At 44.6% G+C, this 253,157-nt stretch overlaps 1 protein-coding gene across 1 annotated transcript; it reads left to right on the top strand.

The window, feature by feature from the left end:
* Positions 1-15,791: 15,791 nt before the first annotated feature.
* On the top strand, positions 15,792-242,476 carry LOC311136145 (protein sidekick-2-like; the record flags this gene model as incomplete). Its single annotated transcript, XM_084170234.1, has 44 exons — positions 15,792-15,886; positions 54,027-54,133; positions 71,946-72,093; positions 109,270-109,403; positions 137,038-137,149; positions 137,464-137,654; positions 138,262-138,345; positions 139,550-139,744; positions 143,810-143,926; positions 144,938-145,105; positions 145,785-145,887; positions 146,584-146,760; positions 149,106-149,242; positions 149,365-149,512; positions 153,631-153,771; positions 154,455-154,636; positions 155,438-155,553; positions 157,784-157,979; positions 158,447-158,545; positions 158,631-158,822; positions 164,333-164,454; positions 164,570-164,679; positions 165,474-165,624; positions 165,951-166,188; positions 171,057-171,172; positions 173,902-174,091; positions 174,911-175,009; positions 193,889-194,083; positions 194,672-194,873; positions 195,111-195,214; positions 195,784-195,854; positions 196,524-196,659; positions 197,270-197,326; positions 198,328-198,429; positions 210,601-210,716; positions 210,900-211,086; positions 212,134-212,271; positions 212,774-212,932; positions 215,337-215,462; positions 216,679-216,843; positions 217,132-217,272; positions 218,680-218,818; positions 226,463-226,595; positions 242,015-242,476. The coding sequence occupies exons 1-44, from the start codon at positions 15,807-15,809 to the stop codon at positions 242,474-242,476; spliced, it is 6,486 nt and encodes a 2,161-aa protein (XP_084026360.1). The 5' UTR covers positions 15,792-15,806.
* Positions 242,477-253,157: the final 10,681 nt, after the last annotated feature.

Raw genomic sequence — 253,157 nt, 5'->3', positions numbered from 1 at the left:
CAATGGAGGGTTTTGCATGGCATCATTGCAGTTCATGCTTTTGTATCTGTTATTAACTCAGATGTTGAGATGGATGCCCTTTTTGTAATATAAAAGAACAATTTTTCACTGTTTTATGGAGTGCGAGAGGATAAAACCTCCCTTGGAAATGCTGGCGTCTTTGTTTAAAGCTGTAGGGAGATTTTCAATAACACTGTTTTTATTTTGGGGTTTCAATATAGTAAGCATCAGAAAAGAAAATGTTTTTTATTTTGGGACAAGCTAAGATGTCCATTTTTCTGAGTAGGAAACATAAGATAGAAACGGGATATGGGCAGGATGTAAGATGTGTTTTTAAAGGATTAGTGAAAGCAAGAATAAAAGTGGAGTTTGAGTTCTTCTCAGCTGTAAAAGATCTCCCATTGTTTGAGGAGAATGGGCTTACGAAAGAGCGGTTTGTTTTGTGGAGGAGGGGAAACTATTTTTGTTGATGAAATGAGTTGAATGTATATGTTCTTTGTATTTTTATTTATTTTATTAGGAATTACATTTGTTTTCATTTCTGAAAAGGCAGTGTGCCATTATTTATGTTAACACTTGAGTATAAAATAAGGTTTTATAAAAACTCAAACTCTTTCTTCTTTATCACTCTCCTAATCTCTCTCCTACTCCTCTCCTCCACTATATACCTACTCTCTCCATACTCTCTCTCCTACTATCTCTCTTACTCTCTCTCTTCTCTCATCTTCTTCACTCTCTCTCTCCTACTCTCCCTCTACTCTCCATCTCTCCTACTCTCTCTACTACTATTTCCTCACTCTCTCTATCTACTCTCCTCTCCTACCCTCTCTCTCCCACTCTCCTCCTCTACTCTCTCTCACTTTCCCTCTACTCTCCTCTCTCGCTCTCACTTCTTTCTCTCCTACTCTCTCTCATACTATCTCTCTCTCTCCCTACTCTCTCTCCTCCTAAGTTCTCTCCTACTCTCTTATCTCCTACTCTCTCTCCTATTCTCCAACTCTCTCTCCTACTCTCTATCTCTCATACTCTCTCTCATACTTTCTCTCTATCCTACTCTTCCTCTCCTATAATCTACTTATCCCCTCTCTCCTCCTCTCTCCTACTCTCTCTCCTCCACTATCTCCTACTCTCTCTCTCTCTTACTCTCTCTCTCCTCCTCTCTATTCCTACTATCTCTCTCCTACTCTCCCTCTTACTCTCTATCTCTCCTACTCTCTCTACCACTATCTCCTCCTACTCCTCTCTCTCTTATTCTTTCTCCTACTCTCTCTCCTACTCCTCTCCTACTCTCTCTCTCCTACTCTCCCTCTTACTCTCCATCTCTCCTACTCTCTCTCCGACTCTCTCACCTACTATATCTCTCTCCTACTCTTTCTCTTACTCTCTTTCTCTCCCACTCTCTCTCATACTCTCTCACTCCTACTCTCTCTCATACTCTCTCTCCAACTCTCTATCTCTCCTACTCTCTCTTCTACTCTCTCTCTCCTACTCTCTCTCTCCTACTCTCTCTCCTACTCTCTCTCTCTCTCTTACTCTCTCTCCTACTCTCTTTCCTACTCTCTCTCTCCTATTCTCTCTCCTACTCTCTATCTCTCTCCTAAGCTCTCTCTCTCATCTCTCTCTCTCTCTCTCTCTCTCTCTCTCTCTCTCTCTCTCTCTCTCTCTCTCTCTCTCTCTCTCTCTCTCTCTCTCTCTCTCTCTCCTTTTTCTCTCTTTCTCTCTTTCTCTCTTTCTCTCTCTCTCTTTCTCTCTCTCTCTCTCTCTCTCTCTCTCTCTCTCTCTCTCTCTCTCTCTCTCTCTCTCTCTCTCCTCTCTCTCTCTCTCTCTCTCTCTCTCTCTCTCTCTCATACTCTCTTCTATTCTACTTTCTCTCTCCTGCTCTAAGTGTAGCATGACTGATCCTTCCAGTGAGTGTGGGCATACCCTGACTGGAAACTGGCATTGTGCATACCACGGGCACACACAACCGGGCACACACACACTTAAGTGTTCAGACACGTTTGCATTAGAACACACATAAACACAGAAACAGATACAAAAACACACACAGACACACAGACACACACAGAGACACACACACATACACACACACACACACACACAGACAGACACACACACACAGACACACACACACACACACACACACAGACACAAACACACATAGACACAGACAAACACACACACACACCCTGCCCCGGCCTAGACCCTCCCCAGTTACTGCCAGCATAGCGTGCGCCAGTGGAACACCACATAACACTAAGGCGTTTGATGCTAGCTTACTGAACTGAACAAAAACCTCCCAGTGAATACGAGGTTTAGACATTATCACTGTCTTTGTTATATATCTCCCTCCATTCTTCCCCCTCATACTCTCCCTCCATCCGTCCTCCCCCTTTTCTTTCTATTACTCAATTAAATGTAAGGGCTTTATTGTTATGGGAAACGTATGTTAACATTACCAAAGCAAGTGAAGTAGATAATAAACAAAAGTGAAATAAACAATACAAATTAAATATAAACATTACACTCAGAAGTTCCAAAAGAATAAAGACATTTCAAATGTCATATTATGTCCATATACAGTGTTGTAAAGATGTGCAAATAGTTAAAGTACAAAAGGGAAAATAAAAAAAACATAAATATGAGTTTTCATCCATATTCTTCGTAGCTGTCTATTTACCACCACAAACCGATGCTGGCACTGACCGCACTCAATGAACTGTATACGGCCATAAGATCAAATCGTACTACACCTGCTCCGACGCTCGTTGGATGTGGCAGGGCTTGCAAACTATTACAGACGACAAAGGGAAGTACAGCCGTGAGCTGCCCAGTGACATGAGCTTACCAGATGAGCTAAATTACTTCTATGCTCGCTTCGAGGCAAGTAACACTGAAACATGCAGCTGTTCAGCTGTTCCGGACGACTGTGTGATCACGCTCTCCGTAGCCGATGTGAGTAAGACCTTTAAACAGGTCAACATTCACAAGGCCGCAGGTCCAGACGGATTACCAGGACGTGTACTCCGAGCATGTGCTGACCAACTGACAAGTGTCTTCACTGACATTTTCAACCTGTCCCTGTCTGAGTCTGTAATGCCAACATGTTTCAAGCAGACCACCATAGGTAACCTGGCTAAATGACTACTGACCCGTAGCACTCACGTCTGTAGCCATGAAGTGCTTTGAAAGGCTGGTCATGGCTCATATCAACTCCATTATCCCAGAAACCCTAGACACACTCCATTTTGCATACCGGCCCGATAGATCCACAGATGATGCAATCTCTATTGTGCTCCACACTGCCCTTTCCCACATGAACAAAAGGAACACCTATTTGAGAATGCTATTCATTGACTACAAATCAGCGTTCAACCCCATAGTGCTCTTAAAGCTCATCACTAAGCTAAGGACCCTGGGTTGAGAGCTTCAAGTTCCTTGGTGTCCACATCACCAACAAACTAACATGGTCCAAGCACACCAAGACAGTCATGAAGAGGGCACGACAAAACCTATTCCCCCTAAGGAGACTGAAAAGATTTTGTATGGGTCCTCAGATCCTCAAAAGGTTCTACAGCTGCACCATCAAGAGCATCCTGACTGGTTGCATCACCACCTGGTATGGCAACTGCTCGGCCTCCGACCGCAAGGCACCACAGAAGGTAGTGCGTACGGCCCAGTACATCACTGGGGCCAAGCTTCCTGCCATCCAGGACCTCTATACCAGGCGGTGTCAGAGGAAGGCCCTAAAAATGGTAAAAGACTCCAGCCACCCTAGTCATAGACTGTTCTCTCTGCTACCGCATGGCAAGCGGTACCGGAGCGGCAAGTCCAAGAGGCTTCTAAACAGCTTCTACCCCCAAGCCATAAGACTCCTGAACATCTAATGAAATGGCTACCCAGACTGTTTGCATTGCCCCCGGTCCCCCCCTCTTTTACATGTACATATTACCTCAATTACCTCGACTAACCGGTGCCCCCGCACATTGACTCGGTAACGGTACCCCCGGTATATAGCCTCGCTATTGTTATTTTTACTGCTGCTCTTTAATTATTTGTTACTTTTATTTCGTATAATCTTATCTTGTATTTTTTGGGGTGATTTTTTTGTATTCTTTCTTAAAACTGCATTGTTGGTTAAGGGCTTGTAAGTAAGCGTTTCACTGTAAGTGAACTGGTGTATTCGGCGCATGTGACAAATACAATTTGATTTGATTTGAACTGTGTACTTTCTGTTTAGGGCCATATAGCATTCTAGTTCCCTCAGTTTTTTGGTTAATTCTTTCCAATGTGTCAAGTAATTATATTTTTATTTTCTCATGATTTGGTTGTGTCTAATTGTGTTGCTGTCCTGGGGCTCTGCGGGGTCTGTTTGTGTTTGTGAACAGAGCCCCAGGACCAGCTTGCTTAGGGGACTCTTTTCCAGGTTCATCTTTCTGTAGGTGATGGCTTTGTTATGGAAGGTTTGGTCATCGTTTCCTTTTAGGTGGTTGTAGAATTTAATGTCTCTTTTCTGGATTTTGATAATTAGCTACCCGCCTAATTCTACTCTGCCTGTATTATGTGGTGCTTTACGTTGTACACAGAGGATATTTTTGCAGAATTCTCCAAGCAGAGTCCCATTTTGTGAATTATTCGTTGGTGAGCGGATCCCTGACCTCACAACCATAAAGTGCCACACTGTCTTTTTACAATCTTTATTTTCCTCCTCTCTTCTTCCTCCTCCTCTTCCTCCTCCTCCACCTCCTCCTCCTCCTGTTCCTCCTCCTCTTCCTCCTCCTCCTCCTCCTCTTCCACTTCCCCTTCCTCCTCCTCTTCACCTCCTCCTCCTCCTCCTCCTCCTCCTCTTCACACCTTCCCCCTACCCCCCCCCCCCCCCCCCCCCCCCCCCCCCTTCTTTCTCTATCTCTCGCTCTGCTCTTCCTTCTACTCATTCAGGCAGGGCATGTGAGCTCTATTCAGTGGTGATAACAAATGGCACCTGAAATAACACCTCATTATTAGCTAATTACAGATTAGGGCTGTTCGGGAAAAGGATTTGTGTGCACCCCGTCCTTTCTACATTGTACTCCCTTTGACCCTCCTCTCTTTTAACCACCAGACCCCTGCTGTTGCAGCTCTGCTAATCTAATTCAGCTTGACATGAGCCACGCATAGGAGACCCCTACTGTGTTACTGAGAACAAAAATTTGATTCATTTGTATCCAGTTAGTGTTTTGTGTAAGGTGAGGGGTCGGAGAGATAGCATGTTTTCTCAGTAATGCATAGAGCTAACAGCCGTATAGAACATTGTCACACACAAACACAGACACACACATACACACACACACACACACACACACACACACACACACACACACACACACAAAGAGCACATTAACTAAACAATAAACTAAAGAGCCTTGTCCTTGTATGGAAGGTCACATAGCCTAATGCTTGCTGGCATTACTGCGACATCATGTCATACTCTTTTGTTCCAGACAGCATCTGATACATGGACTACACATACTGAGACAGACGGGCGCTGTTTCACTCGCTCTGATGATTTCTCCAGCGTGTTCAGCCTCTTGCAAATTGACAGAAAATTCAGAAAACACAGAGAGATGAAAATAAAATATGTATTGGTCAAATATTTGAGGAAGCCTGGTTCCCTTGGCACCCATGAATATATCCCACTGCAACAACAGCCCAAGTGCTGGAAAATAATATGTTGGCGAGGAATGTCCAGAATATTTTGGTCTCATTCATTACACCGGTGAAGGCAGTTATGCCTGGATCCACGTTGTATCTAATATCCCTAGCGAATTGATCATCTGTTGTTGTCTGCTTGATTTACAGCAGGGTCTCATTAGATTTAACCAGGGGCACAACTTTGGTTTTAGAAGTGGGGGGAACACCAGCCTACCTGACCGCTAGGAGGCGTCCGCATGTTCCTAAAGCACATCGTTGCCTCGTTTTGTATCACATTCCAATGATAAAACTGGGGGGGACAAAAATTCAATTTCAGAATGTGGGGGGGACATGTCCCCCACATCCCCAGTGAAAGTTGCACCCCTGGATTTAACAGAGAAAGCATCAAGGTAATGAATTCATGTTTTCATATGTTTTTGTGCCTCGGATTGTCTACTGTGCGCAATTGTGTAGGATATATTATTGCGCAATACCCAACGCTATTCCTATTAATTATTCTGGCTATAATGACAACAAATTGCACAATATAATCTGGTAATGAAATATCACGACAAAAACATTTTGCTTTCCATGTCAAACCTGCAATTTTAAACAATACAAGGGTCTTGAAGTAGCCTACTTGAACTTGAATTTGGAGATCAGAAATTCAAATACTGGAATAGGCCTACCTTGAAAATCTGAAATGTCCTCAATTTGGTGTTTGAAAAGTCCTTATTAAACGTAATTATTGTAGCCAATTTATAAGTTCTCCTGCTCCCTTAAGATTATCTGTGATTTCATTTTCGATCAGTTTTTGTGAGAGATGTGAGAGATGTTATTTTTTTTTTCGCCGTTTCTGTTGCACTACTCAGTTTCGGTAAAACCACGTGCGGTTATTATGAGGACGACAACATCAACTTGGCTTTCCATACAAATCCTTCCATTAAAAAGGAACATGGTTAATGCTAGCACTATTCATGGCTTAATTATGTGTGCCTGCGAAAGATTCATGCAATATATTTAGTCAGGCATTGTCCACATTATTCTCAAGTATTTTAAAATGTGTAAGAATCATTTGAATATCAAGGCCTTAAAATTTGTATTATTCCTAAAGTGGTAATGGCCTTCGTGCTTAGTTCTATATTAGGCTCTGTATGTACAATTATATAAATTATACAATTGTATAACATTGTGGTCCTTGAAAATTACAAAGTGTTTTAAAAAGTCCCTGAAAGTCATTGAATTGTACTTGCCAGTGTCTGCATGAATCCTGCTTAAAGAATGTATAGTTCTAGACATACAGTATGTTGTTGTTATGACGGAGTTATGGGACAATTTGCATATATTCGCTTGTATCCCTCTAAGTACACATGTGGAACTGCATGGAAATTTGTTTCAAACCATTCTTAATTATTTATAGAAGGACCTTATACATTATATATGTAACCACATAATGATAAGGCAGTCATATGTCATCACCATTACAGAGAAATGTCATCATACTTAATGTCTCCAGACATGCAAACACGACATGCAATGGAAATATCATCAACCATGGTAGAAGTTTATGTCTGAGGTACTTAACAACTTAACTGCCTGCCTACCTGCCTACCTGCCTGCCTGCCTGCCTGCCTGCCAGCCTGCCTACCTGCCTGCCTGCCTGCCTGCCTGCCTGCCTGCCTGCCTGCCTGCCTGCCTGTCTGCCTGCCTACCTGCCTACCTGCCTGCCTGCTTACCTGCCTGCCTGCCTGCCTGCCAGCCTGCCTACCTGCCTGCCTGCCTGCCTGCCTGCCTGCCTGCCTGCCTGCCTGCCTGCCTGCCTACCTGCCTGCCTGCTTACCTGCCCGCCTGCCTGCCTGCCTGCCTGCCTGCTTGCCTGCCTGCCTGCTTGCCTGCCTGCCTGTGTGTGTGTGTGTGTGTGTGTGCTATGGGGCCTATATTCACCCCTCAGCCTATGTGTTATCCCAGTGAACATTGTTTTACAGCTTCAGTATTTCAACAGTCAGGGGCAACCAGTGGACACACCCCATCCCTGTGGTTTGGGTTGGTCAGGTTGCTTTTGTATATAATGTGTGTGTGTGTGTGTGTGTGTGTCTTCATACAGCTCCCTCTGTCCTCCCCCCCTCCTTCTGACTGTTACAGTAGCTTTTCCAGTTTGTTCCTACAAGACCCCACTCCTCATATCAGCTGTGAGCAGAGTGTTTCTGAGTAGTTGGTTGATGTGTAGTTTGTTAGTGGGGATGTTCCAGGGCTTTAGCCATGTGATCCTGACACGCGGGACCTGTCTTAGCCTTTATTGTCTCAGTATTGCAGGATTTGATTTGCTCTCATAAACATAATGGCATAATTTGCTCAGAGCATGCAGCGATGCACAGAGCCATCTCGTCCGCAAGAGAGGCTTTTATTTCTGGATCTTCAGGGAAATTAAACCTGCTTACCCACACACGTCTGAGGGAGATACACACACAGATACACTCTCTCTCACAAACACACACACACACACACACACACAAACACACACACACACACACACACACACACACACAGACAGACAAACATAATTTTGTGCTCTCGCTCTGTGACACACACACTAACACAGTCTCTCTCTCTCTCTCCTATACCCCACACACTTACAGTACGTACACACATACACACATATGCCACAAACACACGTCCATATTAAAATTATTCTTTCCAAGGAGGCAGTGTTTCATCACCGTGTTGTTCTGCTTTGACGTCATTAGGGAGAGGAGCGATGGCTCTGGGGTGAATGATAAAGGTGGGAGTGCGCACCGAGAGCTGAAAGGTTAGCCAGCAGATTTATGAGCCTGCGTCCTTCTCCAGCGAGGCCATTAAAGAACGGAGACGACTTTAATGTTTTACCTTTCTGATTTATGGTGTCAAGGCCTTCCTATGTTATCCCCACAGTGAAAGGTGGGAGGGTGGATGGTCAGTGGTGTATCAAGGACTTCCTATGTTATCCCCACAGTGAGAGGTGGGAGGGTGGAGGGTCACAACAATGGACTGACTGAGCATCTTAGCATCAGAGATGATGATGGTTGCAAGGAAAAAACGCTGGATGCATTGGGCTCTTTCTCAATTCCTTACGTCGTTTCTCATTGCCTCCCTCTCAAAACGCATCAAATGAGACGGTCTGAGGGGAGGGACCTTGGATCATACTCTGTCTGAGAAGGAGGTGAGGAGAGAAGACGCAAGGAATAGAGTAAAGACACGTTGAGAAATAGCCATGGTGTATTGGTGGTGTGTTGGTGGTGTGTTGGTGGTGTGTTGGCAGTGTGTTGGCGGTGTGTTGGCGGTGTGTTGGTGGTTCGTCTGGCCACTAGGGGTCCTTGGTGTCTCCCAGACGCTACACCCCCACTTTGACCCAGTATTCTGCCCACTCCAGGGCTATGGGGGCTCTGGGACACAGGGCTTTAGGCTGTAGTGATGTGAACCAGGGGGGCTTTGTAAGGCCAACAGGATGCAGGAGGGATTAGTAGCCAGACCCACTGCCTCATAGGAAATGTAGTTCTATAGAGAGCTATGGAGAGCTGATCCAACCCTGCCACAGAACAAATAGGCCTGTCAGTAATACGCTGGATCCAGGCCAAAGGGGATGTGAGTGTGTACTGTGGTGTGTGTGTTTCTTTGTTTCTGTGGGTCTTTGTGTGTTATAAATAGAAGACGAAATGTGTGTGTGTATGTGTCTGGGCAGTGGATGATCAGTGTCTGTTAGTGTGTGTGTATCTGTTGGCAGAGTGTATGAAGAAGGAGGGCCTGCTTGGCTGTAGGGAGCTGGGGCCTGGCTATGAGTGTCTCAGTTGGACAGTTACCTGGACACACTCAGACATGGCCAGGCCACTGGGCTAAATAATGACAGGCCCTGGAACAGATTTCACACCCAGCACACAGACAGGGCCAGGCCACTGGGCTAAATAATGACAGGCCCTGGAACAGATTTTACACCCAGCACACAGACAGGGCCAGGCCACTGGGCTAAATAACCACAGGCTTCAGAACAGATAAGCTTTACTTAGATTTGAGTGTATTGGGTATATATTGTAAAAGTGTTAAATATTACTTGTTAGCTATTACTGCACTGTCGGAGCTAGAAACACAAACATTTCGCTACACCCACAATAACATCTGCTAAACACGTTTATGTGACCAATACATTTGATTTGATTTGATTTGAGATCTCAAACCCAGTGGGAGTCCTTAACAGCCTAGCCAGACCACCAGCAGAGCAGCCCTCCAACTGATGTACAGTACCAGACAAAAGTTTGGACACACCTATTAATTCCAGGGGTTTTTCTTTATTTTCACTATTTTTTACATTGCAGAATAATAGTGAAGACATCAAAACTATGAAATAGCACATATGGAATCATGTAGTAACCAAAAAAGTGTTAAACAAATCCAAATATGTTTTACATTTTAGATTCGTCAAAGTAGCCACCCTTTGCCTTGATGACAGCTTTGCACACTCTTGGCATACTCTCTACCAGCTTCATGAGGTAGCCACCTGGAATGCATTTAAATTAACAGGTGTGCCTTGTTAAAAGTTTATGCGTTTGAGCCAATCAGTTGTGATGTGTTGTGTCAAGGTAGGGGGGGGGGGGGGGGGGGTACACAGAAGATACTGCCAATGTTTGGCTACGGAGATTGCATGGCTGTGTATGTATGTAACCTAGTGGCTGGGAGCTGTGCTGTGCTCCTGTGGATGAGCTGAGACTGAGAGAGCTTGTCTGTAACTGGCAGCCACTGGAGGCCTGCTGGGAACCATATGGGGAGTCAGGAGGCCCAGTTGGATGGGTCTTACTGTAGACTAGCTACTCACTGATGTGACTCTCCTCCCACTGAACTTACCGTTAGAATATGCCCCAATGTACTCTCATAGAATGGAACCTACCTGAGATGCAATGCAGTATGTGTGTTTGTGTGTGTCTACCATTGCTTTCCAACTCCAGACATTTTAATCAGCACTCCAACACTTGTGAAGAAGTGCATATTAAGGAGAGAGCAAAGGTGAAAGGAATGACAACTTTTGGAAATGAGAGAATCTGTTCTATTATTGATGTTAACCCTAGGGCAAGCATTTATATATGTTAGTGTTCTCATTAATGAAAGAGTAGCTTTAATTGACTGCCCAGTGAATTAAACACCCACCCACAAATATACAGCGGTATAGTACTGGGTGTTAACTCTGAACTCAATGAGACTCAGACCCAGAGTGCGCTCCTTTGACCACTGTGCCACGGCAGTTCACAATTCTCTAGTAAGAAGGGAGAGTACTTGATGGTACTTGATGGAAACAGTGCATTGTTTTTAGTTATTTTGTTTTAAGCCTTCCCCAAGCCGTAGCCCTAACCTTAACCACTCAGAATTAATACCTAAACTAAACCCTTTGAGTTGTTTCTATTTTAACCCTGTAACCACACGGAATTAACGCTGTAACCACACGGAATTAACCCTGTAACCACACGGAATTAACGCTGTAACCACACGGAATTAACGCTGTAACCACACGGAATTAACGCTGTAACCACACGGAATTAACGCTGTAACCACACGGAATTAACGCTGTAACCACACGGAATTAACGCTGTAACCACACAGAATTAACGCTGTAACCACACGGAATTAACGCTGTAACCACACGGAATTAACGCTGTAACCACACAGAATTAATGTATAAAAAATGGACATTCATCCATAATACGGCAAATTCCGAAGTGAAACTACGAGATCAGGTTGAGGAGAAGACCTCTCTCTGTAACCCTAGAAACTAGGGTTGCAAAATTCCTGGAACTGTCAATAAAATCACTGGTTTTCCTGAAATCCAGGTTGAAGGAGCAAATAAGAAGGAAATCTTCCAACCAGGATTTATTGAACGTTCCTGGAATTTTGCAACCCTACTAGAGAGGCATGTACAGATGAGCTACACATAGCCACTTTCATCAGACACTAATTGCTTTGTTGTGTGTGCAGACATGAAACCTTGACTGTGGTTGGGTTGGCTCGCACGTGTCTGTGTGTGCGTGTGTGTGTGTGTGTGGTTGGTTGGTGGGAGTTTGTATTCATGAGAACTGACTTGGAACATCCAACCCCTAGCACTCTTCCCCTCTCTCTCTCTCTCTCTCTCTCTCTCTCTCTCTCTCTCTCTCTCTCTCTCTCTCTCTCTCTCTCTCTCTCTCTCTCTCTCTCTCTCTCTCTCTCTCTCTCTCTCTCTCTCCCTCCCTCTCTCTCTCTTTCTCTCTCTCTCTCTCTCTCTCTCTCTCTCTCTCTCTCTCTCTCTCTCTCTCTCTCGCTGTATAAAGACTGGACGTCACTTCATCATACAGCCTACCAGTCTTCTTCTCTGTTTATAAACTGGATGTCACTTCATCATACTGCCTACCAGTCTTCTTCTCTGTTTATGGACTGGATGTCACTTCATCATACTGCCTACCAGTCTTCTTCTCTGTTTATGGACTGGATGTGACTTCATCATACTGCCTACTCTTCTTCTTCTCAGTTTATGGACTCGATGTCACTTCATCATACTGCCTACCAGTCTTGTTCTCTGTTTATAAACTGGATGTCACTTCATCATACTGCCTACCAGTCTTCTTCTCTGTTTATGGACTGGATGTCACTTCATCATACTGCCTACCAGTCTTATTTTCTGTTTGTAGACTGGATTCTTTCTTTCTATATGTTCTCTCCATCTTCCCTCTTTCTTTTATATGTCTTACAATCATACCTGTGTTTGATTGGTGGAGCCAAAATAGGTGTGCAAAATACCAAGCCAATAGATCACTTTGACAGTTTAATTTTAATTATTGATTATTAGTTAATTAGAAAATTATATTATCCAACCATCCAATTAAATTGGTCTATATTTACAATGATCATCAAGCACAAGGTCTTAATTGTAGTACCATCTATCAAGAGTGAGTTATCAGAACCACAAGGGAGAATGATAGTGAGGTGGATTGGAGCTTATTTTATGGAGGTGTGTGTGTGTGTGTGTGTGTGTGTGTGTGTGTGTGTGTGTGTGTGTGTGTGTGTGTGTGTGTGTGTGTGTGTGTGTGTGTGCACGCCTGTGTGTGTGTGTGTGTGTGTGTGAGTGAGTGAGTCTGCGCGCCTGTGTGTGTCTTCCTGTGTGAGTGAGTCTGCGCCAGGAACGTAAGTTGTGGAGGGATGGGGGGTCATGACCCCCACAATATTAGAGACAGGTCAATTTGACCTTCTCAATAATTAATTTGATTGATAGGAAATTATTTTCCCACCGTAAAGCGCCAGGCAGCTACTGGATTTATGTGTATTTACACCACACAGTGCTACTAATTTCTTCACTTTACGATTGGCTCCCCCCGCCGCTAATTATGCTTTTGGTTTGGCCCGATCCTCAGAGGCATGGTTTGTGGAGGGAAACATTGAGTACAGCTTCTAAGGAGAATGGAGACCTGCAAAATGACCTCTCTTTCGCTCTCTTCTCTTTTCTTAACAAACCGTAAAATCTGTGTGCTAACTTGGACATTTTTTAATTCAGAAGCACTAATAAGAAATATATAGAAAATTATGTTTTTTCAATGGAGAAAGTTTATATTGCCGTGTGAGCCCTATTTCTCAAAGGAGTGGTTTGGTAACGGTTATATTGGGCTCTTTTGTGGTATTATAAACTTTAAAATATCTGGTTTCTAGTAGGCTACATAATTAGATTCAAATAAAGGTGAAATTACATTTAAAAAAGAGAGAAGGGCTTTTTCTATGAACCTCAGGCAATATGCTCAAGCCTGTTTCTCTCCCCAGTCAGAGGCAGCCTCCCGTCTCACTGACTCTGACCATTGACCAACAGCAGCAACCTATCCTCTTCATTTATGCCAATTTGAAGGCCACAATTGTGGGGGGAAAGCACTGATCATGTTTATGCAACCTAACAATCACCATCAAAGTACTTCTAGAAGCAACTTTAGTTTTTATTTTAGTTTTCAATATTCCAGCACCCTCCCCTGTTTTCAATACTCCAGCACCCTTCCCCTGTTTTCAATACTCCAGCACCCTCCTCTGTTTTTAGCACTCCAGCACCCTCCCCTGATTTCAATAGTCCAGCACCCTCCCCTGTTTTCAGTACTCCAGCACAACCCCCTGTTTTCAGTGATCCAGCACCCTCCCCTGTTTTAAATACTCCAGCACCCTCCCCTGTTTTCAGTACTCCAGCACCCTCCCCTCTTTTCAATACTCCAGCACACTTCCCCTGTTTTCAATACTCCATCACCCTCCCCTGTTTTCAGTACTCCAGCACCCTCCCCTGTTTTCAGTACTCCAGCACCCTTTCCCTGTTTTCAATACTCCAGCACCCTCCCCTGTTTTCAGAACTCCAGCACCCTCCCCTGTTTTCAGTACTCCAGCACCCTCCCCTGTTTTCAGAACTCCAGCACCCTCACCTGTTTTCAGTAATCCAGCACCCTCATGTTTTCAGTACTCCAGCAACTTGGGAGGAAAACAGCACTGAGCCATTTTCTAAAATGTTTTATGAGATTAGAGAACATATTGGGAGAGATCTTCGACCATTCCTCCATACAGAATATTTCCAGATCCTTGATATCCTTTGTCTGCGCTGATGGACTGCTCTCTTCAATTCAAACTGCATGTTTTCTATGGGGTTCCAGTCCAGAGACTAAGATAGCCATTGTGAAATGTTTATTTTGTGGTCAATTAACAATTTCTTTATGGATTTTGATGTGTGCTTGGGGTTATTGTATTGTTGGAAGATCCACTTGCGGCCAAGTTTCAGCCTCCTGGCAGAGGCAACCAAGTTTTTAACTAAAATGTCTTGGTAGTTGGTAAAGTTCATGATGCCGTTGACCTTAAAAAGCACCCCAGGACCAGTGGAAGCAAAATAGCCCCATAACATCAGATCCACCACCATTTTTAACAGTAGGGATGAGATATTTTCTGCATATGTATTGTTCTTTTGAAGGCCAAACCCAAATACCTAGTATAATTGGACCAAATTATCAGGAAATTCACCAGAAACAACCATTTCACAACTATTTATTTTTTTGAAATGCCCCTGGACCTAGAAGGGTGCTGACCCCGCAACTCTTGGTCTGCGCGCCTGTGTGTGTGTGTGTGTGTGTGTGTGTGTGTGTGTGTGTGTGTGTGTGTGAATTTGCACACCTGTGTGTGTGTGTGTGTGTGTGAGTCTGCACGCCTGTGTGTGTTTGAGACTGAGTGTGTGTGTGTGTGTGTGTGTGTGTGTGTGTGTGTGTGTGTGTGTGTGTGTGTGTGTGTGTGTTTGTGTGAGAGAGAGATAGTGTGTGTGTGTGTGTGTGTGTGTGTGAGTGTTTGTGCATGCATGCATGTGTGTGTATGTGTGTGTATGTGTGTGTATCTGTGTGTGTGTGTGTGAGTCTGTGTGCCTGTATGTGTGTGTGTGTATGTGTCAGTGAGTCTACACGCCTGTGTTTGTAGCATTATACTCAATGTATTCTATAGGGAACATCAACTGCTGGCTTTCTCCCTGTGTCTTCACTGGGCTCCTACGTGTTACACACCTGAGAGAAAAGAGAGTGCTAAACGGAGAGGGTCACAGAGAGAAAATGAAAGAATTTCACGCATTTGTCTTGTTCGTCTTCTATCTATCCCTTTCTGGGCTGGGGGAAGTGATATGCCATGGTCAATCATCCAGACACATAGTGAACACATCTCCAATCCACCAGGTCTCAGCTCTTCTCTCTCTCCTGAATCCCTGTCTGTCACCTGTCTCTGCTACTGCAGGGCAGGCTGTGGCCCACTGTTACTAGTTAAATCAGAGAGTGAGAGCAGTGGAACATGTCCAGATTAACTTGAGTAACATACAAGCATATCCCTGCTATCACACAACCACACTGAACGTGTCTCCCCATACATACAGTCACTGTACATACACACTGTACCAAGGTGTGCTTCTCTCTCTGTTCTTCTGATGCTGTTAAATTATCACCTATGAACATGTGAACCTGTAAGTCTCTCCGTGTGACCAACTCTGTCCCCCTCTCTCTCTCTCTCTCCCGTCCCCCTCTCCAGATGACGTGCCACCCTACTTTAAGACGGAGCCGGTGCGGAGCCAGTTGCACCTGGAGCTTAACAGGCTGGTGTTGACGTGCATGGCAGAGGGGAGCTGGCCCCTGGAGTTCAAATGGATCCGCAATGGCACCGAGCTCACACGCTTCTCACTGGAGTACAGGTGAGTCCTGCCACTATATACTGTAATTATCGCTATAGATCCATAATGTCACTGAGCTCACACACTTCTTACTGGAGTACAGGGAAGGTGTAGCCCACTATATACTGTAATTACCTCTATAGATCCACAATGGCACCGAGCTCACACACTTCTTACTGGAGTACAGGTGAGGTGTAGCCCACTATATACTGTAATTACCTCTATAGATCCACAATGGCACTGAGCTCACACACTTCTTACTGGAGTACAGGTGAGGTGTAGCCCACTATCTCCTCTCTTTAGCCCTGTCAGGCTCATATCCTCACTTCAGCCCTGTCAGGCTCCTTCTCTCTTCAGCCCTGTCAGGTTCCTCCTCTCTTCAGCTTTCCCCTGCTCCTCCTCTGTTCAGCCTCACATTTGCCGCAATGCCACTAACAACCTTTGAACTCCATCAGAGAGAGAGAGAGAGAGAGAGATAGATAGATAGAGAGAGAGCGAGCGATAGACAGATCTGTCTAGTCATCTATCTATCTATCTATCTATCTATCTATCTATCTATCTATCTATATATATATATATATATATATATATATATATATATATATATATATATATATATAATTCTACAGTGTGCCATCACAGCAGCAAGATTTGTGACCTGTTCCCACGCAAAAAGGGCAACCAGTGGTGGACAAACACCATTGTAAATGCAACCTGATCGTGGACTACAGGGAAAAGGGGGGCCGAGCATGCCCCAATTCACGTCGACGGGTCTGTAGTGGAGCGGGTTGAGAGCTTCAAGTTCCTATGTGTCCACATCACTAACAAACTGTCATGGTCCAAACACACCAAGACAGTCATGAAGAGGGCACGACCATGCCTATTCCCCTTCAGGAGACTGAAAAGATTTGGCATGGATCCTCAGATCCTCAAAAATATCTACAGCTGCACCATCGAGAGCATCCTGACTGGTTGCATCACCATAGCCCGTATATAGTGGGCTACATCCAGGCTCTGCTGTAGCCAGCCGCAACCGGGAGACCAATGGGGCGGCGCACAATTGGCCCAGCGTCGTCCAGGGTAGGGGAGGGAATGGCCGGCAGGGAGGTAGCTCAGTTGGTAGAGCATGGCGTTTGCAACGCCAGGGTTGTGGGTTCGATTCCCATGGGGTATGAAAATTTAAAAGAATAATGTATGCACTAACTGTAAATCGCTCTGGATAAGAGCGTCTGCTAAATGACGTAAATGTAAATGTAATATGGCACCTGCTCAGCATCCGACCGCAAGGTGCTACAGAGGGTAGTGCGTACGGCCCAGTACATCACTTTTTTATTTTATTTTTTATTTCACCTTTATTTAACCAGGTAAACCAGTTGAGAACAAGTTCTCATTTACAACTGCGACCTGGCCAAGATAAAGCAAAGCAGTGCGATAAAAACAACAACACAGAGTTACATATGGGGTAAAACAAAACAAAGTCAAAAATACAACAGAAATACATATAATATACAGTGTGTGCAAATTTAGCAAGTTATGGAGGTAAGGCAATAAAATAGGCTATAGTGCAAAATAATTACAATTAGTATTAACACTGGAATGATAGATGTGCAAGAGATGATGTGCAAATAGAGATACTGGGGTACAAATGAGCAAAATAAATAACAATATAGGGATGAGGTAGTTGGGCGGGCTAATTTCAGATGGGCGGTGTACAGGTGCAGTGATCGGTAAGGTGCTCTGACAACTGATGCTTAAAGTTAGTGAGGGAGATAAGTGTCTCCAGCTTCAGAGATTTTTGCAATTTGTTCCAGTCATTGGCAGCAGAGAACTGGAAGGAATTGCGGCCAAAGGAGGTGTTGGCTTTGGGGATGACCAGTGAGATATACCCGCTGGAGCGCAGACTACGGGTGGGTGTTGCTATGGTGACCAATGAGCTAAGATAAGGCGGGGATTTGCCTAGCAGTGATTTATAGATGGCCTGGAGCCAGTGGGTTTGGCGACGAATATGTAGTGAGGACCAGCCAACAAGAGCGTACAGGTCACAGTGGTGGGTATTATATGGGGCTTTGGAGACAAAACGGATGGCACTGTGATAGACTACATCCAATTTGCTGAGTAGAGTGTTGGAGGCTATTTTGTAAATGACATCGCCGAAGTCAAGGATCGGTAGGATAGTCAGTTTTACGAGGGCATGTTTGGCAGCATGAGTGAAGGAGGCTTTGTTGCGAAATAGGAAACCGATTCTAGATTTAACTTTGGATTGGAGATTCTTAATGTGAGTCTGGAAGGAGAATTTACAGTCTAACCAGACACCTAGGTATTTGTAGTTGTCCACATACTCTAGGTCAGACCCGTCGAGAGTAGTGATTCTAGTCGGGTGGGCGGGTGCAAGCAGCGTTCGGTTGAAAAGCATGCATTTAGTTTTACTAGTGTTTAAGAGCAGTTGGAGGCTACTGAAGGAGTGTTGTATGGAATTGAAGCTCGTTTGGAGGTTTGTTAACACAGTGTCCAATGAAGGGCCAGATGTATACAAAATGGTGTCGTCTGCGTAGAGGTGGATCTGAGAGTCACCAGCAGCAAGAGCGACGTCATTGATATACACAGAGAAAAGAGTCGGCCCAAGAATTGAACCCTGTGGCACCCCCATAGAGACTGCCATAGGTCCAGACAACAGGCCCTCCGATTTGACACATTGAACTCTATCTGAGAAGTAGTTGGTGAACCAGGCGAGGCAGTCATTTGAGAAACCAAGGCTATTTAGTCTGCCAATAAGAATGCGGTGGTTGACAGAGTCGAAAGCCTTGGCCAGGTCAATGAAAACGGCTGCACTGGGGCCAAGCTTCCTGCCATCCAGGACCTCTATACCAGGCGGTGTCCAGCCACCCTAGTCATAGACTGTTCTTTCTGCTACAGCACGGCAAGCGGAACCGGAGAGCCAAGTCTAGGTCCAAACGGCTCCTTAACAGCTTCTACCCTCAAGCCATTAGACTGCTAAACAGTTAATCGAATGGCTACCCAGAGTATTTGCAATGAACCCATTTTTTACGCTGCTGCTATTTGCTGTTTATTATCTAAGCATATTAACTTTACCGATACCTATATGTACAGTACATTCGGGAAAGTATTCAGACCCTTTGACTTTTCCCATGTTTTGTTACATTGCAGCCTTATTCTAAAATTGATTAAATAAAAAATGTTTGTCAACAATCTACACACAATACCCCATAATGACAAAGTGAAAACAGGTTTCTATAAATATTTGCAAAAGTATTGAAAATACAAAACAGAAATACCTTATTTACATAAGTATTCAGACCCTTTGCTATGAGACCCGAAATTGAGCTCAGGTGCATCCTGTTTCCATTGATCATCCTTGAGATGTTTCTACAACTTGATTGGAGTCCACCTGTGGTAAATTTAATTGATTGGACATGATTTGGAAAGACACACCTGTGTATATAAGGTCCCACAGTTGAAAATGTATGTCAGAGCAAAAACCAAGCCATGAGGTCGAAGGAATTGTCCGTAGAGCTCCGAGACAGGATTGTGTCGAGGTACAGATCTGGGGAAAGGTACCAAAAAAAGGCTTCCTATAGCTGGCCGCCCGGCCAAAATGAGCAATCGGGGGAGAAGGGCCTTGGTCAGGGAGGTGACCAAGAACCCGATGGTCACTCTGACAGAGCTCCAGAGTTCCTCTGTGGAGATGGGAGAACCTTCCAGAAGGACAACCATCTCTGCAGGACTCTGCCAATCAGGCATTTATGATAGAGTGGCCAGACGGAAGCCACTCCTCAGTAAAAGGCACAAGACAGCCCACTTGGAGTTTGCCAAAAGGCACCTAAAGATCTCTCAGACCATGAGAAACAATATTCTCTGGTCTGATGAAACCCAGATTAAACTCTTTGGCCTGAATGCCAAGTGTCACGTCTGGAGGAAACCTGGCACCATCCCTACGGTGAAGCATGGTGGTGGCAGCATCATGCTGTGGGGATGTTTTTCAGCTACAGGGACTGGGAAACTAGTCAGGATTGAGGGAAAGATGAAAACAGCAAAGTACAGAGAGATCCTTGATGAAAACCTGCTCCAGAGCGCTCAGGACCTCAGACTGAGTTGAAGGTTCACCTTCCAACAAGATAACGACGCTAAGCACAAAGCCAAGACAACGCAGGAGTGGCTTCAGGACAAGTCTCTGAATGTCCTTGAGTGGCCCAGCCAGAGCCCTGACTTGAACCCGATCGAACATCTCTGGAGAGACCTGAAAATAGCTGTGCAGCTACGCTCCCCATCCAATCTGACAAAGTTTGAGAGGATCTGCAGAGAAGAATGGGAGAAACTCCCCAAATACAGGTGTGCCAAGCTTGTAGCATCATACCCTAGAAGACTCGAGGCTGTAATTGCTGCCAAAGGTGCTTCAACAAAGTACTGAGTAAAGGGTCTGAATACTTATGTAAATGTGATATTTCCATTTTGTATTTGTAATACATTTTCACAAAAAAATTACAACCAGTTTGTCTTTTGTCCTTATGGGGTATTGTGTGTAGATTGATGAGGGGGAAAAAAAACGTTTAATCCGTTCTGGAATAAGGCTGTAATGCAACAAAATATGGGGGAAGGGGGGGGGGAGCGACATTGAGAGAGAGAGAGAGAGAGAGGGAGAGGGAGAGCTCAACAACCAAGAATTCACAAAATGGGACAAACACCAAATTGAGACTCTGCATGATGAGATTTCTGCAAAAATATCCTCTGTGTACAACACCAAATAATGCATGCAGAGCAGAATTAGGCTGATACCCACTAATTAACAAAATCCAGAAAAGAGCCATTAAATTCTATAACCACTTAAAAGGCCTCCTGTAGCTCAGTTGGTAGAGCATGGCGCTTGCAATGCCAGGGTTGTGGCTTCGATTCCCAGGGGGGCCAGTATGAAAAATGTATGCACTCACTAACTGTAAGTCGCTCTGGATAAGAGTGTCTGCTAAATTACCTAAATGGAAAAGGAAGCGATTCCCAAACGATCCATAACAAAGCCATCACCTACAGAAAGCCGAACTTGGAGAAGAGTCGCCTAAGCAAGCTGGTCCTGGGGCTCTGTTCACAAACAGATCCCCCAGGACAGCAACACAATTAGACCCAACCAAATCATGAGAAAATGAAAAGAGAATTACTTGACACATTGGAAAGAATTAACAGAGCAAACTAGAATGCTATTTGGCCCTAAACAGAGAGTACACAGTGGCAGAATGACTGACCCAAACATAAGGAAGCTTTGACTATGTACAGACTCAGTGAGCATAGCCTTGTTATTGAGAAAGGCCGCCGTAGGGAGACCTGGCTCTCAAGAGAAGACAGGCTATGTGCACACTGCCCACAAAATGAGGTGGAAACAGAGCTGCACTTCCTAACCTCCTGCCAAATATATGACCATATTAGAGACACATATTTCCCTCAGATGCACAAACAATTCGATAACAAACCCAATTTTGATAAACTCCCTCATCTACTGCGTGAAATACCAGTGTGCAATCACAGCAGCAACATTTGTGACCTGTTGCCACAAGAAAAGGGCAACCAGTGAAGAACAAACACCATTGTAAATACAACCCATATTTATGTTTATTGATTTTCCCATTTGTACTTTAACTATTTGCACATCATTACAACACTATATATAGATATAATATGACATTTGAAATGTCTTTATTATTTTGGAACTTCTGAGTGTAATGTTTACTGTTACTTTCTATTGTTTATTTCACTTTTGTTTACTATCTACTTCAGTTGGTTTGGCAATGTTAACATATGTTTCCCATGCCAATAAACCCCTTAAATTGAATTGAAATAAAAATTGAATTGAATTGAATTGAGAGAGAGAGAGAGAGAGATAGTGTTAACTGGGAGATCTTAATTTACATTTTAGTCATTTAGCAAGCACTGGTCTTATCTCTGGAAGTGGTGTGTGTGTGTGTGTGTGTGTGTGTGTGTGTGTGTGTGTGTATGTGTGTGTGTGTGTGTGTGTGTGTGTGTGTGTGCTCGTACGGAGGTGTAAATGGAACGTAAGGGCAATGAGAGATGATGAGCTGACACAAACATGTCTGTCACATCCCAAACTGGACTGAGTGTTCGTGTGTGTGTGTGCATGTGTGCATGTGTAATGCGTGTGATAGAAGGAGTCAGGTGCAGGAGAGTAATACACATCCAAATAGTTTATTCCGTCGATAAACAGTTGCGCAAGCATGTGACAACAAAACTCAGGCACAGGGGAAATATCTACCCTGGCCAAACCACAAGGTAAGGGTAGCTCAACCGAGCTACACACAGCTCACAAAAAAAAAAAAATCACCCACACAGACAAGGAAGCAGAGGGAACACATACAATGACTAATTGGGGATAAGGACCAGGTGTGTGTGATTAATTAGACAAGACAAGTGGAGTGATGATAAATGGATCGGCAGCAGCTAGTAAGCCGGTGACGACGAACGCCGAAACCTGCCCGAACAAGGAGGGGAGGCAGCCTCGGCGGAAGTCGTGACAGCATGTGTGTTTCTGTATGTGTCCTATTTCAGAGGTGAACAAAGGTCAGCGTTCAACGTTGTCTCAGCTGTTGATGGAGCTGCTGCTTGCTGTTCTCTGCTGCTCTATCCCTCAGGGAGATAAGAACTCAGACAGATCACACAAGACTATCAGTCAAGACATCAGGACTAATTTACAGACAGACCACACAACAGTAACAGTCAGGGTCAGGGCATCAGGACCAACGTGTGTAGTGGTCCCCCATTCCTCATGATGTCCTCCCCAGTGACAGGTGAGTGTAGTGGTCCCCTATCCCTCATGATGTCCTCCCCAGTAACTTGTGAGTGGCGGTGGGAAGTGGGAGGGTCAACATCAGCCTTATGGTAATTAGGTTTTGGAAGGTCTCTGGTGATCAACGCTGTTTTAAAGACTGATACACACCAGGATGCTCAACCTTCTGTCCTCAGGCTGCTGATCAATATTGGTGTGTGTTTGTGTGGGTGTGTGTGCCTGTGTGTGTCTGTGTGTGTGTCTGTGTGTTTGTGTGAAATTTTTAGAAAGTTAAAGTCATCAGAGCGATGGAGGGAGGATGGAGGATGAGGAGAGCGATGCAGGGAGCAGTTAAGACATCTGGCCTCCTTGCCTCTTAACTCCCCTCCACTTTATATATCAGAAAGAAGCAGTAAATTCACATACAGACACGCTGCCTTAAGAGCCTCTCTAACCCTCTGTAACCCTCTGTAACCATCTTTAACCCTCTCCGCTCTACTCTTGTCTGGCCCTTCCTCTCCTCCTCTGAGTTAAAACCAGCAATCGTCTTCGAGCCTCGGCCCATCACCGAGCATCCATCTTTTTTTATTAAAAGCCACAATTTCATGTCGGCTCTGAACAAATTCACATGAGTTCAATCCAATAATGTTCCTTATGTAGAGTGGTAGGGGGTAGGGGACGAGCTGGGCTTGCTAAGTAGAAGGAGTAGTGTGTTATTAGTCATTACCTTTACTACTGTAACTTGTCAACAGTAAGGGAATACACCAGCGATTAGTCCCAGATTACATCCTATTCCCTACATAGTGAACTACTTTTGACCAGATCCCTATTTGGGACGCAGCCTAGGGCAGTGGGCTCAAGCCACTGTAGTGTGTAGTGTCGTACTATTGCTATAGTGCTTCATAAGCTTTACATATCCCTCTTTGTCTGTCCAAAAGCTTGCAAAGTCCAACCCAGGGGACAAAACAATACAGAAATATGGTGGACAGGAAGTATGAGGAGGACAGGGGGGTATGTGGAGGACAGGGAAGTATGGGGAGGACAGGGAAAATATCCAGTATGTTGGACTTTTAAGCTCAGGCTATGTCACGATCGTTGAGAGACGGGTCAGACCAAGGTGCAGCGTGAAAAGCGTACATGTTTATTTAACTCAATAAACATAAATAAAACAAGAAACAACGTAACGTGAAGTCCTCAGGCTATACACATACAAGCCTAACACGGAACAAGATCCCACCACTAAGGTAGGCAAACAGGCTACTTAAGTGTGATCCCCAATCAGAGACAATGAGTGACAGCTGTCTCTGATTGGGAATCACACCCGGCCAAACATAGAAACACCACATCTAGATCCTAAACATAGAAATTCTAACATAGATCCTCACGCCCTGACCAAACCAACTAAAGACAACCGTCCTCTCAAGGCCAGGGCGTGACAGGCTAATATTCTCTATATTGCTGTATTGTCCACAGTCAAGTAACCACAGTCATGTCAGTCTAGAGGCGTACACAATATAGATGTACAGAAAAGCAGAGAAACTCATCAGCCCTCGCACATTGTGTTGCAATGGCAGTGGCATCTTGTCCTGAGCTAATTGAATAATGCATTGTTACATAGTGAGAGCATGATTCCTTTTCAGCTGATAGTGTCAGATGCCAGAGATGGACCACGTTTTGTGTGGGTAGAGAACATTTCCTTCATTTCCTTGAGCAAACAAGCAAATAGTTTGACTGTGAATAGTTTGGGTGAATAGTTGCGTTGCTGTGTGGAGTAGAGAGCTGGGAGGTCCTGACCTAAGTAGCACAACTAGCATCCTGAGCAGTCTCTCTACTGTACAATACTAATGGATTCTGTTCTATAACTGAAAACATCCAATTATTTTACTCTCAAAATTCTTACTGCCCCCCCAAACACAATAAATTTACCCTCTCTCTCTCTCTCTCTCTCTCTCCTTTTTATGTACCTTTTGATGGCATAGAAGGCCCTTCTTGCCTTGTCTCTCAGATCGTTCACAGCTTTGTGGAAGTTATGTGTGGTGCTGATGTTTAGGCAGAGGTATGTATAGTTTGTTGTGTGCTCTAGGGCAACGTTGTCTAGATGAATTTGTATTTGTGGTCCTGGCAACTAGACCTTTTTTGGAACACCTCTCTCTCTCTCTCAATATGGGTTGTATTTACAATGGTCTCTCTCTCTCTCTCTCTCTCTCTCTCTCTCTCTCTCTCTCTCTCTCTCTCTCTATCTCTCTCTCTCTCTCTCTCTCTCTCTCTCTCTCTCTCTCTTCTCTCTCTGTCTCTCTGTCGCTCTCTCTCTCTGTCTCTCTCAATTTCAATTTCAATTTAAGGGCTTTATTGGCATGGGAAACGTATGTTAACATTGCCAAAGCAAGTGAAGTAGACAATAAATAAAAGTGAAATAAACCATTAAAAATGAACAGTAAACATAACACTAACAAAAGTTCCAAAAGAATAAAGAAACTTCAAATGTCATATTATGTCTATATACAGTGTTGTAACGATGTGCAAATAGTTAAAGTACAAAAGGGAAAATAAATAAACATAAATATGGATTGTATTTACAATTGTGTTTGTTCTTCACTGGTTGCCGTTTTCTTGTGGCAACAGGTCACAAATCTTGCTGCTGTGATGGCACACTGTGCTATTTCACTCAATAGACATGGGAGTTTATCAAAATTGGATTTGTTTTTTTAATTATTTGTGAGTATGTGTAATCTGAGGGAAATAAAGTGGATAAAAAAGAATAATCCCCACATCAATCTACACACAATACCCCATAATGACAAAGTGAATACTTATGTAAATGTGATATTTTATTTTTTATTTGTAATACATTTCTAAAAACCTGTTTTTGCTTTGTCATTATGGGGTATTGTGTGCAGATTGATGAGGATAAAATAAAACAATCTAATCCATTTTAGAATAAGGCTCAAATGTAACAAAATGTGGAAAATGTTAAGGGGTCTGAATACTTTCCGAATGCACTGTATGTGTCTCTAATTTGGTCATACATTTGGCAGGAGGTTAGGAAGTGCAGCTCAGTTTCGACCTCATTTTGTGGGAAGTGCAAATAGCCTGTCTTCTCTTGAGAGCCAGGTCTGCATACGGCGGCCTTTCTCAAAAGCAAAAGGCTATGCTCACTGAGTCTGTACATAGTCAAAGTTTTCCTTAATTTTGGGTCAGTGACAGTGGTCAGGTATTCTGCCACTGTGTACTCTCTGTTTAGGGCCAAATAGCATTCTCTGTTTTTTTTGTTAATTCTTTCCAAAGTGTCATGTAATTGTCTTTTGTTTTCTCATGATTTGGTTGGGTCTAATTGTGTTGCTGTCCTGGGTCTCTGTGGGGTCTGTTTGTGTTTGTGAACAGAGCCCCAGGACCAGCTTGCCTAGGGGACTCTTCTCCAGGTTCATCTCTCTGTAGGTGATGGTTTTGTTATGTAAGGTTTGGGAATCGCTTCCTTTTAGGTGGTTGGAGAAATTAATTTATCTTTTCTGGATTTTGATAATTAGCGGGGATCGGCCTAATTCTGCTCTGCATGCATTATTTGGTGTTTTATGTTGTACGCTGACTATATTTTTACAGAATTCTGCATGCAGCATCTCAATTGGATGTTTGTCGCATTTTGAGAATTCTTGGTTGGTGAGCGGACCCCAGACATCACAACCATAAAGGTCAATGGGTTCTATAACTGATTCAAGTATTTTTTACCAGATCCTAATTGGTATGTCAAATGTTATGTTCTTTTTGATGGCATAGAAGGCCCTTCTTGCCTTGTCTCTCAGATCGTTCACAGCTTTGTGTAAGTTACCTGTTGCGCTGATGTTTAGGCCGAGGTATGTTTAGTTTTCTGTGTGCTCTAGGTCAACGGTGCCTAGATGGAATTTGTACTTGTGGTTCTGGCAACTGGACCTTTTTTGGAACACCGCTATTTTTGGCTTACTGAGATTCACTGTCAGGGCCCAGGTCTGACAGAATCTGGGCATAAGATCTAAGTATTGCTGTAGGCCCTCCTTGGTTGGGGACAGAAGCAGCAGATCATCAGCAAACAGCAGACATTTTACTTCATATTCTAGTAGGGTGAGGCCAGGTGTTTCAGACTGTTCTAGTGACCTCTCCAATTCATTGATATATATATATATATGTTGAAGAGTTTGGGGCTTAAGCTACTTCCCCGTCTCACCCCACGGCCCTGTGGAAAGAAATGTGTATGTTTTTTGCCAAGTTTTGCCAAGTTTAACCGCACATTGTTTGTGTACATGGATTTTATAATGTCGTATGTTTTTCCCCCAACCCCACTTTCCATCAATTTGTATAGCAGACCCACATACCAAATTAAGTCAAAATATTTTTTGAAATCAACAAAGCATGAGAAGACTTTGCCTTTGTTTTGTTTTGTTTGTCAATTAGGATGTGCAGGGTAAATACGTGGTGTGTCGTACGATAATTTGGAAAAAAGCCAATTTGACATTTAATCAGTACATTGTTTTTACTGAGGATATGTACAATTCTTCTGTTAATGATAATGCAGATGATTTTCCCAAGGTTGCTGTTGACGCATATAGCCAATTGGAATTTGTGGTCTGTATATTTTATCATTTAATTTAGGATACCATCAACCCCACAGGCCTTTTTGGGTTGGAGGGATTGTATTTTGCCCTGTAGTTCACTCAATATAATTGGAGAATCCAGTGGGTTCTGGTAGTCTTTAATAGATGACTCTAAGATTTGTATTTGATCATGTATATGTTTTTGCTGTTTGTTGTTTGTTATAGAGCCAAAGAGATTGGAGAAGTGGTTTATCCACACATCTCCATTTTGGATAGATAACTCTTTGTGTTGTTGTTTATTTTGTGTTTTCCGATTTTCCCAGAAGTGGTGAGATTCTATGGATTCTTCAATTATGTTGAGCTGATTTCTGACTGGCTTTTTCCGTAGTGTATTTCCGTATTGTTTTAGGGATTCACCATAGTGAAGGCGTAGTCTCAGGTTTTCTGGGTCTCCATGTTTTTAGTTGGATAGGTTTCTCAATTTCTGTCATAGGTTTTTGCATTCTTCATTAAACCATTTGTCATTGTTGTTAATTTTCTTAGGTTGTCTACTTGAAATGTTAGATTTGATAGGGAAGCAGAGACGTCAAATATACTGTTTAGGTTTTCTACTGCCAAGTTTACACCTTCACTATTACAGTGAAACGTAATGTCCAGGAAGTTGTCTAAAAGAGATTGAATTTGTTGTTGCCTAATTGTTTTTTGGTAGGTTTCCAAACTACTTTCCTTGCATCTATAGTATTTCTTAATATAATTCAGTTTCTTTGGCTTTGATGCCTCATCATTTTTTTATTTTTCATTTCAAGTAGACTGTGATTTTGCTGTGATCTGATAGGAGTGTCAGTGGGCTGACTGTGAACGCTCTGAGAGACTCTGGGTTGAGGTCAGTGATAAAGTAGTCTACAGTACTACTTTCAAGAGATGAGCTATAGGTGTACCTACCGTAGGAGTCCCCTCGAAGCATACCATTGACTGTGTACATGCCCAGTGTGCGACAGAGCTGCAGGAGTTGTGACCCATTTTAGTTGGTTATGTTGTCGTAGTTGTGCCTAGGAGGGAATATGGTGTAGGGAATGCTGTCACCTCCAGGTAGGTGTTTGTCCCCCTGTGTGCTGAGGGTGTCAGGTTCTTGTCAAGTTCTGGCATTTAGGTCACCACAGACTAGTACATGATTTCCCCCTCCAGGATGTCTTCATTACAGTAGGGGGATTCTAGTTGGGAGATATAGGTAGCACAAATTAGGAAATGTTTCTCTGTTTACATAATTTATTTTAGAATTTCTAGCCGAATGTAAAATGTTCCTGTTTTGATATTTTTAATAGAGTGAGTTAGGTCTGCTCTATATCAAATTAGCATACCCCCTGAGTCCCTTCCCTGTTTCACACCTGGTCGTTTGGTGGATTGGACTACCAGCTCTCTGTAACCTAGAGACAACCAGTGGGTCCATCTCCTCTATACCATGTTTCTTGTAGGATGACAATGTCTGTATTTCAAATTTATTTGGTGAAGTAAAGGTTCCTGCTCTTTAGGCCAAAGGCAGATGACCTCAGGCCTTGGATTTTCCAGGATGAGATAGTGAAGGTTTTGTGTTCCATAAAGTGTCCAATGTTAGTCATCTGGTTTGGCCTCAGACCAGTAAGTGTGAGCAGAGCCTGCTGAGCATCTGGTATATGCCATTGATTTGGGCTAGTGTAAGAATGGGGGTTGGGCCTGTTTTCCTGGAGGGCTATCAGGGTGGCTGACGAGGGGGTGCTCAGAGGGGGTTGGATCCCCTGGGCTTGGGGTTCTTCATTTATATGTCCTGCTGTGATATCAGGGCTATGGTCAGGGTCTGGGGTGGACTGTTCTGCTGTGGTGTCGAGACTTTGGTCAGGATCTGAGGTGGGCTGTTCTGCTGGTTTCTCTGTGGGGGTGGCCAGCTCTCTAATGGGTTGTTCTCTTTCACACATCATCTTTCTCACCTTCTCCTCCAGCACTCTCACCTCCTCCTCTAGTGCTCTGTTCTTCTCCTCCAGAACTCTCACCTTCTCCTCTAGTGCTATGTTCTTCTCCTCCAGAACTCTCACCTTCTCCTCTAGTGCTCTGTTTTTCTCCTCCAGCACTCTCACCTACTCCTCTAGTGCTATGTTATTCTACTCCAGCACTCTCACCTTCTCTTGTAGTGCTCTGTTCTTCTCCTCCAGAACTCTCACCTTCTCCTCTAGTGCTCTGTTCTTCTCCTGCCGCTGGGCATTCTTCTTCCGCTCCTGCTCTTTCTCCTGTTTGTATTTGTATTTATTAAGGATCCCCATTAGTTCCTGCCAAGGCAGCAGCTACTCTTCCTGGGGTCCGTCAAAATTAAGGCATTTATAAAATTTTAAAAACATAACAATACATTCATAACAGATTTCACAACACCCTAAGTGTGTGCCCTCAGGCCCCTACTCCAATACCACACATCTACAACACAAAATCCATGTGTATGTGTGTGTATAGTGCGTATGTTATCGTGTGTGTATGCATGTGCCTTTGCCTATGTTTGTTTGCTTCACAGTCCCGCTGCTCCATAAGGTGTATTTTAATCATTTAAAAAAAAATCTGATTCTACTGCTGGCATCAGTTACCTGATGTGGAATAGAGTTCCATGTAGTCATGGCTCTATGTAGTACTGTGCGCCTCCCATAGTCTGTTCTGGACTTGGGGACTGTGAAGAGACCTCTGGTGGCATGTCTTGTGGGGTATGCATGGTGTCTAAGCTGTGTGCTAGTCATTTAAACAGAGAGCTCAGTGCTTTCAACATGTCAATACCTCTCACAAATAGTGATGAAGTCAAACTCTCCTCCACTTTGAGCCAGGAGAGATTGACATGCATATTGTTCATGTTTGATCTCTGTGTATATCCAAGGGCCAGCTGTGCTGCCCTGTTCTGAGCCAATTGCAATTTTGCAAAGTCACTCTTTGTAGCATCTGACCACACGACTGAGCAGAAGTCCAGGTGCGACAAAACTAGAGCCTGTAAGACCTGCCTCGTTGATAGTGCTGTTAAGAAGGTAGAGTAGTGCTTTATTTTGGACATACTTTTCCCCACCTTAGCTACTGTTGTATCAATACGTTTTAACCATGGTAGTTTTCAATCCAGGGTTACTCCAAGAAGTTTAGTTACCTCATCTTGCTCAATTTCCTCATTATTTATTTTAAGATTTAGTTGAGGTTTAGGGTTTAGTGAATGATTTGTCCCAAATACAATGCTTTTAAATGTTGAACTATTTAGGAATAATTTGTTCCTTGCAACCCATTCTGAAACTAAATGCAGCTCTTTGTTAAGTGTTGCAGTCATTTCAGTTGCTGTAGTAGCATGTCGTTAGTAAAGATTGAAAAAAGTAAGGGGCCTAGACAGCTGCCCTGGGGAATTCCTGATTCTACCTGGATTTTGTTGGAGAGGCTTCCATTAAAGAACACCCTATGTGTTCTGTTAGACAGGTAACTCTTTATCAACAATATAGCAGGGGGTGTAAAGCCATAACACATATGTTTTTCCAGCAGCGGACTATGATCGATGATGTAGAAAGCTGCACTGAAGACTAATACAACAGCCTCCACAATCATTTTATCATCAATTTCTCTCAGCCAATCATCAGTAATTTGTGTAAGTGCTGTGCTTGTTGAATGTCCTTCCCTATATGTGTGCTGAAAGTATGTTGTCAATTTGTTTACTGTAAAAAAAAGCATTGTATCTGGTCAAATAAAACGTTTTCAAAAACGTTACTAAGGGTTGTTAACAGGCTGATTGGTCGGCTATTTGAGCCAGTAAAGGGGGCTTTACTATTCTTAGGTAGCGGAATGACTTTTTCTTCCCTCCAGGCCTGAGGGCACACATTTTCTAGTAAGCTTAAATTGAAGATATGGCAAATAGGAGTGGCAATATTGTCCGCTATTATCCTAATTTATTTTCCATCCAAGTTGTCAGACCCTGTCGATAGTTGGCAATATCAGTAGGTTTTGTGATGAATGAGCCATCTGATTCAATGATGATCGAGCTGAATTTGCCTTTTTTTCCAAAATTTCATTGAAGGTGCTCCAAAGCTTTTTTCTATCATTCTTTGTGTCATTTATCTTTGTTTCATAGTATACTTTCTTCTTCTTTTTATTCAGTTTAGTCACATGATTTCTCAATTTACAATACGTTTGCCAATCGGTTGTGCAGCCAGACTTATTTGCCATTCCTTTTGCCTCATCCCTCTCAACCCTACCATTTTTCAATTCCTCATCAATCCACGGGAATTTAATAGTTTCTACAGTCATTTTCTTAATGGGTACATGCTTATTAGTAACTGGGATAAGCAATTTAAATGTGTCAAGAGCAACGTCTGTTTGCTCCTAAATACACACCACGGACCAACAAATATTCTTTACATCAACAACATAGGAATCACTGCAAAATGTCTTGCATGAACTCTTATACACTATATCAGGCCCAGCCTTTGGAACTTTGGTTTTCCTAGATATAGCTACTATATTGTGATCACTACATCCGATGGATCTGGATACTGCTTTCAAGCCCATTTCTGCAGCATTAGTAAAGATGTGATCAATACATGTTGATGATTTCATTCCTTTGCTGTTTGTAACTACCCTGGTAGGTTGACTGATAACCTGAACCAGGTTGCAGGCACTGGTTACAGTTTGAAGCTTTTTCTTGAGTGGGCAGCTTGATGAAAGTCAGTCAATACTTAAATCACCCAGAGAATATACCTCTCTGTTGATATCACATACATTATCAAGCACTTCACACATGTTATCCAGATACTGACTGTTAGCACTTGGTGGTCTATAGCAGCTTCCCACCAGAATGGGCTTTAGGTGAGGCAGATGAACCTGTAGCCATAGTAATTCAACAGTATTTAACATGAGATCCTCTCTAATCTTTACAGGAATGTGGTTCTGAATATAAACAACAACACCTCAATCACAGGCATTTCTGTATTTTCTGTAAATGTTATAACCTTGTATTGCTTCCACTGTATCAAAGGTATTGTCTAAGAGAGTTTCTGAGATAGTCAGAATATGAATGTCATCTGTTACTAGCCAGTTATTAATTACATGAACCTTGTTTCTTAAGCTTCATATGTTAAGGTGGGCTATTTTGAGCATTTGTCTGGGATGCTTGCTTGTTTTCATTGCTTTACTGGGAAGCTTAGCAGAAGTAGATATTATCATGTTATTTATGTTAGTGCAGGATGAGCTGCACACAGTGGACTTCCTACTAGGGCACACCGCTTCAGTGCTAACAGCATAAATCTGGTTCATAGAAACATGATTGCTGCATACAATAGCTGTAGGATCAGCAGAGGCATTCAGGGCAGTTAGAGGGACATAAATTAGGTTACTTACATTGTGTCTACCAATACCCCTGGTATAATGTACATTTGCTAAACCATTATGATGATTCAGAGACACAATGGTAGGGATTAACTGAGCTGGGCTTGGGTCACTGATAAGTCATTGTCTCAACGCAGCCTTATAATGCTGTGAAAGGATCCAGGACCCCAAATGATTTGGATTGATCCCATCCTCCTTATAAAACGTGTTTTGTTTCCAAAAGGTATTGAAATTGTCAACAATTCATGCATAAAAAATAAATAATAAAAGAATAGCATTGCAAATTTTGTAAAGTTAGTGTGGGAGAGGTGAAAAAATTATTGTTATCGATCAATAATAACAAACATCCTGGCATTGACAACTTAGATAGAAAGCTACTGAGGATGGTAGCTGACTCTATAGCCACTCCTATCTGTCATATATTTAATCTGAGTGTCACGCCCTGATTTATGGGACTCTTGTATGTTGAGTCAGGGTGTGGATATCTATGTTAGTATTTCTATGTTTGCATTCTATGTTGTGTGTTTCTATGTTTGGCCGGGTGTGATTCCCAATCAGAGGCAGCTGTCGCTCGTTGTCTCTGATTGGGGATCATACTTAAGTAGCCTGTTGGCACTCATTAGTTGTGGGATCTTGTTCCGTGTGGAGGCTTGTTTTGTGTTTAGCCTTCACGTTTCGTTGGTTTGTTGTTTTGTTCGTGTGTTTATTTTGGATAATAAACATATACGCATTTCACGCTGCGCCTTGGTATGACCCGTCCTTCAACGTGCGTGACAGAAGATCCCACCAAACATGGACCAAGCAGCGTGCCCAGGAGCAGCAGACACCCTGGACACAGGTAGTGGAGCAGAGATCATGGACTTGGGGGGAGATAAGAGAGGATCTGGCCAAGCAGATGGAGGCCCTGAAAGGGATGAGGGTGGAGAAGGAGAGAGTAGCCGGTAGAGGATCCTTGGCGAAGGAGGAAGCCCAGGCAGGAGAGGAGAAACGGCGACCCAAGAGGACGTGGTCACGACGAAAGCCTGAGAAGCAGCCCCAAGAAAATGTTTTGGGGGGGCAAACGGGGTGGTTAGCGGAGCCTGGGTTCAGAGCAGAGCCAACTCCCCGTACTCACGCTAGGAAGCGTGTGACCATGCAGGCTCCGTGTTATGCGGAGCTACGCACTGTGTCGCCAGTGCGCCGGCACAGTCCAGTGCGTCCTGTGCTAGCACCACGCACGTGCTGTGCAAAAGTGGGCATCCAGCCAGGACGGGTTGTGCCGGCTTTCCGCTCCAGACCTCCAGTCCGCCTCCACAGTCCGGTACGGCCCGTGCCTGCTCCTCGCACCAAGCCAGTGGTGCGTGTTTCCAGTCCGGCACGGCACGTGCCCGTTCCACGGGTGCCTGTTCCTGAACCGGTCAGCTGCTCCACTCCGGAGCCAGAGCAGTCCGCTCCACCGGTGCCTGATCCAGCTCCGGTCAGCTGCTCCACTCCGGAGCCAGAGCAGTCCGCTCCACCGGGGTCCAGTCCAGCTCCGGTCAGCTGCTCCACTCCGGAGCTAGAGCAGTCTGCTCCACCGGTGCCTAGTCCAGCTCCGGTCAGTGGCTCCACTCCGGAGCCAGAGCAGTCCGCTCCACCGGTGCCTGTCCAGCTCCGGTCAGCTGCTCCACTCCTGAGCCAGAGCAGTCCGCTCCACCGGTGCAGAGTCCAGCTCCGGTCAGCAGCTCCACTCCGGAGCCAGAGCAGTCCGCTCCACCGGTGCCCAGTCCAGCTCCGGTCAGCGGCTCCAGTCCGGAGCCAGAGCAGTCCGCTCCACCGGTGCCTAGTCCAGCTCCGGTCACCGGCTCCAGTCTAGACCCAGACGTTAGCCCCTCTCCAGGTTCGGAGTTTCCCACACCAGGGTCCAGACAGGGCTTGGTACATCGAGGGAGGAAGGAGAGGGGAAGCAGCGCGCCGAGGTCCAGACCAGACCAAGGGCGCAACGGGGAGGCTGAGAGAATGTGGTCGTCACGCCCGGAGCCGGATCCGCCTCCGAGGCGAAATGCCCACCCGGACCCTACCCTGTTATGTAATGTTTGTGCGGTCGGAGTCCGCACCTTTTGGGGGGGGGGGGGGGGGGGTACTGTCACGCCCTGACTTATGGGACTCTTGTATGTTGAGTCAGGGTGTGGATATCTATGTTAGTATTTCTATGTTTGCATTCTATGTTGTGTGTTTCTATGTTTGGCCGGGTGTGATTCCCAATCAGAGGCAGCTGTCGCTCATTGTCTCTGATTGGGGATCATACTTAAGTAGCCTGTTGGCACTCATTAGTTGTGGGATCTTGTTCCGTGTGGAGGCTTGTTTTGTGTTTAGCCGTAGGACTTCACGTTTCGTTGGTTTGTTTTGTTCGTGTGTTTATTTTGGATAATAAACATGTACGCATTTCACACAGCGCCTTGGTCTGACCCGTCCTTCAACGTGCGTGACACTGAGCCTAGAGGAAAGTCTTTGACCTCAGGCCTGGAGGGAATCCAATGGAATTCCGCTACCCAAGAATGGTAAAGCGGCCTTTACTGGTTCTAAAAGCAGACCTATAAGCTTGCTGACAGCTCTTAGCAAACTGTTTGAAAAAATTGTGTTGACCAAATACAGTGCCATTTCTCTGTAAACAAATTAACAGACTTTCAGCATGCTTATAGGGAAGGGCACTCAACATGTACAGCACTGACACAAATGACTGATGATTGGTTTGAAGAAATTGAGAATAAGAAGATTGTGGGAGCTGTACTGCTAGGTTTCAGTGCAGTCTTTGATATTATTGACCATAACCTGTTGTTGAAAAAATGTACAATATGTGTTATGGCTTTTCAAACTCTGCCATATCGTGGTTTCAGAGCTATCTATCTAATAGAACTCAAGGGGTTTTCTTTAATGGAAGCTTTTCTAATGTCAAACATGTAAAGTATGGTGTACCACAGGGCAGCTCTCTAGGCCCTCTACTCTTTTATATCTTTACCAATGACCTGCCACTGGCATTAAACAAAGCATGTGTGTCCATGTATGCTGATGATTCAACCATATACGCATCAGCAACCACAGCTAATGAAGTCACTGAAACCCTTAACAAAGAGTTGCAATCTGTTTTGGAATGGGTGGCCAGTAATAAACTGGTCCTGAATATCTCTAAAACGAAGAGCATTGTATTTGGTACAAATCATTCCCTAAGTTATAGACCTCAGCTGAATCTGGTAATGAATGGTGTGGCTGTTGAACAAGTTGAGGAGACTAAATTACTTGAAGTTACCTTAGATTGTAAACTGTCATGGTCAAAACATATAGATTTAATGGTTGTAAAGATGAGGAGAGGTCTGTCCGTAATAAAGAGATGCTCTGCTTTTTTGACACCACACGCCAAAAAGCAATTTCTGCAGGCTATAGTTTTGTGTAATCTTGATTATTGTCCAGTCGTGTGGTCCAGTGCTGCAAGGAAATACCTTGTTAAGCTGCAGCTGGCCCAAAACAGAGCAGAACATCTTGCTCTTCATTGTAATCAGAGGGCTGATATAAATACTATGCATGCCAGTCTCCCTTGGCTAAGAGTTGAGGAGAGACTGACTGCATCAGTTCTTATTTTTATAAGAAACATTAATGGGTTGAAAATCACAAATTGTTTGCATAGTCAACTAACACACATATCTGACACACACTTACCCTACCAGACATGCCACCAGGGATCTTTTCACAGTCCCCAAATCCAGAACAAATTCAAGAAAGCATACAGTATTATATAGAGCCATTATTGCATGGAACTCCGTTCCATCTCATATTGCTCAAATAAACAGCAAACCTGGTTTCAAAAAACAGATAAAGCAACACCTCACAGCACAATGCCTCTCTCCTATTAGACCTACACTACCGGTCAAAAGTTTTAGAACACCTTTATTTTTACTATTTTCTACATTACAGAATAATAGTGAAGACATCAAAACTATGAAATAACACATATGGAAGCATGTAGTAACCAAATAAATGTTAAACAAATCCAAATATATTTTATATTTGAGATTCTTCAAATAGCCACCCTTGGCCTTGATGACAGCTTTGCACACTCTTGGTATTCTCTCAACCAGCTTCATGAGGTAGTCACCTGGAATGCATTTCAATTAACAGGTGTGCCTTCTTAAAAGTTAATTTGTGGAATTCCTTTCCTTCTTAATGCATTTGAGCCAATCAGTTGTGTTGTGACAAGGTATGGGGGGTATACAGAAGATAGCCCTATTTTGTAAAGGACCAAGTCCATATTATGGCAAGAACAGCTCAAATAAGCAAAGATAAATGACAGTCCATCATTACTTCAAGACATGACAGTCAATACGGAACATTTCAAGAACTTTGAAAGTTTCTTCAAGTGCAGTCCTAAAAACTAACTATCTATCTATCTATCTATCTATCTATCTATCTATCTATCTATCTATCTATCTATCTATCTATCTATCTATCTATCTATCTATCTATCTATCTATCTATCTATCTATCTATCTATCTATCTATCTATCTATCTATCTATCTATCTATCTATCTATCTATCGCTCTATCTCACTCTCTCTCTCTCTCTCTCTCTCTCTCTCACTACGGAAAAAGACCAAACAGTGCGTCAGAAATCAGCTCAATGTAATTGAAGAATCCATAGACTCTAACCACTTCTGGGAAAATTGGAACACACTAAATAAACAACAACACGAAGAGATATCTATCCCAAACGGAAATGTATGGATAAACCACTTCTCCAATCTTTTTGGCTCTATAACAAAAAACAAAACAGCAAAAACATATACATGATCAAATACAAATCTTAGAATCAACTATTTAAGACTACCAGAACCCACTGGATTCTCAAATTATGTTGAATGAATTACAGGACAAAACCCTCAATGGAATGATAAAAAATACAGACCACAAATTCCAATTGGCTATACTTAAACTCTTTAACATCATCCTTAGCTCTGGCATCTTCCCCAATATTTGAAACCAAGGACTGATCACCCCAATCCACAAAAGTGGAGACAAAGCTGACCCCAATAACTACCATGGGATTTGCGTCAACAGCAACCTTGGAAAAGTCCTCTGCATTATCATTAACAGCAGACGCGTGTATTTCCTCAGTGAAAACAATGTACTGAGCAAATGTCAAATTGCCTTTCTACTAAATTACCGTACGACAGACCACGTATTCACCCTGAAAAGCAAAGTCTTCTCATGCTTTCAAATAGCTTTTCACTCAATTTGGCATGAGGGTCTGCTATACAAATTGATGGAAAGTGGTGTTGGGGGAAAAACATACGAAATTATACATTCCATGTACACAAACAACAAGTGTGCGGTAAGAATTGGCAAAAAACACACACATTTCTTTCTACAGGGCCGGGGGATGAGACAGGGATGCAGCTTAAGCCCCACCCTCTTCAACATACAGTGGGGGAAAAAAGTATTTAGTCAGCCACCTATTGTGCAAGTTCTCCCACTTAAAAAGATGAGAGATGCCTGTAATTTTCATCATAGGTACACGTCAACTATGACAGACAAATTGAGGAAAAAAAATCCAGAAAATCACATCGTAGGATTTTTAATGAATTTATTTGCAAATTATGGTGGAAAATAAGTATTTGGTCACCTACAAACAAGCAAGATTTCTGGCTCTCACAGACCTGTAACTTCTTCTTTCAGAGGCTCCTCTGTCCTCCACTCGTTACCTGTATTAATGGCACCTGTTTGAACTTGTTATCAGTATAAAATACACCTGTCCACAACCTAAAACAGTCACACTCCAAACTCCACTATGGCCAAGACCAAAGAGCTGTCAAAGGACACCAGAAACAAAATTGTAGACCTGCACCAGGCTGGGAAGACTGAATCTGCAATAGGTAAGCAGCTTGGTTTGAAGAAATCAACTGTGGGAGCAATTATTAGGAAATGGAAGACATACAAGACCACTGATAATCTCCCTCGATCTGGGGCTCCACGCAAGATCTCACCCCGTGGGGTCAAAATGATCACAAGAATGGTGAGCAAAAATCCCAGAACCACACGGGGGGACCTAGTGAATGACCTGCAGAGAGCTGGGACCAAAGTAACAAAGCCTACCATCAGTAACACACTACACCGCCAGGGACTCAAATCCTGCAGTGCCAGACGTGTCCCCCTGCTTAAGCCAGTACATGTCCAGGCCCGTCTGAAGTGCATTTGGATGATCCAGAAGAGGATTGGGAGAATGTCATATGGTCAGATGAAACCAAAATATAACTTTTTGGTAAAAACTCAACTCGTCATGTTTGGAGGACAAAGAATGCTGAGTTGCATCCAAAGAACACCATACCTACTGTGAAGCATGGGGGTGGAAACATCATGCTTTGGGGCTGTTTTTCTGCAAAGGGACCAGGACGACTGATCCGTGTAAAGGAAAGAATGAATAGGGCCATGTATCGTGAGATTTTGAGTGAAAACCTCCTTCCATCAGCAAGGGCATTGAAGATGAAACGTGGCTGAGTCTTTCAGCATGACAATGATCCCAAACACACCGCCCGGGCAACGAAGGAGTGGCTTCGTAAGAAGCATTTCAAGGTCCTGGAGTGGCCTAGCCAGTCTCCAGATCTCAACCCCATAGAAAATCTTTGGAGGGAGTTGAAAGTCCGTGTTGCCCAGCGACAGCCTCAAAACATCACTGCTCTAGAGGAGATCTGCATGGAGGAATGGGCCAAAATACCAGAAACAGTGTGTGAAAACCTTGTGAAGACTTACAGAAAACGTTTGACCTGTGTCATTGCCAACAAAGGGTATATAACAAAGTATTGAGAAACTTTTGTTATTGACCAAATACTTATTTTCCACCATCATTTGCCAATAAATTCATTAAAAATCCTACAATGTGATTTTCTGGATTATTTGTTCTCATTTTGTCTGTCATAGTTGACGTGTACCTATGATGAAAATTACAGGCCTCTCTCATCTTTTTAAGTGGGAGAACTTGCACAATTGGTGGCTGACAAAATTTTTTTTTTCCCCACTGTATATATCATCCAATTGGTGAGGTTGCTAGAACAGTCTGCAGCACCTGGCCTCACCCTACTAGAATCTGAAGTCAAATGTCTACTGTTTGCTGATGATCTGGTGCTTCTGTCACCAAACAAGGAGGGCCTACAGCAGCACCTAGATCTTCTGCACAGATTATGTCAGACCTGGGCCCTGACAGTAAATCTCAGAAATACAAAAATAATGGTGTTCCAAAAAAGGTCCAGTTGCCAGGACCACAAATACAAATTCCATCTAGACACTGTTGCCCTAGAGCACACAAAAAACAATACATACCTCGGCCTAAACATCAGTGCCACAGGTAACTTCCACAAATCAGTGAACGATCTGAGAGACAAGACAAGAAGGGCCTTCTATGCCATCAAAAGGAACATAAAAATCGACATACCAATTAGGATCTGGCTAAAATTAGTTCAATCAGTTATAGAACCCATTGCCCTTTATGGTTGTGAGGTATTGGGTCTGCTCACCTACCAAATTGAGACTGTTCATGCAGAATGTTAATAAAATATCATTTGTGTACAACGTAAAACACCAAATAATGCATGCAGAGCAGAATTAGGCTGATACCGCTAATTATCAAAATCCAGAAAAGAGCCGTTCAATTCTACAACCACCTAAAAGGAAGCAATTCCCTTCCATGACAAAGCCATCACCTACAGAAATATGAACTTGGAGAAGAGTCCCCTAAGCAAGCTGGTCCTTTGCCTCTGTTCACAAACACAAACAGACCCCACAGAGCCCCAGGACAGCAGCACAATTAGACCCAACCAAATCATGAGAAAACAAAAAGAGAATTACTTGACACATTAGAAAGAATTAACAAAAAAACTGAGCAAACTATAATGCTATTTGGCCCTAAACAGAAAGTGACTGACCCAAAATTAAGGAAAGCTTTGACTATGTACAGACTCAGTGAGCATTGCTATTGAGAGAGGCCGCCGTAGGTGGACCTGGCTCTCAAGAGAAGACAGTCTATGTGCTCAGTGCCCACAAAATTAGGTGCAAACTGAGCTGTACTTCCTAACCTCCTTCCAAATGTTATTAAACTCCCATATCTGTTGTGTGAAATACCACAAGGTGGCATCACAGCAGTACAATTTGTGACCTGTTGCCACAAGAAAAGGGCAACCAGTAAATAGCGTATGTGTTATGGCTTTACACCCCCTGCTATATTGTGGATAAAGAGTAACCTGTCTAACAGAACACAGAGAGTGGTCTTTAATGGAAGCCTCTCCAACATAATCCATGTAGAAACAGGAATTCCCTAAGGCTGCTCTTTAGGCCCCTTACTTTTTTCAATGTTTATTAAAGACATGCCATGCCACTGGCTTTGAAAAAAGTGTGTGTATGTATGATGATGTCAAAACAATATACACATCAGCTACTACAGCAACTGAAATGACTGTAACACCTAAGAAAGAGCTGCAGTTAGTTTCGGAATGGGTAACAAGGAATAAGTTAGTCCTAAATAACTAAAGGCATTGTATTTGGGACAGATCATTCACTAAACCCTAAACCTCAACTACATCTCATAATGAATGATATGGAAATTGAGAAAGTTGTGGTGACTAAACTGCTTGGAGTAACCCTGGATTGTAAACTGTCCTGGTCAAAACATATTGATACAATAGTAGCTAAGGTGAGGAGAAGTCTGTCCATAGTAAAGCACTGCTCTTCCTTCCTAACAACACTATCAACAAGGCAGGTCCTACAGGCCCTAGTTTTGTTGCACCTAGACTACTGTTCAGGCGTGTGATCAGGTGCCACAAAGAGGGACTTGGGGAAATTGCAGTTGGCTCAGAACAAGGCAGCATGGCTGGCCCTTAAAAGTACACAGGAAGCTAACATGAATGAGGATCTAATGGGGATCCCTAATAAATACAAATACAGAACCAAAACCATTGTAAATACAACCCATAATTATGTTTATTTATTTTCCCTTTTGTACTTTAACTATTTGCACATTGTTACAACACTGTTTGCAGACATAATATGACATTTGAAATGTCTTTATTCTTTTGGAACTTTTGTGAGTGTAATGTTTTCTGTTTTTCTTAATTTTTGGATTGTTTATTTCACTTTTGTTTATTATCTATTTCACTTGCTTTGGCAATGGAAACATAGTTTCCCATGCCAATAAAGCCATTTGAATGTAACTGAACTGAGAGAGAGAGAGAGAGAGAGAGAGAGAGAGAGAGAGAGAGAGAGAGAGAGAGAGAGAGAGAGAGAGAGAGAGAGAGAGAGAGAGAGAGAGAGAGAGAGAGAGAGAGAGAGAGAGAGAGAGAGAGAGAAAAAAAAAACTCAGGTTAAAGTCACCCTGAAGGTTCAGGCTCACGACTGAGGACTGAAGTCTCCACAGGCCTCCTCAAGGTCAGACTGTGGAGCACAAAACATCTCCTCACAGCATTCTCTCCTATCCCTCTCCCTCCCTTGCCCCTCTCTTTCTAAATATCTCAGCATCATTGCAGAGGATCCTCTGATTCAATCCTCTCCCTTACCAGTTACTCAAGCAAATGCTACTTCCATAGCATTTTGCGTTACATAAAAACAAAACACCCATTCTGTTTGCTAGCGCTAGCTGCCAAGACACGTGTCTTAATTGACCAGGTGAACACAACGAGAAGAAGCCTCGCTAACGCCGCTAGCTTAGCTCTAGCTTACTGCTAGCTTACTGCTAGCTCCTAATTAGTCCATTAACATTAATAGACACCAGAAGTAATTTAGTCCAGTCGGCTGGCGTTGCTCCGTGCTAACTCCATCACTAACATGGTTTGATACCTCATTACGGACCGGTTATTACAGCCCACTCCGGCTCCTCCCACCCCTGATCCCCCCATCACGCTGTGCAATCTGAATGTCTACCTGCTGTACACGAAAGCCTTTGCTACAGTAAATGATATGATATCCCAATATTATAATGGCGTAACAGTGAATATAGAATAACAACAATGCTGTTTCCTGACGATTAATACAATTATTATTGAAAATGTATCAAGGGGAGCGGAGTTGACAATGTTTCAACCATAAGACAAGGGCTCAATCTCAATTTGTCTTTCCGCGATTCCTCGTTTCCTATCTCCTTGCATCCTTTTCAACCATATTGGAGGTGAAGTTCCAAGGTCCCTTTCTTCGTAACTGCTTCTCCATTGCAAGGAGGAGAGAGGAGGAATCAATTAATTGAGAAGCTGCCATGGTCCATCCAAAAATCACAAGAACATGTAGAAAAATAGTTGTGAATGAAGCCCATAGTAATGACAGTGGACTTAGAAACACAGCAGTCAACAGGGTTAATATAACTGTTCCTCTTTAGCCAGTTCCAGACGGACCTCGGTCCCTTTCTTTCACCAGATGATGTGTGTCTGGCTGGCCTGCTTGTTGTCTATTTCCCTCTCTCCTCTCCTCCTCCCCTCTCTCTCTCTCTCTCTCTCTCTCTCTCTCTCTCTCTCTCTCTCTCTCTCTCTCTCTCTCTCTCTCTCTCTCTCTCTCTCTCTCTCTCTCTCTCTCTCTCTCTCTCTCTCTCTCTCTCTCTCTCTCTCTCTCTCTCTCTCTCTCTCTTGCTCTGTTTCTCTCCTTGCTCAGATCTCTTTACCTTCCCCACTCTATTGTGTCTATTGATCTCCATCTGAGGTCAATAGCTTTTTAAAGCATCAAGATCGAAACTCCAGACTATCCTCCTCTATCCTTCCTTCCCCCTCCCTCCCTCCCTCCCTCCCTCCCTCCCTCCCTTCCCTCATCCCTCTCTGTCTCGCTCCTCTTTTCTCTGCAGCATTGATCCGCAGGGTCAGGGAGAGCTTTCCCACTACAGTAATTTGTAGCCCAAGGTCTCCAGGTTATGTTACTTTATATCTAACTGTCGGATCGCAGACATGAACCGCTAAGTATAGAAGTGGTTAACTGTGAAGAAAAAGGGGTTCATTTACTGGAGCTATTTACAGAGCAAGAGCTCAGATCGTAACTTTTACGTAATCTAACCAAATTTAACTCAGTATTAACTGGATGTTACTGAATGTAAATTAAATGTTATGACAACTCATCAGGGCAGAACAAAATAGTTTTGAAGACTTAAAACAACAACAAAAATAGGACATGAGGGTGTTAAAGATGGGTCGGTTACTTGCTTCTGAAGATGGGTCTGTTACGTGCTTCTGAAGATGGCTCTGTTATGTGCTTCTGAAATACCAGAGCTATACAGACATTGTGAACAGCTCCCCTATTGTTGGCATGGTGTAACTTCAGTCTTGCTCCAAGAAGAGAGTTGCAGTACCACAAGTTACCCGATTGTCGACATAAAAGTCCCTTTTTCCTCTTAGACGTTCGCACATAAGAGTTTGTGTGGTAAAATGAATAGACCAGACACTCCCTCACTATAGGACAGAAAGTAGTGAAATATAATAGACCGAAGGAAAGCGATGTCCCTTTGGTGTAGTGGAGTCTGGCTCCCTGACCAAAGACCCAGCCATTGTGTTTGATTCCAGTTTCAAACACATTGAGACGGAGAGTCCTGATGCTTTCTCTGCATTTCTCCTTTTATGGTAATTTCCTTGTGTGATAGCCCCTGCCTTCATGGAATACATTGTACTCTCTGCAGCCAGACTCAAAGAGCATGATGACTTATCAAGTGTTAGTGCTCTATCATTACGTTGATATTATTACTCCGTCCTGCTAAGATATGGTATTGAATATGATGTGATAGGCTGCCCCCACATGGGGAGGAGTAGGTACTGCAGCTCCATGGGGCTATCAGTGAACTCAAGGTCATAGGGAGGATGTGGGTGTGCTGTTGGCTGGTGGATGTGTACATAATACCTGCATTGCTGATGTTGCTGTTTTCATCTCTCCAGGGACTGCATTAGTAACACTCTGGAATAGATGTGGAGGTTTTTGTCAGCCCTCTCTCTGTCTGTCTCTCTCTCTCTCTCTCTCTCTCTCTCTCTCTCTCTCTCTCTCTCTCTCTCTCTCTCTCTCTCGTGGCATTGTGCTCCAGTCATGTGGAGGTATTGTGCTCCAGTCATGTGGAGGTATTGTGCTCCAGTCATGTAGGGGTATAGTGTTCCAGTCATGTGGGGGTATTGTGCTCCAGTCAATTTGGGGTATGTTGCTCCAGTCATGTGGGGGTATTGTGCTCCAGTCATGTGGAGGTATTGTGCTCCAGTCATGTTTGGGTAAAGGCTCCAGTCATGTTAGAGTATTGTGCTCCAGTCATGTTGGGTATTATGCTCCAGTCATGTGGGGGTATTGTGCTCAAGTAATGTGGGGGTAGTGCTCCAGTCATGTTGGTGTATTGTGCTCCAGTCATGTGGGGGTATTGTGCTCCAGTCATGTTGGTGTACTGTGCTCCAGTCATGTTGGGGTATGGTGCTCCAGTCATGTGGGGGTATGGTGCTCCAGTCATGTTTGGGTATTGTGCTCCAGTCATGTTGGTTTATAGTGCTCCAGTCATGTTGGGGTACGGTGCTTTAGTCATGTGGAGGTATTGTGCTGCAGTCATGTGGGGGTATTATGCTCCAGTCATGTGGGGGTAGTGCTCCAGTCATTTTTGGGTATTGTGCTCCAGTCATGTGGGGGTAGTGCTCCAGTTATGTTTGGGTATTGTGCTCCAGTCATGTTGGAGTATTGTGCTCCAGTCATGTTGGGTATTATGCTCCAGTCATGTGGGGGTATTGTGCTCAAGTAATGTGGGGGTAGTGCTCCAGTCATGTTGGTGTATTGTGCTCCAGTCATGTGGGGGTATTGTGCTCCAGTCCTGTGGGGGTATTGTGCTCCAGTCATGTTGGTGTACTGTGCTCCAGTCATGTTGGGGTATGGTGCTCCAGCCATGTGGGGGTATGGTGCTCCAGTCATGTTAGGGTATTGTGCTCCAGTCATGTTGGTTTATAATGCTCCAGTCATGTTGGGGTACGGTGCTCCAGTCATGTGGAGGTATTGTGCTCCAGTCATGTGGGGGTATTGTGCTCCAGTCATGTGGACGTATTATGCTCCAGTCATGTGGGGGTAGTGCTCCAGTCATTTTTGGGTATTGTGCTCCAGTCATGTGGGGGTAGTGCTCCAGTTATGTCTTGGTAATGTGCTCCAGTCATGTTGGGGTAAAGTGCTCCAGTCATGTGGGGGTATTGTGCTCCAGTCATGTGGGGGTATTGTGATCCAGTCATGTAGGGGTATAGTGATCCAGTCATGTGGGGGTATTGTGCTCCAGTAATGTAAGGTGCTCCAGTCATGTTATGGTATTGTGCTCCAGTCATGTGGGGGTATTGTGCTCAAGTAATGTGGGGGTAGTGCTCCAGTCATGTTGGTGTATTGTGCTCCAGTCATGTGGGGGTATTGTGCTCCAGTGATGTTGGTTTACTGTGCTCCAGTCATGTGGGGGTATTGTGCTCCAGTGATGTTGGTTTACTGTGCTCCAGTCATGTGGGGGTATTGTGCTCCAGTCATGTTGGTGTATTGTGCTCCAGTCATGTTTGGGAATTGTGCTCCAGTCATGTTGGGGTCTGGTGCTCCAGTCATGTGGAGGTATTGTGCTCCTGTCATGTGGAGGTATTATGCTCCAGTCATGTGGGGGTAGTGCTCCAGTCATTTTTGGGAATTGTGCTCCAGTCATGTGGGGGTATTGTGATCCAGTCGTGTAGGGGTATAGTGCTCCAGTCATGTGGGGGTATCGTGCTCCAGTCATGTTGGGGTATAGTGCTCCAGTCATGTGGGGGTAGTGCTCCTTTCATGTTGTGGTATTGTGCTCCAGTGATGTTGGGGTATTGTGCTCCAGTCATTTTTGGGTATTGTGTTCCAGTCATGTGGGGGTAGTGCTCCTTTCATGTTGTGGTATTGTGCTCCAGTGATGTTGGGGTATTGTGCTCCAGTCATGTGGAGGTATTATGCTCCAGTCATGTGGGGGTAGTGCTCCAGTCATTTTTGGGAATTGTGCTCCAGTCATGTGGGGGTATTGTGATCCAGTCATGTAGGGGTATAGTGCTCCAGTCATGTGGAGGTATTGTGCTCCTGTCATGTCGGGGTATTGTGCTCCAGTCATGTGGAGGTATTATGCTCCAGTCATGTGGGGGTAGTGCTCCAGTCATTTTTGGGAATTGTGCTCCAGTCATGTGGGGGTATTGTGATCCAGTCATGTAGGGGTATAGTGCTCCAGTCATGTGGGGGTATCGTGCTCCAGTCATGTTGGGGTATAGTGCTCCAGTCATGTGGGGGTAGTGCTCCTTTCATGTTGTGGTATTGTGCTCCATTGATGTTGGGGTATTGTGCTCCAGTCATTTTTGGGTATTGTGTTCCAGTCATGTGGGGGTAGTGCTCCTTTCATGTTTGGTTATTGTGCTCCAGTCATGTTGGGGTATGGTGCTCCAGTCATGTGGGGGTATGGTGCTCCAGTCATGTGGGGGTATTGTGCTCCAGTCATGTTGGGGTATAGTGCTCCAGTCAATTTGGGGTATGTTGCTCCAGTCAATGGGGGGATTTTGCTCCAGTCATGAGGGGGTAGTGCTCTTGTCATGTGGGGCTATTGTGCTCCAGTCATGTTGGAGTATTGTGCTCCAGTCATGTTGGGGTATGTGCTCCAGTCATGTTGTGGTATTGTGCTCCAGTCATGTTGGGGTACGGTGCTCCAGTCATGTGGGGGTAGTGCTCCAGTCATGTGGGGGTATTGTTCTCCAGTCATGTTGGGGTAGGTGCTCCAATTATTTTTGGGTATTGTGCTCCAGTCATGTTGGGGTATTGTGTGTGTTCAGACAAATAGTTGTTACATAAAGCTTGCTTCATTTCGATTGATGTGTGTATCGTGTGTGTTCCAACTGTCTGATGAGTTTGTGTTACAGTTTTTTTCAATTGTTTACACGCGATTTTGAAAACAGAGTTCTTTTTGTCAAAATATAATCACAATTATCCAAACACCACAATCAATTAGCAAAATTCCTAGATTGTTTGCAAAATGACACACTTCAGTCAAAACATACACACTTCAGTCAAAACATATACACATATTTGTGAAAATGCTATTTGTTTTCATTTAACCAACACAGTCATCAATGATCATACACTATTGCAGCCAGTTTCACACTGCTGTGATAAATAAAAAACACATTTGTAAAAAAAAAAAAAAAAAAAAGATTTTTGGCCAGACATTCTTACTGTATGTGAGAGATAATTTAGGTGACAAAAAATAGTGAGAAACTCACAACATTATTCATGATTTGTTTTGAGATATAAGGAGAATGTAGACAAATACTGTAGGCCTACTATAACCTTACCAAGCACTGCACAACACTTGATGCTGCAGACTGAATATTTCAAGTATTTATTTCAATACTTACAGTATTTCTTACCATAATCAGTTACAGTAATCAACCAACAATGATATCAATTACTGTAAACAAATAAAATCCGTAGACAAATAAAAATTACTGCATGAATTACAGTACATACACTTTGACTCTGAAGAAAAGTAAAGTAAAAGTAAACAGAAATGAAAGAAAACTACTGTAAAAGCAACAAGAATACTGTAACTATCCGTCTCTCCGTCTGGCTGGATCAGGCCATAACATTTCATCCACATCACAGGCTATGTCTTCATTGGCAAGGCACCGTTGGAAGAATCGCCTTGTGTGACGAATCCACCCCTGCACTGAAGCTGCTTCAATAAGATCACATGCCTGTTCCATGGCCTGAATGAGGGGCAAACGGTCATAAGGCCGCAGGTCATATACCTTCCACAGCCACGCTGAAAAAAATTATTCTATAGGATTCAGGAAGGGGGAGTATGGGGGAAGGTATAAAACTTCAAAATCAGGGTGATCATGGAACCAGTTCTGGACTAGAGCAGCCCGATGAAATGAGACATTGTCCCAAACGACAATGTACCGCATCTGGTCCACTTGGTGTAATGCTGTGACAATCTCATGCAATCGGTCAAGAAATGCAAGTATCAGATTTGCATTATAGGGTCCCAGATTTGCATGGTGGTGGAGGACCCCATTTTGTGTGATAGCAGCGCAAAGGGTGATGTTACCCCCTCGCTGCCCTGGCACATTGTCACGCTCTGGCTCCGGGACTTTGTATGTTGAGCCAGGGTGTGTTCGTTTCGTTGTGTTTTGTTTGGTTGGGTTGTCATGTGGTTGTGTTTCCTTGTTTGTATTGAGTGACTCCCAATCAGAGGTAACGTGTGTCAGCTGTCGGCTCGTTATCTCTGATTGGGAGCCATATTTAAACTGTCAGTGTTCACCTTAGTGTTGTGGGTTTTTGTTCCGTATCAGTCTTTGTCACTGTGGACTTCACGTATCGTCATTGTTTGTTGTTTTGGTGTTCAGTACTTTAATATAATAAAGTCATGTTCGCTCAACGCGCTGCGCTTTGGTCTCATTCGTCAGACGATCGTGACAGAAAAACCCACCGTAAAAGGACCAAGCAGCGTGTCCAGGAGCAAGGAGACTGGACATGGGAGGAAGCGCCGGGTAAGGAGATAGAGAGGCTGGCGATGGCCCAGGTGGGCAAATCGTGGTCCTGGGAGGACATGCTCAGGGGCAAGGGACCTTGGGGAAGGATCAAGGCCCTGGCGAGAGAGGAGCAACGGCGTCAGCAGGGCCATCGTCGGATGGAAGAGAGGCAACCCCAAAAAATGTTTTGGGGGGGGCACATGGCTTGGGCGGCTGGGCAGCAGGATGCTGCCACAGGGCATTTTGGAGAGGAGGCCACCGGGTTTTGGGGGCCAGAAGGCAGGTTGGCGAGGCCGGGATGGAGAGCGGAACCAACTTCCCGTACTCAGGCATGGCAGCATGGGACGGGGCAGGTTCCGCGGTATGCGGAGCAGCGTACGGTGCCACGAGTGGTTCGGCACAGTCCTGTACGTCCTGTGCGAGCACCCCGCACGTGTCGTGCGAAGGGGGGTATGCAGCCAGGACGGAGTGTGCCGGCTCAACGCTCGTGGTCTCCTGTGCCTCTCCGCGGTCCCGGATATCCTGCTCCAGTATCACGTGCTGTCATGTCGGTACGGGTACACAGCCCTGTACGTCCTGTGCGGATGCCTCACACAGAGTGTGTGAAGGTAGGCATTCAGCCAGGACGGGTTGTGGCCGCTCTGCATTCCAGGTCTCCTATCCGTCTCCACAGTCCGGTGAGGCCTGTTCCTGCTCCACGCACAAAGCCTACGGTGTGCGTCGCCAGCCCAGCCCGGCCTGTTCCTGCTCAACGCACAAAGTCTACGGTGCGCGTCGCCAGCCCGACCCGGCCTGTTCCTGCTCAACGCACAAAGTCTACGGTGCGCGTCGCCAGCCCGACCCGGCCTGTTCCTGCTCAACGCACAAAGCCTACGGTGTGCGTCGCCAGCCCGGCCTGTTCCTGCTCCACGCACAAAACCTACGGTGTGCGTCGCCAGCCCAGCCCGGCCTGTTCCTGCTACTCGCACCAAGCCAAGGGTGCGAGTCGTCAGCCTGGCCCAGCCCGTTCCTGCTACTCGCACCAAGCCAGGGGTACGAGTCGTCGGCCTGTTCCAGCCCGTTCCTGCTACTCGCACCAAGCCAAGGGTGCGAGTCGTCAGCCTGGTCCAGCCCGTTCCTGCTACTCGCACCAAGCCAAGGGTGCGAGTCGTCAGCCTGGTTCAGCTCGTCCCTGCTACTCGCACCAAGCCAAGGGTGCGAGCCGTCAGCCTGATCCAGCCCATTCCTACTACTCGCACCAAGCCAGGGATGCGAGTCGTCAGTCTGGTGAGGCCCGTTCCGGTTCCACGCATCAAGCCTAGGGTGCGTATCGTCAGCCAGGTCCGGTCCGTTCCTGCCTCACGCGCCAAGCCAGGGGTGTGCGTCGTCAGTCCAGATCCTACCAGCTGGGTCAGATCGGACCGGGGGCGCTACGGGGGGGTTGAAGAAGGGTGGTGGTCAAGCCCGGAGCCGGAGCCGCCTCCGAGGAGTAATGCCCACCCAGCCCTCCCCTGTTTGGGGTTTTTGAGGCGCGGTCGCAGTCCGCGCCTTTAGGGGGGGGTACTGTCACGCTCTGGCTCCGGGACTTTGTATGTTGAGCCAGGGTGTGTTCGTTTCGTTGTGTTTTGTTTGGTTGGGTTGTCATGTGGTTGTGTTTCCTTGTTTGTATTGAGTGACTCCCAATCAGAGGTAACGTGTGTCAGCTGTCGGCTCGTTATCTCTGATTGGGAGCCATATTTAAACTGTCAGTGTTCACCTTAGTGTTGTGGGTTTTTGTTCCGTATCAGTCTTTGTCACTGTGGACTTCACGTATCGTCATTGTTTGTTGTTTTGGTGTTCAGTACTTTAATATAATAAAGTCATGTTCGCTCAACGCGCTGCGCTTTGGTCTCATTCGTCAGACGATCGTGACACACATTGGTGATTGCCCTGTGCCCAATTACATTTCTCCCTCTTCTTCTTGTTTTTGCAAGGTTAAATCCAGCCTCATCCACATATATAAATTCATGTTGAATTTCAGCAGCATCCATTTTTAAGACTATATGAAACACATTAAAGAAAATAGGATGCTATTCAATATCTATAGCACAGTATTTTTTTTGTGACAGAACATTATGATCAGTGCATGATACCACACCATAGTCAGATGAACAATGCATACCTCCACATACTCATTGCGCAGATGTTTCACTCTCTCTGAATTTCTGTCAAATGGTACCCGATACAGTTGCTTCATGTATATTTGATTTTTCTTTAGGATTCGACCTAATGTTGACAGAGAGACTCGTTGTATGTTATTGAAAATATTGTCATCATTGATGATATTGGCTTGGAGTTCTCGTAGCCTGATACAATTATTGGCCAAAACCATGTTCACAATGGCGGCCTCTTGTGCACGACTAAACATAGGGCCCCTTCCACCTTGGTGTCCTCGACCCTCAATCCTATGTAAAAACAAAATAAGATAAAAATAAATAAATATATATATATATATATATATATATATATACAGTGGGGGAAAAAAGTATTTAGTCAGCCACCAATTGTGCATGTTCTCCCACTCAAAAAGATGAGAGAGGCCTGTTATTTTCATCATGGGTACATGTCAACTATGACAGACAAAATGAGAAAATAAAATCCAGAAAATCACATTGTAGGATTTTTAATGCATTTTTTTGCAAATTATGGTGGAAAATAAGTATTTGGTCAATAACAAAAGTTTCTCAATACTTTGTTATATACCCTTTGTTGGCAATGACACAGGTCAAACGTTTTCTGTAAGTCTTCACAAGGTTTTCACACACTGTTGCTGGTATTTTGGCCCATTCCTCCATGCAGATCTCCTCTAGAGCAGTGATGTTTTGGGGCTGTCGCTGGGCAACACGGACTTTCAACTCCCTCCAAAGATTTTCTATGGGGTTGAGATCTGGAGACTGGCTAGGCCACTCCGGGACCTTGAAATGCTTCTTACGAAGCCACTCCTTCGTTGCCCGGGCGGTGTGTTTGGGATCATTGTCATGCTGAAAGATCCAGCCACGTTTCATCTTCAATGCCCTTGCTGATGGAAGGAGGTTTTCACTCAAAATCTCACGATACATGGCCCCATTCATTCTTTCCTTTACACGGATCAGTCGTCCTGGTCCCTTTGCAGAAAAACAGCCCCAAAGCATGATGTTTCCACCCCCATGCTTCACAGTAGGTATGGTGTTCTTTGGATGCAACTCAGCATTCTTTGTCCTCCAAACACGACGAGTTGAGTTTTTACCAAAAAGTTATATTTTGGTTTCATCTGACCATATGACATTCTCCCAATCCTCTTCTGGATCATCCAAATGCACTCTAGCAAACTTCAGACGGGTCTGGACATGTACTGGCTTAAGCAGGGGGACACGTCTCGCACTGCAGGATTTGAGTCCCTGGTGGCGTAGTGTGTTACTGATGGTAGGCTTTGTTACTTTGGTCCCAGCTCTCTGCAGGTCATTCACTAGTCCCCCGTGTGGTTCTGGGATTTTTGCTCACCGTTCTTGTGATCATTTTGACCCCACGGGGTGAGATCTTGCGTGGAGCCCCAGATCGAGGGAGATTATCAGTGGTCTTGTATGTCTTCCATTTCCTAATAATTGCTCCCACAGTTGATTTCTTCAAACCAAGCTGCTTACCTATTGCAGATTCAGTCTTCCCAGCCTGGTGCAGGTCTACAATTTTGTTTCTGGTGTCCTTTGACAGCTCTTTGGTCTTGGCCATAGTGGAGTTTGGAGTGTGACTGTTTGAGGTTGTGGACAGGTGTCTTTTATACTGATAACAAGTTCAAACAGGTGCCATTAATACAGGTAACGAGTGGAGGACAGAGGAGCCTCTTAAATAATTAGTTACAGGTCTGTGAGAGCCAGAAATCTTGCTTGTTTGTAGGTGACCAAATACTTATTTTCCACCATAATTTGCAAATAAATTCATAAAAAATCCTACAATGTGATTTTCTGGATTTTTTTTCCTCAATTTGTCTGTCATAGTTGATGTGTACCTATGATGAAAATTACAGGCCTCTCTCATATTTTTAAGTGGGAGAACTTGCACAATTGGTGGCTGACTAAATATTTTTTTCCCCCACTGTATATATATATATATATATATATATATATATATATATATATATATATGCAGCCTACTGTCAAATGTCACAGTAAACAATATTGATTATACAAGCTTCAGTTTCAATGTATACTGTGTGGTTAGCTTACCTGTTTTCTCGATGAAGTGTCCGAATTACTGACGCAACAGTATTTCTGCTGAGATTTGGTTGAACTCTTTGTCCAGCTTCCATCAGTGTCAGTCCATGGTTGATAACATGGTCAATAAGTGTTGCACGGATTTCTCGAGTCAAATTTGGTCCTCGTCTTCTTTGTTCAGGTTCTATCAACTCTTCAAGTCCTTCTCTACCTCTTCCTCTACCTAGGTGTCTTCCTCTACCTCCTTCTCTTCCTCTACCTTCTTCTCCTCTACCTATGCCTCTTCCTCTACCTCCTTCTCCTCTTCCTCTACCGCCTTCATCTCCTCTTTGAGCTCCCCCTCTCATTCTCACTCTTCTTCTTCTAACTCCTTCCATTTTTGTTGAAGACAGGTGAACTCACCTGCTGCCTTTTATAGCACACCTGAGTGCTGCGTTTTCAAATTAGCACATGTGTGCTTCCACACCTGGTAGATGTGTTTATCCAATTCGTTCATTAGTGTGGTAATTGGCAATCCGGTGCTTTGTAATTACAAGGAAGTAACCTCACGATCCTTATCTGTGTCTAAGGTGTGAAAATGTGTGTAGAGTTTTACAAATCACTGTGTGTAATGTTTTGCAAAAAGGGTGAGGCGGACATTGTGTGTAATGTTGTGCAAATCTGTGGAGGTGTTTTGCTCATTGGAGTACAATTTTGCTAATTGTGTGGAAATTTTAATTTTAGTGTGTAAACAATCGTAAAAAACTGTAATGTATGTAATGTGTGTGTGTTTTGCAGGTACCTGATTCCCTCCCTGGACCGTTCCCATGCTGGCCTCTACCGATGTATCGTCAGAAACCGTGTAGGAGCTTTACTACAGAGGAGGACTGAAGTACAGGTTGCATGTAAGTGACTATGACTGTGTGTGTGTGTGTGTGTATGTGTGTGTCAGGGTTGGGCTCAATTTGAATAATAGGTCAATTCAGGAAGTAAACTAAAATAACAATTCAATAATCAATGACTTTTCAATAAACTGAAAAGTAGAAGCTATTTATTTAAAAGTTTTGAGATTTCTGAATTTTAAATTCAAATAAATTCCTGAATTGGCATGTGTTTGTGTGTGTGTGCGTGCAAGTGTGTGTGTGTGTACACGTGCGTGTGTGTGTGTGTGCAAGTGAAACCAACTGGATTGCAGGTAGTGTATGTATCACGTCCCGGTGCGAGAAACAGTCACTAATAATTGTCAGAACCCAGAAGATGAGGCAGACACAGCAGTACTAGAGATGGTGGTTTAATAAAGAACAAAATCCTCAGGCAAAGAAACTAAATCCACAATGTCCAAAAATAAAGCCAAGAGGCACAAAGAGGAAAACCTCCAAAAAAACAAGGAAACTCCACAAAGTGGTAAAAATCCCACCAGAGAAATATCCATATAACACAAGGCTTGGGCTGGGGCTGGGTGCTAACTTACAAACACTGAGCAAGGAACTGAGGAACACACAGGGTTTAAATACTAACAAGGGAATGACCTACAGGTGCAAACAATAATTAGATCAAGAAAAAACAAAAGGTACAAAAAAGGTGCAATGGGGACATCAAGTGACCAAAACCCGAACAGTCATGGCCAAAACCTGACAGAATCCCCCTCCTAGGAACGGCTCCTGACGTTCCTACCAGCCTTCTCAGGGTGGAGGGCCCTGAACTGACGAATGAGGTCAGGGTCCAGTATGTCCTTGGCAGGAACCCAGGAGCGCTCCTCGGGACCGTAGCCTTCCCAGTCCACCAGATACTGCCAGGACCGCTGCACCCGGCGGGAATCCAGTATCCGGTGGACGGTATAAGCCGACTGGCCACCGATGACACGGGGCGGAGGGGGAGGTCTGCCTGCCGGAATAAGGGGAGAAAAAACAACAGGTTTTAATAAAGAAATGTGAAATGTTGGATTGATCTTAAGGGATCTGGGTAAGTGCAGGCGAAAAGTAACGGGATTGACTCTCCTGGCAATCTTAAAGGGACCGATGAACCTCTGGGACAGCTTGCGAGACTCCACCCGTAGCGGTAGGTTCTTAGTTGAGAGCCATACTCTCTGGCCGGGGTACAGGGTAGGACCGGGACGGCGACCTCTGTTTGCTTGTCGTTGGTACTGCTGAGAGGAACGCAGAAGATTAAGACGTGCCTTCTTCCACGTAAGCCGACAGCGTCTGATGAACCTCGAGGCTGAAGGCACTCTGACTTCTGCCTCCTGGTCCGGGAACAATAGAGGTGCATAGCCAAACTGACACTCATGCGGGGACATACCAGTGGAGGAGGAGCACAAGGTGTTGTGCGCGTACTCGGCCCAAACAATGAAGGATGACCAAGTGGACGGGTTGTTGGAAACCATGCATCTGAGGGTGGTTTCCAGCTCCTGATTCATCCTCTCAGTTTGGCCATTGGACTCCGGATGGTACCCGGAAGATAAACTGGCCGTGGCCCCTATGAGTTGGCAGAAGGCCTTCCAAAACCTTGAGGCGAACTGGGGACCTCTGTCGGAAACCATATCTTGCGGGATCCCAAAGACTCGGAACACATGGTTAATCACCAACTCAGCTGTTTCCTTGGCAGAAGGTAATTTGGTCAAAGGAACAAACCTGGCCGCCTTAGAAAACCTGTCGATGATGACTAGGATCGTAGTATTACCATGGGACGGAGGATGGCCAGTAATAAAGTCCAATGAGATATGGGACCAGGGTCGGTGGGGAATAGATAGAGGGTGAAGGAGTCCTTGAGGGCGAAGGTGAGAAGATTTTCCCTGGCAGCACACGGAACAGGCCTTGATGAAAGTGGCAACGTCCTCCTTCATGGTGGGCCACCAGAACTTACGCTGGATGAACTCCAAGGTGCGGCCTATGCCCGGGTGACAGGTGAGGCGAGAGGAGTGCCCCCACCGAAGGACTTGGGACCTTGCTGCCTTGGGAACAAACAACCGATTAGCAGGACCTCCACCAGGGCCCGGTTCGATGGCTTGAGCTTGTTTCACGGTATCCTCCACTTGCCACGAGATCGGAGCCACGATCTTAGCGGCCGGAAGGACAGTCATGTCAGTATCTTCTCGAATGGCAGGAGAGTAGATTCGTGACAAGGCGTCCGGTTTGAGATTCTTCGACCCGGGTCTATAGGTGAGGATAAACTGAAATCGGCTGAAGAAAAGAGACCATCGAGCTTGTCTGGCGTTCAACCGCTTCGCCTGCTGGATATACTCCAGATTCTTGTGGTCCGTAAGCACTTGAAACGGTTGAGAAGCCCCCTCGAGCCAGTGTCTCCATTCCTTCAATGCCATCTTAACCGCTAGGAGTTCACGATCCCCCACATCGTAATTCCTCTCGGCCGGGGTAAGCCGGTGAGAGAAGAAGGCGCAAGGATGAAGCTTCTTGTCTTCACCCCTCTGAGACAGGACAGCTCCAACCCCAACCTCTGATGCGTCTACCTCCACCACAAAAGGTTCCTCCGCCGTTGGTAGTGTCAGGATGGGAGCAGAGAGGATGCGCTGCTTGAGTCCTTGGAAGGCCGTCTCAGCTTCTCTCCCCCACAGAAACCTTGTGTTGCCACCCTTGGTTACCGCCGAGAGAGGGGCTGCCACCGAGCTGAAGTTCTTGATGAACTTGCGGTAAAAGTTGGTGAAGCCCAGGAAACGTTGAACTTCCTTAACGGACTTGGGGGTGGGCCAATCCGCTACCGCCTCTACCTTCTTGGGGTCCATCTGGACTCGTCCGGGTTCCACAATAAATCCCAGGAATTGTACTCGAGAGGAATGGAATTCACACTTCTCCGGCTTAACGTACAAATGGCTGTCTAGGAGGCGTTTGAGCACTTGTCTGACATGCTTAGTGTGTTCTTGAAGGGAGCTCGAAAAGATGAGGATGTCATCCAAGTACACAAACACGAAGATGTTAAGCATATCCCTAAGCACATCGTTTATGAGCGCTTGGAACACAGCCGGAGCGTTGGTCAGGCCGAAGGGCATCACCGAGTATTCGTAGTGACCAGTAGGCGTGTTGAAAGCGGTCTTCCACTCGTCCCCGGGTTTGATCCGCACAAGATGGTATGCGTTCCGAAGGTCAAGCTTAGTGAAGACAACTGCTTCCTGGAGCAGCTCAAAGGCTGTGGCCATAAGAGGTAGCGGGTAGCGGTTACGGACAGTTATGGCATTGAGTCCCCGGTAGTCGATGCAAGGTCGTAATCCGCCGTCTTTCTTGGCCACAAAGAAAAACCCTGCTCCCGCCGGCGAGGTAGATGGACGCATGAGGCCTGCTGTCAGAGCGTCCTTGATGTAGGTATCCATAGCAGCTCGTTCGGGTGGAGAAAGGGAAAAGATCCGACCCCTGGGAGGGCAGGTCCCCGGCAACAGGTCGATGGTGCAATCGTAAGGTCTATGGGGTGGTAGTTTGGTGGCCCTCTGTTTGCTAAATACCAGTTTGAGGTCATGGTAACACTCGGGAACTCGGGACAAGTCGATGGATTCTAGAGACTCGGAAGGAGAACTCTGGGAACTCGGGAAGATACAAGTGGCTTGGCACGTGGGACCCCACTGCTTGATAGTGCCCACAGACCAGTCGATGTGAGGGTTATGGCTGTGAAGCCAGGGATAGCCAAGGACGAGAGGAAACTCGGAACAGGCGATCAGATGAAAGTTCATCACTTCCTTGTGTTGGGAAACTGAAAGTCGTAAGGGGGTAGTGGCACGAGTGACAAGTCCAGATCCCAAAGGACTTCTATCCAACGTAGTAACCCTTATGGGGTCACTTAGAGGTTCAGAAGGAACGCCATTCTCCTTCGCCCAGATCCCATCCATGAAGTTACCTGCGGCTCCAGAGTCTACCAAGGCTTGAAGAGAAACCTCGTGGTCGTCCCAGGAAAGGGTAACAGGAATGAGCAGGCGGGAGTTGGATGGATGGGAGGAGGTTATGTTTCCCGTTACAGTCCTCCCAGGCCTGCACGGGAGAGTGCGTTTCCCTGGAGCCCGGGACACGTGGAGCGGAAATGGCCCGGTTTGCCGCAATATAGACAGCATCGCTCCCTCATCCGGCGGTCTCTCTCAGCCTGGGAGATGCGTCCAACCTGCATGGGTTCTGGTGGAGCCAGCGAGGATAAAGGTGGAGACTCAGAGTTGGAACCGATAGGAACTAGGGTGAGCGGTCTATGGTTTTGTTCTCTCTCTCTCAGACGCTGGTCTATGCGTGAAGCCAACTTGATAAGGGACTCGAGGTTGTCCGGTGGTTCCCGAGTGGCCAGTTCATCTTGGATGGTGTCAGAAAGACCCTTCAAAAAACACACTGTGAGCGCCTCGTCGTTCCAGCCACTTGCTGCTGCCACAGTGCGGAACTGGATGGCATAGTCCGTCACGCTGCGCCGACCTTGGCGGAGAGTCAGGAGCTGTTTGGCTGAGTCAGGGCCGTTGGTAGGACCTTGAAACACTCGCTTGAATTCTTCAGCAAAGGCAGAGTAGCTGGCACAGCAGGGACTTTGGGCATCCCACACAGCAGTAGCCCAGGCTAGAGCCTTTTCCGACAGCAGGGTGATGATATATGCTATCTTGGACCGGTCGGTGGGAAACGACGATGGTTGCAGCTCAAAGGAGAGAGAACATTGGGTGAAAAACCCCTTACAAACACTTGGATCCCCTGAGAACCGTTGGGGAGGCGGCAGACGAGGTTCCGCCAGGGGATTAACTGCCAGGGGCCCTTGAATCGGATGAACTGGAGCAGAAGCGGTTGCCGGGGAAAGTCGATCCGAAATCTGCTTTATGGACGTCAGCATCTCTGACAGAAGTTGAGAATGTCTAGCCATTAAGGCCTCTTGCTGAACCAGAGCAGCTTCGTGGCGTTGGACAGTCCCCTCATGGTGGGACAGCATGGAACAAAAATCCTGGGTACTGGCTGCCTCTGGGTTCATAATAATGGCTCAGTGTTTCTATCACGTCCCGGTGCGAGAAACAGTCACTAATAATTGTCAGAACCCAGAAGATGAGGCAGACACAGCAGTACTAGAGATGGTGGTTTAATAAAGAACAAAATCCTCAGGCAAAGAAACTAAATCCACAATGTCCAAAAATAAAGCCAAGAGGCACAAAGAGGAAAACCTCCAAAAAAACAAGGAAACTCCACAAAGTGGTAAAAATCCCACCAGAGAAATATCCATATAACACAAGGCTTGGGCTGGGGCTGGGGCTGGGTGCTAACTTACAAACACTGAGCAAGGAACTGAGGAACACACAGGGTTTAAATACTAACAAGGGAATGACCTACAGGTGCAAACAATAATTAGATCAAGAAAAAACAAAAGGTACAAAAAAGGTGCAATGGGGACATCAAGTGACCAAAACCCGAACAGTCATGGCCAAAACCTGACAGTATGTGAGTATCCTGAAGATACACTGCCTGTCTAGTAAAGAGTGTGACAGTGTATCCAGACAGGTTCAATTTGCTGGAGCAGTGGGAGAGTGGGCCAGCTGCATCAGGGGATAAAATATCTACCTGCATGTCATTTACTGAGCCTTTGTCCCCCGGACAGCTGTTCCACTCAACCCTCTCATTAGAATGATTGTGTTGTGCTGTTGTTTTATAATATGACTGCCACTTATTTTATTCCCTTCACTGACAACAACATCTGTTCATCTCCGACTGAACCAGTTAGTTATTAATGTATCTATAAACCCAGGTTGAAGTTCTAGTAGTCCCCTCCCTAGTACTCCCCTTCCAGTAGTCCCCTACCCTAGTACTCCCTAGTACTCTCCTCCCTAGTACTCCCCTCCCTAGTACTTCCCTCCCTAGAACACCCCTTCTAGTACTCTCCTCCCTAGTACTCGACTCCCTAGTACTCCCCTCCTTAGCACTCCCCTTCTAGTACTCCCCTTCTAGTACTCCCCTCCCTAGTACTCTCCTCCCTAGTAATTTCCTCCCTAGTACTCCCCTTCTAGTACTCCCCTTCTAGTACTCACCTCCCTAGTCCTCCCCTTCTAGTACTCCCCTCCCTAGTACTCCCCTCCCTAGTACTCCCCTTCCAGTACTCCCCTCCTTAGTACTCCCCTCCTTAGCACTCCCTTCCCTAGTACACCCCTCCCTTGTACTCCCCTCCTTAGTAATCCCTAGTACTCCCCATCTAGTACTCCCCTTCCTAGTACTCCCCTTCTAGTACTCCCCTCTTTAGTACTCCCCTCCTTAGTACTCCCCTCCCTAGTACTCCCCTCCCTAGTACCCTCCCTAGTAATCCCTAGTACTCCCCATCTAGTACTCCCCTTCCTAGTACTCCCCTTCTAGTAGTCCCCTTTTAGTACTCCCCTCCTTAACACTCCACTCCCTATTACTCCCCTCCGTAGTACTCCCCTTCTTAGTAATCCCTAGTATTCCCCATCTATTACTCCCTTCCTAGTACTCCCCTTCTAGTAGTCCCCTTTTAGTACTCTCCTCCTTAGTACTCCCCTTCTAGAACTCCCCTCCCTAGTACTTCCCAGTACTCTCCTCTCTAGTACTCCCTAGTACTCCCCTCCTTAGTACTCTCCTCCCTAGTACTCCCCTCCCTAGTACTCCCCTCCCTAGTACTCCCCTCCCTAGTAATCCCTAGTACTCCCCATCTTGTACTCCCCTTCCTAGTACTCCCCTTCTAGTAGTCCCCTTTTAGTACTCTCCTCCTTAGTACTCCCCTCCTTAGCACTCCCCTCCCTAGTACCCCCTTCTAGAACTCCCCTCCCTAGTACTTCCCAGTACTCTCCTCTCTAGTACTCCCTAGTACTCCAATTTTAGTACTCCCCTCCCTAGTACTCTTCTTACAGTACTCCCCCTAGTACTCCCTATTACTCTCCTCCCTAGTTTTCCCCTCCCTAGTTCTCCCCTTCTAGTATTCCCCTCCCCAGTGCTCCCTAGTACTCCCCTCCCCAGTGCTCCCTAGTACTCCCCTCCCTAGTGCTCCATAGTACTCTCCTTCTAGTCCTCCCCTCTCTAGTATTCCCCTCCCTAGTACTCCCCTTCTTGTAGTCCTCTGTAGCGCAATTGGTTGAGCATGGCGCTTGTAACGCCAGGGTAGTTGGTTCGATCCCTGGGACCACCCATATGTAAAATTGTATGCACACATGACTGTAAGTCGCTTTGGATAAAAGTGTCTGCTAAATGGCATATTATTATTATATTATTAGTACTCCCCTTTTAATACTCCCCGTCTAGTAATCCCCTCCCTATTATTCCCCTCCATAGTTATCCCTACTACTCCCCTCCCTAGTACTCCCCTCCCTAGTACTCCCTAGTAATTTTCTCCCTGGTACTCCCCTCCCTAGTATTCCCTAGTACTCCCCTCCCTAGTACTACGCTCCCTAGTTATCCCTAGTACTCTCCTCCCTAGTACACCCTAGTACTCTCCTCCCTAGTACTCCCCTCCCTAATACTCCCCTTCTAGTACTCCCCTCCCTAGTACTCCCCTTCTAATACTCCCCTCCCTACTACTCCCTAGTACTCTCCTCCCTAGTGCTCCCTATTTTTCCACTCCCTAGTAAACTCCTCCCTAGTACTCCATATTGCTCTCCTTCCTAGTACTCCCCTCCCTAATACTCCCCTCCCTAGTAGTCCCCTTCTAGTACTCCCCTCCCTAGTACTCCCTAGTACTCCCCATCTAGTACTCCCCTTCTAGTACTCCACTACTAGTACTCCCCTTCCTAGTACTCCCCTTCTAGTACACCCCTCCTTAGTATTCCCCTCCTTAGTTCTCCCCTCCCTAGTACTCCCCTTCTAGTACTCCCCTCCCTACTACTCCCTGGTACTCCCCTCCCTAGTATTCCCTAGTACTCCCCTCCCTAGTACTACGCTCCCTAGTTATCCTTAGTACTTTCCTCCCTAGTACACCCTAGTACTCCCCTCCCTAATACTCCCCTTCTAGTACTCCCCTCCCTAGTACTCCCCTTCTAATACTCCCCTCCTTACTACTCCCTAGTACTCTCCTCCCTAGTACTCCCTAGTATTCCGCTCCCTAGTAAACTCCTCCCTAGTACTCCATATTATTATCCTTCCTAGTACTCCACTCCCTAGTACTCTCCTCCCTAGTAGACCCCTTCTAGTACTCCCCTCCATAGTACTCCCTAGTACTCCCCATCTAGTACTCCCCTTCTAGTTCTCCACTTCTAGTACTCCCCTTCTAGTACTCCACTTCTAGTACTCCCCTTCCTAGTACTCCCCTTCTAGTACACCCCTCCCGACTACTCCCTTGTACTCTCCTCCCTAGTACTCCCTAGTATTCACCTCCCTAGTAATCCCCTCCCTAGTACTCCATTTCTAGTACTCCCCTTCTAGTACTCTCCTCCCTAGTACTCCCCTTCTAATACTCCCCTTCCTAATACTCCCCTTCTAGTACTCCCCTCCTTTGTACTCCCCTCCTTAGTACCCCCTTCCTAGTACTCCCCTCCTTAGTACTCCCCTCCAAAGTACTCCCCTTCTAGTACTCCCCTCCCTAGTGCTCCCCTCCCTAGTACTCCCCTTCTAGTAGTCCCCTTCCTAGTACGCCCCTCCCTAGTACTCCCCTCCCCAGTACTTCCCTTCTCGTACTCCCCTCACCAGTTCTCCCCTTCTAGAACTCCCCTCCGTACTCCCTAGAACTCTCCTCTCTAGTACTCCCTACTACTCCCCTTCTAGTACTCCACTTTCTAGTACTCCCGTTCTAGTACTCCCCTCCTTAGTACTCCCTAGTACTCTCCTCCCTAGTACTCCCTACTACTCCCCTTCTAGTACTCCACTTTATAGTACTCCCGTTCTAGTACTCCCCTCCCTAGTTATCCCTAGTACACTCCTACCTAGTACTCCTTAGTACTCCCCTCCCTAGTTCTCCCCTCCCTGGAACTCCATATTACTTTCCTTGTAGTACTTTACTCCCTAGTACTCCCCTCCCTAGTACTCCCCTTCTAGTACTCCCCTCCCTAGTACTCCACTTCTAGTACTCCCCTCCCTAGTTATCCCTAGTACTATCCTCCCTAGTACTCCCCTCTCTAGTAATCCCCTTCTAGTACTCCCCTTCTAGTACTCCCCTCCCTAGTACTCCCTATTACTCTCCCCCCTAGTACTCCCCTCCCTAGTACTATCATTCTAGTACTCCCTTCCCTAGTTCTACCTAGTACTCTTCTCCCTAGTACTCCCCTCCCTAGTACTCCACTTCTAGTACTCCCCTTCGAGTACTCCCCTCGCTAGTACTCCCCTCCCTAGTTATCCCTATTACTCTCCTCCCTAGTACTCCCCTCCCTAGGACTACCCTTCTAGTACTCCCCTCCATAGTTATCCGTAGTACTCTTCTCCTTAGTACTCTCCTCCCTAGTACTAGGGAGGAGAGTAATAGGGATAACTAGGGAGGGGAGTACTAGCTCCAGTCATGTGGGGGTAGTGCTCCAGTTATGTTTGGGTATTGTGCTTCAGTCATGTTGGAGTATTGTGCTCCAGTCATGTTGGGTATTATGCTCCAGTCATGTGGGGGTATTGTGCTCAAGTAATGTGGGGGTAGTGCTCCAGTCATGTTGGTGTATTGTGTTCCAGTTATCCCTATTACTCTCCTCCCTAGTACTCCCCTCCCTAGGACTACCCTTCTAGTACTCCCCTCCATAGTTATCTGTAGTAATCTTCTCCTTAGTACTCTCCTCCCTAGTACTTCATATGACTCTCTTCCCTAGTACGCCCCTCCCTAGTACTCCATTTCTAGTATTCCCCTCCCCAGTACTCCCTAGTATGCTACTTCTAGTACTTTACTCCCTAGTACTCCCCTCCCTAGTACTCCCCTCCCTAGTTATCCCTAGTATTTGCCTCCCTAGTACTCCCTAGTACTCTCCTCCCTAGTACTCCCCTCCCTAGTACTCCCTATTACTTTCCTCCCTATTTCTCCCCTCCCTAGTACTCCCCTTCTAGTATTCCCCTCCCCAGTACTCTCTAGTACTCTCCTTCTAGTACTTTACTCCCTAGTACTCCCCTTCTAGTACTCCCCTCCCTAGTACTTCCCTTCTAGTATTCCCCTCCCCAGTTCTACTTAGTACTCTCCTCCCTAGTACTCCACTCCCTAGTACTCCCCTCCATACTTAGCCTTGAGCCTTGAGCTAGCCCCGGCTATCTACCTCTCTGTCTACCAGACGGGAGTAGCCAGCTAACCAGCTAACTAGCTACTTGCTATTAGCCACCGTTAGCTGCATTTTCTCCTTTGTCCGTGGCCTGCACTTCCTACCAGCCAGTTCTAGCCTGGACTATTATCGGCCAGTTTGCACTGTCTGCACAGTGAGTTGTCTGATTTTCTGCCGGAATCACTGAATCACTGGACCTTTAACTCTGGATAATTGCAACTAGCTAGCTGCAACCAAATCAATGTTGTTGTTGGCTAATCAGCCTTGAGCTAGCCTTGAGTCAAGCACATCTCCCGGCTATCTCCCTCTTTGTCAACCGGACGGGACCTCCTAGAGTCGACACGGAGCCCTGCCGATCCATCACGACTGGTCTGCCGACGTAATTGTCTGTGGTTTCAACAGGCTTCCCGTTGCGACGACCACGAAGATCCATCTGCTAGCCCCGGCCCACTAGCACACGCAAACTACAACCATGTTTCCTGCTCGCTGTGCTGAAGCACCAATTTGAACTGCTCTCGGATTCACATATTGCTGTTCACTGGACCTTATGATCACTCAGCTGCACAGCTGATGCCTGCTGGACTGTTCCTTTACACAGTACCCTGTCCTGTTTATTCTGTTTAGCCTTAGCCCAAACTTTATCGCAACTACCAGTTGTTGTCTTAGCTCTCTCTAATAACACCTGTGATTGCTTTATGCCTCTCTCCCATGTCAATATGCCTTGCCTATTGCTGTTCCAGTTAGTTCTTATTATACAATCTCACTGTAGAACCCCAAGTCCCTCTCAAACTGCCTCAAATAGTTCCTTTGTTCCACCCCCCATACACGCCGAGACCGGCTCAATCGGTGCCTCCAGTGATGCTATCTCTTTCATTGTTACCCAACGCTTAGGTTTACCTCCACTGTACTCCATCCTTCCATATCCTTGTCTGTACATAATGCCCTGAATCTTTTCTACAACGCCCGGAAATCTGCCCCCATTATTCTCTGTACCCAACGCACTAGAAGACCAGTTCTTAAAGCCTTTAGCCATATCCCTTTTCTATTCCCCCTCTGTTCCTCTGGTGATGTAGAGGCTAACCCAGGCCCTGCAGCCCCCAGTATCACTCCTACTCCCCAGGAGCTAACATTTGTTGACTTCTGTAACCGTAAAAGCCTTGGTTTTCTGCACGTTAACATCAGAAGTCTACTTCCTAAGTTTGAGTTATTCACTGTGTTAGCAAACTCCGCCAACCCTGATGTTCTAGCAGTGTCTGAATCCTGGCTAAGGAAGGCCACCAAAAATTCTGAAATTTCCGTCCCCAACTACAGCATTTTCCATCTAGATAGAACTGCCTAAGGGGGTGGAGTTGCAATCTACTGTAGAGATAGCCTGCAGAGCTCTATCATACTATCCAGGTCTGTGCCCAAACAGTTTGAGCTTCTACTTCTAAAAATCCACCTTTCCAGAAATAAGTCTCTCACTGTTGCCACTTGCTACAGACCCCCCTCAGCCCCCAGCTGTGCCCTGGACACCATATGTGAATTGATTGCCCCCCATTTATCCTCAGAGTTCGTACTGCTTGGTGACCTAAATTGGGATATGCTTAACACCCCGGCCATCCTACAATCCAAACTAGATGCCCTCAATCTCACACAAGTTATCAACGAACCTACCAGGTACAACCCTAAATCCGTAAACATGGGTACCCTCATAGATATCATCCTGACTAACTTACCCTCTAAATACACCTCCGCTGTCTTCAACCAGGATCTCAGTGATCACTGCCTTATTGCCTGCGTCCGTAACGGGTCCGCGGTCAAACGACCACCCCTCATCACTGTCAAACACTCCCTAAAACACTTTAGCGAGCAGGCCTTCCTAATTGACCTGGCCCAGGTATCCTGGATGGATATAGATCTCATTCCGTCAGTAGAGGATGTTGTTCTTTAAAAGTAATTTCCTCTCAATCTTAAATAAACATGCCCCATTAAAAAAATACAGAACTAAGAACAGATATAGCCCCTGGTTCTCCTCAGACTTGACTTCCCTTGACCAGCACAAAAACATCCTGTGTGCGTACTGCATTAGCATCAAATAGCCCCCGCGATATGCAACTTTTCAGGGAAGTCAGGAACCAATATAAACAAGCAGTTAGGAAAGCAAAGGCTAACTTTTTCAAACAGAAATTTGCATCCTGTACTCCCCTCCCTAGTTATCCCTAGCACTCGCCTCCCTTGTACTCCCTAGTCACTCCTCCCTAGTACTCCCCTCCCTAGTACTCCCCTCCCTAGTAGTCCCCTTCTAGTACTCCCCTCCCTAGTACTCCCCTTCTAGTTCATCCCTCCCTAGTAGTCCCCTTCTAGTACTCCCCTCCCTAGTACTCCCCTTCTAGTTCTCCCCTCAATAATACTTCCCTTCTAGTACTCCCCTCCCTAGTACTGCCCTTCTGGTACTCCCCTCCCTAGTACTCAATGGTACTCCCCACCCTAGTGCTCCCCTCCCTCGTACTCCCTAGTACTCTCCTTCCTACTAATCCCCTCTTATGAACTCCCTAGTACTCTCCTTCCTAGTACACCCCTCCCTAGTACGCTCCTCCCTAGTACTCCCTAGTTCTCCCCTCCCTAGTACTCCCTAGTCACTCCTCCCTAGTACTCCCCTCCCTAGTACTCCCCTCCCTAGTAGTCCCCTTCTAGTACTCCCCTCCCTAGTACTCCCCTTCTAGTTCATCCCTCCCTAGTAGTCCCCTTCTAGTACTCCCCTCCCTAGTACTCCCCTTCTAGTTCTCCCCTCAATAATACTTCCCTTCTAGTACTCCCCTCCCTAGTACTGCCCTTCTGGTACTCCCCTCCCTAGTACTCAATGGTACTCCCCACCCTAGTGCTCCCCTCCCTCGTACTCCCTAGTACTCTCCTTCCTACTAATCCCCTCTTATGAACTCCCTAGTACTCTCCTTCCTAGTACACCCCTCCCTAGTACGCTCCTCCCTAGTACTCCCTAGTTCTCCCCTCCCTAGTACTCCCTAGTACTTTTTTCCCTGGTACTACCCTCCCTAGTTATCCCTAGTACTCTTCTCCCTAGTACACCCTAGTACTCTCCTCCCTAGTACTCCCCTCCCTAGAACTCCCCTTCTAGTACTCCCCTCCCTAGTACTCCCCTCCCTAGTACTTCCTTCCCTAGTACTCTCCTCCCTAGTACTACCTAGCACTCTCCTCCCGAGTACTCACCTCCATAGTTCTCTCCTCCCTATAACTCCCCAGTACTCCCCTCCCTAGTAGTCCCTAGTAATTTTCTCCCTGGTACTCTCCTCCCTAGTATTCCCTAGTACTTTCCTCCCTAGTACTCCCCAACCTAGTACTCCCCTCCCTAGGTATCCCTAGTACTCTCCTCCCTAGTACACCCTAGTACTCTCCTCCCTATTACTCCTCTCCCTAGTAATCCCCTTCTAGTACTCAACTCCCTAGTACTCCCTAGTACTCTCCTCCCTAGTACTCACTAATATCCCCCCTAGTACTCCCCTCCCTAGTACTCCCTATTACTCTCCACTTCTAGTACTCCCCTTCTAGTACTCCCCTCGCTATTTCTACCTAGTACTCTTCTCCCTAGTACTCTCCTCCCTATTACTCCACATTACTCTCTTCCCTAGTACTCCCCTCCCTAGTACTCCCCTTCTAGTATTTCCCTCCCCAGTTCTCCCTAGTACTCTACTTCTAGTACTTTACTCCCTGGTACTCCCCTCCCAAGTACTCCCCTCCCTAGTTATCACTAGTACTCACCTCCCTTGTACTCCCCTCACTAGTACTCCCCTTATTGTACTCCCCTCTCTAGTACTCCCCTCCCTAGTAGTCCCCTTCTAGTACTCCCCTCCCTAGTACTCTCCTCCCTAGTAATCCCCTCCCTAGTACTACCCTTCTAGTACTCCCCTCCCTAGTACTACCCTTCTAGTACTCCCCTCTCTAGTTATCCCTAGTACTCTCCTCACTAGTACTCCCCTCCCTAGTACTACCCTTCTAGTACTCCCCTCTCTAGTTATCCCTAGTACTCTCCTCCCTAGTACTCCCTTCCCTAGTACTCCCCTCTCTAGTACTCCCCTCCCTAGTACTCCCCTGTTGTCTTCCCCTCCCTAGTTCTCCCCTCCCTAGTACTCCCTAGTACTCTCCTCCCTAGTACTGCCCTCCCTAGAACTCCCTAGTACTCCACTCCCTAGTACGCTCCTCCCTAGTACTCCCTAGTACTCCCCTCCTTAGTACTCCCCTTCTAGTACTCCCCTCCCTAGTACTCCCTAGTACTCTCCTCCCTAGTGTTCTCCTCCCTAGTTTTCTCCTCCTTAGTACTCTCTAGTACTCTCCTCCCTATTACCCTCTTCCCTAGTACTCCCTAGTACTCTCCTCCTTACTACTTCCCTCCTTAGTAATCCCTAGTAATCTCATCCCTAGTCTCCTCTCCCTAGTACTCCCCTTCTAGTACTCTTATCCCTAGTACTCCCTAGTACTCTCCTCCCTAGCACTCTCCTCCCTAGTACTCTCCTCCCTAGTATTCCCCTACCTAGTACTCCCCTTCTAGTACTCCCATTATATAACTCCCCTTCCTAGTACTCCCCTTCAAGTAATCCCCTCCCTAGTACTCCTTTCTAGTACTCTCCTTCTGGTAGTCCCATCCCTAGTACTCCCCTCCCTAGTTATCCCTAGTACTCCCCTCCCTAGTACTCACTAGTACTCTCCTCTCTGGTACTCCCTAGTACTCCCCTCCCTAATACTCCCTAGTACTTTTCTACCTGGTACTACCCTCCCTAGTATTCCCTAGTAATATATTCCCTAGTACTCCCCTCCCTAGTACTACCCTCCCTAGTATTCCCTAGTAATCTCCTCCCTAGTACTCCCCTCCCTAGTACTCCTAGTACTCTCCTGCCCTAGTGTTTTCCTCCCTAGTTTTCTCCTCCCTAGTACTCCCTAATACTCCCTCCCTAGTACTCCCTAGTACTCTCCTCCCTAGTACTCTCCTTCCTAGTACTCCCTAGTACTCCCCTCCCTAGTACTCCCCCTCCCTAGTACTTCCTAGTACTCTCCTTCCTTGTACTCCCCTCCCTAGTACTCCCTAGTACTCTCCTCACTAGTGTTCTACTCCCTAGTTTTCTCCTCCTAGTGTTCCCTAGTACTCTCCTCTCTAGTACTCCCTAATACTCCCTCCCTAGTACTCCCTTGTTCTCCTTGCTGGTATAGTCCCTGGCAGGTGCACACACCATACCTCACCTCTGTCCTCCTCCTCTCTCTCTCTCGCTTCTCTCTCTCTCTCTCTCTCTCTCTCTCTCTCTCTCTCTCTCTCTCTCTCTCTCTCTCTCTCTCTCTCTCTTCTCTCTCTCTCTCTCTCTCTCTCTCTCTCTCTCTCTCTCTCTCTCTCTCTCTCTCTCTCTCTCTCTCTCTCTCTCTCTCTCTCTCTCTCTCTCTCTCTTTGTATCTCTCTGTCTCTCTTTCTTTTTTCCTCCATCCTTCACTTCATCTCTCTTTCCCTCCATCTGTCTCTCTTACCAATCCCCTCTCCCCTCCCTTTTCTTCTCCATTAGCAGCATGTGGTGTGTTGAATGTGAAAAAGAGTAGGTGGGGAATACACCTACAGTGGAAGGAGAGAGAGAGAGAGAGAGAGAGAGAGAGAGAGGGAGAGTGAGAGAGGGAGGGGAGAGAAAAAAAGAAAGAAAGAAAGAAAGAAAGAAAGAAAGAAAGAAAGAAAGAAAGAAAGAAAGAAAGAAAGAAAGAAAGAAAGAAAGAAAGAAAGAAAGAAAGAAAGAAAGAAAGATAGAAAGAAAGAAAGAAAGAAAGAAAGAAAGAAAAGAGAGAAGGAGAGAGAGGTTGGAAAGCGGGAGGAGAGAGGGGGAAAGGGAGAGAGGGAGAGGTTAGACTTCAGGCATCATATTGAGCCCTGTCAATTAGGATTGCAGAGACACACCACTCTGAAAACACAGAGAGGAGAGGCATTGCCAATTAGGAACAATGATAACAGTACATTGGCCAAACAGCAACATCAAATTCGATGGATTTAGAACACTTCCCAGATTTCCATTTGGTTCTTATGCGGCACGGCAGTACATTAAAGACAGATTACAGATGTATTCTCTTAAAGAAAAAACTGAGAGCTGGCCACCATCCACCACTACATTCAGGATCTATTACATCTTTTCAAAGTCTTAAGGCTTTTGCATGTCTCAAATATGGTATTATTTCTAAATTGTGTAGTAACTTAATTGACCGTATTATGTATTATTCACATGGGGTTAGCAAGGATCTATTTTTATGTTTTTCACCTTTCCTTGGTGGGGAAACTGATGGAAAGTTACCTTTTCGAGTCCCCAACTCCCTGTCTTTCATGGCTTGTAGCACAACTAGGCCTATAGTATCAGTGACAGCCACTGCTCAAGCGTATAGTCTCATTGGAACAACCTTGTGGACACTGAAGAGAAAGTGAAGCTAATTCTTCAGCAATCCTTTATTCTGAAGTGACAATGACTGCGTTTACACAGGCAGCCACATTATTATTTTTTTTCTTCACTAATTGGTCTTTTGACCAATCAGATCAGCTCTCTTGCCAATAATTGGGGAAAGATCATAATTGGGCTGCCTGTGTAAAACGCACCCAATGTTAGTTGACGACACTGTTAAGTTCAGCTTGGAGGTAGCAAAGCTACGTTGAACAGTTTTTACTGCATCTTCTCCTAAAATGTATTTATTGCCGATGCAATGTTTGACTTTAAAATGCACCAAAACAAATATGATTATGTTAAATAAGGAATGTTTGAGAAAGAAAGGAAGACTGTATTATAATGTGACATATACAGTAAGTAATATGAATATGGCAGTCACAGTATATCAGTTCTTTGGTTGCCATAGCGCCGTGAAGCAGCCTACGCTGAGGGCTCCTGTACATAATCTACAAAACATTGTGTACAAAACATTAAGAATACCTTGCTAATATTGAGTTGTGACATCAATAAGGGATCATAGCCTTCACCTGGATTCAACTGGTCAGTCTATGTCATGGAAAGAGCAGGTGTTCATAATGTTTTGTACACTCAGTGTATCTATTTTATTTGTTTGAAGTATTTTTTATTACATTTTGTCTGTGTGGGTTTTTGACTTAAAATATATTGTTGGAGTTGCTGGACTAAGAAGTCAGTTTGTTTGGCTTGGCTATCTTCAAATGATGTACCGATGTTTTGTTCCACCTGCCCTAGTTCTCTGAGCGTGGACCATCATACTGGCTCTCTAGGTACATGAATAGCCACATATATTCAGCGCATTAAAATATATTTGTTAGTGGTGTTGTGACAGATCTGAGTCAATACCGTGTTCTCTCCGCGTTCCCTCAGTGAGTCACTACATCTAAAGTCCCACTGCCTCATTATGTGACAATCACTCACAGGCTGTGTCAAACCAGCTCAATAATAACATCTCAGTCCCCAACCAGATGGTGTCAACACTAAGGAAACAAACCAGCTTAATATAACACCTCAGTCACCAGAAAACAGATGTGAAAGCACTAAGGAAACAAAGGATCAAGTTTGGGAGAGAATATTCTGCTAACGACTAACTAAACGCTTATCTTTCTTTCTATGTTTCTCTCTTTTTTCTTCATTTAGTTATGGGCAGTTTTGAGGAGGGTGAGCGCGCCCAGTCAGTCTCTCAGGGGGAGGGGGCGGTGGTTCCCGCTCCACGCATCAGGAGCTTTCCCCAGCCGCAGGTCACATGGTTCAGAGACGGACGCAAGATACCGCCCAGCAGCCGCATGTAAGATGCGTGATGATGCTGTCTCTTCCTCCCTCTTTCTCTCTATTCCTCTCTCTCTCTCCTCTCTCTCTCTCTCTCTCTCTCTCTCTCTCTCTCTCTCTCTCTCTCTCTCTCTCTCTCTCTCTCTCTCTCTCTCTCTCTCTCTCTCTCTCTCTCTCTCTCTCTCTCTCTCTCTCTCTCTATATATATATATCTCTCTCTCTCTCTATCTCTCTCTCTCTCTCTCTCTCTCTCTCTTCCTCTCTCTCTCTTCCTCCCTCTCTCTCTCTAGCAAAACATGAATTTACAAACTTAAAGTAACAAAACACTGCATTGAATACTGCCTCGCTCACTCTGCATCAATCTCTTGGTGGAAAGTAACTCATTCTTCTAATAGCTTTTTCTCTCTTTCTCTTTCTCTCTCTCTCTCTCTCTCTCTCTCTCTCTCTCTGCTGCTCTGTTATTGTTGTCAATAACACATTTTTTCCCTGAAGATGTTGTCTATTTGCTAAACAATAGCTATGTTGTCTATTATGTGTTAGTGTGAATGGGTTGTTCATTCTATTATGCTTCATATCAGTGGGCAGCATCTGTGTGTTTTATGTATGATTTTTAAGTAATTAATTTGCATTTTATTGCATGACATAAGTATTTGATACATCAGAAAAACAGAACTTAATATTTGGTACAGAAACCTTTGTTTGCAATTACAGAGATCATACGTTTCCTGTAGGTCTTGCCCAGGTTTGCACACACTGCAGCAGGGATTTTGTCCCACTCCTCCATACAGACCTTCTCCAGATCCTTCAGGTTTCGGGGCTGTCGCTGGGCACGGACTTTCAGCTCCCTCCAAAGATGTTCTATTGGCTTCAGGTCTGGAGACTGGCTAGGCCACTCCAGGACCTTGAGATGCTTCTTACGGAGCCACTCCTTAGTTGCCCTGGCTGTGTGTTTCGGGTCGTTGTCATGCTGGAAGACCCAGCCACGACCCATCTTCAATGCTCTTACTGAGGGAAGGAGGTTGTTGGCCAAGATCTCGCGATACATGGCCCCATCCATCCTCCCCTCAATACGGTGCAGTCGTCCTGTCCCCTTTGCAGAAAAGCATCCCCAAAGAATGATGTTTCCACCTCCATGCTTCACGGTTGGGATGGTGTTCTTGGGGTTGTACTCATCCTTCTTCTTCCTCCAAACACGGCGAGTGAAGTTTAGACCAAAAAGCTCTATTTCTGTCTCATCAGACCACATGACCTTCTCCCATTCCTCCTCTGGATCATCCAGATGGTCATTGGCAAACTTCAGACGGGCCTGGACATGCGCTGGCTCTAGCAGGAGGACCTTGCGTGCACTGCAGGATTTTAATCCATGATGGCGTAGTGTGTTACTAATGGTTTTCTTTGAGACTGTGGTCCCAGCTCTCTTCAGGTCATTGACCAGGTCCTGCCGTGTAGTTCTGGGCTGATCCCTCACCTTCCTCATGATCATTGATGCCCCACGAGGTGAGATCTTGCATGGAGCCCCAGACCGAGGGTGATTAACCGTCATCTTGAACTTCTTCCATTTTCTAATAATTGCGCAAACAGTTGTTGCCTTCTCACCAAGCTGCTTGCCTAATGTCCTGTAGCCCATCCCAGCCTTGTGCAGGTCTACAATTGTATCCCTGATGTCCTTACACAGCTCTCTGGTCTTGGCCATTGTGGAGAGGTTGGAGTCTGTTTGATTGAGTGTGTGGACAGGTGTCTTTTATACAGGTAACAAGTTCAAACAGGTGCAGTTAATACAGGTAATGAGTGGAGAACAGGAGGGCTTCTTAAAGAAAAACGAACAGGTCTGTGAGAGCCGGAATTCTTACTGGTTGGTAGGTGATCAAATACTTATGTCATGCAATAAAATGCAAATTAATTACTTAAAAATCATACAATGTGATTTTCTGGATTTTTGTTTTACATTCCGTCTCTCACTGTTGAAGTGTACCTATGATACAAATTACAGACCTCTACATGCTTTGTAAGTAGGAAAACCTGCAAAATCAGCAGTGTATAAATACTTGTTCTCCCCACTGTATCTAGGTTGCTGTAAGGTTGTTAGCGCATGTGTCTGAAAGTGACAGAGAGACAGAGTGTGATAGAGTGCATGTTCTATCTGTTTGTAACTATGTCTCCATCACTTGAAAGAGGTCTCGGCCTCAGTGAAATGTACTCCCAGGGCCTCTCCTCTACTCTCCATTTATTCTGCCCTCTAAATGGAAGCGAGGCGGCGAGGGAGACTTGTTTACCAGGTTAGAGAGAGGCCTGGTACTGTCAGACTACATTGGGGCCAGACAGGGGGGCTCTGAGAGGGTGGACAGGGTGCTCTGTGTGCCTGGCGGAACCACTTACACCCTTAAATGGGATTTTTGTCTTGGTTTCTTGTCTTTGCATTCTCCCTCTTAAAATAAAAAAGGGGGCAAATAGAGAGGTGCTTTTGGAAAGAGGAAATAGCTTTCTGGCTCTCTGGCTTTCTGGCTCTCTGGCTCTCTCTCTGGCTCGGCAGCCCCGAGTGGGAGACTGGGAGCACTGCTCATATTCCGGGTAAAGGATTGGCTCCAGATATACAGTACCAGTCAAACGTTTGGACACACCTATTCATTCAAGGTTTTTTCTTTATTTTTACTATTTTCTACATTGTAGTAACACATATTGAATCATGTAGTAACCAACAAATAGTTAAACAAATTAAAATATATTTGATATTTGAGATTCTTCAAATAGCCACCCTTTGCCTTGATGACAGCTTTGCACACTCTTGACATTCTCTCAACCAGCTTCACCTGGAAGGTTTTTCCAACAGTCTTGAAGGACTTTTCCTTCACTCTGCGGTCCGACTCATCCCAAACCCTCTCAATTGGGTTGAGGTCAGAGGATTGTGGAGACCAGGTCATCTGATGCAGCACTCCATCACTCTCCTTCTTGGTAAAATAGACCTTACACAGCCTGGAGGTGTGTTGGGTCATTGTCCTGTTGAAAAACAAATGATAGTCCCATTAAGCCCAAACCAGATGGGATGGCATATCACTGCAGAATGCTGTGGTAGCCATGCTGGTTATCTGTGCCTTGAATTCTAAATCAATCACAGACAGTGTCACCAGCAAAGCACCCCCACACCATAACACCTCCGTTCACCCACACTGTATCTCACAAAGAGATGGCGGTTTGAACCAAAAATCTCAAATTTGGACTCCAGAACAAAGGACACATTTCCACCGGTCTAATGTCCATTGCTCGTGTTTCTTGGCCCAAGCAAGTCTCTTCTTCTCATTGGTGTCCTTTAGTAGTGGTTTCTTTGCAGCAATTCGACCATGAAGGCCTGATTCACACTGTCTCCTCTCAACAGTTGATGTTGAGATGTGTGTGTTACTTGAACTGTGAAGCATTTATTTGGGCTGCAATTTCTGAGGCTGGTAACTCTAATGAACTAATCCTCTGCAGCAGAGGTAACTCTGGGTCTTCCATTCCTGTGGTGGTCCTCATGAGGGCATGTTTCATCATAGCGCTTGATGGTTCTCTCTCTTTCGATCTCTCGCTCGCTCTCTCTCCCTTTGAATTTAAATTCAAAGGGGCTTTATTGGCATGGGAAACATGTCTACATTGTCAAAGCAAGTGAAATAAACAATAAACAAAAGTGAGAAGTAACAAATTTAACAACATCAATAAAAAACTATTTGAAATTCACAGTAAATACTATACTCAAAAAAGTTTCGAAAGATGAAGACATTTCAACTGTTATATTATCAGCTATGTACAGTGTTTTAGCAATGTGCAAATAGTTGTAGTACGAATAGTGTGGGAAGATAAATAAACAGATAAATATTGTTGGTATTTACAATGTTGTTTGTGCTCCTCTGGTTGCGCTTTTCTTACTGCTGTGATTGCACATTGTGGTATTTCGCCTAACATATATGGGAGTTTATCAATGTTTGATTTCTTTTCAAATTCTTTGTGGGTCTGTGTGATCTGTGGGTAACATATGTCTCTAATGTGGTCATACTAGCAGGAGGTTAGAAAGTGCAGCTCAGTGTCACGATCGTCTGATGAATGAACGGACCAAAGCGCAGCGCGTTGAGTGAACATGATAACTTTAATAAAGTAAAGCACGTAAATACAAAACAAACGACGATTCGTGAAGTCCTCTGCTAAACTGACAGAAACGGAACAATAACCCACAAACCCCACAGGAAAACATACAGAAATAAATATGGCTCCCAATCAGAGATAACGAGCCGACAGCTGACACTCGTTACCTCCGATTGGGAGTCATATGACTAATCAACATAATACAACACTTTGACACCCAACATAGAACCAAACCACATAGACTGCACACACCCTGGCTCAACATAATGAGTCCCAGAACCAGGGTGTGACAGTACCCCCCCCTAAAGGCGCGGACTGCGACCGCGCCTCAAAACCCCCAAACAGGGGAGGGCTGGGCGGGCATACCTCCTCGGTGGCGGTTCTGGCTCCGGCCTAGACCACCACCCCACCATAGTCACTACCCGCTTACGTAGGTTCCTCCAAATGACCCCCACCGGTTTAAGGGGCAGCACCGGACTAAGAGGCAGCACCGGACTAAGGGGCAGCACCGGACTAAGGGGCAGCACCGGACTAAGGGGCAGCACCAGACTAAGGGGCAGCACCAGACTAAGGGGCAGCACCTGACTCAATGGCGGATCCTGGCTGGTTGGCTCTGGCGGATCCTGGCTGGACGGCTCTGGCGGATCCTGGCTGAACGGCTCATGGCTGGCTGAAGGATCTGGCTGCTCATGGCTGGCTGACGGATCTGGCTGCTCATGGCTGGCCGACGGATCTGGCTGATCCGGTCTGGCCGAAGGCTCTGGCTGATCCTGTCTGGCGGAAGGCTCTGGCTGATCCGGTCTGGCGGAAGGCTCTGGCTGATCCGGTCTGGCGGAAGGCTCTGGCTGATCCTGTCTAGCCGAAGGCTCTGGCTGATCCTGTCTGGCCGAAGGCTCTGGCTGATCCTGTCTGGCGGAAGGCTCTGGCTGATCCGGTCTGGCGGAAGGCTCTGGCTGATCCTGTCTGGCGGAGAGCTCTAGCGGCTCCGGTCTGGCGGACGGCTCTGAAGGCTCATGGCAGACGGGCGGCTTTGCAGGCTCAGTACAGACGGGCAGTTCAGACGGCGTTGGGCAGACGGACAGTTCAGACGGCGTTGGGCAGACGGGCAGTTCAGGCGCCGTTGGGCAGACGGGCAGTTCAGACGGCGTTGGGCAGACGGACAGTTCAGGCGCCGTTGGGCAGACGGGCCGTTCAGACGGCGTTGGGCAGACGGACAGTTCAGGCCCCGTTGGGCAGACGGCCGACTCTGGCCGTCTGAGGCGCATCGTAGGCCTGGTGCGTGGTGCCGGAACAGGAGGTACCGGGCTGAGGACACGCATCTCAGGGCTAGTGCGGGAAGCAACAACAGGACGCACAGGACTCTGGGGACACACAGGAGGCTTGGTGCGTGGTGTATGCACTGGTGGTAAAGGGCTGGAGACACGCACCATCGAGCCAGTGCGTGGAGGAGACACAGGGCTCTGAAGACGCACAGGAAACCTGGTGCGTGGTGTAGGTACTGGTGGTACTGGGCTGGAGCGAGGAGGTGGCGCCGGAAATACCGGCCCGTGCAGGCGTACTGGCTCCCTTGAGCACTGAGCCTGCCCAACCTTACCTGGGTTGATGCTCCCCGTCGCCCGACCAGTACGGGGAGGTGGAATAACCCGCACCGGCCTATGTGGGCGAACCGGGAACACCATGCGTAAGGCTGGTGCCATGTACGCCGGCCCGAGGAGACGCACTGGTGACCTGCTGCGTGGGACCGGCCTCATGACATCCGGCTCAACACTCAATCTGGCCCGGCCGATACGTGGAGCTGGACTGTACCGAACCGGGCTATGCCTGCGTACAGGAGACACCATGCGCTCAACTGCGTAACACGGTGTCTGCCCGTACTCTCGCTCTCCACGGTCAGTCCAGGGAGTAGGCGCAGGTCTCCTACCTGACTTCGCCACACTCCCTCTTAGCCCCCCCCCAAGAAATTCTTGGGTAGTACCCACAGGCTTCCAGTCTTGCCTCCGTGCTGCCTCCTCATATCGCCGCCTCTCGGCTTTAGCTGCCTCCAGCTCTTCCCGAGGACGGCGATATTCTCCCGGTTGTGCCCAAGGTCCCTTACCATCCAGAATCTCCTCCCATGTCCATGAATCCTTTATGGGTGGATATAAATCCTGTGTAGGTGGATCCTGTTGCTCCTGGACGCGCTGCTTGGTCTTTCTTTGGTGGGTTATTCTGTCACGATCGTCTGATGAATGAACGGACCAAAGCGCAGCGCGTTGAGTGAACATGATAACTTTAATAAAGTAAAGCACGTAAATACAAAACAAACGACGATTCGTGAAGTCCTCTGCTAAACTGACAGAAACGGAACAATAACCCACAAACCCCACAGGAAAACATACAGAAATAAATATGGCTCCCAATCAGAGATAACGAGCCGACAGCTGACACTCGTTACCTCCGATTGGGAGTCATATGACTAATCAACATAATACAACACTTTGACACCCAACATAGAACCAAACCACATAGACTGCACACACCCTGGCTCAACATAATGAGTCCCAGAACCAGGGTGTGACACTCAGTTTCCACCTCATTTTGTGGACAGTGGGCACATATCCTGTCTTCTATTGAGAGCCAGGTCTGCCTATGGTGACCTCTCTCAATAGCAGTGCTATGCTCACTGAGTCACATAGTCAAGGATTTTCATAATTTTGGGTCAGACACTGTGTACTCTCTGTTTAAAGCCAGATAGCATTCCAGTTTGCTCTATTTTTTGGTTGATTCTTTCCAGTGTGTCAAATAGTTATCTTTTTGCTTTCTCATAATTTGGCTGGGTCTAATTTTGTTGCTGGTCTCTGTGGGGTATGTTTGTGTTTGAGAACAGAGCCCCAGAACCAGCTGGCTGAGGGGACTCTTCTCCATGTTAATCTCTCTGTAGGTGAGGGCTTTGTGGTGGAATGTGTGGGCATCGCTTCCTTTTAGGTGGATGTAGAATTTAACAGCTCTTTTCTGGATTTTGATAACTAGTATGTATAGTCCTAATTCTGCTCTGTATGCATTGTTTGGGGTTTTAAGTTGTACACAACGTATGTTTTTACAGAATTCTGCATGCAGAGTCTCAAATGGTTGTTTGTCCTATTTTGTGAATTCTTGGTTGGTGAGTGGATCCCAGACCTTACCACTTTTTGCCAGATCCTAATTGGGATGTCGAGTTTTATGTTCCTCTTGATGGCATAGAAGGCCCTTCTTGCCTTGTCTCTCAGATCATTCTCAGCCTTGTGGAAGTTACCTGTGGTGTTGATGTTTAGGCAGAGGTAGGTATAATTATCTGTGTGCTCTATGGTAACAGTGTTCAGATAGATTTGCATTTGTTGTCCTGGCAAATTGACCTTTTTTGGAACAGTCTGACAGAATTTGTGCAGAAGATCTAGGTGCTGCTGTATGCCCTCTTTGGTTGGGGACATAAGCAGCAGATCAACAGCAAACAGTAGACATTTGATTTCCAAGTCCAGTAGGGTGAGGCCGGGTGTCCTCGCCAATTCATTAATATAAATATTGAAGAGGGTGGGGCTCAAGCTGCATCTCCTTCTCAGCCCACGGCCCTGAGTAAAGAAATCTGTGTATTTATTGCCAATTTTAACTGCACACTGCACACGTTTGTGTACATTGATTTCATAATATCATGTGTTTTTCCTCCTACACCGCTTTCCATCAATTTGTATAGCAGACCCTCATGCCAAATTGAGTCAAAAGTGTTTTTGAAATCAATAAAGCATGAGAAGACTTTGCTTTTGTTTTGTTTGTTTTTCAATGTGCAAGGTATATACAGTGGGGGAAAAAAAGTATTTAGTCAGCCACCAATTGTGCAAGTTCTCCCACTTAAAAAGATGAGAGAGGCCTGTAATTTTCATCATAGGTGCACGTCAACTATGACAGACAAATTGAGGAAATAATTTCCAGAAAAGCACATTGTAGGATTTTTTATGAATTTATTTGCAAATTATGGTGGAAAATAAGTATTTGGTCACCTACAAACAAGCAAGATTTCTGGCTCTCACAGACCTGTAACTTCTTCTTTAAGAGGCTCCTCTGTCCTCCACTCGTTACCTGTATTAATGGCACCTGTTTGAACTTGTTATCAGTATAAAAGACACCTGTCCACAACCTCAAACAGTCACACTCCAAACTCCACTATGGCCAAGACCAAAGAGCTGTCAAAGGACACAATAAACAAAATTGTAGACCTGCACCAGGCTGGGAAGACTGAATCTGCAATAGGTAAGCAGCTTGGTTTGAAGAAATCAACTGTGGGAGCAATTATTAGGAAATGGAAGACATACAAGACCACTGATAATCTCCCTCGATCTGGGGCTCCACGCAAGATCTCACCCCGTGGGGTCAAAATGATCACAAGAACGGTGAGCAAAAATCCCAGAACCACACTGGGGGACCTAGTGAATGACCTGCAGAGAGCTGGGACCAAAGTAACAAAGCCTACCATCAGTAACACACTACGCCGCCAGGGACTCAAATCCAGCAGTGCCAGACGTGTCCCCCTGCTTAAGCCAGTACATGTCCAGACCCGTCTGAAGTTTGCTAGAGTGCATTTGGATGATCTAGAAGAGGATTGGGAGAATGTCATATGGTCAGATGAAACCAAAATAGAACTTTTTGGTAAAAACTCAACTCGTCGTGTTTGGAGGACAAAGAATGCTGAGTTGCATCCAAAGAACACCATACCTACTGTGAAGCATGGGGGTGGAAACATCATGCTTTGGGGCTGTTTTTCTGCAAAAGGACCAGGACGACTGATCCGTGTAAAGGAAAGAATGAATGGGGCCATGTATCGTGAGATTTTGAGTGAAAACCTCCTTCTTCAGCAAGGGCATTGAAGATGAAACGTGGCTGGGTCTTTCAGCATGACAATGATCCCAAACACACCGCCCGGGCAACGAAGGAGTGGCTTCGTAAGAAGCATTTCAAGGTCCTGGAGTGGCCTAGCCAGTCTCCAGATCTCAACCCCAAAGAAAATCTTTGGAGGGAGTTGAAAGTCTGTGTTGCCCAGCGACAGCCCCAAAACATCACTGCTCTAGAGGAGATCTGCATGGAGGAATGGGCCAAAATACCAGCAACAGAGTGTGAAAACCTTGTGAAGACTTACAGAAAACGTTTGACCTGTGTCATTGCCAACAAAGGGTATATAACAAAGTATTGAGAAACTTTTGTTTTTGACCAAATACTTATTTTCCACCATAATTTGCAAATAAATTCATAAAAAATCCTACAATATATGGTTTTCTGGATTAGTTTTTCTCATTTTGTCTGTCATAGTTGATGTGTACCTATGATGAAAATTACAGGCCTCTCTCATATTTTTAAGTGGGAGAACTTGCACAATTGGTGGCTGACTAAATCCTTTTTTTCCCCACTGTACGTGGTCTGTCGTAAAAAACGAATATCTCAGTTTTTTCAAACTTATGGGCTATTCACAACACATACAGTTGCTCTGGCAATGGTGGAACAAGCTCCCTCAGGACGCCAGGACAGCGGAGTCACTCACCACCTTCCGGAGACACTTAAAACCCCACCTCTTTAAGAAATATCTGGTATAGGATAAAGTAATCCTTCTACCACCCCTTACCCCACCCCCAAACAAAAAAAAAAATGTAAAGTGGTTGTCCCACTTGCTATCATAAGGTGAATGCACCAATTTGTAAGTCGCTCTGGATAAGAGCGTCTGCTAAATGACGAAAATGAAATGAAATGAAGTCGGAAGTTTACATACACTTAGGTTGGAGTCATTAAAACTTGTTTTTCAACCACTCCACAAATTTCTTGTTAACAAACTATAGTTTTGGCAAGTCGGTTAGGACATCTACTTTGTGCTTGACACAAGTAATTTTTCCAACAATTGTTTACAGACAGATTATTTCACTTATAATTCACAGTATCACAATTCCAGTGGGTCAGAAGTTTACATACAGTAATTTGACTGTGCCTTTAAACAGTTTGGAAAATTCCAGAAAATGATGTCATGGCTTTAGAAGCTTCTGACAGGCTAATTGACACAATTTCAGTCAATTGGAGGTGTACCTGTGGATGTATTTCAAGGCCTACCTTCAAACTCAGTGCCTCTTTGCTTGACATCATGGGAAAATCAAAAGAAATCAGCCAAGAACTCAGAAAAAAATGTGTAGACCTCCACAAGTCTGGTTCATCCTTGGGAGCAATTTCCAAACGCCTGAAGGTACCACGTTCATCTGTACAAACAATAGTACTCAAGTATAAACACCATTGGACCACGCAGCTGTCATATGGCTCAGGATGGAGACGTGTTCTGTCTCCTAGAGATGAACGTACTTTGGTGCGAAAAGTGCAAATCAATCCCAGAACAACAGCAAAGGACCTTGTGAAGATGCTGGAGGAAACAGGTACAAAAGTATCTATATCCACAGTAAAACGAGTCCTACATTGACGTAACCTGAAAGGCCGCTCAGCAACGAAGAAGCCACTGCTCCAAAACCGCCATAAAAAAGCCAGACTGCGGTTTGCAACTGCATATGGGGACGAAGATCATACTTTTTGGAGAAATGTCCTCTGGTCTGATGAAACTAAAATAAAACAGTTTGGCCATAATGACCATCGTTATGTTTGGAGGAAAAAGGGGGTCGCTTGCAAGCCGAAGAACACCATCCCAACCATGAAGCACGGGGGTGGCAGCATCATGCTGTGGGGGTGCTTTGCTGCAGGAGGGACTGGTGCACTTCACAAAATAGATGGCATCATGAGGAAGGAAAATTATGTGCATATATTTAAGCAACATCTCAAGACATCAGTCAGGAAGTTAAAGCTTGGACACAAGTGGGTCTTCCAAATGGACAATGACCCCAAGCATACTTCCAAAGTTGTGGCAAAATGGCTTAAGGACAACAAAGTCAAGGTATTGGAGTGGCCATCACAAAGCCCTGATCTCAATCCTATAGAACATTTATGGGCAGAACTGAAAAAGCCTGACTCAGTTACACCAGCTCTGTCAGGAGGAAAATTCATCCAACTTATTGTGGGAAGCTTGTGGAAGGCTACCCGAAACGTTTGACCCAAGTTAAACAATTTAAAGGCAATGCTACCAAATACTAATTGAGTGTATATAACTTCTGACCCACTAGGAATGTGATGAAATAAATAAAAGCTGAATTAAATCATTCACTATACTATTATTCTGACATTTCACATTCGTAAAATAAAGTGGTGATCCTAACTGACCTAAGACAGTGAATTTTAACTAGGATTAAATGTCAGGAATTGTGAAAAACTGACTTTAAATGTATTTGGCTAAGGTGTATGTAAACTTCCGACTTCAACTGTACATACAGACCGCATGACAGAGGAATGTACACAACACAATGACGAGAGAAAGGGATAGAGACAGTTCCTGAAAGTATGACTTATCTTCTTTGAAGAACTAGTACAACTATTTTGTCAGATAGCTCTGCAGCTAGTCTAGCTAAATAGGATGACTAAATACAGAAGAGTATGGGGAGTACAGCAATAATGACACTTCCGACTTCAACTGTACAGAATTGTAACGATCGCAAATAGTTAAAGTAAAAAAGTAAAAATAAAAAAACATAAATATGGGTTGTATTTACAATGGTGTTTGTTCTTCACTGGTTGCCCTTTTCTTGTGGCAACAGGTCACAAATCTTGCTGCTGTGATGGCACACTGTGGTATTTCACCCAATAGATATGGGAGTTTATCAAAATGTGATTTGTTTTCAAATTCTTTGTGGATCTGTGTAATCTGAGGGAAATATGTGTCTGTAATATGGTCATACATTAGGCAGGAAGTTAGGAAGTGCAGCTCAGTTTCCACCTCATTTTTTGGGCAGTGTGCACATATCCTGTCTTCTCCTGAGAGCCAGGTCTGCCTACGCGGCCTCTCTCAATAGCAAGGCTATGCTCACTGAGTCTGTACATAGTCAAAGCTTTCCTTAAGTTTGGGTCAGTCACAGTGGTCAGGTATTCTGCCACTGTGTACTCTCTGTTAAGGGCCAAATAGCATTCAAGTTTGCTCTGTTTTTTTGTTGTGTCAAGTAATTATCTTTTTGTTTTCTCATGATTTGGCTGGGTCTAATTGTGTTGCTGTCCTGAGGATCTGTGGGGTCTGTTTGTGTTTGTGAACAGAGCCCCATGACCAGCTTGCTTAGGGTACTCTTCTCCAGGTTAATCTCTCTGTAGGTGATGGCTTTGTTATGGAAGGTTTGGGAATCGCTTCCTTTTAGGTGGTTGTGGAATTTAACGGCTCTTTTCTGGATTTTGATAATTAGCGGGTATAGGCCTAATTCTGCTCTGCATGTGTTATTTGGTGTTTTACGTTGTACACAGAGGATATGTTTTGCAGAATTCTGCATGCAGTCTCAATTTGGTGTTTGTCCCATTTTGTGAATTCTTGGTTGGTGAGCGGACCCCAGACCTCACAAACATAAAGGGCAATGGCTTCTATAACTGATGCAAGTACTTTTAGCCAGATCCTACCTGGTATGTCAAATTCTATGCCTCTGTTTCCGCTCGTTGTCACCAATATCCTGCCCTCTCACAGCAGTACAGTGGTTATATACTCATTACTATTTATAGTTCCCTCTAGCCTCTGGGGCACAGGTGTGTTTGGTAGAAGAGGATGGTCTCCATGGGAGAGGCAGGCACAGAGAATCTCAATGAGGGAATATTAGGGCATTGATAATGAGGCAGTATACAGTACCACCAATCTATCACTGTCTTTGTTTTTAGTTTTTGTTCTCTCTTTCTCTCTCTCTTTCTTTCACATTATTTCTCTGTCTCTCTCTCTCTCTCTCTCTCTCTCTCTCTCTCTCGCTCTCGCTCTCTCTCTCTCTCTCTCTCTCTCTCTCTCTCGCTAACCTTCTACGTGAGGTGTCATAAGTGTAATTTGTAAGCTCTACAGGGTTTCTCCTGTCTATCTTTTCTGTCCTCTCTCCTCTACCATTAAAGAACAGTGCCTTCCGTGAATAACAGCAGTAATCATATGGAAGCAATCTATCATCTTCTAAAATCGAACACAATTGTCCCTGGGGGTATCCCTCCTTCTCCTTTAAGATCTGCTTTGGCACATTGATGATGTTCAGAGACGACTTCTATCACACTGTAATCTGTCAGGCAGGGTTGGGGCTGGGAGTTGGGAGTGTGTGTGTGTGTGTGCACATGTGTGTGTCATGTTGGACCTAGCAGTGGGTCTCGATACCTGCCTGGGTCCCCTCATATGAGGGGGGGGGGGGGGGGGGGGGGGGGGGGGTGGAACCGCAGAGTTGGAGGGGGGTTTGGATTCCAAGGACATTGGGCGGGCTTAGTTATGTGTGAAGCTGTAGTCTACTGCTTGGAGAGAGATTCTGGGGAGGGTTGGGAATGTTTTGCTCAACATTCAACGGCACATTGGACTGGTCTCCCTTGATCGAACAAGGAAATAAACATACAGTATCTATTACAATGGATGTGTAAAGTAAAGGAGTTCAATGGTGGCTCAGAGAATTCCCCCATCTCAGCTCCCCTGCCTCCAGTTTCCCCTTGACAGAGGCAATGTCTCATAGTGGGCCTGCCACTACTCTTGTCTCTCTCTGCCACGCTGCCTTTGCAGCTGTTCTTTTTGGCATCCACTAACACTGCTCTGTCCTCTCAGACTGGGAATGTCCTTGTCACAGAGAAGACTTTACATTTACATTTTTAGTCATTTAGCAGACGCTCTTATCCAGAGCGACTTACAGTTAGTGAGTGCATACATTATTATTTTATTTCATTTCCCCGTGGGAATCGAACCTACAACCCTGGCGTTGCAAACGCCATGCTCTACCAACTGAGCTACATCCCTGTCGGCTATTCCCTCCCCTACCCTGGATGACACTGGGCCAATTGTGCGCCGCCCCATGGGTCTCCCGGTCACGGCCGGCTACGACAGAGCCTGGATTTGAACCAGGATCTCTAGTGGCACAGCTAGCACTGCGATGCAGTGCCTTAGACCGCTGCGCCACTCGGGCGCAGACTTCTATGCATAAGTTGAGTTCTTTATCCTCTTCATAGTGATCCTTTAGGACCATTGTGGAGCTGCAACAACAGAAATATCATGTCCCTTTCTCACCTTAACTGAAAAGAGCAGTCATCTGTTCACTATAGAAAAACACAAACTGCTTTCTTTGTCTCTGATTGATCACAACTGTCCTGAACAGGTTTGGTGTCTCGAATTCTAGCCGATCTGCTCTGCACTAGATTGGTTGGCTGACTGGATCCCAGGCTCATTGGAATGCCGTGTGCCAAGACTTTGTGAGTCAGAGGGGAGAGAAAGCACTTATTTAGCTCTAATAGCCATTACTCTTCTCTTATTGAATGGGAATGCAATTGAAGGGCCTTTTCCATTTGGGCGCTGTGATTTGTTGTGTTATTTCCGAGACTTAATGTGCTGTATAAGGTAAACACATTTACCCGGAATTGCACTGCGCCATTTTCCAGATTGGAAGGTGAGTCAGATACAAGGAGGAGTAGGGGAGTCAGGTGGGCCCTAGACTACATTTTCTTCCTCAGACAACTTTTTCATTCTCTCTCCTTTCATCCGGACATGTCTCTCTCGTCTCTTCTCAAGACTATGAGACATGGATTTATCTCTGAGTGCTACAGCCCAACAACCTTGTAACAACCCATCTAACATGGCCTACCTGGAAAGTCACAGAGAGGAGAATACCAAGTTGGAGGAGGAACAACGATGCCCTGCTGCAATTACCAATCTGCTGCTTGGAGAGAGTGGTCAATTAATGGGTCTGCCTGAGACATCCATGTCTTGTCAGTCTAATATGGATTCTCCATTACTCACTGTGTGTGTGTGGTGTGAGTGAGTGTGTGTGCAGTCTTGTATTACATTTTACAGAGCGATGTGTTGTGGAGCGATGGAAGGCAGGGTGTCTGCTCTGGTTTGAGTCATCTCTGGCCCAGGCCTGTGTGCCGCTTGATCCCCTGAAATCTCTCTCTCCTGGGGGAGGTTGGCGAAGGCTGGCGGAGGCCACGGCTATTTGTCTGGAAGTAATGGAGGTCTAAGGTGGGTGTCAGGGTAAGGGAGGGCAGAGAGGGAGAGAGATGGAGAGTGGGGGGAGGGGGGGGGGGAGAGAGAGAGAGAGAGAGAGAGAGAGAGAGAGAGAGAGAGAGAGAGAGAGAGAGAGAGAGAGAGAGAGAAGAGAGAGAGAGAGAGAGAGAGAGAGAGAGAGAGAGAGAGAGAGAGAGAGAGAGAGAGAGAGAGAGAGAGAGAGAGCGAGAGCGAGAGAGAGAGAGAGAGAGAGAGAGAGACCACCACATGCAGAATGACCTCTGTAGCTCAGCTTGTAGAGCACGGCGCTTGTAACGCCAAGGTAGTGGGTTCGATCCCCGGGACCACCCATACGTAAAAATGTATGCACGCATGACTGTAAGTCGCTTTGGATAAAAGCGTCTGCTAAATGGCATATTATTACATTTTAGTCATTTAGCAGACGCTCTTATCCAGAGCGACTTACAGTTAGTGGCATACATTATTTTATATTTATCATACTGGCCCCCCGTGGGAATCGAACCCACAACCCTGGCGTTGCAAACACCATGCTCTACCAACTGAGCTACATCCCTGCCGGCCATTCCCTCCCCTACCCTGGACGACGCTGGGCCAATTGTGCGCCGCCCCATGGGTCTCCCGGTCGCGGCCGGCTACGACAGAGCCTGGATTCGAACTCGGGAGACATGTGTATGTGTGTGCGCGTTCAAGCATGTATGTATCTCCGACTTATTGTATGAATACTCAATAGCTTAGTTCTGAAAATAACTCCAGCAGTAGGGAGTGGAAAGTCAAGCAGCCAACTACAAATCGTGAGAGCTCCCGGGCAGAAAAGAGAGTGGCTGTTTTTATGAGCACCGGCCTCTGTTCTCTCCTCCATGTCTCCCCTCCCTCCCTCCCTCCCTCCCTCCCTCCCTCCCTCCATCTACCTTGGAGCTGTAGGTTTTCAACAGAGCGATGTGTTGTGGAGCGATGGAAGGCAGGGTGTCTGCTCTGGTTTAAGTCATCTCTGGCCCAGGCCTGTGTGCCGCTTGATCCCCTGAAAACTCTCTCCTGGCGGAGGCCACGGCTATTTGCCTGGAAGTAATGGAGGTCTGAGGTGGGTGTCAGGGTGAGGGAGGGCAGAGAGGGAGAGAGATGGAGAGTGGGGGGGAGGGGGGGGGAGACAGAGAGAGAGAGAGAGAGAGAGAGAGAGAGAGAGAGAGAGAGAGAGAGAGAGAGAGAGAGAGAGAGAGAGAGAGAGAGAGAGAGAGAGAGAGAGAGAGAGAGAGAGAGAGAGAGAGAGAGAGAGAGAGACCACCACTACAAGCAGAATGACATTACACTCTTCCATTGTGTGTGTCTCAAAATAGTTCGGACTCTGTCACACTATGTCAACAGCGTTTTACACTCACACACATCAAGCACACACACACACACACACACAAACACACAAGACTAAGCGCGAGTGCAAGCACACGCACACACACACAACAATATTGATGGGAGCTATACAGCATTATTATCAGTGTTAGCTGTCAATCACTTTCCTCCCCCATTGCATCAAATAAATAAATGAACCCTAGATGGGAAATAATTACAAATGGAGTTACATGACGACTCCAGGCCCCAGCACAGCACAGCCAGGCTGGCCTCTTGTACCAGCTGTCTAGGCGCCAACATTTCTCAAGCCTCCTGCTGCCTGCTGTCCAGCCTTCTTCCTTGCAGCCTCCTGCTGCCTGCTGTCCAGCCTTCTGCCTTGCAGCCGCCTGCTGCCTGCTGTCCAGCCTTCTGCCTTGCAGCCTCCTGCTGCCTGCTGTCCAGCCTTCTGCCTTCCAGCCTCCTGCTGCCTGCTGTCCAGCCTTCTGCCCTGCAGCCTCCTGCTGCCTGCTGTCCAGCCTTCTGCCTTGCAGCCTCCTGCTGCCTGCTGTCCAGCCTTCTGCCTTGCAGCCTCCTGCTGCCTGCTGTCCAGCCTTCTGCCTTGCAGCCTCCTGGCAGACTCACCAGTTGATTGGAGCTGTTACAGTGGAATAACAATGCAGGGAAATTGGGGTTAAATCAAAGGAAGAACATGTATTTTAAAGATGGAGGAGGTGGTAGAGAGAGATGTGGCCCTGGTCAAAATTAGTGCACTATATAGGGAATAGGGTGCCATTTAGGACAGGGTCATGTTTACAGGGTAGATAGAACCAGCAGCAGGGGAGACGCATCAAATCAAACACACACAAAAAGCCCTCTGACTCAAACCACATAGACTACTGACTCAATCCACATAGACTACTGACTCAATCCACATAGACTGCTAACTCATCCACATAGACTTCTGACTCCACATAGACTACTCACTAAATCCACATAGACTACTGACCCCACATAGACTACTGACTCAAGCCACATAGACAGTCCACATGAACATCAACACGTTTAGCATCTCAAGCCTCTGAACATCTACATTTTAAAAGTCTAATAAATCCATTTAATATAGCCTACACCATCACAATAAATCCATTATTTATTTTAGACAGGTCTAAAGAAACATGATATGAAGAAAATGTAGTCTATTTCAGAAGAACAAAATAGCATACATTCGTTTTTATTATTTTATAGTATGAAGAATACAATTGAACATAGCTTAATAATATTTTCTCCAAACGATTTCATAGGAAGTGCTCACATGCGGCTATTCTGTGTTGAGTGGTTAACAAAGAAACTGGTCCACCTATATGCTTAATTTAGAGTTATTAATGCAACTTTAGTTGTGATGCAAACATTGGGCTATATGTTTTGATTTTTAATACATTCTAAGGCTGCATGATGCAACTCTAGTGATGATTTGAAAAAAAGTAGCAAGCTGCACACACTCTCATTCACAATTTGACAAGCACTTGATAATATTCTCTCCAGGCCTCGAATTTCCCGGCGGCATTCCCCTTGTGTGGCCGTAATGCCCCCTAAAAAATCCATGCATTTTGCTGCCAAAGTGGCCGTTGTGCCCTTTGCCTGAATAGAATAATTATAAGTCCCTTCTCCTGGCTTCCATGCTCTGAAGCACCTCTCACTCACATGGCTCTCTCAGATGTAGCCAATGCCTGTCACCTGATCGGGTCCTTTTCACAGGCATTTCAGCTAAAAAGTAGGCTACAAGTGAATGAAGACACACACATTGGGGACGTAACTGCGGGCGTCCCTCTGATCAAATTCCGAGGCGCATATTGAACATGTTAGAACTGTCCACATTTAGCCTACTTTTCATCAGCCAACAAGATGAGTAGGCCTGACGAACAGCAAAAGCACTAGCCTATGTCAATCTACTATCCCCCGTAGAACAAAAATGTACCTATTCTATTGGTCAACTTAAACAATAAATAAATATTCCAAACATACTCAGGGACAGTTGTGGGATGCGATAGATCCCAAATGAATACAACCACTCGCATCAAAAAACATTTAAAAAGCAATGAGGCTGATGCAACAGATCAGAACGTTTAGCTTAAAATGTTGATCAACTATTAGGCTATTTCTTTACATTATAAGCACAGCAGTGCACACATGGCAGTAGGCTATAAGTGCAACATTTTCAAAATACAATCAATTAAAGTGACAGCAAATGCGATTATGCATGTAATGCTTTATTATAAAGGTACGTTTTTATGGTTAAAATTATCTTCTTGAAACTTGAAACTCACGAGCAGCCTATGTATGCCAGTTAGGCTCTACACCTGTTGTAAAGCGGATTAATGTGCTTAATTTTAAGTAGTCATTTAGCCACTTTAGTTGTGATACAAACCTTATCAAAACGTATAGGCCTGTGGGCTAGGCTACATGAGGTGTGGAACTATGATTTGAAAAAGGTGCACAAAAAAAAAGGCATGAGCTGTTTCTTGCCTTACTGCACACGCTGGGCATCATTCACAGGTGATAATACATCATTCACAAGTGATAGGCTAATATTGTCATTCTTTATTCTTAATTTAATGGTATACATATATCCTTACATATACTAAATAATATGTGTGTGAAATGGACCATTATCATTCACCTGTCTCGTAACAGGGGCATGGGGAAATGGTTCATTTAAATGCCAGCCAGGTAGGCTATACTCCTGTTGTAAAGCGAAGCAATGTGCTTAATATTAGGAAAGTTGATAAATAAATATAGTAAGCCTATAGAAAGCTGATGGAATCCTCCTCTTTTTAATAGAGGCCATCACTCTGTTTTCTCGCACAATTTCATAGGCTTTAGAAATGTGGCGCAACATGAGCTCATGGGCTATCATTAAGTGTTTGAATTTGTTTAACACTTTTTTGGTTACTACATGATTCCATATGTGTTATTTCATAGTTTTTATGTCTTCACTATTATTCTACAATGTAGATAATAGTAAAAATAAAGAAAAACCCTTGAATGAGTAGGTGTCCAAACTTTTCACTTGTAGTGTATATACAGCGGCTTGCGAAAGTATTCACTCCCCTTGGCATTTTTCCTATTTTGTTGCCTTACAACCTGGAATTAAAATAGATATTTGGAGGAGTTTGTATCATTTGATTTACACAACATGCCTACCACTTTGAATATGCAAAATATTTTTTATTGTAAAACAAACAACAAATAAGACAAAAAAACAGTAACTTGAGCGTGCATAACTATTCACTATAGCGTTTTTCTTGATGGCTAAAAAGCTCAATTTTAGTCTCATCTAACCAGAGTACCTTCTTTGTTTGGGGAGTCTTCCACATGCCTTTTGGCGAACACCAAACGTGTTTGCTTATTTTTTTCTTTAAGCAATGGCTTTTTTCTGGCCTCTCTTCCGTAAAGCACAGCTCTGTGGAGTGTATGGCATAAGGTGGTCCTATGGACAGTGTAAGGTTCTGTATTTATTTTCTTAGTCAACCTTGTGTTCTTGAACGTAGCCCTGTTTCTTTGTGTTCTTGAACGTAGCCCTGTCTTTCATTTTTGTTCATTGATTTCCCCTGTGTTAGTTACTCACCTCGTCTCATCAGCTCCTTATTTAGTTCAGTTCATTCTGTTTGTGCCTTGTGAGGTTTTGTTCGTTTTGACTCTACTAAGCCTTTTCCTAGCTCGTTTGTGTGAACCAGTTATAGCCTTCAGTCATAGTTTTTGATTCTCCTGCCTATTTGCCTACCTGTGTATGACCATTGCCTGCCCGTGACCACGATTCCTGCCTTCTGCGAAGGCATAATAAACAGCTGCCGCGCTCTGCGCGTGAATCTACACCTTTTTCTTCTTGAGTATTCATTACAGAATACCTCTCCCAAAAAACGGAATGGATTCAGCGGAGCTACAGCGGCGCCTAACACAGCAAGAGGAGTGTATGGAGGAAATCTGCCATCTTCTCCGCCAGCCTATCCCTACTCCTCCGATGCCAGATATCGTAACCTAAAGCCCTCCTTCATTCATATCCATGCCTGGAAAATATGAACGTTCACCTGGGAAATGTCAGGGATTTCAGACCCCACTAACTTCACCAATGACAAGAGCCCTGGATTGGGCCACCGCCATATGGACTGCCAACAGCACAGAACTTGGATCCGAGACCCATTTCCTCACCCTCTTCAAAGAGGTATTCGATCACTCTCCTTCCGGTCGTCCTATAGGAGACCTCCTCATAGAACTTCAACAAGGACGCAATTCAGCTGCCGAGTGTGCCCTCGAGTTCTGCACCATGGCTGCAGGGAGTGGATGGAGTGAGGCTTCTTTACTTACCGTCTGCCGAAGAGGGCTCAACAGGGAACTTCAGGCAGAGCTGGCCTGTAGAGGTGGCCTTCAGGATTTAAATCAATACATTAGTATGTCCATCTCCGTCGACCACCTCATCGCCTACCGTCGAAGAACTTTGCCACCCAGGAACCAGAAACCTTGTCTTTCCATGATTCTGTCATCCCGTCCGAGTCTTCCAGAGCCCATGCAGTTGGGCCATGCTCCTCTCCTGTGTATCGAACGTCAAAGGCGGATCCAAGAAGGGCTCTGCCTATACTGTGGAGGAAAAGATCATCTACTCAGCCATTGCCCTCTTTGCCCCCCACGGAGAGATGAGAAGGGTCCCTCCGCTGCCATGCAGGTAGGCGTGTCCTTATTTCTAAATATCTACCAGAAGCAATTCTCCATTCCAATATTGATAACCGCGAACGGGGTTACTAAGTACGTAGAGGGCTTGATAGATTCGGGAGCAGCAGGTAATTTTATCAATCACCAGCTAGTACAAGAGCTTGACATTGATCTAACACTTGTCAATATTCACTCAAGACAATATTATTATGGTGGGGGATTATATTACTGTTTTAAATAGCTCAATGGACCGAAAAGGAAATCACACCACAAACAATCACCCACATGCTCTTAAGGAAATTGTGAATGTCATGGATACATTAGAACTAGTAGATATATGGAGGCTTAAATATGCTGATCTAGTGAGATATACATGGCGGAGACTGAATCAAGCTAGTCGTCTTGACTTCTTTCTTATCTCATTCTCGTTGGCACCAAAAGTAAAAAAAAGTGTTGATAGGGGACAGAATGCGGTCGGACCATCATATAATAGGCATATACATTACTCTGACTGAATTTCCACGTGGGCGAGGATATTGGAAATTTAATCAAAGCCTATTGGATGATAATTTATTTATAATTAGAACAAAGGAATGTATAACTGACTTTTTCCAACATAACATAGGTACAGCGAATCCCCTTATTGTATGGGACACCTTTAAATGTGCCATGCAATTCAGTACTCATCTCGAAAACAAAAGCAATTTAGGTCAAAAGAGTTTATACTAAGAAAGGAAATAGAAAGTCTAACAGAACAGATAGATGGCAATAAAAACTGTAACATAGAGGCTCAGAATAAATTAGAGGAAAAACAAAAAGAAATGGAAAAACTTATTCAAGAAAGATCAAGTGTAATATATTATAAAAATAAAGCAAACTGGATGGAATATGGGGAAAAATGCACAAAATTCTTTTTTAATCTTCAACATAGGAATGCTACCAAAAAGAACTTAATGAAACTGGTTACAATTGACGGAGTCACCCATAATTCACCAAATGATATTTTGAAGGAAGAAACAAAGTACTTTAAGCATATGTTTTCTTTTCAGTCGCCTCCATCTCCTCTAACTGAAGCTAATTGTAGAGATTTTTTTTCTATTGATAATGTCAAATTAACAGCCACACAGAAAGACTCATGTGAAGGTGAAATTACAGAGGAGGAACTTCTGGATGCAATTAAAGACTTTAAGTCCGGGAAAACTCCAGGGTTGGATGGCATACCAATCGAGGTATACCAAACCTTTTTTGATATACTAAGAGGACCGTTATTAGCATGTTTTAACCACTCCTATGTAAATGGTAGATTATCTGACACTCAAGAAGAAGGTCTGATCTCATTATTACTGAAACAGGATACAAGTGGAAAATATAAAGATCCAGTCCATTTACAAAATTGGAGGCCCCTTACACTTCAGTGTTGTGATGCAAAAATCCTAGCAAAATGTATAGCGCATAGAATTAAAAAGGTATTGTCGGATATTATTCATTCTAATCAGACAGGTTTTTTACATGGAAGATACATTGGAGATAATATAAGGCAAGTATTGTAAACAATAGAACACTATGGAAAATATGGGAAACCAGGCCTGCTATTCATAGCAGACTTCGAAAAGGCATTTGATAAAGTTCGACTGGGGTTTATATATAAATGCCTGGAGCATTTCAATTTTGGAGAATCTCTTATAAAATGGGTCAAAATCATGTATAGTAACCCTAGGTGTAAAATAGTAAATAATGGCTATTTCTCAGAAAGTTTTAAACTGTCAAGAGGAGTGAAACAAGGTTGTCCACTATCGGCATATCTATTTATTGTGGCCATTGAGATGTTAGCTATTAAAATCAGATCCAATAATAATATCAGAGGATTAGAAATACAGGGCTTAAAAACAAAGGTGTCATTGTACGCAGATGATTCATGTTTTCTTTTAGATCCACAACTAGAATCCCTCCACAGCCTCATAGAGGATCTAGATACATTTTCTAACCTCTCTGGATTAAAACCAAATTATGACAAATGTACTATATTATGTATTGGATCACTAAAAAATACAATTTTTACATTACCATGTAGTTTACCAATAAAATGGTCTGATGGTGATGTGGATATACTCGGAATACATATCCCAAAGGAAATAAATGATCTCACTTCAATAAATTTTAATAGAAAGTTAGCAAAAATAGATAAGATCTTACTACCATGGAAAGGAAAATACCTGTCAATTTGTGGAAAAATCACCCTGATTAACTATTTAGTATTATCCCAGTTTACCTATTTGCTTATGGTCTTGCCTACGCCTAGCAAACAGTTTTTTAAATTATATGAGAAAAAAATATTCAATTTTATTTGGAACGGCAAGCCAGACAAAATTAAAAGAGCATATTTATATAATGAATATGAATTCGGAGGACAGAAATTATTAAATATTAAAGCATTAGACCTATCACTAAAATCTTCAGTCATCCAAATGTTATACTTAAATCCGAACTGGTTCTCAAGCAAATTAGTAAGATTGTCTCACCCACTGTTCAAGAAAGGCCTTTTTCCCTTTATTCAGATTACAACCTCTCACTTTCAGTTATTTGAAAAGGAAATAATCACCCAAATGTCACTATTTCTAAAACAAGCCATAGAAAGTTGGTTGCAATTTCAATTTAATCCTCCAGAAACGACAGAACAAATAATGCAACAAATATTGTGGTTAAATTCAAATATACTAATTGACAAAAAACCTTAATTTTTTGACAGAATGTTTAAAAAAGGTATAATCTTCGTAAATGATATCATCGGTAGGACTGGTGGAGTTATGTCGCACATGCAGCTAACAAAAACATATGGAAATGTCTGCTCTACCCAAAATTACAACCAAATAATTGCAGCCTTACCGCAAAAGTGGAAGAGGAAAGTTGAAGGGGGAGAAAGTAAGGAACTTGTCTGTCGGCCTTGCATTAAAGAACATAATTGGTTAAGGAAAACTGTGATAAATAAAAAAGTATATCAGTTTCACTTAAGGACCAAAGGATTGACAGCCGTCCCATATAGATTGCAAAATAGTTGGGAAGAGATCTTTGACGTACCGATCCCATGGCATAGTGTTTATGAACTGACATGCAAAACGACACCGGATTCAAAAATTTGAATCTTTCAATTTAAATTATTATATAAAATTCTTGCTACCAATAGAATGTTATTTATATGGGGGATACAATCTTCCCAGCTCTGCAGATTTTGCTGTGAAGAGACAGAATCATTAGATCATTTGTTTTGGTTCTGTCCATTTGTAGCTTGTTTTTGGACACAGGTCCAGGAATGGCTAAAGGATTGCAATATTTACCTGGAACTAACCTTGCAGATAGCATTACTGGGTGATCTGAAAAGTCATAGTCAATCAATCAATAATATAATAATACTTTTAGCAAAAATGTTTATGTTTAATTCACAATCTGTAGAAGCAATGAGAATAGAAAGGTTCAGAACTTTTGTAAAACATCACAGTACGGTTGAAATATATATGGCAAATAGAAATCCTATATGGATGGTGTTAAGAGATAGATGGGAGGTATTGAATAGAGTTGAAGGATGGGACTAATAACAAATAACAACAAATAATAACAAAGATAGCTAATAATGTAAGCATACTGTGTCCATAATAAGTATATAGGTTGTATGTTGGGAGCTTTTGGGAAAGAGCACAGTTAGAAAGATATGGCATTTAGAAGCAAACCGGATGGACATCATGAAAATGATCGGAGAGGTTGAGAGTAGAAGAAGTTCAGGAGCAAAAAAAAATATATATAATATATACAGTGGGGAAAAAAAGTATTTAGTCAGCCACCAATTGTGCAAGTTCTCCCACTTAAAAAGATGAGAGAGGCCTGTAATTTTCATCATAGGTACAAGTCAACTATGACAGACAAATTGAGAATTTTTTTTCCAGAAAATCACATTGTAGGATTTTTTATGAATTTATTTGCAAATTATGGTGGAAAATAAGTATTTGGTCACCTACAAACAAGCAAGATTTCTGGCTCTCACAGACCTGTAACTTCTTCTTTAAGAGGCTCCTCTGTCTTCCACTTGTTACCTGTATTAATGGCACCTGTTTGAACTTGTTATCAGTATAAAAGACAACTGTTCACAACCTCAAACAGTCACACTCCAAACTCCACTATGGCGAAGACCAAAGAGCTGTCAAAGGACACCAGAAACAAAATTGTAGACCTGCACCAGGCTGGGAAGACTGAATCTGCAATAGGTAAGCAGCTTGGTTTGAAGAAATCAACTGTGGGAGCAATTATTAGGAAATGGAAGACATACAAGACCACTGATAATCTCCCTCGATCTGGGGCTCCACGCAAGATCTCACCCCGTGGGGTCAAAATTATCACAAGAACGGTGAGCAAAAATCCCAGAACCACACGGGGGGACCTAGTGAATGACCTGCAGAGAGCTGGGACCAAAGTAACAAAGCCTACCATCAGTAACACACTACGCCGCCAGGGACTCAAATCCTGCAGTGAAAGACGTGTCCCCCTGCTTAAGCCAGTACATGTCCAGGCCCGTCTGAAGTTTGCTAGAGTGCATTTGGATGATCCAGAAGAGGATTGGGAGAATGTCATATGAAACCAAAATATAACTTTTTGGTAAAAACTCAACTCGTCGTGTTTGGAGGACAAATAATGCTGAGTTGCATCCAAAGAACACCATACCTACTGTGAAGCATGGGGGTGGAAACATCATGCTTTGGGGCTGTTTTTCTGCAAAGGGACCAGGACGACTGATCCGTGTAAAGGAAAGAATGAATGGGGCCATGTATCGTGAGATTTTGAGTGAAAACCTCCTTCCGTCAGCAAGGGCATTGAAGATGAAACGTGGCTGGGTCTTTCAGCATGACAATGATCCCAAACACACCGCCCGGGCAACGAAGGAGTGGCTTCGTACGAAGCATTTCAAGGTCCTGGAGTGGCCTAGCCAGTCTCCAGATCTCAACCCCATAGAAAATCTTTGGAGGGAGTTGAAAGTCTGTGTTGCCCAGCGACAGCCCCAAAACATCACTGCTCTAGAGGAGATCTGCATGGAGGAATGGGCCAAAATACCAGCAACAGTGTGTGACAACCTTGTGAAGACTTACAGAAAACGTTTGACCTGTGTCATTGCCAACAAAGGGTATATAACAAAGTATTGAGAAACTTTTGTTATTGACCAAATACTTATTTTCCACCATAATTTGCAAATGAATTCATAAAAAATCCTACAATGTGATTTTCTGGATTTTTGTTCCTCATTTTGTCTGTCCTAGTTGACTTGTTCCTATGATGAAAATGACAGGCCTCTCTCATCTTTTTAAGTGGGAGAACTTGCACAATTGGTGGCTGACTAAATACTTTTTTTCCCCACTGTATATATATATTTATATATATATATATATATATATATATATATATATATATATATAATTATTGTAAAATTAACTCCGTCCATAAGGTGTAGATAGTAAGTATAGACCGGAAGTAGAGGCCTGGGCGTTGTTGTTCACTAATTTACTCCAAGTAGGGAAAGGATGGTGGGGTTGAAAAGTAATAAAGGGGAATATATACAGTGGGGAGAACAAGTATTTGATACACTGCCGATTTTGCAGGTTTTCCTACTTACAAAGCATGTAGAGGTCTGTAATTTTTATCGTAGGTACACTTCAACTGTGAGAGACGGAATCTAAAACAAAAATCCAGAAAATCACATTGTATGATTTTTAAGTAATTAATTTATTTGCATTTTATTGTCTCTCACAGTTGAAGTGTACCTAGGATAAAAATTACAGACCTCTACATGCTTTGTAAGTAGGAAAACCTGCAAAATTGGCAGTGTATCAAATACTTGTTCTCCCCACTGTATATAAAAAATAAAAATAAAACATGGGGGATTTGAAGTGATGCAGACAATTACATTGATAGAGGATACAATCTATCTGCAATATTAAGCTGATCCATTCCCCCCCCCAAAAAATAAATATTAAAAAATTAAAAAAATTTACAAAATAAAAAATATAAAAACATACAAAAAAAAAATACAAAAAAAAAAAAAATAATACACTTGTCAGCAGTCCCTGTAAGATTAACGCCCTGGACGGGCAGCCATTGGGCACAGGCTTCATTACGCACCTGACACAGAGCATCACCCTCCGGTGATTGGAGATTGGAGTCTTCCACACCGAAACCATTCAACTCATGGAACTCTCATCCCCCAAACAACCTCTCATCCTCGTCGGACACCACTAGCTTTGTCGTCACAACCCTGCCATCTCGTGGCAACAAGGTGAACTACTGTCCTGGTCTTCTACCTGCTTCACCAGTTGTTTCAGCCTACCCTGCAGAGCCACCACCATTGAGGACTCTTCCTCTGCAGTGTCACCCACCATACCATCTGAATACGCCCAGTACAGCAAAGTCTTCAGCAAAATCAAGGCCTCTAACCTCAGACCCGGCTCCTCCTGAGACACCAGCTTTGGGGTCAGGACATCCGGGCATTACATAAACCACCAAACTTCTAGCCCGTAAGTTCTGGTGGTCCTCACTGGCATCCGACGTAAGGGATTACGTACTCTCCTGTCCAGTCTGCGCCCAAACCAAAAGCCCTCGTCATCTCCCTTCCGGTAAGCTTCAACCTTTGCCAATCCCTCACAGACCCTGATCCCACATAGCTGTTGACTTAATCACAGACCTTCCTGAATCCTCTGGTAACACCACCATCCTTGTCATAGTAGACGGTTTTTAAAAAATGTGTCGTCTGGTTCCTCTTCCTCATTTACCTAACGCCTTGGAATTGGCTGAGTGTATGTAACTGTAAGTCGCTCTGGATAAGAGTGTCTGCTAAATGACTAAAATGTAAATGTAAAATGTATATTCCAGCAGGTGTTCCGTCTGTATGGGATTCTGGAAGACATCGTCTCTGACCACGGGCCACAGTTTGTCTCCCGGGTGTGGCGAGCCTTCCTTGACTGACTGGGGGTCGCCCTCAGCCTCTCCTCCGGGTACCATCCCCAGACCAACAGGCAGATAAAATGCCTGAACCAAGAAATATGGAAGTACCTCCGCCAACAATGTTCTGCCTCTCCACACAACTGGAGTCGGTATATGGCCTGGGCCGAATACTCTCAGAACTCACTCATGCATTCATCCCTCCGCCTTACTCAGTTTCAGTGTGTACTTGGTTACCAACCTCCCATGTTTCCCTGGGAGGCGGAGCCTGGTGCTGTTCCAGCTGTCGATGACTGGTTTCAGCATAGTGAGCGGGTATTGGAGACCGCTAACCGGCATCTGCAGGAAGCCCAACAGACGCCGGAACATCCCACGGAGCACCAATAAATCCATTATTAAAAAATTGAAAGAATATGGCACCACAACAAACCTGCCAAAAGAGGGCCGCCAACCAAAACTCACGGACCAGGCAAGGAGGGCATTAATCAGAGAGGCAACAAAGAGACCAAAGATAACCCTAAAGGAGCTGCAAAGCTCCACAGCGGAGATTGGAGTATCTGTCCATAGGACCACTTTAAGCAGTACATTCCACAGAGCTAGGCTTTACGGAAGAGTGGCCAGAAAAAAGCCATTGCTTAAAGAAAAAAATAAGCAAACATGTTTTGAGTTTGCCAAAAAGCATGTGGGAGACTCCCCAAACATATGGAAGAAGGTACTCTGGTCAGATGAGACTAAAATTGAGCTTTTTGGCCATCAAGGGAAATGCTATGTCTGGCGCAAACCCAACACCTCTCATCACCCTGAGCATGGTGGTGGTAGCATCATGCTGTGGGGATGTTTTTCGTCGGCAGGGAATGGGAAACTGGTCAGAATTGAAGGAATGATGGATGGCGCTAAATACAAGGAAATCCTTGAGGGAAACCTGTTTCAGTCTTCCAGAGATTTGAGACTGGGACGGAGGTTCACCTTCCAGCAGGACAATGACCCTAAGCATACTGCTAAAGCAACACTCGAGTGGTTTAAGGGGAAACATTTAAATGTCTTTGAATGGCCTAGTCAAAGCCCAGACCTCAATCCAATTGAGAATCTGTGGTATGACTTAAAGGTTGCTGTACACCAGCGGAACCCATCCAACTTGAAGGAGCTAGAGCAGTTTTGCCTTGAAGAATGGGCAAAAATCCCATTGGCTAGATGTGCCAAGCTTATAGAGACATACCACAAGAGACGTGCAGCTGTAATTGCTGCAAAAGTTGATTCTACAAAGTATTTACTTTGGGGGGGGTGAATAGTTATGCACACTCAAGTTCTGTTTTTTATGTCTTATTTCTTGTTTGTTTCACAATAAAAAATTGTTTGCATCTTCAAAGTGGTAGGCATGTCATGTAAATCAAATGATACAAACCCCCCAAAAAATCAATTTTAATTCCAGGTTGTAAGGCAACAAAATAGGAAACATGGCAAGAGGGGTGAATACTTTCGCAAGCCACTGTAGATGGGTGGTGTTGAATGGAGTTGAAGGATGGGACTAACAACAACTAATAACAACAAGATAACTAATGTAAATCAAACTGTGTCCATAATAAGTATATAGGTTATATGTTGAGAGCTTTTGTGAAAGATTACAGTTAGAAAGATATGGCATATAGAAGCAAACCGGATGGACATCATGAAAATGATCGGAGAGGTTGAGGGAAGAAGAAGTTCAGGAGTAAAAACTAACAAAATATAATTATTATAAAATTGACTGTGTCCATAAAATGTATATAGTATGTATAAGCTTGAAGTTGAGGCCTAAGCATTGTTTTTCACTAGTTTACTCCAATTAGGGAAGGAGTGGTGGGGTTGGAAAGTAATAAAGGGAAATATATATTTTTAAAGAATATGTATATATGTATGTATATGTATTTATATGTATGTATGTATGTGTGTATGTATATATATATATATATATATATATATATATATATATATATATATATATATATATATATATATATATATATATATATATGTATATGTATTTATATGTATGTATGTATGTATGTATGTGTATATATGTGTGTGGATCTATAGTGGCACCGGGGAAGATGGCTGCCGTTTTACAGCCCTCTAACCAATTGTATTATTATGTGTGTTTTTCTGCGTTATTTGTAATTTATTTTGTACATAATGTTTCTGCCATCGTCTCTTATAACCAAAAAGAGCTTCTGGATAACAGGACAGCGATTACTCACCTCGTATTGGACAAAGATTTTTTTCTTCAACGAGGCGGCCGTGAAGGATATCCTTTAGACACACGACAAGGCCCAAATCCCCGTCATTCGCATGAGGAAGAGACGGAGATATCGTGGACGTAGGTCGGGGTGCCTTGTAAGGATCCGACGGCGAGCGAGTAAACTGCCTCTCCCATCAATCCTATTAGCCAATCTTCAATCATTTGAGAATAAATGGGATGACCTAAGATTACGGTTATCCTACCAACGGGACATAAAAAATTATAATATCTTATGTTTCACCGAGTCGTGGCTGAACGACGACATGGACAACATACAGCTAGCGGGCTATACGCTACATCGGCAGGATAGGACGGCTGACTCCGGTAAGACAAGGGGTGGCGGTCTGTGTATATTTGTAAACAACAGCTGGTGTTAAATGTGCAACCAGAGGGGGAAAAAAAACTCTAGACCACCTTTACTCCACACACAGAGACGCATACAAAGCTCTCCCTCACCCTCCATTTGGCAAATCTGACCATAACTCTATGCTCCTGATTCCTGCTTATAAGCAAAAACTAAAGCAGGAAGCACCAGTGACTCGGTTAATAAAAAAGTGGTCAGATGACGCAGATGCTAAGCTACAGGACTGTTTTGCTAGCACAGACTGGAACATGTTCCGGGATTCTTCAGATAGCATTGAGGAGTACACCACATCAGTCACTGGCTTCATCAATAAGTGCATCGATGATGGCGTCCCCACAGTGACCGTACGTACATACCCCAACCAGAAGCCATGGATTACAGGAAACATCCGCACTGAGCTAAAGGGTAGAGCTGCCACTTTCAAGGAGCGGAACTCTAACCCGGACGCTTATAAGAAATCCCGCTATGCCCTCCGACGAACCATCAAACAGGCAAAGAGTCAATACAGGACTAAGATTGAATCGTACTACACCGGCTCTGACGCTCGTCGGATGTGGCAGGGCTTGAAAACTATTACAGACTACAAAGGGAAGCACAACCGCGAGCTGCCCAGTGACACAAGACTTCCAGACGAGCTAAACCACTTCTATGCTCGCTTCGAGCAAGCAACACTGAAGCATGCATGAGAGCACCAGCTGTTCCGGATGACTATGTGATCACGCTCTCCGTAGCCGATGTGAGTAAGACTTTTAAGCAGGTCAACATTCACAAGGCCGCAGGGCCAGACGGATTACCAGGACGTGTACTCCGAGCATGTGCTGACCAACTGGCAAGTGTCTTCAATGACATTTTCAACATGTCCCTGACTGAGTCTGTAATACCAACATGTTTCAAGCAGACCACCATAGTCCCCGTGCCCAAGGACACTAAGATAACCTGCCTAAATGACTACCTACCCGTAGCACTGACGTCTCTAGCCATGAAGTACTTTGAAAGGCTGGTCATGGCTCACATCAACACCATTATCCCAAAAACCCTAGACCCACTCCAATTTGCATACCGCCCCAACAGATCCACAGATGATGCAATCTCTATTGCACTCCACACTGCCCTTTCCCACCTGGACAAGAGGATCACCTACGTGAGAATGCTATCCATTGACTACAGCTCAGCTTTCAACACCATAGTGCCCTCAAAGCTCATCTCTAAGCTAAGGATCCTGGGACTAATCACCTCCCTCTGCAACTGGATCCTGGACTTCCTGACGGGCCGCCCACAGGTGGTAAGGGTAGGTTAACAACACATCTGCCACACTGATCCTCAACACAGGGGCCCCTCAGGGGTGCGTGCTCAGTCCTCTCCTGTACTCCCTGTTCACCCATGACTGCATGGCCAGGCATGACTCCAACACCATCATTAAGTTTGCCGATGACACAGCAGTGGTAGGCCTGATCACCGACAACGAGGAGACAGCTTATAGGGAGAGCTTCAAGTTCCTTGGTGTCCACATCACCAACAAACTATCATGGTCCAAACACACCAAGACAGTCGTGAAGAGGGCACGACAAAGCCTATTCCCCCTCAGGAGACTGAAAAGATTTGGCATGGGTCCTCAGATCCTCAAAAAATTATACAGCTGCACCATTGAGAGCATCCTGACTGGTTGCATCACCGCCTGGTATGGCAACTGCTTGGCCTCCGACTGCAAGGCACTACAGAGGGTAGTGCGTACGGCCCAGTACATCACTGGGGCCAAGCTTCCTGCCATCCAGGACCTCTATACCAGGCGGTGTCAGAGGAAGGCCCTACAAATTGTCAAAGACTCCAGCCACCCTAGTCATAGACTGTTCTCTCTGCTACCGCACGGCAAGCGGTACTGGAGTGCCAAGTCTAGGTCCAAAAGACTTCTCAACAGCTTCTACCCCCAAGCCATAAGACTCCTGAACAGCTAATCATGGCTACCCAGACTATTTGCACTGCCCCCCACCCCCAATCCCCACCACATCTTTTTACGCTGCTGCTACTCTGTTAATTATTTATGCATAGTCACTTTAACTCTACCCACATGTACATATTACTTCAACTACCTCAACTAGCCGGTGCCTTCGCACATTGACTCTGCACCGGTACCCCCCTGTATATATAGCCTCCCTACTGTTATTTTATTTTAATTCTGCTCTTTTTTTCTCAACACTTTTTTGTTGTTGTTTTATTTTACTTTTTTTATTAAAAATAAATGCACTGTTGGTTAAGGGCTGTAAGTAAGCATTTCACTGTAATGTCTGCACCTGTTGTATTCGGCGCATGTGGCCAATAACATTTGATTTAATTTGATATATATATATATATATATATATATATATATATATATATATATATATATATATATATATATATATATATATATATTTGCAAGAAGAAAAAAAACATATGGGGGATTGGAAGTGATGCAAACAATTACATTGTTGGAAGTTACAATCTATCTGCAATATTAAAGCTGATCTACCACCTAAACATTTTTTTACAAAAAATAAAATACAAAAATAAATAGAATGATGGAGGCCACTGTGTTCTTGGGGACCTTCAATGCTGCAGAAATTTTTTGGTACCCTTCTCCAGATCTGTGCCTCAAACACAATCCTGTCTCGGAGCTCTACAGACAATTCCTTTGACCTCAAGGCTTGGTTTTTGCTCTGACATGCACTGTCAACTGTGGGACCTTATATAGACAGGTGTGTCTTTCCAAATCATGTCCAATCAATTGAATTTACCACAGGTGAACTCCAATCAAGTTGTAGAAACATCTCAAGGATGATCAATTTCGAGTCTCATAGCAAAGGGTCTGAATACTTATGTAAATAAGGTATTTCTGTTTTGTATTTTCTAAATACCTGTTTTCGCTTTGTCATTATGGTGTATTGTGTGTAGATTGATGAAGAAAAAAATACATAAATTCCATTTTAGAATAAGGCTGTAACGTAAGAAAATTTGGAAAAAGTGAACGGGTCTGAATACTTTCCGAATGTACTGTATATGGCAAGGTAAGCGATCCCGGATAAAATTAACAAACTTACAAATAGGAAAAGACGTAGGAGGACTATCCGTACCAAACTTTTAAATTGTATTTCCAGGCACTAGCATTTCACCCCATATTAAATTGGATTAGACATGATTCTTCCGCCCCCTGGCTGAGTACAGAGATAAATATGGTGTCACCTATTGCCCTGGAAGAAGTGGTCTTCACTGATATATCCCTTAAACAATGGACACATCATCTCTATTTGGCACAAAATATTCATGTATATCTGTAAAACATTGTAACTGGGAATCAAAATGGAATGCCCATACTCCCAATATTTCACCTTGCAATCTGGAGGGTGGCCTTTTGCATCCCCCCAATGGTCCAAATGAAGAATCTGTACTGATATCATGGAGAGTAATGGTTTGAGAACATTCCAAGATTTGAAAGACCCATACACATTACCAGGCAACTCCTGTTTTCTATATTTACAATTTAAGTCAGCTATGCTGGCCTATGGAGTCCCTTTGGAAACTCAACTACTGAACCATTTTTATAAATAAATTATCTGGGCTCCCGAAAAGACTGTTCTCTATTATATACAGTATAAACAACGTTTAGAAAGCTAATATTCTGTTAAAACGGCATGGTCCACAGATCTAAGTGAATCTGAACAACCCTTTAATTGTAACAGAATATGGAAAAATATGACCTTAGCATCGCGTAATCCGAACCGTCAACTGCTTTCCAGGTGGTGGAGTAATTTTTTTCTTTGTGAGTGGCAGCCCACATATAATTTGCTTCACAAAGTACTATAAACAATGCATAAACATAAAGTGTCATTGATAAAGAGTTCAATATCAACATGTGTAGCTATTTGTCATTTTAAAATGTTTTTCATTGTTGCAAACGCGAGGTATGTAAATCCCAATGCAATTCAAGAACTCAATTCAAGAACTCAATTCACATAGGTGGTATCTAAACTCAGTGTACGTGTGGTGGGGGGTGAAGGGGTTGATGGTGTGTGTGTGTGTGTGCGTGTGTGTGTGTGTGTGCTTGCATGTGTGTTTGTATTTGTGTTTAATTTGTGTCTGTGAGTAGAGGTGGAGGGATGCGTTGCCATGCGGCAGGGCCGAGCATACACCCCAGGAAGCCAATCCTAGCACCTCTCCGCTCCGAACAGAACACAAGCAAAGCACACCATCCGTGACACACAGCCGAGCCGCTTATTTACAAACCAACATTAATCACAACAATGTCTTAGGATGTGTGTACCATATTGACAGTAGGATGTGTGTATCGTATGGACAGTAGGATGTGTGCCATATGGACAGTAGGATGTGTGTATCATATGGACAGTAGGATGTGTGTACCATATTGACAGTAGGATGTGTGTGTCGTATGGACAGTAGGATGTGTGTACCATATGGAAAGTAGGATGTGTGTACCATATGGACAGTAGGATGTGTGTATCGTATGGACAGTAGGATGTGTGTACCATATGGACAGTAGGATGTGTGTATCGTATGGACAGTAGGATGTGTGCCATATGGACAGTAGGATGTGTGTATCATATGGACAGCAGGATGTGTGTACCATATTGACAGTAGGATGTGTGTGTCGTATGGACAGTAGGATGTGTGTACCATATGGACAGTAGGATGTGTGTATCGTATGGACAGTAGGATGTGTGTACCATATGGACAGTAGGATGTGTGTATCATATGGACAGTAGGATGTGTGTACCATATGGACAGTAGGATGTGTGTATCATATGGACAGTAGGATGTGTGTACCATATGGACAGTAGGATGTGTGTATCGTATGGACAGTAGGATGTGTGTATCGTATGGACAGTAGGATGTGTGTATCGTATGGACAGTAGGATGTGTGTACCGTATGGACAGTAGGATGTGTGTATCGTATGGACAGTAGGATGTGTGCCATATGGACAGTAGGATGTGTGTACCATATAGACAGTAGGATGTGTGTATCGTATGGACAGTAGGATGTGTGTACCATATGGACAGTAGGATGTGTGTATCATATGGACAGTAGGATGTGTGTACCGTATTGACAGTAGGATGTGTGTACCATATGGACAGTAGGATGTGTGTATCGTATGGACAGCAGTATGTGTGTACCGTATTGACAGTAGGATGTGTGTACCATATCTACAGTAGAATGTGTGAACCATATGGACAGTAGGATGTGTGTACCATATGGACAGCAGTATGTGTGTACCATATTGACAGTAGGATGTGTGTACCATATCTACAGTAGGATGTGTGTACCATATGGACAGTAGGATGTGTGTACCATATGGACAGTAGGATGTGTGTACCATATGGACAGTAGGATGTGTGTACCATATTGACAGTAGGATGTGTGTACCATATGGACAGTAGGATGTGTGTATCGTATGGACAGTAGGATGTGTGTACCCTATCTACAGTAGGATGTGTGTACCATATGGACAGTAGGATGTGTGTACCATATGGACAGTAGGATGTGTGTACCATATTGACAGTAGGATGTGTGTACCATATGGACAGTAGGATGTGTGTACCATATGGACAGTAGAATGTGTGTACCATATCTACAGTAGGATGTGTGTACCATATGGACAGCAGTATGTGTGTACCGTATGTACAGCATCACCTGATCCTCAGTGTGGTTTGTATTCCTCCAGGAGGGAGGTGCATTAACATTGGTATGCTATCTCCTGGAGGAGAGAGGGAGGGAGAGGAGGGAGAGAGGGAGAGAGAGAGGTAGGGAGAGAAGGGAGGGACAGAGAGAGGCAAGGAAGGTAGGGAGAGAAGGGGGGAGAGAAGGGAGAGAGGGAGAGAAGGTGGGGAGAGAAGGGGGGAAGAGAAGGGAGGGAAACAGAGGGAGAAGGGAGGGAGGGAGGGAGAGAGAGAGAGGGAGGGAGGGAGAGGGGGAGAGAGAGAAGTGAGGGAGAGGGGGTCGGGGGCAATGAGTCCGAACATGCAATCCAGCTCCAAATTACGTGAACAGGCGCTGATAATAAGCAAATATTGATTGTGAACAGAGGCATGGCTATAATTGGTAGACTGCAGGGAAAGGAAGCCTGGGTCTCACTCCACTGGTCAGCACAGCACAGGGTGGGAGGGGCTGGAATAGGGGAGAAGCTGGTACACACAACAGGAATATAACAGGACAACTGTAATCTTATTAGGTTCTGCAAAAACCTGGAGGGCATTCCTTCCTCGGGATGTTTTACACTGTAAAGTGTGTGTGTGTGTGTGTGTGTGTGTGTGTGTGTGTGCGTCTTTTTGTGTGTGGTGTTTGTGGCAGTGTAGTGACCAACCGTGTCTCTGTGTTCCTCAGAGCCATTACCCTGGACAACACTCTGGTCATCCTGTCCACGGTGGCACCTGATGCTGGACGCTACTACGTACAGGCAGTCAACGACAAGAATGGAGAAAACAAGACCAGCCAGCCCATCACCCTGTCCGTCGACAGTGAGTAGTAGCCAGCCCATTACCCTGTCTGTCGACAGTGAGTAGTAGCCAGCCATCACCATGTCTGTCGACAATGAGTAGTAGCCAGCCATCACCCTGTCTGTCGACAGTGAGTAGTAGCCAGCCATCACCCTGTCTGTTGACAGTGAGTAGTAGTGAACCACAAAAAACAGTTGCAAGTAGCCGGCCGAACAACAACAACATTAGGTTTATTTGCTTGGTCCAAGAAACACGAGCAATGGACATTAGACCGGTGGAAATCTGTCCTTTGGTCTGATGAGTCAAATTTGAGATTTTTGTTTCCAACCGCCATGTCTTTGGGAGACGCAGAGTAGGTGAACGGATGATCTCCGCATGTGTTTCCCACCATGAAGCATGGAGGAGGAGGTGTGATGGTGTGGGGGTGCTTTGCTGGTGACACTGTCAGTGATTTATTTAGAATTCAAGGCACACTTAACCAGCAAGGCTACCACAGCATTACTACATGTATTCCATATGTGTTATTTCATAGTTTTGATGTCTTCACTATTATTATTATACAATGTAGAAAAACCCTCCAATGAGTAGGTGTTCTAAAACTTTTGACTGGTAGTGTAGACGGGACTATCATAACATCTATAATTATAGAGGGAGCAGACATGTCCTATGGCAGAGTGCAGGGGGAGAGTTGATTAGAACAGAACTCAGACCCAGACAGTAGATCTCAAAGGAGTAGCGCTAGCTGATGAATAGAGGGACCAGAACTGAACAGAGCAGACAGACCAGAGCAGACATAACAGAATAGACAGAGCAGAGCAGACAGACCAGAACAGAGCAGACAGATCAGAACAGAACAGACATGACAGAATAGACAGAACAGAGCAGACAGACCAGAACAGAGCAGACAGATCAGAACAGAACAGACATAACAGAATAGACAGAGCAGAGCAGACAGACCAGAACAGAGCAGACAGACCAGAGCAGACATAACAGAATAGACAGAGCAGAGCAGACAGACCAGAACAGAGCAGACAGATCAGAACAGAACAGACATAACAGAATAGACAGAACAGAGCAGACAGACCAGAACAGAGCAGATAGACCAGAACAGGACAGACAAATCAGAATAGACAGAGCAGAGCAGACAGACCAGAACAGACAGAACAGATCAAACAGAGGAAACAGACCAGAACATAACAGACATAACAGAATAGACAGAACAGACATAACAGACCAGAACAGACAGAACAGACAAAACAGAACAGAGCAGACAGAACAGAACAGAGCAGACAGAACAGACAGAACAGAACAGAGCAGACAGAACAGAGCAGACAGAACAGACAGACAGAACAGACAGACAGAACAAACAGACCAGAACAGAACAGAGCAGACATAACAGACAGACAGAACAGAGCAGACAGAACAGAGCAGACAGAACAGAGCAGACCGAACAGGGCAGACAGAACAGAGCAGACAGAACAGAGCAGACAGACAGAGCAGACAGACAGAACAGAACAGAGCAGACAGAACAGACAGACAAAACAGAACAGAGCAGACAGAACAGAGCAGACAGACAGAGCAGACAGACAGAACAGAACAGAGCAGACAGAACAGACAGACAAAACAGAACAGAGCAGACAGAACAGAGCAGACAGAACAGAGCAGACAGACAGAGCAGACAGACAGAACAGAACAGAGCAGACAGAACAGACAGACAAAACAGAACAGAGCAGACAGAACAGACAAAACAGAATAGAGCAGACAGAACAGAGCAGACAGAACATAGCAGACATAACAGACAGAACAGACAGATAGAACAGACAGACAGAACAGAAAAGACAGAACAGACATAACAGACCAGAACAGACTGTTCAGATAGAGTTGGAGAGACAGTGGGGGGGCCTCGGTACGGTAGGACAGGGGGTGAAATGCCAGAGAAAGAGAGATACACACACGTTGCCCCTGTGAAGGATACACAGCCCTTGCCAGTGTGAGTGTGTGTGTGTGTGGGCTTATATTACTATCCGTGTGGGTTCCGGAAATCCCCCAATATCCCCACATGGACAAAAGTGGGAAATGTCCCTCATGGGGACATTTCCCACATCCCCCACATGGACAAAGGCTATTTTAAGATTAGGGTTTAGGGTTAAAATTAGATTTAGGGTTAGAATTATGGTTAGGGCTAGGGTTAGGAGTTAGGTTTAGGATTAGGGGTTAGGGAAAATAGGATTTTGAATGGAAATACATTTTAGGTCCCCATAAGGATACTAAAACATACAGTATGGTGTGTGTGTGTGCGTGTATCAGTATGCTGCAGTGCGTGTATCAGTATGCTGCAGTGTGTGTATCAGTATGCTGCAGTGCGTATCTCAGTATGCTGCAGTGCATGTCTCTAGGTCCCTGCAGGGAGGTCCCTGACACAGCATTATTCCACTGAACCTCCCTGAGGTCCACCAACACTCAACTAGTCCTAGATCAGTGTCGGGTGGAGGGAGTGGGGGGAGGAGTGAGGGAGGGAGGGAGGGGTGGAGAAAGAGAGAAGGAGTACAGGGGTTTATTATGTCACACAAACCACACACAAAGACTGACACACACACACAAACCTTATCAGTTGTTCCTGAGGTGTGTATGCAGCCATCACAACATGTAATTTCAACGTGAACATTTGGGTAATATTTGGTTGAGATGTTGATCAATGAGATTTCAATCCGAAAAGACAGCCAGAAGTTTGTTGAATTCCCAATGTGTTATCACTATACTTTTGTAACGGACATGAGTCGGGAATGGTTGCTCATGGTCATGTGATGAGGTAGCCCCGCCTGCGAAGTTCAAAACCAGTGTCTGCCCTCAGACCAAAAGGGAATTTACTCATGGTCTAAGACCAATGTGGGGTGGTTTCTCATAGTGGAGGTCAAAGGTGAATGTAGTGAGCATGGTTGCTCATGGTCATGTGATGAGGTAGCCCCGCCTGCAAACTTCAACAACAACAAAAAAATGATAGCGGATACATTTTGTGCAAAAAAAGTAAATATAAACGCCAAAAGAATCACAAAATAGCAAAGTTGAGTCAGAGCTCTCAAGACGGCAGCCATACAGTACGGTGCCATCTTTGATGTGTTATCACTGTTCTTCATCTAATAGCACAACCAAATGACCTGGATTACAGTTCAGATTACATTCAAGTACTTGGTGCAAGTGATCAATGCTGTTTGATATTCTGGTCAGATTATTATAACAATTGCGAAGATCTCCTCAGACCTACGACCTTAGCATGCTATCTTGAACATGCACGATTTCTATGATTACATAAGAAGACATTTATAGTTACATCAACCTCAAAATCGACTAGAATCACTACTCTCGACGGGTCTGACGTAGAGTATGTGGACAACTATAAATACCTAGGTGTATGGATAGACTGTAAACTTTCCTTCCAGACTCACATTAAGCATCTCCAATCCAAAGTTAAATCTAGAATTGGCTTCCTATTTCGCAACAAAGCCTCCTTCACTCATGCTGCCAAACATGCCCTCGTAAAACTGACTATCCTACCGATCCTTGACTTCGGCGATGTCATTTACAAAATAGCCTCCAACACTCTACTCAGCAAATTGGATGTAGTCTATCACAGTGCCATCCGTTTTGTCACCAAAGCCCCATATACTACCCACCACTGTGACCTGTACGCTCTTGTTGGCTGGTCCTTACTACATATTCGTCGCCAAACCCACTGGCTCCAGGCCATCTATAAATCACTGCTAGGCAAATCCCCGCCTTATCTTAGCTCATTGGTCACCATAGCAACACCCACCCGTAGTATGCGCTCCAGCAGATATATCTCACTGGTCATCCCCAAAGCCAACACCTCCTTTGGCCGTCACTCCTTCCAGTTCTCTGCTGCCAATGACTGGAACGAACTGCAAAAATCTCTGAAGCTGGAGACTCTTATCTCCCTCACTAACTTTAAGCATCAGTTGTCAGAGCACCTTACCGATCATTGCACCTGTACACAGCCCATCTGAAATTAGCCCACCCAACTACCTCATCCCCATATTGATATTTATTTTGCTCATTTGCACCCCAGTATCTCTATTTGCACATCATCTCTTGCACATCTATCATTCCAGTGTTAATACTAATTGTAATTATTTTGCACTATGGCCTATTTATTGCCTTACCTCCATAACTTGCTACATTTGCACACACTGTATATATATTTTATGTTGTATTTTTGACTTTATGCTTTGTTTTACCCCATATGTAACTTTGTGTTGCTGTTTTTATCGCACTGCTTTGCTTTATCTTGGCTAGGTCGCAGTTGTAAATGAGAACTTTTCTCAACTGGCTTACCTGGGTAAATAAAGGTTAAAAATCAAAAAATTGGCCATGAATGTGTTACTCATTTTAAGGTTTAATAAATACTGTTACATTAGTTTGTAAAATAGCCATAAATCGAGCAGTGAATTTCAAACACAGATTCAATCACAAATACCAGGGAGGTTTTCCAATGCCTCGCAAAGAAGGGCACCTATTGGTAGATCGGTAAAAATAAAAATAAAAGCAGACATTGAATATCCCTTTGAGCATGGTGAAGTTATTATTTACACTTTAGATGGTGTATCAATACACCCAGTCACTACAAAGATACAGGCATCCTTCCTAACTCAGTTGGCGGAGAGGAAGGAAACCGCTCAGGGATTTCACAATGAGGCCAATGGTGACTTTAAAACAGTTACATAGTTTCATGGCTGCGATAGTAGAAAACTGAGGATGGATTAACAACATTGTACAGTCGTGGTCAAAGGTTTTGAGAATGACACAAGTATTGGTCTTCACAAAGTTCGCTGCTTCAATGTTATGAGATATTTTTGTCAGATGTTACTATGGTATACTGAAGTATAATTACAAGCATTCCATAAGTGTCAAAGGCTTTTATTGACAATTACATTAAGTTTATGCAAAAAGTCAATATTTGCATTGTTGACCCTTCTTTTTCAAGACCTCTGCAATCTGCCCTGGCATGCTGTCAATTAACTTCTGGGCCACATCCTGACTGATGGCAGCCCATTCTTGCATAATCAATGCTTTGAGTTTGTCAGAATTTGTGGGGTTTTGTTTGTCCACCCACCTCTTGAGGATTGACCACAAGTTCTCAATGGGATTAAGGTCTGGGGAGTTTCCTGGCCATGGACCCAAAATGTTGTTGTTTTTTTGTTCCCCGAGCCACTTAGTTATCACTTTTGGTCGTCACCAAACTGTTCTTGGATGGTTAGGAGAAGTTGCTCTCGGAGGATGTGTTGGTACCATTCTTTATTGGCATGGTTCTGTTATAATCTTCACCCGGCACAGCCAGAAGAGGACTGGCCACCCCTCATAGCCTGGTTCCTCTCTAGGTTTCTTCCTAGGTTTTCGCCTTTCTAGGGAGTTTTTCCTAGCCACCGTGCTTCTACACCTGCATTACTAGCTGTTTGGGGTTTTAGGCTGGGTTTCTGTACAGCACTTCGAGATATTAGCTGATGTAAGAAGGGCTATATAAAATAAAATTGATTGATTGATTGATTTATTCATGGCTGTGTTCTTAGGCAAAATTGTGAGTGAGCCCACTCCCTTGGCTGAGAAGCAGCCCCACACATGAATGGTCTCAGGATGCTTTACTGTTGGCATTACACAGGACTAATGGTAGCGCTCACCTTGTCTTCTCCGGACAAGGTGTTTTCCGGATGCCCCAAAGAATCGGAAAGTGGATTCATCAGAGAAAATGACTTTACCCCAGTCCTCAGCAGTCCAATCCCTGTACCTTTTGCAGAATATCAGTCTGTCCCTGATGTTTTTCCTGGAGAGAAGTGGCTTCTTTGTTGTCTTTCTTGACACCAGGCCATCCTCCAAAAGTATTCGCCTCACTGTGCGTGCAGATGCACTCACACCTGCCTGCTGCCATTCCTGAGCAAGCTCTGCACTGGTGGTGCCCCGATCCCGCAGCTGAATCAACTTTAGGAGACGGTCCTGGTGCTTGCTGGACTTTCTTGGGCGCCCTGACGCCTTCTTCACAACAATTGAACCTCTCTCCTTGAAGTACTTGATGATCCGATAAATGGTTGATTTAGGTGCAATCTTCCTAGCAGCAATATCCTTGCCTGTGAAGCCCTTTTTGTGCAAACCAATGATGACGGCACGTGTTTCCTTGCAGGTAACCATGGTTAACAGAGGAAGAACAATGATTTCAAGCACAACCCACCTTTTAAAGCTTCCAGTCTGTTATTCTAACTCAATCAGCATGACAGAGTGATCTCCAGGCTTGTCCTCGTCAACACTCTCACCTGTGTTAACGAGAGAATCACTGATATGATGGCAGCTGGTGCTTTTGTGGCAGGGCTGAAATGCAGTGGAAATGTTTTTTTGGGATTAAATTCATTTTCATGGCAAAGAGGGACTTTTGATTGATATGTTGGATTCACTCTCCATCTCAACCAAATAGGGTAGGACAAAATCAAATCAAACTTTATTTTAAGTGTATTTTAAGTTTTATTTGATTTAGTCCTATTCTTTTAACTAGATTTTTGGTTGAGATGGAGACGTGAATTCAACATATAATTTTTTTATTTGTAGACAAAATGGAATTAAAGCCAGACTAAGTCAGTGGCAGAGTTGGAACTATCCAAGCAGAAGATACTGTGAGGGAAAAAAGTATTTGATCCCCTGCTGATTTTGTATGTTTGCCCACTGACAAATAAATTATCAGTCTATAATTTTAATGGTAGGTTTATTTGAAAAGTGAGAGACAGAATAACAACAAAAAAATCCAGAAAAATGCATGTCAAAAATGTTATAAATTGATTTGCATTTTAATGAGGGAAATAAGTATTTGACCCCTCTGCAAAACATGACTTAGTACTTGGTGGCAAAACCCTTGTTGGCAATCACAGAGGTCAGATGTTTCTTGTAGTTGGCCACCAGGTTTGCACACATCTCAGGAGGGATTTTGTCCCACTCCTCTTTGCAGATCTTCTCCAAGTCATTAAGGTTTCGAGGCTGATGTTTGGCAACTTGAACCTTCAGCTCCCTCCACACATTTTCTATGGGATTAAGGTCTGGAGACTGGCTAGGCCACTCCACGACCTTAATGTGCTCCTTCTTGAGCCAGTCCTTTGTTGCCTTGGCCGTGTGTTTTGGGTCATTGTCATGCTGGAATACCCATCCACGACCCATTCTCAATGCCCTGGCTGAGGGAAGGAGGTTCTCACCCAAGATTTGACGGTACATGGCCCCGTCCATCGTCCCTTTGATGCGGTGAAGTTGTCCTGTCCCCTTAGTGAGATCTTGCATGGAGCCCCAGGCCGAGGGAGATTGACAGTTCTTTTGTGTTTATTCCATTTGCGAATAATCACACCAACTGTTGTCACCTTCTCACCAAGCTGATTGGCGATGGTCTTGTAGCCCATTCCAGCCTTGTGTAGGTCTACAATCTTGTCCCTGACATCCTTGGAGAGCTCTTTAGTCATGGCCATGGTGGAGAGTTTGGAATCTGATTGATTGATTGCTTCTGTGGACAGGTGTCTTGTATACAGGTAACAAACTGAGATTAGGAGCACACCCTAATCTCAGCTTGTTACCTGTATAAAAGACACCTGAGAGCCAGAAATCTTTCTGATTGAGAGGGGGTCAAATACTTATTTCCCTCATTCAAATGCAAATCAATTTATAACATTTTTGACATGCGTTTTTCTGGATTTTGTTGTTGTTATTCTGTCTCTCACTGTTCAAATAAACCTTGATTTAAATTATAGACTGATCATTTCTTTGTCAGTGGGCAAACGTACAAAATCAGCAGGGGATCAAATACTTTTTTCCCTCTCTATACATCTCCTTCAAATGTTGATATTTGGTTGCGTTGACAACCAAACACAATTTAATATCCAGTTTGTCTACAAATTAATAATTGATATGTTCAATTCATGTCTCCATCTCAACCAAAAATCTAAGTTAATGAATAGGATCAAATCAATTCAAATGCAAATCAAAGTTTAATTTAATTTAGTCCTATTCTTTATCTTTGATCTTTGGTTGACATGGAGACATGAATCCAACATATGAATTAACTTGAAGATTACATTTAAAATCAACCAAAGCTTGAAACCCTAGGCCTATATGTATTGTCTATTTTTAGTTGCACCCTGGGTTGAATTGAAAGAATAGCTGTTGATGACTTATTGACTTTGCAAATGCTATGTAGGCCTAAATATATAGTATCATTGATGATATATGATTTTTAAAGTATGGTTACATTTCATTTGCTCTGCTAAAACTACCTTTTCAAATGACTCCGATAGCAACAGTGAATCTATTTAGCATTAACAGATCTCTCAATAATCATTCTCACGATAGCACATTGGCAGTAGTCAGTGACAGGAGGTGCTGCCAAGGCTATGGTTTTCTTTTTCTGGATTTAGCGTTGAAGATCTGACGTTGTTTCAAAGGTACAAACTCAACATATTTTATACAAGGTGTTGTGTGGTGAAAATTGGTCGCCATGTTGCCAAAATCCAAAACAGCAGTTTACGTTGATGACTTTTTTCAAATCAAATGTATTTACCACGTAGATTCCACATCACAATAGGTTGACAAATTACGTTGAAACAATTTTGATTCAACCAGTTTGTGCCCAGTGGGATGTTAGGATATTCACATCAGTGCATTCTCAGAACAGTATGAAAATGTATGTACTCACTAACTGTAAGTCGCTCTGGATAAGAGTGTCTGCTCAATGACTAAAATGTAAAAATGTAAATGAAACAGAGATAAAGTGCCTTCGGAATGTATTCAGACCCCTTGACTTTTTCCACATTTTGTTATGTTACAGCCTTATTCTAAAATTGATTAAATTGGGTTTTTTCCTCATCAATCTACACACAATACCCCATAATGATGAAGCAAAATCAGGTTTTTAGAACTTTTTGCAAATTTATAAAAAATTAAAACCTGAAATATAACATTTACATAAGTATTCAGACCCTTTACTCAGTACTTTGTTGAAGCACCTTTGGCAGCGATTACAGCCTCGAGTCATTTTGGGTATGACGCTACAAGCTTGCCACACCTGTATTTGGGGAGTTTCTCCCATTCTTCTCTGCAGCTCCTCTCAAGCTCTGTCAGGTTGGATGGGGAGTGTTGCTGCAGAGCTATTTTCAGGTCTCTCCAGAGATATTCGATCAGGTTCAAGTCCGGGCTCTGACTGGGCCACTCAAGGATATTCAGAGAATTGTCCCGAAGCCACTCCTGCGTTGTCTTGTCTGTGTGCTTAGGGTTATTGTCCTGTTGGAAGGTGAACCTTCACCCCAGTCTGAGGTCCTGAATGCTCTGGAGCAGGTTTTAATCAAGGATCTCTCTGTACTTTGCTCCGTTCATCTTTCCCTTGATCCTGACTAGTTTGCCAGTTGCTGCCGCCACCATGTTTCACCTTAGGGATGGTGCCAGGTTTCCTCCAGACGTGATGCTTGGCATTCAGGGAAAAGAGTTCAGTCTTGGTTTCATTATCATAATGTCTCACATGGTCACACACACATACACTTATCCACTCTGCCCACTGGAAATGAAATGTAATGGACAGCACGGCTCCGGCCTGAAAATGAGCCTGGGCTATAAAATCAGTCAGAGCAGACCATCCGCAGGGACACTGAAAATGAACTACTTACCTTTTTAGATTGTATCATATCTATTGTATTTAGAACACTGATCACTGTTTGATACTGTTGTGGTCATCTCTCTCTCTCTCTCTCTCTCTCTCTCTCTCTCTCTCTCTCTCTCTCTCTCTATCTCTCTCTCTATCTCTCTCTCTCTCTCTCGCGCTCTCTCTCTCTCTTCTCTATCTCTCTCTCTTCTCTCCCTCTCTCCCTCTCTCTCTCTCTCGCTTCTCTATCTCTCTTCTCTCTTCTCTCTCTCTCTCTCTCTCTCTCTCTCTTTCTCTCTCTCTCTTATCTATCTCTCTCTCTTTCTCTCTCTCTCTCTTTCTCTCTATCTTCTCTATTCTCTGTCTGTCTCTGTCTCTCAATTCAATTCAATGTAAGGGCTTTATTGGCATGGGAAACATATGTTAACATTGCAAAAGCAAGTGAAGTAGATAGTAAACAAAAGTGAAACAGACAATAAATATTATCAGTGAACATTACACTCAGAAGTTCCAAAGACATTTCAAATGTAAGAGGATGTCTATATACAGTGTTGTAACAATGTGCAAATGGGAAAATTCATAAACATAAATATGGGTTGTATTTACAATGGTGTCTGTTCTTCACTGGTTGCCCTTTTCTTGTGGCAACAGGTCACAAATCTTGCTACTGTGATGGCACACTGTGGTATTTCCCCCAGTAGATAAGGGAGTTTATCAAAATTGGGTTTGTTTTCGAATTATTTGTGGATCTGTGTAATCTGAGGGAAATATGTGTCAGGAGGTTAGGAAGTGCAGCTCAGTTTCAACCTCATTTGTCTTCTCTTGAGAGCCAGGTCTGCCAAGGCTATGCTCACTGAGTCTGTACATAGTCAAAGCTTTCCTTAAGTTTGGGTCAGTCACAGTGGTCACTGTGTACTCTCTGTTTAGGGCCAAGTAGCATTCTAGTTTGCTCAGTTTTTTGGTTAATTCTTTCCAATGTGTCAAGTCATTCTCTTTTAGTTTTCTCATGATTTGCTTGGGTCTAATTGTGTTGTTGTCCTGGGGCTCGATGGGGTCTGTTTGTGTTTGTGAACAGAGTTCCAGGACCAGCTTGCTTAGGGGACTCTTCTCCAAGTTCATCTCTCTGTAGGTGATGGCTTTGTTATGGAAGGTTTGGGAATCGCTTCCTTTTAAGTGGTTATAGAATTTAATGGCTCTTTTTTGGATTTTGATCATTAGCGGGTATCGGCCTAATTCTGCTCTGCATGCATTATTTGGTGTTTTCCGTTGTACACGGAGGATATTTTCGCAGAATTCTGCATGCAGAATCTCAATTTGGTGTTTGTTCCATTTGTAAGGGGTGTGTTGGTGCCAATTTCTCCTCTTTCTACCCCTTCGACAAGGGTGGTAGTTGCAAATGTGCCTCTGTTTATTGCGGATGATCAAATCAGGAAGGAGCGGAGTCATTTTGGTAATTTTGCTAGTGGTTTTCGTGTACTGTCGGCAGGTTTACAGGCAGATGCCGTCAAACATGTTGTTTCGTTCCGGAGGCAAGAGGCAAGTGTTCATGTTTCTGTTGAATGTGCATTTTAAATTGAGGCATAGGGAGGGCTCTATGCAGGGTTTGCCAGCATAGATAGTCTACTGTGCTTTGAGTGTGGGGATTTGGGGAATAAGAGCTTTGCGTGCCCACATAAAGGTTGTAGACAAGGTGAGGGTGCTAGCACCAGTGGGGGAAATCGAGGTCAACGTGCAGGGGGCCATGAGACGCAGGCAGCAGAGGCTGGGCCTAGTCATGCTACATATGGTAGTGTAGTTAAGGCTGGGCCTATTCATGCTACAGATGGTGAGGTAGATGAGGCTGGGTCTAGTCATGCTATAGATGGTGGTGTAGATGAGGCTGGGTCTAGTCATGTTTTGGATGGGGGTATAGCTGAGACTGGGTCTAGTCATCCTATGGATTGTGGTGTAGATGAGGCTGGATCTAGTCATGTTATGGATGGTGGTGTAGTTGAGGCTGGGTCTAGTCATGTTATGGATGGTGGTGTAGCTGAGACTGGGTCTAGTCATCCTATGGATTGTGGTGTAGATGAGGCTGGATCTAGTCATGTTATGGATGGTGGTGTAGATGAGGCTGGGTCTAGTCATGTTATGGATGGTGGTGTAGCTGAGACTGGGTCTAGTCATGTCATGGATGGTGGTGTAGATGAGGCTGGGTCTAGTCATGTCATGGATGGTAGTGTAGATGAGGCTGGGCCTAATCATGTCATGGATGGTGGTGTAGATGAGGCTGGGTCTAGTCATGTCATGGATGGTGGTGTAGATGAGGCTGGGCTTAGTCAGGTTATGCTAATGGTTGAGGAGAGTATAGTGGGGAAGAGTAAGCGACTAGGGGGTGTGGAGGAGGGTGTCAAGCGGAAGAGGAAAAACGGGGAGAAGAAAGGAGGTGGGAGGGGAGAGGCTTGTGTGGTGAAAGGCACCAAGGAACCTTTGCCTGGTGCTGGGGGGAAGGCCCCGACTAGAGAGGAAGGGCAGGTGGTCAGGATGGGAGATGGAGATGAGGAGGAGGGAAGTGAATCTGAGGAAGAGGAAGATAGGGAGGCTTTCTTTTCATACTCCTCCTCAATGGGTCCAGAGCTGACAGCCAGTCATGCAGAGGGGTCAAAGTGCACGGTGAGGGAACTGTCAAGTTTCTTGAATGAGACTAAAGGGAAAATGTTAATCTTTAAGTTTTTTTTAGCAATCCGGGAAAGTTTGTAAGATCAGTACAACACGCTATGTAAAATGAGGGTTATGGTGTCCTCTCACCCAGGAAATGGTTTAGGTAGAGGAAGTGGGTCACAACCGTGCGTAAAGGTGTACCTTCAGACACTGTTTAGATGAAAGTTTTCTTTCTGGCCCATGGGCTTTTTGAGCTTTGCTCTTGATCTCTTTCTTTGCTGGCTTTTCTCCCACTTCTTATGGAGACTCTTTGGGTAGGCTCGCTTAATATTAATGGCGCCAGAGATTCTGTGTCATGAGTGAAACTGTGATTCATGTGTTTTCTGTGTGCGCCAGGTTAATGCCTTTAATGTCTCTGTTGGAATGTCTGTGTGAGAGGTTGTGGGTAGAGTTTGCTGTCGGGATGTTTATAATGGGGTACAGGTATTCAGATAAGGAAAATAGCAAATGTGTGTTGTTGAATTTTCTATTTGCTCAGGCAAAGTTGGGTATTTGGCTAACAAGGAGGAACAGGGTCAAAGGTGGGGGGATAACAGACCCTTTACTATTATTTAATGGGATGGCTCTGCGCGCCTTAGGGTGGAATTTGAGTTCTATAAAATTATAAAAAGTATGGAGATGTTTCAAGAGATATGGTGTGTTGGGGGGCTGTCTGTATGTCTGTATGTCTCTTTCTTTCTATCTATCTATCTATCTATCTATCTATCTATCTATCTATCTATCTATCTATCTATCTATCTATCTATCTATCTATCTATCTATCTATCTATCTATCTATCTATCTATCTATCTATCTATCTATCTATCTATCTATCTATCTATCTATCTATCTATCTATCTATCTATCTATCTATCTATCTATCTATCTATCTATCTATCTATCTATCTATCTATCTATCTATCTATCTATCTATCTATCTATCTATTGTCGTATCGGGTGAATGGTGGCAATTATTGCTGTCAACAAAGAGTCCGCTTATGCTGCACAATGATTAGAGGCTTTTATTAATATCACAAGGTTACAGCATAAGTTACAGACCCGCGGTGTCCGGAGAACGGCGTCCCAGATTGCCATGGCCGTTCTGCCTCTATTTGTCTAGCCCCTTACTTATAAACAATGCAAAAAGATGGGCTCCCTCTTCTGGCCAATCACCAGTCTCCCCTGTCTACAACACACTTCCTGTCTGTTGTATGTGACGTTACACTAAAACATTCCCTCTTGATACTAAAATCAACATTCTTTCAGTTCCACTTAAAAAACATTTAACAAAGACATAATCCCAATACACGACATATCCCCCCTTCGAGACGAACAGTCTCGAAAACAAACAGAATAGGATTATGACAAGTAACAATTTATCTTATTGAGTATCTTTAACATTAAACCAAAAACATTCTTCTCTAGAGTGTAAATACCTTTCTATGAAATAACTGTTTATGAAGTGTGAATACATTACTATGAAATATGAACAAATCTCTATGGAGTGTAAGAGCGAAAAACTGTTTGGCAACCTTCCATCCATCAATCAAGACAGTAAAATTCTCTCACGGTCCCTCTGCCCCAGGCAACCACCTAGATACTCCAAATAAACTCATAAACCATGTAAATGCATTTGAAACTATGATGCAATTAAATACACATGTAAGCCCCTGCAAACAAAATCCTATCCAAAAAATATCCACTCTAAGGCTGGTCAACCCATTGGACCCTAAAGTGGAACTCTCCCTGCCTAAATTCCCTGTCCCTAATCATTCACGAAATAAACAAAAACATCTAAGATCCTCAGATGTATTCAATAACATCAAATATCCTTCTACAAAAATTAATCCCTAAGGCTATGACACAATTATGTATTACACATGCAAATATGTCTATATTTCATTGCAGACACTGGAATGTAGTCCACTACATTTCATCTCCCCGTAGTCTCCTCTTCCAATGGACTGTTGATGATGGAATCGGCCACACCCTCCTTGTTTCATCTCCTCCAGTCATATTGTCCCTTCATATTGTCGTTGTTTGAGTATTTCAATCTCCATATGTTCCCCAAATGCTTCTGGAAGAAAAGGAAAAACCAAACAGTATCTTTTGCAAAACAACACTTTCAAATTAAACATCAATATCAACTAAGAATATAAAAATGATATATAAATGATGTATGAATCACATAAATGATAGAATAATGAACTAGGATAATTATTCATTCATACACTTCCCCCCTGTGATTCATAAAATCATACCAAAATCACCCCAATATTGATTTTTTTTTTTTTGAAAAATGATCAAAACATCAAAAATGATATTTATCCATTCAGTTCCACTTGTCCATCTTCATCCAGATCAGGAACAGTCAACACCGGCATCTGAGTGTTGTCTCCAGGCATCACTCTCCAACCTATCTCAATATCATAGCTTTCTCAAAGGTCAGTAACAAATTACAAACATCACCCAGTGTTATCAAAGCTGCCATTAAATGTAACCCATCACTGCCCCTACTGGCCTACCTGATCTTGCAACCAAGTCTTCTCAGATCTCCCAAACGCATCCCTTATATTCTTCAATGCATATATAACCCTAGTGATAATATCTGAACTATCTGGACTCAAAGTATCTACTAATATTATCAATATGATCTTTCCAAATGTTACACCATACCATGGAAAAAGTCCCCCCTTCTCCCTTAGATTTATCCTTCAATGATAGGCTTGAAGACTATGACATGTAGCCATGTCTCTTTTCATCCAATTTCAAATATAGCTTCAGATTTCTGTCCGGTGCTACCCCTCTTATAATGGTAAAAACCTCATATGGAAGCTTCAACGTTGACATGTAACAACATCCTGTCTATCCATAGGGTAAGAATATATATGCTTTATCACCACAAACCCTCAAAATATCTCTAAAATTCCCCATAGTCACATTGTCAGGCAAAAGCTAATCTTTTAACCATCAAAGTCCTGCTTTTCTTACTAACTGGTACATAAAAAGTTACATATTTCTCATTACTACCCTTAAGGTCATGCATACCCAAAGTTATCATATAACATCACAATCTGATATTCCCATAAACATACCCCTTACCTCATATGTTTTATTAGAACAAAAACAACTTTTAGCCCTCAATGGTTACACCTCAAATGCTTCAGGGTTTGCTTGTTACCTGATTTTACTTTCCATCTAACAAATGCACCCAAGTTAATTCACTTAACCCAATAACACCTAAACCTAGGCTTAAACAAATGTTTTGACAACTACATTATTTTATCGGTTACTGATTGTTGCTGATACCACAGTCATGACAAAGCATAAAATTGACACATACTTGATAGAGGTCGAGCGACCGTCTCTAACATGTTTGACTGGAATTCTCAACAGACATGGACCCTCAAGATTCCTCACTGATATTACAGAATGAGCTGCTGGAACCTGCCCATCTATCTCTAATTTTCACAACAGAAGAATCAAACCACTCCCTTTAGTTTCTCTCTTCCCTAACGAGCGGTACTGATCAGATACCTCTCCTTGTCTGTCATTAAAATCAAAGACCTCATCCTGTACCTCCATGATGAATCTATATTCTCTCTACTACTATCTGTTCTCCTATTTTAAGTCCTTCTTGCTACCCCTTTAATTTCAGAAAAGTTGTTGTCGGTGTCATACTTCCTACATTTGCTATTGCCATCGTATCATTAATCCCTTCCAAAGTTACCATTAAAGTAGTTGATTTAGTTGATGTATCAACCTTAATTACTTCTAGTGCGAAAGTTCCCGTTATCCTCTGTGTATTATCTACTGTTGGAGTGGCTACTGTAATCTACTCCTCCTGAACTCCCTTAATGACTGTGGAGGCTACAACAGACCTCAACTCTTCCATTATAAGCGTTACTTTATGAATTACATAGCCTTTTAACCAATAATTCTTAACCGGAACAAATTCTAATGCTTGCACTAGATAAGTATATTTCTTCTCCATAATTATCTCTCCATGTGGGAGGAACGTCCCCATCCTAACCCCAATAAGTATTTTTCCCCTAAAATTGGTGCTGGAGCTATTGGTTCCCTTATAATCAAATGCGATATATTTATGGCTTTAATAACTATCAATGTTGAAAGAGTTAAATTGCTTCTCACTGTTGTTTTAATAGACTGAAGTGTTAATGTCCTTAGTTACTTCATCCATTTTCCAAAGATTTGAAGTCTTTGCTTGTACTTCCATCTATCACCACTAGTGTCACTTTTTCCCAACTCTCAGTCCTATCTCTAATCCCTGACTTTCAAACTTTTTATTATAAAAAATACACCTATAATTACCTTGATCTCCCTGCTGGGAACTGTAACTATAGATACTCAATCACCCTCAATCTTCTCTTATCATTCAGCAACGCATACTTTCTCAATGCATCTGCTCCTAACAGATCTAAACTCCTACCATATCTTCCCACTAAACTTTAAAATGTCCTTCACTACTGTTCTCTCTCTCTTACTACTAACTTTGAAACTTAGCTTACTGTCTTAGAGTTCCTTCAACCTAGTTCTCCTAACTTATTTTAATCTAATCTTTTCTCCTAACCTTTAAAAACCTTTTCCACTGATTTATTCACAAAATCCCTTTACCACAAAATTTTTTGAATATGTGATTGGGAAAGTCCCCACCTGCTTCTGACTTTTTTACACAGACTTGGCAAACGACTAAACACCTTTTAGCCTAGCCTGAAATCTCTTGGTGTAAGAATGTAACCCAGAATAACAGTCACCCCTTTTAACTTTATTTTTCAGACAGATTGTCTAATAGGCAGTCTAATAGATTATCATCCTTCCTATGATATTATCTTTTTAAGCAAATATGATTCCCAAAAACCCTACTTTTTAAAATCCTCTACCAGACAGCCGTTTAGTGTACATCTTATTGTACAATTCAATTTAAACAATGCATCTCTTCCCAACAATGCAATAGGTATATTTTTTAATATTAGTATGTCTATTTTAATTTCTCCTTGAGTTTTATAGCAGAGCTCACTTGGTTCCTTAAGAGTAATTAGCTGTTTACTACCTCAAATCCCTATCCTAATTAGTTAATTTTACATAGTGAGATGTTTAACCTCTTTAGGCTCAACACAGATAAGTTTTTACACTATTCACTATCACTTCTCATAGTCCTCTGGTTTTACTTCAATTGTTAGCTATTTTCTCTTCTTCTCTAATTGATGCTATCAGCTGACACCCCCCTTCGTATCTTCTAGGCACTAACAGGTGATCTCGACTGCCCCTGTATCTTCCTTAAAAATGTTCTCTGTGTTTCCTCCTGACTTGTTGCACTCACAGGTAAAGTAACCAATCTGTCCACAATTATAACAGTCTTCTGAAAGTTGCTGGAAGTGTAGCTGAAATCTTCCTCCTCCTTCTAAGCCTTCTCGTCCTCTTCCTCTCCAATTCTGTGTCTGTCCAGAAACTGGCTGTGGATATGGAACACCTGGTACCCCCCTTGGCTGGTACAATTGCATTTGATATTGTTCAGTTGAAGCTGTAACAGTGATTGTTGATTTGGTTCACTCTGATTCTTCATAACCAAAGCTTCTCTTCTCCACCAGTTGTATGATTGAGTTCTCTGAGAGTTTCTTGATCCCGTTCTTTCTTGCTGTTGACATATCAGGATTCTTCAACAGCTTATATTCTAAGTTCTGTCCTCGAAATATCATCTTCCTACTTTTCTTCTGTGCCAGTCCTTGTAGGATAAACTCCTTTTGAATACACAGCACCTTCAGTCTCCTCTTTCTCGCTGTCTTCATCTGAACTCGAATCTCTTGTATCCTTCTTCCTTCAACTTCCATCAGAGATCAAATCTCTAGTATCCTTCTTCTTTCCTCTCTTGCCAACTTCCTTCTGATCACAGAGTCATATCCACCCATGATCTCTTCTCAATCACTCTCATCTTCATCATCCTCGTCCTCTTTAACCTCACTCTTCTCTTCCAGACATCTCATTTTCTTCCTTCTGGAGTTTTGGATTCATCTTTATCGTCGTTTCTGCTTGTCCTCTATCTATTATTCATCTTCATCTCTGATGCAACAATCACCCTCCTGGATGATCACCGGAAGCTGAGGATAAACATCCCTAAGCTCTACTTCCTTCTCGTAAGGTGGGTGTCTTTTTGCTGAATCCGTATGTGAGAAAGGTGTACTAAGTTCTGCCATTAGTTTTTCTAACACTACTTTAGTTAAAGGATTACTATTTTTTCCCCTATATCAACCGGTGTAATGACTTTTATAGCCTTGATGTCGTTTTCTCCCAATGGTAACAACCCTTTTATATTCCTTTATCGTGAATTATTTTATTTTAGACTGTATAGCCTATGGCTTCCCCCCTCTAATTATTAATATAACCCAAACAACCCAATTTTTTTTTTTTTTTTGTTTTTTTTTAAATAAATCAATTAAAAATCATGAATAATTAAAACCAATTTTTATTCCTATATCCTATGTCACCAATTTATCAATTAGTGTTGGCTATCTTACCACAACCCATCAAATGCAAGTAGTCAACTTCAGACTAAAATACCCATAAACAAAGCCTGTAACCCCTTGCTCTATAACCCCTAATTATCTTAAATGTACAGAATAATGTCAGTCCTTGATTCCCAACACAACTCCAATCAACCCCAGTGATGCACATAGCCTCCAAAATGCAATTTTTAATGAATCAGTTTGCCAAGCCTATGTGAAATTGTCATCTCAAAACCTTTTTTTTTTTGACTTGATCCTCTGCCGCGTCACGTGATGTTACGTCAGCACTTCCTGTATCTCCTCTCTCCTCTTGCTTATCGTTCCTCTCATATGACAGAAGAACAAAGACACAGAATAACATTTTAGTAGTTAATGCAATCACTGAGTTATCTTAACCATATTCAACATTCCTTCGTTCATATTCGCTCTAAGACTTAATTTAATTCATTACGTATTTTATTTTAATCCGTCATTTAACTCAGGACTAAATAGATCGCTCAAAAACATTTTTTATTTTATTTTAATCCGTCATTTAATTCAATTCATTATACTCCGTCAACATATATTTAATTTATAAATTTACTACATCTCAACAAATAGTTTCATGTTCGAATAACAGTCACTTTAACCTATAAGATTCGTGTTAAAATCTCTCCTCTTTGTTCCCACGTCTGTGTCTCTTCCTGCAGCACGCAGCCCCCCAGAAATATGACACGTTACCCACAATCCCGTTTTTGTAGTTTTAGCAAATAACCGCATGTCGTAGTTTTTTAGTACCGGAACCCAACGTCTCATAATCTCGTGCCATAAACTACAACTCCCACGTTTTGTAGTGTAGTGTCATAAAATTAAACGCATGCGCAAATGCATTCAATGATACGATTCCCGGACAATAGAACGATAGCCTTACGCTACAGCTTCACTATTTTATACCTATAATCAGACAATTACACATAACAGAACTCACATTTGCGTAGAACTTTGAGTTCCACCCACATACAAACAAATTTAAGAGGCTTATCCTATCGCAATAGCCCTCTAAGGATATCCGTTAGCATGTAGCACGCAACACAATTAGCATTAGCATTTAGCATTAGCCGCTATGTATAATGTAGCCTGAAACACAACCCAGCATTTAGCATTAGCATTAGCATTAGCATTTAGCCAACCTGTGGCTTGCACCACGCAACAGACATCCTGCACTGCCCTTATTCCTTTTAACATATATTTCTCCTACCGTTTTTGCTACCGTGGATTAATGACCATTTCACCGAGAAATTAGACCCAATCAGACACCCCGTCGGACGAAAGTCGAACCATAATCACAATCAGATAAATCCCATTAATCCGAGTTTTCCTTTAAAAAACCCACCGACTGCACATTCTATCGTGTAAGCGGATTTGTCGGCCCATCATTTTCTAAATGGCCCCCCCGGGGTCTTAAGCGGTACAGTGCCCTAATGAATGCGCATATCTGTTTTAATTGTACACCTTCAATACTTAATTCCTACCGTTTTATGCTCTAAACTTCCAATTACCTGCCGTTTACCCATGGAATATATTATAACAGACTCTAGTCGACCGCAATAACGCCACCCGAGGCAAGGTCGTATGGTACATCTCTCCAGTGTACACAAGTCGTATCCAATCTAACAAGCTCCAAAGCGGTAAGAAAAACTCACCCTTGTCTGGCCATGCTTCAAAGCGAGTTAGCCTGGCGGCTGAATGAAACAAAGGAGAGGTGCAGACCAGCCCCACGTTGGGCGCCATTTGTCGTATCGGGTGAATGGTGGCAATTATTGCTGTCAACAAAGAGTCCGCTTATGCTGCACAATGATTAGAGGCTTTTATTAATATCACAAGGTTACAGCATAAGTTACAGACCCGCGGTGTCCGGAGAACGGCGTCCCAGATTGCCATGGCCGTTCTGCCTCTATTTGTCTAGCCCCTTACTTATAAACAATGCAAAAAGATGGGCTCCCTCTTCTGGCCAATCACCAGTCTCCCCTGTCTACAACACACTTCCTGTCTGTTGTATGTGACGTTACACTAAAACATTCCCTCTTGATACTAAAATCAACATTCTTTCAGTTCCACTTAAAAAACATTTAACAAAGACATAATCCCAATACACGACACTATCTATCTATCTATCTATCTATCTATCTATCTATCTATCTATCTATCTATCTATCTATCTATCTATCTATCTATCTATCTATCTATCTATCTATCTATCTATCTATCTATCTATCTATCTATCTATCTATCTATCTATCTATCTATCTATCTATCTATCTATCTATCTATCTATCTATCTATCTATCTATCTATCTGGCTCTCTCTCTCTCTCTCTCTCTCTCTCTCTCTCTCTCTCTCTCTCTCTCTCTCTCTCTCTCTCTCTCTCTCTCTCTCTCTCTCTCTCTCTCTCTCTCTCTCATTCTCTGTCTCTCTGTCTCTCTCAATTCAATTCAATTTGCTTTATTGGCATGACTTAACAAAGTACATATTGCCAAAGCTTACTTTGGATATTTACACTACTAACATAATTAAAATAATAATAATCAATATTGTCAACGGGACAACAGTAACAACAATAACCAAGGGTCAAAAATAATGGTGCAGTGGTTGCAGAGCCTTTCCTCTACAGGGTGCCAGGTTTTCCTGTGTCTACCCTTCTCAATGGCAAGGCTGTGCTCACTGAGCCTGTACTTTGTCAAGGTTTTTCTAAGGTTTTGATCAGTAACCATGGTCAAATAGTTAGCCACGGTGTACTGTCGATTTAGGGCCAGATAGCACTGCATTTTACTTTGTTCTTGTGCTTGTGTTTCCCAATAAGCAATGTAGTTTTGTTTTGACTGTGTTGTCATTTGGTTTATTCTGATTGATTGGATGTTCCGGTCCTGAGGCTTCAATGTGTTAGTAGAACAGGTTTGTGAACTCAGCCCCAGGACCAGCTGGATGAAGGGACTATTTTCTTTGCTCAGCACTTGGCATTGCAGGGCTTGGTGATGATCAGAGAGGGGGTCACTGTATTTTAGATGTTTCCAAAATGCAATCTATCTCTCTCTGTATGCTGGGAGTGTTTGGTGCATGCTGGGAATCATTTGTGTGAGTGCTAAGTGCGAGTGTTGTGTAGAGTTAGATATCCTGGGTTTTCCTTTTCTTGGTGATATCCTTTTTTTCTTCTATGCATGATTAAGGTTATTATTTATATTTTCTTGTTGTGGTAGAATTAAGTAGATTGTTTTTCGTGTCGAAATTACGCTGATTTTGGTGGGGATAGCGGCCCGAATGGTGACGCCGTCCCTGTCACTTCGGCACGGCTTTAGGTGTGTTACTGAAGCTACTGTCACGGTGGAGGAGGTTCTGGTCGCCGTAGGAGAGAAGGTAGGATATGAGAATGTTGCTTATGCGTCACGGATGAATAAAGCGGTGGTGGTATTTCATACGATCAACAAAGAAGAGCGTCTTGTTGATCGTATGGTTGAGCATGGCGTACTTCTTAAAGGAATGTTTATTCAAGTTACGCCGCTTTTTTCTCCGTCAACAAGGGTAACGATTTCAAATGTACCGCCATTTATTCCAAATGAGCTATTGGAGCGCGAGTTATTGCGCTTTGGGAAGTTTGCAAGTTCAATTAAGGTTGTCCCATTGGGTTGCAAACACCCGGCGTTGAAACAGGTTATGTCGTTTCGGCGACAGGTGTTTTTGGACTCACCGGAGCAGACTTTGGAGTTAGCGTTTAAAGTCAAGTATGACAATAGACTGTATATGGCTTATGCTAGTACGGGTAGTCAACGGTGTTTTGAGTGTGAGGATGTTGGTCATAAGCGACATGCTTGCCCGAAAAGGGAGAAGGCAGAGGGAGGGGCGCAGGTGGTCCTCATAATGCCTGGGCCCACTGATGTAGGGAGAGGTGGGCTGACAGCGGTAGAGCAGCCACAAGCATCTGTTGCTGAGGAACAAGTTGTCCGTGTTGAGGGCACAGAGTTGCAACTTGTACCAGAGGGAAATGTTATGCAGCAGAAACATATTGTTGTAGAAGGTAAGGATGGATCTGAAGGGCCATTTCCTCAGACTGGTGAGGAGGTGCCCAGTATGAGTGCTGGGGTACAGGAGGGGGTTCATGTGGAGCTAATCTCCCAGGTAGTGGAGGAGATGCCCACTACAAGTAATGGGTTACAGGAGAGGGTTCATGTGGAGCTAATCTCCCAGGTAGTGGAGGAGATGCCCACTACGAGTAATGGGGTTCAGGTGGGGCTAGTCTCCCAGGTAGTGGAGGAGATGCCTGGTACGAGTGATGGGGGGCAAGTGGGGAGTGTTGAAAGGGATGTGGTAGAGGGGAGTCAGTGGTCTGTGGCCTCAGTTGAGGAGGATCAGGAGAAGGATATGGATATCGCTCTTGATACGATATCAGCTGGTGAGGACTCAATTTACGATCTAGAGGAGGTAAATGGGTTTCTTGATCAGACTTTTGGGAAATCTGTCAAATTGGCAGATTATTTTGATGTTGATAAGTTTGTGAGGTCAGCTGTGATGTTACAGAAGACGGTGGGGTTAGACCAGTTGAGTGAGAAGAAGTGGTTTCGCTTGAGGAAATTTGTTACTGCTGTTGCAGCAGCAAAAGGTGGTGGGAAACGTGGTCAGGTTAAGATAAAATTTAAATAATGATGATGATTATGCCTCAGAGGGTGTTCTATTCTCTTTGTCTGGTTTCTCTGTGGTTTCTTCTGCTTTTCCTTTTTATTTTCTATATGGAGGTACTAAGGGTAGGTTCTCTCAATATTAATGGGGGAAGGGACAGGAATAAGAGGGCTTGGGTATTAGAAGTAATAAAACAGAAAAGGCTTAATGTAGTTTTCCTACAGGAGAACACATAGTGATGAGGAAAATGAGGTTGACTGGGGTATGTGGTGGGAGGGGCAGCATATACTCAGTCATGGTACTAATTTCAGTGCTGGGGTGGCAATCTTGTTTTCTTCAGGCTTAGGGGTGACTGTGGTATCTACAACAGAGATTGTCAAGGGTCGGGTTTTATTGGTCAAGGTGGATGTTATGTTTATTTTTTTTTTTTGAATGTTTATGCTCCTAATGAGGGTACAGAGCGTATTGTTGGTTTTGATAAAATAAAGGAAACCTTAAGACAGTGTGACCAAGAGGGGTGTATGGTTTTAGGGGGGGACTGGAACTGTACAGTGGATTTTACTGTTGATCGCACCGCTGAAGACCCTCACCTGCGGTCAGCCACTTGCCTGTCTGGTCTGTTAACTGAGTTTGAGCTTTCTGATGTGTGGAGAGTAAGGAATGCAAAAGTTAGGCAGTACACATGGCTGAAAGTTAATGAAGGTCATGTCAGTGCAGCAAGGTTAGACAGGTTGTATGTATCTGAGCAATACTGTAGTAGGGTTGGAAGGTGTGACATTACTCCCGTGGGTTTCTCTGATCACCATATTGTCACTGTTGATATTCACTTGTCCTGTCCACGAAGGTCATCATCTTATTGGTATTTTAATGTTAAATTGTTACATGATGTCATGTTTTGGGAAAGGTTTTTGTTGTTTTGGGGAAAATGGAGGGTTACAAAAGGGAATTTTGAGTCCTTGAGACAATGGTGAGGGGTTGGGAAGGCCCAAATACGATTATTTTGTCAACAGTATACTGCTCTGTCTCGAATTGAAGTTAAAGAGACTATCAGGGCCCTTGAACAGGACATCAAATCTATTGAATTGAAGTTGCTCACTCAGAATGACCCCGGACTAGTCATGAACTTACAGGACAAGAAACACGAACTGAGGTCGTTTCTGCATGAAAGAGTGAAGGGTGCCTTGATTAGGTCTCGTTTCGCTTCCCTCAAGGATATGGATGCTCCTAGTGCTTTAAAAAAAAACCTAGGACAGTCGACATTGCAACGTAAACAGATAGTCAGCCTTCGTCTCCCTGATGGGAAGGTGACCACGGATGACAGTGAAATGCGTCAACATGCCGTGGATTTCTATTCTGCCCTCTATAAGGCGGAGGATTGTGACTCTCTGTGTACTGAACAGTTGTTACACAGTCTTCCTCAATTGGGACCTGAGCAAAGAGTCGCATTGGACTCTGACATTACACTGCAAGAGCTGTCCACAGCAGTTATGCAGCTCTCAACAGGCCGAGCCCCTGGCATTGATGGTTTACCATCTGAGTTTTATAAGCACTTTTGGGGGTCTATTGGGGAGGATTTTTATGAAGTGGTGTGTGAATCTTTTCATGAGGGCTCTCTTCCTGTATCTTGTCAACGTGCGGTACTTTCACTGTTGCCAAAAAAGGGGGATTTGGCTCTCATAAAAAATTGGAGACCTGTTGCTTTGCTGTGTGCAGAATATAAAATTGTTTCTAAATGTCTCAAACAGGTTGAAAGAGTATCTGGGATTGTTGGTCCACAAGGACCAGTCCTACTGTGTACCTGATCGCTCTATTGTTGACAACTTGTTTCTAATAAGAGATGTTTTAGACATTTGTAAACTGTCTGATGTAAATGTGGGTTTACTTTCTTTGGATCAGGAGAAGGCTTTTGATCGTGTGGACCACCAGTACTTGTTTAAAACAATGAAAGCCTTTGGGTTTGGGAATGTTTTTTTTGTCTTGGATGAATTTACTGTATGCTGGGGCCTCGTGTATGGTGAAGGTGGGGGTGGTTTGAGTTGCCCCATCCCTGTCCAAAGGGGCATCAGGCAGGGATGCCCAATTTCAGGGCAGTTATATAGTCTGGCGATTGAACCAATGCTTTGTTTTTTAAGAGCGAGGCTTACTGGTTTCTCTGTGCCAGGGGTTATGAATTGTCCCACGATAGCACTGTCTGCGTATGCAGATGACGTGACAGTTTTTATTACAGGGGGTGAGGATGTTAAGGTTCTCTCAAACGCTTTAAATGTGTATGAGGGGGCCTCCTCAGCTAGAGTCAATTGGGGAAAGAGTGAAGCGCTGTGGGCAGGCCAGCTTCAGATGGGGTCCGCTCCACGGTTACCAGGGGGGCTTCAGTGGGGCAGAGATGGGATGAAGACTTTGGTTTTTTTTCTAGGCTCCGATGTCTTTCAGAAAAAGAACTGGGAGGGTGTAGTGGAGAAAGTGTGTGCCAGACTGTCAAGATGGAAATGGGTGCTGCCCCAGCTGTCTTATCGGGGAAGGGTACTGGTAGCTAATAATCTTGCTGCCTCTACCCTGTGGCACAGACTAATGATTTTGCAGCCACCAAAGGGTCTGATACAAGAGCTTCAGAGGACCCTTGTCAATTTCTTCTGGTCTGGACAACATTGGATTAAAGCTTCAGCCCTGTACTTGCCACTGCACGAGGGTGGGCAAGGCCTGGTGGACATTTCTTCTAGGATCATGGCTTTCCGGCTTCAAGCAGCACAGAGACTGTTGTACAGTGACGGTTCTAGCTGGGTTGACACAGCCTACACATTGATGAGGAGAGCGGGCTGTTTGGGCTTAGACAAGCACCTTTTCCTCTTAAAGCTGGAGGGGGGAGAGTTGCCTGGCCTGACTCCATTTTATGAGTCTGTTATGCAGGCTTGGAGAGTTCTGGTCAAGTCCCGTAAGGCCTGCACGCCACCAGGGATGTGGCTTTTTGAAGAGCCTCTTTTTCATAACACTGCCATCCAGTCCCGTGTTCTGGGTTCAGCTAGCCTACGTTCATGCCTGTTAGGCGTGGGGTGTACTAAGCTGGGTCATCTGATGCGGAACAGGAATAGGTCGTTGGAGGAGCAGGGAGAATGAGCGGGGATACGATCGTCTCGCCTACTGAGGAAGGTCGTCGCTGAGGTCTGTGACTCCTTGCCAGTACTTCATCTGCAGTATGTGACTGACACTTCCAATTCTGATCGGTGGAAGGAGGGTCTGGATTATGTGTTCCCTGCACTGATTGTTAGTGCTGCGGCGGGGGCATTCGAGGAGGACGTGGGGATGCTGCTTTCCTTTGATACCCCAGAGCTGGGGGAGTTCAAGGAGGTGGGAAAGAAGGCCATGTACAGAATATGTTTAAAGGTGTCCCATGCCTCTTCCCTGGAAGGGGTAAAATCAACGAGGTGGGCGGGTGTGCTTGGTCCAGGTGCCTCCCCAAAAGGCTGTTGGCGATCATTATACAAACTGCCTATTGATAAGAGGACAGCTGACCTCCAATGGAGGATAATACATGGAGCCATAGCCACCAACATCCATCTGGTACACCTGGATCCTACTGTTGGGGAGGAGTGTCCATTCTGTGCTGAGTCTGAAACTCTGGCACATCTGTTTTTACAGTGTCCCAGGATGGTCGGGATGATTGACCTGATCACTAATTGGTTCTCAACGTTGGGAGAGGTTCTCTCTTCTCCACTGTATATATTTGGGCCAAAGTACAGGTTTAGCCAAAAAGGTGTAGTTGTGTTGCTTAATTTTGTGTTAGGGGCAGCAAAATTAGTGATATGGAAGACCCGAAAGAACAGTATTCGGGGACAGGGGTCTGTGGATGTGGTGGGAATGCTGGAGGGAATGTTGGCAGCGAGAATAAGGGTTGAGTTTGCCTATTATAAACTTGTCAACAATATTGATATTTTTATGAGTATATGGGGTATTCAGAGGCTGTTGTGTTTAGTAACTGTGGAGGAGGAATTGGAGTTGTGTTTTTAATTTATGTGTAACTATGGTTTTGTATGAGTATTTATTGTGTGGTGGGCTCCCAGACCCAATACATTTTTACATTTTTTTACATTTTTATAAAGATTATTAAAAACTCAAAAAACTCTCTCTCTCTCCCCCCCCCCCCCCCAGATGTGGGTGGTCCTGCAGACCCCATCGCCCCCACCATAATCATCCCCCCCAGGAATACCAGTGTAGTGTCAGGCACATCTGAAGTCACCATGGAGTGTGTCGCCAACGCAAGGTAAACCCACCCCCCGAGGCCCACTGTGACAACATACTCTAGCTGTCACTCCCTAGTCTCTACTCTGTCATCATCTGTTGTGTTCCTGCCAGACTGATCATCTGTTGTCTTCCTACCAGACTGGTTGGTTTTGATGAATCATTTTGCGACAACTTTTTTTATGCAAATGTATAATGAGTGATTAATGAGTCAAATACTAATCTGTCTGTATTTGTCTGATGCAATGCACAAAGATATTCGGTAAATAGATTTGTGTCTTTCAAATATCATGAGTGTCTCTCTGTCTCTCTCTGTCTCTCTCTCTTCTATCCCAGACCGCTGATCAAACTCAGCATCACATGGAGGAAGAACAGGGTTCTGGTCACCAGTGGTTTGAGTGACTTCAACCGCAGACTGACCATTATCAGCCCTGTGGTCAGTGACTCAGGGTTCTACGAGTGTGAGGCGGTCCTCCGGAGCAGCAGTGTGCCGTCTGTCAACGCTGGGGCCAACCTACATGTTCAAGGTAAGAATATATCTGGGGCCTAGGCCAACCTACATGTACAAGGAATGACTCTGGGGCTTAGGCCAACCTACATGAACAAAGTATGACTTTGGGGCCTTGGCCAACTACATGTACAAGGTAAGAATATATCTGGGGCCTAGGCCATCCTACATGAACAAAGTACGACTCTGGGGCCTTGGCCAACCTACATGTACAAGGTAAGAATATATCTGGGGCCTAGGCCAACCTACATATACAAAGTACGACTCTGGGGCCTTGGCCAACCTACATGTACAAGGTAAGAATATATCTGGGGCCTAGGCCAACCTACATATACAAAGTACGACTCTGGGGCCTATCTGGGGCATATTTACATGTACAGCGTAAGCATGGCAGAATATTAAACAGTTTTTATTTGGGTTTAGTTTGATTTGTGTTTATGAATTTACAATCCACACAGATTCTGAAGGTGAAATCATATCTTGAGAAACAGGGGTGTTGTAATTCAAGGTTTTGGGGAAATCATGCAACGTTCAGGAGATTTTGTGTGAGACTTTAAGGACTCCTCAAGGTTTTTATTTGATACAGCTGTCTGACAAATACCTCACCATATCTCTCTCTTCTTCAGAGCCTCCCCAGTTTGTGAAGGAACCAGAGAAACACATCACTGCTGAGATGGAGAAAATTGTGGATATCCCCTGTCAGGCACGAGGTGAGACACATGCACATATATATACACTACCGTTCAAAAGTTTGGGGTCACTTAGGAATTTAACTTGTTTTCGAAAGAAAAGCTAATGTTTTGTCCAATAAAATAACATCAAATTGACCAGAAATACAGTGTAGACATTGTTAATGTTGTAAATGGCTATTGTAGCTGGAAACGGCTGATTTTTAATGGAATATCTACATAGGCGTACAGAGGCCCATTGTCAGCAACCATCAGTCCTGTGTTCCAATGGTACGATGTGTTTGCTAATCCAAGTTTATGATTTTAAAAGGCTAATTGATAATTAGAAAACCCTTTTGTAATTATGTTAGCACAGCTGAAAACTGTTGTTCTGATTAAAGAAGCAATACAACTGGCCTTTTTGAGACTAGTTGAGTATCTGGAGCATCAGCAATTGTGGGTTCGATTACAGGCTCAAAATGGGCAGAAACAAATAACTTTCTTCTGAAACTCGTCAGTCTATTCTTGTTCTGAGAAATGAAGGCTATTCCATGCGAGAAATTGCCAAGAAACTGAAGACCTTGTACAACGCTGTGTACTACTCCCTTCACAGAACATCGCAAACTGGCTCTAACCAGAATAGAAAGAGGAGTGGGAGGCCCCGGTGCACAACTGAGCAAGAGGACAAATACATTAGAGTAGTTTGAGAAAAAGACGCCTCACAGGTCCTCAACTGGCAGCTTCATTAAATAGTACCCGCAAAACACCAGTCTCAACGTCAACAGTGAAGAGGCGACTCCGGGATGCTGACCTTCTAGGCAGAGTTGCAAAGAAAAAGCCATATCTCAGACTGCCCTTCTTAATCTTTTCTTTTTATTGGCCAGTCTGAGATATGGCTTTTTCTTTGCAACTCTGTCTAGAGTTTAGAGCATGATCACACGTGTATCTGTCTGTGTCCATATGGACCCACATGTATAAGTTTAGAGCATGATCACATGTGTATCTATCTGTGTCTATGTTGGTGAATCTATGCCCCACATGTCTACATATACAGGTGTGTGTGTGTGTGTGTGTGTGTGTTTGATTAAATGTCCCATTTACAGGTGTGTGTTTGATTAAATGTCCCTACATATCCACATATACAGGTGTGTGTGTGTTTGATTAAATGTCCCCACATGTCCATATATGCAGGTGTGTGTGTGTTTAATGCTTCCCCAGTATTTAACTACTTCCATCCCTCCTATAGGTGTACCTCAGCCAGACATTGTGTGGTATAAGGATGCGGTACCCATCTGCCCAGTGAAGACCCCCAGGTATAGGGTGTTAGTGGGGGGCAGTTTGCAGGTCAACGGCCTTCTGCCCGACGACACAGGGATGTTCCAATGCTTTGCACGGAACCTAGCAGGAGAAGTGCAGACCAACACCTACCTGGCTGTCACTAGTGAGTTTACCTGCTGTTCTTTAATAGTAATTTCACTCATTTTACTCTGTCTACAACTCTTTTCACTCCTTTTACTCTGTCTACAACTATTTTCACTCCTTTTACTCTGTCTACAACTCCTTTCTCTACTTTTACTCTGTCTACAACACTTTTTACTCCTTTTACTCTGACTACATCTTGGTCCACTCCTTTTACTCTGTCTATATCTACTTTCACTCCTTTTACAACTATTTTCACTCCTTTTACTCTGTCTACAACTCTTTTCACTCCTTTTACTCTGTCTACAAATCTTTTCACTCATTTTACTCTGTCTACAAATCTTTTCACTCATTTTACTCTGTCTACAACTATTTTCACTCCTTTTACTCTGTCTACAACTCTTTTCACTCCTTTTACTCTGTCTACAAATCTTTTCACTCATTTTACTCTGTCTACAACTATTTTTACTCCTTTTACACTGTTTACAACTACTTTCACTCCTTTTATTCTGTCTACAACTGTTTTCACTCCTTTTACTCTGTCTGCAACTCTTAACTCATTTACTCTGTCTACTACACTTGTTACTCATTTTACTGTCTACAAATCTTTTCACTCATTTTACTCTATCTGCAACTGTTTTCACTCATTTTAATCTGTCTACAACTATTTTTATTATTTTTACTCTGTGTACCACTCCCTTTTCACTCATTTTACTCTGTCTACAACTCGTTTCACTCATTTTACACTTTCTACAACTCTTTTTACTCATTTCATCTGTTTACAACTATTTTTACTAATTTTACTGTCTGCAACAATTTTTACTAATTTTGCTCTGTCTGCAACTCTTTTTACTCATTTTACTCTGTCTGCAACTCTTTTTACTCATTTTACTCTGTCTGCAACTCTTCACTCCTTTTACACTGTCTACAATACTTGTTACTCATTTTACTCTGTCTACAAATCTTTTCACTCATTTTACTCTATCTGCAACTGTTTTCACTCTTTACTCTGTCTGCAACTCTTTTTACTAATTTTACTCTGTCTGCAACTCTTTTCACTCCTTTTACACTGTCTACAATACTTGTTACTCATTTTACTTTGTCTACAAATCTTTTCACTCCTTTTACTCTCTTTGCAACTGTTTTCACTCCTTTTACTCTGTCTACAACTCTTTTAACTCATTTACTATGTTTACAACTCTTTTCACTCATTTTAATCTGTCTACAACTCTTTTAACTCATTTTACTCTGTCTACAACTCTTTTCACTCCTTTAATATTTTCCCCCTTTTACTCTCTCTGCAACTATTTGCACTCATTTTACTCTGTCTACAACTATTTTTACTAATTTTACTCTTCCGCAACTCTTTTTACTCATTTTTCTGTCTGCAACTCTTTTCACTCCTTTTACACCGTCTACAATTATTTTCACTCCTTTTACTCTGTCTACAACTCTTTTCACTCCTTTAATATTTTCCCTCCTTTTACTCTCTCTGCAACTATTTTCACTCATTTTACTCTGTCTACAACTTTTATCACTGCTTTTACTCTCTCTGCAACTGTTTTCACTCATTTTACACTGTCTACAACTCTTTTCACTCCTTTACTCTGTCTAAAACTCTTTTTACTCATTTTACTCTGTCTACTACACTTGTTACTCATTTTACTCAGTGTAAAATGAGTGAAAAGAGTTGTAGACAGAGTAAAATGAGTAACAAGTGTAGTAGACAGAGTAAAATGAGTGAAAAGAGTTGTAGACAGTCTACAACTCTTTTCACTCCTTTACTCTGTCTAAAACTCTTTTTACTCATTTTTCTGTCTGCAACTACTTTCTCTCCTTTTACACTGTCTACAACTATTTTCAATCATTTTACTCTGTCTACTACACTTGTTACTCATTGTACTCTGTCTACAAATCTTTTCACTCATTTTACTCTCTCTGCAACTGTTTTCACTCATTTTAATCTGTCTACAACTATTTTTACTATTTTTACTCTGTATACCACTCTTTTCACTCCTTTTACTCTGTCTACAACTCTTTTCACTCCTTTAATATTTTCACTCCTTTTACTCTCTCTGCAACTATTTTCACTCATTTTACTCTGTCTACAACTATTTTTACCAATTTTACTCTTCCGCAACTCTTTTTACTCATTTTACTCTCTCTGCAACTCTTTTCACTCCTTTACTCTGTCTAAAACTATTTTTACTCATTTTTCTGTCTGTAACTACTTTATCTCCTTTTACACTGTCTACAACTCTTTTCAATCATTTTACTCTGTCTACTACACTTGTTACTCATTTTACTCAGTCTACACATCTTTTCACTCCTTTTACTCTCTCTGCAACTACTTTCTCTCCTTTTACTCTGTCTGCAACTCTTTTCAGTCCTTTAATATTTTCCCTCCTTTTACTCTCTCTGCAACTATTTTCACTCCTTTTACTCTGTCTACAACTCTTTTTACTCTGTTTACAACTATTTTTACTAATTTTACTGTCTACAACTATTTCTACTCATTTTACTCTGTCTGCAACTCTTTTTACTCATTTTACTCTGTCTGCAACTATTATTACTCATTTTACTCTGTCTACAATATTTTCACTCATTTTACTCTGTCTGCAACAATTTTTACTCTTTTTACTCTGTCTACAAATCTTTTCACTCCTTTTACTCTCTTTGCAACTGTTTTCACTCCTTTTACTCTGTCTACAACTATTTTACACCTTTTACTCTGTCTACAACTCTTTTTACTAATTTACTCTGTCTACAAATCTTTTCACTCCTTTTACTCTCTTTGCAACTGTTTTCACTCCTTTTACTCTGTCCACAACTACTTTCACTCCTTTTACACTGTCTACAACTCTTTCACTCCTTTACTCTGTCTACATCTCTTTTCACTCATTTTCTGTCTTCAACTCTTTTCAATTTTATTACTCTGTGTACTACTCTTTTCACTCCTTTTACTCTGTCTATAACTCTTTTCACTCCTTTTACTCTGTCTACAACACTTGTTACTCATTTTACTGTCTACAAATCTTTTCACTCATTTTACTCTGTCTACAACTCTTTTTACTAATTTTACTCTGTCTGCAACTATTTTTTACTAATTTTACTCTGTCTGCAACTCTTTTTACTCAAGTTACTCTGCCTGCCACTATTTTTACTCATTTTACTCTGACTACAATCTTTTTACTGTTTTTACTCTGTCTGCAACTCTTTTTAGTCATTTTACTCTGTCTACAAATATTTTCACTCCTTTTACTCTCTTTGCAACTGTTTTCACTCATTTTACTATGTCTATAACTCTTTTCACTCCTTTTACTCTGTCTACAACAATTGTTACTCATTTTACTCTGTCTACAGCTCTTTTCACTCCTTTTACTCTCTTTGCAACTGTTTTCACTCCTTTTACTCTGTCTACAACTATTTTAACTAATTTACTCTGTTTACAACTTTTTACTAATTTTACTGTCTGCAACTCTTTTTACTCATTTTACTCTGTCCGCAACTCTTTTACTCCTTTTACACTGTCTACAACTCTTTTACTCCTTTTACACTGTCTACAACTCTTTTCACTCATTTTACACTGTCTACAATTCTTTTCACTCCTTTTACTCAGTCTAAAACTACTTTCACTCCTTTTACACTGTCTACAGCTCTTTCACTCCTTTTACTCTGTCCACAACACTTTTCACTCCTTTTACTCTGTCTACAACTATTTTTACTCCGTATTCTCTGTCTACAAACTTTTATTACTCTGTCTACAACTCTTCACTCCTTTAATCTTTTCACTCCTTTTACTCTGTCTACAACTCTTTTCACTCCTTTAATATTTTCATTCCTTTTACTAAATCTACAATGCTTTTCACTCCATTTACTCTGTCTACAACTCTTTTAACTCCTTTCACTCTGGCTACAACTATTTTCACTCTTCCCCCCCCACCACCTCCCTCCCTCCCTCTCTTTCTGGGTTGTGAGTGTATAGTATGAAGGCAATAAAAGGTGTGTGACTGCTGTGTTAATGCTGGGAGTGTTAGTGTTACTGAACACTGAGTGTGCATTTGTGTGTGCGTGTGTCTTCCCTCAGGCATTGCCCCTAACATCACTGCTGGACCGTCCGACAGCACGGTGATTGACGGCATGTCAGTCATCCTCCATTGTGAAACATCAGGAGCACCAAGACCAGCTATCACCTGGCAGAAAGGTCAGACTCTCTCCGCTGCACCACACCACCAGGCACACACTGTCATAGGGGACCATTCACAATTTTTTCCTTTATGTATAAACGATGGACTTAAACAGAATCTAGCTCATGCAGATTAATAGCAGACATTTGTTTATTAAATGTTTTATTTAACTTTTATTTATAGGTGCAATATGCAACAATTGCTCTGCCATTTCCTGGTAACAAAAAATCTAATAGTTTGCCTAATTTCAGTATAGAGAATCATTGTACCTTTCAAACCACTATGAAATATATTTTCAATAACCAAAGATAGTGTATCTTCAGCTGTTTGAAGCTGGTGTACAAAACCAAAAGTAAAAGACGTAAAAAATAAACTTAAGAGCGGGAAGCATAGAAATGGCGCACATAGAAAATATCTACTTCTTAGACTTGATTTAGATGGGAATGACAGATCTATAACTCACATTTGAGTCGCCCAAAAAGTTCCATATTGCAGCTTTAAGCAAGGAGTCATATTGAGACCCAGGTCTCCTTTGGCAAAATTCCAAACTAAACACATTAAATATGAAATGCAATCAATAAAAAGTAACAATCAATCAAACAGTTACCCCAAACAGTTTCCCCAGCTTCCCCAAACAGTTTCCCCGGCTTCCCCAAAGCTTCCCATCAAGACATCTCTTATTTCTTATTTCTCGTGTTTTCTTTATTATATATTTTTTTATTTAATTTTATAATTTTATAATTATTAGTTTTACTATTTTTATATTGATTACTGCACTGTTGGGTAGAGCTTGTTAAACATTTCACTGTACTTGTTGTGCATGTGACAATAAAACTTGAACTTGAAGTAATTTACAAAAACACGTGTCAGTGACCCCAGTAAACTGTGTGTATCTCTGTGTGTGTGTGTCTCTCTCTCTCTCTCTCTCTCTCTCTCTCTCTCTCTCTCTCTCTCTCTCTCTCTCTCTCTCTCTCTCTCTCTCTCTCTCTCTCTCTCTTCTCTCTTCTCTCTTCTCTCTCTACCCCCAGGTGAGCGTGTTCTGGCCAGTGGTTCTGTTCAGCTGCCCAGGTTCACCTTGCTGGAGTCAGGCAGCCTGCTCATCTCCCCCTCCCACATATCAGACGCTGGCACCTACACCTGCATGGCCAGCAACTCCCGGGGCATAGATGAGGCTGCTGCTGACTTGGTGGTGTGGGGTGAGTGTGTGTGTGTGTGGGGGGGGGGGGGTCTTGTACACTTTGTCAATCCTGGGGGAGACTCAACAAATCTTGCACATTTCAATTATGTCGCATAGTAGACTATTATCTGATTGGTTGATGGACTTGATCCAGGAACAACATGTGACTTGATCCAGGGACAACATGTGACTTGATCCAGGAACAACATGTGACTTGATCCAGGGACAACATGTGATCCAGGGACAACATGTGACTTGATCCAGGAACAACATGTGACTTGATCCAGGGACAACATGTGACTTGATCCAGGGACAACATGTGACTTGATCCAGAGACAACATGTGACTTGATCCAGGGACAACATGTGACTTGATACAGGGACAGCATGTGACTTGATCCAGGGACAGCATGTGACTTGATCCAGGGACAACATGTGACTTGATCCAGGGACAACATGTGACTTGATCCAGGGACAACATGTGACTTCATCCAGGGACAACATGTGACTTGATCCAGGGACAACATGTGACTTGATCCAGGGACAACATGTGACTTGATCCAGGGACAACATGTGACTTGATCCAGTGACAACATGTGCCACTTGGAGAAATCAGAACGTGCAGCACGCACTGCATCCTTCCCTTTCTAGTGTGTGTGTATAAGCGTGTGTTCATACATCCACTCTCTCTCCCTACAGCTCGCACCCGTATCAACACCCCCCCTCAGGACCAGAGTGTCATCAAAGGCACCAAGGCCATCATGACCTGTGGAGTTACACATGACCCCAGTGTCACCGTCAGGTAGGAGAGCACACACACACCAAGCACTATGTACACGCACGCACACAAACACACACACACACAAACACACACAGTACACTTTTACACACACATACAGACACACTGCACCCACACACACACAGAGAGGCACACAAAGCACCTTATATACACACAGACAGACACACTTTTCTCCAACCATACATACAACAACACACACTAACAATATGACAAAGTCACAGGGTCACAGGGGCCTTACACCTGCTGTGTATATCAATGTGTAACTGTGTGTTAAAGGCTCAATGCAGTCAAAAAAATATGATTTTCCTGTGTTTTATATATATTTTTTCCAGACTATGAGGTTGGAATAATACTGTGGGAAATGTATGATAATGCCCTTTTAATGTAAGAGCTGTTTGAAAAGGCCGCCTGAAATTTCAGCCTGTTTCAGTGAGATGGAGTTTTGGCAGTAAATTAGTTAATAGACCAATAAGAAAGAGTTCCAAACCTCTCTGCCGATAACAGCTAGTTTTCAGTTTTCCCCTCCTCACGCAGAGCACTCCCGGACAGTCCTAGAAAATTATTGCTTGAAAAATTGCTCATTGATAAGAAGTTATTTTTATTTCTTTTTGACCATTTTAATTGAAAGGTACTTAATTGTTACCCAGAAATTATTTGATATTGAGATGAAAATGTCTGCATTGGACCTTTAAACTGTAGGTATGTGTGGGAGAAGGAGGGCTCGGCCATCAACGCCCAGTCTATCCCCCGTATCCGGCTGGACCCTGATGGTACCCTCCACATCTCCCAGACCTGGTCAGGTGATATTGGGAACTACACCTGTAGGGTTACGTCCGTAGGGGGCAACGACTCACGCAGCGCACACCTCCGAGTCAGGTAACACCATCGACATCTCTCTCTCTCTCTCTCTTTATCATCCTCTAGTTTTCTCTTCCTCTCTTTCTCTCTCTTTCTCTCTTTCTTGAACAAGATATACTGCTTGTTTTCTGTCTCTCTCACTTCTTTCTCTCCTCTTTATGGCATTTTTCTAATTCTCTCTGTCTTTTGTTTTCTATTTACCACACAGAAAATACTTCTGTTGCTTCACCTTCAACATCTTCTAACTTTCTGACCTCCCCTTCTTTTGCCACCTCTGACTCATTGTCAAACTGTCTTCTTGTAGCTCAGTTCTCCTGTCTCAGTTCTCCTGTCTCAGTTCTCCTGTCTCAGTTCTCCTGTCTCAGCTCTCCTGTCTCAGCTCTCCTGTCTCAGCTCTCCTGTCTCAGCTCTCCTGTCTCAGCTCCCCTGTCTCACCTCTCCTGTCTCACCTCTCCTGTCTCACCTCTCCTGTCTCACCTCTCCTGTCTCACCTCTCCTGTCTCAGCTCTCCTGTCTCAGCTCTCCTGTCTCACCTCTCCGTATCTCACCTGTCTCACCTCACGTCTCACCTCTCCTGCCTCAGCTCTCCTGTCTCAGCTTTCCTGTCAGCTTCCTGTCTCACCTCTCCTGTCTAATCTCTCCTGTCTCTCCTCTCGTCTCCCCTCCCCTGTCTCACCTACCCTGTCTCACCTACCCTGTCTCACCTCTCCTGTCTCACCTCTCCTGTCTCAGCTCTCCTGTCTCAGCTCTCCTGTCTCAGCTCTCCATCTCTCACCTGTTTCACCTCACGTCTCACCTCTCCTGCCTCAGCTCTCCTGTCTCAGCTTTCCTGTCAGCTTCCTGTCTCACCTCTCCTGTCTAATCTCTCCTGTCTCTCCTCTCGTCTCCCCTCCCCTGTCTCACCTACCCGGTCTCACCTACCCTGTCTCACCTCTCCTGTCTCACCTCTCCTGTCTCACCTCTCCTGTCTCAGCTCTCCTCTCTCACCTCTTCTGTCTCAGCTCTTCTGTCTCAGCTCTTCTGTCTCAGCTCTTCTGTCTCACCTCTCCTGTCGCAGCTCTCCTGTCTCACCTCACTCCCTATTCTCACATCTCCTGTCTCAGCTCTCCTGTCTCACCTCTCCTGTCTCAGCTCTCCTGTCTCACCTCACATGTCTCAGCTCTCCTGTCTCACCTCACATGTCTCAGCTCTCCTGTCTCAGCTCTCCTGTCTCACCTCACATGTCTCAGCTCTCCTGTCTCAGCTCTCCTCTCTCACCTCTCCGTCTCTCACCTGTCTCAGCTCTCCTGTCTCAGCTCTCCTGTCTCAGCTCTCCTGTCTCAGCTCTCCTGTCTCAGCTCTCCTGTCTCACCTATCCTGTCTAACCTCTACTGTCTCATCTCTCTCCCCATTCTCACCTCTCCTGTCTCAGCTCTCCTGTCTCACCTCTCCTGTCTCACCTCTTCTGTCTCATCTACCCTGTCTTTCCTCTCCTGTCTCAGCTCTCCTCTCTCAGCTCTCCTCTCTCAGCTCTCCTGTCTCAGCTCTCCTGTCTCAGCTCTCCTGTCTCAGCTCTCCTGTCTCGGCTCTCCTGTCTCAGCTCTCCTGTCTCGGCTCTCCTGTCTCAGCTCTCCGTCTCTCACCTGTCTCACCTCTCCTGTCTAACCTCCCCTGTCTCACCTCTCCTGTCTAACCTCCCCTGTCTCACCTCTCCTGTCTCACCTCTCCTGTCTCAGCTCTCCTGTCTCAGCTTTCCTTTCTCACCTCTCCTGTCTCACCTCTCCTGTCTCAGCTCTCCTGTCTCACCTCTCCTGTCTCACCTCTCCTGTCTCACCTCTCCTGTCTCAGCTCTCATGTCTCAGCTTTCCTTTCTCACCTCTCCTGTCTCACCTCTCCTGTCTCACCTCTCCTGTCTCACCTCCCCGTCTCACCTCTCCTGTCTCATCTCTCCTGTCTCACCTCTCCTGTCTCACCTCTCCTGTCTCACCTCTCCTGTCTCACCTCGCCGTCTCTCACATGTCTCACCTCTCATGTCTCACCTCTCATGTCTCACCTCTCCTGTCTCACCTCACCTGTCTCACCTCTCCTGTCTCACCTGTCTCACCTCACATGTCTCACCTCTCCTGTCTAAACTCTCCTGTCTCACCTCTACTGTTTCACCTCTCTCCCCATTCTCACCTCTCCTGTCTCTCAGCTGTCTAACCACACTCCTGTCTGTCTCTCTCTTTTCTTCTCTACCCTGCTCTCTTAGGTTCCTATACTGTTGGTTTTTGAGTCAATCTTACCTCTTAGAATGTATGTTTACAACTCATCCAGTCATATCTTTCTGTCTGTCTGACGACCCCCCCCCCACCCCCCCCCCACACACACACACACACACACAGGCAGCTGCCTTATGCTCCAGAGAACCCTGCGGCCCTGCTAAGTTCCTCGGAGAAGAGAGCCATCAACCTAATCTGGGCCAAACCCTTCGACGGGAACAGCCCCCTAATTCGCTACATCCTGGAGGTCTCTGAGAACAGTGAGTGATCTCAGGAGGACACAGGGAGGTGGACAACAATAAAGAATAAACCACTGTTAGTAGGAGGAATATAATGAAGAGGACTAGATCATCTATGTGTCTGTTCTCTCTTCCTGTGCTAGACGCTCCCTGGGCTATCCTCCTGGCCAACATAGAGCCGGAGTTGACAGCGGTGACCGTCAGTGGGCTCATCCCAGCACGCTCCTACCAGTTCCGCCTGTGTGCCGTCAACGACGTGGGCAAGGGCCAGTTCAGCAAGGAGACTGACCGGTGAGAGAGAGAGAGAGAGAGAGAGAGAGAGAGAGAGAGGGAGCGAGAGAGAGTCCTCCCAGAATCCCTCTCTCCCCTCTAAAGGCCCTTATCCCCTGCTGTCCAATGATAACAGCCCACTCAGTCTCCCAGTCAACCAGTGTGTGATCCCCTGTCCCAGTACACATTGTCCATGGTTTATGTGTGTATGTGTGTGTGTGTGTGTTTATCTGCTGAAGGATCAGAATTTGAGCCGATGCAGCCAGACACACACCACCACCTCACTCACTCAGAGAGGGCTTTGGGGGTGTCCCGGGAGATTGTGGAGATCAGTTTGGCTTCACTAGCCTGAGTCACTTCTCATAATGTAGTGTGCTCTGGCCGAAAGTAGTGCACTATGTAGTGAATAGGGGGCCGTTTGGGACGCAACCCTCCTCTTACACAGGCTAGCTCGTCAAGCCAGCTCAAATGCGAGGTTTTGACAGGATAATAATATACTGTAGAGCTTTACTTGATTTAATTGATTCAGCATTATCTGACTGGTGTACTGTGGTCTGTGCTATTAGCCTTTTCCCTCTCTGGGTAGGTACCTGTCTCCATCAGTAGGAAAGGCATTAAGGCATAGTGATGGTTTTGTACACAGCTTAGACACAGATACTGTAGATAGCATGGACAAAATCTAATCAAATTTTATTTGTCACATGCTTGGTAAACAACAGGTGTAGACTAACAGTGAAATGCTTACTTACGGGCCCTTCCCAACAATACAGAGAGAAAGAAAATAGAGAAATAATAGAAAAGTAAAACACATAATAAATACACAATGAGTAACTTGGCTATAAACATGGGGTACCAGTACTGAGACGATGTGCAGGGGTACGACATAATTGAGGTAGATATGTACATATAACTAGGAATAAAGTAACAGATAGTAAACAGTATAGAGGTCCTGGATGGCAGGGAGCTCAGCCCCAGTGATGTACTGTGCCGTACGCACTACCCTCTGTAGCACCTTGCTGTTGGATGCCAGAGCAGTTGCCGTCCCAAGCGGTGATGCAGCCAGTCAAGATGCTCTCAATGGTGCAGCTGTTGAACTTGATGAGAATCTGAGGGCCCATGCCAAATCTTTTCAGCCTCCTGAGGGGGAAGAGGTGTTGTCGTCGTGCCCTCTTCACGACTGTGTTGGTGTGTTTGGACCATGATAGATCCTTAGTGATGTGGACACCGAGGAACTTGAAGCTCTCGACCCGCTCCCCTTCAGCCCCTATCAATGTGAATGGGGGTGTGCTCGGCCCTCTGTTTCCTGTAGTCTATGATCAGGACCTTTTTATTGCTGATGTTGAGGGAGAGGTTGTTGTCTTGGCACCACACTGCCAGGTCTCTGACCTCCTCCCTATAGGCTGTATCATCGTCGTCGGTGATCAGGCCTACCACCGCTGTGTCGTCTGCAAACTTCCGTGAACAGGGAGTACAGGAGGGGACTAAGCACGCACTCCTGAGGGGCCCCCGTGTTGAGGGTCAGTGTGGCGGATGTGTTATTGCCTACCCTCATCACCTGGGGGCGTCCCGTCAGGAAGTCCAGGATCCAGTTGCAGAGAGAAGTGTTCAGTCCCAGGGTCCTTAGCTTAGTGATGAGCTTGGAGGACACTGTGTTGAACACTAAGCATTAGTCAATGAGCAGCATTCTCACGTAGGTGTTCCTTTTGGAAAGGGCAGTGCGGAGTGCAATTCAAAGCATTTCATGGCTACAGATGTGAGTGCTACGGGGCGATACTCATTCAGACAGGTTACCTTGGCGTGTTTGAAGCATGTAGGTTTTACAGACTGGGACAGGGAGAGGTTGAAAATGTCAGTGAAGACACTTGCCAGCTGGTCAGCGCATGCTCTGGTAGTCCGTCTGGCCCTGCGGCCTTGTGAACATTAACCTGTTTAAAGGTCTTACTCACATTGGCTGTATTGACACTGCCTGTTTGATGGTTCGTCTGAGGGCATAACGGGATTTCTTATAAGCGTCCGGGTTAGTGTCTCGCTCCTTGAAAGCGGCAGTTCTAGCCTTTAGCTCAGTGCGGATGTTGCCTGTAATCCATGGCTTCTGGTTGGGATATTTACTGTATGTACGGTCACTGTGGGGACGACGTCATCGATGCACTTATTAATGAAGCCGGTGACTGTGGTAAACTCCTCAATGCCATCGGATTGGGCGGCAGGTAGCTTAGTTAAGAGCGTTGTGCCAGTAACCGAAAGGTCGCTGGTTCTAATCCCCGAGCCGACTAGGTGAAAAATCTGTCGATGTGCCCTTGAGCAAGGCACTTAACCCTAATTGCTCCTGTAAGTCGCTCTGGATAAGAGCGTCTGCTAAATGACTGAAGATGTTTTTAAAAAATTAAAATCGGATGAATATATTCCAGTCTGTGCTAGCGAAACACTCCTGTAGCTTAGCATCCGCTTCATCGGACTACTTCCGTATTGAGCTGGTACTTCCTGTTTGAATTTTTTCTTGTAAGCAGGATTCAGGAGGATAAAGTTATGGTCAGATTTGCCAAATGGAGGGCGAGGGAGAACTTTGTATGCGTCTCTGTGTGTGGAGTAAAGGTGATCTAGAGTTGTTTCGCCTCTAGTTACACAGGTGACATGCTGGTAGAAATTTGTTAAGACGGATTTCAGTTTTCCTGCATTAAAATCACCGGCCACTATGATCGCCGCCTCTGGATGAGCATTTTCTTGTTTGCTTATGGCCTTATACAGCTTGTTGAGTGCAGTCTTAGTGCCAGCATCACTTTGTGGTGGTAAATAGACAGCTACAAAAAATATAGATGAAAACTCTCTTGGTAAATAGTACGGTTCCCCAACTGATTTTATTTGGCCCCTACATTTATTTATTTATTGTTGGACATAAAAGACTGTAAAAACACCAGCAAATTACCACTAAGTGATTTTAATTTGGTAAATTTGTTACAAAATATTCCCACACATAATAGAGAGATATATGTGATCGTATACAAATGTAAGCAAGGTTTGAAATTATTATGTTTTAGTCAAATATGATATCTGTTTGGGTCTCTTGGGGTCAATTTGCAGTCTACAAATTATTTGTAATTATGTTCCAGCCCCCTGACCATCCGCTCAATAAATAAATTAACCCGCGGCTGAATCTAGTTAATGATCCCTGGTCTACAGCGTATCATTAGGTATTCTAACTCAGCTGTTGTTAATACAACTGAGCCCCATGTAGCTCAGTTGGTAGAGCATGGCGCTTGCAACGCCAGGGTTGTGGGTTCCTTTCCCACGGGGGGCCAGTATGAAAATGTATGCACTCACTAACTGTAAGTCGATCTGGATAAGAGCGTCTGCTAAATGACTAAAAATAAAAAATAACAAAATAAAAATAAAAATAAATAAAGAGACACACACCACCCCCTTTGAGCCGACTATGACGTTCTGTCCTGCCGATGCATAGAAAAACCAGCTAGATGTACAGTATATTATTGATGTCTTTGTTCAGCCAAGTTTCCGAGAAACATAGGATATTACAGTTCTTCAGGTCCCATTGAAAGGATAGTCTGGAACTGAGCTTTTCCAGTTTGTTCTCCAGTGATTGTACATTGGCCAATAGAATGGAGGGTAGAGGCGGTTTATCTACTCGCCGCCGCAGTTCATTCAGGGTGCCGCACGTCGGCCTCTATATTGCCGTCTCTTTCTCTTCTGAGTGTCAGGGATTAGGGCCTGGTCCAGGGTGAGCAGTATGTCCTGCGCCGCCTAACTGTTGAAGTAGAAATCTTCATCCTAATCAAGGTTAGTGATCACTGTTCTGATGTCCAGAAGCTCTTTTCGGCCATAGGAAACGATTGTGAAAACATTATGTAAAAAAAATAGTTACGATCAGCGCAAAAAAACACAAATTAGTCCGTAAAACGGCCGCTATACATCCCAGCGCCATTCTCATGACATCGTGTTGATTTAATGACAAGAGCAACTGGTCATGAGGTCATGAAAGAGAAACAAGTGTCTACAGATTAATCAACACGCTACATTGTCAAATCAAGAAACCCATGTCACATGTCATGACTCTTCTCTTCTGACAGATAAATTAACAACACTCTCTCCTTCCAACCTTTCTCTCCACTCTCTCCTCTCTGCAGTGTATCTCTACCAGAGGAACCTCCCAGTGCCCCTCCCCAGAACGTGATTGCCAGCGGCCGCACCAACCAGTCCATCATGATCCAGTGGCAGACCCCACCAGAGAGCCACCAGAACGGGGTCCTCAGAGGCTACAGCGTCCGGTGAGAACACACCCCCATGGGATAACAGGATGGGTTGGCTGCTATAACCCTCCCTGGTTCTCTGAATGAAGGGCGAGATTTGTTATGCTATATGATAGCACATGAGCTATTATGTTATGTTCAAAATGAAGTTAAACCACTAGCTGTGGTTCAATGTGAAAGATAGAGGAATTTTAGGAGTTGGCCTACTCTTGTAGCTCTGGCAGTTTATCAATAGGGATACACTCAGTTTATAGTAGGTTTGTAGCTGGTTGTGTCATGCTGTAGACCCAAATAAATTGGCAGACATTCTGTAGCTATTCCAATTACTCTGTCGTCATCGTCATCTGCTCACTCTGTGGAGTTCTGTAGACTAGTACTCTGTCTCCCCCTACTGTAGATGAATGTACTACAGTCCCTGGACTGAACACGCTCTGGCACTGTGTCTCAGGGACCATGATACAAAACGCAAGAGTTGAATGTCTTGTTCTCCAACTAAGAATCAGTTTGTGCTCAATTTCTTCACCCTGGATGGCCTTGTAGCTACAATCGTCTCAGACTAGACTGTACTGTCTCTTCTCAGGTATCGTCTAACTGGTCTGGATTACCAGAATAAAAACATCTCCAAACCAGACCAGACTAACCTCTCCTCTCGCCCCTCCCACCTTCCCTCCCTTCTCTCCTCCCCCTCTCTCTCCTCTCAGGTATCGTCTAACAGGTCTTCCGGTGGACTACCAGAGTAAGAACATCTCCAAACCAGACGTGACCAACATTCTCCTGGAGGACCTGATCATCTGGACCAACTATGAGATCGAGGTGGCAGCCTACAATGGGGCGGGGCTAGGAACCTTCAGCCACAAGGTCACTGAGTGGACGCTGCAGGGAGGTGAGTGATCCAGGATACTCGCTGCTCATTGGCCCTTATGCTTGTCAGTCAGATGTGAGCTGGAATAGTCTCTGCTCATTGGCCCTTATGCTTGTCAGTCAGAAGTGAGCTGGAATAGTCTCTGCTCATTGGCCCTTATGCTTGTCAGTCAGATTTGAGCTGGGATAGTCTCTGCTCATTGCTCCTTACAGTCAGATAAATACTTAGATGAAATTGGAATGAAATTGAATGGAAAGGATTTTACCTGTGGAGAAGTTACCTTTAAATACCTATGTCATGAGTTGACACATAAATGAACTTGTCAAGCATCCATGCCCATGTTGAGGATTTAAGAATGATGTTCAATAGGGATAGTTTCTTGATACAGTTCATGTAGAAGGCAGTAGAGTCAGCACTGGAGCAACAACCTTGAGTTAACATCCGTGCCAAATGGTATTGAAGTCTTGCTGAATAAATGTAATCCTTGCTGAATACAGGTAAGCATTCCTATTGAATCCTCTGTAAGGTCTGAATACTACATTACCTTACACTACCTTGGCAGTTGATTTCATGTTTGAGCCCACAGATGGAAAATGAAAGCTGTAAAGCCACAGGGTTGTAATAAGCTGAGAAGAAAAAGAAGAGAGTGAAGAAGACAATATGGCCGCCCCTGAATCAGAATCTATACCTGGGACATAGACACATTGCAGTCAAGGCTGTCCAATCTGAAAGATGTTTAGTTTGGTTGTATCCTGTTCTCTCTGTCCGTTCCTCTCACCTCTTTCTCTCTCTGATTCTCTCTTCTCCTCTTATCTTCCTCAGTGCCGACTATAGCCCCTAGTGACGTTCAGGTGGAGGCCATCAACTCCACGACCATCCGTATCACCTGGGCAGCCCCCAACCCTCAGTTCATCAACGGGATCAACCAGGGATACAAGGTGAGGGACATGATATACACCAGTCATCCTGTCACTAAGGGCAGTACCCTCTAATGGGTGATAGACACCAGTCATCCTGTCACTAAGGGCAGTACCCTCTAATGGGTGATAGACACCAGTCATCCTGTCACTAAGGGCAGTACCATCTAATGGGTGATAGACACCAGTCACCTTGTCACTAAGGGCAGTACCATCTAATGGTTGATAGAACTATGGCTGCAAGGTTAGAGACACCAGTCAGCCCTGTCATTAGGGGCAGTCTCAGAGACACCAGTCACTCTGTCATTAGGGGCAGTCTCAGAGACACCAGTCACCCTGTCATTAGGGGCAGTCTCAGAGACACCAGTCACCCTGTCATTAGGGGCAGTCTCAGAGACACCATTCACACTGTCATTAGGGGCAGTCTCAGAGACACCAGTCACCCTGTCATTAGGGGCAGTCTCAGAGACACCATTCACCCTGTCATTAGGGGCAGTCTCAGAGACACCATTAACCCTGTCATTAGGGGCAGTCTCAGAGACACCAGTCACCCTGTCATTAGGGGCAATCTCAGAGACACCAGTCACCCTGTCATTAGGGGCAGTCTCAGAAATACCATTCACACTGTCATTAGGGGCAGTCTCAGAGACACCAGTCACCCTGTCATTAGGGGCAGTCTCAGAGACACCATTCACCCTGTCATTAGGGGCAGTCTCAGAGACACCATTAACCCTGTCATTAGGGGCAGTCTCAGAGACACCATTCACCCTGTCATTAGGGGCAGTCTCAGAGACACCATTCACCCTGTCATTAGGGGCAGTCTCAGAGACACCATTCACCCTGTCATTAGGGGCAGTACCATCGATTGACTGGGTGATAGGCTGGTACGCCTCATACTGTGTCACAAGGGGAAAGAGAACAACCCAAGGGGAGGCAGATATGCCACTACTAACCATTGTGAAAGATGGCTTCTGATTTGTCATTTGTTTCTTTGACCTTCATCTTCGGAGCGTTTGACTAGCTATCGGTCTTGTGGGTAACTAGATCTGGAAGTCGTTTGTTCAATCTCTCCAGCTCACACTGTCAAGGAAGCTGGTTTAAGTTAACTTAGAATGTCATCTGTCATTTAAATATGTACTTTATAGGATTAGAATGACATGTATGGAGAGTGAATGTTTAGAATCAGCTGTGCTATAACTTGATTGTATAGTCTGTGTGATGTGACGACACTGTATTTCTCTCAGAAGAGTTCATGAGAATGACTCTGGCCCCACTTAGCAGGACATCTTAGCAGTCACTATTAAACTCTCTCTGACTGCAGGGGCTGTCTCGAGAGAGGGGTTACTGGGAGAGAGAGTGAGAGAGTGAGAGAGTGAGAGAGTGAGAGAGTGAGTGAATAGCAGGAGAGGGAGGGAGGGAGATAAAAGGGAGAGAGAGAGACACGGGAGCAGAGGGGACATCCACATTCAGCTCACACACACACCCCACCACATGCCAACTCCACACTCTCTTTCCCAGAGACAAACTCTACTCACAGCCTGGGAACGAAGATAGAAATAGACCCAACAGATTTGCCAATGGTAGTAATCATCTAAACACCTAATTGGCCACTCTCTCATTCTGTGATGTGTGTGTAATCCCTCTACATTAGACCTGCTATACACCATAGCTAAAAGCTCTCTTTTTCGTCCTCTCTCTCTCGCGCTCTCTCTCTCTCTCTCTCTCTCTCTCTCTCTCTCTCTCTCTCTCTCTCTCTCTCTCTCTCTCTCTCTCTCTCTCTCTCTCTCTCTCTCTCTCTCTCTCTCTCTCTCTCTCTCTCTCTCTCTCTCTCTCTCTCTCTCTCTCTCTCTCTCTCTCTCTCTCTCTTTCTCTGTGGACTCATTCCAGCCCTGCCTTCCAGTGCTTTCTCGCTGGCAGAACACGTTTACAGTGGCGCTAACCATTCATATGACAGTTATGATGCCAAATGACACCCCAGAGTAGGTCACAAGCACATGAGAGGGAGGATAGTTGGTTTAAACAAAATATGTGAACATGATTAGACTTGGAGAGTAACAGTTCTATTTCTGGGGGAAATTGTGGGCAATTTTTTTTTTTTTTTTGGTATCTGGTGCTCTTTCGTTCCCATCCAAAATGTCAGAAAATTGCAATTTAAAACCAGTCAGTCCTATTAGATGTTCTACCATTTAGTTCTTATTTCTCATTTGATCTCACGTTCTTCCTTCTCTGTTCCCATTTCCCATTCTGCTAGCTGTTGGCATGGGAGCCAGGTCAGGAAGAGGAGGTCACCATGGTTACAGTGAGACCTAACTACCAGGACAGCGTGCATGTGGGCTATGTGACAGGGCTGAAGAAGTTCACAGAGTACTACAGCTCTGTGTTGTGTTTCACTACGCCTGGAGACGGCCCCCGCAGCCCCGCTAACGGCGTGAGGACACATGAAGACAGTGAGTTCGACATGCACACACACACTGTTCAGTGGACATGGCCAATCATACTGAAACATGCCCACTGGGTCAAATGCATTATTCAGCCTAGTTCTACAGATGTCCTAATGAATATGTAGGGTTACATTTGGGTTTTTGCACACATTCACGTATAATTGGGACACATTTTCTCAAGAGATAAAGGGTTGGCCATACTGTACTAGGCTTTTACTTGTAATTACGCAATTTTCCAAGTAAAAGCCTAATTTTGGCAATTTTAGTAGCTGTAATGACGTTCAACGGGCAATGTAAAAGCCTAATGTTGTCCAGATTTCTTCATAAACTGACTTATAAAATTACACCTAATAAACATAGTTTGTCATTTAATATATTAAAAGACATCTACAGAATGTAATTATGAATGCCATTGACATCCATGGGATCCATTGTGTTATCATTCTCGTCAACCACTGTGTTCTCCTCTCTAGCTCCTGGGGCTGTAGGTCACCTGAGCTTCACAGAGATCCTGGACACGTCTCTCAAAGTGAGCTGGAGAGAACCTGGAGAGAAGAATGGAGTCCTCACAGGTACGCCACGCAAAATACATTAGAGCTGAACTTGACACAAATAATATTGGATTGATTGATGAATTTGATTGATTTTCTGTTCCAGGGTACCGTATCTCGTGGGAGGAGTTTAACCGCACCAACACACGGGTGACCCACTACCTCCCCAACGTGACCCTGGAGTACCGCGTCACGGGGCTGACCGCCCTCACCACCTACACCATCGAGGTGGCCGGCATGACCTCCAAGGGCCAGGGACAACTGTCTTCCTCCACCATCTCTTCTGGAGTACCTCCAGGTCAGTACTGACCCATGGCTCAGTCCCTGGTGTGTACCTCCAGGTCAGTACCGACACATGGCTCAGTCCCTGGTGTGTACCTCCAGGTCAGTACTGACACATGGCTCAGTCCCTGGTGTGTACCTCCAGGTCAGTACTGACACATGGCTCAGTCCCTGGTGTGTACCTCCAGGTCAGTACTGACACATGGCTCAGTCCCTGGTGTGTACCTCCAGGTCAGTACTGACACATGGCTCAGTCCCTGGTGTGTATCTCCAGGTCAGTACTGACACATGGCTCAAAAGTAAGAGCCCATCGAGACCATTTAGGATTATTCCAGTTTACAATGTCCTAATAAAACACGGTATAGTGTATTATAGAAATACAACACCTCCAGTCAATTATTATTGCACCGGCGGCTCCCCCAGACACTATACAGTATGTCTTTCAGAGCTGTCAAATAAAAAGACACATTCTATCGAGGGTTACAGTTAGTACAGTATATAGCTATGGTTATTGTTACAGAATGGTGATTACTTCAACTCTTTTACTGTATAAGATACAGTCTATGGCTATAGCTTTACACCTCCATCCTAGAGATCTCGCTATGTGTGCTTTTGTCTGGATAACCAGTCATGTTAATTATTTAAAGTAGCCTAACTGTCCATTGAAAATCTCACCTTTAAAAGTTCATATTCTGTTAATGCATACCCAAATAATGTTGTTGACTTGTCCTATACTCGTATATGTGACCAAAGCATGAATTGGAGAAAAAACACTTTAAAAAACCCACCTCAAACTTGTATCTCAAACAGACCGTTTAAAAAAATGCTTGCTATTTCCTCATAGAGGATGATGTCATCCTCCTGAAGAGGATGAGCTGGCCAATCAGCGGTCTACTCACATTAATATTTTGTATGACCGGTATATGCCCACACCATTCTGTTGTTGGTGTACACCCAAACCATTCCAACACATAAAAGCTGTTTTTTAAATACTTAATTACAATTTCTTGAAGGAAAGCTATTTCACTCATATTGTAATTAATTATAGGTCATATTTCATAGAAATCTGGAAAACACTGGACAGTTACTTTAAAGATGCTCTACGCATCACTTATGAGACATTCTCCCCTCAGCAGCCTTCACTGAGTGCCCTAGGGCAGGGGTTCCCAAAAAAAATTCACTCAGGCCCTCCTTCCAGCATTGAGGAACATCCCGTTGGCGGAGACAACATTTTACAGGTTTAAAGCCTATTTCCTGCAATTCTACACATTTAGTCATGGGGTGCAGAGAACATTTTGTAGTTTTAAAGCTAATTTTCTAATTGTATACATCTTTCCATGTCTAATGTGTATTCATTTGATATCTGAGTGACTCAAACATTACAACAAAATCTATAGGCAAGAAAACCTAGCAAAAAAATGTAAGCTGATATGGGCTAGTTGATCTGGACATTTCTTACAAGTTATAAATAGCTCTCTAAAGTATGAAATGACTGACCAGACAAGATGAAAACTGATGATGCACTATCCAATTTCGAAATTGCACGTTGTGTATTCTACTATTACAACTTTCGAGTCCCTTTTTTAAATACATTTCTTTAAAAAAGGGGGAACCTGTTTTATCTTATCTCAGAACTTCGAGTTGACTGAAGTGAAACTCTCATGAGAGCGAGATACTGTTACACAAAAGTGTTGGCTCATCTCCAGTATCCATTTTAGACCACAAGGGTGCACTGTCACACAGTAATAGACTTCCCTGTAGGCAACTTCAACCCTAAGCCATGGGGGGTGGGGCCTTACTGCTATTAGCCCATACAAACACATGAAATAACAGATTGTCCCCCCAAAAATCTAAAGGAAGTTTGTTCTGAAGTGAGAGATATAAGAAATATCAGGAAACATTTGTATTTTTTTTGTACATGTATTTAACCCCTTATTTTTGGCACTAAACAGTCTCCATACATTGCCTTCGGAAAGTATTCAGACCTCTTGACTTTTTCCACATTTTGTCATGTTACAGCCTTATTCTAAAATTGATTAAATTGTTAGTTTTTTCTCATCAATAACATTTACATTTACGTCATTTAGCAGACGCTCTTACCCAGAGCGACTTACAAATAGGTGCATTCACCTTATAGCCAGTGGGATAACCACTTTACTTTTTTTATTTTTTTTTGGGGGGGGGGGGGGGTAGAAGGATTACTTTATCCTATCCCAGGTATTCCTTAAAGAGGTGGGGTTTCAAATGTCTCCGGAAGGTGGTGAGTTACTCCGCAGTCCTGGCGTCGTGAGGGAGCTTGTTCCACCATTGTGTGCGGAGGAGCGGGGTGACGTGAGAGAACTTGGGAAGGTTGAACACCAGACGGGCTGTGGCATTCTGGATGAGTTGTAGGGGTTTAATGGCACAGGCAGGGAGCCCAGCCAACAGCGAGTTGCAGTAATCCAGACGGGAGATGACAAGTGCCTGGATTAGGACCTGTGCCGCTTCCTGTGTAAGGCAGGGTCGTACTCTCCGAATGTTGTAGAGCATGAACCTACAGGATCGGGTCACCGCCTTGATGTTAGCGGAGAACGACAGGGTGTTGTCCAGGGTCACGCCAAGGCTCTTCGCATTCTGGGAGGAGGACACAACGGAGTTGTCAACCGTGATGGCGAGATCATGGAACAGGCAGTCCTTCCCCGGGAGGAAGAGCAGCTCCGTCTTGCCAAGGTTTGAAGGTTTCAATCTACACACAATACCCCATAATGACAAAGGAAAAACAAGTTTAGAAATTATTGCTAATTTATCGTTTAAAAAACCCTGAAATATCAAATTTACATAAGTATTCAGACCTTTTACTCAGTACTTTGCTGAATTACCTTTGTCAGCAATTTCAGCATTGAGTCTTCTTGGGCATGACGCTACAAGCTTGGCACACCTGTATTTGGGGAGTTTCGCCCGTTCTTCTCTGCAGATCCTCTCAAGCTCTGTCAGGTTGGATGGGGAGCGTTGCTGCACAGCTATTTTCAGGTCTCTCCAGAGATGTCCAATTGGGTTCAAGTCTGGGCTCTGGCTGGGCCACTCAAGGACATTCTGAGACTTTTCCCGAAGCCACTCCTGCGTTGTCTTGTGTGTGTTCTTAGGGTTGTTGTCCTGTTGGAAGGTGAACCTTCGCCCCAGTCTGAGGTCCTGAGTGCTCTGGAGCAGGTTTTCATCAAGGATCTCTCTGTACTTTGCTCCGTTCATCTTTGCCTCGATCCTGACTAGTCTCCCAGTCTCTGCCGCTGAAAAACATCCCTAAAGCCTGATGCTGCCACAACCATGCTTCACCGTAGGGATGGTGCAAGGTTTCCTCCAGACTTGACGCTTGGCATTCAGGCCAAAGAGTTCAATCTTGGTTTCATCAGATCAGAGCATCTTGTTTCTCATGGTCTGAGAGTCTTTAGGTGCCTTTTGGCAAACCCCAAGTGGGCTGTCATGTGCCTTTTACTGAGGAGTGGCTTCAGTCTGGCCACTCTACCATAAAGGCCTGATTGGTAGAATGCTGCAGAGATGGTTGTCCTTCTGGAAGGTTCTCCCATCTCCACAGATAAACTCTAGAGCTCTGTCAGAGTGGCCATCGGGTTCTTGGTCACCTCCCTGACCAAGGCCCCTCTCCCCCGACTGCTCAGTTTGGCCGGGCGGCCAGCTCTAGGAAGAGTCTTTGTGGTTCCAAACTTCTTCCATTTAAGAATGATGGAGGCCACTGTGTTCTTGGGGACCTTCAATGCTGCAGACATTTTTTGGTACCCTTCCCCAGATCTGTGCCTCTACACAATTCTGTCTCGGAGCTCTATGGACAATTCCTTTGACCTCATGGCTTGGTGTTTGCTCTGACATGCACTGTCAACTGTGGGACCTTATATATACAGGTGTGTGCCTTTCCAAATCATGCCCAATCAATTGACTTTAACACAGGTGGACTCCAATCAAGTTGTAGAAACATCTCAAGGATGATCAGGATGCACTTTAGCTCAATTTCGAGACTCATATCAACAGGTCTGAATACTTATGTAAATAAGGTATTTCTGTTTTGGGGTTTTAATACATATGCAAAAATTCTAAAAAACTGGTTTCGCTTTCTCATTATGGGGTATTGTGTGTAGATTGATGAGGATTTATTTTTATTTAATCCTTTTAGAATAAGGCTGTAACGTAACAAAATGTGGAGGGGTCAAGGGGTCTAAATACTTTCTGAAGTCACTGTATATACTGTACTTCCATTAATTTTTTCCATTAGTACCGGGGGACCTTCAGATCAGTCTTTTGAGTTCTGTGGGCATCCTAGAGCAAAACAACCGACATGTACGTGTTCGTGTGTGACGAGGTGTGAAAGGAGGAGTCATGCGCAGGAGGTAAAATACCGAAGTCCAGAGTTTAATCTTTATGCCCCAAGCGTCAAACGAAACTGTAAAAGGGAAAACATCCACCTTGGCAATAACACAGTGAAATGTAGCTCAACCGAGCTACACGCTCTCACAACAAAACAATCACTCACAAAGACAAGGGGAACAGAGGGAACACTTATACACATACTAATTAGGGGAATTAGCACCAGGTGTGTGTGATTGACAAGACATGACAAGTGGAGTGATGAGAATGGGATCGGCAGTAGCTACTACTCCGGTGACGACGAACACCGAAGCCTGCCCGAACCAGGAGGGGGGGCAGCCTCGGCGGAAGTCGTGACATCGTGAGAGTCACATATTAGTGTGTAGCCCAAACTGTTTGGACCCTACAGACAGAAATTGCCAGATCGGCTGTACCGACTTCAGACGAGTCCCAAGAAGCTTGTGGGGGTCGTAGAGCAAAACGGAGAACACCATTATGTTCGTGGGATTCTCATCTTCCCATAATAGTTTGTAGGCCAAACCGTTCGGACGCTACAGACGATTCTGTGAGAAGACCGATTTTCGGGATGTGTCATGGTCTGACAAACACCGCTCTACCTCTGTCACCTTTCACCGCAGATGCGGAAGTGCGATGTGAATTGAGAATCATCCAATGCAAAAAAAAAAACAGCTATCTCTAGTTTAAACTGACACATTTTTATGGGGATTTCTTCAATATGCTAATTCATTTTCCACTGGGGTTTGGACATCAACCTTAGTGTTAATAGGACTCCTGAGCACTGATATTAGAACTGAGATCCAAGCCTAAATAATGCTGTTACTTTTCATTCAGAAAGACTTATTGGAGAACTACCTTAAATCTTTAACATTTGAATATAGTAGAAGCATAATTCTGAAAACATGACTTCCTAAATCAGTAAGGATTTAAAAGATAAAGAATATAATGTAGAAAACCTCAAGTCAAATACAGCATTGCATTAGGCATAGAGACCACTGAATTAGGTTTTCTGCCAACTCATTACTTCAACTCTTTACTGTATTAAAGGCCCTGTCTGGCCCTTGATACCTTCTCTGTTCCTTCCCATTCTCCTTGTATTATTCCCTCCTTTCAAAATGTCAATAACGGTATGTTTTAAAACTCTCTCTCTCTGTGTAGAGCTGCCTGGTCCTCCCACCAACATGGCAATCTCCAACATCGGCCCTCGATCCATCACCCTCCAGTTCAAACCCGGCTACGATGGAAAGACCTCCATCTCTCGCTGGCAGGTAGAAGCCCAGGTAAGGTCTTCTCCCACAGGGAGAGTCTCTGACTCTCCCCTGATCTGTGACCAACATCGACTATGACACCTTTTCCCTATATACTGCACTACACTCATGTTGTTGTTGTGTGTAGGTCAGTGTGATAGGAGACAATGAGGATTGGGTGACTGTTCACCAGCTGCTTAACGAGCCTGATGCCCGCTCCCTGGAGGTGCCAGGACTAAACCCCTACACCTTCTACAGGTAGTGTACCTCTAACCTCTAACCCCTACACCTTCTACAGATAGTGTACCTCTAACCTCTAACCCCTACACCTTCTATAGGTAGTGTACTTAACCTCTAACCCCTACACCTTCTACAGATAGTGTAGTCCCCTGTAGCTCAGTTGGTAGAGCATGGTGCTTGCAACGCCAGGGTTGTGGGTTTGTTTCCCACGGGGGGCCAGTATGAAAATATATGCACTCACTAACTGTAAGTCGCTCTGGATAAGAGTGTCTGCTAAATGACTAACATATATATATAAATAGTGTACCTCTAACCCCTACACCTTCTACAGGTAGTGTACTTAACCTCTAACCCCTACACCTTCTACAGGTAGTGTACTTAACCTCTAACCCCTACACATTCTATAGGTAGTGTACTTAACCTCTAACCCCTACACCTTCTACAGGTAGTGTACTTAACCTCTAACCCCTACACCTTCTATAGGTAGTGTACTTAACCTCTAAGTACTATAGCTTCTACAGGTAGTGTACCTCTAACCCCTACACCTTCTACAGGTAGTGTACCTCTAACCCCTACACCTTCTATAGGTAGTGTACTTAACCTCTAACCCCTACACCTTCTACAGACTCCTGGGCCCCCTTAACTCAAAACAATACAGCTTTATGAACTTTGTTAGTCTAGTCTAGTTTAGATGTAATGAATAGAGCCCTGAGTTTTCCTCCTGACACCTTTACCTGGCCAGGAAAAACTCTGGGCCCTATGGACCTCTCCTGTGATAACTTTGCTCTTGTTACCTCCCTCCCTCTATGTAGGTTCCGTATGCGTCAGGTGAACATTGTGGGGACTAGTGCTCCCAGTCTACCCTCCAGGAAGATCCAGACCTTGCAGGCCCCTCCAGATATGTCCCCCGCCAATGTCACCCTGCGCACGGCCAGCGAGACCAGTCTGTGGCTCCGATGGGTGGTACGTGAAGTCTCAACAGACTGACATTATGATGTGATGCTCTGGGTTTATCATCAAGCAATGAAGAATGGCTGTTTGATTTATACTGACGATTGTGGACTTATCTCTCGCTTCTTTCTTTCATTTCTGTCTCTCTCTTCCTCACCCCCTCTCTCTTCTTCACCATCTCTCTCCCTCTCTCACCCTCTCCCTCCTCTCTACTTCTCTCCCTCCCTCACCACCTCTCTCTCTCTCCCACACCCCCTCTTGCTCTCTCTCCCCCTTGGTCTCTCTCGCTCTCTCTCTCTTCCTCTCTCTCCACCTCCACCTCTTCCTCCCCGTCCCAGCCCCTACCAGAGTGGGAGTACAATGGGGATCCAGAGGTGGTGGGCTACCGGGTCCAGTACTTCCGTACAGGCTTCCAGGGCAGGGCGCTGACCCATGTGATCGCTGACCGGCAGGAGAGGGAGTTCACCATCGAGGACCTGGGGGAGTGGACAGAGTACGAGGTCAGGGTTCAGGCTCTAAACGGCATCGGGGCCGGGCCCTGGAGCCAGCCTGTCAGAGGAAGGACCAGGGAGTCTGGTGAGATCATACATCACACTGTCCCTATTCCCTATACAGTATAGTGCATATTTTTTGACCAGGGCCCATAGGGAATAGGGTGGAATTTGGGATCCAGGCTCTTTGTATACAGTAGATCCTGTTTTATCTGGTTAATATACTGTTCACATCTCAACAATTGGTGGAGTCTCACACACAGCACTGATGTGCAGTCTTTCATTTGGGGTCTCTTTGATCAATCAATCAAATATATTTATTAAGCCCTTTTTACATCAGCAGATTTCACAAAGTGCTATACAGAAACCCAGCCTAAAACCCCAAACAGTAAGCAATGCAGATGTAGAAGATTTGTCAGAGGACAAACCATCCACAGAGACGAACTGATATCTTTCTGACAGATAAGATCTAAACCAGGCAAGAACTTGTCCGTGTAGACCAATTAGGGTTTCTAATCTCTCCAAAATAATGTGGTGATCGATGGTGTCAAAAGCAGCAATAAGGTCTAGGAGCATGAGGACAGATGCAGAGCCTTGGTCTGACGCCATTAAAAGGTAATTTACCACCTTCACGAGTGCAGTGTCAGTGCTATGATGGGGTCTAAAACCAGACTGAAGCATTTTGTATACATTATTTGTCTTCAGGAAGGCAGTGAGTTGCTGCGCAAAATCTTTTTCAAAAGATTTTGAGTCAAGGTTTGGCTTTTTCAAGAGAGGCTTTATTACTGCCACTTTTAGTGAGTTTGGTACACATCCAGTGGATAGGGAGCCATGTTTTATGTTCAACATAGGAGGGCCAAGCACAGGAAGTAGCTCTTTCAGTAGTTTAGTTGGAATAGGGTCCAGTATACAGCTTGACGGTTTAGAGGCCATTACTATTTTCATGAATGTAGTATCAAGAGATACAGGATTAAAAACGTAAGTGTCTCCATTGATCCTAGGTCCTGGCAGTTCTGTGCAGATTCAGGAAAACTGAGCTTTGGAGAAATACGCAGATTCAAAGAGGAGTCCGTAATTTGCTTTCTAACGATCATTTCATCAAGGAAGTTCATGAATTTATCACTGCTGAAGTGAAAGGCATCCTCTCTTGGGGAACGCTGCTTTTTAATTAGCTTTGCGACAGTATCAAATAGAAATTTGGGATTCTCCTCAATTAGGTTGGAAAAATAGGATGATCGAGCAGCAGTGAGGGCTCTTCGATATTGCTCTGTACTTTCTTTCCAAGCTAGACGGAAGACTTCCAGTTTGGTGGTGCGCCATTTCCGTTCCAATTTTCTGGAAGCTTGCTTCAGGGCTCGGGTATTTTCTGTATACCATCGAGCAAATTTCTTGTGACAAATGTTTTTTGTTTTTAGGGGTGCGATTGCATCTAGCGTATTACACAAGGTTAAATTTAGATCCTCAGTTAGGTGGTTAACCAATTTTTGTACTCTGACGTCCTTGGGTAGGTGGATGGAGTCTGGAAGGGCATCTAGGAATCTAGGCATCTAGGTTATCTGAGAATTTATAGCACGGCTTTTGATTATCCTTGGTTGGGGTCTGAGCAGATTATTTGTTGTGATTGCAAATGTAATTAGATGGTGGTCCGATAGTCCAGGATTATGAGGAAAAACATTTAGATCCACAATATTTATTCAATGGGACAAAACTAGATCCAGGGTATGACTGTGGCAATGAGTAGGTCCAGAGACATGTTGGACAAAACCCATTGAGTCGATAATGACTCCGAAAGCCTTTTGGAGAGGTTCTGTGGACTTTCCCATGTGTCACCAACAATTTGAATATTATCTGCCATGACTACAAGGTCGGATAGGAATTCAGGGAACTCAGTGAGGAATGCAGGAGGCCTGAAAACAGTAGCTATAAAAAGTGATTGATTAGGCTGCATAGATTTCATGACTAGAAGCTCAAAAGATGAAAACGCAGTCTTTTCTTTTTTTGTAAATTGAAATTTGCTGTCATAAATGTTAGCAACACCTCCGCCTTTGCGGGATGCGTGGGGGATATGGTCACTAATGTAACCAAGAGGAGAGGCCTCATTTAACACAGTCAATTCCTCAGACTTGAGCCATGTTTCAGTCAGGCCAATCACATCAAGATTATGATCAGTGATGAGTTCACTTGGAAGTGAGGGATCTAACATTAAGTGACCCTATTTTGAGATGTGAGATATCACAATCTATTTCAATAATGACAGGAATGGAGGAGTTCTTTATTGCAGTGAGATTGCTAAAGCGAACACCGCCATGTTTTGTTTTGCTCAACCTAGATTGAGGCACAGACACGGTCTCAATGGGGATAGCTGAGCTGACTACACTGACTGTGCTAGTGGCAGACTCCACTAAGCTGGCAGTCTAGCTAACAGCCTGCTGCCTGGCCTGCACCCTGTCTCATTGCGGAGCTAGAGGAGTTAGAGCCCTGTCTATGTTCATAGATAAGATGAGAGCACCCCTCCAGCTAGGATGGAGTAATTACGATTGAGTTGTGAGACTTTGCTGTAGAGCTCATTACTCCCCCTAACTGGGAGGGGGCCAGAGACAATGACTCAATGCCGACACATCTTTCTAGCTGATTTACACGCTGAAGCTATGTTGCGCTTGTTGAACACTGACGGTCTCATCCTAACATCGTTGGTGCCGACGTGGATAACAATATCCCTATTCTCTCTACACTCGCCAGTTTGAACCTTAGCCAGCACCATCTTCAGATTAGCCTTTACGTCGGTAGCCCTGTTCCCTGGTAAACAGTGTATGATCGCTAGATGATTATTTTTAAGTCTAATATCGCGGGTAATGGAGTCGCCAATGACTAGGGTTTTCAATTTGTCAGAGCTAATGGTGGGAGGCTTCGGCGGCTCAGACCCGATAACGGATGGAGGAGAGACCTGAGAAGGCTCTGCCTCTGACTCCGACTCGTTGCTTAATGGGGAGAACCGGTTGAACGTTTCTGTCGGCTGAATGAGCGACACCGGTTGAGCATGCCGACAGCATTTATTTCCAGAAGCTTTGAGAAAATTGTCAGGCTGCGGGGACTGTGCAGGGGGATTTATACTACTATCTGTACTTACTGGTGGCACAGACGCTGTTTCATCCTTTCCTACACTTACTTTGCCCTTGCCTAACGATTGCACCTGAAGCTGGGCTTGCAGCACGGCTATCCTCACCATAAGGCGATAGTTCTCCTGTATATTATGAGTACAGCGACTGCAATTGGATGGCATAGTGTTAATGTTACTACTTAGCTTCGGCTGGTGGAGGTCCTGTAGAACCATGTCCAGATAAAGCGTCCAGGGTGAAAAAGTTGAATGAAAAAACTAAGACATTGGTAAATGTATGAAAAGTAAAAACCGAAAACTTTGGCAGATAGCCAAGTAGCCACAAACAGCACAACAGCACGGAGAGAAGTCCGGAAGTTGAGGGCGGAGCAATGAGGGCATGCCGGTATGTGGTCCACTGTAGCTCAACTGGTAGAGCACGGCGCTTGTAACGCCAAGGTAGTGGGTTCGATCCCCGGGACCACCCATACACAAAAATGTATGCACGCATGACTGTAAGTCGCTTTGGATAAAAGCGTCTGCTAAATGGCATATTATTATTATTACCTGTATGTTACAAACTTACATCGAACTTGCCAGGCAGTATATTAACTTAATTAATTAGGACTTAAAAGGCATGGCCTATGGCTACAGAACCAGTATTCTGATCTAAAGAACCAGTATTCTGATCTACAGTACCAGTATTCTGATCTACAGTACCAGTATTCTGATCTACAGAACCAGTATTCTGATCTACAATACCCGTATTCTGATCTACAGTACCAGGTTTTCAGTCACACACACAGGTTGTATTCACCAATGTGTGGGTTTGGCCCAGGCTTCCTCCATATTATCTCTTTATCTATCCACATGAATGGTATGGGGGCCAGGGTGGTTTTATTCTTCCTGCTTCATAGAGCCATATGAAACAGACACCAACCTGTCTGCCTGTCTTCTGCTCCTCCACAGTCTCTCTCTCTCTCTCTCTCTCTCTCTCTCTCTCTCTCTCTCTCTCTCTAAAAACAAACTAAAGTGAGGCATGAGTTGTTCCTTCATTATGCTTTGTCTCGCTGTCTCTGGATGTTCTTGTAGAAGAGGAAAAGAGTTAGGATGTTTCTTGCAATCTCTTTCTCGGTCTCACTCCTTCTCACCTCTCTCTTACACACATCTCTCTCTCTCTCTCTCTCTCTCTCTCTCTCTCTCTCTCTCTAAAACAAACTAAAGTGAGGCATGAGTTGTTCCTTCATTATGCTTTGTCTCGCTGTCTCTGGATGTTCTTGTAGAAGAGGAAAAGAGTTAGGATGTTTCTCGCAATCTCTTTCTCGGTCTCACTCCTTCTCACCTCTCTCTTACACACATCTCTCTCTCTCTCTCTCTCTCTCTCTCTCTCTCTCTCTCTCTCTCTCTCTCTCTCTCTCTCTCTCTCTCTCTCTCTCTCTCTCTCTCTCTCTCTCTCTCTCTCTCTCTCTCTCTCTCTCTCTCTCTCTCTCTCTGTGTGTGTGTGTTGGTACAGTCACTGTGGTTACCAGACTGTAGGGGAGTAAAGGAGGAAATTGGGAACACATGGGCTAGAATGTGGAATTCCTCTGTGTTTTTTCCTTTTTCCCACTCACTCCAGCAACATCTTCAGAATCAGTGTATTATGTCCAAGGACGAGTGCCAGGAAGGAGTAATAGCCTAGCTGGCCTGTTTCTCTGGAGCTACAGTCACACCTGGGCTAGACAATAGGCCTCAGTGGCTATGTGTCTATAACATACACAAAGGCCCATGAAGATTATGGAACGCATGGCAATAACTGGATTTCCGCATTTCGGTCTTAAAAGTTGATCTTTCTTTTATAATTGTTATATTCCCTCCAGTCCCCTCCTATGGCCCCACCAACGTGTCAGCCTTTGCCACAACCTCCAGCAGTATCCTGGTGCGCTGGTTTGAAGTACCAGAACCAGACCGGAATGGACTTATCCTGGGCTACAAGGTGTGTGAGGCGCTCAGTTATCACCCTCGACTCCAAAAACGATACAATACTGTACAACAAAATAATTCCATTACTCACTCTCTCACCCTCTCACTCTCTCACTCTCTCTCTCTAATTCAATTCTCTAATCTTCCTTCCGCTCTTCCTTCTCTCTTCCCTCTCTTCTCCCCTCTTCTCTCTTCCCATCTTCCCTCTCTTCTCCCCTCTTCTCTCTTCCCATCTTCCCTCTCTTCTCCCCTCTTCTCTCTTCCTATCTTCCCTCTCTTCTCCCCTCTTCTCTCTTCCCATCTTCCCTCTCTTCTCCCCTCTTCTCTCTTCCCTCTCTTCTACCCTCTCCCCTCTCTTCTCCCATCTTCCCTCTTCTCATCTTCCCTCTCTTCTCCCATCTTCCCTCTCTTCCCTCTTCTCCCATCTTCCCTCTCTTCCCCCTCTTCACATATTCCCTCTCTTCCCATCTTCCCTCTCTTCTCTGTCTTCTTATCTTCCCTCTCTTCTCCCTTCTTCTCATTTTCCCTCTCTTCTTATCTTCCCTCTCTTCTCATTTTCCCTCTCATCTCTCTCTTCCCATATTCCCTCTCTTCTCTCTCTTCCCATCTTCCCTATCTTCTCATCTTCCCTTTCTTCTCTGTCTTCTCATCTTCCCATATTCCCTCTCTTCTCTCTCTTCCCATCTTCCCTTTCTTCTCATCTTCCCTTTCTTCTCTATCTTCTCATCTTCCCACTCTTCTCCTATATTATCTCTCTTCACATCTTCCCTCTCTTCTCTGTCTTCTCATCTTCCCTCTCTTCTCCCCCTTCCTATCTTCTCTCTCGTCCCATCTTCCCGCTCTTCCCATCTTCCCTCTCTTCTCTCTCTTCCTATCTTCCCTCTCTTCTCTGTCTTCTCATCTTCCCTCTCTTCTCTCCTCTTCCCATCTTCCCTCTCTTCTCCCCTTTTCCCATCTTCCCTCTCTTCTCCCCTCTTCCCATCTTTCCTCTCTTCTCTCTTCCCATCTTCCCTCTCTTCTCATCTTCCCTCTATTCTCTCCTCTTCCCATCTTCCCTCTCCTCTCTCTCGTCCCCTCTTCTCTCTTCCCATCTTCCCTCTCTTCTCCCCTCTTCCCATCTTCCCTCTCTTCTCATCTTCCCTCTATTCTCTATCTTCCCATCGTCCCTCTCTTCTGTCTTCTCATCTTCCCTCTCTTCTCCCCTCTTCTCATCTTCCCTCTCTTCTCATTTTCCTTCTCTTCTCGCTCTTCCCATTTTCCCTCTCTTCTCTCTCTTCCCATCTTCCCTCTCTTCTCAATCTTCTCATTTTCCCTCTCTTCTCATTTTTCCTCTCTTCTCTCTCTTCCCATCTTCTCTCTCTTCCCATATTCCCTCTCTTCTCTCTCTTCCCATTTTCCCTCTCTTCTCCTCTCTTCTCATTTTCCCTTTCTTCTCCTCTCTTCCCATCTTCCCTCTCTTCTCAATCTTCTCATTTTCCCTCTCTTCTCATTTTTCATCTCTTCTCTCTCTTCCCATCTTCCCTCTCTTCTCTGTCTTATCATCTTCAAACTCTTCTCTCCTCTTCCCATCTTCCCTCTCCTCTCTCTCGTCCCCTCTTCTCTCTTCCCATCTTCCCTCTCTTCTCCCCTCTTCCCATCTTCCCTCTCTTCTCATCTTCCCATCTTCCCTCTCTTCTCTGTCTTCTCATCTTCCCACTCTTCTCTCCTCTTCCCATCTTCCCTCTCCTCTCTCTCGTTCCCTCTTCCCATCGTCCCTCTCTTCTCCCCTCTTCCCATCTTCCCTCTCTTCTCATCTTCCCTCTATTCTCTATCTTCCCATCGCCCCTCTCTTCTCTGTCTTCTCATCTTCCCTCTCTTCTCCCCTCTTCTCATCTTCCATCTCTTCTCATCTTCCTTCTCTTCTCGCTCTTCCCATCTTCCCTCTCTTCTCTCTCTTCCCATCTTCCCTCTCTTCTCAATCTTCTCATTTTCCCTCTCTTCTCATTTTTCCTCTCTTCTCTCTCTTCCCATCTTCCCTCTCTTCTCTCTCTTCTCATTTTCCCTCTCTTCTCCTCTCTTCCCATCTTCCCTCTCTTCTCTCTCTTCCCATCTTCCCTCTCTTCTCAATTTTCTCATTTTCCCTCTCTTCTCATTTTCCTTCTCTCCTCTCTCTTCCCATCTTCCCTCTCTTCTCTCTCTTCCCATATTCCCTCTCTTCTCTCTCTTCCCATTTTCCCTCTCTTATCCTCTCTTCTCATCTTCCCTTCTCTGTTTTCTCATCTTCCCTCTCTTCTCCCCTCTTCCCATCTTCCCTCTCGTCCCATCTTCCCCCTCTTCCCATCTTCCCTCTCTTCTCTCTCTTCCCATCTTCCCTCTCTTCTCTGTCTTCTCATCTTCCCTCTCTTCTCCCCTCTTCTCATCTTCCCTCTCTTCCTTCTCTTCTCACTCTTCCCATCTTCCCTCTCTTCTCTCCTCTTCCCAACTTCCCTCTCTTCTTTCTCTTCTCTCTCGTCCCATCTTCCCCCTCTTCCCATCTTCCCACTCTTCCCATCTTCCCACTTCTCCCCCCTTCTCTCTTTCCATCTTCCCTCTCTTCTCCCCTCTTCCCCTCTTCCCATCTTCCCTCTCTTCTCCCCTCTTCCTATCTTCCCTCTCTTCTCCCCTCTTCCGATCTTCCCTCTCTTCTCTTTCGTCCCATCTTCCCTCTCTTCCCATCTTCCCTCTCTTCTCCCCTCTCTTTTCTTCTATTCTCTCCTCTTTCAGGTGTTGTATAAGGATAAGGACTCTGACTCCTCCCTCCAGTTGTGGACAGTGGAGGGGAACGCTAGCCACAGTGTCCAGCTGACTGGTCTGGGGAAATACGTCCTCTATGAGATCCAGGTCCTGGCCTTCACCCGCATCGGAGACGGCATGCCCAGCTTACCACTCATACTGGAGAGGACCCTGGACGACGGTGCACACTGGGATACCTAATATCTGCCTGTCTAAATGTATACTACCTGTAGGGCCCTTAGACAGCTAAATGTATACTACCTGTAGGGCCCTTAGACATCTAAATGTAAACTACCTGAAGGGCCCTTAGACATCTAAATGTATACTACCTGTAGGGCCCTTAGACATCTAAATGTAAACTACCTGTAGGGCCCTTAGACATCTAAATGTATACTACCTGTAGGGCTCTTAGACATCTAAATGTAGACTACCTGTAGGGCCCTTAGATATCAAGTAGTGGTGGATACATTCATACAAGATGCATTATATCAAAGGATATTTTCAAGCATTCAAATAGCTTATAATTGTTCTGTGTGGTCCTCTGTAGCTCAGCTGGTAGAGCACGGCGCTTGTAACGCCAAGGTAGTGGGTTCGATCCCCGGGACCACCCATACGCAAAAAATGTATGCACGCATGACTGTAAGTCGCTTTGGATAAAAGCGTCTGCTAAATGGCATATTATATTATTATTAAAGTTATCCAGAATGTGGTATTATATTATACCAATGCCCACTACCATTCAGTAACCCACTACCATTCAGTAACCCGCTACCATTCAGTAACCCGCTACCATTCAGTAACCCGCTACCATTCAGTAACCCGCTACCATTCAGTAACCCACTACCATTCAGTAACCCAGTATGAAAATGTATGTACTCACTAACTGTAAGTCGCTCTGGATAAGAGCGTCTGCTAAATGACTAAAATATAAATGTACCATTCCGTAACCCACTGCATCTGAAGTGAAAGTCTAGCCCCTCTGTCCCTCTCTCGTCTCCAGTGCCCGGCCCTCCAGTGGGCATTCTGTTCCCTGAGGTCCGGACCACCTCGGTGCGTCTCATCTGGCAGTCTCCGTCCCAGCCTAACGGCATCATCCTGGGTATGTGGTTTGAGCTTTGACCCTGACCAGACCTTGACCTTTCACCTTTAACCTGTCCAGACTCCACAAGAATGACCCTCTCATACAGCAAAAAAATGAAAAAAAACACCCTGACTATGATGATTTAGTTGGAACCAACTTTTGACCTAGCATCGTAGAACGTACCTGATAGCTTTGTTCACCATTATGTTTCAGGCAGGTACAAAGGGCTTAAAGTGGAACTGACAGCATTTTAGCAACATTAAATATTATAAAAATCTTTTCATATACACCCCCAGGAAGAATATTACACCTTTTTTTTTTAACATTTTCTGACAAGTGAACATTTATATATGGTCATTTTCATGTTTTCATACATTTACATAATGTTTGGGAATGACCTATTGTAAGGCATTTGTGAAAATCGGGAAAGCGGATGTGCGTTTAGACAAATAATAGACCCTGCAGTAAATAAAACTGAATAAAAACATCTGTCCAGGACCAGAGTCTATGCAGACTGGTGCGCCATAGCCAGTCAGAGCTATAGTAGGCCTGTATACAAATAAGTCATTTGCCACACAGGCCTGCCATCATTCACTTTGAACTGGACTGCGCATTTGCAGGCAGTAGCAACAGCGCGACTTTAGATCATTAGAACACAGTCGCCAAAAAATAAACCTGAATGGATTTCTGCAAATATGTAAATACCACGGGAGTCCTCTTACATTTGGGAACTTCACAATCCTATTGATTAAATAACCATAAAAAGGTAGGCTATCTCTCCCTCAGTTGCCTATGCACATCAACAACAACAAGATCAACAACTAATGCTAGCCAGAGCGAGTGTAACCGGTGTGAAATGGCTAGCTAGTTAGCGGTGCACGCTAGTAGCATTTCAATCGGTGACGTCACTCGCTCTGAGACCTTGAAGTAGTTGTTTCCCTTGCTCTGCAAGGGCTGCGGCTTTTGTGGAGCGACAGGTAATGGTGCTTCAAGGATGACTGTTGTCGATGTGTGCAGAGGGTCCCTGGTTCAAACCCAGGTAGGGGAGAGGAGAGGGACGGAAGCAACACTGTTACATTGATGCTGTTGACCCGGATCACTGGTTGCTACGGAAAAAGGAGGAGGTCAAAAGGGCGGTGAGTGTAACCGGTGTGAAATGGCTAGCTAGTTAGCGGTGCGTGCTAGTAACATTTCAATCGGTGACGTCACTCGCTCAGAGACCTTGAAGTAGTTGTTTCCCTTACTCTGCAAGGGCCGTGGCTTTTGTGGAGTGACGGGTAACGGTGCTTTGATGGTGACTGTTGTCGATGTGTGCAGAGGGTCCCTGGTTCGAGCCCAGGTAGGGGCGAGGAGAGGGACGGAAGCAACACTGTTACACGAGATGAGCTCAAATCTAACGAGGGAACATTAGATGAACCTGCTTGTCCTTCTGCAGCTTGCCTGCCAATGCATGCTTGTCCCAACCCATGTTTTGACAACTGAATGGGAACTTGCCTGCCTGCCCGCCCGCCCAATTGATCGATGCCAAATACATTTGATTGACAACTAAGAGATATGCTTACTGTAGATAACAGTCGTTCAAGTTCAGCATAGCTAGCTAGCTAGCTAGCAAAGCGATTCACATTTCTTGCTAGCTAACCAAATGACACCTGCAGCATCTCTAGCTGTAGCTAACAAAAAATGATAAGAGGGGAAAAAGTCGGTCACTCACCCACTCCTCCAATGACATGACATCCTCCCAGCAGCTAGCTAGCTAATGTTAGGCTCCTTGTTTTTAGCTTGCTAAATACATAGCTAGTTACATAAATGGATACGCTAGCCCAGGGGTGTCAAACTCAATCAGTGCATTGAAATAACACAACAAATTTGCGGGCCAGACAGCCTATTTGTTTGCACAAAAAGATAAATCTACCACGACCCAAAATCCCATTGTTTTATTAGAAAAAAGATGGTCCTTTATAATATCCACTTATGTACATAGGATGCTGTATATAGCATTTTAACATATTAAAACAAAATAGATAAATAATATTTGTCCCACCTTTGCTGCTATGCATAATATGCTGCGACCCTAATCAAAAAGTATTTAATAACACCAAATAACAAAAAATTAGCTATAGGTTGTTGTAACATTTCAAATTTTTTTAAATTTTTTTTATTTCACCTTTATTTAACCAGGTAAGCCAGTTGAGAACAAGTTCTCATTTACAACTGTGACCTGGCCAAGATAAAGCAAAGCAGTGCGATAAAAACAACAACACAAAGTTACATATGGGGTAAAACAAAACATAAAGTCAAAAATACAACAGAAGTTATATATATATATATATATATATATATATATACATATACAGTGTGTGCAAATGTAGCAAGTTATGGAGGTAAGGCAATAAATAGGCTATTGTGCAAAATAATTACAATTAGTATTAACACTGGAATGATAGATGTGCAAGAGATTATGTGCAAATAACTGGGGTGCAAATTTGCAAAATAAATAACAATATAGGGATGAGGTAGTTGGGTGGGCTAATTTCAGATGGGCTGTGTACAGGTGCAGTGATCGGTAAGGTGCTCTGACAACTGATGCTTAAAGTTAGCTTCAGAGATTTTTGCAATTCGTTCCAGTCATTGGCAGCAGAGAAGGAATGGTGGCCAAAGGAGGTGTTGGCTTTGGGGATGACCAGTGAGATATACCTGCTGGAGCGCATACTACGGATGGGTGTTGCTATGGTGACCAATGAGCTAAGATAAGGTGGGGATTTGCCTAGCAGTGATTTATAGATGGCCTGGAGCCAGTGGGTTTGGCGACGAATATGTAGTGAGGACCAGCCAACAAGAGCGTACAGGTCACAGTGGTGGGTAGTATATGGGGCTTTGGTGACAAAACGGATGGCACTGTGATAGACTACATCCAATTTGCTGAGTAGAGTGTTGGAGGCTATTTTGTAAATGACATCGCCGAAGTCAAGGATCGGTAGGATAGTCAGTTTTACGAGGGCATGTTTGGCAGCATGAGTGAAGGAGGCTTTGTTGCGAAATAGGAAGCCGATTCTAGATTTTACTTTGGATTGGAGATTCTTAATTTGATTTTGGAAGGAGAGTTTACAGTCTAACCAGACACCTAGGTATTTGTAGTTGTCCACATACTCTAGGTCAGACCCGTCGAGAGTAGTGATTCTAGTCGGGTGGGCGGGTGCCAGCAGCGTTCGATTGAAGAGCATGCATTTAGTTTTACTAGTGTTTAAGAGCAGTTGGAGGCAACTGAAGGAGTGTTGTATGGCATTGAAGCTCGTTTGGAGGTTTGTTAACACAGTGTCCAATGAAGAGCCAGATGTATACAAAATGGTGTCGTCTGCGTAGAGGTGGATCTGAGAGTCACCAGCAGCAAGAGCGACATCATTGATATACACAGAGAAAAGAGTCGGCCCAAGAATTGAACCCTGTGGCACCCCCATAGAGACTGCCATAGGTCCAGACAACAGGCCCTCCGATTTGACACATTGAACTCTATCTGAGAAGTATTTGGTGAACCAGGCGAGGCAGTCATTTGAGAAACCAAGGCTATTTAGTCTGCCAATAAGAATGCGGTGGTTGACAGAGTCGAAAGCCTTGGCCAGGTCGATGAAGACGGCTGCACAGTATTGTCTATTATCGATCACGGTTATAATATCGTTTAGGACCTTGAGCGTGGCTGAGGTGCACCCATGACCAGCTCGGAAACCGGATTGCATAGCGGAGAAGGTACGGTGGGATTTGAAATGGTCGGTGATCTGTTTGTTAACTTGGCTTTCAAAAACTTTCGAAAGGCAGGGCAGGATGGATATAGGTCTGTAACAGTTTGGATCTAGAGTGTCTCCCACATTGAAGAGGGGGATGACCGTGGCAGCTTTCCAATCTCTGGGGATCTCAGACGTTACGAAAGAGAGGTTGAACAGGCTAGTAATAGTGGTTGCGACAATTTCGGCGGATAGTTTTAGAAAGAAAGGGTCCAGATTGTCTAGCCCAGATGATTTGTAGGGGTCCAGATGTTGCAGCTCTTTCAGAACATCAGCTGTCTGAATTTGTGTGAAGGAGAAGCGGCGGGGGGGGGGGGGGCTTGTGGGGCATGGGCAAGTTGCAGCAGACGGTGCAGAGCTGGTGGCCGGGGTAGTTGTATCCAGGTGGAAAGCATGGCCAGCCGTAGCAAAATGCTTGTTGAAATTCTCGATTATTGTAGATTTATCGGTGGTGATAGTGTTTCCTAGCCTCAGTGCAGTGGGCAGCTGGGAGGAATTGCTCTTATTCTCCATGGACTTTACAGTGTCCCAAAACTTTTTGGAGTTAGTGCTACAGGATGCAAATTTCAGTTTGAAAAAGTTAGCCTTTGCTTTCCTAACTGCTTGTGTATATTGGTTCCTGACTTCCCTGAAAAGTTGCATATCGCGGGGGCTATTTGATGCTAATGCAGTACGCCACAGGATGTTTTGGTGCTGGTCAAGGGCAGTCAAGTCTGAGGAGAACCAGGGGCTATATCTGTTCTTAGTTCTGTATTTTTTGAATGGGGCATGTTTATTTAAGATTGAGAGGAAATTACGTTTAAAGAACAAACAACCAGGCATCCTCTACTGACGGAATGAGATCTATATCCATCCAGGATACCTGGGCCAGGTCAATTAGGAAGGCCTGCTCACTAAAGTGTTTTAGGGAGCGTTTGACAGTGATGAGGGACACGTTACGGATGCAGGCAATAAGGCAGTGATCGCTGAGATCCTGGTTGAAGACAGCAGATGTGTATTTAGAGGGTAAGTTAGTCAGGATGATATCTATGAGGGTACCCATGTTTACGGATTTAGGGTTGTACCTGGTAGGTTCGTTGATCATTTGTGTGAGATTGAGGGCATCTAGTTTGGATTGTAGGATGGCCAGGGTGTTAAGCATATCCCAATTTAGGTCACCAAGCAGTACGAACTCTGTGGATAAATGGGGGGCAATGTCACGCGACGTGTATACGGTAGCAAAGTCAAAAGCAGGACACAGAGCGGCTGGCAACGTTATTTACTGAACACAGTAAAATCAACGTACACAACAACAAACCTCCAAAACAGGGAGGAAAGCACAAAGACCCGTACATACACGAACTGCCGGAATGACAACAAAACAATAACACACAAAATACCAAATGAGAGACATGGGTAATTATAGGGAATTCAATCAAACATAATGGGGAACAGGTGTAAACAATAAAGACTAAACAAGACAAACACCGAAACATCGATCGGCAGCAGCTAGTACTCCGGGGACGACGAACGCCGAAACCTGCCCGAGCAAGGAGGAGGAGCAGCCTCGGCTGAATCCGTGACTGTACCCCCTCAGCCGCGCGCCGACCCCGGCCTCGGGGACGGCCAGGAGGACGCAGAGCAGGGCGAGTCGGATGACTCCGGTGGAAATCCCTCAACAGGGAGGGATCTAGGATGTCCCTCCTAGGGACCCAGCACCGTTCCTCCGGACCTTACCCCTCCCACTCCACGAGATACTGCAGACCCCCCATCCGACGCCTCGAATCCACGATGGAACGGACTGAGTACGCCGGAGCCCCCTCGATGTCTAGTGGGGGCGGAGGAGCCTCTCGTATCTCATTCTCCTGGAGTGGACCAGCTACCACCGGCCTTAGGAGAGACACATGGAACGAGGGGTTAATGTGGTAATTAATGGGCAGTTGTAACCTATAACATACCTCGTTCAATCTCCTCAGGACTTTAAATGGCCCCACAAACCGCCGACCCAGCTTCCGGCAGGGCAGGCGAAGGGGCAGGTTTCGGGTCGAGAGCCAGACCCGATCTCCCGGTGCATAAACCTGACCCTCACTGCGGTGGCGATCGGCGCTCACCTATTGCCGTCTGATAGCCCGCTGCAGATGGAATGCGCAGTGTTCCATGTTTCCTCCGAGCGCCGAAACCACTCATCCACCGCAGGAGCCTCGATCTGGCTCTGATGCCAGGGTGCCAGGACCGGCTGATAACCCAACACACACTGAAAAGGCGTAAGGTTAGTGGAGGAGTGGCGGAGTGAGTTTTGGGCTATCTCTGCCCAGGGGATATACCCCGACCACTCCTCCTGCCGGTCCTGGCAATAGGACCTCAGAAACCTACCCACATCCTGGTTTACTCTCTCCACCTGCCCATTACTCTCAGGGTGAAAACCCGAGGTAAGGCTAATCGAGACCCCCAAACGTTCCATAAACGCCCTCCAGACTCTAGAGGTGAACTGGGGACCCCGATCAGACACTATATCCTCAGGCACCCCGTAGTGCCGGAAGACGTGAGTAAACAGGGCGTCGGCCGTTTGTAGGGCTGTAGGAAGACCTGGCATAGGAATGAGACGGCAGGCCTTAGAAAACCGATCCACAACGACCAAGATCGTGGTATTCCCTTGGGAGGGGGGAAGGTCCGTGACAAAATCCACCGATAGGTGAGACCACGGCCATTGTGGAATGGGTAGAGGTTGTAACTTCCCTCTGGGCAGGTGTCTAGGCGCCTTACACTGGGCGTACACCGAGCAGGAAGAAATGTAAACCCTCACGTCCCTAGCTAAGGTGGGCCACCAGTACTTCCCGCTAAGGCAGTGCACCGTCCGACCAATACCAGGATGACCAGAGGAGGGTGAAGTGTGAGCCCAATATATCAGTCGATCACGGACCTCGAGCGGCACGTACATCCGCCCCTCTGGACACTCTGGGGGAGTAGGGTCGGCACGTAATGCCCGCTCGATTTCCGCATCGACCTCCCACACCACCGGTGCCACTAGACAAGACTCCGGAAGTATGGGAGTGGGCTCAATGGACCTCTCCTCTGTGTCATATCATCGGGGCAGGGCGTCTGCCTTAGCGTTCTGTGACCCTGGTATATAAGTGAGCTTAAATACAAACCGGGCAAGAAACATGGCCCACCTAGCCTGACGAGGGTTCAGTCTCCTCGCTGCCCGGATGTACTCCAGGTTACGATGGTCAGTCAGAATGAGAAAAGGGTGTTTAGCCCCCTCAAGCCAATGCCTCCACACCTTCAGGGATTGAACCACCGCTAGCAGCTCCCTGTCCCCCACGTCATAATTGCGTTCCGCCGGACTGAGCTTCTTGGAATAGAAAGCACAGGGGCTGAGTTTTGGAGGCTCAACTTGGAACGCCAAAGAGGGATCCGGATGTGCCAGCACCGGAACCGAGGTGAACAGGTCCTTCAGATGTCTAAACGCCCTGTCCGCCTCAGCCGACCACTGCAAACGCACCGGGCCCCCCTTTAGCAGGGAGGTGATGGGAGCTGCTACCTGTCCAAAGCCCCGGATAAACCTCCGGTAGTAATTGACAAAATCCAAAAACCGCTGCACCTCCTTCACCGTAGTGGGAGTCTGCCAATTACGCACGGCTGAAACGCGGTCAATCTCCATCTCCACCCCTGACGCAGACAACCGATGTCCCAGGAAGGAGATGGACTCCTGGAAAAACAGACATTTCTCCGCCTTCACATACAGGTCATGCTCCAACAGTCTACCCAGCACCCGACGCACCAGGGACACATGCTCGGCTCGTGTAGCGGAGTATATTAGAATGTCATCAATATACACCACTACACCCTGTCCATGCAAATCCCGGAAAATCTCGTCCACAAATGATTAGAAGACTGAAGGAGCATTCATTAAACCGTATGGCATGACGAGGTACTCATAGGGACCCGAGGTGGGACTGAATGCTGTCTTCCACTCATCTCCTTCCCTAATGCGCACCAGGTTGTAAGCGCTCCTGAGATCCAATTTTGTGAAGAATCGCGCCCCGTGTAATGACTCCGTCATACTAGCAATCAGAGGGAGAGGATAGCTGTATTTGATTGTAATCTGATTGAGACCACGGTAATCAATACACGGGCGTAAACCCCCATCCTTCTTCTTCACAAAAAAGAAACTTGAGGACGCAGGGGAAGTGGACGGCCGTATGTATCCCTGTCTCAGAGATTCGGTGACGTATGTCTCCATAGCTGCCGTCTCCTCCTGAGACAGAGGATACACATGACTACGAGGAAGTGCAGCGCCTACCTGGAGGTCTATCGCACAATCCCCCTGTCGATGAGGTGGTAATTGAGTCGCCTTCTTTTTACAGAAGGCGAGTGACAAATCGGCATACTCAGGAGGAATGTGCATTGTGGGAATTTGGTTCGGACTTTCCACCGTCGTTGCCGCTACGGAAACACCTACACACCGCCCGACACACTGATCAGACCATCCCTTGAGAGCCCTCTGTTGCCATGAAATGTTGGGGTCATGAGATGTTAACCAGGGAAGCCCCAACACCACGGGAAACGCAGGAGAGTCAATCAAATACAACTGTATAATATCCTCATGGCCCTCCTGCGTCTTCATCTTAAGTGGCGCTGTGACCTCCCTAATCAATCCCGGCGATCGATAAAATTCCCAGCTGCGCCTGAATCTGCTAGTGCCTTATGCTGGGAGTGAGATGAAACCTCGGGAAACACAACTTTAATACACATATGTACAACAGAGAGCTCTGGGTGAGTTGGGTGCTTACTCACCTGGAATGACTCATCAGTGCGTTGCCTACTGCCTCGATTCCTAGGAGACCCTCCCCAGCATCGAACCGCAGTGTGTCCTCTGCGGCCACAGTTGGTGCAGGGGACGGCCTCTCTCCTGGTCTCTCTCCTGGTCTCCCTAGCACCAGCACCACCGAGCTCCATAGGGCTCGGCTCGGAAGTGCTGGGGGATGGAATGGACGGCCCCAACTCCGGACGTCTGCGGGTAGCCAACAGGGTATCTAGGCGAATCGACATGTCCACCAGCTGATCGAAACTTATGTTGGTGTCCCTGCAGGCCAACTCCCGACGAACGTCCTCCCTTAGGCTGCACCTGTAGTGGTCGATGAGGGCCCTCTCATTCCATCCCGCATTGGCAGCCAGAGTCCGGAAGTCTAGTGCGAACTCCTGCACGCTCCTCTTCCCCTGTCTGAGGTGGAACAGACGCTCACCCGCCGCCTTCCCCTCTGGGGGATGATCGAACACCGCCCTGAAGCGGCGGGTGAACTCCGCATAGTTGACTGTAGCGGCGTCTATTCCCCCCCACTCGGCGTTGGCCCACTCCAGAGCCTTGCCGGACAGACAGGAGATGAGGGCGGACACGCTCTCGTATCCCGAGGGCGCCGGGTGGATGGTTGCCAGGTAGAGTTCCACTTGGAGCAGGAAACCCTGACACCCGGCCGCGGTGCCATCATAAGCCCTCGGGAGCGAGAGCCGAATCCCACTGGACTCCAGAGGTGAAGCGATAGGTATAGCTGATGGTGGTGGTATCGTTGGAGGAGGTGTGGGCAAACCTCCTCTTTCCCATCGCCTCAAGGTGTTCATCACCCCTTCCATGACGGTGCCAAGATCCTGGATCATGGCCGCCTGTTGTATAACGCGCTCCTCCAGTGATCCCGTTGGCACCGCCACTCCTGCTGACTCCATGTCGTGGTGTGTTATTCTGTCACGCAACGTGTATGCGGTAGCGAAGTCAAAAGCAGGACACAGAGCGGCTGGCAACGTTATTTACTCAACACAGTAAAATCAACGTACACAACAACAAACCTCCAAAACAGGGAGGAAAGCACAAAGACCCGTACATACACAAACTGCCGGAATGACAACAAAACAATAACACACAAAATACCAAATGAGAGACAGGGGTAATTATAGGGAATACAATCAAACATAATGGGGAACAGGTGTAAACAATAAAGACTAAACAAGACAAACACCGAAACATCGATCGGCAGCAGCTAGTACTCCGGGGACGACGAACGCCGAAACCTGCCCGAGCAAGGAGGAGGAGCAGCCTCGGCTGAATCCGTGACAGGCAATCAATTCACATATGGTGTCCAGGGCACAGCTGGGGGCTGAGGGGGGTCTGTAGCAAGCGGCAACAGTGAGAGACTTATTTCTGGAAAGGTGGATTTTTAGAAGTAGAAGCTCAAACTGTTTAGGCACAGACCTGGATAGTATGATAGAGCTCTGCAGGCTATCTCTACAGTAGATTGCAACTCCACCCCCTTTGGCAGTTCTATCTAGATGGAAAATGTTGCAGTTGGGGATGGACATTTCAGAATTTTTGGTGGCCTTCCTAAGCCAGGATTCAGACACTGCTAGAACATCAGGGTTGGCGGAGTGTGCTAACGCAGTGAATAACTCAAACTTAGGAAGGAGGCTTCTGATGTTAACGTGTAGAAAACCAAGGCTTTTACGGTTACAGAATTCATATCAGTGTTTCCTCTTGAAAATATTTTAGCTGTTGGGGAAAAATTAGCGGGACTGGGGGGGTTTAAGGCCCACCTTTTTGGGGGGGTCCCCCCCCCCCCCCGAAAAAATAATAATAATATGTAAAGTACTGAAAAGCTTGGTTCTGGTGACTTTTTAAATGGAAAATAATCAAATAAACCATCTTAAATATAATTTCCATCCCCAGAAATGAGCTCAATAATGTATTGGTAATATGATTATAGTATACAGGATGCAGTTTAAGGTTGAGTGCTGCAGCTATCTAAAGAGAAAATGAAAAAGTTTGTCTTGAACATTTGACTGAACATGAATTAGAGCCTACTAATTCATGTTTATCACAAAAGGAGGGCGTTGGAAATCTCTTTCCAGGTTCCGACAAAAACCTAATTCTGACATAGTTTACAGCCTTTGTCAGAGCACTTTATTCTTCTGGGCTTTTGGAAAAAGATTTACAACAACCTCCTGTAATTGAGCTCCTTGATGGGGGGGCCGTTGATGGAGAGCAGCATGCAGGCGCTAGATGCTCTCCCTGCAGTCTGTTCCTCAAGTCTGTTTTGACCTGCAATAACAGAGATACTAATAAGAGAAGGGAGAGGGACGAAGAGGATATACTTTCACATTTAAATGTTCTTACTCGTTTCATTGCACAGAAATCCCTCTCACAATTAACGGAAGACACTGGTATAGTCAGTGCGATTGCTGCTAGCTGGCTAAGGCAGGGGTAGACTGCCCCCACTCATCAAACTGCGAGGACAGCTTTGTCATTGCCGTCAGCTGGTCCAACCCCTGAAATACATGAAAAACAAAAATATGTACAACTTTAAAGAAGAGCCAACAGAGTGGTAGCTCAACAGGAAAAAGGGTTGGGCAACACTGACCTAAAATGTTACCTTCAAAAGATTGTCACACTCATGCCATACCTTGAATGCTCCAACTTGCACATTGCTTGTAAGAGGGTCTCTCTTGCAGTACAGCAGCCTCTGGAGCTAGCCTCTGGAGCTAGAATCTCCAGGTGTTGGAACCTCCGGTCTTTGCTGTCCTGGAGGCCAACAAGATATGGCTCTGTGACCTAATTACAGCACAAAACAGAAAATAAGTGATTAATAGCTGTTTGTTTTAGTTTATCCTACACACATGACGTTACATTGGATGTAACATTGAAAACAAATGTTTTTACCTCCTCTCTGAACCGAGCCCAGAACTGCTCCCAGGTCTTGGTCTTCTCCACCTGGCCTCTCCCTCTCCTCTCCCTGTCCTCCTCCTCCTTGATGTTGAATGCGCCCATACCCATTGGGTTATCGAGGTCCTGGTGGAGTTGGCTCAGAAAGAAACACGTAATGCTGTAGACTAGTACAGACTAAATATGCACAAACATTTTTAGCCCTAAGCCTAATTAAAGGAAATTTGACTTACCATGTGGCGTGTTATATGTCAATTTTAAGCCACTTTGGTCCCATCCAGATTGCCGGTGGTGCGCACATGGCCCTACTCCTCTCCACATGGCCTTACTCCTCTCCACATGGCCTTACTCCTCTCCACATGGCCTCACTCCTCTCCACATGGCCTCACTCCTCTCCACATGGCCTTATTCCTCTCCACATGGCCTTACTCCTCTCCACATGGCCTTACTCCTCTCCACATGGCCTCACTCCTCTCCACATGGCCTCACTCCTCTCCACATGGCCTCACTCCTCTCCACATGTTCTCACTCCTCTCCACATGGCATCACTCCTCTCCACATGGCCTTACTCATCTCCACATGGCCTCACTCCTCTTCACATGGCCTTACTCCTCTCCACATGGCATCACTCCTCTCCACATGGCCTCACTCCTCTCCACATGGCCTTACTCCTCTCCACATGGCCTCACTGCTCTCTCCTCCTCCTCTACTTTTATCTACTCTCCTTTCCTCTGTTCCACTCTGCTCTCCTCTCTCCTTTCCTCTGTTCCACTCTGCTCTCCTCTCTCCTTTCCTCTGTTCCTCTCTGCTCTCCTCTCTCCTCTCTCCTTCCATCTCCCCTCCTGGCTCTCTCCTCTCCTCTGCTCCATTCTGTCCCTCATGCATACATACCTCACTCCCGGGATTCTGCCTCTTCTCTGTCTAGTAAAGTAAGCAATACACTTGTTATATAAACAATAGCTTAAGCTTTTAAAGAGTTAACGATAGCTAACGCACTTTTGTACATCGTGCTGTTCCGTACATTTTACCTCATTTTAGCGCCCCCCAAAACGTAATACTTCTAGGTCAACTGAAATATGAATACCATTGTAAAGCACAATTTCTCCCCTTTCCAGCAAAGTCAATAAGACCTTCATGCTGCCCATCTCTGCATGATTGAAGAAAGCAATGGAGCTCCGCCGGGTCTTTATAAAAATGGCGGATGGGGAAGCGAATGCTACTGCGTCATAGTGAAAGGGGTAGATAAGTCGTGTGGGGAACCGGCTTTTTTCACCCGATTTATCCAACTTATCACCTCTAAAATGTAAATAAAACACTATATTTTTCATAATTAAACTGTGGGTGTCACAGTTTTTGAGAGTCATGATGGCTCGCAATGATTACAAAAAAAATTAACAATTGATTGAATTAACTATTGATGAACTCACAAGTAATTAACTTTACACTCACCATTACACTCACCATTGATCATTTCTTGTTTTTAATCTGCGAGAGAAGTGCTACACCTGGTGGAAGAGGCTGTACGGCACAGAATGAGTTGAATAATGCGTGCCGTACGTTACGTAGTGACATGTCACACTTTAACGTACAGCGTCAGCAGGGTCCGTTTTTTCAACTTTTCTCCAATACTATTGGTACATTACTATGTCAATCAATGCTGAATCGAAACTTAGTTCACACCCCGTATTTTGATGCCTACACAGTTGCTACAGTCCCATTAGTTTTCATTGCAGCCTCATTTGAATGCCGCGGTTGCCCACATATGTATGGAACGGAGTTAGCTACCGTTACATAACTGAAGAAAGTTTCATTTAATTCAGGCTGATTTGACGCTAGCTCGCTAAGTTAACATTACCTGACACTCTTGTCCCCGCTCCCCCTTTCTCTTTTGCTGCTGTGGCTGGAAATATTTCAATAAACAGACAGATAAATGTAGCTATCTTACTTGCACTTGATACAGTTCTAAACAAACTAGCTAGCTAACTTGCTAGACTAGTTGTGACGAGGTGTGAATGAAGGAGTCAGGCGCAGGAGGTAAAACACCGAAGTCCAGAGTTTATTTAGTTTACATAAATAAAACGCACCCAGCGTCGAAACGAAACTATAACAAGGGAAAATATTCCACCTTGGCAACTACAAATGGAAGAGTAGCTCAACCGAGCTACTCGCTCTCACAATAAACAATCACTCACAAAGACAAGGGGAACAGAGGGAACACTTATACACATACTAATTAGGGGAATGAGCACCAGGTGTGTGTGATTGACAAGACAAGACATGACAAGTGGAGTGATGAGAATGGGATCGGCAGTAGCTAGTAAGCTAGTGACGACGAACGCCGAAACCTGTCCGAACAAGGAGGGGAGGCAGCCTCAACGGAAGTCGTGACAGTACCTCCCCCTTGACGCGCGGCTCCAGCCGTGCGCTGACCCCGGCCTCGGGGACGGCCAGGAGGACGTGGAGTAGGGCGAGTCGGATGACGACGGTGGAAATCCCTCAACAGGGAGGGATCGAGGATGTCCCTCCTTGGGACCCAGCACCGATCCTCCGGACCGTACCCCTCCCACTCCACGAGATACTGAAGGCCCCCCACCCGACGCCTCGAATCCAGTATGGAACGGACTGAGTACGCCGGGGCCCCCTCGATGTCCAGAGGACGTGGACGAACCTCCCGCACCTCAGACTCCTGGAGTGGACCAGCTACCACCGGCCTGAGGAGAGACACATGAAACGAGGGGTTAATACGGTAATCAGGGGGGAGTAACAACCTGAAGGTAACCTTGTTTATCCTCCTCAGGACTTTAAACGGCCCCACATACCGCGGGCTCAGCTTCCGGCAGGGCAGGCGGAGGGGTAGATTCCGGGTCGAGAGCCAGACCCGATCCCCCGGTAGAAAACCGGGGCCTCCCTGCGGTGGTGGTCAGCGTTCGCCTTCTGACGACGCACGGCGCGCTGGAGGCGAACGTGGGCAGCGTCCCAAGTCTCCTCCGCACGCCGAAACCAGTCATCCACCGCAGGACCCTCGATCTGGCTCTGGTGCCACGGTGCCAGGACCGGTTGGTAACCCAAAACACATTGGAAGGGTGTTAGGTTAGTGGAGGAGTGGCAGAGAGAGTTCTGAGCATATTCTGCCCATGGCAGGAACACCGAATACTCCCCTGGCCGGTCCTGACAGTAGGTCCGCAGGAACCTACCCACATCTTGATTCACCCTTTCCACCTGCCCATTACTCTCGGGGTGAAATCCAGAGGTCAGGCTGACCGAGATCCCCAGACGTTCCATGAACGCCTTCCAGACTCTGGACGTGAACTGGGGACCTCGGTCGACACTATATTCTTTGGTACCCCGTAGTGCCGGAAGACGTGAGTAAACGGAGCCTCCACAGTTTGTAGAGCCGTGGGGAGACCGGGCATAGGAAGGAGGCGGCAGGCTTTCGAAAAGCGATCCATAACGACCAGGATAATGGTGTTACCTTGGGAGAGGGGAAGATCAGTAAGAAAATCAATACTAAGGTGGAACTGGTAAAGGTTGTAGCTTACCGGCTGGGAGGTGCCTAGGTGCCTTACTCTGGGCGCACACTGAGCAGGAGGAAACATACACCCTCACGTCCTTAGCCAAGGTAGGCCACCTATACTTCTCGGTCAGGCAGCGCATTGTACGACCGATACCTGGATGACCAGAGGAGGGTGACGTGTGTGCCCAGTAGATCAGACGCTCACGGATAAGCACAGGTACATACTGCAGCCCAGCTGGACACTGCGGTGGAGATGGATCTGTGCGTAATGCCTGCGCTATATCCGCGTCCATCGCCCATACTACCGGCACCACAATGCATAAGGCCGGGAGTATGGGGGTGTTGTCTGTGGGCCTCTCCTCTGTGTCATACAGCCGAGACAGTGTGTCTGCCTTCACGTTCTTCGTACACGGAATGTATGAGTGTGAAATGAAACCGGGTGAAGAAGAGGGCCCACCTGGCCTGGCGAGGATTCAGCCTCCTCGCTGCCCGAATGTACTCCAGGTTACGGTGGTCTGTCCAGACGAGGAAAGGGTGTTTAGCCCCTTCGAGCCAATGCCTCCACACCGTCAAAGCTCAGACAACAGCCAGCAGCTCCCGATCACCAACACTGTAGTTCTGCTCCGCCGAGCTGAGCTTCTTCGAAAAGAAGGCACACGGGCGGAGCTTGGGTGGCGTGCCCGAGCGTTGGGATAAGACAGCGCCTATCCCTACCTCGGACGCATCCACCTCCACGACGAACGGTAGTGATGGATCGGGGTGAGCCAGTACCGGGGCGGAGGTGAATAGACCCCACAAACTACTGAAGGCCAAATCAGCCTCAGCAAACCAGCGGAGCCGGGACGGCCCACCCTTCAACAAGGAGGTAATGGGAGCTGCGACCTTGCCAAAGCCCCAAATAAACCTCTGATAGTAGTTGGCAAAGCCAATGAAGTGCTGCACCTCCTTCACCGGGGTTGGAGTCGGCCAATTACGCACGGTTGAAATGCGATCTCCCTCCATCTCCACACCTGTGGTAGTAATGCGGTATCCGAGGAAGGAGATTGACTGCTGGAAAAACTAACACTTCTCTGCCTTGGCATAAAGATCATTTTCCAGCAACCTTGCGAACCAAGGGCACATGCTCGGCGCACGTAGAGGAATACACCAGGATGTCATCGATGTAGACCACCACACCGCGACCAAGCATATCCCGATTCACCTCATTCACAAAGGACTGGAAAATGGATGGAGCATTCATCAAACCGTAGGGCATGACCAGGTATTCATAATCCCCTGAGGTTGTGCTGAATGCTGTTTTCCACTCATCCCCTTCCCGAATACGCACCAGGTTGTAGGCACTCCTGAGGTCTAATTTGGTGAAAAAATGGGCCCCATGCATTGACTCAATCACTGAAGGAATGAGGGGAAGAGGATAACTAAATCGTACTGTCACCTATTGAGTGGTCGATAATCAATGCACGGGCGTAAACCGCCATCTTTCTTCTTCACAAAGAAGAAACTTGAGGAAGCAGGTGAAGTGGATGGACGTATATACCCCTGGCGCAGGGACTCGGTGACGTATGTTTCCATAGCCTACGAACCAATGAAATGCCTTGACGGCGTACAAATTCCCTGCGCATAAAGTTCCCAGCTGCACCTGAATTGACTAGCGCCTTACACTGGGAAACTACCAGGTGATCGGGAAAGGAGATAGATAGGGTACAGTGCGCCGCAAAGGGCTCTGAACAAGTTTGGGTGTTCGTTACCTGGGGTGATGCGTGAGTACCCTGCCTACCGCCTCCAGACCCAAAATAACGTTGACAGCTCCATCTGCTTGGGGTCAGAGTCATCCGGAGTGGGAACGGGCAGACCCCTACCAGGATGTCCTCTGGCTGCTAGCAGAATGGCCATGTCCACCAGTTGGGAGAACGATAGCATGGCATCACGGCAGGGTAGCTCCCGTCGGACGTCCTCCCTTAGGTGGCACCGGAAATGGTAGATCAGGGCCTGCTCGTTCCACCCGGACCCTGCTGCCAGCCTCCGGAACTCCAGCGCATAGTCCTGTGCGGTCCTCGTCCCCTGCCTCAGATGGACCAGTCGTTCGCCCGCCTCTCGACCCTCAGGCGGGTGATCGAAAACGGGCCGAAAGAGGCGAGCAAACTCCCCATAGTCCTCCAACGCGGCACCTCTCTCGTTCCACACCGCGTTGGCCCACTCTAGGGCTCTCCCACAAAGGCAGAAAACGAGGACGGATACCTTCTCCCGCTCCAGTGGCGCCGGCCTGATGCTGGAGAAATACAGCTCGAGTTGGAGCAGGAATCCCTTACATCGCGCTGCCGTCCCATCAAACGCCGGTGGCCGGGATATCTGGATCCCTCCAGGGGCTGGGGTGTAGATGGCTGGATCCGGTTGACCAGCTGGTCTCGATAGATCGGGTCCTCTCCTCTCCAGGCATTCTACTACCTGAAGAACCCGATCCATCGCTTCCCCCAAGCTGGCCAGCATCGATGAATGCTCCTGGACCCTTGCCACAACTCCAGGCATGCGGTCTTCTCCTGCTGACTCCATTCAGCGGGTGAGTGATTCTGTGACGAGGTGTGAATGAAGGAGTCAGGTGCAGGAGGTAAAACACTGAAGTCCAGAGTTTATTTTGTTTACATAAATAAAACGCACCCAGTGTCGAAACGAAACTATAAGAAGGGAAAATATTCCACCTTGGCAACTACAAAAATCACTCTTACAATAAACAATCACTCACAAAGACAAGGGGAACAGAGGGAATACTTATACACATACTAATTTGGGGAATGAGCACCAGGTGTGTGTGATTGACAAGACAAGACATGACAAGTGGAGTGATGAGAATGGGATCGGCAGTAGCTAGTAAGCCGGTGACGATGAACGCCAAAACCTGCCCGAACAAGGAGGGGAGGCAGCCTCGGCGGAAGTCGTGACACTAGTAACGTCAGTTAACTATGATTCTATCATCACATACTTGTGGATATTGGATAGCTAATTGCCGTTACAATTGTGGCAGCAATATTATAGATCTAAATTATGTTAGTAGAGTTTTTAGGTTATAGCTAGCTTATGTAGTTAACTAATTGGCTAGCTAACGTTAGTCAAACAAACAAGATAGCGTACCTTTCTTGCAGTTTCTCACGCAGGAGCGCCGCAGAGCTTCTTTATCGAGCACTGGTCACTCATGCACTGGCACTGACTGCCTTCTCTCATGAAGCTCACAGAGCTAAATAACCTTCACAACTGTGTTGAACCTAGACAGATGATCTATTTACCAAGAAAAGCTGATGTGCTTTACAGAACTTTATTGAACCTATTTTTGGTAGAAATAGGATGTTTCTTTTGGTGTGGCGGCAATGATTCTGCCGTGGCGTAGCGCCACACTTAAATGAACGCAGAGGAAACACTGCATCATATCTTCTGAAGGAAGTGTTGACAGATATTAAGGTTAATGATTATATCTTCTGAAGGAAATGTTGACAGACATTAAGGTTAATCATCATATCTTCTTAAGGAAGCGTTGACAGACGTTAAGGTTAATCATCATATATTTTGAAGGAAATGTTGACAAGACATGAAGATTAATCATCATAGCCTCTGAAGGAAATGTTGACAGGCTTTAAGGTTATTCATCATATATTTTGAAGGAAATGTTGACAGACATTAAAGTTAATCATCATATCTTTTGAAGGATATGTTGATAGGCATTATGGTTAATCATCATATATTTTGAAGGATATGTTGACAGACATTAAGGTTATTCATCATATCTTTTGAAGGATATGTTGACAGACATTAAGGTTAATCATCATATGTTTTGAAGGAAATGTCGACAGACATTAAAGGTTAATCATCATATATTTTGTGTCTGACTCTGACTCTGCTGTCATGTGGTGTTTTCTCTTTTCTCCTCTCAGCCTATCAGATCACGTACCGTCTGAACTCGACCAATAGCAACACGGCCACAGTGGACGTGTTAAACCCGAGTGCTCGTCAGTACACGGTGACTGGCCTGAAACAAGAGTCAGTGTATGTGTTCCGCATCACAGCCCAGACACGCAAGGGCTGGGGGGAGGCTGCAGAGGCACTGGTGGTCACCACCGAGAAGAGAGGTAAACGTGAATTGAAAGATATGCCAGAGGAAGTATTATATCACATTAGTGTATGAGTTATTGTACTTATTGAATATACCAAAAAGTGAGGTTACAATGGAAACATATGGAAAAGTGATAGTATATGAGTTATTGTAACTTATAGGACATTCCAGAAATGATTGTATATTTTGTGTACTTAGATCAAGTTTTATGTTACATTACCATATGAGTTATTGTACTTATAGAGCGTACCACAGAATATTGTCTACATGTGTTAGAGTGTAGACAGGGTTGAGTCAGTCAGTTACCGTCAACAACAGAGAATTCCAACGAGTTTAGAAGAAACACTCATCTCATCTGATAATGGTTTACAGATTCAACACATTTGTTTCTAATGAGTCATATTCTGCCCGGTTACATCTGCAGTAATAAGCAATTTGTTTAGTGTGTTTACACAAGCACTTCAAGTTAGTGAGTACTGTAGGCTATTGATAAAGCCTTTTGAGGATGGTATAAGTCATTTGTTTAACCTGATAAGAAGTTGTACATAGTTCACACTTAACATAGTTCATCAACCCCCCTCTCTCTCTCCCCCCCCCCCCCCAGCTCGCCCTCAGCCCACCGGTCGTCCCATGGTGCCCCAAGAGAATGTTCAGACCCGCAGTGTGTTGTTGTCATGGGAACCAGGCAGCGACAGCCTCTCTCCGGTCCGCTACTATACAGTCCAGCTGAGAGAACTGCCCGACAGCAACTGGACCGTCCACTCTGCCTCGGTCAATCACGAGGCCGACTCCTACATAGTTGGCAGGTACAGTATGCACCCAACCTATCACCTTACCTGCCACACTACCTAGCACCCTACCTAGTGCACTAACAGAGGTACATAGTAGACAGTTTCCTATCACAGTATAGACCCTTGAGCTGAGATATTTGAGAGATTTGCTTGGAAAGGCTGCACTTAGCCCTAGATGGAACTTGAATAGTTGAAAAAAATGTTGTGACGAATGAGAATGAAGTTGTCCTGTGTTCCATCTCTCCATGCTAGGCTGAAGCCCTTCACCTCCTACCAGTTTAGAGTGAAAGCCACCAACGACATAGGAGACAGTGAATACAGTGAGGAGAGTGAAGCTATCACCACACTACAGGATGGTAAGAGACTTGACCTCTTTTCACGTTGTGGTATCTTACTGCATTGAAAATAAAGATCCTTGTGGACATCATATTATCCGCACATGATTTGGTCTTCATTGTCCTTGGTTTTGCCACATTGACACAAACTTTTTTCTTAGGCTGGGGTTCTGTAATGTATGTTTTACATCAGTGCTGGGTGCTGGGTTACAATCCCTCCCTGAGTAGAATGTCAGGATGAGTTAATGTATTGCTGTGGTGAGGAAACTATTGGCAGCAGTAGAATAGGTGATGTCATCTTCACCATCTGTGGTTGCTGTGCGACGGGGGGGGGACGGGGGGGACGGGGGGGGGGGGTGTAACACTTACATCCAAACAGTGTCAACCGAGCAGAACTAACTTTAATTCAAGAAATGTTCTTCCTTTAGATCATTCTCATGGCATATTTGACTTGTTTACCAATCCTGTTCTCTTTAGTTGTGTGTCTATACACTGTGAATACCACTGCATTAGTTATTTGCACCTGAGTGGTAGACTCAGCTAATTGTCCTCACTTTCAATCTTTGTTATTTTCTCTCCTTCTGTTCCAGCCCCTGACGAAGCCCCCACAATCCTCTCTGTCACACCACACACAACTACATCCGTGCTGATTCGCTGGCGGGTAAGAAGTGACGTGGTGATTGGTCCTGATGTCTGTCTTCCTATCCGCAGTAAAACCCAGTCATCTGTCAGTCAATGGGCGGTAATGAGAGGGCAGCGCGGTGTATAGGGTGTACTTAGACTGAGTGAAACACACCTTTTTCTCCTCTCTCTCTAACACTAACACCTGAATTAGCAGGTCATAAAGGGGAGAAGGAGAGTTCCCAGGTTACTGCCTGCAGGAGTGTAACACCGAGACATCCAAACTCTTCTTTCCTTCCCCTGTTCTCTCTCTCCCTCCTCTCCTTCCCCTGTTATCTCTCTCCCTCCTCTCTTTCCCCTTTCTTCTGGCCCTGTTGTCTCCTGTTTTACAACAGGGGAATTTCTCTCTGTGTGAGTCAGCCATGGATGAGCTCCGGTTGTCTGGGGATTTCTGAATCCTGTCTCTTTATCTTAGTCCTGTGCCGGGGAGGTCTGACCATACATGGGATTATCAAAAGTGGAATCCAGATGTTTTATTTTTTTGCCTTTTGTTGTCTTTCAATGAAAAGCGAGCTGTAAATTAAATATATTATTCTTGTTAATCAAATATCTAGTTAGCTAGCTCGGCTTTGTAAATATGACTGTCCGTGAGAGCGACTATGTTGAACATGGCCTAATGGTAGTCTAACATTATGTGTTGTCATCACAGCCTCCGTCTGAGGAGAAGATTAACGGTATCCTCCTGGGCTTCCGGATACGTTACCGGGAGCTCCTATACGACCGCCTCCGCAGCTTCCCTGTACGCACCGCCAACAGCCCCTCCAATAACTGGGCCGAGCTCACCTGTGAGTACGGTCATAACCTCCCCACAACGCCCCTACAACCTCACATAAACCACCATCTCTCAACAAGGCCAAACAGAACTCCATCAGAAAGTGTACCAAACATTCCTCCTATATCGTCTTCCTGTAACACTGGCTGTGCCTGACACCTGACACTACACCTCTTAGAATCAGTCCCTTCTAATAGTCTTATTCTATCTGCTCTGTCTGTGTGATGTATAATTTCTCTTTGATGAAGTTAGTGTTGTTTTCTCTGTCTGTGTGATGTTTAATTTCTCTTTGATGAAGTGAGTGTGGGTTTCTATGTCTGTGTGATGTGTAATTTCTCTTTGATTAAGTGAGTGTGGGTTTCTATGACTGTGGGTTTTTCACTGGTTCTTGCAGAAATATTAGCCACATGTTTATATATATAACATAGATAATAAACAGCGAGTAGCAGCAGCGTAAAAATGATTAACTGTTCAGCAGTCTAATGGCTTGGGGTTAGAAGCTGTTCAGGAGCCTTTCGGACTTTGACTTAGTGCTCCGGTACTAACACAGTAACATGTCTCTCCTCTCCTCTACTCCCCTCTCTCTACTGCCCTCTCTCTTCTATCCCCCTGCTCCCTCACAGCCCCCTACAGTGTGCGAAACCTGAGCGCGTCCTCTCTCACCCAGTATGAGCTGGGAAGTAAGTCCTCACAGGCCTGCCTGCGCTTCACACTCTTCCTCACACACTCTGCCTCACACACTCTGCCTCACACACTCTGCCTCACACACTCTGCCTCACTGCTGATGAAACACACTCTGCCTCACGCACTCTGCCTCACACACTCTGCCTCACTGCTGATGATACACACTCTGCCTCACACACTCTGCCTCACACACTCTGCCTCACACACTCTGCCTCACACACTCTGCCTCACACACTCTGTCTCACACACACACTGTCTCACTGCTGATGATACACAGTCTGTCTCACTGCTGATGAGACACAGTCTGTCTCACTGCTGATGAGACACAGTCTGTCTCACTGCTGATGATACACACTCTCTCACTGCTGATGATACACACTCTGTCTCACTGCTGATGATACACACTCTGTTTCACTGCTGAACATACACATACACATTCACATCACTCACACACACACACTCACACACAATTTAGTCATAAAGCAAAAATAGGTTAGTCAGTGTGTTATCTCTAGCCATGCAGATGATATAGTCAGCTGCCTTGAGTTGGAGTCATGTGGAAATGCAGAGTGAAACGGAGTCTAATGGAGTCGTTGCCACATGCTTAGTTTGTGTTCTGACAGTGAGCTCAAACAGACCACTACGTGGGCCCTGATTTAAAGACGCTCTGTCTTCTGTCTATGTGGTATTTTCAATAGGAATCGCCGGTAGACTTACTTGTCCAGTCCAAGTTTCATGGGCTCATGAACTTGTATTTGTTTAGTTAAGCAGCAGAATACCAGACGATCACATATTTCAGGGTATTGCTTTCCAGTACGCAATAACAACTCAATTACTTCCTTGGATAGATTTTAACTGCTGCATAACATGCCAGAAAATACATTTGTTGATTTTGTTCACACAAAATAGGGTCCTTTCTGGTTAAATAAAAGTTAAATTAAATATTGTGGTGGTGGTGGGTTGTTGGTTAATGTCAGTATTGTTCCTTGTTCCCCAGACATGAGCAAACACAAGCGCTATGAGATCAGGATGAGTGTGTATAACGCCGTAGGGGAAGGACCAAGCAGCACACCACAGGAAGTGTTTGTGGGAGAAGCAGGTAAGTCACTGAGTGAGGTGGTGAGGTTACAAACACACGCAAGCACTCACTCCCGCACACACACACAATCTCTCTCTCTCTCTCTTTCTCTCTCCCTCTCTCTCTCTCACTCTCTCTCTCAATTCAATTCAAATTCAATTCAATTTAAGGGCTTTATTGGCATGGGAAACATATGTTAACATTGCCAAAGCAAGTGAAGTAGATAGTAAACAAAAGTGAAATAAACAATAAACATTAACAGTAAATATTACACTCAGAAGTTCCAAAAGAATAAAGACATTTCAAATGTCATATTATGTCTATATACAGTGTTATAATGACGTGCAAATAGTTAAAGTACAAAAGGGAAAATAAAAAAACATAAATAAACAGTGGGGAAAAAAAGTATTTAGTCAGCCACCAATTGTGCAAGTTCTCCCACTTAAAAAGATGAGAGAGGCCTGTAATTTTCATAATAGGTACACGTTAACTATGACAGACAAAATTAGAATTTTCTTTCCAGAAAATCACATTGTAGGATTTTTAATGAATTTATTTGCAAATTATGGTGGAAAATAAGTATTTGGTCAATAACAAAAGTTTCTCAATACTTTGTTATATACCCTTTGTTGGCAATGACACAGGTCAAACGTTTTCTGTAAGTCTTCACAAGGTTTTCACACACTGTTGCTGGTATTTTGGCCCATTCCTCCATGCAGATCTCCTCTAGAGCAGTGATGTTTTGGGGCTGTCGCTGGGCAACACAGACTTTCAACTCCCTCCAATGATTTTCTATGGGGTTGAGATCTGGAGACTGGCTAGGCCACTCCAGGACCTTGAAATGCTTCTTACGAAGCCACTCCTTCATTGCCCGGGCGGTGTGTTTGGGATCATTGTCATGCTGAAAGACCCAGCCACGTTTCATCTTCAATGCCCTTGCTGATGGAAGGAGGTTTTCACTCAAAATCTCACGATACATGGCACCATTCATTCTTTCCTTTACACGGATCAGTCGTCCTGGTCCCTTTGCAGAAAAACAGCCCCAAAGCATGATGTTTCCACCCCCATGCTTCACAGTAGGTATGGTGTTCGTTGGATGCAACTCAGCATTCTTTGTCCTCCAAACACGACGAGTTGAGTTTTTACCAAAAAGTTATATTTTGGTTTCATCTGACCATATGACATTCTCCCAATCCTCTTCTGGATCATCCAAATGCACTCTAGCAAACTTCAGACGGGCCTGGACATGTACTGGCTTAAGCAGGGGGACACGTCTTGCACTGCAGGATTTGAGTCCCTGGCGGCGTAGTGTGTTACTGATGGTAGGCTTTGTTACTTTGGTCCCAGCTCTCTGCAGGTCATTCACTAGGTCCCCCCGTGTGGTTCTGGGATTTTTGCTCACAGTTCTTGTGATCATTTTGACCCCACAGGGTGAGATCTTGCGTGGAGCCCCAGATCGAGGGAGATTATCAGTGGTCTTGTATGTCTTCTATTTCCTGATAATTGCTCCCACAGTTGATTTATTCAAACCAAGCTGCTTACCTATTGCAGATTCAGTCTTCCCAGCCTGGTGCAGGTCTACAATTTTGTTTCTGGTGTCCTTTGACAGCTCTTTGGTCTTGGCCATAGTGGAGTTTGGAGTGTGACTGTTTGAGGTTGTGGACAGGTGTCTTTTATACTGATAACAAGTTCAAACAGGTGCCATTAATACAGGTAACGAGTGGAGGACAGAGGAGCCTCTTAAAGAAGAAGTTACAGGTCTGTGAGAACCAGAAATCTTGCTTGTTTGTAGGTGACCAAATACTTATTTTCCACCATAATTTGCAAATAAATTCATTAAAAATCCTACAATGTGATTTTCTGGAGAAGAAAATTCTCAACTTGTTATCAGTATAAAAGACACCTGTCTACAACCTCAAACAGTCACACTCCAAACTCCACTATGGCCAAGACCAAAGAGTTGTCAAAGGACACCAGAAACACAATTGTAGACCTGCACCAGGCTGGGAAGACTGAATCTGCAATAGGTAAGCAGCTTGGTTTGAAGAAATCAACTGTGGGAGCAATTATTAGGAAATGGAAGACATACAAGACCACTGATAATCTCCCTCGATCTGGGGCTCGTGGGGTCAAAATGATCACAAGAACGGTGAGCAAAAATCCCAGAACCACACGTGGGGACCTAGTGAATGACCTGCAGAGAGCTGGGACCAAAGTAACAAAGCCTACCATCAGTAACACACTACGCCGCCAGGGACTCAAATCCTGCAGTGCAAGACGTGTCCCCCTGCTTAAGCCAGTACATGTCCAGGCCCGTCTGAAGTTTGCTAGAGTGCATTTGGATGATCCAGAAGAGGATTGGGAGAATGTCATATGGTCAGATGAAACCAAAATATAACTTTTTGGTAAAAACTCAACTCGTCGTGTTTGGAGGACAAAGAATGCTGAGTTGCATCCAACGAACACCATACCTACTGTGAAGCATGGGGGTGGAAACATCATGCTTTGGGGCTGTTTTTCTGCAAAGGGACCAGGACGACTGATCCGTGTAAAGGAAAGAATGAATGGTGCCATGTATCGTGAGATTTTGAGTGAAAACCTCCTTCCATCAGCAAGGGCATTGAAGATGAAACGTGGCTGGGTCTTTCAGCATGACAATGATCCCAAACACACCGCCCGGGCAACGAAGGAGTGGCTTCGTAAGAAGCATTTCAAGGTCCTGGAGTGGCCTAGCCAGTCTCCAGATCTCAACCCCATAGAAAATCATTGGAGGGAGTTGAAAGTCTGTGTTGCCCAGCGACAGCCCCAAAACATCACTGCTCTAGAGGAGATCTGCATGGAGGAATGGGCCAAAATACCAGCAACAGTGTGTGAAAACCTTGTGAAGACTTACAGAAAACGTTTAACCTGTGTCATTGCCAACAAAGGGTATATAACAAAGTATTGAGAAACTTTTGTTATTGACCAAATACTTATTTTCCACCATAATTTGCAAATAAATTCATTAAAAATCCTACAATGTGATTTTCTGGAAAACATTTTCTCATTTTGTCTGTCATAGTTGACGTGTACCTATGATGAAAATTACAGGCCTCTCTCATCTTTTTAAGTGGGAGAACTTGCACAATTGGTGGCTGACTAAATACTTTTTTTCCCCACTGTACATTGTAATAAAATAATAAATAATAAAAAATAATAATAAAAAATGGTAGTAAATAATAATAAATAAATAACAACAATAAAATGGTAACAGTCAATAGTATAAATATAATAAATATACAAATCTAAATATGGAAAATGAAACTATAACTAACTTATAACTAAATAACGATCATCTTCACCATTATCAGTACTACAACTACCATCATCATTACTACCACTACTACCACCACCATCATTAAACTGCCATCATTACCATTACCACCCATACCACTACTATTTGGAATGATAAACAACAATAATAGCAATAACAATAATAATAAGTACGTTACTATTTATTATGCAGATGTTATTATTCAGTGTCCCTCAGGCTATGGCAGGCAAATACATATTTGGCTGCAAGAGGAGCCATTGCTCCTTCGCCCATGAGTATTTTTAGTTTTTCCTCTGGGTTTAATAAGTTAAAATTTGGAATAAATCTAGTCATTTCTGTGAATAATGAATCTCTTTGTGAGGAATATTTATCACAGTAAAGGAGAAAGTGCATTTCTGTTTCTACCTCCCCTGTCGTGTAGTGACCACATATACGCTCCTCTTTGGGTAGCCATGTCTTTTTATGTCTGCCGGTTTCTATCGCCAATTGATGGTCACTCAGCCTGTACTTGGTAAGGATCTGTCTCTGCTTCGTATCTCTGATAGAGTAGAGATAATCAGCCAATTCATATTCTCTGTTTAGGGTCAGATAGCAATTTAGTCGGCTTTGGGATTTTGATTCGTTTTTCCAATGTTGTAAATATGAGTCCTTTGATTGGTTCATGATTTTGTTAATTGGAATTCTTTCTTTTGAAGCAGTGCTGGTGTCAGCTTGGTTGGTTAGGTCCAACACCAGCTGACTGAGAGGGCTCGTTTCTGGGCTCAGCTCTTGGGTTTGAAGTGCTTTAAATTGCAGACTTGAATTTGGACTTGAATTTAGATATAACCAAAATGTTTATGATCTTTTCTGTATTTTCATTACTACTGGAAAGTGGCCCAATTCTGCCCTACATGCATTAGTTGGTGTATTTCTCTGGACTTGTAGAGTGGCCCCCAAACCTCACTTTCGTAAAGAGCTATTGGTAGGATTACACTGTCAAATATTTTGGTCCAAATTCTAATTGGGATGTTGATTTTGAATAATTTCATTTTTATTGCATACGATGCTCTGCAGGCTTTTTCTTTGAGTGCATTCACTGCCATATTAAAGTTTCCCGATGCAGATATGGTCAGACCAAGGTATGTGTAATTTTTAGTGTGTTCAATTATGGTGTTGTTCAGGGTGAATTTATATTTGTGTTTCTGACATCTGTTTGTTTTTTGGAAAATCATGATTTTAGTTTTTGTGAAATTTACTGCCAGGGCCCAATTATTGCAATATTGCTCTAGAATGTTAAGGTTCTGTTGAAGACCTTCTTTGGTTGGTGATAGAAGTACCAAGTCATCAGCATATAGCAGGTATTTTACCTCTGTGTCAAATAGTGTGAGTCCTGGGGCTGGAGAATGGTCCAACATGTCTGCTAACTCATTTATATAAATGTTGAAAATATTTGGACTCAAACTGCAGCCTTGTCTCACACCTCGACGTTGTGAAAATAATTATGTTCTTTGGTTTTAGATTTTATTGCACACTTGTTTTCTGTGTACATACATTTTATGAAGTCATACACCTTACCACCAAGCCCACTTTGGAGAATTTTGTAGAATAGCCCTTCATGCCAAATAGAATCAAATGCTTTTTTAAAGTCAATAAAGCAAGCAAAGATTTTGCCCTCTTTTTTTTGGTGGACGTGTTTATTAATTAGTGTGTGTAAGGTGTATATATGGTCAGTAGTGCGATGGTTAGGGAGAAAGCCAATTTGACATTTACTTATTACATTTTTCTCTTGAAGAAAGGTTTGAATTCTTGAATTCAAAATGCTACAGAAAACCTTTCCCAAGTTGCTGTTTACGCAAATTCCCCTTCCGGAGACATTTAAAACGCCACCTCTTTAAGGAATACCTGGGATAGGATAAAGTAATCCTTCTACCCCCCCCCCCCCCCCCCCCCCCCCAAAAAAAAAGTGTAAAGTGGTTATCCCACTGGCTATAGGGTGAATGCACCAATTTGTAAGTCGCTCTGGATAAGAGCGTCTGCTAAATGACGTAAATGTAAAATGTAAATGTAATTATTGGGGTCTGATTTGTCTCCACTTTTGTGGATAGGGGAGATAAGCCCCTGGTTCCAGACATCAGGGAAGCAGCCAGAAGTTAAAACTGTGTTGAACAACTTAAGCACAGCATTTTGCAACTCAGGTGTGCTGTTTTTCAGCATTTCATTTCTGATGTTATCTAGACCACAAGCCTTCTTTGATTTTATAGATTTTAGCTTTTCATTTAGTTGTTGTTGGATTTTTTTTTTTTTTTATGACCGATTCAAGGATGTTCAATTTTTCTTGAATTTCTAATTGGTTCTGTTGTAAGTCATTTTGTTGGATGTTTTTGTATAGATTATCAAAATAAGTTTTCAAAATTCCTTCATCTTGACTGGCTAATTCTTGTGGCTTTGTCATGCTTAAATTGTTCCACATGTCCCAGAACTGATGTTGGTCAATTGCACTTTCAATTTCATCAAGTGTCTTGTTGGTATAATTCAATTTCTTGCGTTTTAGTGTATGTTTATACTGTTTCAGAGTTTCAAAGTATTCATATCGTAGATCTGGGATGTTTTGCTGCTTATGTTTTTCATTTGAAATTTGTCTTAGTTGTTTTCTAATTGTTTTACATTCGTTATCAAACCTTTTTTCAGAAACATTTTGTTTTTTATTTCTGATGTTGCATTTCTTTGGTTTTCTCAAATTTGCTTTCAATGCTGCTTTTTGGAAAATGCAATTGATGTTTTGAGTAGCCGAAATGACACCTTCTTTATTGTTTTGGTATTGTGAGTAATTGAAAAACTGTATAGAGTTCATCATTTCATTTGAGTTCAATGTTTCAATGAATCTCTCTGCACTGTTTTGAGCCCATCTGTACGATTGGTTCATGTTGTAGAGTTTATTCGGCTGTTTTTTTGAATGAATATTGCCGGTTAATTTCTTCAGAAACACGTTGATCTGACTGTGATCTGACAATGGTGTCTGTGGTCTGACAGTGAATGCACTAATGGAGGAGGTTTCAATGTCAGTGATGGCATAATCGACTACACTTGTCCCAAGAGCTGAGCAGTAAGTAAACTGACCTAAAGAGTCCCCTCTGATTCTACCATTAAGCATGTACAGGCCTAAGGCTCGACAGAGATGCACTAACTCCTTCCCATTTTTGTTCAGTATTTGGTCAGGACTGTTTCTATTATTCATAATTGGGCTACTGTACAAGGAGGGGTGTCCCAATATGTGGTGGTTACCTCCCGCATCAGTGTAGTCAGGCTCAGAACCTGTTCTTGCATTGAAATCTCCACAAAGAAGCACTTTACCCTCTGCCTGAAATTGAATGATTTCTGTATGGAGATTGTCAAAAAACTGATCATCATAATATGATGAATCTGAAGGAGGAGCATAAGCTGCACATATGTATACATTATTGTCACAATAGATTGTATCTTTGTTAAGTTTTAACCAAATGTGATTAGTACCTTTTTTCATTTCATTCAGTGCTAAGTCCTGCTTATGCCAAATGATGATTCCACCTGAGTCTCGGCCCCGTTTAACATTTTTATGTTTGATTGATGGTAGTAAACTTTCTCTATAGCCTGAGGGACACTGAGTATCTATGTCTCCACGACCCCATGTTTCCAGTAGGATTATGATGTCCTGTCCCTTGATGTTTTTAATCAATTCTGGATTTGTTGTTTTATAACCAAAATGTGAAGAGTACAGGCCCTGGATATTCCAAGAGCTGATAGTTAATGATCTCATTTATAATAAGTGATATTCACTGGTTTGAGTAAAGTACATTGAAAAATAATAATAATAACAATAGTTATATATATATATATATATATATATATATATATATATATATATATATATATATATATATATATATATATACATACAGTGGGGAGAACAAGTATTTGATACACTGCCGATTTTGCAGGTTTTCCTACTTACAAAGCATGTAGAGGTCTGTAATTTGAATCATAGGTACACTTCAACTGTGAGAGACGGAATCTAAAATAATAATCCAGAAAATCACATTGTATGATTTTTAAGTAATTAATTTGCATTTTATTGTATGACATAAGTATTTGATCACCTACCAACCAGTAAGAATTCCGGCTCTCACAGACCTGTTAGTTTTTCTTTAAGAAGCCCTCCTGTTCTCCACTCATTACCTGTATTAACTGCACCTGTTTGAACTCGTTACCTGTATAAAAGACACCTGTCCACACACTCAATCAAACAGACTCCAACCTCTCCACAATGGCCAAGACCAGAGCGCTGTGTAAGGACATCAGGGTTAAAATTGTAGACCTGCACAAGGCTGGGATGGGCTACAGGACAATAGGCAAGCAGCTTGGTGAGAAGGCAACAACTGTTGGCGCAATTATTAGAAAATGGAAGAAGTTCAAGATGACGGTCAATCACCCTCGGTCTGGGGCACCATGCAAGATCTCACCTCGTGGGGCATCAATGATCATGAGGAAGGTGAGGGATCAGCCCAGAACTACACGGCAGGACCTGGTCAATGACCTGAAGAGAGCTGGGACCACAGTCTTAGAGAAAACCATTAGTAACACACTACGCCGTCATGGATTAAAATCCTGCAGCGCACGCAAGGTCCCCCTGCTCAAGCCAGCGCACGTCCAGGCCCGTCTGAAGTTTGCCAATGACCATCTGGATGATCCAGAGGAGGAATGGGAGAAGGTCATGTGGTCTGATGAGACAAAAATAGAGCTTTTTGGTCTAAACTCCACTCGCCGTGTTTGGAGGAAGAAGAAGGATGAGTACAACCCCAAGAACACCATCCCAACCGTGAAGCATGGAGGTGGAAAAATCATTCTTTGGGGATGCTTTTCTGCAAAGGGGACAGGACGACTGCACCGTATTGAGGGGAGGATGGAAGGGGCCATGTATCGCGAGATCTTGGCCAACAACCTCCTTCCCTCAGTAAGAGCATTGAAGATGGGTCGTGGCTGGGTCTTCCAGCATGACAATGACCCGAAACACACAGCCAGGGCAACTAAGGAGTGGCTCCGTAAGAAGCATCTCAAGGTCCTGGAGTGGCCTAGCCAGTCTCCAGACCTGAACCCAATAGAAAATCTTTGAAGGGAGCTGAAAGTCCGTATTGCCCAGCGACAGCCCCGAAACCTGAAGGATCTGGAGAAGGTCTGTATGGAGGAGTGGGCCAAAATCCCTGCTGCAGTGTGTGCAAACCTGGTCAAGACCTACAGGAAACGTATGATCTCTGTAATTGCAAACACAGGTTTCTGTACCAAATATTAAGTTCTGCTTTTCTGATGTATCAAATACTTATGTCATGCAATAAAATGCAAATTAATTACTTAAAAATCATACAATGTGATTTTCTGGATTTTTGTTTTAGATTCCGTCTCTCACAGTTGAAGTGTACCTATGATAAAAATTACAGACCTCTACATGCTTTGTAAGTAGGAAAACCAGCAAAATCGGCAGTGTATCAAATACTTGTTCTCCCCACTGTATGTATATATATCTATATATATATATATATATATATATATATATATATATATATATATATACACATACACACACACACACACCATTACACATCACTATTGTTATAATACCAGTGCCAATAAAATAAAGGATAGTTGTAAACAAATTAATAAGAATGGCCCAAAAAATAAGTACAATGCAATGCAATCTGCAACCCTGTGTGTGTGTGCGCGTGTGCGTACGTGTGAATTAAAGGGTCTGTCTAGCCCAGTAGTCTGCATATTAGATGCAGTAGTTGGCGCACCTCTCCTATCTCTGATAGTTCTAGGTGTCTTTTGCCAGAGGTTACCTCAGCATATGTAGGCTGATGATCTGAATGATACATCGTGTGGACTGCATCATGTGGTGTACTTCTCTGAGGGACAGTGTTCTGCCCGACCCTGGAGTAGTGGTCAGTTCTGTGTTGTGATGGGCCGGGTCCAGTAGAACTGTGTTGTGATGGGCCAGGTCTAGTAGAGCTGTGTTGTGATGGGCCGGGTCTAGTAGAGCTGTGTTGTGATGGGCCGGGTCTGGTAGAGCTGTGTTGTGATGGGACGGGTCTGGTCGTGCTGTCCTGAGGCGGGCCGGGTCTGGTCGTGCTGTCCTGAGGCGGGTCTGGTCTGGTAAATCTGTGCTGTGTTGGGCCCAGTCTTGTAGAGCTATGTTGTGGTGGGCCTGGTCTGGTAAATCTGTGCTGTGTTGGGCCTGGTCTTGTAGAGCTGTGTTGTGATGGGCCTGGTATAGTAGAGCTGTGTTGTGATGGGCCGGGTCTGGTAGAGCTGTGTTGTGATGGGACGGGTCTGGTCGTGCTGTCCTGAGGCGGGCCGGGTCTGGTCGTGCTGTCCTGAGGCGGGTCTGGTCTGGTAAATCTGTGCTGTGTTGGGCCCAGTCTTGTAGAGCTGTGCTGTAATAAGCCGTGTCTGGCTCTTCTCTCCTGGGGATGGTGGGGGTACTGTTGTTTCAGAAGGTGGGGCAGGGGGGCTCTGTTGCTGGGGTGATGGGTGTGTGGGTCCCTGCCAAGTGTTTCATCCTTTAGGTCCTTAGCAAAAGTTCTGACACTGTCCTGATCAAGATGTACATTATCGTATAAGTGTTCACATGTCAGAGTGGGATGGTGAGCCATTCTAACGTTGAGCAGTGAGGCACAGTCCACAGTGATCTGTTGATTTATTTTGTCGATCAACTGTCCTGGGAAGTATTTTCTTGGTAGGAGGGTGGACACAACTATATTGGTTGTTGGAAACATAGTCTGTGCCCGTTCTGCTACTCTTCTCACTGCCCCAGATACATTTTCACCTTTGGCATGAAGGTCGTTTGTGCCAGTGTGGATGATGATGTTGTCGGGGGTGTCAATCCTGGTCTGACTGAGGAGCTGCATTGCACTGTCAGTTTTAGGACTTATACACCTGGTGTCTAGGGAATAATCTTTCCTGGACTAAGGACTTCCCATTTGAATCAATAAGGATTGCAGTTGTGGGTGACTGTCTGGGTGGAGCAGACTGGGAGACTGGTATTCTGACCTGGGCTGGAGCAGACTGGGAGGCTGGTTGGCTGACCTGGGCTGGATAAAACTGGGTGGCTGGTTGGCTGACCTGGGCTGGAGCACACTGTACTGGAGCAGACTGGGAAGCAGGTAGGCTGACCTGGTCTAGAGCAGACTGGGACGCTGGTTGGCTGATCTGGGCTGGAGCAGACTGGTAGGCGGGTGCAGTGTCATCAGGCTGTGTGGTGGAGGCCATGCTGGTCTCAGGTTCTGCTTGTGTTGTACCAGGCTGGTGGACATGTTCTCTAGATGCAGAGGACATAATGCTGGTTGAGGGTGACAATGTACCTCTCTCTCTGCTCTAGCTCCTTTCTTGTTGTGCTCAGATGGTCTCTGAGGTCATCATTTGTCTGACTCAGTTTGTCCATTTTGCTTTCTAATTTAACAATAGATGCTCTGCTCTCCTCCCTGAACTGTTTCATCTCTTATTTTAGTTTCTGGACAGTGTCCTCCTCTTGAAGCTTGTTCTCTCTGAGTTCTATGACCTCTGCTTCGACGAGAGAGAGAGAGAGTGTTGTGGAAACGTTGCATAGCAGGTGTTCTTGGTGTTGTAGGCATGTCCTTGGCTTTGTCTGCTGCAGGTGAGGTAGGTAGAGGGACACTGAGGGCTTCTTGCTGGGTCACAGAGACCGTTGGGGCCTGCTTTTTTCCATCTCCCTCCTTGACTTGTTCCTCAGTTTCTGAGATGAGTTCAGCTTCTGCTTTTAGGGTAGCAAACATATTCTCAAAAGCCTGGAGGCTTGAATCATTGCCTTCGATACAGTTCCATTATTATATAAGTTTACTGTTTGATACGTGTTGCTCTGGTCAGCTTCTTCAAAAATGCTGATCTGACATCCTTGGCTGATGCCTCTCTTTTTTGAGAAAGGGAAATTGTTGCAAATAACTATTTTCCATATGTGCCCTCTCCATATGTGCCCTCGTTTGGTATTAAATATTAAATGTGTTCTTATTTTGCAACTGGTAAGATCTGCAAACAGGCATTCATGGTTCTGTCCCATCATCAAACCTTTGAAACTTTTCTTAGCTTTCTCCGTCTGGATGCCTGGTGGGTAAACAATTTCCATAGCAGCGCTGTACACAATGTTGCAATAGAAGCGTTGTTTCTTGTATTATTCTTGTGTCTTTTAGAGGACTGTTTTACTTTGATGTCCTTTGTCTTCTGTCCTTATTTTGTCTTATTTTGTCTTTCTTTTCTTCTGTTAACTAGATATTCTTTGTTAGCTAGCTAGCTTCTTCCAGGAGAGTCCCTAGCAACTGCTTAGCAACTGGTAAACAATTCAGCTAGCTAAGATAACTGTAAAATTTTATGATAAATAGTTACTTTTTCAAAAGCCTTTCTTCTTTGTTTGTTGCTTGTTTTGTCTCTTATTCAGTCTTGCAGTTTTCTTTTGTTTTTTTCCGATGTACTTCACTCTAAAAACCATATACATTTCAATATTTGTAGGAGCTCATTTTTTCAGCTGCTGCTGCTCTCTCTCTCTCTGTCTTTCTCTCGCTCTGTCTTTCTCTCTTTCTCTCTTTCTTTCTTTCTTTCTTTCTTTCTTTCTTTCTTTCTTTCTTTCTTTCTTTCTTTCTTTCTTTCTTTCTTTCTTTCTCTCTCTCTCTCTCTCTCTCTCTCTCTCTCTCTCTCTCTCTCTCTCTCTCTCTCTCTCTCTCTCTCTCTCTCTCTCTCTCTCTCTCTCTCTCTCTCTCTCTCTCTCTCTCTCTCTCTCTCTCTCTCTCTCTCTCAGTTCCACTAAAATCTTATCTGTTGTAATGTTGTTTCTTGCTTGATTTTTCATCTTTATCTTTTCACAGTACCCACTGCCCCGCCTCAGAACGTGGCCATCCAATCAGCAACGGCCACCCAGCTGGACGTGACATGGGAGCCTCCTCCATTGGATACTCAGAATGGAGACATCCAGGGATACAAGGTGAAGAGGAGGGTTTCACAAGGATGGAGTTACCATATAATTCTAATCATTCTAATCATCATTGAAATGTAATGGCAGTTACATGTTTTTGCTTCTCTTTAATCCCAGTGGGATGTAAAGGCTATCTTTGCTGTGAGCTAACATGTGTCTGTTCTCCATATCTCCTCCTCCTTCGCCCTCCAGGTGTACTTCTGGGAGAACCAGCGTAAGAATGAGACGGAGAGGCTGCGCACCCTGTTCCTGCCAGAGGGAGGGGTCAAGCTGAAGAACCTGACTGGATACACCACCTACATGATCAGTGTGGCCCTCTTCAACGCAGCAGGGGACGGGCCCCGGAGCCCCCCGACCAGGGGCCGTACACAACAGGCCGGTAAGGGAGGGACACACACACAGGAGCGGTCTATCTTAAAATGAAAGGAAAGCAATTCTATTGACTCAAATTCAAATTACTCCTCCAACTCCCACAAACCATCCACAGGTTTTTAACTGTGAGCTTTTATACGCTGCACCTAATTGTTGCTGTCAGCATGCCAAGCCAGATATGTGTTAGAAACCACACGGCATAAACATCAGTTCCCTATCAATGACCTCCTTCAGTCTCTTGACTCATCCGCTGGTTCCCTGGACAGTCTGGTTTGGTATAAGATGGTATGAAAATGTTTAGAGGCTGAAAGTCATTTTTTTTCTCTAAGCTCCTTCCTGTGGTTTCTTGGAAATGCTTTGTCTCTGGCTCAGTGTTCTAAATAGCAACAGAAGACAGTCGCCAGATAGTATTTCCCTCCAAATATATTTTTCCCTCCCTTCTGTACAGTCACTGTAGAAATGTGTTTTTCATCCGATCCCCTCGTAAAAAGGAAAATGTTTGCAGTTTTCTGTGTTTCATATCTCAAGCGGGAGTGGGGGGGGGGGGGGGGGGTGAAAGGGGGGTGGTAGATGCATAGGGGGCTGTAGAACACAGAAGCAGGTGACAAGCGTGTTGAGGAGAGGAGATGCACAGGACTGATAGCAGGAGGCTCACCACACAAAAACGCCTGTTTTTCAGAGGGTTACAAATAGTCTCAACAACTTTAGAGAACAGGAGATCTGTGTTCACTGTGCAGTAGTAGTGTCACCAGCTCATCTATGTCACTGTAGCCTATAGGAATATGATGGTATGATGGCTGTCATGGGAATAAATAAATGACACTAAAAACAAACAACATGTCCTAAATAGTTTTTGCTAATACTTTCCAATCATCACTCAGATTGTCCTGTGTTCTGAGGCCATCATAAGTTGTCCTGGGTTCTGAGGCCATCATAAATAAATTGTCCTGTGTTCTGAGGCCATCATAAAAAGACAATCCAAGATGTAGCACTAATGTTTATGCCCCCTAACCCTTAACATTTGACCCCTGACCTTTGTGTCCTCTGAACCCAGCCCCCAGTGCTCCCAGCTTCATCCACTTCAGTGAGCTGACCACTACGTCGGTCAACGTGTCCTGGGGTGAGCCCACCTACCCCAACGGCATTCTGGAGGGCTACCGGCTGGTCTACGAGCCCTGCACCCCCGTGGACGGTAAGACACCCACCTCGTCATGTCCCACATCTCACCTCACATCTGACACAATTAACGTCCATTTCTGAAGATGCATCCCAAATGACACCCTATTTCCTATGTAGTGCACTACTTTTGCCCTATATAGGGAGTAGAGTGTAATTTGGGACACAAGCTGAGTCTCTCACTGTATGAGGCTAAACATCAGCTAACTTAATAACTACATTGAAAACTATATTTTTCCATTACTGAGTGAGTGGTGGCCATCATTGCCTTTGTTGACACCAAATAGCATGCTGAATCAGTTGATAATGTTGCTATGTTAACCCTTTTAATTAATTTCCCATGTATGTCCCAACAACTGTTGGAGTGTGCCTATGTCAGTTTGTGTGTGTGTATGTATGTGTGTGTTTCATGTTGTTCCAATCCATTCCCTGGGTAATAGCCCCACTCTAAATGTGGTGTGTTTGTCTAGAATCTTCCGTGGCCTGTGCCGACTGTCTTCACTCCCCCTCCCCCCCAGGCGTCAGTAAGATAGTGACGGTGGACGTCAAAGGGGCCCCGTTCTGGATGAAGATCAAGGATCTGGCTGACGGGGTCACCTACAACTTCAGGATCCGGGCCAAGACGTTTACCTACGGGCCTGAGGTGGAGGCTAACATCACCATGGGGCCTGGGGAAGGTTTGTCTACCTCTGGCTGTCTTTGTAGTTCACTGAGGCCCACATTATAACTTGCAATATGCACACTTAGCTCAACATTCTGTGCAAATCTTCAATTAACATCAATACAAGGTTTACAAATGTCAGAGTGTGCTGATCAAATCAAATCAAATCAAATTATATTGGCCACATGCGCCTAATACAACAGGTGTAGACATTACAGTGAAATGCTTACTTACAGCCCTTAACCAACAATGCATTTATTTTTAATAAAAAAAGTAAAATAAAACAACAACAAAAAATTGTTGAGAAAAAAAGAGCAGAAGTAAAATAAAATAACAGTAGGGAGGCTATATATACAGGGGGGTACCGGTGCAGAGTCAATGTGCGGGGGCACCGGCTAGTTGAGGTAGTTGAGGTAATATGTACATGTGGGTAGAGTGACTATGCATAAATAATTAACAGAGTAGCAGCAGCGTAAAAAGATGGGGTGGGGGTGGGGGGGCAGTGCAAATAGTTCGGGTAGCCATGATGATCTGTTCAGGAGTCTTATGGCCTGGGGGTAGAAGCTGTTGAGAAGTCTTTTGGACCTAGACTTGGAACTCCTGTACCGCTTGCCGTGCGGTAGCAGAGAGAACAGTCTATGACTAGGGTGGCTGGAGTCTTTGACAATTTTGAGGGCCTTCCTCTGACACCTGGATGGCAGGAAGCTTGGCCCCAGTGATGTACTGGGCCGTACGCACTAACCTCTGTAGTGCCTTGCGGTCGGAGACCGAGCAGTTGCCATACCAGGCGGTGATGCAACCAGTCAGGATGGTCTCGATGGTGCAGCTGTAGAATTTTTTTAGGATCTGAGGACCCATGCCAAATCTTTTCAGTCTCCTGAGGGGGAATAGGCTTTGTCGTGCCCTCTTCACGACTGTCTTGGTGTGTTTGGACCATGATAGTTCATTGGTGATGTGGACACCAAGGAACTTGAAGCTCTCAACCTGTTCCACTACAGCCCCGTAGATGAGAATGGGGGCGTGCTCAGTCCTCTTTTTTTTCCTGTAGTCCACAATCATCTCCTTTGTCTTGGTCACGTTGAGGGAGAGGTTGTTATCCTGGCACCACATGGCCAGGTCTCTGACCTCCTCCCTATAGGCTGTCTCATCGTTGTCTGTGATCAGGCCTACCACTGTTGTGTTGTCGGCAAACTTAATGATGGTGTTGGAGTCGTGCCTGGCCATGCAGTCATGGGTGAACAGGGAGTACAGGAGGGGACTGAGCATGCACCCCTGAGGGGCCCCCGTGTTGAGAATCAGTGTGGCAGATGTGTTGTTACCTACCCTTACCACCTGGGGGCGGTCCGTCAGGAAGTCCAGGATCCAGTTGCAGAGGGAGGTGTTTAGTCCCAGGATCCTTAGCTTAGTGATGAGCTTTGAGGGCACTATGGTGTTGAATGCTGAGCTGTAGTCAATTAATAGCATTCTCACGTAGGTGTTCCTCTTGTCCACGTGGGAAAGGGCAGTGTGGAGTGCAATAGAGATTGCATCATCTGTGGATCTGTTGGGGCGGTATGCAAATTGAGTGGGTCTAGGGTTTCTGGGATAATGGTGTTAATGTGAGCCATGACCAGCCTTTCAAAGCACTTCATGGCTACAGTCGTCAGTGCTACGGGTCGGTAGTCATTTAGGCAGGTTATCTTAGTGTCCTTGGGCACGGGGACTGTGGTGGTCTGCTTGAAACATGTTGGTATTACAGACTCAGTCAGGGACATGTTGAAAATGTCAGTGAAGACACTTGCCAGTTGGTTAGCACCTACTCGGAGTACACGTCCTGGTAATCCGTCTGCCCCTGCGGCCTTGTGAATGTTGACCTGCTTAAAAGTCTTACTCACATTGGCTACGGAGAGCGTGATCACATAGTCATCCGGAACAGCTGGTGCTCTCATGCATGCTTCAGTGTTGCTTGCCTCGAAGCGAGCATAGAAGTGGTTTAGCTCGTCTGGAAGTCTTGTGTCACTGGGTAGCTCGCGGCTGTGCTTCCCTTTGTAGTCTGTAATAGTTTTCAAGCCCTGCCACATCCGACGAGCATCAGAGCCGGTGTAGTACGATTCAATCTTAGTCCTGTACTGACTCTTTGCCTGTTTGATGGTTCGTCTGAGGACATAGCGGGATTTCTTATAAGCATCCGGGTTAGAGTCCCGCTCCTTGAAAGCGGCAGCTCTACCCTTTAGCTCAGTGCGGATGTTGCCTGTAATCCATGGCTTCTGGTCTGGGTATGTACGTACGGTCACTGTGGGGACGACGTCATCGATGCACTTATTGATGAAGCCAGTTAAGATTAGGCACTGAATATGCCATAATATCTTTGAAAGTATATTGAGGCTGCCTGACCCTCAAACCTTTCTCTAACCTTTGACCCCACCTTTGACCCCATGCAGGAGCCCCGGGCCCCCCTGGAGAGCCCTTCATCTCCCGGTACGGCTCGGCTCTAACCATCCACTGGGCCAACGGTGACCCCGGGAGGTCGCCTATCACACGCTACGTCATCGAGGCCAGACCCTCAGGTATATACACCCAACACGTGACATACTGGACTCCACTGCTTGACGTATTCCTTTTAGCTTCTAGTGGAACAAAGAGCCTCAGCAGTGCATCTGCAGTGAACCCTGTCCATGTTCACATACTGGACACTTCCAGATTGATCCACAGTTCACATTCTTTCCAATCATGCAATCTCTTAGCCCGGCCTCATACTTGCTTGGACAGGAATGATCTGACTAAGAATAGAGTGTCAATGTGGTTCCACAGATGGTGATGCTCACTCTCTATTATTTTAATGGAGTATTGATTGAGGTGCAGCAGAGCTTGAGACGTAGTGTCAGGTTTAATCTGTGATTGGGAAAGGGGGTAAAGGGGGATACCTAGTCAGTTGCACAACTGAATGCATTCAACTGAAATGTGTCTTCCGCATTTAACCTAACTCCTCTGAATCAGAGAGGTGCAGGGGGCTGCCTTAATTGATGCCCACGTCATCGATGCACGGGGATTGACAGCCGTACAGAGGGAATAAAGGGAGGCACAGAGGGAGGGATGGATTACACTACCAGTTTCTTAAAGGACAGGGGAAGAGGGGGACAGGGAGTTGGGGGGTACTAAGTCCCAGAGGTTGAGAGTATGGGACTGACTGACATGGTGGGAAACCCCTGTAGGCAGCAGCGGCTTAGCCTGGTATGGATTACATTGATCTCCCTAGAGCAGGGGTATTCAACCTTATGGTTTTCTGTCATAGTCAGGAAAAACTGCTGGCGCACTACACATTCAATTGATCCTTCAGATCTTCACTTCTTCACTACTGACAGAAACGTTAAATGAACTCTTGGTGTTGGCTGATGTTCTTGAGCACTCCATAAACGCTGTCAAACTCCAAATAATATTTATGGTTATTAGCACTTATGGATTCTGGCAGCCATTATAAAAGCAAACATTAAACATCCCATAATAGTCCCTCTTGTGAATCATACCTTCCCACATTTTGTATCCTTATTTATACCTCTCAAAGACCAGAGAGCCCCATACAGATTATGGGAGATGTAAAATGTATCAATTGCGTAATGTGTATTGTGGTATGAGTTACCTTGGACATTGTCAGATTGTTTTCATACCATAGGCTTTTAAACAAGCTTTTATATCAATGAGTCTCGTTTACCACTCTGTTTTGTCATGTCTGATTACTACTCATCCAAATACCTTCTTCTGCTACTACTTCTACTCTGCCAACAGATGAGGGCTTGTGGGATATCTTGATCAAGGACATCCCAAAGGAAGTAACATCATACACCTTCAACATGGACATTCTGAAGCAAGGGGTTAGTTATGACTTCCGGGTCATTGGAGTGAACGACTACGGCTACGGGTCTCCTAGCCCACCCTCAACCTCCATATCTGGTGAGTTATTTCATATATCTACATTATGTCCCAGATGTCACCCTATTCCCTAGTACACTACTTCTGGCCAGTGCTCATAGGGGTGCCATTTGGGACACGCACTAGTCATTGAGCTTAAGGTTTTCATGTTAATCAATGACAATCTTACTTCATTATATAGAATATAAGACTAATCAGCATAACACAAATATCGCACAAACAGTCATTTTCAGACACTACCTTTGCATTTGTGCTCCCTGCCCTGTCCTTGTGTTTAGTCCCGCTGTTATATGTGCTCTTCTCCTCCAGCCAAAAAGGTGGCGCCATTCTATGAGGAGTGGTGGTTCCTGGTGGTGGTGGCCCTGGTAGGTCTCATCTTCATCCTCCTTCTGGTCTTCATCCTCATCATCAGAGGACAGAGCAAGAAGTACGCCAAGAAATCTGACTCAGGTGAGCGGCAGTGACAAAGATGTCATCGACATGATATTACTAGGCAACAAGGTCCTTGTTATGGTTAGGTTTTCGGTAGTATGGAAAGACGGATCGATGGAGGGAGGGAGGGAGGGAGGGAGAGAGATAGAGAGAGAGACAGCTGTAGAATAGTAGAGGACCTACAGTATCTAGTCTGCTCCTCTCTGACATCAACGGGTCTCTAGTTGTGCAGTCTGCTCCTCTCTGACATCAGCGGGTCTCTAGTTGTGCAGTCTGCTCCTCTCTGACATCAGCAGGTATCTAGTTGTGCAGTCTGCTCCTCTCTGACATCAGCAGGTATCTAGTTGTGAAGTCTGCTCCTCTCTGACATCAGCAGGTATCTAGTTGTGCAGTCTGCTCCACTCTGACATCAGCAGGTATCTAGTTGTGCAGTCTGCTCCTCTCTGACATCAGCAGGTATCTAGTTGTGCAGTCTGCTCCTCTCTGACATCAGCAGGTATCTAGTTGTGCAGTCTGCTCCACTCTGACATCAGCAGGTATCTAGTTGTGCAGTCTGCTCAGGCTGGGGACAACGTTTCTGACAGACGAAGCACAAGAGGTCCTTTCTCCTCTTGTCTTCCTTCTCTGCTCTCTACAGACCCCCTGTAACCCCCCTCATGGAATACTGGACCAGTCCAAGTTAACAGATCAGTTTATTATAGTGACTAAATGTTTTGCAGAATGACAGCTTCGCCCCCAGATGCCTTTGGAGGGTCTGGTATGTCAGGGGGGTAGTTGATGTTTGGACCCTTGCCTTCTCGTAGATTCCTACTTCACTCGTAGGCAGGGACTATATTCTCATACTGTAGACCCAGGCCCAATGGAGTCTGCTGATCAAAGCTCTCGCTAAGAAGGGGGAGGGTAGGTCAGAGGGTAGGTCAGAGAAGTAACAACACAAATCAGTTTCAGATCAGCGTCTTTACATCAACATCAGCTGATAAGGCAATTTACCTAGACTTTGTGGGTTTTAGTTTAGGTTTAAAGGCTGTGTTTTTGTTGAATCTTGTGGAGTCTATCATCAATGTTTAGATGCCTGGCTTCACTCGCCAAATATAGTTGTGATGACATTCTGGAATCACTCCAGTCACTCCTCTAGTTTCTATGGAATTCAGTAGTAACAGTAGTAGTGGTAGAGTACATAACATCCATCCATGATTCATCCTCTAGTGTTTCTATACAACTCAAATGGCATCCTATTCCCTATGTAGTGCACTACTTTTGACCAGGGCCTATATAGGGAATATGGAGCCATTTGGGACACAGCCATACAGTAGTAACAGTACTAGAGTGGGCTACATGACATACAGCATTACTAACCCTTACCTGCCTGCCCGTCTGTCCCTCTGGCCTGTGGTCACACAGTGTCTCCCTATGTGTGTTCATCAGGGAACAACTCTAACTGTAACGCCCTGACCCATGGAGATATGGTCAGCCTGGACGAGGGACGATTCCCCACCCTGGAACTCAACAACCGACGACTGTCTGTCAAGAACTCCTTCTGCCGTAAGAACGGTGTCTATACCAGGTCAGTAACCAGCTATGGCCACACCAAGAACATGTCTCCAGCTATGGCCACACCAAGAACATGTCTCTAGCATATCCCACAAGCCCTTTAATAGGACTATGTGTGTTTGGATTCCATGTTAAAGGTACAATCTGTAACTTGTATTTATATTTTCTTATAAATGTATTGTCCTTGCACTGTTTTGTAAGCTGAGGGGTTGGGTCTCGGCATTAGGGCTGGGACGATACCAGTTTTGCAATACTCGTTAGTATCGTGGCAAGGAAACAAAACATGAAATACATACTTCTTTAGGAAAACAGCCTTAATGTTGGAAACAAACATCATCATGTTGTCATCCAGAGTCAAATGTATGTATTTTCCAAGCTACAGCACACCATTTTTTACATACAGCAGGTTTTTAAAGGATCAAAGAGTTTAGTCTGCTTCGTGTTTTCATTTTTGCCATGGAAATAATATTGCGATACTGGTATCGTCCCAGCTCTACTCGGCATGTAAACAAATGTCTTTGCAGTAACTTGAGTTGACACTTTTACTCATTGCACCTTTAACTTGACTGGTTTAAATATGTTTTTGATAGTACTGCATACCCGTGCCAATATATCCTCCAAATACCGGCTTCTCTGGCATTATAACTTAAATGTGTACCAGAAATATACCAGGAATATGCCATCCTTAGGATGTTGTTCTATTACTCCACACAATGTCACATGTACTTTTGTTCTAGCAGTAGAAAGAGGAGGTTGAAGATCCTCACCTTTTCCTAGAGAGAGAGACAAAGGTTTGAAACGGTTGCTTTATTGGAGGTTGAAGATCCTCAGTATTTCCTAGAGAGAGGAATGAAATGGTTGCTTTATTGGAGGTTGAAGATCCTCAGTATTTCCTAGAGAGAGAGAGAGAGAGAGGATTGAAACAGTTGCTTTATTGTTTTATTTGAGCCATTGTGTTTACATCTTCAGTGATAACCAGTGGTGGATTTTCTTGTTTGTTAAATTTACGGATAGCCAGGGGCATGCTCCAACACTCAGACATCATTTACAAACGAAGCATGTGTTTAGTGAGTCTGCCAGATCAGAGGCAGTAGGGATGACCAGGGATGTTCTCTTGATAAGTGTGTGAATTATAATAAGTGTTATTGAAGTGTTGTGGTTGCAGGTTCACTTGGCACATCTAAAGCCTTTTCTTTTGGGGTGTTGCTATATGCCACCAAGTTCTAACAGTCAGTATCGAAATAATATGTGTGAAATGCTTGGTAGTGTATGTGATGTAAACAGAGAGGTCTACTTTCTTGGGGACCTGAATATTGACTGGCTGACTTACTGCAAATTAAGAAATTATGTGACTAAACTCAACAAAAAGAAAAAGAAACTGTATTATGAAGCCAAGATCAATGATATAAAGAAAGATGGAAAAACATTTTTGGAGTGCTTTAAATTATGGGCAGAAAGACTAATTCAACTCCATCGTTCATCGAATCAGATGCCTTATTCATCACAAAACCATACGATGTTGCCAATTATTTTAATGATTACTTCATTGGCAAAGTGGGCAAACTTAGGCAGAAAATGCCAACAATGAACAGTAAGACATCGTATTAATGCAAAAAAAAACAAATAATGAAAGAAAAGCATTGCAAGTTTGAATTTTGTAAAGTTAGTGTGAGAGAGGTGGAAAAATTGTTATCAATCAATAATGACAAACCTCCTGGCATTGACAACTTAGATGGAAAGCTACTGAGGATGGTAGCTGACTCTATAGCCATCCTGTCTGTCATATCTTTAATCTGAGCCTAGAGGAAAGTCTTTGTCCTCTGGCCCGGAGGGAAGCCAAAGTAATTCCGCTACCCCAGAGTGGTAAAGCGGCTTTTACTGGTTCTAACAGCAGACCTATAAGCTTGCTGCCAGCTCTTAGCAAACTGTTGGAAAAAATGGTGTTTGACCAAATACAATGCTATTTCTCTGTAAACAAATTAACAACAGACTTTCAGCATGCTTATAGAGAAGGGCACTCAACATGTACAGCACTGACAAAAATGACTGATGATTGGTTGAAATAACTTGATAATAAGAAGATTGTGGGAGCTGTACTGCTAGATTTCAGTGCAGCCTTTGATATTATTGACCATAACCTGTTGTTGAATAAACATATGTGTTATGGCTTTTCAACCTATGCCATATCGTGGATTCGGAGCTATCTATCTAATAGAACTCAAAGTGTTTTCTTTAATGGAAGCTTCTCTAATGTCAAACATGTAAAGTGTGGTGTACCGCAGGGCAGCTCTCTAGGCCCTGTACTCTTTTCTATTTTTACCAATGACCTGCCACTGGCATTAAACAAAGCCTGTGTGTCCATGTATGCTGATGATTCAACCATATACACACATCAGCAAGCACAACTAATGAATCCACTGAAACCCTTAACAAAGAGTTGCAGTCTGTTTTGGAATGGGTGGCCAGTAATAAACTGGTCCTGAACATCTCTATAACTAAGAGCATTGTATTTATACAAATCATTCCCTAAGATCTAGACCTAGCTGAATCTGGTAATGAATGGTGTGGCTGTTGAACAAGTTGAGGAGACTAACGTACTTGGCGTTACCTTAGATTGTAAACTGTAATGGTCAAAACATATAGATTCAATGGTTGTAAAGATGGGGAGAGGTCTGTCCGTAATAAAGAGATGCTCTGCTTTTTTGACACCACACTCCAAAAAGCAAGTTCTGCAGGGTCTAGTTTTGTCTAATCTTGATTATGGTCAAGTGCTGCAAAGAAATATCTAGTTAAGCTGCAGCTGGCCCAGAACAGAGCGGCACGTCTTGCTCTTCATTGTAATAAGAGGGCTGATATAAATACTATGCATGCCAGTCTCTCTTGGCTAAGAGTTGAGGAGAGACTGACTGCATCACTTCTTCTTTTTATAAGAAACATGAATGTGTTGAAAATCCCAAATTGTTTGCATAGTCAACTTAAACACAGCTCTGACACACACACTTACCCCACCAGACATGCCACCAGGGGTATTTTCACAGTCCCAAAAATACAGAACAAATTCAAGAAACCATACAGTATTATATAGAGCCATTATTGCATGGAACTCCGTTCCATCTCATATTGCTCAAATAAACAGCAAACCTGGTTTAAAAAAACAGATAAAACAACACCTCACGGCACAACGCCTCTCCCCTATTTGACCTAGATAGTTAGTGTGTATGTATTGATATGTAGTCTGCGTGTGCCTTTAAAAAAATGTTTTATATAGTTCTGTCCTTCAGCTGTTATTTTCTATTAATGTTCTGTATTATGTCATGTTTCATGTTTTGTGTGGACCACAGGAAGAGTAGCTGCTGCTTTTGCAACAGCTAATGGGGATCCTAATAAAATACCAATACCAGATCAGACTGCAGAGTGGGGAATGTGAAGGGATGAGGTTACAGATTCGTGACTTGTTAAGGCCAACAGCAGACAGACAGCAGAATTGGGCCGGTCTGGGCCGGTCTGGGCCGGGCTCTAATCCCACATGCTCATCAATTCCTGCAACGGCTCCTGGAAGACGGATGTTAGGGTTGTCCAGACTCCAGGCAGCCGGGACATGACAGGGGAGATAACAGGGGAACAGAAAGACCAGACCAGATTCAGATTCAGAGTGTTAGATACTACTGCACTGTTGGAGCTAGGAACACAAGCATTTCGCTACACCCACAATAACATCTGCTAAATAGGTGTATGTGACCAATACAATTAGATTTGATTTGATAATAGTCACATGTACAGGGTTGCAGGTGTGATTGCAGGGTGCAGTGAAAATCTTAGGCTCCGAGCTCCAACATGCAGGACTAAATGAAATAAAATAATGACAATGGTAATAAAAACAACAACAATAGAACTAGCACTATATACATGATAACTGTAGCAGTGATGATGAAATACATGTCCATTGGGGTGGAGGCAGAGTAAAGACTGTTGAGGGGTGGGTGTGGGGGGGGGGGTGACCATAGGGGGTGGGGGGACCAAGTGAAACAATGACCTGAGATAGCTCAACATGATCTTATCTGGAGGAGCAAGGTGAGAGATGTAGGTTTGCAGCTTGTATCGCTTCGCTTATCAAACAATGCTGTCCTTCATTAGTGACTGTTTGTCCTCCTCTATCTAGAACAGCTGTCTGCAACGTCACAGGGGAGGAGGTTCTAGGATCAAGGATTTACTAACTACCGTCTCTGGGCCAAATGAACCGCTCCCCTTCTATGGGCCAAATGAACCCCTCCCCTTCTCTGGGCCAAATGAACCCCTCCCCTTCTCTGGGCCAAATGAACCCCTCCCCTTCTATGGGCCAAATGAACCCCTCCCCTTCTATGGGCCAAATGAACCCCTCCCCTTCCGAAAGATGCCCACGTGAAATCATGATTCGTCCAAATAATCAGCGATGCAAAAACCACCGCAGTGGTAGAATTGTTCCTCATAACCCTCATATCCTATTTTAATGTTTCGTCTTTCATAACCTAGACACAGTGGAGATAGAAAATGACAATAATATGTTAGCTTTCCATTGTGTGCGTTTCACTCCTGCATCCAAGTTTAAGTGTATTAAATGTAGTCTTGTTATAAATTATTAACATTATTAGATGTAATTAAAATGCAGCTCTCTCCGTGATTTCCCTAAAGGGTTTTGTGGTTTAGTTAAAATTTGTCAGCACCACGCTCATGATATAAAAAAAAAACGCCCCCCTCCTCCAAATCTCTTTCTCATGAAAGTTTCAAACATTTACTTAAACGTTGGGATTTAGGAATGCACTCAATCAAAAATCAAAATATTTGTGGAAAAAATAAGGTTGGTTTTGGACCGTAGACCTGAACAGTTGTATGTAGATATTCCATTGGCAGGGCCTTCAGCGACAGTGTGGCCTGAGAAAGACAGAGAGAGGAGAGAGAGAGAGAGGAGAGAGAGATCGATAGAGGCTCTCCCTGCCAAACCAACCAGGGTCAATCAGCAAAAACAGATATCTGATTGTTTAACAGGCTTATAGTGACAGAGGGAGGAAAATGTGGAGGAACTTATGCAGAATGCAAAGCCATCTTTGTTTTGAGAGAGCTGTTCTGAGAGCACCACTTGTGGGTGTTGTGAGGTCTCTCTCTTTCCCCTTCTCTCTCATAACTCAAGCATTCTCAATACCTCCCCTAGACCATGCCCACTAACATTACATATGTTCACTCACTCCATACTCATAAATACCCCCTCTCACTCCACTCCCCATAAATACCCTCTCTCACTCCATACTCATAAATACCCTCTCTCACACGTATCTTTGAATGGGGAGGTTTCTAAAGTGTCACCCACGCTCCCTGAAACATGGCTGTTGACTCTTAAATGGATCTCATGATTCATATGGATGTTGATAACCTTTACAATAAAGCGAACACAACCTGAGCCTTCCTATCTGAGACTGTGTTGGGATTTCTGCCTATACAGTGAGCTCCTCCACTCTACAAGGGTTGAATTTATGAGTCGGTCACAAGGCTAACTGTGCGTGCCATTCCACAGGCAGCCCATATAGTGTTTCATCAGAAGAGATTATTCATTTCAGGGGATACTGACAGCAGGCAGGCTGGGATCTCATTGCTGTCCCATGATCCTGATAATAAACTCACCCCGCTCCCTCTCCATACCCAACAGTGCCCACAGTGACCGTACATACATACCCCAACCAGAAGCCATGGAATAAAGGCAACATCCGCACTGAGCTAAACCACTACCTAAACAAACACTGCCAGGTGTCTCCGTCAAATACTATCTTCTCTATCCCTTTCTATAGTGAGAAATGCCTGGAGACAGTTCGGTACATTTGACTGATCAGTGTATATCTTTCAGCTTTTCCTGGTTCCTTTCATACAGTTTCTCTGTCCTGTCACTCTGGTGTGTGAATGCGATTTCTCAGTGATTTAATGCAAGTTGTTTATGAAGAGGGTACTAGAGTTGCTTTATTACTTTATCTTATTAGTGTAACTCATTTGAATGCCAAGGTTGTGCATTAGCCAGCGACTGATAGAACTGCCAATGGCTCTGTTCTTGCCATAGAAAGGTAATTACAATGTTATGCTATGTAATTATACACTAAGTGCACAAAACATTAAGAAGACCTTCCTAATATTGAGTTGCACCCCCCTAAGCCTTCAGAAGAGCCTCAATTCGTCGGGGCATTCACTCTACAAGGTGTCGAAAGCGTTCCACAGGGATGCTGGCCCATGTTGACTCCAACGCTTCCCACAGTTGTGTCAAGTTGGCTGGATGTCCTTTGGGTAGTGGACCATTATTGAGACACACTGGAAACTGTTGAGTGTGAAAAATCCAGCAGCGTTGCAGTTCTTGACACACTCAAACCGGTGTACCTGGCACCTACTACCATACGCTGTTCAAAGGCACTTAAATATTTTTTCTTGTCCATTCGCCCTCTGAATGGCACACATACACAATGCATATCTCATTTGTTTCAGGGCTTAAAAATCCTTCTTAATAAGGATCAGACCCTTTTTTTTCAATTTACGCCCAAAATGACATAACCAAATCTAACTGCCTGTAGCTCAGGACCTGAAGCAAGGATATGCATATTCTTGATATCATTTGAAAGGAAACACTTTGTGGAAATGTGAAATAAATGTAGGAGAATATAACACATTAGATCTGGTAAAAGATAATACAAACAAAAAAACATGCGTTTTCATCTTTGAAAAGCAAGAGAAAGGCCAGACAATGATGTAGGATTCTAGGTATTATTTAGATGTTGTCCAGAAGATGGCAGCAGTGTGTGTGCAAATTTTCAGACTCATCCAGTGAAGAATTACATCACTTCACAATATATTGTATCAAGTCTGCCAGGAGTTTTCCCAAATGTACTGAATTGGTAAATGTATACATTTTCATTTACATAACTATAGAGAACATACAAAAATGCTGTGGTAATAAAACATTTAAGTTTACACACTCCCAGGAATGTCATACATGATGGATCATTAGGTTCCCTACAGAAAATACACTAACCTTCAAACCTCTAGATGGCCGGGCGGGGGTTGGTGTGGAGCCAGAGACAGCAGTGGGGTCAAACGGTTGAACCCAGTTCCTACATTTGAATATAAAATGGATTTTTCAAACAAAACTACACTACATTTTATCTCTGGGACCCTCAGGATGACAAATCAGAGCAAGATTACTGAATGTAAGGACATTATTTACCTTCAGAGGTGAATGTATCAAACCAGTTGCCATGATAAGTGTTTTGTTGTTGTGCACTATCCTCAAATAATAGCATAGTATTTATTTTGCTGTAATACCTACTGTAAATTGGACATTGCAGTTAGATTAACAAGAATATAAGCTTTCTGTCTATATAAGACATGTCTATGTCCCGGAAAGTTGGCTGTTGTTTACAATGCCATTTTTGTCACATGAGTAGCAACTGTCCCGGTATAGGGACACCAATCTCGTAGAGGTTAACCTGTCTCCTACCCTTCATCTACACTGATTTGAAGTGGATTTAACAAGTGACGTCAATAAGGGATCATAGCTTTCACCTGGTTAGACTGTCATGGAAAGACCAGGTGTTCTTAATGTGTTGTCTACTCAGTGTATATATATCTCTATATTGTCCTGTCTCCTCAGGTCTCCTCCTCGGCCCAGCCCAGGCAGTCTCAACTACTCTGACGAGGATTTGAGCACCACCAAGTACAACGATCTGATCCCAGCTGAGAGCAGCAGCCCAACAGAGAAACCATCTGAGATATCAGACTCTAAGGTACCGACAGTATGTACTCCCCTTAACGTCTCCCATCTCACTGTCTGTCACACTGTCTATCTGTCTATCAACATATTGGATCCCTCACCTTTACATTGATGCTATGCCCATAGATGCTGATCTGGGGGTCAGTTTTGTAACCCCTAATGGTTAAGGTTAGGATTGGGGGATGGACAGCTGAAACTTAAACCCGGAGTGTTTGGCTCAGTGCATCGTCCAGTGTACTGGTAGTGGCCTGTAAGCAAACACTCAGGGCATTGACAGAGTAGGGTTTGGATGTGAAACGTGTTCCATGTCTCTCCTGGTCTCTATGGGGCAGTCAGGCTGAGCTGGAGGCAGGCTCTGGGAGTAGGGCCAGTAGCCAGTGCCCAGCTCTGGTGGTGGTGGTCAGAATCAATCACAGAGGATGCATACACAAACACACATTTACACACAGACTGGAGTGTCTGCTGCGTTCTCAGGCCCAGACTGGATTCCTTCCACAGCCCTATCCTCATTTTGGTTCACCGTTACCCATAATGCCCCTTACAACCCATCCCAGTCTGCTGTGTTGGCATCTGCTGAATCAGAGGGACAGACAGACACACAGGGGGGCTGGGGCCCAATGAACAGCTCTCATCAATGAACTGGATCTCTCTCTCTCTCTCTCTCTCTCTCTCTCTCTCTCTCTCTCTCTCTCTCTCTCTCTCTCTCTCTCTCTCTCTCTCTCTCTCTCTCTCTCTCTATACAATTCAATTTGAATTTGAGGGTTTTTATTGGCATAGGAAACCTATGTTAACATTGCCAAAGCAAGTGAAGTAGATAGTAAACAAAGGTGAAATAAACATTAAATATTACACTCAGAAGTTCCAAAAGAATAAAGACATTTCAAATGTAATATTATGTATATATACAGTGTTGTAACAATGTGCAAATAGTTAAAGTACAAATGGGAAAATAAATAAACATAAATATGGGTTGAATTTACAATGGTGTTTGTTCTTCACTGGTTGCCCTTTTCTTGTGGCAACAGGTCACAAATCTTGCAGCTGTGATGGCACACTGTGGTTTTTCACCCAGTAGATAAGGGAGTTTATCAAAATTGGGTTTGTTTTCTAATTCTTTGTGGGTCTGTGTAATCTGAGGGAAATATGTGTCTCTAATATGGTCATACATTTGGCAGGAGGTTAGGAAGTGCAGCTCAGTTTCCACCTCATTTTGTGGGCAGTGTGCACATAGCCTGTCTTCTCTTGAGAGCCAGGTCTGCCTACGGCGGCCTTTCTCAATAGCAAGGCTATGCTCACTGAGTCTGTACATAGTCAAAGCTTTCCTTAATTTTGGGTCAGTCACAGTGGTCAGGTATTCTGCCACTGTGTACTCTCTGTTTAGGGCCAAATAGCATTCTAGTTTGCTCTGTTTTTTTGTTTGTTCTTTCCAATGTGTCAAGTAATTCTCTTTTTGTTTTCTCATGATCTCATGTTGTTGTTGTTGTTGTTGTCCTGGGGCTCTGTGGGGTCTGTTTGTGTTTGTGAACAGAGCCCCAGGACCAGCTTACTTAGGGGACTCTTCTTCAAGTTCATCTCTCTGTAGGTAATGGCTTTGTTATGGAAGGTTTGGGAATCGCTTCCTTTTAAGTGGTTATAGAATTTAACGGCTCTTTTCTGGATTTTGATATTGGCCTAATTCTGCTCTGCATGCATTATTTGGTGTTTTAAGTTGTACACAGAGGATGTTTTTGCAGAATTCTGCATGCAGAGTCTCAATTTGGTGTTTTTCCCATTTTGTGAATTCTTGGTTGGTGAGCGGACCCCAGACCTCACAACCATAAAGGGAATGGGTTCTATAACTGATTCAAATATTTTTAGCCAGATCCTAATTGGTATGTCAAATTTTATGTTCCTTTTGATGGCATAGAAGGCCCTTCTTGCCTTGTCTCTCAGATCATTCACAGCTTTGTGGAAGTTACCTGTGGCGCTGATGTTTAGGCAGAGGTATGTATAGTTTTTTGTGTGCTCTAGGGCAACGGTGTCTAGATGGAATTTGTATTTGTGGTCCTGGCAACTGGACCTTTTTTGGAACACCATTATTTTTGTCTTACTGAGATTTACTGTCAGGGCCCAGGTCTGACAGAATCTGTGCAGAAGATCTAAGTGCTGCTGTAGGCCCTCCTTGGTTGGTGATAGAAGCACCAGATCATCAGCAAACAGTAGACATTTGACTTCAGATTCTAGTAGGGTGAGGCCAGGTGCTCGCAGACTGTTCTAGTGCCCTCGCCAATTTGTTTATATATGTTGAAGAGGGTGGGGCTTAAACTGCATCCCTGTCTCACCCCACGGCCCTGTGGAAAGAAATGTGTGTTTTTTGCCAATTTTAACCGCAGACTTGTTTGTGTACATGGATTTTATAATGTCGTATGTTTTTCCCCCAACCCCACTTCCATCAATTTGTATAGCAGACCCTCATGCCAAATTGAGTCAAAAGCTTTTTTGAAATCAACAAAGCATGAGAAGACTTTGCCTTTGTTTTGGTTTGTTTGTTTGTCAATTAGGGTGTGCAGGGTGAATACGTGGTCTGTTGTACAGTAATTTGGTAAAAAGCCAATTTGACATTTGCTCAGTACATTGTTTTCACTGATGAAATGAACTAGTCTGCTGTTAATGATAATGCAGAGGATTTTCCCAAGGTTGCCGTTGACGCATATCCCACGGTAGTTATTGGGGTCAAATTTGTATTCAACTTTTGTGGATTGGGGTGATCAGTCCTTGGTTCCAAATATTGGGGAAGATGCCAGAGCTAAGGATGATGTTAAAGAGTTTAAGTATAGCTAATTGAAATTTGTGGTCTGTATATTTTATCATTTCATTGAGGATACCATCAACACCACAGGCCTTTTTGGGTTGGAGGGTTTGTATTTTGTCCTGTAGTTCATTCAATATAATTGGAGAATCCAGTGGGTTCTGGTAGTCTTTAATATTTGATTCTAAGATTTGCATTTGATCATGTATATTTTTTTGCTGTTTGTTCCCTGTTATAGGGCCAAAAAGTTTGGAGAAGTGGTTTACCCATACATCTCCGTTTTGGATAGATAGCTCGTCGTGTTGTTGTTTGTTTAGTGTTTTCCAATTTTCCCAGAAGTGGTTAGAGTCTATGGATTCTTCAATTACATTGAGCTGATTTCTGACATGCTGTTCCTTCTTTTTCCGTAGTGTATTTCTGTATTGTTTTAGTGATTCACCATAGTGAAGGCTCAGGTTTTCTGGGTCTCCATGTTTTTGGTTGGATAGGTTTCTCAATTTCTTTCTTAGGTTTTTGCATTCTTCATCAAACCATTTATCACTGTTGTTACTTTTCTTCGGTTTTCTGTTAGAGATTTTTAGATTTGATAGGGAAGCTGAGAGGTCAAACATACTGTTTAGGTTTTCTACTGCCAAGTTTACACCTTCACTATTACAGTTGAACGTTTTGTCCAGGAAGGTTGTCTAGAATGGATTTAATTTGTTGTTGCCTAATTGTTTTTTGGTAGGTTTCAACACTACTTTCCTTCCATCTATAGCATTTCTTAATATTATTCAGTTCCTTTGGCTTTGATGCCTCATGATTGAGTATTGCTCTGTTCAAGTAGACTGTGGTTTTGCTGTGGTCTGATAGGGGTGTCAGTGGGCTGACTGACTGTGAACGCTCTGAGAGACTCTGGGTTGAGGTCAGTGATAAAGTAGTCTACAGTACTACTGCCAAGAGATGAGCTATAGGTGTACGTACCATAGGAGTCCCCTCGAAGCCTATCATTGACTATGTACATACCCAGTGTGCGACAGAGCTGCAGGAGTTGTGACCCGTTTTTGTTGGTTATGCTGTCGTAGTTGTGCCTAGGGGGGCATATGGAGGAGGGAATGCTGTCACCTCCAGGTAGGTGTTTGTCCCCCTGTGTGCTGAGGGTGTCAGGTTATTGTCCAGTTCTGGCATTTAGGTCGCCACAGACTAGTACATGTCCCTGGGTCTGGAAATGATTGATTTCCCCCTCCAGGATGGAGAAGCTGTCTTCATTCAAGTATGGAGATTCTAATGGGGGGATATAGGTAGCACACAGGAGGACATTTTTCTCTGTTGAGATAATTTCCTTTTGAATTTCTAACCAAATGTAAAATGTTCCTGTTTTGATTAATTTAATAGAGTGAGTTAGGTCTGCTCTATACCAAATTAGCATACCCCCTGAGTCCCTTCCCCGTTTCACACCTGGTAGTTTGGTGGATGGGACTACCAGCTCTCTGTAACCTAGGGGGCAACCAGTGGGTCTGTCTCCTCTATACCATGTTTCTTGTAGGATGATAATGTCTGTATTTCCGATTTCTTTGGTAAAGTCCAGATTCCTGCTCTTTAGGCCAAAGGCAGATGACCTCAGGCCTTGGATATTCCAGGATGAAATAGTGAAGGCTTTGTGTTCTATAAAGTGTCTAATGTTGTTGGTTGTGTGGTTTGGCCTCAGGCCAGTAATTGTGAGCAGAGCCTGCTGAGCATCTGGTACATGCCATTGGCTTGGGCTAGTGTAAGAGTGGGTGTTGGGCCTGTTTGCCTGCTCACGGCCTGGGCGTATGTGTGACTTTCATGTTGAGGCCCTCTTTGTGGGAGTGGGGGGCTTGGGGTGGGTAGGAGGGGCATAGGTCTGATCTGAGGGGGCCTAAATGGGGTGTGGGCATGGTTGACTTGTGGGGGAGTTAATTGGTGGGGGTGGGGGTGTAGATGTGGCTGATGGTGCTGTGGTCTGGATGTAGGTCCTCTCTGCGGGGGTCCTCTATGTGTAGGTCCTGGGGGGGGGGGTCCCGCAGGTCTGGGAGAGTGTCTCGCTGGTCTAGGCGGGGTGTCTGTTGATCTGTTGCTCCTGTGTGAGGTGTTGGGTCTGCGGTTGAGGGCGATATCCTTTAGGGTCCGGGCGAAGGTGGGCACTGCTGCCTTGTATAGGTGGACCTGGTCATAAAGGCTGTTTACGTCCAGGGTGAAGTGGTGGGCCAGGTAGACTCGCTCGCTCTCTCTCTCTCTCTCTCTCTCTCTCTCTCTCTCTCTCTCTCTCTCTCTCTCTCTCTCTCTCTCTCTCACCACTCTCTCATTCTCTCTCTCTCACCACTCTCTCATTCTCTCTCTCTCACCACTCTCTCATTCTCTCTCTCTCACCACTCTCTCTCTCTCTCACTACTCTCTATCTCTCTCTCTCTCCCTCTCTCTCCTCGTCTTTCTCTCTCGCTTTCTCTCTATCTCTCCAGCTCCCTCAATCTTCATCTCTCTCTCTCTCATCTGCAATTATATTTTTCTCTCTTTTAATTTGTCTATTTTTATTTTCTAGCTCCTTTCCCCCTGTGTCTATACTGATCATCTTGTTGCTGTTTTTGTTTCCCTCCTCTGTTCTGTTCTTGTGGTTTGTGTGAAAACCTGAAAAGGAGGGAGGAAGCAGTCCTGAATTCCCTTGGTTTCAGCCTTCTAAGTTTTCTTTCATCTTGGAATTTTCGACTCTAGCTTTCCCAAATTATCTGTGTCCCAGATGGCACTCTATTCCTTATATAGTACATTACTTTTGACCAGAGCCCTATGGTGCTGTAGTAGTGCACTATACAGGGAATAGGGTGCCATTTGGGACTCATCATCAGTTTCTACTAAATACATCCCAGTATGAATTCCTCAGAAGCCAGACGTCTCTCTCCAGCTGCTCCCTTATCAAGAGCTTAGCTCCTTTAACATCAATGGAGAAATATCCCACCCAATGAACTGCTACAGACAGGATCTTTCCTTACAACCAAAACATCCTCCAATATAAGCCATTTTTAAATGTCATCACTGGGCTGGCATATCTACCATTCCATACTTCCTTATTGTCAAACAAGCTCAACAACACTAGCCTATCTGGCCTTCCAGCCCACCAACCTCCACTGCCACCACCCCAGACGTAAGGGTATCTGGAGTACACAGGCCCAGGCCTCCTCCCCATAGCCCTGCGGATACCCTGCCATCCCCTCTGACAGCACAGCCATGTCATCACCAGTGGATATTCTACAGATGACCAGGAATGTGATGTCCCTTTTTGAAGTTTTATTGAGCGGATAACTCCATGCTATCAGCTTAGCTCTCACACACATGCACACACACACACACACTAACACGCATACACGCACACACACACACACACACATACAGTCTTGCGCAGCTGACCTTGTGGGGACATACAATTCAGTCCCATTCAAAATCCTATTTTCCCTAACCCCAAACCTAATCCTAACCCGTACCCTAACCCTAACCGTAACCCAAAAACCTAACCCTAACCCTAAAACTAACCCTATCTCCTAACCCTAACTCTAAACCTAAAACTAATTCTAACCCTAACACTAACACTAATTCTAACCTTAACCCTAAACCCCCTAGAATTAGCATTTGACCTTGTGGGGACCAACAAAATGTCCCCAGTTGGTCAACATTTTCTTGGTTTACTATTCTTGTGGGGACTTCTGGTCCCCACAAGTATAGTTAAACATGTCCACACACACACACACACACACATACACACACACACACATACACACACACACACACACACACACACACACACACACACACACACACACACACACAACACCAGGCTATCAGCTCTGCTCAGCGTTGGGTGGTGGCTGGGACTGTCTCCATTAAGACCTATGTCAGTCCTCCACTGGCAGGTATAAGTTGATGCGGGGTTGTCGAGGCAACCGGTCCACCACCACAACTGTGCCTCGGCAGGTGGACAAGACACACTCTCTAGAAGCCAGGAGACAGTGTGTCCTTAGGCGGTTTGTTTTGTCAGTGTCACTGTGTGTGTGTGTGTGTGTGTGTGTGTGTGACACTCAGGATAGAAACCAGCAGTAGAGAATGGAGTGAGCTCATCTCTGAGTCGAGGAGGTTGAAGATAGGTGTGCGTCCCTTTATAGTGCCCTATGGGCCCTGGTCAAAAGTAGTGCACTAAAGAATAAATAGGGTGGCATTTGGGGCTCAGTCAGTGTGCTGCTTCATCATGGGAGAGGAAAGAACATATAGTATCTGGACGTTGTGTCAGGCTGCTGGAGTGCAGACCTTGACACCACAGAGGGAAACATGTCTGCTGTGTTATGATTGTCTCCCATGACAACGCAGAGGATTGTTTTGACTGGAACTGCTTCGAGGGTTCAGCTGTAGCATTTTTGGAAACACCAATAAGTCATATGATGTCACTTCCTGGAACCAAGCAAAAATAGAACAGGCTTTGAGTAATGGTAGTCTTAATGAAATATAGAAAAAAGGAACTATATATATTTTTTTTAACAAAGAGGAAATACCTGATAATGATTGACTATAATTCATGACATAATATTCACGAATGCATGTCATTTAGGACATGATAAATAGCCCAGAGCAAAATCTGTCACATCTGTCTGATTAGTTCATCCTAAACAACAACAGTGGCTGCGTGTGCAGAGGGGGATTAGAACTGCCTAGTCACACTAAATCCCTGTCTCAAATGATGTACGGCTGGATTTTAGGGGATTGCGCAAGGGACTTTACACACACGCATGCACACACTCACCAGACACACACACACTCTCAAACACACACACTCTCAAACACACACACACTCAAAAAAACACACACTCAAACAAACACACACTCAAACATACACACACACTCCCTCTGTACTGCCCTAGTGTTTGCCTGCTGCCTGGGGTTCCTGCTGTGTTCACTGTAACAATGATGTGAGTGAAATTGTTTACATTGCCAAAGGAAGTGAAATATATCAACAAAAGTGATAGAAAAAATCACAAATAAACAGTAAACATTACACTCAGGAATAGAGACATTTCAAATGTCATATTATGGCTACATACAGTGTTGTAACGATGTAAAGTGTTATCTCTCTCTCTCTTCCTCTCTCCCTCCTTCTCTCTCTCTCTGTATCTCTCTGTATCTCTCTCTCTGTATGTCTCTTTCTCCCTCTCTCTCGCTCTCTCGCTCTCTCTCTGTCTCTCTCTCTCTCTGTTTATATTTCTCTCACTCCTTCTCTCCCCATCTCACTCTCTTGGTTATAGGGTGTAGTGGAGGGGTTATGGGAGGTTCTTACCACCTCAATCCCCAAGATAAAGTTCACAGGGTTTGACGGATAGAACAGCCCTAAATACTCCACAATGCATTCCACTCTGGCCCCAACAGACCATCTATACCAGGGCAAGGAGTTTCCTGAGAAGTCTAGTAGTCTCCTGAGAAGTCTAGTATTCTCCTAATAAGTCTAGGAGTCTCCTGAGAAGTCTAGGAGTCTACTGAGAAGTCTAGTATTCTCCTAATAAGTCTAGGAGTCTCCTGAGAGGTCTATGAGTCTCCTGAGAAGTCTAGGAGTCTACTGATAAGTTTAGGAGTCTACTGAGAAGTATAGTATTCTCCTGATAAGTCTAGTAGTCTCCTGAGAAGTCTAGTATTCTCCTAATAAGTCTAGGAGTCTCCTGAGAAGTCTAGGAGTCTACTGAGAAGTCTAGTATTCTCCTAATAAGTCTAGGAGTCTCCTGAGGGGTCTAGGAGTCTCCTGAGAAGTCTAGGAGTCTACTGATAAGTATAGGAGTCTACTGAGAAGTATAGTATTCTCCTGATAAGTCTAGTAGTCTCCTGAGAAGTCTAGTATTCTCCTGATAAGTCTAGTAGTCTCCTGAGAAGTCTAGTATTCTCCTGATAAGTCTACTAGTCTCCTGAGAAGTCTAGTATTCTCCTGATAAGTCTAGTAGTCTCCTGATAAGTCTAGGAGTCTACTGAGAAGTCTAGGAGTCTACTGAGAAGTCTATTATTCTCCTGAGAAGTCTAGTAGTCTCCTGAGAAGTCTAGGAGTCTACTGATAACTCTAGTAGTCTCCTGAGAAGTCTAGGAGTCTACTGATAAGTCTAGGTGTCTACTGAGAAGTCTAGGAGTCTCCTGAGATGATAGTGTGTCACTTTGACTCAACACCTACTGTATATCTCGCTGTTTACATAAACAAGCTGATCTTTATCTCTGGGTGTTGAGAGTTGTGTCTATCTCTGGGTGTTGAGAGTTGTGTCTATCTCTGGGTGTTGAGAGTTGTGTCTATCTGTGGGTGTTGAGAGTTGTGTCTATCTCTGGGTGATGAGAGTTGTGTCTATCTGTGGGTGTTGAGAGTTGTGTCTATCTCTGGGTGTTGAGAGTTGTGTCTATCTGTGGGTGTTGAGAGTTGTGTCTATCTCTGGGTGTTGAGAGTTGTGTCTATCTGTGGGTGTTGAGAGTTGTGTCTATCTCTGGGTATTGAGAGTTGTGTCTATCTGTGGGTGTTGAGAGTTGTGTCTATCTCTGGGTATTGAGAGTTGTGTCTATCTCTGGGTATTGAGAGTTGTGTCTATCTCTGGGTATTGAGAGTTGTGTCTATCTGTGGGTGTTGAGAGTTGTGTCTATCTCTGGGTATTGAGAGTTGTGTCTATCTCTGGGTATTGAGAGTTGTGTCTATCTCTGGGTATTGAGAGTTTAGTCTCTAGGACAACTAGGTCTATTTTCATTTGAAGACATCTTTTTCTGACCAGTTTCCCTCAGTTTATTAGCAGTGTTGTCGACAACAGCCGATTTGAGAAGTCAATCACCATAAAACATCAACCTTATGTTTCTGTTAACGTTGGAAATGAAACCACTCTCCGCTGCGAAAAACGGCTGTCTGAAATATTATACCCATTAATGAGATGAAATCTTAATCTGTCTATATAGTTAGTTAACATCCTAATTATGAAAAGAGCTGTTTGGGATCTGCCACTGGCTGGTGTCTGTCTCTCTGTTATCCTCAGATAGAAGGGTAACTCCCCTGGGGACTGTATAGTTTCATGCCTAAAGCCTTGGCCCATTCACAGAAGTCATCTCCCCTAATTAGCCTTTAATGTATTCAAATGAATCACTGTTTCACAGACTAAGGCCCCTCAAGGCATATTTTAACTCATCTTATTTTAGTGTAGATTCCACAATAGGACCTTTGAGTTTATTTTGGACAAGGATGTGGAATGGAAGGAGGGAGGGAGGCAGGGAGGGGTGGATGTTAACATTGTAGGAGAACGAACCATCTGTTACCACACCCCCCCCCCCCCCCCCCACACACACACACACACACACACACAACACAATACAAACCTGCACCTGTTGGGACGGTGCAGGAGAGGATGGAATATGAGCTGAGAATGCTGTCTGCCTTGTCCGTGGAACATCAGGGGCCAGTGCCCTGGGGTTGTTTTCATATCAGCATATCTCATTTGCATACATTTCAACTGTATTAAGTTATTATTACTTTTTTAAATTCCACAAAAAATTAACACCCATCAAAATAAAGTTATCTTTCTTCTCTTTCTTGTGATGAGTCAAGACGGTTAAATTAAATTAAATCTCTGACAAAGCTTTAGCGTTGTTATACAGTAGATTCAACGGAAAGACAATGTATCCCATTGAGCCCATTTCAGCCGTTACCGGAGTGAATTTTTTATTCACAATCTGTAGAAGCAATGAGAATAGAAAGGTTCAGAACTTTTGTAAAACATCACAGTACAGTTGAAATATATATGGCAAATAGAAATCCTATATGGATGGTGTTGGGAGATAGATGGGAGGTGTTGAATGGAGTTGAAGGATGGGACTAATAACAAATAACAACAAATAATAACCAGATAACTAATAATGTAAGCATACTGTGTCCATAATAAGTATATAGGTTGTATGTTGGGAGCTTTTGGGAAAGAGCACAGTTAGAAAGAAATGGCATATAGAAGCAAACCGGATGGACATCATGAAAATGATCGGAGAGGTTGAGAGTGGAAGAAGTTCAGGAGCAAAAACAAATAAAATAGAATTATTGTCAAATTGACTGAGTCCATAAAATGTAGATAGTAAGTATAAGCTGGAAGTAGAGGCCTAAGCATTGTTGTTTACTAATTTACCCCAAGTAGGGAAAGGATGGCGGGGTTGAAAAGTAATAAAGGGGAGTATATATATATAAAAAACATGGGGGATTGGATGTGATGCAGACAATTACATTGATGGAAGTTACAATCTATCTGCAATATTAAGCTGATCTACCCCCATAAAAATAAAGAAAAAGAAAAAGAAAAAATATTATTATTTTTTAAAATCTCTGACAATGTATCCCATTGAGCCCATTTCAGCTGTTACCGGAGTATGTTTGGCAGGTGATTACAAACATTTCCACGGTCGTAACGTTAACAGGGTATAATGACAGGCACAAGCAAGAGTATGAAAGAGTCGCAGGAGTAAAATGAAAGCAATCAATCCAGCAAGATTTAAGTGACAAGTGGATTTTGCACCCCTCAAACACAGGAAATAGATGGCTGAAAAATATCCTCAGGTGGGCGGGGCATGCGCGTTGCTAGTTACACTATCTTTTGTTATGCCTTAACATTTTAGCTGAACATGATGAAATCTAGTGCACCTGGTATGAGATGGCATTTTTGTGAACCAGCTCATCAATCATTGGCTGTGATCGGTCGATTGGCAGCTTTCTTTCGTGACGATTGGGTGACCATGAATAGACCCCACAGAGTGACCAATGAGAGAGCTGTTTCTTGTTTGACATCTAGCAAAGACACAAATAAAGAGTTCAGCAACTAGAATGTGCTTATTGGAAGTATACTCAAATTCCTGTTGTGATTGTTTGAATGAAATAGGTAGAAGCGTTGGGTGGTAGCCTGCATCCTAAGGTTGGGCACAAAGTTAATAGAATCCATGTTTCGGCCTTGTTTTATCAGATCAGTTTCATGGTGTGTTTGTCAGATCAGTTTCATGGTGTGTTTGTCAGATCAGTTTCATGGTGTGTTTGTCAGATCAGTTTCATGGTGTGTTTGTCAGATCAGTTTCATGGTGTGTTTGTCAGATCAGTTTCATGGTGTGTTTGTCAGATCAGTTTCATGGTGTGTTTGTCAGATCAGTTTCATGGTGTTTTTGTCAGATCAGTTTCAGGGTGTGTTTGTCAGATCCGTTTCATGATGTGTGTCAGGTTTGACTGGTAGGATAAGGCTCCAGTGTTCCTGTGTGGCTCAGTTGTTAGAACTTGACAGTCAGGGTTGTGGGTTCGGTTCCCGCTGGGGTCACCAATACGAAAATTGTATGCACACACTACTGTAAGTTGCTTTGGATAAAAGCTAAATGGCATATTTTATTATGATGTTATTAAGGCAGGTGAGTTGTACCCTTGAAGTGCCTCCTTAAGAGCTGATGATGGTCCCAAGGAGGGATCTGAACCACAGAGGGATCATGGTGGCTGTCATACTGTACTGTGGTATTTTAAACCATGCATGTCTTTGTCCATGTCACCCATAGGAGGCCCTCGTGTTCTCATATGGAACGGGTGGTCTGCGTGTGCCTCCACTGAATTGGGTGAGGTTCTGTGTCATTCTGCATGCTTGTGTGTCTGTAGACTGGTAGTAGTAGACTGACTTGCCCCCATCCCCCATCCTCCATCCTCCTTGCTCCTCTCCTCTCTCCTCCTCTCTTCTCCTCTCTCCTCCTCTCTTCTCCTCTCTCCTCCTCTCTTCTCTCCTCCTTTCTCCTCTCTTGTCCTCCTCTCTTCTCCTCTCTCCTCCTCTCTCCTCCTCTATTCTCCTCCTCTCTTCTCCTCTCTTCTCCTCTCTCCTCCTCTCTCCTCCTCTCTTCTCCTCTCTCCTCCTCTCTTCTCCTCTCTCCTCCTCTCTTCTCCTCCTCTCTTCTCCACTGTCCTCTCTCCTCCTCTCTTCTCCTCTTCTCCTCCTCTTCTCCTCCTCTCTTCTCATCCTCTCTTCTCCTCTCTTCTCCTCTCTCCTCCTCTCTTCTCCTCTCCTCTCCTCTGCTCTCCTCTCTTAAACTTCTCTAGGATCCTGTGGTATCTCTCCTGTCTTCCTAGTGTTATAGTGTATGTGATGAATATCCATAGTAGATGTTAGCTCAACATGTGGCTGTTGTAGTAATGATGATTAATTTAATGTTAAACCCAACCAACCAACCATTGACCCCGGTTGATCTGATTACTCTGCACGTCCAGTGATGATTAATCCTCCTCTCCAGTCATGATCATGTGTTGACAGCCTCTTTGTGGGTGATAAACAGATAAAACTGTACATCATATAACATTATTACACCACTACATATCTACAATACTAAATGTATAATACCACCATACAACAATATTACAATGTACGTGTGTGTGTGTAGAGTGCGTGTGCGTATGCGTGTGTCTGTACCTGTGTGTGTGTGTGTGTCTCTTCACAGTACCCGCTGTTCCATAAGGTGTATTTTTACCTGTTTTTTAAATCTGATTCTGCTGCTTGCATCAGTTACCTGATGTGGAATAGAGTTACATGTAGTCATGGCTCTATGTAGTACTGTGCGCCTCCCATAGTCTGTTCAGGACTTGGGGACTGTGAAGAGACCTCTGCTGGCATGTCTTGTGGGGTATGCATGGGTGTCCGAGCTGTGTGCTAGTAGTTTAAACAGATACCTCGGTACATTCAGCTTGTCAACACTTCTTACAAAAACAAGTAGTATTGAAGTCAATCTCTCTTCCACTTTGAGCCATGAGAGATTGACAAACATATTATTAATGTTAGCTCTCCGTGTACATTTAAGGGCCAGCCGTGCTGCCCTGTTCTGAGCCAATTGTAATTTTCTGAGGTGTGTGTGTTTGGTGGTGTGTGTGTTTGGTGGTAGGTGTGTGTGTGTGTGTGTTTGGTGTGTGTTTGGTGGTTGGTGTGTGTGTGTTTGGTGGTAGGTGTAGGTGTGTGTGTGTGTTTGGTGGTATGTTTGTGTGTGTGTGTGTGTGTTTGGTGGTAGGTGTGTGTGTATGGTGGTAGGTGTGTGTATGGTGGTAGGTGTGTGTATGGTGGTAGGTGTGTGTATGGTGGTAGGTGTGTGTGTATGGTGGTAGGTGTGTGTATGGTGGTAGGTGTGTGTATGGTGGTAGGTGTGTGTGTATGGTGGTAGGTGTGTGTGTATGGTGGTAGGTGTGTGGATGGTTGTAGGTGTGTGTGTGTTGTGGTAGGTATTTGTGTGTTGTGGTAGGTATGTGTGTGTTGTGGTAGGTGTGTGTGTATGTTGGTAGGTGTGTGTGTATGTTGGTAGGTGTGTGTGTGGTGGTAGGTTGTGTATGGTGGTAGGTTTTTGTGTGGTGGTAGGTTGTGTATGGTGGTAGGTGTGTGTATGCTGGTAGATGTTTGTATGGTGGTAGGTTGTGTATGGTGGTAGGTGTGTGTGTATGGTGGTATGTGTGTATGGTGGTAGTTGTGTGTGTGGTGCTAGGTTGTGTATGGTGGTAGGTGTGTGTGTATAGTGGTATGTGTGTATGATGGTAGGTGTGTGTGTATAGTGGTATTTGTGTATGGTGGTAGGTGTGTGTGTATAGTGGTATGTGTGTATGGTGGTAGGTGTGTGTGTGTGTATAGTGGTATGTGTGTACGGTGGTAGGTGTGTGTGTGTGTGTGTGGTGATAGGTATGTGTGGTGGTAGTTGTGTGTATGGTGGTGGTTGTGTGTGTGGTAAGTGTGTGTTATTGAAAGACACTGTGTTCTGAACCTCCCAATAACACACCATTATCGCATCTCTAACTTCTCAGAGAAATATGTGGTAGTAAGCTGATAATAACTCCTCTCTCTGTCCCTCCCTCCCTTTCGCCTCTCCCTCCCCTATCCCATCTCTCCTTTTCCTCCCCTGTCCTCTCCTCTCCTCCTCCCCTCCTGTCCTCTCCCCTCCTCCTCCCCTCCTGTCCTCTCCCCTCTCCTCCCCTCCTGTCCTCTCCCCTCTCCTCCCCTCCTGTCCTCTCCCCTCTCCTCCCCTGTCCTCTCCTCTCCTCCTCCCCTCCTGTCCTCTCCTCTCCTCCTCCCCTCCTGTCCTCTCCCCCTCCCCTCCTCTCCTGTCCTCTCCTGTCCTCTCCCCCTCCTCTCCTGTCCTCTCCCCCTCCCCTCCTCTCCTCTCCTCCTCCCCTCCTGTCCTCCTCTCCTCTCCTCTCCTCTCCTCTCCTCTCCTCTCCTCTCCTCTCCTCTCCTCTCCTCTCCTCTCCTCTCCTCTCCTCTCCTCTCCTCTCCTCTCCTCTCCTCTCCTCTCCTCTCCTCTCCTCTCCTCTCCTCTCCTCTCCTCTCCTCTCCTCTCCTCTCCTCTCCTCTCCTCTCCTCTCCTCTCCTCTCTTCTCCTCTCCTCTCCTCTCTTCCTCCCCTCCTCTCCTCATTCCCTCCTCTCCTCCTCTCATCGTCCCCTCCCCTCCCCTGTCTTCTCCCCCTCCCCTCCCCTCCTCTCCTCTTCCCCTCCTGCCCTCTCCTCCTGTCCTCCTGTCCTCTCCCCCATCCTCGTCTCCTCTCCTCCTGTCCTCCTGTCCTCTTCCCCTCTCCTCCCCTGTCCTCTCCCCTCTACTCCCCTGTCCTCTCCCCTCTACTCCCCTTCTCCCCTCTCAGGGCAGTGACAGTGAGTTTGAGGTGGACCAGAACAGACAGAAGACCCACTCCTTTGTGAGCCACTACATCAGTGACCCCACCTACTACAACTCCTGGCGCCGCCAGCAGAAGGGCATCTCCCGGGCACAGGCCTACAGCTACACTGAGTCAGAGTCGGGCGACCCGGAGCCCTGCGCCCCATCACCACCCCTGCCCCCGTTGCCACCCCAGCTCACCTCCACCACCCCTCCACCCCAGCTCCAGCCCCAGCCCCATGGTCAACCCCAGGGCCTGACACCCCAGGGCCAGGGTAGTCTGTTCAGGCCTAAAGGCAGCCAGACTCCCACCCCCTCTCAGCAGCTCTCCAACTCCACCCCCTCCAGCCACTCCAACACCCTGTCCTACTGGCCCCCCAGCAGCCCCAGCCCCAGCCCAGCCCCTGGATCTCGGGCCCCCATAGCCGGATTCTCCTCCTTCGTTTGATTCTGAGAAGGATCTGTGTTCCCTTCTGAAAACAAAACCCACCCTGCTGCCCTACGTGTCCAGAGAGTAAATACCCAACACACAACTCCCACAACAAAGCAACCCTCGGAGTCCACCATTTTGATAGTTTCTGTCATGGCTGGTGTTATTCTCAGTTTGTTTTGCTTCTTTTTTTTTTTTTTTTTTTTTCTTACTGAGTTATGTTTTAAGGATCATACCGTACACAGACAGGACAGAAGTTACATATTTTATTCCAGTACGTCTTTCCTCTTGTGTGCGTGTGCTGGTATAGTTTTATTTTCATTCTTTAACCGAGAGACAGCTACTGAGAACAAGACAGTACCTATTCATGTTTGCTGTTTGACTGATTTGACTTTCTTTGTATTATTTATTTTCTATTTTTCATTGTTACACTTCTACACAACAAGAGAATAATTTAGTTAGATACTGTAAAAAGTAAAGAGATTCTTGGACAAAAATATCTACAAGACGATAAAAGTGTCATGGCGTCGATCCACACTCGGATAACAAGCACCAATGGAACTGGGATCACAAAATGGAGCCATACAAGCGAGTGAAATGACTAGAGTTTGAAGGATGGAGAGAGGAACAGGGTATAGAAAGGACAAAGTGATGAAAGTGAGGAGGAGGGGGGAGATGGAGGCTGGAATGAGACCCCTGGCAGCCTTTAAATGCCCAGGCTGTCCAATTTGGTCAAAGGAGGTTTCTGGGTGTTAATGTGAGACATGTTAGTGACCTCCCCCTATTTAACCTATGGACCATGATCTTCAGCAGTTATCTGGCCTGGCCTATAGCACACTATTGAGTCTGACAGGCAGGTCACATCTCTGTGCTGTACACCACAGGCAGGTCACATCTCTGTGCTGTACACCAAGGGCCTGGTTGCCCGCCCACCGGGGCAGAGATGGAAAATGTACTGTATGTCTGAAGTAAAAATGTTGAGGTTGGTCTGCAAGTTGTTTGATTGTCCTTTAGTGGATCAGACATGCCATGGTTGATTATAACTAGGGATTCATATTTTCCTGAAAATGTTCCTTCCTGAAAAAAAATTACAAGCCCTTCTCAGGCATCCCAGTATTCCTGTTGAAACCGTAAACCATTTTAATCAACTAAAAGTTATCTGAAAGTCACCACACTATTTAGTTGATGTAATCTAGTTTTAAGATAAGCGTATGAAGCACTGTTGGCCGACTTGTAAAATATTCTGAGGTTATTACAGCCTAGTGAAAATGTCATTCGTTTTAGCCTACCATTGACAGAAAGCTTGTTGTTCCTTTCCTCTGGTGCACCTGGCTATCAGGGGAATGAGGCCAAGTAGTGGTTGTTTTGACTTTATATTTAAGTCATTTAGCAGATGCTCTTATCCAGAGCAATTAGGGTTAGGTGCCTTGCTCAAGGGCACATCGACAGATTTTTCACCTCGTCGGCTCGGGATTCAAACCAGCAATCTTTCGGTTACTGGCCCAATGCTCTTAACCGCTAGGCTACCTGCCACTTACTGTGTTGGCTTAGTTTTAGGGAATGTAGTCTCTGATGCTGCGCTAAACAAACAGATAAGCAAATTGATGCAGCAGTGGAGAGACAGCACCACGGAGGGCATCATGGTTGATCAATTCCCTGTGGATCTTTAAAATCATGCTCTCGCTTTTGTTAGTTTAACATTATGGAACAACGTTGCAAATGTCTATTTCCTTGAGTGCTTTTGCGGACACAATGTATCAGCCGTTTTGTTAACAGTGAGTAGCAGTTTATATTTTGGAGCCTCTGCCAGTGCCACAAAGCTAGTTTGGAGATTTGTGAATGTGAGATGGAGATTGCTTACCATAACTGCGTTGAAATGTCGCATGCAGCCTGCTACAGTTTCATGATAGTCAACGATGCCAGTTAAAAGGCATCTATTGGGGACTTGTGTTGAGTAGTCTAAATTGGTAGGCTGCTAGCGTTGTGATCAGTGGTCTAATGTGTGAATGAAGTCGGATAGTTAAAATCAGTTTCGTATTTTGTATTTTTCCATAGAAATTATATATTATTGTTCCCGAGATCCCGTCATTTTTTTCCTATCCTGATGATCTAACTTAACCTGTGGAGTCACGACTCACTCACAACCCTCATCAACACACCGCTACCACACATGCCCAGTGGCCCACAACAACATCACACAGTGACATCATCACACTTCCACATCAAACTATAAAGACTGGAAATTATAACACAGACAGCATCTAAAGTGTTCTTTGAGTTAATTGGTTCTCACATGTGGGCACACAGAGAGGAGCAGGCTCAGACACGCATTTCTGCTGGTCTCCACAGAGTTTTCAAACCCAGATTAGATTTGAGCATGTCATTACTTCGACCTTGTGAAAGTGACAAACTGACACTTTTTCATTCTGTAAAAAATTACTTTATATCGAAGGAGTGCCTTTGATTTGGTGGCCTGCACAAGAGCTTAGCTAGCTAACGTCGCCTACAAGCGTGATTGGGGATTTCTATTGGAGAAGCAGTTTCTGAAGCTCTTCATCTATAGGCTCTTTGGGGTCTCTCTCATCTAGCTCAGGTGCTGCTCTCTGTCAGTGACATCATCATGGGAAGTCTTTGAGCTTGTACAAAGAGATGTCATGGAATGGATTCACCTCTCTCTCTCACGTTGTGGAACAATGATGGTGGTGATGATGAGCGCACAATGCAGGTGTGACTAACTGTGAGTCCTATCTGAATGAGACTATTGTCTGTGCTAACGTGTGATGATAACACTTCTTTAACATAAGCTTTATACAGAGCATCCACTGTGTGTACAGGATGCCCAGGAGAAGGCATTGCCCGCCTGGCGTCTGCCCTCCATGGCCAGCTGAAAGTGCACATACATTTAATTCCAGACTTAGTGGTGGTTAGTCACAGTTTTATCATCTGCTTTTTTCTCTGTGGGGTGATTTCACTGTATGCAAATAATGCCTATCATTATACTGAATCTGAATGGATATATGATCACTGTACATTTCCCAAATAAAATATTTTTCAATGGGAGTCCTGGTACTGCATACTATAAAGGTTATGGAAGGGATGGAAGGAGTGTGTGTGTTGGAGGGGGGGCTTGAAATTGTATGACTGTAACCATGCCATACACTGAGATGGTGTTGACAGTAGACAGTGAATGTGTAATGATGTATATAATACAATGTGTCATGATAAAAACAGAGCCAGCATCTTAAAACAGATGGCGAATAGGTGCCTCTGCAGGTCTCTCATCTGGCTCAGGTGCTGCTCTCTGTCAGTGACATCATCATTGTGGGCAGGAAGCCTTTGAGCCGGAGCAAAGAGATGTCATGGAATGGATTCACAAATGCACAATGCAGGTGTGATTGACTTTGAGTCCTATCTGAATATGAGACTGTTGTCTGTGCTGACGTGTGATGATTGATGATAACACTTCTTTGACATAAGCTTCAGAGCGTCCACTGTGTGTCTGGATACAAGAGACTGTACAGGATGCCCAGAAGAAGAAGAGGGAGGGTAGGTAGGCACTGCCACAGCAGACACAGGCAGGACACAGCAGACACAGGCAGGACACAGCCACAGGCAGGACACAGCAGACACAGGCAGGACACAGCAGACACAGGCAGGACACAGCAGACACAGGCAGGACACATCATCCACAGGCAGGACACATCATCCACAGGCAGGACACAGCAGCCACAGGCAGGACACAGCAGCCACAGGCAGGACACATCATCCACAGGGAGGACACAGACACAGGCAGGACACAGCCACAGGCTGGACACAGCAGGACACAGCAGCCACAGGCAGGACACAGCAGCCACAGGCAGGACACATCAGCCACAGGCAGGACACAGACACAGGCAGGACACAGACACATTTAATTACAGACTCAGTGGTGGTTAGTCACAGTTTTATCATGTGCTTTTTTCTCTGTGTGGTGATTTCACTGTATGCAAAAAAAAATTAACTATCATTATACTGAATCTGAATGGATGTATGATCACGGTACATTTCCAAAATAAATTATTTTTCAATGGGAGTCCTGTCCTGGCACTGTATCGATACTGTAAAGGGAATGGAAGGAGAGGGGTGGGGTGGGGAGGGGGATAAAGGATTTGGAGAATGGGGTTGATGGAGAGTGGCATTGAAATGAAATTGTATGACTATAACCGTGGTAACACACGCTGAGACGGTGTTGACAGTAAACAGTGAATGTGTCATGTACACAGGGAGTGAATGCCATATAGAAGTGTTTAGTAGTAACATCACATTCAATTATAACTTAATAATAGCTCAATGATAATCTACCATGATTTCCCTATAAAGGCCAATGACCCTTCATGTGGATATCCCATACTTCAGAGGAACTCTGAGGAGGAGGGAAGCAGGGTTTTTGTGTCCTGTGTGTTATCTTGTGTGTGTCAAGGATCCCTGACCCAGTAGGCTAGGCGCTGAAAGCTGAAATCCCACCTGGCTTCCATCACTTTGTAGGTGTGTGTCTGTGTGTAGGGTTAACGGGTAGTGATAAATCGGATCAGTAGACCTGTGAAATTCTGTTACGTGGCTACAGCTGTCTCCTCCTGACCTTTCCCAGTCCAGTCCAGTCCACTCGGACCACAATTACAAAACTCAATGATTACATAACTCAATGATCTTCTCAATGAGAGGAGGGAGTTTAACAACATACTGTAAATGACAGTGAATCATTCATCAGCTCATCACTTAGTCTCTCCCCTCACTGTTCTGATATGACAATAAACTGGACTCTTTTTGCCTTTTTGTATTTTTTCTTGGAGACAAGAATAATATGGTCTGCTCCTTTTTTAGACTGTCCAAACCGCATCCCTGGTCCTATTCGTAGACACACACATACTCCGACTGTGCCATAATGTTATTTGTAGAGTATATATGTCAGATGCTGTTGAAGCTAATGGGATCCAGCGCTAACCTACTAACGTGTCAGAGCCAGGGACAGAAGGGATATGATTGGTTAGGATAGAGAATATAAAGGATGGAGGACAGGGATTGGAATGGACTGGCCTACACCCTTCGTTAATCCTTTTGTTGAAAACATCTCGGGGACAGGGGGGGATAGAGGCAGGAGGCTATACCCATTAAATGGGGATAGTGGCCTCTCAGAGCCCTAAGACAGATGTACAGCCTGGAAAGGACATTAAAAGATACTGACAAAGATCAAAGGCCTTTCAAAGCTGAAAAGCTATTGTTTAATTGGTTTGTTTTGCTGCTGATGGTGGTGGGGCTCAGGGAGAGGGCTGTGGGGATTGGGTGAGATACAGGGTTGCAAAATTCCAGAAACTTTCCCAAGATTCCATGGTTTTCCCGGTTGGAGAATTACCTCGCAGCTTATTGCAAGCTGATTCCAGAAATCTTTCTGGAAAAACCACAGGATTTTGGGAACCCTAAGTGGGACACAGGGCCTTTGGTGGTGGAGGCAATCTCTGGAATATTAATGATTCCAGAATACATGTTATACTCTGTATAGACAGTCAGTAAAGCTGCTTATATTATTGGGATACTGGGATATTTGGGAGGGAGCTAAACTTGGAGTTGTGATTTATATGTTGTGGAAAAATCCATTACACTGGATTGGCTTGGCGTTGTACAGTATGTTTGTGCCTGTCTAGTCATGGGTAACCAGTTTGGAACTGCTCCACTATTTTCCATCCGTGGCTTGGTGCCTTTTCAAAAAGTGATCCTCCATGATGGAATAGGCCCTCTCCCCTTCTCCTGATGCCTGGCTGGGGGAGTTGGGACACAGGGACTAAGGTGTAGGTGGGCTGTGGCTCCTGACAGAACTACTGTGGGAACCAAGAGACTCTACACAAAAAGGGAAAAGTTGCTTTACAATATTTACAATTATTCCTCCTTTTCTCTCAATTGTATATATTTGTATACAGTGAGGGAAAAAAGTATTTGATCCCCTGCTGATTTTGCACGTTTGCCCACTGACAAAGAAATGATCCGGCTATAATTTTAATGGTAGGTTTATTTGAACAGTGAGAGACAGAATAACAACAAAAAAATCCAGAAAAACGCATGTCAAAATTTTTATAAATTTAAGTATAAAAATAAGTATTTGACCCCCTCTCAATCAGAAAGATTTCTGGCTCCCAGGTGTCTTTTATACAGGTAACGAGCTGAGATTAGGAGCACACTCTTAAAGGGAGTGCTCCTAATCTCAGTTTGTTACCTGTATAAAATACACCTGTCCACAGAAGCAATCAATCAATCAGATTCCAAAATCTCCACCATGGCCAAGAGCTCTCCAAGGATGTCAGGGACAAGATTGTAGACCTACACAAGGCTGGAATGGGCTACAAGACCAACGCCAAGCAGCTTGGTGAGAAGGTGACAACAGAAGAAACACAAAATAACTGTCAATCTCCCTCGGCCTGGGGCTCCATGAAAGATCTCACCTCGTGGAGTTGCAATGATCATGAGAACGGTGAAGAATCAGCCCAGAACTACACGGGAGGATCTTGTCAATGATCTCAAGGCAGCTGGGACCATAGCCACCAAGAAAACAATTGGTAACACACTACGCCATGAAGGACTGAAATCTTGCAGCGCCCACAAGGTCCCCCTGCTCAAGAAAGCACATATACAGGCCCGTCTGAAGATTGCCAATGAACATCTGAATGATTCAGAGGAGAACTGGGTGAAAGTGTTGTGGTCAGATGAGACCAAAATCAAGCTCTTTGATATCAACTCAACTCGCCGTGTTTGGAGGAGGAGGACTGCTGCCTATGACCCCAAGAACACCATCCCCACCGTCAAACATGGAGGTGGAAACATTATGCTTTGTGGGTGTTTTTCTGCTAAAGGGACAGGACAACTTCACCGCATCAAAGGGACGATGGACGGGGCCATGTACAGTCAAATCTTGGGTGAGAACCTCCTTCCCTCAGCCAGGGCATTGAAAATGGGTCGTGGATGGGTATTCCAGCATGACAATGACCCAAAACACACGGCCAAGTCAACAAAGGAGTGGCTCAAGAAGAAGCACATTAAAGTCCTGAAGTGGCCTAGCCAGTCTCCAGACCTTAATCCCATAGAAAATCTGTGGAGGGAGCTGAAGGTTCGAGTTGCCAAACGTCAGCCTCGAAACCTTAATGACTTGGAGAAGATCTGCAAAGAGGAGTGGGACAAAATCCCTCTTGAGATGTGTGCAAACCTGGTGGCCAACTACAGGAAACATCTGACCTCTGTGATTGCCAACAAGGGTTTTGCCACCAAGTACTAAGTCATGTTTTGCAGAGGGGTCAAATACTTATTTCCCTCATTAAAATGCAAATCAATTTATAACATTTTTGACATGCGTTTTTCTGGATTTTTTGTTGTTGTTGTTATTCTGTCTCTCACTGTTCAAATAAACCCACCATTAAAATTATAGACTGATCGTGTCTTTGTCAGTGGGCAAACATACAAAATCAGCAGGGGATCAAATACTTTTTTCCCTCACTGTATATATTGTATATACCACATGCTGCAGGTGAAACAGCTCTTATCGCTCAATCTTCCCATTATAAATTCATTAGCCAGGTTATTGCTTTGCCATACCCTTTTGGAGTAACTTAGCACATACAGTAGGTGGATAATTCTGGGTGATATGTGTTCTCCTTAAGAAATTAGAGGTCCCCTCCCTCTGGATCAAAGTCCCTGTACCCCTACACACACACACACACACAAAAAGGCGCCGGAGGGGATTGCTGCCATTGTATGGGCTCCTAACCAATTGTGCTATTCTGTGTGTTTGTTTTGCGTTGGTTGTAACTTTTTCTGTACATAATGTTTCTGCCACCGTCTCTCGTCGGCGAGTGGATAATCCGCCTTTACCCTCCGTCCTAATGGCAAACGTGCAATCACTGGAGGATACACTCGATGAGCTCCATTCCAGACTATCCTACCAATCACTGGAGAATAAACTGGATGAGCTCCATTCCAGACTATCCTACCAATCACTGGAGAATAAACTGGATGAGCTCCGTTCCGGACTAACCTATCAACAGGACATTAAAAACTGTAATATCTTATGTTTCACCAAGTCGTGGCTGAACGACGACATGGATAATATACAGATGGCTGGGTTTCCGTGCATCGGCAAGACAGAACAGCAACCTCCGGTAAGACAAGGGGTGGTGGTCTGTGTCTATTTGTCAATAATAGCTGGTGCACAAAATCTAATATTAAGGAAGCCTCAAGGTTTTGCACGCCAAAGGTAGAGTACCTCATGATAAGCTGTAGACCACACTATTTACCAAGAGAGTGATCATCTATATTTTTCATAGCTGTCTATTTACTACCACAAACCGATGCAGGCACTAAGACCGCACTCAACGAGCTGTATAAGGCCATAAACAAACAAGAGAATGCTCACCCAGAAGCGGCGCTCCTAGTGGCCAGGGCCTTTAATGCAGGAAAACTTAAATCTATTTTACCTCATTTCTACCAGCATGTCACATGTGCAACCAGAGAAGAAACTCTAGACCACCTTTACTCCACACACAGAGACCCCTCGCCCTCGATTAGGCAAATCTGACCATAATTATATCCTCTTGATTCCTGCTTACAAGCAAAAACTCAAGCAGGAAGAACCAGTGACTTGCTCAATACAGAAGTGGTCTGATGACGCGGATGCTAAGCTACAGGACTGTTTTGCTAGTGCAGACTGGAATATGTTCCGGGATTCATCCGATGGCATTGAGGAGTTTAACATATCAGTCACTGGCTTCATCAATAAGTGCATCAATGATGTCATCCCCACAGTGACCGTTCGTACATATCCCAACCAGAAGCTATGGATTAAATGCAACATCTGCACTGAGCTAAAGGCTAGAGCTGCCGCTTTCAAGGAGCAGGAGACTAATCCGGATGCTTATAAGAAATCCTGCTATGCCTTCCGATGAACCATCAAACAGGCATAGCTTCAATACCGGACTAAGATTGAATCCTACTACACCAGCTCTGACGTTCGTCGGATGTGGCAGGGCTTGCAAACTATTATGGATTACAAAGGGAAACCCAGCCGCAAGCTGCCCAGTTACGCGAGCCTACCAAACGATCTAAATGCCTTCAATGCTCGCTTCGATGCAAGCAACACTGAACCATGCATGAGAGCACCAGATGTTCCGGACGACTGTGTGATCACGCTCTCCATAGCCGATGTGAGTAAGACCTTTAAACAGGTCAACATTCACAAGGCCCCAGGCCAAGATGGATTATCAGGATGCGTACTCAGAGCTTGCGCTGACCAACTGGCAAGTGTCTTCACTGACATTTTCAACCTCTCCCTGACCGAGCCTGTAATACCTACATGTTTCAAGCAGATAACCAGTCTCTGTGCCCAAGAATGCCAAGATAACCTGGATAAATGACTATCGCCCCATAGCACTCACGTCTGAAGTGTTTTGAATGGCTGGTCATGGCTCACATCAACACCATCATCCCAGAAACCCTAGACCCACTACAATTCGCATAATGCCCGAATAGTTCCACAGATGATGCAATCTCCATTGCACTCCACACTGCCCTTTCCCACCTGGACAAAAGGAACACCTACGTGAGAATGCTGTTCGTTCACTACAGCGCAGCGTTCAACACCATAGGGCCCTCAAAGCTTATCACTAAGTCCCCTCCTGTACTGACTGTTCACCAATGACTGTGTGGCCATGCACAACTCCAACACCATCATTAGGTTTGCCGACGACAAAACGGTGGTAGGCCTGATCACTGACAACGATGAGACAGCCTACAGGGAGGAGGTCAGAGACCTGGCAGTGTGGTGCCAGGAAAACAACCTTTCCCTCAACGTGAGCAAGACAAAAGAGCTGATCATGGACTACTGGAAAAGAGGGGATGAGCACCTCTCATCGACGGGGCTGTAGTGGAGCAGGTTGAGAGCTTCAAGTTCCTTGGAGTCCACATCACCAACAAACTATCATGGTCCAAACACACCAAGACGGTCTTGAAGAGGGCACGACAAAGCCTATTCCCCCTCAGGAGACTGAAAAGATTTGGCATGAGTCCTCAGATCCTCAAAAGGTTCTACAGGTGCACCATCGAGAGCATCCTGACTGCTTGCATCACAGCTTGGTATGGCAACTGCTCGGCATCCGACTGCAAGGCGCTACAGAGGGTAGTGCGTATGGCCCAGTACATTAATGGGGCCAAACTTCCTGCCATCCAGGACCTCTATACCAGGCGGTGTCAGAGGAAGGCCCTAAAGATTGTCAAAGACTTCAGCCACCCTAGTCAAAGACCGTTCTCTTGCCTTCCGCACTGCAAGCGGTAGTAATTATTATTTGTTTGCATGCACGGCAGACGGCTAAATAGGTCCGCTAATACAGGACTAGTAAAGGGCCAGTGCACTACTTTTGTGAAAACAAATATTTTATGAAATACAGTATATTTATATATAATACTTAGATTTTTCTATGGGGTGGTTTATGGGTGTTCTACGTCACTATATCTGGGTGTCCCTCTCCCCTATATCAAACCATCAAATAATCAAAATGTCTGTGTGCAACTAATAACCCAAAACCAATTTATATATATATATATTGAGATGCAAAGAAAATGACATTTGTATTATTATTTTGATATACAATATGTATTGTCACATACATCACTATGGGTGGCTAATTAA

Source organism: Coregonus lavaretus (assembly GCF_964263955.1).
Source record: "Coregonus lavaretus genome assembly, chromosome: 1".
NCBI lineage: Eukaryota > Metazoa > Chordata > Actinopteri > Salmoniformes > Salmonidae > Coregonus > Coregonus lavaretus.
This window is presented reverse-complemented; position numbering and strand designations above follow the sequence as displayed.